Source organism: Salvelinus alpinus, chromosome 2 (assembly GCF_045679555.1).
Source record: "Salvelinus alpinus chromosome 2, SLU_Salpinus.1, whole genome shotgun sequence".
Taxonomy (NCBI): Eukaryota; Metazoa; Chordata; class Actinopteri; order Salmoniformes; family Salmonidae; genus Salvelinus; species Salvelinus alpinus.
The window spans coordinates 30,826,106-31,114,463 of record NC_092087.1 but is presented as its reverse complement, the minus strand read 5'-3'; the positions used below and the strand labels follow the sequence as shown (position 1 = coordinate 31,114,463).

Sequence of the window (288,358 nt, the reverse complement as noted above, 5' to 3'; positions counted from 1 at the left end):
GTTGAATTGACATCTGTACCCAGTGGGTTCATCAGTAAAATGAATGATGCGAGAAATGGCAGTGGAAACAACTTTATGTGGAAATATTGCTATAATAAGCATCATATCAAAGTAAACTTTGAGTCAAGATGATATGGTGTGGGGTCCTCCCACTATGACTCAGAGAAACCATGCAGTTTATTGGCTACAGATGGTGAAAGTGCAAGGTGATCTTGATACTCCTTTCTAATGAAGATCGAGGGTTTTATACTGGTGACATGATGACTGATGCTTGACTGCCGTTTGACAAATAAAAATATTAAAGTGAAGACTTATTTTATCAAATCAATTCTCTGTAAATATTATTACGTGATTAAACTAATCATGTAAATACAATTAACTAGGATGTCGGGGCACCAAGGAAAATCTTCAGATTAAAGTTATAATTTTCCTAATATAACTTTTCTGATATTTTAATATCTGATCAATTAGTCTTCTAATTAATGAATCATTCTTTACCTCACATTAGTCTCATTCCGAATGTCGTAAATCATTGGTTATCTGCACGAACCCAGTCTTTACTATAAATCATCCATACATCAATTGTCTTAATCATTTATTTACTAACTAACTAAATAAATCACAGAAATGCATAACAAACAAACAAATTAGATACGGTTACAAGGAAATGATAGGGGATGTGCCTTGGTTGGCTAAACGAATATGGCGGTTTGGTAGACAAAGGAACTGAGAAGAGCGCGAAAGAAATTGATAATTGTAATAATTGAAATGTTAATCCTTTGCACATGAACGCCCACTCATTCGGGAATAATTGCAATCAAAATATATATTTACGCTCAGTGTGTCGTCATGATCTCTGTTGGAAAGTTCATCTGAACTTCTCTTTGCGTCCCTGGAGTCTTCGTGCTTAGAATGGGTACTTCAGAATTCCATTCAGAAATGTTCTTATAGAATAGATGTTTCGGCGGTTGTCGGTCTTCGCATTCAATGGTACATAATTCCTAGCTGCAGACTAGTAATTAGTATCGAGGATTTGCTCTTATTCTGTCGGTATCGATAATCTCAGAGTTTAATAACCACGTGGTATGGTTAAGAATTCAGCAACCATTACAACCTTAGCTTGTCCTGAGGTTTTTCTGGTCTCTACTCAAACCTTAGCTCCCTCAGCTGACTGAGGTAGGCATGGTCTCTACTCAAACCTTAGCCCTCTCGGTAATCGAGGTACGCTTGGTCTCAAGTGGGCTTCTCCAGGTGGGGGTTTTATTCGGAACTGTGGAAAACCTGTCCCAACGGGCCAATGACTTAGTGAAACTTTAAACAGAAATACAATTCTCTCACATTAACGGTTTAAAAATCACATTACACAATTTCACAAATAGTTTAATCTTTACTCATTCATTTTATACATAATTAGATGCAAGCCTCAGAACGGAGGCTCCTGTATAAACAGAGTTATGGCAATGTGGTTGTATTGTCTTTCCTGAGGTCACAATCATAAAACAAAATGGACCGGTCGTAGCTGAAATCTCCACCGACCGTTTACACATTCTCCAAAACATGGATATCGTTCAGTTCTCAAGTTCTGTGAGGTAGAAGAAGTTATTTTGTTCTACTGTGAACCCTCTCTCTATACCGCATGGCCAGGGGGGAAGAGAGTCTCCTCATGGAATTTACAACCTGAGATAACAGAGCCTTGGTAGGTGGGAGAGAGAGGTGGTAAGAGAGAGAGGGAGGGTACTCGCTATACCCAAAGAGGGCCACATCATGACACAATACATTAATTGCACTATAACAGTGACAAACGATGCCCACAAACTTAGGGCCTACATAAAGCTGTCCCAACAGCAGAGCTTTCTTTTCAGCAGCATGGAGCGAATCCTTACCACCGCTACTCTGGCTATCAGCGGAGCCTTGTCTGGCAGCGAAGCAGTTCGTTCAGTCTCATTCACTGCCTTTAAAAAAAAACATAGCTGATATGGCTGCCTTACTTAGACAAATGAGGTTTCTAAGAACAACTGAGTTGTACAAACTATGGCATAAGGGAACGAAGAGGCAATCCGTAATTTCTAGTGATGCACTGATATGACATTTTTGGCTGATTCCAATATGCAATATTTTCCTTCCCAAAAAAACTGATATTTGAAATTTTTGTGGCCTTTTAAGCATTCTAGTAGAGTTAAATAGTTACCACACACACACAGATGCAGCGGTCTAAGACATTGCATCTCAGTGCAAGAGGCGTCACTACAGTCCCTGGTTCGAATCTAGGCTGTATCACATCCGGCTGTGATTGGGAGTCCCATAGTGCGGCGCACAATTGGCACAGGTTTAGCTTTAGGTAGGCCGTCATTGTAAATAAGAGTTTGTTCTTAACTGACTTGCCTAGTTAAATAAAGGTTACACTAGAGGTCGACCAATTATGATTTTTACACGCTGATACCGATACCGATTATTGGAGGACCAAAAAAAGCCAATAATGATTAATCGGACGATTTTTTATATATATTTGTAATAATGACAATTACAACAATACTGAATAAACACTTTTATTTTAACTAAATATAATACATAAATAAAATCTATTTAGTCTCAAATAAATAATGAAACATGTTCACTTTGGTTTAAATAATGATATTGCTGTTACATTACACAACCTTCAATGTTATGTCATCATTATGTAAAATTCTGGCAAATTAATTACGGTCTTTGTTAGGACGAAATGGTCTTCACACGGTTCGCAATGAGCCAGGCGGCCCAAACTGATGCATATACCCTGACTTGAATGCGCTTTTGTTAAATCATCACCCGTTTGGCAAAGTAGGCTGTGATTCGATGATAAATTAACAGGCACCGCATTGATTATATGCAACGCAGGACAAGTTAGTTAAACTAGAAATATCATCAACCATGTGTAGTTAACTAGTGATTATGTTAAGATTGATTGTTTTTTATAAGATAAGTTTAATGCTAGCTAGTAACTTACCTTGGCTCCTTGCTGCACTCGCAGGTGGTCAGCCTGCCACGCAGTCTCCTCGTGGATTGCAATGTAATCGGTCATAATCGGCATCCAAAAATGCAGATTACCGATTGTTACGAAAATTTGAAATCGGCCCTAATTGGCCATGCCGAATAATCGGTTGACCTCTATTACACACACACCACACTGACCAAAAAGTTATTTTGTTGGAATTTACATATGTCCCCATTACCAGTAAAACATCATCAAAACCTATTTCTTTCACTTACTTGCTGTGCTGTTTCGTTGTTCATTTGTTCAGTCATTTTATTCTCAACCAGGATTTCTATGGAACCCCTTTGGGTCTTTGCTATGGAACGCCGTTTGGGTCTTTGCGTGTCAAAAAATATACTATTTAACACTATTTGACAAATAAGCTTGTTGACTATGGTTGACCAATCTGGACCTAAATATGACTGCACGTCACATAATAATTGAATGGGTTCATACATTTTTTACGTAGTTATTACACATTGGTTACACTATCACTCGTATTTCATATGTCACAACGATTCATCGATACGTATGCTATGACGCTGGTAAAGTTGTCTCGCGCACCTACAGTCCTGGTCATTAAAAAAAGCTAGCTACTTCCCCAAAAACATAGCAAAACGACATCATCTGTTTCATTAGCTATAGTTAGCTAATTATATAGCTAGGTGTCATGATCTAAAATAACCCTAATTTATAAAACAGTTCTATGTAAAGCTAGCCACAATAAGGATTAACCATAATAGTGGACTTTGAGGTTTGCCTTCAAAATATAAGTATGGCATAATTCTACTATTTTTATTCATTTGCATTACTGTCAATAACATACTTTTATTTTGAAGGTAACCCGCAAATTCTACTATTGTGCCTAATTCTTATTGTGGCTAGCTTCACAACACATAACCCAGTGAGGTCGAGCCTCACTAGCCAGATGAAGCTAGCTGGCTGCTTATAACGTTAGCTTTGGGCAACAGGGTTATGTAGCTGGCTAGCTATTTATTTTCATGAACTGAAGTTCAATTCGCGAACAACAAGTGGCAACCTAGCTAATACTTACTCACAAGGATTCCTAAATGGCTAGGGGGCGGCAGGGTAGCCTAGTGGATAGAGCGTTGGATTGGTAACCGCAAGGTTGCAAGTTTGAATCCCCGAGCTGACAAGGTACAAATCTGTTGTTCTGCCCCTGAACAGGCAGTTAACCCACTCTTCCTAGGTCGTCATTGAAAATAAGAATGTGTTCTTAACTGACTTGCCTAGTTAAATAAAGGTAAAAAAAGGAATAATGAAAATGACTGCAGGTTCTGCTGGTAGTATTGGTGCTAGCTAGGTACCAAGCTAAAGCTATCTATTTGTTGATATCACAAGTTTACTGGAGAACTGAGACGAAGTAGAGACTCTGGACAGGGTGGATAAGGTTTAATAAAAAGCAGTTTATTCAGAGGTAAAGATATCTGAAATAGCGTGCACGGACTCGTTCATCAAGCTCAAATGGAACTATCTGAAAGAAGCCCTCTAAACATTTTGTGCAGACATTATATATGATAAATGAAGTAGGTTGAGTCTGGTAGATCTGGTCTTCTGGTTGGTCCTGATGAGTTGGGCGAGGTCCCCTTCAGGCTAGTATCACTGTCCCATTGGCTCTGAGTAGAGTTCTTTGTCTTCAGAAATGTTCAGCTAAAACAGGAGTTTAGGTGTGTGCGTAGATGTTCCTATTTTGACATATCTGTGTGTCTCTGTGAAATGTTCAGCTAAAACAGGAGATTTTGTGTGTGCGTAGACGTTCCTGTTTTATCAGTTTTTATGAAAGGTTTGCCTCAGCCCTCTGTCCTTGGGTGTGTGTGTGTCTCAGTATCTCGTGAAATGCAGACCCAAGCACCCTTTTGATCAAGGCATTTCCTGCTTTATCAGTGTTTATGAAAGGTCTGTGCCAGCCCTCTGTCCTTGGGTGTGTGTGGGTCTCAGTATCTGCTTATGAGTTTGTGAGAAACCCTGTTTTGAAAGAAGTTAGTTATAACAACGTAATAGCAATATGCTTGTGTTATTTTAAATGGTATTTATTACAAATCCCCCTCTTCACGTAAGAGACGTGACAAAAGCTAGGACAAAACCTACAAATGGCAAAAAATAGAGTAAACTTTATCAGAAGATAAAGTTTTGATTCCCCCTCTTCACGTCTCACCAGAGACGTGACAAAAGCTATAAATGGCAGAATAGGGTAAACTTTATCAGAATATAAAGTTTTGATTCCCCCTCTTCACGTCTCACCAGAGACGTGACAAAAGCTATGACAAAAGCTACAATATGGCAAAAAATAGAGTAAACTTTATCAGAAGATAAAGTTTTGATTCCCCCTCTTCACGTCTCACCAGAGATGTGACAAAAGCTATAAATGGCAGAATAGGGTAAACTTTATCAGAAGATAAAGTTTTGATTCCCCCTCTTCACGTCTCACCAGAGACGTGACAAATGCTATAAATGGCGTTTAATTAGTCATCAGTCCAATAGCCTGGCTCAGCATCCTCCAGGGCAAGCATAGGAAACATCTGTCCCTTCTCTGCCTGGTTGGGATCAATAGCAGTAGTTATGATCCTAGTGGTCAGCGTTCGAATACATGGAATGCAGCAGCATCCACAAAGCACCAGTATCGCAGCGAAGACAGATATAGATACCAGTATGGAGGAAACAAGCATCTTATATTTACCAAACGCATCCATCCAAGAGTCCCACATAGAGGTGTCAACCCCGGAGTGGTGCTTCATCTTCCCGTTAAGTGTACGAAGACCCTCTAAGGCAACAGTAAGACTACCATCAGTTGCTGTGTTATTGGGAATGAAAGTACAACATTGCTCCCCGAACATGGCACAAACACCTCCGCGTTCAGCCAACAACATATCCACCGCGATTCTATTTTGGAATGCCATCAGGGATGTAGCTTCCAATTGGCCATGGACCGCCTCGAAGCCTTGTTGAGTCCAATTACCTAATTTTTAACCAAAAAACGAGAAAATGTTAAACCCTCAGGTCCATCCCTCTATACAACCTGTACCAGGTGGGCTTGTCGCCACCCGGGAACTTCAAACCTTCACAACAGGGAGGACAAACATCACTTTTTATTCATTCGACAACCTCTACTACAGCAAACCAAGGGTCCTCCTCTGTCAGGCCCACTCTCCTGCGAAAGCTTGATTCCGTATCAGCCTCCTTGCCACATCTGTAACAGACTTCTTCAAACAAGGTATGATACAGGTAGCACAGCACATGAGCATAAGAAAAACAACAACTAGAGTCAGAAATCCAGTAACCATCATTGTAGTGTACTTACCAAACCAACCACCCAGCCAGGGGAACAGTCCACTCTCCTCCACACCTGCAAGACCCTTCATCTCCACTGATAACCTTGCCAACCCACTCAGAGCTTTTGAAATGCTCCCATCCGGACTAGTATTGTTTAGGGACAAACGTGCAACACTGTTCTCCAATCATTTTACATACACCTCCCTGGTTGGCCAGAATCATGTCCAGTTCTAGCCTATTTTGTCTACTGGTTTGAGAGGTAGCATCCAATCGTTCAGCCATCCCCGTAAGTACTGTGTGGGTGTAGTTAACAAATCATTGTTGATTATAGTAGATATAATTGATCCAGGCATTCTGCTTAGCATCAACAATAGCTGGGCCAAAAATGGGCAATAAATGCCACAGGCCATCATTCTTGTTTGATGTCTGGTATTCGTGGGGGACCCCTATTGGGACCCCAACGGGTTGGTGTGCATGTTATCTGTACCCTCGGACCAAGGAGCGTCACGGTTCTGCCGTCTCCTGGGTTGGTACCGAGTCTCTGTGTCATGTGCAGCTCACAGAAGTTGGTTAGCTATAACCTCAATAATAGGCAATGGTGGTATCAGACTGGCCAAAGCACCTGTGCAACGACAATTTCCTTTCAAAATGGGGTCAACCGCCTGGCAGGTCCACACATCCACCATACATCAGCAACACCTCTAGTTAATAGTGGCATTAGTGATGCAGGTAGTAGTAGGGAGCCTCCCATAGTCTATACCCCTACCTGTACCAGTGATACAGCTGTAATATCCCCCATATGCCTTAACTCCCCACGGTACCTTCTGGGGAGGGACTTCTGGGAACACAAGACTCAGAGTTTTACACAGGGTTGAATTTGGCTTAAACTTTCCAATATACACATCCAACCTTCTCCATTACTTAGGGCAAATGGGTGAGCAGCCAGAATAGGTCTGGCATGTCCACATACGACACAGTCCTTTCTATTAAGTGTTTTGTAGGCCAACCACATATTCTCCCTTTCCTCATAACCAGTTTCAGTCCCCAATTGGTCACTATCTGAGATGTCTTTTACATTTATTACCTGTCCCAGATTGGAGAGCTTAGGTGGTGGTGTGGGACTTGGTCTTGAAGTGGTGGAGGAGGCCGGCTGAACCCTGGTCCATTGGAACTGGCAGTACTGTGATGGTAACATCCCCATCGTATCCTAATCAGACAGCTCAGGACTACAAGCAGTCCTGCAAAGCCCCACCCTCTCCCAGAGAACACATCATCAGCCAGAGACCAAGCAACACTTTCACTTCTATGAACGTACACAGTGAGGAAAGGTCGGGGGCAGGGAATTCTTCATTAAGGAGTTGATCCCCGAACTCTATTAGTAACGGTTCTTCTCCTTAACTCTGTGATCATTCGGCAGTGTCAGTGTGTCTCACCCTCCAAGTGCGATATGCCCCCAGGTCGAGTGAATCACCTTCTCCTTTAATTCACCTGCAATGCATAAAATCTTGGACATACAGGTTTGGTTAACAAACAGTATCTCATTTGTTCTATCTGATTATATATTTAACTTCTATGCCTATTTTTTAGCTAGAAATTTTAAATTTTAAATAAGTTTATTATCCAATAGGCCCCATCCTATCCTAGACCACAATGTACCCCTCCCCCATTTGATACCTGGCTCTGGCCAGGTATCAACCTTACCTACTCTAACCGTCATAGCCAATGTTTAAAAACAGAATCCTGACTCCTCTGTGGTTAAAACTACAATTATGGTCAAGAGTTATAAACTCTATTATAATCAATTTACTTCAAAATTAGTATTCCAGATTGCCACAATTTCGTTATCCTCACTACATTCCCCCGTGGGTGATCAAACCACATGAAAATGCAATGAAGATAGGTCAAAAGGTTACATCACCTCCTTACATTCGTGTTCCATACTATATCTAGACATACTAAAAGAACCCTTTATCTTAAAAAATCCCTTGTCTAAATAAAACTCAGAAAATAATCCTCCTAATATATATATATATAAGTGTACTCCTTTAAGATATCTTATCTCTGGGAACACGGAAACCCTTAACCTAAACGTTTACTACAAAAACAAAATTATGTCACCAGCATTCAACCAGGCTTCCCGTCGGCTGGGAGACCGTTGAGTGCTGCAATACTGCCATCTTCTGTCCATTCTCTGCACAGCTCTCCACCCGCTCTTATTCAACCTTATCAATTTGAGCCATATTAGTTTCTTATTTTAACTGTTGTTTTATAAGTTTTGATTTTTTTTGATTTTTTTTAAATCTGTTATTACCTAGTTAGACTAGAGTGTCCGTGACATACATCCATGGGGATCCGGTTATAGTTATTCTATTAACCATGTGAAAATGCCCAGGGACACCAAATAGTCAGGAATGTCTTCATTTGGAATCGAATTTAAGCTGTTTAAATCAGCTCTGACTTCTGTCAGTGTTCCAGAAGGGATTGGGGCTGGAGTGCAATGTGTGAGGTGGTGCCAAGGTGCGCCTGATTTACCTTTGACCTGGACTGAGTGTGAAGTAACCTCCCTCACTTCGTACGGTCCAGTCCACCTGGGTTCTAGCCACTTTCTCTTGTGGACTTTAACCCCACCCAGTCACCAATTTTTTACCTTCAGTGGTGGCGGATCTCCCGCCAGCTCCCCCTCTTGGACCTTGTGAATCTGTGTGGAGAGAGCTGCAGAAAGTTCCGTCAATTTTCTGACAAATATCAGACATTACAATTTGTTGTACATCAAGGGCGGGCATATGACCTCCCTCCCTTGGTGGACCAGGCATGACTCTTCCAGCCATTATCTCATGAGGAGAGAGATGGGTGCCTGCACCTGGAGAGGCTCTCATGGCCATCAACGCCAGGGGCAGGGCTTCAACCCAAATCAACTTCAAACCTGCACATACATTTGATTGGCGCGTTTCACGAGGCTTTTGAGATTGTGGCCTGTACACTAACCCAAACTTGTGCACAATACCCAATCTTTCCTCCACCTGTCTCAGGTGTTGATTACTGAAATGGGACCCGTTTGTCGGATCGGATTTGCCTTGGAACTCCATACCTTGGTATGAGTTCAGTCTGCAGCCACTTAATGACTGACCTGGCATCCTCACGTGCTGTTGGTATTTCCTCGACCCATTTGGAAAATCTGTCTACCATTACCAATAGGTATCTTTTCCCATTTGTCACATTGTCTAGCCCCATGTCAGTGTAATCTATGCTGATGTCCTGAAAACAAGCGTTAGGGACTGGGTATGAACCCATGGGCGTTTGATATGGTTTCTTTGGATTGTGGCTACTATCAACTTAATTCTAGGAATTATTTTGCAAAAATTATTATTGTTTTACAGTTTTTCGAGTTGTTATATATTTTCCCAAAAGGTGTCAGAATCGCCCTTTTGGAACAATATATTAACAAACTCAAGCGCTCCTAGAATAATTATCAACTTAATTCTATGAATTATTTTGCAAAAGTTATTATTGTTTTACAGTTTTTCGAGTTGTTATATATTTTCCCAGAAGGTATCAGAATCGCCCTTCTGGAACAACATATCAACAAACTCAAGCGCTCCTAAAATAATTATCAATTCAATTTTAGGAATTATTTTGCAATAGTTATTATCGTTTTTCAGTTTTTCGAGTTGCTATATATTTTCCCAGAAGGTATCAGAATCGCCCTTCTGGAACAATATATCAACAAACTCAAGCGCTTCTAAAATAATTATCAATTCAATTTTAGGAATTATTTTGCAAAAGTTATTATCGTTTTTCAGTTTTTCGAGTTGTTATATATTTTCCCAGAAGGTATCAGAATCGCCCTTCTGGAACAATATATCAACAAACTCAAGCGCTTCTAAAATAATTATCAATTCAATTTTAGGAATTATTTTGCAAAAGTTATTATCGTTTTTCGAGTTGTTATATATTTTCCCAGAAGGTATCAGAATCGCCCTTCTGGAACAATATATCAACAAACTCAAGCGCTTCTAAAATAATTATCAATTCAATTTTAGGAATTATTTTTCAAAAGTTATTATCGTTTTTCAGTTTTTCGAGTTGTTATATATTTTCCCAGAAGGTATCAGAATCGCCCTTCTGGAACAATATATCAACAAACTCAAGCGCTTCTAAAATAATTATCAATTCAATTTTAGGAATTATTGAAATACCAACATCACAATAGAGGAAAAATACAAGTCAGTTTTCAGCTCGGCGGCTGTACCAGGGGCCAAAAGAAGACTCAGCTGTCCTCCCAAAAGTTATCAACTAGTGAGTCTCGTGAAAAGGCCAATCTTACACAACATTCAAATTAACATTTCCACATTTGTATTTTATTACATAACAACATTAATACATTGATCGCAGGTTAAGTTCTTCACAGTGCATCTAGTTAAGTGCCAAGTCAACCATTGCCCGATTATCTGAACTTGTATTTTTATTTTATTTTGTTGATTCCCCCTAGGTAACTTCCAAGTGTTTTAACCAATCAAATGTTGTTAAGTCTGGGGAACCTTTTCTAGACTTGGATTCTCACGGAATTCTCACTCAACCCGTCTGTCTGAATCTTTTTATCAAGTCAGTTACAATTATAACACAATTACTTGGATTCTCACGGCTTCTACCCGACTATGTGAATCTTTTTACAACACACATTTACTTAGATTCTCACGGCTTCTACCCGACTATGTGAATCTGAGTCTCACGGCTTCTACCCAACTATGTGACTCTCTATAAGTTATTTGGATTCTCACGGCTTCTACCCGACTATGTGAATCTCTTTACAACACACATTTACTTCGATTCTCACGGCTTCTACCCGACTATGTGAATCTGAGTCTCACGGCTTCTACCCGACTATGTGACTCTCTATAAGTTATTTGGATTCTCACGGCTTCTACCCGACTATGTGAATCTCTTTTTAATTGCTTTAGAGTCTCACGGCTTCTACCCGACTATGTGACTCTGAGTCTCACGGCTTCTACCCGACTATGTGACTCTCTATATCTCAGATATCTTTACATGTTTACTTTTACATTTACAATAGACATTTATCATAAATTTAACAGTAACCCATACTCAACCTCAGTACTTCTGATCTTTAATTTGGATTTTCCTAATATACAATATGCAGATTTTTGATTTAACAGGTACTGCTTACCTTTGTTTTGTAGGCCTTATAGATCAGTTTCCTGAGGCGAGCTGGATTCCCGGCTGCTCCTTCGGACAGGTCACCCTTCCTTTCTGATCCGTCTCTCACTTGTCTCTTTTCTCTATCAACTTTTTATGGACCGAATTCAGAGAAGAAAACCATCCTCTGCTACCAATTTGTTGATATCACAAGTTTACTGGAGAACTGAGACGAAGTAGAGACTCTGGACAGGGTGGATAAGGTTTAATAAAAAGCAGTTTATTCAGAGGTAAAGATATCTGATACAGCGTGCACGGGCTCGTTCATCAAGCTCGAATGGAACTTATCAGAAAGAAGCCCCGAAACATTGTGTGCAGACATTATATTTGATAAATGAAGTAGGTTGAGTCTGGTAGATCTGGTCTTCTGGTTGGTCCTGATGAGTTGGGCGAGGTCCCCTTCAGGCTAGTGTCACTGTCCCATTGGCTCTGAGTAGAGTTCTTTGTCTTCAGAAATGTTCAGCTAAAACAGGAGTTTAGGTGTGTGCGTAGATGTTCCTATTTTGACATATCTGTGTGTCTCTGTGAAATGTTCAGCTAAAACAGGAGATTTTGTGTGTGCGTAGACGTTCCTGTTTTATCAGTTTTTATGAAAGGTTTGCCTCAGCCCTCTGTCCTTGGGTGTGTGTGTGTCTCAGTATCTCGTGAAATGCAGACCCAAGCACCCTTTTGATCAAGGCATTTCCTGCTTTATCAGTGTTTATGAAAGGTCTGTGCCAGCCCTCTGTCCTTGGGTGTGTGTGGGTCTCAGTATCTGCTTATGAGTTTGTGAGAAACCCTGTTTTGAAAGAAGTTAGTTATAACAACGTAATAGCAATATGCTTGTGTTATTTTAAATGGTATTTATTACATATCCCAGAAGTTGCAGTCGGACAAATTATGCTTTATTACCAACGCGGTATTGTAAACACATCGTTCGTGGACGGTGTTTGCAGTCTTTTTTTGTACAGCTTCGTACCAATGGCCGATGAGCACCGATATGTTTTATCTATAATTTCTCTTCATATGACAAGGATTTGCCAGTAGATTGTCGACTTGATTCATGATGATAACTGCTTGTCTAGCTTTGCAAATGACGGGTCGCCACTGGCATTACACACTCAACAAGTCAGTTTGGTGGAAACACACCAATGGTGGGAAAATGTACATATTTTCTTTATGCTGATTTTTTTATATTTGCATGGAAATTGTCTCCAATTGGATAGAAATCTAGTTACTGATTACAACAGCATCATTAAGTTTGCCGATGACACAATAGTGGTAGGCCTGATCACCGACAACAACGAGACAGCCTATAGGGAGGAGGTCTGAGACCTGGCCGTGTGGTGCCAGGACAACAACTTCTCCCTCAACGTGATCAAGACAATGGAGATGATTGTGGACTACAGGAAAAGGACTGAGCACGCCCCCATTCTCATCGACGGGGCTGTAGTGGAGCAGGTTGAGAGCTTCAAGTTCCTTGGTGTCCACATCACCAACAAACTAACATTGTCCGAGCACAGACAGTCGTGAAGAGGGCACGACAAAACCTATTCCCCCTCAGGAGACTGAAAAGATTTGGCATGGGTCCTCAGATCCTCAAAAGGTTCTACAGCTGCACCATCGAGAGCATCCTGACTGGTTGCATCACTGCCTGGTATAGCAACTGCTCGGCCTCCGACCGCAAGGCACTACAGAGGGTAGTGCGTACGGCCCAGTACATCACTGGGGAAATGCTTCCTGCCATCTAGGACCTCTATACCATGCAGTATCAGAGGAAGGCCCTAAAAATTGTCAAAGACTCCAGCCACCCTAGTCATAGACTGTTCTCTCTGCTACCGCACGGCAAGTGGTACCAGAGCGCCAAGTCTAGGTCCAAGAGGCTTCTTAACAGCTTCTACCCCCAAGCCATAAGACTCCTGAAAATCGATTCAAATGGCTACCCAGACTATTTGCATTCCCCGCCCCCCCTCCTCTTTTACGCCACTGCTACTCTGTTATTATCTATGCATAGTCACCTTAATAACTCTACCTACATGTACATATTACCTCGACTAACCGGTACCCCCTGTATATAGTCTCGCTATTGTTATTTTACTGCTGCTCTTTAATTACTTGTTCCTTTTATTTCTTATTCATATTTTTTCAACTGCATTGTTGGTTAGGGGCTTGTAAGTATTCTACAAGTGACAAATAAAATGTGATTTGATCCAGTTTAAACAAGCATCAAGAGCAGTCACACATCCAAACATCTGATTGAGGCTATGAACCTGCCACAGTAAATAAAAAACACATTTGGTGACGCTGAAATTCTGAATGACTTCCTCGTCTTTTCATGGTCAGGTGATTGTTCAGGTGTGTTCTTAACATTTGCAACATACTGTTAAGTACACCATGAACACACCAGATATCTATGGATCAATATCAATTATGTGATATCGAGACACACTCCCTCTATGCACACTCTACACACTTACGGACACTGATACTCCAACACACACACACATACTCATACTGACTCTACACACACTCATATGCAATCATCATATACAGTGCATTCGGAAAGTATTCAGACCCCTTTACTTTTTACACATTTTGTTAAGTTAAAGCCTTATTCTAAAATGGATGAAATGGTTTTTCCCCCTCATCAATCTACACACAATATCCCATAATTACAAAGCAAAAACAGGTTTTTAGATTTTTTTTACTGAAATAGCTATTTTACATAAGTGTTCAGACCCTTTACTCAGTACCTTGTTGAAGCACCTTTGGCACCTATTACAGCCTCGAGTCTTCTTGGGTATGACGCTACAAGCTTGGCACACCTGTATTTGGAGAGTTTTTGCAAATCTTCTCTGCAGATCCTCTCAAGCTCTGTGAGGTTGGATGGGGAGCGTCGCTGCACAGCTATTTTTAGGTCTCTCCAGAGATGTTCAATCAGGTTCAAGTCTGGGCTCTGGCTGGGCCACTAAAGGACATTGAGACTTGTCCCGAAGCCACTCCTATGTTGTCTTGGCTGTGTGCTTAGGGAGCAGATTTTGGAGCAGGTTTTCATCAAAGATCTCTCTGTACTTTGCTCCGTTCATCTTTCCCTCGATCCTGACTAGTCTCCCAGTCCCTGCCGCTGAAAAACATCCCCACAGCCTGATGCTGCCACCACCATGCTTCACCATAGGGATGGTGACAGGTTTCCTCCAGAGGTGACGCTTGGCATTCAGGCCAATCTTGGTTTCATCAGACCAGAGAATATTTTTTCTCAAATATTCTGAGTCCTTTAGGTGCCTTTTGGCAAACTCCAAGCGGGCTGTCATGTGCCTTTTACTGAGGAGTGGCCACTCTACCATAAAGGCCTGATTGGTGGAGTACTGCAGAGATGGTTGTCCTTCTGGAAGGTTCTCCCATCTCCACAGACGAACTCTGGAGCTGTCGGTGACCATCGGGTTCTTTGTCACCTCCCTGACCAAGGCCCTTCTACCCCGATTGCTCAATTTGGCTGGGACGCCAGCTCTAAGAAGATTCTTGGTGGTTCTAAACTTCTTACATTTAAGAATGATGGCCACTGTGTTCTTGGGGACCTTCAATGCTGCAGAAATTGTTTGGCACCATTCCCCAGATCTGTGCCTCGACACAATCCTGTCTCTGCGCTCTACGGACAATTCCTTCATCCTCGTGGCTTAGTTTTTGCTCTGACATGCACTGTCAACTGTGGGACCTTATATAGACGGGTGTTCCTTTTCAAATCATGTCCAATCAATTAAATGTACCACAGGTGGACTCCAATCAAGTTCTATAAACATCTCAAGGATGAGCAATGAAAACAGGATGCACCTGAGCTCAATTGCGAGTCTCAAAGCAAAGATACATATCTAACCCTACCACTCCCTGCACATTGTAATTATGGTATTGTAACTGACCCTGTATATAGCTTACTTACTTGTGTTCTTCTGTTTCTCATGTGTTTTTGTTCTACTTGACTTTTTTATTTTACTACTGATATTGATTACTGCATTGTTGGGAAAGAGCAAGCAATTAAGGCATTTCACTGTACATGTGACAATAAGCACTTGAAACTTGATACAAATGCTTTACTTTCCTTGTTGGAACAGCAGTCTCTTGCCATTTGAGAATGTAATGCATTAAAATACTTGAGTTAAAGTATTTGAAGTGTCACCAAGAACTGTCCATTAAGATAGTTTCACCAAGAAAGTCCTAGGGATGGTAGACAATAAATGTGACATTGAACAAAAGAGAGTTAGTTAAATCATTGTATGTCAACATACCCACCCACCTATTGCATCAAACAGTTTAATGATTTACCCCTGTGGCCTTTTAACATTACGCAACTAGCTACATTCATATTTGTTTTACCTTGGAAACATGGCAGTAGTGGAATATCTGTAAACACAGCCAAATCATAAACGAACAAAAAAAAATGTTTTGCTTTGATCATCAATTGATACGCGACTGAGCTATTACAAAATCCCCATACTTTCTGAAAACAGTATTCAAAACATTCATTGAGCAAAGTGGCATTTAGCAAATGTTACTCTAAAAAATGTATGATTTGGAAACATTGAAAGTATCCCAAACACAATGGTAATTTATAACTTCAACCACAAGAAACTGTTTATTAAACAAATGCATTGCTATAAAGATGTGAATACACTGCACACTGGTTACATAAAAAAAGAAAAGCTGTAGGAAAAGCACTGCTTCTGAATATTCATAGTTACACATAGAACAAAGGCTTTCACTGGAAACAGTCAGCCTTTTGGGAGGGGAATGGCACATTGCCCACATCCTGCTACGCTTGACAGTCCCACACCTTCCAACACTGCAGCTCATAGGTCCTGCTGCTTATCTAGCTCCTCCGGAGCTGCTCCTTCTGCTAGTTCTGCCAGGGCCCTGCGACGCTCTGCCTCTGTTACTGTCATGGGATGCAGGGGGAAGAACCCAGCAAGTCCTACAGGAACAGAGATGACAGTAACTTAGACCACATAGATTCCAAGGTAGCATTGAGACTTTAGTGGAGGTATTGAGTACAGTTAAAAGTTTGTTTATGAACCTGTGATTGTGTATTTTGCATGATGTAGGCCTTACATTGGTTGTTTCAATAAACCTGGAAAGTGTGTGTTTTCAGGGTGAGTGTAGATGTATCACACCTAAAAGTTTGGCCACAGGCTTCGTTGGATGTGCACCACAGCCCATCCAGTACTTGATCCTGTCGGAGTTGAAACTGACCAGTTTCTCATTGTAGATGTTTGGCAGGGGGTCATAAGAGCCCAGTTGTTCTATGTATTTACTGTCTCGTGCTCGCTTGTTGTAAGCTGCCACAATCCGGTAGAAAGGTCTGTTAGACTGTTTGTGGCCAGCCATTGCCAATCTGATGACAATGTGTCCTCCATGGTATGTCTTCAGTAGGAAGGATGCTGTAAGAATAATACAACGAAATCTGAATGTATTGTTTTATAAAAAAGGTACAATGCATATGCAATTAAATTGCCAGATTTTTAAAAATTTAGAACAGCATTTGAACTGTGATGTTTTCTCTAAAAAGAATCAGTGTGAAAAAGTATGTCATCTTACGTCAATTCACAGTCAGTTTGTCATGTAAATAGTTTGAACGTTACCAGGTGCTTAGGCAGGTTAATTAGGGATTCATGAACTGTTTATGGCAAACGTCAGGCCGTACAACGCATCAGTATCTGCAATATACTCGAAACTGGATAACTTCACAACAACCACGGTAAAACATGCTGGAAATCGGTTTAATCATAATGTGAAATAAATGTAAAAATCATCCAACAGTATCTCACGTCTAGACAATAAATCATTAGCGCGTCATAAAAAAAATAATCTAAGTAACCAAGAGAATACTAATTAGCTAGCTATAACCCTATCCCTGGACCGATAGCTAACGTTACCTACCTAAAGACTTGCATACCATCCCATAACGTAACTTAATTCCTAGCTATGATGTAGCTAAGTATCTGTTTTGAATTCCATGAAAGGGACATTAGGCTACTTATTATAAATATCATAGTGTAATCTAACGTTAGCTATACCAATCACTGAGGCTAGCCTAGCTAACTACACAGTAACGTCACAGCAACATCGGGCTAACGTATAGGTTTACTAGTACCACTCCTGCTTACTAGCTAGCCCATGTTGACAGTGTTAGCTAAATAGCAACCGGATCATACTTACATAGACGGACCATGTTTATGTATACGCTGCAAAAGAGGTCAAACGAATACGTAAAAGCTCAAAAACGTTTTCTATATTACATAAAGCCGTACGTGTACAGCCATTTTTAAACAGGAAGTGATGTTCCTTGAAGCGTTTCCTCTCATTTTTGTTACTGTCCACCAGGTGGCGCAAGTGGACTACGCTGCACTGTCCGAGCTCTTGAAGGGCGTTATAAACACGAGGACAAGGACATTTTTGCATGTAAAGTTGTACACTTTACACTTATGATAGTTTTAATGGATTTAAGATACAGTCACATACGTCTAATATATTTTTTTATAGAAACATCATGGCCCAGGATGTGTATCAAAATCAATGCATATTGATTTATATATTTATATTGCCTATCTAATGTAATGTTCGGGTCATTTTTCAGGCATTAACGATTGAAAATACATGAAATCGATGCATTTGTTCAAGTAGTAGGCTATCAGGTCTGGTAAAATGAAACAGAGACTCTAAACGTATAATGTATTTATTTGAGTAAAGGAAAAATGATGTGTAATTATTTGTGATGGATTGCAATTATAAAATATGTTCAAAAAGGTGGTTAATGCCTCTGATATGATTTTCATTTAAAAGTCAGACCAATGCAGTTCTCTCCTCATTCTAGATGTCTTTAGATGATTACACAAGTTATACTCTCGTTCCAGCAACTGCAACAGCAGGATAGAAACATTGATTTCCTGAGAGTGACCCATGAATAGAGGGTTCAGTGCTTTGCATGATGTACACCGGGTGCACTGATATTTGTTCCCTTTGGGAGCCCCACTCCGTCGCTGTTGGAACATGGTGATTTCACACTCCTGTTGTGGAGAGATGCTGTTCCTGTGTGTGACAAACACATGGTTTTCTCTGAGGGGTCAGACTCAGATAGCCCTTTGTCTCTGAATGAACACATAGTTATATTTGATAACAGATACTACATACAGGTAACTGCCAAAATAAAGGAAACACCAACAGTCTTAATAGGGCGTTGGGCAACTACGAGCCGCCAGAACAGCTTCAATGCCCCTTGGCATAGATTCCGCAAGTGTCTGGAGCTCTTGGAGGGATGTGACACCGTTCAACCATGAGAAATTCCATAATTTGGTGTTTTGTTGATGCTGGTGGAAAACGCTGTCTTGGGCGCCGCTCCAGAATCTACCATCAATGTTCAATTGGGTTGAGATCTGAGGGGTATCCTACTAAGCAGGTTTGAGGAGTTAGCAAGGCAACTTTGGTCAACTCTGAGTTCAACTCAGGATAATCAGTCATACGAAAGTGGCTCACCTTTTTGCCAGGTAAATTTATATAGCAACGAATCGTTCAGAACTAACCTGCTCTGAGGCAGGGTAACTCCACTTACCCTGAATTAAATAACTGAGCCACGAGTTGAGGACCAATGAAATCAGATTCCATCCCTCTTGCAAAGATTGCGTCATCATCCCCTTCATTTGAGAAAGATGACTGATAAAATATTTTAATCATGAAATGTTTTTTTGTGTTAAAATTGTGTAATGTTAAAATATATCACATTATACATTTAGTAAGGACAGAAATCCTTTAAAAACTTAATTCCCAGTCATAGCAGCAGGATGTAGGGGTGTTGCAGCACCCCCTGATAAAATTAGTGCACTAGACCTTTATTACCCCCGAATGAGCGGAGAAAAATACTCCTCAGCACCCACACCTTAAAACATCTTACGGTGGCCATGTGCACAGTAACACTTTTGTATGACATACTAAAATAATTGTATCGATAGGAGTGGGAAAAAGGTGCTTGTGGTTGTACATTCATAAGCACACCAAAGTCGGATTTAAGGATAAGTTAAAATAACATTTTAAAAAGACGGCACTTCTAAAAGCCTATTTCAGCCATAGTCTGATGAATTTGCAAGATCACTTTTCTTTCCTTTTTAAAATGTGGCACTGACATGCCCATAGATTGATGTTTCAGCATTGCCTCAATCAAGAGTTCAGCGTTCGAGTTACAAGCCTGCTAGAGTTCGCGGCAGGCAGACGAGCAATATCCACCGTCGTAGTATGGATGAAGCCTGGGCTGGAATGTGAAGCTAACTGAAGCTGGTTCTCAATTGTTATTTTTCACAATATTTCCTCTTGAATCACTGAGATCAGGATCTGTACTTATCGATTTCATAATTTTTATTATGTTTATTGATCAGATATTATGCATTTTAGCAACATTTTCACACAATTCTCATTACGTAACAGTTTTCGAAGTCCAAAACAGTAATAAACAAATCTATTTTTCTAATATTTTTGAACATTGCTCCACTAATGAAAAGGCCTGAGTTTAACATAACACTGAAAAATGTTATATTTCAAATGAAATTATACAGTTATCTTAAAATTAAATCTGACTTGATTTGAGCTCTTTAGCTGTTTCGGGAAGGAGAAGGCCAAGTGTGTTGAAAGGGGTGATTGAGAATAAGAACCTCATTCTGAAGGCATATGTAACGGATGTGAAATGGCTAGCTAGTTAGCGGGTACGCGCTACTAGCGTTTCAATCAGTTACGTCACTTGCTCTGAGACCTAGAAGTAGTGTTGCACCTTGCTCTGCAAGGGCCGCGGCTTTTGTGGAGCGATGGGTAACGACGCTTCGTGGGTGTCAGTTGTTGATGTGTGCAGAGGGTCCCTGGTTCGCGCCCGTGTCGGGGCGAGGGGACGGTCTAAAGTTATACTGTTACACATATAATGTACTAAACTTATGCTCAAATGTACTAAATGTACTAAACTTGTGCTCAAATGTGCTCATCTAAAAACTCCTCTAGCTTGTATTTAACAACTGATTGGAATGTTTACAGGAACTTGAGTGTTACAGTAATGAGACAGATGTCCACAGATACTTAATAAATATTAGTTTAATGTAAACTAGAGTTTAAAGTTTTCATGATTTATGGACAAACTACAGCAACATATTTTGTGTTTTATTCAAATAAGTTAGTGATAAATAATGATAAATAGTTTCTAAGTGTGCTGCGTTGATTTTTTTTACCCACCCCCAATTGTCTTGTCAGCCTTGTCCCATTTGTCCCATTTGCTGCAACTCCCCTACGGACTTGGGTGAGGCGAAGGTTGAGAGCCATGTGTCCTCTGAAACACAACCCTGCCAAGCCGTTCTGCTCGTTAACACACTGCTTTCTTAACCTGGAAGCCAGCCGCACCAATGTGTCTGAAGTCAGTTTGCAGGTGCCCGGCCCACCACAAGGGACACGGAAATCTCAGCCGGCCAAACCCTCCCCTAACCCGGACGACGCTGGGCCAATTGTGCGCTGCTTTAGCCTGGGATTGAACCCGGGGCTGTAGTGACGCCTCAAGCACTGTGATGCAGTGCCTTGCGCCACTCAGACCCCTGCGCCACTCAGGAGGCCAGTGACCCGAGAATTTAATCCAGACGCATTTCAGTAAAAATATGGGGTGAACGTTTAAAAAATTCTAGCGAAAATGTCAAATGTATTTAAAATAAGACACGTTACCATAAACTAGACATCTTTTTCCTCAGAATTATAGTTGATTTTAGCAGATGCATCATTGTTTTGTAACTCAATTTGCTACAGACATCACCTACCACATACACACCCTTTAAACCCCCTATAATCCTTTGAGACTCCTCTTTCCAATTAACTGAGATTTCTTCTACCCATGGTAGCCAAAATAATGGGCAACTGGGCATTTTTATACATCACCCTAAGCATCATTTACTCAAGTGTTTCCTTAATTTTGGCAGTTACTTATATGTCCAAAAGACATAGCAGTGACTCCTGTACTGTTATACGTTCCGTTATTACTGGGTGGCCTACTCGGTCACATGAATTTGAAAGAAAACAGTTTTGCTTATGTGAACATGTTTGTCATTTTCTCATCCTTCATACACAATTTATAGAAAAAAATAGAATAATGTTGAGGATATATTTTTGACAGAGAGATCTACATGTCGATCCCACTTGGCAAACACTGGTTGAATCAACGTTTATTTTTTTCTCACGTCATTCCAACAAAAAAAATGCAATGTGAAGAGAATGAATCAACCTGGAAACTGATTGGATTTGCAAAAAGTAATCAACGTAAGGGAATGTTGTCTTTTTTTTCACCCAACTTCACAAATCCAATAACATGGTGAAATGTTTGTTGTTTTCATTTTGAAATCACCTTAGTGAACTCAACCAAATGTAAATCAAAACTAGACGTTGAACTGAAGTCTGTTCCCAGTGGGATCATGTCATCATCAGTGGTGGAAAGTACTGAAGTAAAAATACTTTAAAGTACTACTTACGTCGTTTTTGGGGGTATCTGTACTTTACTGTTTATATTTTTGACAACTTCTACTTCACTACATACCTAAAGAAAATGATGTACTTTTTACTCGATACATTTTCCCAGACACCCAGAAGTACTCGTTACATTTTCAATGTTTAGCAGGACAGGAAATTGGTCCAATTCATGCACTTATCAAGAGAACATCTCTGGTCATCTCTACTGCCTCTGATCTGGCGACTCACTGAACACAAATGCTTTGTTTCTGAATTATGTGTGAGTGTTGGCGTATGCCCCTGGCTATCCTTACATTGTGCATTCTGGTTTGCTTAATATAAGGAATTGAAATGATTAATACATTTTCTTTTGATACTTAAGTATATTTAAAACCAAATACTTTTACTCAAGTAGTATTTTACTGGGTGACTTTCACTTTTACTTGAGTCATTTCCTATTAAGGAATCTTTACTTTTACTCAAGTATGACAATTGGTTACTTTTTCCACCACTAATCATCATTACATGGTACAAAACTACAAAATCACCCATTGTCGTCCATTGAATTAGATTTTGGATATGATCTTTTTGTGGAATAGATTATTCTGTATTTAGTTGTAATGTTATTAATGTCTCTTATTTATGTGCATTTCCATCATATTAATATAATTATTTTACACCTAGTGACTGGATAGCATGTTATTGTTTGATTATTATTTAGACATTGTGTGAGACACGACCACACATGCATTTTGGTTTGAATATTATTCAACAAATGTGTACTTCTAAAGTACATAACCCAAAATGATGCACGTTAGATCATTTGGTTAACCAGTTAATTTGCAATCCAAGAGGCCCAGTCATGTGCAGTTGTAGACGGCCATAAAAGAACTAGAGATGGTATTCAGGGCAACAACGTCATAATTACGCTGACCACTTCTCTGTGCACATTTTTTTAAATGAATAGGCACTTTTCACAGTTTGACAGCAAGCAAAATGCATCTTACATGGTGAATCTGCAGTGCTTGATTAACTGAACAATGACATTGATTCCATTGGTAGCTGATACTCTCATGAGGACCCCATGCTCTTTGGGACACCAAGACGAGTTGTTCCTGCTGTAATCGTCTGTGACTGTTCAGTTAGAGACGCTCAGATGACCAGATAATGTACCAGGAAAGAGGTAGAAAGGATCACTTTAAGACAAGGCCTTAAATTAAATGCATGTATATATCGCGATAGAATTTGTCCACCTAAACAATTATGGTCATGTTTAAAAAGCTGATAATGGCTGCAAATAACACAGTGTGTAAATGCAGTTAACTGTAAAATATACCCAAGCTAAAATATAGCTAAGACTTGAAGGTCCCCTCCGGTGGATTGGACCAGACATTGGGCTTGATGAAAAGACATGAGTCAATGGTCTCCCAGAAAGAGTAAACAGCCCATGCCGACTCAGAAAACAGAGAGGTGGGTGAACTGACTCCGCGTAGGACCAGTAAGCCAGTTTCACACGTTCAATGGGATAATGTTTTAACCAGAATTTCTTTGCCAAATATGCATTTTATCAGGCAGATTATTGAGGAGGGGGGGTGCCAAGGAGACCAGATGAAGCTCCACACTCTCCCATGACGCCAATTAGATTGTCTGTTCTGCTAACATTTGCGTTTCACATCTTGACAGAAACCACCACATTGTCTTCAGTGTGATTTACAAGACATTTTAGAGTTACATTTTAGTAATTTACGTTCTTATCCAGAGCAACTTACATGAGCAATTAGGGTTTAAGTGCCTTGCTCAAGGGCACATGGACAGAATTTTCACCAGTCGGCTTTCGGTTACTGGCCTAAAGCTCTTAACCACTAGGCTACCTGCCGCTCTGTTTGCAATACGATTCCATTAGATGTTCTCTAAGTTTGTGCGCTACGGGAGCTTGAACTGAATCAGGACATCATCTTCTACGGAAAAGGACAGAAATAGATCATTATTCTTTTGGAACATAGTCACATTTTTGAGGTTCCATATTTTCATAACTTTACTCGAGAAGTATTCAGATCCAAATCCACATGTCTCTCTATATATGGTCAAGACCTGAACGTTAAGTTAGTCTCTTTAGAAAGAATCCCTGTCATAACCAAAACTCCTCAACCCTTTTCAGAGTGATAAACATGTTTAATCAATAACTCCCCACATCAATAAATGTCTGACCATCTCATCAGTTCATTTCAAAGTCTTGAGTCTGACTCAGTCCCCTGCTGTTTTAATTGTCTCTGTCCAGCTACAGTGGTGCCATCCACCCTCTACAGACCCATGGGCCCAACAGAGACAGACAGAGGGGAACTTTGGCTCTCACATGTTGAGGATCAAATTATGTATTTTTCCACAAAATGATCTCTCAGATGGATTCAGTGAGACTAATTGTGTCAGCATGCAAAATGGAAGCTGTTACTTTCATCTTAATTAAACAAAGGACTTGCTTTCTTCCGTTGGCTTTTTCAAAGAGAGGCTTCCTTAACTGATTAAGAGCAAAACACGACTAGTCCATCACATGCTGCTAGGAGTTTGTTGTTGCCTCTGACTGTTGAGCAGATAATGCTGAATGGATGCATCCATCTCTAAAACAGCATCAACATCTTTATTAGACTATTTGTAAATGGACATGGTCACATGGCCTTCTGATGTCTTCTGGTGTACATGCAGCACATCTTTGAGACAAATATTTTAGAAACATGTACTTAAGTGCAAAGGCATGAAAAGAACAGATAACACTTTAAAGAGCATTGGCAAAACAGAAACATCCATTATCCAGGAGGTGAATGAGAGCTCCATTGGTTTGTGAAGGCTATGACGAACATGATGGTCCCTTTAGTTTAATCTGCTTCAGTCTGAGATGTGCCTGTAGCCTGGAGTGGTGCAGACAGTAGCTGATCAGTAGCTGGTCTGCATAGTCACAGCTTGTTAAAGGGATTATGTTTGGGGAACACAGTCCACTCACTTCTCCTCAGGGGTCAGGGGTCACGACCTGCTCACCATCCCAGGGTCCACAGATATCTGCTGGACGAGGGGAGGCTGCGGAGCAAGGCTGGTTGATTTTGAGAGAGGACGAGAGGATTTGGCATGCACATCAGAGCATGGTGCCACAGCATGGGGTTCTTTCACATATTGTACACACACAGACACACACAGACATGCACACGCACACGTCTATTTGTTGAACTGTACACTATATTCACAATGTGGTACACGGAGCACATCATTTTGGTTTATAGATTGTTGCTTGTTTATCACTGTTGTCTTACTGATGCCTAAAAGGTATGTACAATGTGGACAATTAGCTTAGTTGACCACTACAGCAGGTTACACACTGTGGTGAAAGGGAAGTGGAGTTTGATTAGATTTTCAAATTATACAACTTATTAATTAGCTAATACAAAAACCACTCAGGATGTACACTGTACAAAACATTAGGAACACCTTCCTAATACTGAGTTGCATCCTATTTTGTCCTCAGAACAGCCTCAATTAATTGGGGCATGGATTCTACAAGGTGTTGAAAGCGTTCCTCAGTGATGCTGGCCCAATGCTTGAGTGTGAAAAACCCAGCATCTTTGCAGTTCTTGACTCAACTCAATGCGCCTGGAACTTACTACCATACCCCGTTAAAAGGCACTTAAATATTTTGTCTTGCCCATTCACCCTCTGAATGGCACACAGACACAATCCATGTATCAACTGTCTCAAGGCTCAAACATTTTTTAGCCTGTCTCCTCCCCTTCATCTACACTGATTGAAGTGGATTTAACAAGTGACATCAATAAGGGATCATAGCGTTCACCTGGATTCACCTGGTCAGTCTATGTCATGGAAAGGGCATGTGTTCCTAAAGTTTTGTACACTGAGTATACGTCTCTTGTATTAATATGCAAAGGGTTTTAGTGGAATTTATCAGACATCAACCAAGAGAAATTAATCAAATAGGTTTTAGATTTCCACTTAAATTAGTCACAGAAATATTGTTTGAAATATTCATGCTCACATGCTCTCGGAATGAAATCTCATGCTTGCTCTGATCTTTACTTTGTGTTTTAGCAGTAATATAACTTTAATAAACTAACTCTTACTTGGCAATTATAATTAATTGATGGCCTCTTTAGAGAAGAAATGAAATGGTGATAATAGAATAACACTTTAAATATATACGATATATGGTCTAGGTCAAGATTCCGGGATGTGTTTGCAATCATAAAATGAGAGTGTTTACTCATATACAGGCCTGCGTCTGCTCAATGTTTGATGCTTCCATAAGTTATCTTCAATTAGGCTTTCAGTGATACAACAAACAAAACACTTAGACTGACATGGTCCTCCTCTGGTCAGGTTTGTGTCGTCTGAGGATGCTGGCAGACAAACCAACCGAGTTGTTATCTGAATGGCTCTGCAGGCTGTCCTCCTACTCAGCACAGCAGGAACAGCCAGGACTTGTTTTATACCATTTACCTGTTATCGTAATGCTCGTTTGATGGTGTGATGCAAATCATCAAATAATTGGATATATGCAATTAAACAGTTTATGGTAAAATACCTAGATCTATGGGGAACAGGCATGATACCTCCACAACACTATACATACAGTGCATTTGGAAAGTATTCAGGCCCCTTGACTTTTTCCACATTTCGTTACGTTACAGCCTTACTCTAAAATTTATTTAAAAAACATTTCCTCATAAATCTACACACAATACCCCACAATGACAAAGACAAAACAGGTTTTTAGAATTGTTGGCTAATTTATAAGTACTCTGACCCTTTACTCAGTACTTTGTTTTAACACCTTTGGATGCAATTACAGTCTTGAGTCTTCTTGGCTATGGCACTACAAACTGAGGAGTGGCTTCCATCTGGCCACTCTACCATGCAGGCCTGATTGGTGGAGTGCTGCAGAGATGGTTGTCCTTCTGGAAGATTCTCCCATCTCCACGGAGGAACTCTAGAGCTCTGTCAGAGTGACCATCGGGTTCTTGGTCACCTCCCTGTCCAAGGCCCTACTTTCCGAAGGCCCTGTACACTAACAAAACACACAGACTAACTGGAGGGGCTATTTGAAGTGGAGTTATAATTGACAGTAGAGCGATACTAGGGCAGCATTGGACTGTGTTAGTGTTTAACTGAAGAGGACAGATAGGCTCTGCCACAAGGCGATAAGGACCTTTGGCTATGCCAGGATCAGCTTGTTTGTGCCTCTGTAGGTTGTTTAGTGAGAATAAAGGACAGCTATTACTCTCTTTGTCAGTGGCAGGACGTTAACATCCCACACCTTACACACACAGATAGGAACACCCAACTATTTTCCAAGTTCAAATGGCCTAAAACAAACTAGTTGGGCAGGTTCTTCATCTCCAATGCTTCTGTCTACTGCCAGTGACATGTCTACTGTATACCAATCCAGTGAGCTTGTTATGTTATGATACGACAACAGGATTCATGCAATAATGAGCAGTGACAGGATGTCACCCACGCTGCCATGGATCACCCTCCACCCCCTTCATCCCCCACCCACCCATCCAGCTGGGGACACATCCAGCTGCCTGACTGATGTCACCTCCACTCCCCCGCTCCTCTCCTCTTGGGGGATAGTGATGGAGTTCACCTGCCCTCCACTCCAATCTGTCATGGTCATGTCTATCTTGTGTGCCTCATCCCCTCCCCCTTATGATGTGCTTTTGATTTTGATATTGACATTGTTCAGTGTCTCCCTGGAGCCCGTGTCTGTCTGTACTAATGACATGAGCATCTCTGAGCAGCACCCTCTGATTAATGTAAGCACAAAGTTTAGAAAGCAGCTCTCCTTTACTCTTACAAGACTGTTTTATATATACGCTCTCTCTCCGCATCCTGATCAAATAATTCCCATAAGGAAGCAATAAAACATTTGGATAATTCCAAGCAGATGTGAACATGCCTCAGCAAGTTAACAAGATTCCACTGGACATGCAGAGCAGAGCAGACAGCGTCACAGTGTCAGAGCTGCAGAACCACGTTACGTTCTCTGGGTGTGGGAGGGCCGTCTCCTGAGTCTGGGTCTCCTGCCAGTGCTCTGCAGCAGTCACACCTGTCTGAACACAGTCCAGGCCACAGAGGAGAGATAGAGACCGCTCTACCGTTCTATCACCTCTATATGGACATGACATATTTTAGAAGTAACATTGTTGTGTTTTTCTTCAACATGATCATTTTCACATACATCAAGTATAGCTCAAAATTAAAGAAACAGTGCATGCAAAGTGGAGCCCACAAGCTGCGTGAGAAGTCAGAGACTCCAGAGAGAAACAAATAGAGCTTTGTAGTATGAAGGAGTCTTTTCTTATAAGAGAGTGTAAAATAACAAGAAGCTCTATGATTACTGGTTAACAGTATATCTTGTGTTTTTCAAGTTTTGGACATTGGTAAAGGACCCAAGATTTGCTATTTTTCTTAGTGGGAAATAGTTGAATTGGTTGTCTATCCAATTTTGTTTTATGTTGCAAATATATTTTTCTCCTTTGCAGTGGGTAGTGTACACTATACAGTGTACAATTTGTTACAATTCAGTAATGTACACATTTTCACACCAACAAAATGATAAGCATTCCATATTTGTGCTGGAGATAGACGTTTATATGAAAGAGAGAACTGCACTGGGAAAATAGTAATATCTTAGGGAAGTGACACTTGGAAATTAATACTAACAGACGGTAACCCCACAAGATTAAGTTAAGCTTTATTCATGCAATACTTGACTTTGTTCAGAAAGATAATGGTTAAATAGGCAATGCCTCTCACCAAAGGTTTTCTTTGTGTACTTCCAACATGAATAGCTAAATATTGTACAAGGCACACTATGAGTTGATGAAGGAGGGAGATAGGATGCCTTGCAGAGAAACAGCAGTATTCACCTATGAGCTAAAAAGAAACTTGGGTAATTGCCATGTCACAAATAATGAGGCTATGTAGCAAAGTGTTTGAAGAACAAACCCCTGATCAAGATAAGATTGGAGACAATATGATAAAATGAGAAGTGTTCTCTGGCTTGTGAATTTCAAAAAGAACAAGTGACAGTCCCTTCTTGGAATCAGATGCAGAGAGAGGGGCTGGATGTGAATACCCCTGATGGTAAACATGTTGTATAGCCTGGAGGACCCGTGTCAATCAACTGTCAAAGGTCACAATGAGACATCTTTCTCTGGACAAATACCCAGTATCCCCCTCCTGTGCTATGGCAGGAGGGCAGACAGAAAGGCTCACCAGAAATGATCCTGCATGTAGTAGTGTGCTGTACTTTCATCAGCCAGTCGTTTACCTCGTGAATATAAGAGCACATAGAGAGGTGTTGTAAAGTGACAACATCGTCGCCCACTAGAGGACAGAGCTCACCTCATTGAGCCATCACGCGCCTGAAAGTATTGAACTGATCATGCAGCCAAAACGAGAACACAACGATTGTGTAAATAATATAGCGCACAATGCTTAATTTTCACTCAGCTAAAAAAAAGTCTCAGGTCTTTTGGTGTCATGGCATGTCACGAGTTCAGAAAATAATATTTTATGAGAACTCTCAATTTTAGTCATGTGGCTGAATTGTGGTTGTGGATCGCAAATAAATGTATTGAGTGATAATGCATGGCTGGTTATTTCGGCAGTGTAGTCCTGTTATTTTTACATAGCCCTTATTGGAAACCTAGAAGCAAGTGGAACAGACAAAACACACAATTGTATAAAAGATATTGCCTGATAGTGTTGATATTCACATTGTTAAAACTATATTATCTGTAACATTGTTTTAAATAATATGAATCATTGTTATTATCATCATGGTCATCAGCATTTTTCTTTTTGAATTTGATTTAGGACCACACTAAAGAAAGCCAAAGTGAAAATGGAAGAAAATGTGAATGTTCACTGTTTATTGACTTTATAGTTCTACAATTAAAATGTTCCATAATATTTTACAGGAATTTCAAAAAAGCAAAGACACAAACTTGAAAGGAGACTTTAAGTAAAAAACATACTGAAGCTGCCTTACATTATCCAGAGGTTCAAAATACACACTTGAGGGAAGTTGATTTACAGACATCTCTTTATCGAGAGAGAGAGAGAGAGAGAGAGAGAGAGAGAGAGAGAGAGAGAGAGAGAGAGAGAGAGATGAGATACTCAGACCTTGTAGAGGGGCTGCCGAAGTTTCCATCTAAAGAATGTTTTTCTGGAAAACGCTTTTGTTTGGTTTTCAAGTGATTGATGCTTGACTTAATGCTCGGTGAGTCTTCCCAGGAGGGTGAGGCGGGCTCTTTGTGCCTTTTTATCCCATGTGAAGCAAACCAAAGCGGGAGAGTGAGAGTCATAGCTATTCGGCAGGGTACCAGGTCCTCCCCACCGGCGCATCTGCATGTGAAATCGCCATTTCACCCCTCCACACTCCCTAATTGTTGCAAAAATTATTTGTGAAATTGCCTTCCACCAGGAGTGTTTTCCACGGCGATTGTCACACAATTTTCTATGCACGGCAGGCCCACAGAGTTGACACACGCAACTCTTTCTTCCTTAAGAATGTAATAGTTTTAACCTATTCATTTTATTACAATTGGCTTTAAGCTATTGCTATTCGAAAGATCCCTCTTGTAAATGTTCTTTATGCCTACCTGTTGTTATACTACCACAATGGGTGGTAGACTATACCAATAAGCTTGCACGTATTACTAAAACGATTTGACATTCTTGACAAGAAATTTTAGGCCTAATGAAAGTTAAAATGTTAACATCCAAAATGACATTTCTTAACCTATATTGTGCTATTGAATTCCACGGATGTCCGTGGAACCTAGGCTAGCCACAGGTGTCATCTGCAGCAGAGAACGCTGATAACGAGTAGATCGTACTGAATTAGCCTTTGCAAAAATTTCAAAAATGTGTCTTTAATAATGTAAACTGTGCGTCAGATCATGATTTTGAATTATACATTCCTGTGAGCTACTTTCAATAGAAATCACCTCTAATAGACTACATCTGTAAATTAACTTTTTTAATGACTTTATTTATATTTATTTATATTATATTCCATGTGTATTGTTTGAGTGCGTTGTACATACAATTTCCCGTCAGACAATTGTTTCAATTCATTAAATTATAATAACTTAAATATGCAATTGAAAAGTCGTTGAAACAGATATAAACCAGATAGGCCTTTACTAATCCCGATTATTGGTCATTGCATGCTTTGCAACTCACAGTTAGGCCACTTACGTTTCGCTTGTTGGGCCCCTTTCTACGATTTATGAGGGCAAAGTTCCCTTTCAATAAATGAATGCAGCTTATTGGTGTGGTCCGGCGTCATAGCCCGCTGTGCCAGATTTCTTCAAGCTTGCTAAGACACCTCAGTCCCTCAACTTAAAGGTCCAATCCATCCCCATGGTAATGTGGGTAGCGATGCGCGAGGGAATAGAGTTGCTTTTGGAGTATTTAAATGTTGTCTTGCCCTTTAAATGTAGTCTTTTTCCTATAGTGTTACACCTCAAATCAATGTCTGATGTTATAAAAAGTTGACCTGAAGAAATAATTTCAACCTGGAATTTAGGTTACTAACGTCTGTCTTTTAGACACACACACACACACACACACACACACACACACACACACACACACACACACACACACACACACACACACACACACACACACACACACACACACACACACACACACACACACACACACACACACACACACACGTATACACATACATACAGGTATCCACATACATAAAAGGTGATTTTATGAATGTTGATGTAGCCTACAAACACACATGTAGATATGTATTCATAACATTCACACATCTTCTGAATGATTGATTCACGTGTGGACAGAGCAGAGGAGTCGTTTTTTATTCAGGTACAAGGATTACTATCACATCTGTTTAGTTTAGTTTCTTTGTTTTCTAAAGTAAAGGTAGTGATGCAATGAATTGAAAACGAAATGTGTGCTTTACGTCCTATGCCGTTGTGTGATTGGTCGGCAGGTCCGTGGCTATACCCACTCTCCCATCATGAATAAAAGAAAGGCCGTCGAGCCTATCGGCGGGCTCTACTGTCTCCTCCTACAACGTGCGCCAAAGTTGGCCACTTACACTTTCAACCAGCAAGCAGACGTTATCAAAACTAGCTGTTGACCACTAAGTATATCAAGGCAAAGAATTAAATAACCTTTGCCCATTTACACATTCGAGTGCAAGGTGTATCCCCTCCCTTTACACACCACAAACCTCCTCACTATTGGGGTCTTCTTTTACCCCGGCATTTCTCTGCATGACTAACATCACCACTTTCTATGTTGGAGGGGTTATAGTATTTACGAGTTTCTCTGTCTGGGACTACGATTTATAGTTCGATTTTTTTTATCCTTTTGAGAGAAGACATTTCGTTACATCCTATCCGCAAAGACCTACATTTTCTTGTCTGGACTTTGCGCGAGTAAGAATTTGGTACCAGTGCCCACTAGGTGTTTCTCCAGTAGCTAGAATGGCTACTTTACCAGGAACAGTGCCTCGAATGATGCGCCCTGCGCCAGGCCAGAACTACCCCCGCACCGGATTCCCTTTGGAAGGTATGTCATATTTTTTTACTTGGAAAATCTTTCTAGAGAGTTGTAAGAAAAACAAACTCGTCAGCTTGGAGGCAGGTTGTAGCTCATCTTTGTCAAATATTAAGAAATATTAGGCAATTGTGTTTTCAATTTTTTGTAGCTCATCTTTGTGATATATTAGGCAATTGTCTTTTCGATTTGTCTATTGATTTACGCCTACAAGGACATTGCAATTGTTGTTTTATATATCAGAATAGACCGTCTAACATTGCTTGACAGGCCTACATGTTGATTCTAGAGGTATAGGACTACTTTTAAAGTATAGTTTATCATGTTTACTTTATGCAAATGTTCAATGACAATATGGATGATCAACATTTGACTTCATTAAATTTTTAATGCGTAATATACCTATCCTCCTTATTGAAAAGTTACCAAACCAATGGGGACATTGTTGCTAAGATAATTGTATCAACTAAATGATAAACTATGCGAGGAAATACAAAAAATATCTTAGCATATGCGCGGAAAAATACCAATTTGTATTTGCATGTATTTATGGGAATCGTTCCCAGTCACAGCGAGTTCGTTCGTGCTCAAGAGCTTTTAACGAAAATACACAAAACCACGTAGCTTGCAAGTTACTGACGCTCCAGGATTTGTTGAAGTATCCTGCTGCTACAAATGGAAGTAAAATACACAGCAAAGAGATAGCTCAAAGGATCACATCAATATTTGTACAGCATGACTAGGAATAATCAAGGTGGAAAGTGTCACACTCTTTAGTGCCTCTTGAATGCGAAATTGGATGCTCAAGTGCTCTATGGCTGTAATTATACATCCTGCCAGCCAGGCTGACTGGGAATGAGTTTGTCTGCGTTCTCTAGTGAGAATGGATGGGCTGTGGGATATGTTTGGAAAGTGCCTACATTATGGTATATTATCATAAACGTCACTGCTATTCGGCACGTCCATACAATTATTATTAGGCTAATGTATTATTATCATGGTTGAGGCGACGACAATGATTATTATTAATATTATAATTATCATTATTATAGGCGTATGTGAGTGGCCTATCTGAATTGATTGCATTTGATTGTCAAGAACTATACAGGCCTAGGACTACTAATTTTGATTTTAATTATTATCTATGTGAAATAACTTTCAGTAAGATATCAATGAATTATATAGCACCAAACCAATTTCACATATTTAATTGTTTATCCTAAGCCTATTTTCACGATGCCCTCTTTGTCATTGCATTGTTGTCTAACTTGATCTCTTTCGCATTAAACTTTAACAATATCAATATCATCAGGACAATATGCAGGACCTGAATATGTTTATTGTGGAACAGTATCAACCCCCCTGGGCCAAGGTCGGGTGAACCAGCTCGGTGGAGTGTTCATCAACGGGAGGCCGCTGCCAAATCATATCCGACACAAGATAGTAGAGATGGCACACCACGGCATCCGACCCTGCGTAATCTCGCGACAGCTACGAGTTTCCCATGGTTGCGTCTCCAAAATCCTCTGTCGGTACCAGGAGACCGGTTCGATTCGTCCCGGGGCTATAGGAGGCAGCAAGCCCAGGGTGAGTGGAGGACTAGTCTCTACATTATTTCACAATCGACAAACTTCAGATACACCTTGACCTGCCATCCGTGTCAGTGTATCTGTCTTCTTCTTCGTCTTCTTCAGTTATTATGTCACGTGCATTTTACGCACCTGCATGCATGCATGAGGCAACATTTTCAACATAGAAACATTAGTTAGGCCTATAGTCTAGAAGTTATGATTATAGGTATTGCATAGAGTAAAATACATGCAGTTTTGTGTGGGTATGATTTGTGAGGTAGCCTGTGAAGACATGAACCATAGGCCTACAACTCGATAACATAAAAGTCACTAGGCCTACAATCAGGAAGTCGTCTATAGGCCTTGGTTTGTAATGTCGAAAGAAGGCATGCGCCTCCATTTCAAACTCCCCCTCAGGGAAACAAGTCTATATATCAGCTTTGTTATGTGTATTTGTATCCATAAACATTACAAGATCATGTTCTTCATGTGACTTAAAAATTGCTTCGACTTTCCCCTCTCTGTGTTTGGCCGTTGTACATTTTCAAACTCACAGCAGGTAGCAACTCCGGACGTGGAGAAGCGGATTGAAGAGTACAAGCGAGAAAACCCCGGGATGTTCAGTTGGGAGATCCGGGACAAGCTGCTGAAGGACGGGGTGTGCGACAGAAGCACTGTTCCTTCAGGTGAGGCTTCATCTGGTAAGCAACTTTTCCTTCTTATGGTGATTACTGTAAGACTATAGTCTGGTATGCACACATTTGGAATGCAGTTTTTACTTATTTTACTTCTATTTTTGTGACTTCAGAATTGTTCACCTTGTCTTGACATGAACCTATAAATTTGAAGAAATATATCATTCATGTATACACAAAAGTACTAGGACTTCAATGTAATCCAAGGCTTGTTTTGTTTTCAGTGAGTTCCATCAGCCGAGTTCTGAGGGCGCGATTCGGCAAGAAAGATGACGACGACGATAGTGATAAGAAGGATGAAGACGGGGAAAAGAAAACAAAGCATAGCATCGATGGCATTCTCGGCGATAAAGGTAGGCCAACAAAGAAAAACGTCAGTTTATTTAGCTATAAATTGTGACTAAATCGTGTCATTAATATTTGTGGTATTAAACAATAATACAATGTACGGTAGCCTATACACACACAATAATTCTCTATTAGGCCCATGACTCATTATTGCAATAGCAACATCATCAACAACGATAATTATTATTATTGTTGTTATTATTGTTATTATTATTGTTGTTGTTATTATTACTACACTTTAGTAGATCCTATTCATATTATACAATGAATTATTATTACATTATTATTTGGAGGTTAAGTTATTACGCTTGTTAATTTGGATCAACCTTTATCGTTTTCAACTAGGTCAACAATTTATTTAAAAAAAAATCTATATATCTCTTGGGAAATTCTTATACATTTACGGTAAATCTGAAGAGACTCTCACAGATTGGTGCATTCATTCCTGCTTTTAAGTCCCAGCTAGTCCTTACTCAATTACTCAATTATTTATGTGAGCCTGACGGAAGGTATTTAGCTCCAGAAAATTAATTTGTGTAACAAATTCCACCGCGCTCTTTTAACGATCCCCTAAACGACAGCTGACAGTTGACCCATTTGACAATCAATGTCAGTTAGAGGCTCTACATCTCTTGTCAGTTAAACTGAGACGAAGAGGGCAACTTCTCTGCAGCCATATTCCTCTAATACTCATGGCATGCACACATTAACTAGTTTGTAACACACATTTTTCAAACAAACAAACTCTTATTTTGAATATGTTATTTTTAACATTGGGTAATAGGAATGCATGACATTATTGATTTATTTAGCTAGTCTTTTAAGATAACTCAGATTCATTGTTAATTTAGATTTTTTATATAAGCCTATATGAAACATTTCATTGAGTTAGTAGGTTCGTGCTATTGTGCCACTTGTCAGTGCGCTCTCTGTCATTGAGTAGCCTATAGGGAGAGAGAGAAATCACAGTGCTTATACAAACCTTTCCCGAAAGAGACAAAGGTCGCCCTTAAGATGATCAAACATCCTTGAATAGGGTTTAGATAAGAGTTCACAAAAAGCTTTTCCCCATAAAAGACACTGCCAAACTTCTTCAAACTTGAAGATGAACTTCAGTCGCACAACCTCTCTTATCCATTGACGCTTTTCTAAAGTGAAGATTCCAAGGTACAAAGGTAAATCCTAGAAAGCAGGGCAGCAAAAAGGGTCAGTCCATTCTCATTCAAAAACCCGCAAAGAGAGAGAGAGATAAAAAAAAAAAGTGTGGACAAAGGGCAGGGTAGATATAAAGGGAAATGAATTATTCAGTACAGCCCACTGGTAGATAGTTTTGTAATATTACGGAATAGTCTGTTGGAGGAGAAAGCGCATTTGATGGTGCAAAACGGTTCATTCTTTTTTTAATGGCTTGTGTCCATTTATTCATTTAGAGGTCGGACCATTGTGTTTCTTAGCTCTGTATGGTGTGCTTAATCATGGAAAAATTTTGGACTTTCCGTTTCTAAACAGATATGCTTAAAACTTCAGACCAATTGACCCATTGTAAAATGTCGGTCTCTGATTTCGAAGAGATGTTATCATGTTGCAATCCAAGGTGAACTGTTGCCGAATGTTTAAGTGCAATCTTAATCTTATTGCTATTTTTTCTGATCATTTGTATCATTCTTATTCGATGCTTTACACACGAATAAAAAACAGGAGTCTGTTTACCACCTTTTACATCGAACAATTTAATCGGCCTGCATTCTGATATATTAATTCTGAGATATGATTTTGCTTGCAACAGTGTCACATCAGAATGTTGGAAATGATCGCGTCAGATCTTTCCTCAATAGGTTAACTCAGAACACCAAATGTGCTTTTTAATTCGTTAAAAGATTCGTCTTCTCCCTAATGCAGTTTACCATCCAAATTGCATTTAACAACGTTAAGACTTATTAGAGCAAGTAGGTCTAATGGAACGGTGTCTGTTGAATAGGCGGCTGTGTTGGAGTGGGGTGTAATAGCTTGCAGGCATGGTAAGAAATGTATTTATCCCCAATCAGCCCCTCACTCTCTGAGTTTGAAGCACAAACGTTGTGTTGAAGGGTTTTAAAGCAGATTAAATGTAGCCTTTTATTTATTTTCACTTTCATCTCTGAGCGGGGCTCACAGTGGCTCACCCTGGGCACACATTCATGAGATTTCTGGTTTACTTCAGATATCTTTAGATGTATTACATGTATTTATTTGTTTATTTATTTGTGTATTCATTTATTTTAGTTTTACATCACATATTTTTCCTCTCTGTAATCTGACGTGATAAAACAAGTAGGCTATTTTTTTCTGTAAAATTTCAAGCAAGTTGCAATAGGCTAAGGCTAAATAAGGGTATGGAGATAGATCACCATGGTCTGTTGTACTGCGCTTCCATGTTTGTAAACGGAACGCAGGCTCATTATCTCATTTTGATAAGAATATCCATCCATATATGCTTTCCACAATTAAAGAGCATCCACCTGCCATCTTCAATAACGCAGAGTGATAGCGAGGGGCTGCGATGACGGTGCCAAGTTTCAATAGGCGACCAACGGGGTGAAGGGGTTCCACAAAACGCCAGTCTTGGATATATTGTTTGTGGATGACTGGTCAGACCGCCAGGGAAAGAATGAAACCGTTATTTTAAAAGGGACCATCTGCAATTACTAAACCAACAAACGGTCCTCTGTAGCCAGCATGAATTGGCGAGGTGGAGGCAATGGACACTTCAGAAAATCGTCGGATTACCTGAGGTTCTCAATCTAATCAAACAGAGGCCAGACTGGCTTTATGGGCGTTGGGAAGGGATAATGAGAGAGAGCATCGGAGAGCCACTGTGGTGTCAAGCAATCCGAGGCTCCGGGCTCGCTTTCTCTGTGCATATTCAATTAAATGACCATGGGTGCCGATTAAGAACAAGGATGTTATATACAAAGGGACAGAAAAGAATCACATCATCTATGAGATAACATAAAATGTGTAGCCTTTTTGAAATGACAAACAAACAAAACAAGTTAAAATATGTAAAGACCTAAATAAATAAGTATTACAATTTGTGTGTTCTACGCAGGCGCGCACACACTCACTCACGCGCGCACACACACACGCACTCACGCGCACACACACACTCTATGTCTACGGAAATATAATGTAGTTATATTTCGGGGTCTAAAGCCGTGCTGAATGAGAAGGACAGGGGAATGAAGCGAGAACCCACTTCAAACAAATCCATCTGGAATAGGCTAGCGTGTGAGAGAGATTTAGTGAAAGTATGGGGAAGTTATTTAGCTATTATTTTTCCTCGGGCATTGAGAGTAACTCCATCTGCACTTTCTTCCAGCTATTTGGCTGGGTTGAAATAGAGGGATACCCAAATGTTGGGCAGAGATAACATACCCATCATAGCCCAGACCCTGCGATGTGCTTCACTGCATTAAACTCGGATTAACCTCCCCTTTCCCCGCAGCCCGCTCTCGACACATTTCACTGAAATTTACATTGGTGGATTTCTTGCACACAGAGGGGGCAAAAGCTTAAAGCCCTCGCTACAGCTAATCATATAATCGATTATGATATTATTGATAACAAAATAGATAATAATAATCATATAATTAATAATTGGCCTAATAATAATAATTTCTGATTCTAACCAATATATTAATTGCAACTAGTAGCCTATAAGAAAGCGCATTATTTTGAAACTTTTGAAAATATTTAAAATCAATTATAGCCTACCAAATGTTGTCAAATAATGTAAATTAATTGAATACTAGCGTATATTATTGTAGCGTGTAATTTGCTATTTTATGGAAATGGACAGTCAAAATCACGATAAAGACCATGTTTTAATCCTGGAACCAATCAAACACAGGAGGTTGGTGGCACCTTAATTGGGGAGGACCGGTTCGTGGTAATGGCTGGAGCAAAATTAGTGGAATGGTATCAAATACATCAAACACATGGAAACCATGTGTTTGATGCCATTCCATTAACTCCGTTCCAGGCATTATTATGAGCCATCCTGCCGTCAGTAGCCTCCACTGCAATCAAATTACCCAAACCAACCACAGTTTTTCATAATTGGAATTTAAACAGGTTTGTTAGGAAAGCTTTTTCTTGATTTTGACAGGACACTGAATTTTGAGTCTCAATACGCGTAAATCAGTTCAATCACTGGCAGGCTAAGATAGAATCCGCGCTCTCTAAAACGTACACAATCATTTCTAATTTATGTTAAATCGTTTGCACCGAAGCCGATTTCTTCGACAGTGAACGAAATTTAGCAGAGGTCATGGTTTACAAGCGTTTATACAATTAACAGTACATGGACCCCTTTAATAATTTAGCCGCCACTATTTTTACTCTTCGTATTTGTATCTGTACACATAGTGATTTATGTCATGGTTTGCTTTTGTCTTCCCTCGTGAAACTTGAAACAAGCTGAGCAATGGCGGAATGGAATGGCATCTGGAGAGCCCCTGGCATTATTTCCAAACAACCACACGTCAACCGATGGTACACGTTAAACGGATAGATGGCCATTTATACAGACAACCTTTGAACGATTAGGTCTCGATTCGTTCTCTCCTTTGGAGGAGCATTAACGCGCAATTATACCCAATGTTTTTGGCGACCTGTGAATTTGAGGAGGACCCCGAATGTGTTATGTGCAGGATTTTCGTTTTCCGCAGTCATGTTAAAAAGAGACAAATAAGAGAGAGCAAGGGAATATAGAAAGTAGCCTAGGCGAGGACAGCTAACTGGAAGAAACGGAGAGGCTTTTAGAATTCCAACCTTTTGCTTATCAGAAACATTATTGTGACGGCTCAAACACAATGGTCCCACTGGTTGAATCAAAGTTATTTCCACGTCTTTGAAATTAAATTACGTTGAACGAACGTAGAATAGACGTTACATTGACGTCTGTGCGCAGTGGGGGAGTTCGTCATTGCAGACAACGTTTTCAAGCCTGCCGGTCTATTAATTAAAGCACTGCTTGTCACGTGGGACACGTCCTATCATGCGCCACTTCTTAGGATAATGGTTTTTCGATCTCTTGTAATGTGGGATTCTCCATAAGGGACAATCTTTCCTCTCCAGCTACTTAGGGGACATTGAGAAGTGTACAGACGAAGACATGGGGATTTTTATCTCATTTATAAAGACGAGTTAATAATCCTTTCCTGCTTAATAACTTTAAAAGGATTCAATTTCCCCTCTCATTTAGGGTTACGATCATACATTGTTATTGGATACAATAGTATCATTTCAAGGTTAACATTTCATGCTTGAAAAATATTAAAATATTGTCCTATACTGTGTTATAGTTAAAACAATTCCGAGCGTCTGCTAAATGACTTAAATGTAAATGTAAATGTAAATTCCGGACGTTTTAATCCATGCATGTTGTCGTCCTCGTTGATAATGATGACGATTATCTGTTTAATCTATTGTAGACTAACTCATTTCACATTTCCCTAATGTGGTCAATATTTTGAAGGCGTCTTGTTAGCACCACGGTATTTAGTGGGCATGGGGGTCACAGAACCGATTTCCGGGCCAAGACATACGGTACAAATTATGAAGGAAGTATATCCCTCAAGGCCCCCGCTCATAGCAGTAGTGTGCAGGATGTTCTTATCATTTCTGTCTGTGTCTTATTTAGCCATTTTCTTACTAGAATGTTTGGTGACCCTATCACATGTTCAATGCTGATGATAAGGTGCTGCAGACATATTGAGTCAAGTCCTATTTTTGTGCAATTCTTTATCGATACCTTATTGTTCCAACGTAATTATGACATAATGGAAAACAGAGAAATTTTAATTTTTTAGCAAAATGTTATTTTGTTCTATATTTCCTGTGACGCTTCAGTTAGCCTATTGCAACAAGTGGGCTGCATGTATTGTACACACGTAGGCCTATAGACTATCGATTACCCTCTATCGACAATCTCCTTATAGTACAATAATGAAATAGTAATCGATTTTATAACATTATACGACAAGTAACTCATGCCAAACTTTCCCAAACTAGTCCCCACAATGCTGCATGTAATATTTCAGTGAATTTTATTTTTTTTTCGTTTAACTTCAGCATGGCTGGTTTATACACCGCTGTGCAGGTATTTGACTGGTGCAGGGGCCCCTACAAATCCAACTCATTGCGGTTTCCCCTGTAATTCATCTTGGTATCCCAGGGAGAGGGCCCCAGGTACTCAAGGTATCTTAATTCTTTCAGCAAACTTTTCCAATAACTTGTCTCCAACAAAGCCTCCTCTGCAAGAAAGCACCGATTTCAGTTGACCTATCGGCTACTGCAAGAAGGCCTACAGGTTAGGTTGAGCTTTTTATAGTTTTTAGCAGTTGTGTGATTATGATGACGGATTCTTATAATATTTAACAGCTTGTTATAACACGGTTTGATTTCAGCAACGTTACCCATGAAATATTAAAGGTTGGGGGGAAAAAACGAAATATATTTGGTCTAAAGATTTGTTTCGTTTTCTCTTCCTGAGCTAATGTTGAGCAATGCATTGCATTAGCTCACAGTATTATGTTTGAATTATTTATGGTTATTATCATTATTAATCTTCTTCTTGTTGTTCTTTTTTTATGATTGTTATTATGATTAAAGGTATCCATTATTAATTAGCAATAAGCTTATTTGTCGTTGCATGCCTCTGTGACATTCTTAGCTTTCCTTTTGGTGGAGACTGAGACTACAGAGCGAGGATGACAGGGGTAAGCTAGGGGTCCCCTGTGAGTCTGACTCGGAAATCATAACTTGACCAGCTTTTCCTTTTCTGAAACCAACTCGTTGAACTTGTCAGATCTAATCAGGGCGTTTAAACGTTCAAGTGTATCGGTGGGAAACAGTAGGTGATTGGTCAGGGCCAGCAAATGCGGCTTTCGAGCATTTTTGAGGATACGTAGAGGGGGATGAGCACGAGGACGCTTGGAATTGGATTGCTCGAAGGAGAGTCTTTTTTTCTCCAGGCTTTTCCCGCTACTGTGTCAATTAAATGGCCATCCAGCGGGCTAAACAAGGCCACCGGCGCATGAACTTTGGCAGTGCGTGCTAATTAGGTATTACATTAATTAGAATAGACATCTATTAACGTCTTGAAAGTTTGCCATTTTTTTACACAGTTTAAAAGGTATAACAGTGGGTTAATGGCTTACAGCCAATATTACATTTTATAGCATCCCCATGATGTGTGCTGCCCGTCTAACTGATGTCCTAGAGATCTTAAAACCCAAAACATACGTTTAATCGTTTTTCTAACCTATGATAGGATTTTTCTATTTTTAAACAAAAAAATATAAAGTACCAGTCAAAAGTTTGGACACACCTACTCATTCAACAGTTTTTGTTGTTGTTTTTTTTAAACTATTTTCTACATTGTAGAATATTAGTGAAGACATCAAAACTATGAAATAAAACCTATGGAATCATGTTGTAACCAGAAAAGTGTTTAACAAATCAAAATATATTTTCTATTTGAGATTCTTCAAAGTAGCCACCCTTTGCCTTGATGACAGCTTTGCACACTTGGTTCTCTCAACCAGCTTCACCTGGAATGCTTTTCCAACAGGAGTTCCCATATATGCTGAGCAATTGTTGGCTGCTTTTCCTTCATTCTGTGGTCCAACTCATCCCAAGCCATCTCAATTGGGTTGAGGTTGGATGATTGTGGAGGCCAGGTCATCTGATGCAGCACTCCATCATTCTCCTTCTTGGTAAAATAACCCTTACACAGCCTGGAGGTGTGTTTTAGGTCTTTGTCCTGTTGAAAAACAAATGATTGTCCCACTAAGCGCAAACCAGATAGGATGACGTATCGCTGCAGAATGCTGTGGTAGCATTGCTGGTTAAGTGTGCCTTGAATTCTAAATTAATCACAGACAGTGTCACCTCCACACCATCACACCTCCTCCTCCATGCTTCATGGTGGGAATCACACATGCTGAGAACATCTATTCACCTACTCTGTGTGTCACAAAGACATGGCGGTTGGAACCAAAAATCTCAAATTTGGACTCATCAAACCAAAGGACAGATTTCCACCAATCTAATGTCCATTCCTCGTGTTTCTTGGCCCAAGCAAGGCTCTTATTATTATTGGTTTCCTTTAGTAGTGGTTTCTTTGCAGCAATTCGACCACGAAGGCCTGATTCACGCAGTCTCCTCTGAACAGTTGATGTTGAGATGTGTCTGTTACTTGAACTCTGTGAAGCATTTATTTGGGCTGCAATTTCTGAGCCTGGTAACTCTAATTAACTTATCCTCTGCAGCAGAGGTAACTCTGGGTATTCCTTTCCTGTGGCGGTCCTCATGAGAGCCAGTTTCATCAGAGTGCTTGATGGTTTTTATGACTGCACTTGAAGAAATGTTCAAAGTTCTTGACATTTTCTGTATTAACTGACCTTCATTTCTTAAAGTGATGATGGACTGTCATTTCTCTTTGCTTATTTGAGCTGTTCTTGCCATAAATGGACTTGGTCTTTTACCAAGTAGGGCTAGCTTCTGTATACCAACCTTACCTTGTCACAACACAACTGTTAAGCTCAAATGCATTAAGAAGGAAAGAAATTCCACAAATGAACTTTTAAGAAGACACACCTGTTAATTGAAATGCATTCCAGGTGACTACCTCATGAAGCTGGTTGAGAGAATGCCAAGAGTGTGCAAAGCTGTCATCAAGGCAAAGGGTGTTTACTTTGAAGAATCTCTAATATAACATATATTTTGATTTGTTTAACACTTTTTTGGTTACTACATGATTCCATATTTGTTATTTCATAGTTTTGATGTCTTCACTATTATTCTACAATGTAGAAAATAGTAAAAATAAAGAAAAACCCTGGAATGAGTAGGTGTGTCCAAACTTTTGACTGTTGTTGTATGTGTGAAATTTGTTTTGATTTAGAATGGACCATTATCATGCACCTGTCACAACAGGGGCAGCGTAAGAAAAAGAGTAATCTATGCACTTAAATTGCAAATGGAGGGCACTTTTCCCGTGGTTCATTTTCATGTCAGCCAGGTAGGCTATATTCCTGTTGTAAAGATAAGCAATTCTCTTAATATTTGGAAAGTTGAGAAATATATATAGTAGGCCTAGTCTATAGAATACTGATGGGATCCTCCTCTTTTTAGTAGAGGCCATGACTCTGTTTTCTAATGTAATTGCATAGCCTATAGAAATGTTGCCCAATATGAGCTCATGGGCTCTCATGAAGTGTTTGATTTGATTTTCGATTACATTTGCATTGATGTCAGCGTGATTAGAGCGACAATAGAGGGCTGAGTACCAGGCAGGCACTTTTTTGGTTACTACATGATTCCTTATGTGTTATTTCATATGTTTGATGTCTTCACTGTTATTCTACAATATAGAAAATAGTACAAATAAAGACAAATCCTGCAATGAGTAGGTGTGTCCAAACTTTTGACTGGTACTGTATCTAAAAAAACGAATGTTTTGCTATTCCTAGTGTGTTTATAAAATTGTTATTTAAAAAATCACGTGTAGGCTATTTCATGACTGATCAGGCCCCATGAGACTAATATATTATCTAAGTTTGTGTATGTGTATTTGTCTTTTGAGTATAGTTTTGTGTTTTTTCCATTGAAAAATATACTTTGGAGCTTGAATCATCTTCTCTCTGGTTTAGAAGAAGTAGAAATTCAATTGTCTCCATGCCCTTTTTGAAAGCATTTTTTCTTTTAATTGAATACCTTTTTTCTTTTATTGGGACTAAACCCCTTCTGATGTCTGACAGCCTAGTCTCTCCATTGTCAGACGAATGGACACTAGAAGGAAGAGAGAAAGAAGAGGGAGGAGAAAAGAACCTTCTGTTATTTTCTATTTTGAGACTCGCTGCATAGGCTATTCAGGCAAGTTGATGAACTCCTCCAAAAAGTTTATTAAGGGGCTGAAAACAATAAGAACTAAAGCCTTTGGGCTCCAGGGCAGACAGTTTATAAACTAGCTGCCATTGTGCCTCAAAGGCAGATGCATGAATACTTTTGAATGGGGCCTTCAAACTGACACGATCAGGCTGGACAGCAACAGTTTAAAAGGAGAGGGTTCTTCTTCTGCAGCTCAGATCTCTCCTTTCCTGCATTAATGTTCATCTGCAGAGAAGAGGCAGGGGGAGAATGATCTGGACAGGCATTGACTGTCATGGCCAGGGTGATTTTCTCCCTCTACACTTAGATATACTACACGTAACTGCCAGTTGACATGAAGAAAAACATTATTCAAATTCATTCAACTTAATATGACAAATTGACGATTGTCCTCTTCCAGGAGAAAACACCAGTGCATTTTCCCATTCCTCGGTCAGTTCTGTAAGGAAATTGCAACATAGAGTAATGGTAAGACAATCTAATATGCTACGTTTATTTATTTTCTTATTTCCACTGGAAAAAAAAGATCAGCTAGAAGTTTTATCTCAGACAGACGAAGTGGGAAGCGATGCGCTGGTTAGCTGTGTTTTAGCTGTGTTTAAAACATTTATTTTCTGTCTTGGCTCTGGTGGAAAGCAATATTTAGTTTATCTTCTGTCTGGAACACTGTTAATGTTCTTCAAAAGTAGATAACAGACGACTGAGGAGCTTTTGATTTACTCTCATATTTGGAGAAATAGTACAACAACTTTGTTGTACACATCTAGACACGTTATTCCCATTCCTTTCATTAGAGAAAGGTGTGTCACTTTCTATCCCTCTCTCTATCTTTCACTCTCTTTCTCTGGCCAGCCCTTCTCTTTAGCCCCGTCAGTCTCTGGCTCTCTGCCTCCCAACATCAGAGGGAGTCCTGTGATTTGTGACCCCAGCGACCCATACTTAATCTGGCTAAAGAGGGGGAGCATCCAGCTCGTAGAGCGCAGGGCCCCAAACAGCCCCGGCCTGATCTGGCAGGTGTCAACATTAGCAACACAATCGCACCCCAGTCCAATGCCCCGTACCCTAGCCACAGCGCCACACTGAACCCAAACTATGTGAGGCCCAGTGAAAGGAGATGCATAAAGGGAGTGGGGATGGGAGGAGAGGAGAGGGGGAGGACAAGGGAGAGATTAAACTCTCAGACAGCTATTAGCAGGGATGAGGCTTTTCTAAACAAACAAAAAACGAGACAATCAATACTGTGTTAGTTTACCAAGTGGAGTCATGATGGGCTCTGGGGTATTTCTCTCTCTTCTATTGTTTTTCTCAACTTCTCAAACGTCTGTGGTTTGGTTCGTATTGGCAATCCAATTTAGTCTGGAGTCCTTGGAGACCTATTTATTTTGTGGCCAGTGCTTTGTTAATGGTTGGTTTTCTCCAGCCCGTGGCTAGTTCATTCATAGATTTAGAGCTGTAATGAATCCTGGTTGGAGGGTATTAACGCTGATAGTGGACAATCACTGGGCTGTCCAGAGGAAAGCAGCATTCAGTGATGACAGGACCACTGGCCCTTGGGGACCACAGCCCTTCTCTCTCATTAGACAGAGACAGAGGTGTCGCTTTAAACACATGAGAGGGATTGGAAAGGGAATGAGTTGACATTTGGACTGTTGCCGATCTTGAGTGGGTATCTGTCTTGACAAGAAAAGCAATGTTTTTTAAAGCCCATTTATTTCTCACTCACTGCTGATTCTAGGCCATGCCACCAGAAGAGACACAGGTTCTCCTCAGTGGTGGAGATTAGTTGGAAAGGTTTCAGTAGTAGGAGACCTGTAGTATTTGTTTTTGGAAGAGACAACAATCTCATTTAATTGTTTGGTTTGAGATGTCCCCTTGACACCCTCTTCCAGGTCTCTTGAAAAACAAATAGAACATAGAGGGTTGTTATACCTGTGTGGTGTGTGTAGCATGTACTCCACAACTCCCAGGAGGACCCGGTAGGTGAGGTGTTTGTTGGGTGCCATTCGTTGATCCTGCGGTAATGATAAGTCAACACAAACAACCCCCTGGAGAAAAGCTCCTTGGGAAGTTGCTGCAAACGCATCCTTGGCTAAGCCCTCACCATTGGCAGCAATAAACAAGCACACATTAACTCACCCAATGACCTCCTGAGACATTGGGGATTGTTGTCATGAAATACCCATCATAGAGTTAGCTAGCAATAAACTGGTGGTAGGCGTTCAGGGTATTGAGAGATCACAAACCAGCGGGGAGTAGCCCCTGGTGAGGACGTATTAGTCCTAGTAGCACTGCCCTATGAAATGTGTCTTCTGCATGTAACCCAACCCCCCTGAGTCAGAGAGGTGTGGTGGGGGGGGCTGGGTTAACTGCCTTGACCAAGGACAGAACAGCAGATTTTTCCCACCTTGCCGGCTCAAGGATTCGAACCAGCAACCTTTCCAATGGCCCATGAATCTGTAAACGGTCATTGTAATTTGTCGGTCTCTGTTTTTATAGTGTGTCTATGAAGGCCTTACAGATCATGAGCCGAGCCTAAGCATGCAATGGCCTCTTTGATTTCAGCCATATGATGGCTTCCATCAGATAAAAGACAGTACTATTAAGTATTTATGATCCCATTAGACAAAACACCTGTCTCTGTAACTCTCCTATTGGTTTCTGCTCCATTGCCAGTGCTGTGTTACCAGTGTTTTATAGAGTGCATACATTACAGGACTGCGCCATTAAAACAAGCAGCTTTCAACTTTCCCACTCAAGGCCATCCATAGATCTCTACCTGTGCTTCAAATATGAGCTAGATTTGTTGAATACCTAGAAGTCTCCTCATATATTACACCTAATATTTACTGTGTTTGTCTAGTTTTGCTATTGTTTGTTTGTGATTCAGAGTCATGTCATTTGACTCTATATTCACTGCTAGTCCATACATTGTCTCAATCAGTTGAACATATTGAAATTTATGTTGTTTTTTATTTTAAACGTCCACTTTTGGAGTCTTGTTTTTAGAGGGATTTAGTTTCTACTGTGTGGTCTATTATGTAGACTGTTTATGTAGACGGTTTGTGCTGCTGAGGAAAACATGTAGTGTAGACCATCACATGACTCCCATGACTTTCTTATGTAGTCATAACAACATACGAAGACAAACAGTGTAATAACTGGAACCACTGGCACAAATACATTTTCCTGGGTGATTAAGCTGTTATTATTTTGACAAACAGTAGAATTGAGAGAGTGGCTAGAGTAATGATGAATGCATATGACATATGAATTAATACAGTACAGCAGGCTATCTGGCATCCTTGGTTGTGTCCTCAGTAAATGATAGATGTTCTGTAGATGTTCAGTTCCTCAGAATTTACTTAAAACTTTGTTTCTTCTGATTCGCCTTGGCTGCCAGAATTGTCTGTGTTTGACAGCTGTCACAGATCAGGACAGTGTGTTGCATTACACCAATCTGCTGGTTACCACGGAGTGGCATTAGAAAAGACAACAAGCATTTCTGGCTAATTTTATTACAATACAGGAATAGCCCCCATAATGTGCAACAGTAATTACGTTTAGAGCAGTGTGTGTGCCCAGCTCTCTTAGTGATGAATGAGAGACATTGACCATGGTCTGCTAGTTTAAAAATCACCATTAGCCTATGCTACTTAGGGCCAGAACATTTCCCATTTTATGCTCCTAATCTGCCTTGCAACTGCAATCTTCATTTGTTTTAATTGTCCATGTGGACATTTTTTGACACGCACAAAGACAATAAACATGTTCCGGTAAGTGTTGCAAATCAGAAATGTGTTTTTTTCCACCCAGTTAAAATGTTATGGAGAGTTGAAACGGTGGGGTGGAGCTGCCGTTCCAGCCTGCAAAATAACAACTTCAAATGGTGCCTGGTCCTTCATTTTCAACTAATGGGCTTATTTCTGCATCCTCTGTCATTCTCTCCTTGGGGAATATGTTCTCTCATTTCAAAAGCTTTGCTTCTCCGTTACATTGTAAAGCCACAATATGGAGTACAGAACTCAGATGTTAATATCAAGCACTGTGACGACTTACTGATGTCCCCATCCAACCCTCCAAACAGGAAATATCAATATATTTTTGGATCCTCAGGAACGATTTGGAAATACACTAGTGTGTGTTCAGTTTGAATTCACTGAATCTGAAAATGAAAGAGTAAATGAAAGAAGAAATTTCATTTCTTTAATTCTTGCTTATAATATCCTTGGGATGGTCTCTCTTTTACCTGTCGGCACAATACATTTTTGATTTGTTTGTTTATTTATTTGTTCACGTGTTTGTCCACATAGGTTATGACCTCAGTAATCTAGTGACAGAATCATGCCCAGCATCATGAACTGTTTATCTGTCCTAATTAGGCCTTGGGGTTGCTAGGTCCCATGTGTGTTGTAATAAAGGCATCATTAGTCTAGGGGTTAAGCCCCAGGGACCATTAGGTAGTTATGGTCAGATTGATGGTGTGTGGTGTAGTGGTATGTCCCTCAAACAAGACTGCCAACATGTTTTAAAATGATGGACGTTGTTTGTGGATTATGGATATTATGTTTGGTGAATTTGCACTCACATTGACTGTGATCAAAAATACTCTTTCAGTTGTCCCCGGCACCATAAAAACTTCTGCACAATGAAAAATGTTTACGGCCTGGCATTGTCCAGAAAATTAGGAAACTTCCCTGGGGCATGAAAAATTGTCCACTGTGCATTCCTATTCTGTGTAAAGTAATCTCTCCTTGGCTTTGTTGAGAAAATGATTTGTTCCTCCTGGAGACCTCCACTCATAGCCCTGAGTTACTGTGTGATTTCCTGGGTAGGTTTTGGAGCCTTTGTTGGGGGACTGGGGCTCTAGTTCCATTGCCAGTTGGCGGGGACCCTGTGGACTCCATTTGCTCTGCGCTGCTTCTTAATTTCATTACTTTTACTGTGACCTCAATTAGCAGGGACCCTAGCCCAGGAAATGACTTTCCATTGGAAAGTGAAGCTGGGCTCAGTCGGCAGAGAGAGGGATACCGCTTTAAAGGGAGAGTGCATTTTACTCCTGGCACTTAAAGTTTGTAGTCATTAGTCAGTTCCAAGTTAAAGTTATATCATTTAAATCAGACTTGTTTGTGAAAACTTTCCAAAACATCCATCAGAATTGAAAGAATATACATTTTTGCTTTCCCTGTTTTGACAGAGAGTGAAGAAATACTCCAACTACAATAACTTTTCCTGTCAAGTTTGCCTTTGTACAAATATCAACAATGTAACGAAAGTGAAATCTTACGTTTTATAAAGGTATGAATATACCAGTTTACGCACTTTCTGAGTAACAGTATTTTCTCTTACTCAATAAGAAGTTGTTTCTGAAAGTAATACAATCATAGTGTTATTAATATCCCACGTCCAACCGGTAGAATGTATGCATAAAAAAGAAGAATCCCACCCTTCAAGCACTTCACGGTTTCACACTCAGGCAGAGAGAGCAGAGCAGAGGCCTGGGGAGTCAATATGTCAGCGTTTATGGATGCCCTGCGGAGCTGCACAGGGCTGTCAGGCCTCTATTCATGCTCTAATGGCCCCCTAAGGAGTCTGTCTCTCTGGGCTGAAAGGGCCGGGAGGCCCAGTGGACGCCCTGTTGTTGGAGGTGAGCGAGCGCTCTCATGGATGCGCCGCGCCTTCATCCATATGACAAGAACCATAAAAGAGTAGCGCTTTTCTTCGCTGCTTCTCCCTCTCTTCTCTTCGTTCTCCTCCCTTCGACATTTCTTGCCCGACCTCAAATAAAGAAAAGGGTGCTAATTGTTTGTTGTGAGAGCCAAAGATTATAGAGCCTCCCGTCTTTCTTCCTCCCCTTGCCTTTTTCTCCTCTTTTGCAGGAATGTGATTCTATCACAGAGCAGAGCAAAGCAAACTATCAGAATTGTCCTTTGGTACGTTGATCAGAGGGAAAAGAGACTAATTTTGACAGTAGCAATGAGACACAAGAAAACAGTCTAAGGTTGGATTTTGGTTGGATGTGAGGCTCAGGTTTAATTCCAAATGAATGAGGAGGGAGGTCATAGGGAAACGTTACACTCATAGAAATCAAATCAAATTGTATTGGTCACATACACATATTTAGCAGATGTTATTGCTTGTGTTTCTAGCTACAGCAGTGCAGTAGTATCTAACAATTCACAACAATACACACATCTAAAAGTAAAATAATGGAATTAAGAAATATTAGGATGAATAGTGTCGGAGAGGCATTGACTAAAATACAGTAGAATACAGTATATACATATGAGATGAGTAAAGCAGTATGTAAACCTTATTAAAGTGACTAGTGTTCCATTTTTAAGTGACTAGTGATTCCATGTCTATGTACATAGGGCAGCAGCATCTAAGGTGCAGGGTTGAGTAACCAACCGGGTGGTAGCCGGCTAGTGATGGCTATTTAACAGTTTGATGTCCTTGAGGTAGAAGCTGTTTTTCAGTCTCTCGAAAAAGGTTCCAAAAGGGTTATTCTGCTGTCCCCATAGGAGAACCCTTTTTTGTTTCCATGTAGAACTCTTTTTGGTTCTAGGTAGAACCCCTTTGGGTTCCATGTAGAACAGTCTGTTGAATGGAACCCAAAAGTGTTATACCTGGAACCAAAAAGGGTTCTCCTATGGGGACAGCCAAAGATAACACCTTTTTTTCTAAGTGTATGGTCCTCTAGATCATAGTACTGACGTGGTGTGAGATGTACACTGGTGAGGTGGTTATTTTCCTACTTACTGTTGAGACTCTCGGGAGACACCTGCCTTTGGTCCTTAGACACCTGTTAATCAGTGGACAGAACTGATTTGTACGTTTGAGAGAGGAGGGGAAGTTCAATGCGATGTAATTTAAGAAAATGTATACAGTCAGGGCTTGTTTGAGAGTCCATTGTTGTGGACTCTCAACCACACTTATAATCTAAATTGTGCAATACTGTGACTCAAATGTTTTCATTTACAGTAGACACAAGTTACTTTTGTTTATTGCAAGCAGATAACAGTAGCCATACTAGAGGTTGCTCATCTTTAGAATCAATTAGTGATAAATGCCAAGCCAGGCTCTGAGAAGGTCACTGCTACCAGGGGAGATGATGATGATTCAAATTGATTTCAGCATATTAACATTAGGTAGGTACATCCTTCCTATATTGTCATATTCTCCTTGTCATATTCTCACGTTGAAGAGGTTTTTTGGTTGGCGACCTAGGTAACTAACAGATTAGATTATTTTAGAAAAATTCTAGGTTTTAATTTCAGTCTCTGGCTCATTGTCTATCTGAGTGTATAGTTCCTCATGTCCCTTGTTTTCATGGATTACTATATGGATTGTTTTAATGTAGTACTATAAGGTTTGTTTTAATGTAGTACTATAAGATTTGTTTTAATGCAGTACTATAAGGTTTGTTTTAATGTAGTACTATAAGATTTGTTTTAATGCAGTACTATAAGATTTGTTTTAATGCAGTACTATAAGATTTGTTTTAATGCAGTATTATAAGGTTTGTTTTAATGTAGTACTATAAGGTTTGTTTTAATGCAGTACTATAAGATTTGTTTTAATGCAGTACTATAAGATTTGTTTTAATGCAGTACTATAAGGTTTGTTTTAATGCAGTACTATAAGGTTTGTTTTAATGGAGTACTACAAGGTTTCTATGTTAAATCCATCCTTCAGTAACACAACTGAATAATCTCCTATGGCTCTCCTAACTTGGCAAACACTGAGGGACACACAGACAAATGCCGCCTCATTCTCTGAAAAATGCAAATTGGGAGGTTGTCAGCTATTTGATGTTGCTGCATGATCCCCGCCCCCGAAAACATCCCTCTCCAGTACATGGGGTTGAATCCCATGCAATCCTGGGGACAGGAAGAGATGTTTATATTCAGGCCTGGAGCAGGAGACAGCACAGAGACAGATGGATGTCAGAGATAGCAGATCCCAATCCAGGCATTTGCTGCTTATCACAGGGCCTGTTTGCATAATTAGGCCTTTTGATATTCCTCCCCGCCGACTGACAAAAAGTATAATTGCAACATCAACTACGACAAAAGGCATGCACAAAATAAACAAGTAAACATAAATAGAATGAAAAGATGGGCTGTTATTTTTGTCCTGTGGGAATGAAGGAAAAAAACGACCAATAAACAAAATGTGCTGTCAGTCACAGTCAACTGGTGTGACTGGGTGCTCTGAGGCTGGTCCTGTGAATGCCTGCAGAACACTGAGCGTGAGGCCTGATTGTAATTATGCTGGAACTAATATGCTTTTCAAAATGAGCCATTATGAGCTAATGCTTCACTGCCAGAGCCCTGTCTGTTTTTGTCCCTCTGTCTTGGGTAGTTTGCAAAGGTACAGCTGATATTGAGGCCATTGGTTCCGGTATCAAAAACAGCCTTCATGGGACAGGGTTGGGGATACACACCATAGTGTTGTTGAGCTAATACTGACTCAGAGTTAATCTGAGAGACAAGGAATGATGCTTCCCTTCATGTCATCATGGAGGCTTCTTTATAATTTGTTATCCTTAAAAAGTATCAATTTCTGATCTATATTTTCTATATTTGACCTAAATATTCACTGACACAGTGATGTGATTATATTGGTTAATATTTGACCATATTAGACATCTTGGCGTTGTTTTGTTTTTTGCTATCATGTGGAAGCGTTGCTAGTAGCCTCCTGTGTTGTAGTGTTGTGGTGATCAGTTATAGCCTCCTGTGTTGTAGTGTTGTGGTGATCAGTTATAGCCTCCTGTGTTGTAGTGTTGTGGTGATCAGTTATAGCCTCCTGTGTTGTAGTGTTGTGGTGATCAGTTGCTAGTAGCCTCCTGTGTTGTAGTGTTGTGGTGATCAGTTATAGCCTCCTGTGTTGTAGTGTTGTGGTGATCAGTTATAGCCTCCTGTGTTGTAGTGTTGTGGTGATCAGTTATAGCCTCCTGTGTTGTAGTGTTGTGGTGATCAGTTATAGCCTCCTGTGTTGTAGTGTTGTGGTGATCAGTTATAGCCTCCTGTGTTGTAGTGTTGTGGTGATCAGTTATAGCCTCCTGTGTTGTAGTGTTGTGGTGATCAGTTATAGCCTCCTGTGTTGTAGTGTTGTGGTGATCAGTTATAGCCTACTGTGTTGTAGTGTTGTGGTGATCAGTTTCCATAGCCTCCTGTGTTGTAGTGTTGTGGTGAGCATTTGCCATAGCTGCCTGTGTTGTAGTGTTGTGGTGATCAGTTGCTAGTAGCCTCCTGTGTTGTAGTGTTGTGGTGATCAGTTGCTAGTAGCCTCCTGTGTTGTAGTGTTGTGATGATCAGTTGCTAGTAGCCTCCTGTGTTGTGGTGATCAGTTGCTAGTAGCCTCCTGTGTAGTAGTGTTGTGGTGATCAGTTGCTAGTAGCCTCCTGTGTAGTAGTGTTGTGGTGATCAGTTGCTAGTAGCCTCCTGTGTTGTAGTGTTATGGTGATCAGTTGGAGTTGATGGTGTTGGAGTGTAGCCTAGATGCTTTTTGTGTGATCATTTTCTGGACTGTGATTGTATGTTGTCTCTGCTATTGTAGGGCTTGACATTATTGTAGCACAATGTTCTTGTGGATCACTGGACCCCAGCAGTCTTTATTGACTCTAAAGCCTTGGACATCAGTCCAACTATGCCATATTACCTGAGCTTCTCTCCTAGGGAGAACAGAGAGAGTAGGGGCTCCTCAGAAGGAGGATGGGAGGAAGAGAAGAAGACAGTCCATGGGGTTGGCGGGCTGGCTGGGGAGGGAGTTTGGAGGGGTCGGGGTGATGAGTATTCCATCTGCCTGCAGTCTGAGCTCTGAGCAGACCATGGGGTCAGCAGTGAGGAGCATCAGGAGAGAGGGAGGACCATCTTTAAACCTCACACTAAACTCACCGCTAAACTATTAACCAACTGCTAAGCTTCTCAGAGACAAGACCCCTGTTGTTGGTTGTGTTCTGACTTGAGTTGACATTCTGTCTGACTGGATATTATTAGAAATAGCAGTGCTTTGTGAAAAAGCAATGATTTTGATTCTCAGAAATAACAGAGTGCTTAAACAATCTCTTTGGGAAACATATGGTTCCATTCATTAGTAATGATATTCAATTCAAGTCTGTTAGTAAAACAATTTGTTATTTTGGTATAATATGTTTACTTGTTTTCCTTTTTGTGTCCATAAAGGTTACTTGAATCGTAAACAAAACATTTCTGATTTAGAAGACATGGTCAATACCTGGTTAATTTCTGTTTAAACAAAGCTGTATTTTTAAATCAATATTGAGTAGGCCCTCAGAGAACCCTGATGGAGGACACATGGCTGTTTAATCATGCCCACTGGATGTTTGCTACATAATTAGTCTCTAATTGCTATTATAACTGATGAGGCGAGGCACGAGTGCTTTATCAATATCCCCAGAACCTTCCAATGGAATTACAGCCGAGGCATTATACCCAGGTCTAATCAGGATTTACCTTATTGTTTCAAAGCAGCGAGAAGTGTTAGAGAACTGACCTCGATGCCCACAGGGATTGAGTTTATTCCAAGGTAGTAGGCTAATCATCCACCGTTTTGTCCTTTATCAACATTGACAGATTTGTAAACCAAGAAGAAGACATGTGTTATTCAAATTCAAAAGCTTTGTTGTCTTGGAAACAGATAGTAAGTGTTTATTCTTCCATAATTTAGGCTGAGAGGCACTGCATCCATAAATATCAAACAACCATTTAAATAAAAAAAGATTTGGATACTGTGTAATCCATCCAGGGTCATAATATATGTGAATGTAGATAGTGTTGTCTGCTGAAGGGTTTCGTAGGGTGGCCAAAAGTGCAGTTACAGTAAAATGCGTTAACCAGACAGCCATGCAACTCTGAGAGGAGCCATATGTTTGACCGAAATTCTGTTTCTGTCACAACCCATTTTGGTACATGTGGGAGCCCCAGTGTTGTTGATGAATCTTGGCATCCCGTTCGGCAGAATGTGCTCTGGATAGAGATGAGGTTTGCTTCTCACATCCCTGTTTCCCAAACTCATTACTGAAAGGGCTGTTGACCTTCACCCAGAGCGTGCTGCCTGCTGCTTGTAGTTCGTGCACACAAACAGACGTGTTGGCTGTGTGTGCCATGACACATATGTCACTGTAACCAGGGCTCAGTGACAGGTGGCAGTACATACTCATTAGTCTTGTTTGTCATGCAGTTTGTTTGTAAATCCTTTGCAAAATGCTTACATTGGAATATAGGGGGAGGATTTTGTTTTGTAATTTTGGACATAGCGGCTAGACTATATGCCACACATGCACTTCTTAACCCTCTCACATAGATAAACAAAGGATGAGAAATATGAGCAAAAGAAAATAACTCAAACAGAATTCTATGTTGTCTATGAGCAGCCCTCCCCTCTGTCCCACTGTTCCCCCCTCGCCCCCCTCGTCCCCCCATAGGACACAGAGGTGACTTTGGAAAGTGATCTATGGACCACTGTGCCGGTCTCAAGTGTTGTCATGGCTAGTTAGCTGCAAATCGCTCTGCACATCCTCATGAAAACCAACAAAGGGATATGCCATATATGTACATATTCAACTTTGTATGTTCAAGGGTATTCTCTGCAATAGTGGTAGCCAGTGTTGGAGAATCAATCTTTCTTAAAAGGGTAAGACAAAAGAATTGATTTTAATGAATGCGGCCTCATGTCCTGCGGCCGCATGTAATCCGCAGAGAATCGTTGAGCGTGAGCTCAGTGGGACAAAAAGACGTTCTCAGAAGACTCATCGAGTGGCCTGTATTGATAGTCTCCATATAATCCCATAATTCCTTGTTTAATTAAACTCCAGAGCCGGCCTTGAGACCCAGACAGATTTGGTTGCTCTTTTATTCTCACAGTTGTTATTTTGAGGCTATTTGGCTTCCGTTTGTCCATGTGGTATGTTGAAACATTCTAGAGGGCATTGTTAAACTGAGTTTAGTTGTGCCCATAGCTATTGCAGGGGATTCACCTGGGGTAACTTTCAGGAGACCATTATGGTTGTCATTATATGGGTAGAAAGGGTTTCTGTAAAGGACAATGAGCTCTCAACAAACTCTCTACTTCTATATCTCTCATGTTTTGGTCTCTACCCTTCACTCCTTCTGGACTGTACATGTCTGATGCAATCCAACAAGGCCTGGAGCAACACTGGCTAGTCACACTGGCTTGTCAATGTCTCATTGAGCACATTTGTGAAAATATGAATTTTATAACAGGAAATGAAAAGGGCCATGTAGTTTGAATAGACATGCAGAGGAGGTGAAAATGATGCAATTTCCTAAATTCAGTTCTAATGGTAATGCGCTGTGGTAATACGTATTCACTGTCAGAAACATTCCTCTTGGCCTGGATTGGATGGCTTTGTGCAGTATCTATATTCCTCAAGCAAAAATGCAGCAGCTTAGTTGAATGCCTAAAAGTATTGTAAGATATATTGTAATTCATTTATTGACAGCAGTATCATGGAAACACAGAATATGGGATTGAATGGTTCTGGCGCGATATTGTTGTTATGTTCTGTATATTCTGGCTGTGCTGTTTTTTGAGCAGCAGTGTGCCCTGGGCCATTGTGAGAGAATAGTGTGGTGAGGAACCGCAAGGTGGCCTGGGTAGATTAACCCTTCCACCCAGCACCCCCTCCTCCCCCCTACCGCCTGCAGCCCTCTGCAGCCCTCTGGGGCTTCTCCCTCTCTCTCTCAGGCAGGATTGGGTATCAGGCCTCTTATATTCTGTATAAATATCCACAGATGAAGATAATATTTGCTCTGTTGTGCTCAGAGAGAGGGAAAGCTGTCATTTGAATCCTCTTTGCAGCCTCTCCCCCTCAATAATATGATTCTAGCAAATGACATAGCCTCTGGAGTGGTTCTGCCCCCAAACTACAGAACGTGGCTTGTATGGACCATTTCAGGGTTTCACCCATACTTTCTATTGCTTTTTCAATGACATCGGTTAATCAACTATGTGACTAATTTCTGTCTGAACAGAGGCGTGTGGGTAACACAGACAACCCGAAGAAATGAATAACCAATAAAATGGACTTCCTTTTCATTGTTGCTAATTTCCACTGTATTATTCAAGTGTAATCTAATATTAACTGAGCTGGCCTCTCCATCCCTCCCCATTGGCCCAGGTAATCGTACAGACGAGGGTTCAGACGTGGAGTCGGAGCCGGACCTTCCCTTGAAGAGGAAGCAGCGTCGCAGCCGCACCACCTTCACAGCCGAGCAGCTGGAGGAGCTGGAGAAGGCCTTTGAGAGGACACACTACCCAGACATCTACACCAGGGAAGAGCTGGCCCAGAGGACCAAGCTCACTGAGGCCCGCGTACAGGTTAGTTAGACACACAAACAATCAACACACACTCTGTCATGGCTGCTGAGAATTATCCAGGTGTTTATGACACTGATGTAAAACACTGTTTTCCTGTACATTGACACATTAGTTATAATATCCTGGTATAGTTTTACATCTAACCAAATCTGAGTTAATGGAGTTTACAGAGTTATTTTAGATAAGTTTGGACATAATGCTTTACATGTAATTTTTTCAGGAACAGTTTATCAGTAGGCTATGTTCCCTATTAGCTCATCAAATGTAAGACAAACTACTTGTATCGGGAACAGTTTATTTGGCATCCTTAATGCAATATGCTTCCAGCTGACTATAATGTGGTTCAGATAGATATGTTTTTTTCCCCCAAAAAATTCCAATTCATCCCACTTCACTGAAATCGAAGCCATCCATTTGCCATAACATAATTTTGGAGTAAAAAATGCTGCCAATGTATTTGCATAAATACATTTGAATGCATTCATGTCATGCCCAATTGGACCTTATTTTATATTCTTATTTTTCCATTTATCCTCTTCTTGGTCTCCTGCTGCCGTTTGTCACCCATGGCGATGATATATTTATTCATCCCAGTGCAGTTCTTTTTTACCCATATTTCTACCCCCTCACCTCACCTCTGTGAGTTCACTGCTATCTGTGAGTTCTCATCTGTTCTAAGAAGGCCTTGACAGGGGATTCTCCATTTTTTTCACACCCAAGACTCTATTCCAGAACCTGCCTGACAGCTTGTGTGCCATTTGGTTTTATGTAACACTGAAGGAAAATACAGTAGAGTTATAGCGGCAGCTGTTCTGGAGGGAGAAGAGAAAGAGAGAGGGAGAGGGAGAGGGAGAGGGAGAGGGAGAGGGAGGGAGAGAGAGAGAGAGAGAGAGAGAGAGAGAGAGAGAGAGAGAGAGAGAGAGAGAGAGAGAGAGAGAGAGAGAGAAGAAATGCATTCCTGATGGATTTCTCATTTCGGCCTTTGGCCAGGATCTCTCTCCTATCACTTTCAAGCATGCCTCTGCTTGTAAAACCCTGTGCATATCACATAGGGTCTCTCATCCTCTCCAGGGACCCCATTCCCTGACAACAACATTAATCAATCAGACGTTAGTAAAAAAGGGCCGGGGCAACCCTCTCCTCTTACCACAACCCCTCGCTCACTCCCCCTAAACCTCCCAAACTCTGAACCACCCCGCGCGCTAACTGTTCCTCACACTCCAAACATGCGGTTAGGGGTAACTGATTCCACACATGTCTTTGTCTGTCTAGCAAACCCTCAAAACAGAAAGGTGTATGCCAAAATGGTTGATGCAGCACTCAGGATGATGCTGAGAGATTTATTTCATGTGTATTTTCTTGCGATATATTACGTTTTAGAATGTTTTAAATATACTTATGAGGCAAACTTGGAAAGGGAAGTGGGAAGGTCTTTCAGTTATTTTTTGATTAATCTCTTTTTTTGAAGATTGTCCTCCATTACAGTGTAATGGTGTTCTCATGAAATACATCTGGAAAATACATGCATGTCTCATAGATTCTGAGTTATGACAGATGGGTTAAAATGCTTTGTATTTACAATGCTATCCATTTGGTTAAATTTGTTTGAATGTAGCATCAATATTAGACCTTGTAGAGTGGAGCTGAATTCTTTGTGAAGCTCTTTATGATTGTAGAAGAAATGATCCAACAAACCTGTCTCTGATTGGTTGAGCAGGCAGAGTGTCATGTGGGCTAGAGAGCACAGAGAGTCCTCTGTCTTGTCCATGTTCCAGGCACTTCACAGCCATATTTGTAGGTCAATTACATTTCAATTTCAGAGAGAATCTCTTCAAGCATTTGCCTCTAGAGTATTTATGGAAACTGATGGTAATTTGAAGTCTAAACGCAAAGAAAAAATACATGTTTGAAAACTGAAAGGAAACTCCTGCAAGATAATAGAGCTAAATTATGTCATGTGAAAACCTGAGGTATTTGAGACAAGGATATAATTTGTTAATGCAGTTTTCCTCATAATCTAATTCTAAAACGCTTTTAAAGTCTCCTAAGGTCAACTCAAACTTAATTTTCTGAGAAGGTCACCCCAAGAAACTGACTCTGGAAGTAAATAATGGACATCAGTCTTCAATGTTGCTCAGTGGTTTGGCAAGTGAGTTGGGAGGAGGATTTAGGATGGACTATGGAGCCCTTGTATAATTGTTTCTTTTTCAAGAGTCGTGTGTTTTTTTCAATTGGCTTTGCCAAAGCACTGCCCCATTGCATCTGCACACCAGGGACTTACCCTGCTCCTCGTCAGCCTGCTGAAGTACTCAGACACATCCTATTTAGCCACACTGACCATTGCAGACATGATGATATAAGAAAAACGGTAAAGCCTCTTCTCTAAAACTGCTCCCAATTGAATCAATACATTGAAAAAGACATGGGGCCAAAGGCTGGATTTGGGTGAACTTGCCAGTTTTAGTGTCCATGCGTTTTGAAGATGTCAGCCAGCTGGGGTTTTACATAGGTGCCCAAATGGCCAATCTCTGGGCTGGACAGAAGGACCTTTGGCCCGAGAGCCGACCTGCTCCAGCACAGCTACAATGACGCATCTTCCAGATGTCAGCGAGTGGGGAGGCTAAGAGGGCAGTAGGGCTGAGTCAGAAACCCAAAGCAGAGGGGCGGTGTTGTAGGATCTTAAAGATCCATCTCTTCTTCAGTAGGATTTGTGGTTGTGGTTACGGCTTACCCTGTTGGTTGTTATTGTAATAATCTGTTAACCAGTGTTTGTGGTTTACACTGCAGGGACACATAGTAAAATTGCTATTGGCTGTGAGGGTATATGGGCCCACTCCAAGCTGAGAGTTATTATGTGGAATGGTGCTCAAGAGGCCTCCTGGTTTAACGAGAAGTGACAAGTGTTTGGTTTACTGGTGACTCCACAGTCTAAACTCACTGCCCTATAAACTCAGCTAACCCAAACCCCCTCCTCTCCCCGCCCCTGCCTGCCATCTTGAATCACACTATCTCATCCATCGTCATCAGGCCCACCACCCCCTAAAACACAGCTACCAGCAGCCCCCCCTGGAACCGCTACTGTTTTATCACCCCAACTGACAAATTACGGGATCTGATCCATATCTCACAGCCATTAGTTCCAGGCTACCTGTCCCTATGAAGCTAGCTAGCTGTCTCCTGATCTGAGCGCCCCACTCTCTGTGCTGCCCATTCTGCATCTGAAATAAAACACTCATTCCGAACTGGACCAGGCAGTGGAGTCCTTCCACAGACTATTAAGAACAGAAAAGAGCGTCACTTGTGTCTATCCTTCAGAGGTATGGGCCGGGTGGATGGGGGGGGGGGGGGGGGGGTTGCTGTTGAGCGAGGGAAGGAGGGAGGGCAGAGAACAGAGGGAGGGAGGGAGGGCAGAGAACAGAGGGAGGGAGGGAGGGCAGAGAACAGAGGGAGGGAGGGAGGGCAGAGAACAGAGGGAGGGAGGGAGGGCAGAGAACAGAGGGAGGGAGGGAGGGAGGGAGGGAGGGAGGGAGGGAGGGAGGGAGGGAGGGAGGGAGGGAGGGAGGGAGGGAGGGAGGGAGGGCAGAGAACAGAGGGAGGGAGGGCAGAGAACAGAGGGAGGGAGGGAGGGCAGAGAACAGAGGGAGGGAGGGAGGGAGGGCAGAGAACAGAGGGAGGGAGGGAGGGAGGGAGGGAGGGAGGGAGGGAGGGAGGGAGGGAGGGAGGGAGGGAGGGAGGGAGGGAGGTAAGAGGCTCGGTCTTAATGCTGTAAATCAGTGTAAATCCTCTCCTCCTCACACTTGAAATGAATTACATTCTCTTCTATTTAGGCTGAGGTTCCCACCTCTGCTGAGGAGGCTCATCTGAGCGGCGCTTAGCAAATCTGACACATAGATCCCCTTTCATTCCCAATAAACATTCTAGATGTAGCTATTATAGTTAGAGGAATCTAATAAGGTATAAGCGTAGCCTTTTATGCAGCGTAGAAATCAATTTGGCAAGACGTTTTCCTCTCTAACTGGAGAGTGTGCTAGGCGTCTGATGCCAACCGCAAAACAGAGAGAAGTGCTTTGTTTGTCTCTGTGGTGCCCTCTCTCTGATCTCTGAGGCCTCTGTGGAGAGACTGAAAAAAGGAGAGATCCCAGCGCTTCCTTATAGTACCACAGGAAATATTATTGACACTCTATTATATATATATAAATGCTATATATACAAAAGTATGTGGACACCCCTTCAAATTTGTGGATTTGGCTATTTCAGCCACACCCATTGCTGACAGGTGTATAAAATCGAGCACACAGTCATGCAATCTCCATAGACAAACATTGGCAGTAGATTGGCCTTACTGAAGTGCTCAGTGACTTTCAACGTGACAGTGTCATAGGATGCCACCTTTCCAACAAGTCAGTTTGTCAAATTTCTGCTCTGTTAGAGCTGCCCCGGTCAACTTCTATGAGCAACTTCGGCTCTTCTGTGAAGTGGTAGGCCACGCAAGCTCACAGAATGGGACCGCCGAGTGCTGAAACGCGTAGCGCATAAAAATCATCTGTGGTCGGTTGCAACACTCACTACCGAGTTCCAAACTGCCTCTGGAAGTAAGTCAGCACAAGAACTGTTCATTAGGGGCTTCATGAAATGAGTTTTCATGGCAGAACAGCCACACACAAACCTAAGATCACCATGTGCTATGCCAAGCGTCGGCTGGAGTGGTGTAAAACTCGCCGCCATTGGACTCTGGAGCAGTGGAAACATTCTCTGGAGTCCGATGGACAAATCTGGGTTAGGCAGATGCCAGAAGAACGCTACCTGCCCCAATGCATAGTGCCAACTGTAAAGTTTGGTGGAGGAGTAATAATGGTCCGGGTCTGTTTTCCATGATTCGGACTATTCAGACTTAGTTCCAGTGAAGGAAAATCTTAATGCTACAGCATACAATGACATTCTAGACGATTCTGTGCTTCCAACTTTGTGGCAACAGTTTGGGGAAGACCCTTTCCCGTTTCAGCATGACAGTGCCCCCATGCACAAAGCAAGGTCAAGACAGAAATGGTTTGTAGAGATCGGTGTGGAAGAACTTGACTGGTCTGCAAAGGGCCCTGACCTCAACCCAATCAAACACCTTTGCGATGAATTGGAATGCCGACAGGGAGCCAGACCTAACTGCCCAACATCAGTGCCCAATCTCACTAATGCTCTTGTTGCTTAATGGAAGCAAGTCCCCGCAGCAATGTTCCAACATCTAGTGGAAAGCCTTCCCAGAAGAGTGGAGGCTTTTATAGCAGCAAAGGAGGGACCAACTCCATATTAATGCCCAGGATTTTGGAATGAGATGTTCAACAAGCAGGTGTCCACATACTTTTATATATAAATACTCAGGCAGACAGGCATAGAGGCATTCAGTTACTGTTCAATTGAACATTAGAATGGGCCAAACTGGTGACCTAAGCGACTTTGAGCGTGGTATGATCGTCGGTGCCTGGAGCGCCGGTTCCAGTATCTCAGAAACGTCCGGCCTGCTGGGCTTTTCATGCACGACAATGTCTAGGGTTTACTGAGAATGTAGCGACAAGCAAAAGACATCCAGTCAGCTGCAGTTCTGTGGGCAAAAACAGCTCATTGATGAGAGGTCGAAGGAGAACGGCAAGAATGGTGCAAGCTAACAGACGGGCCACAAACAGACAAATAACGGTGCAGTTTAACAGTGGTGTGCAGAACGGCATCTCGGAACGCACAACTCATTGGTTCTTGTCACAGATGGGCTACTGCAGCAGATGCCCACACCGGGTTCCACTCATATCAGCTAAAACCAAGAAGAAGCAACTCCAGTGGGCATGCAATCACCAACACTGGACAACTGAGGAGTGGAAAAACATTGCCTGGTCCGACGAATTCCGGTTCCTGTTGCGTCATGCTGATGGCAGAGTCAGGATTTGGCATAAGCAGCATGAGTCCATGGCACCATCCTGCCTGCAGTTCAGGGAGACGGCGGTGGTGTAATGGTGTGGGGAATGTTTTCCTGGCACACGTTAGGTCCCTTGATACCAATTGATCAACGTTTGAACACCACATCTTGTAGAATCCATGCCCTGAATAATTCAGGCTGTTCTGGAGGCAAAGGAGGGTCCGACCCGGTACTAGATGGGTGTACCTAATACTAACTGGCCACTGAGTGTATATTCCTTTAATTTAGTTTAGGATAAACATAATGATGCTATAGAGATGTGAAATAGAGATTAAATAGAGATTTACTAGGTTGTTGTCCCGCTAGGTGATTACCAATGGCAGGAGAGAACGGCATAGTAGGATTCAGTAGTAACAATGGCAGAGCCCACCCAACCCAACCGTCATCCATGTTCCCACCAGTCTGGTTTTATGTCGGTTCCATAAAGGAATAAATAGGGGTTATGTAGACTGTGGTGGAGAAATTGTTGCAATGCATCTGTGTGAATGTTCTAACAGTTTCTTATTATTAGAAATGAAATGACTTTCCTTCAGTCCCTCTGTATTCCTGATACTTATCGAGCTAATCCCACTCTCCTCTCAAATTCACACTCCCAGCTACTCTAATTAGCATAGTGCCAGTCTGGCAGGCAGGCATAGAGAGAAACAGCAAGATCTAGTGAGGGTGGGTAGTACGTGGTATAAAACCAATGAGGATTTCTATGTTGTTTCGCCTCTTTGCACTACTGTGTTCGTTGACTGTTTGTGGAGTGCGCCATTGAAAATACATGAGAAGGAGGGTTGGTCCTTGTTTTTGTGGCGCATTGTTCACTTTGTAGAATGTGTACATGTGGCACCGTTGGCTTAAGAAACGTATAATTCTTACAATAACTCCCTTTCGAAAACGCTCTTCACGATTGTCTGAAATTAAATGAAGACAATTAGATTCTATTTGAGACAAAGGACATTTTAGAAAGGGTTTGAATGCAATGTAATGTCATGCATTGCAGTGTTGTGTTAGTGTTATTGAGGATCAGTGATTACCGAATCAGATCCTCAGCTCTGTAGATTCCATTGTGTTATGTTTATTATTGAGTGAGGCCAAGAGAAACAGTGGAATACAGACCCAGGCAAATGCCACTCTCTCAGATAAGAGATTATATTAAAGGATATGTATATGCCACATCAAAGCTATATCAAAGCAACTGTTGTTAACACCTATCTCTCCCCACCTTCACTTCACTAGACCCGGGGACATGTTTTCAGGACCTTCAACTTGCCTGACATTCGTTCCAACCTTCATGTCCCCCAACCCCCGCTACAGTCCCTGCCACCCCCTCCATGTCTGTGCTCAGCTCAGCTCAGTAGCTCAACCGCTTTAAAGCGGGTCTCTTTTTGTCTCCCAGGCTCCAGTAAGCTCTAGTCCTAGGAGATGTGGTGGTTCCCCAGGTTTTCTACCCTCCCCCACAATCCAACTTCCTCCAGTATCTTGCAGGGATTCACACATAGAGTCCATGTTAGCCCCAGTATAGAGGAAGCCAGGTAACTAGCAAACCTCTTACACTGACAAAACAAAACAGGACTGACATGGATGCTGTAGATGCAGACTTTGAGGTACATATGGAGGGAGAGGGAGGAGGGATGAAGCTCTCTCTCTCTGTAGTGTAGAGGAATTAAACCGGATTGGGGAGAGCAGAGGAGAATCTGTCATCCAAGGTGACTTTGTGATCGGGTTCCAGAGTACAGCTTCAAATCCTCCTCAGCTGCAGGCTGTGTGTGTGTGTGTGTGTGTGTGTGTGTGTGTGTGTGTGTGTGTGTGTGTGTGTGTGTGTGTGTGTGTGTGTGTGTGTGTGTGTGTGTGTGTGTGTGTGTGTGTGTGTGTGTGTGTGTGTGTGTGTGTGTGTGTGTGTGTGTGTGTGTGTGTGTGTGTGTGTGTGTGTGTGTGTGTGTGTGTGTGTGTGTGTGTGTGTGCGTGTGTGTGCCTGCCTGCCTGCCTGCCTGCCTGCCTAACAGACCTGGATTGAAATACATGTACGTATGTATTTTTTTAACTGACAAATAAAATCAATCAATCCAAATTGTGCAGCGGCCAATAGATGAATGGAAAGAGACATCCGTTACAAAACACCAAAAAGGTTAATGACATTCAGAGATTGTCAAGCCAAGCCTTTGGTACTGGAGAAGCCTAAAAGGTAGGGAGGGATGTATTTTCTGTTTGTGGAGATTGACATAGTCTATTTATTGTGGTGTTGAAAACACAAACCATGATATTGAAGGGCCTGAAGTTGGTCTGCTTTGTTTATTGGTTGTGTGGTGCTTTGGCACAGAAACCTGTTGAGGGGAATTCGTTGCGTATATTTGAAATAATTATCAATAAAGCATCAAAATGTTGAGAATCTGATTCCCCCCTAGCTCATCATTGTCTGCTGCCGGCTCTGATCGTAGTGTATTGAAACAGGCAGGGAGAGTGAGCTTGTCTGTTGTGGTCGGCAAACCCTCAACCTTCTGGCCCGTAGCCATGTGTGGCATCGACTGTGCCACAAAAGCATGCTGAAGTGGCAAAGTCCATATCCACGTTTATAAACACAGGGTCGCTACAGTTATTGTTATTTTTGGTCATAAACATTATTTTGAGTTCATTCTATGGAGGGAGGGTGTATATTTTTCAGTACAAGGGGAGGGTCATGTGAATTTGTATTAAATTTTTTATGACACCTACCTAAGTATTTTCAAACTATTTTCTTTAAATAGTCTACTATTTGAGTATTTTCAAATACCTGGGTTAAATGCATAGGAGTATATTTAACAACTTGTCTGTTCAAAAGAAAAGTATTTAAATGCTTACTTCCAAATGTCTTTGAAAGTAATTAGAAATACCCAAAGTAGAATTTGGACCCAGGTCTTGTGTGTGTGTGTTTATCTCAGAGTCTTCTGCTGTAAAACCCATGGCTGCTGAAGTAAAACATTCCATCTCCTCTGAAGCAGCAGTGACGCATGACCCCCTCTCGCCCAACAATACGGTATTGACCTGGGCACATTGGGCCCAATGTTTGCCAGCTTTAACTCGATAGGGCTGCAGCCTTTGGCATTTTAGTTGACTTGAGTAGATCGGCGTCGCGGCGGGCTCGTTCAAAGCCTCAGAGTAAATTCACTTAGACAGATGCTCTTCACAGGCTCCCCTCTCATTAAGGTAGAAGGGTGGCTATGGAGACCACAGGGCAGGGGAGGGAGATGTTGAGACATCTCCATACACCACTCTGAACTACATCCTATAATGCAAATTATATACTGACATGAGGAGGGGAGGGACATTCTATCAGGAAATTGTGTGAATTATGTATCTGAGGATTTCGTAAGACAAGAGTTTGGTAATGTGTTTTGGTGAGAGAGCAAGATGGAAAAAGAGAGAACAAAACAGAGTATTAGAAAGAGAAAAGTGAAGTGACGGAACAAGAGAAAGTGGCAAAGGCATTTCTGTGTGTTTTGTGCATGGCATGATGGAACACCTCCTGCCTGTGGCTTGGCTGACATAAAAATAAGGAAGTTTAAAGAGGGGTGGGGTGAGCTTCAGAGGTCAGATGTGAGGGTGGCACTGCAGGTGATTGGGCGTCTCTGGAAGGGGTGTATCCCCATGCCCATCCCGGGAAGCAGGCAGCTGTTTGTCTGGCCCCAGCGGGAAATCAGCAGCTCCAGCTCAGAACCAGCACCACGCTCCACTACATCCCAATAGCAGCCATATCAGTGGGGGCACCAGGGGAGCCCTGAGCCCTCGCAGTGCTTTATTTGGTCTGGAAGAGTTTGTTTGTTGAATGGAAAGTGTGAGGAAATGATCTGCTTCCAGAAGAGGCTCCCTGTTGGTTGGGGTTAGGGTTAGAAGTTGAGAGGCTTGATTCATGCGAGTGCTTGTACAGTGGGGTATTTTGACATCTCAGTCACTTTTTTATCACATGAGACGCTCTTGATGAAATTGAAACTAGATGCAGACATGATTAAGGCCTAAGAGATACAGTGCGTTGACTCTGTAGTATAACACACAATTCAATCCGAGATCTCTCTTTTTGTGATTGAGAGATCTCTGTGTATGTGAGTTTATGTGTAGCATATGTTTGTGTTCAGGAGAAGGAGAGGCCCCAATAACAGTGAGTGTGTCCCTGTGTTACTCCCTTGAAAGTTAGGCTCTTTAAGAGCTGTTTAAAAGGGACGCCCCCTCTTTGTGCCCAGTGTTCTGCCTGGCGTATGGAAGCCCTTTTGTCCAATCCTTTCATCTGGCTTCACAATAGGCCAGGCCGTTTGAAACACAACAGCAGATGAACTGCGCTGACAGTGTATTAAACTCTGATGAATTGCCAGTGCGAGGCATAGATCAGTGTCCTTCAACCTTTAGCACATACTGGGCCCAGGCCTTGTCTTGGTTAAATGGAACAGGTTGCTGGCTGTATGGCTGCTCTTTTCAAAGGGCCTGATTATATTCATGTTTTGTTGAAGCAGAAGCCTTTTTAAAATGTGTAAATCACTGCAGTTTAAAAGGAGCCTCTTTAGTCTCTCCCATTCAGGGAGTTGACATTGTGCATTCGTGGTTGAAAGTTGATAATGGTGTTGGACATTTTGTGTGCATTTCGGTACAATTCTACATTTGATTTAGATATCTTAAGAAGACTAAGATCTACAGGATGTAAGATCTTACATTCTAGACTGTGCAAAGGAATATTCATTTATGTTTTTTGTCAATTACAAATAAACTGCTAAATCCATCCACCTTTTATAATATAATTGAAATAATTAACTTGGTATATATTTGCAATTGCATGTATCTGATTTAAAGAGAGAGAGATAAAGAGACAGAGAGAGAAATAGAGAGAAATAGAGAGAGATAGAGAGAGATAGAGAGAGATGAAGAGAGATACAGAGAGATAGAGAGAGATAGAGAGAGATAAAAAGAGAGATAAAGAGAGAGAGACAGAGAGATAGAGAGATATATAGAGATATATTTTTCAGAGAAAGAGAGAGAGATAAAGAGAGAGAGAGTGAGAGAGAGAGTGAGAGAGAGAGAGAGAGAGAGAGAGAGAGAGAGAGAGAGAGAGAGAGAGAGAGAGAGAGAGAGAGAGAGAGAGAGAGAGAGAGAGAGAGAGAGAGAGAGAGAGAGAGAGAGAGAGAGAGAGAGAGAGAGAGAGAGAGAGAGAGAGAGAGAGAGAGAGAGAGAGAGAGAGAGAGAGAGAGAGAGAGAGAGAGAGAGAGAGAGAGTGTTGTAGTGTCATTCTTTATGGCCTCCCTCCAAATGTCTAATAGGTTCACAAACATACTTGAGATGTCTGATGCTGCTGCTTGTGGCCCCTACCTCTGACCCCTTAATGACTTCTTCCATCTGAAGAGGGCTTAGGGCAGCCTGTTGACACAGATCACAGCTTCAGCCACTTAAGAAGAAAAACAGGGACAGACCACTGAGCCTCCATGCCGGCTCTGGCTCCGGCTCCCACAGGGACTAGCTAGCTTCTCCACCACAACCACCACCACTTCTCACAGCAACAGGCAGATGAATCACAGCTGGCAGGACCACACAGTAAATTCATTTGGAGCATTCCGAGAATCATATATCCATTTGATAATAGATTAATTGTGTTAGAATGAATGGAAGAGAATGGATATTATAGTATGCACAACCTAGGGGTTGCTGAGAGAGAGTGCTTAGCTCTTACAGACGGTTTATCATTGAGGAGCAAACCTGAGGGGAAGTACCTACTATCTCTCTCTCTCTCTCTCTCTCTCTCTCTCTCTCTCTCTCTCTCTCTCTCTCTCTCTCTCGTTCTGTAGTTTGTCCTCTCCATCGTCCTCATCTGTGTTTTTCCCTCCAGGTGTGGTTCAGCAACAGAAGGGCCAGATGGCGCAAGCAGGCAGGAGCCAATCAGCTGGCTGCCTTCAACCACCTGTTACCTGGAGGCTTCCCGCCCACGGGGATGCCCAGCCTACCTACCTACCAGCTACCTGAGTCCTCGTACCCCGGCACTACACTGTCACAGGGTAAGACACGTACACATGCATTCGCACACACTCACACACAAGCCTCCACATCTGCTTACCCCAGAGGCTATGTTTCGGGTTCAAATGTTTGTATATATGGTTGTGTTTTCATCTAATCTAGGTAGCACTTGAGCTACAAATATCTAAGGTATATCTGCTACACATTTAGCAGAATATTATATCATATAGCAGTTATATGCTACATATAGGATCCATACAGGCAGTCGTTAAGCATGCAGCTAAGTCTTTGTTACATGATGACAGGGAAACAGCCTAAGGTTTTGACGGAGTTTGCTACCAATTACAAGAGCAGAATATTTCTAACCTACATAAAGCACATGAAAAATAGTCACATGGTGTCTGAGGCACAAGCCACTAAAACTTTACAATTTTAAATTATCTTTTTTGAGCAATTTTCTAATACAACATTTGTATCTCTTTTAGTGGTTAGTTTTGGGGGATAAGTCTCTAAAGGCTGGGGTGTGTAAATCATTTTTCAGGGTTGTGAACAAGGCTGAACTTTATGTGTGCAGTGGATTTGGTTGTGGTACTCTTGTCTCACATCCTCACTCAGTGTTGTTGTTATTGGTTCAGATGGCAGCAGTACGTTGCATCGGCCCCAGCCCCTGCCTCCGTCCTCAATGCACCAGGGAGGACTCTCTGACGGCAGCTCCGCCTACGGCCTCTCGTCCAATCGCCACAGCTTCTCCAGCTACTCAGACAGCTTCATGAGCCAATCAGCGGCCAGCAATCACATGAACCCGGTCAGCAACGGCCTCTCCCCACAGGTCAGTTCAAGGCCAAGGGCACGTCTCCCTATTTCTTCCGTCTCACCTCTTTTGATGAATGAATGATCGAATTACATTTTCTTTGTCTATAAAATCGCCTGTTGGCAACCCATCCCTTACGGGATTAATTGACACATAAACAACATTTCAATGATTCACAGTGATAATTCACATTGATAATTAGTCCGGTGTTCTGTGCAGGGTGAAAATAATGTGTGAAAAAAATCCATACATTTTAGTAGATTAGGTTATCCAAGCAGTAACAATAATTCATGTGTACCATAAGCCATGGCCGTGGGAAGATGTTTTGGGTTGGGGGTGCTGAGGAGTATTTATCTCCGCTAATACAGGACTAATAAAGGTCCAGTTCACAAATGTTGTGGTATATTGTTATTTTCATAATTCTTTTCACTTATAATTGTATTTCTTTATTTTAAGCTACATAAAGTTAAATTTTTACAAAAAAATACTGATATAGACATGGTATTACCATCTGACCATTTAAATGATTCAATGACCCAAGGTTTAAATGATGTATATAATTGCAATTTGCTGAACCAAAAGCAACTAATAAGTAATACTGTATGTCGATCCATGGTCTTTTCTTCTAGCTTCTAAAGCTCTGGGTTTTCATTGGCTCATGTAAATTGCTACAATTTTAAAACAATTGGATTAACATCAACAAATTAAAATTAATCTTGATAGAGGCACATCTGCTCCAAAACAGCAGTTTCCACTTTCCTGGGACACCAAAATCTTACTCAGAACATGAGAAACACATGTGAATAAAATAATTAGCTAAAGCTTAGAAATGTAGGCGCTTAATCTTCTACAAGTAATTGTTTGGAGTTGGTAGATCTTAGTACTATGTTATTCCATTCATCTTGTACCACTGTTCTTCAGCTCCCAGCCTGTACTGTGTCTATCTGTAGCTACAGAGCTACTGTAGGCTTGTAGAGGAGGGGCTGTGAATATGTGGGTGGCTGTGTAGGGCTACTCTGCTGCCCTCCATGGCCTCCTAACCCTCCCAGTCATGCTGCTTCCCCTTCCCTCCTCTCCTCTCTGCTCGGCCCTCCACACACAGTGAAAATACTGTGGAGCATTAGGCAGAGTAATTAGATGCGCTGCTGTCCTAATTGGGGTTTGAATCAATAGGAGGCATTAGATTCCCCTCTAACCGAGCAATCCTCTTCTGTCATAAAATGCAATTGCTTTGCCCCTGTGTGTGTGTGTGTGTGTGTGTCTGTCTGTCTGTCTGTCTGTCTGTCTGTCTGTCTGTCTGTCTGTCTGTCTGTCTGTCTGTCTGTCTGTCTGTCTGTCTGTCTGTCTGTCTGTCTGTCTGTCTGTCTGTCTGTCTGTCTGTCTGTCTGTCTGTCTGTCTGTCTGTCTGTCTGTCTGTCTGTCTGTCTGTCTGTCTGTTTGTGTGTTTGTGTGTCTGTGTCTGTGTGTGTGTCTGTGTCTGTGTCTGTGTCTGTGTCTGTGTCTGTGTGTGTGTGTGTGTGTGTGTGTGTGTGTGTGTGTGTGTGTGTGTGTGTGTGTGTGTGTGTGTGTGTGTGTGTGTGTGTGTTTGGTTTTACTGTCCTTATGGGGACCAGAAGTCCTCACAAAGATAGTAAAACAAGGAACATTTGTGGGGACATTTCGCCAGTCCCCACAAGGAAAAAGGCAATTTCAGGCTTAGGGGTTAGGTTTAGAATTAAGGTTAGGAGTTAGGTTAGCGGTTAGCGGTTACGGTTAGGGTTAAGGTTTAGGGTTAAGGTTTAGGTTCAGGGTTAGGTTTAGGGTTAGGGGTTAGGGTTAGGGTTAGGAGTTAGGTTTAGGTTTAGAGTTAGGGTTAGGGGTTAGGTTTAGGTTTAGAGTTAGGTTTAGAGTTAGGGTTAGGTTTAGGGTTAGGGTTAGGGGTTGGGTTAGGTTTAGGGTTAGGGGTTGGGTTAGGGTTAGGGTTAGGTTTAGAGTTAGGGTTAGGTTTAGAGTTAGGGTTAGGGGTTGGTAAAAATAGGATTTTTAATGGAATCAATTGTTTTGTCCCCAAACGTGTGTTTGGTGTGTTTCTGAAAGCTGGGGATTCCATGTTATGAAAGCTGGGGATTCCATGTTATGAAAGCTGGGGATTCCATGTTATGAAAGCTGGGGATTCCATGTTATGAAAGCTGGGGATTCCATGTTATGAAAGCTGGGGATTCCATGTTATGCTCTTTGGGCACCTCCATTAATAAGCATTTAAAACACTACTCTATGGAAGGGGTTGAGCCTTAAGTAGCACAGAATGGAAAAACATTTGTATTGATGCAAATCGTGTCTGAGAAATGAATTATACACAATTACCCATCAATACTGGCCAGTCTTGCCCACCCTCACCAACAAGATGTGGTTAACAAGCAGAAAATAAGATTGAAATGGTGTGTAAAGAGTTGAAAATGAATTTCAATGCTGCATTTGTCCACAATTACCCCCTCGTTCAGACGTGTTTTATTAGGATTTTTTTCTTCTTCAAATATTCTCAAAGCAGATTGGAAACATTCTTGGTATTACCCCTCTTTCTTCAGAGAATAAATCATTAAGGATTTTGGTGACAAAACAGAGATTTTCTCTCCTGCTGGAGCGTTGGAGGATAACATGGAGGCTCACAGCGTGTTTGATTGTTAATCATGGCACAGGGGCTTTAAGTGCTAATGCTCTCACTGCAGACCTGCAGAAAACACCAGGAACATGGAATGCTTTTTCCATTAATGGCTCTCCAGTACTTAATACGGGCTGACGATACAGCAGCTCTCTCCCTTTCTTCCTAGGCATTCCACTATGTGTTTGGATAATACATGTGTCCTGTTTAGCACTGGGGATTAGGACCTTGGATAATCGTAGAAACAGGATTTTCAATATTCAATTAGTCTATAAAGTGGGTCTGAATTTTTTTAAATATTGAACCAGAATATTTTTTTTTTTGTAGTTAATTTTAAGCTAAATGTGAGTTATTGTATTGTATTAGTTATCATATTTGTGGTAAAGTAAATAGTATGTAGCAGTGATGTTTAAAACAGGAAAACATGTGGCTTTTCTATCACTCTTTAACTGTGGGGAGATGGATGTTCTCTGACAGAGGAATCAGAGTTCACACTCCCTCAATGTCCTGCTGCTGTAGTAAGTGCTCACACACACACACACACACACACACACACACACACACAAACAAACGCATCTACCACCACACACACATACAAACACACAACTCAGCCTGTCTAACTCTATCTATCTGTAGTTAAACAGATGTCGTGTCCAGTTCATTCAGGCAACTCATCTGGAATGTTAGAGATTTGTTGTTGACATAAATTTAGTTTGACATAGATTGAGACTGTGATTTTTTATTTGGTTGTTTATATACTGTATGTTTTCACTATCCTGTCTTCCTCTCCTCTATGTAATGGAAAAACTATACAAATAGACTCTCCATCGTGATGGAAATGAGAATTTTATATTGTGGTTTTTCAGACAGCATCTGTCCGGAGGAGATATGCCTGTGTGTTGGTATGTGTGAGCTATTTTCTCTAGTGTCTGGTATTGATGGGCTACCCGTTACTGGTAAAGATTGACAAAAATTCTGTGATTCCCAGTAAATGGACTGCGGTGGCCAACTGCCAAGTTTATAATGGAATCCTGCTGCGTTCAGCATTGCCGACAGGTCCTCGCACCCATCCCAATCCCATAACCTTTCCCGACAGCGCACATTTTTCCATTACGGCCGCTGGAAAAGCCATCCGTGCCGGCACTGGGGTTGTTGTCGTGTGGGATATAAATTTGGTTGGTTTGCGAGAGAGAAGCGCAAGCTATGTCAGGGGTGGGGAGGTGGGTTAAGCTGTGCTTGGCTGGGCTAGAGGTATGAGCACAGCGATGTTGTGTTGGTCCTGTTTCATCTAGTGTCACAGCAGGTGTTGGATAGAGGAAAGGCCAGGAGTATGAGGTGGTGGCAGGGAGCAGAAATATCAGCAGTGGCTGAAAACATTATTATTGCTTTTTTGATGGAGAAATATTTTTGTGTGTCAATCAACTGGGGCTCTTTTGGTTTGAAGACCTGATAGGATTTGTTTCACAACAAATATTTCCCAAACTAATTTCTGAAACATTATATTTTTGAAGTCTAAATGACCCTAAATACCCACAATAGCTAGGTTTCCATCCAATTGGTGAATAATCATTTATATCTAAAAATCTGCATTTTCCCACCAGAGATGTTTCCCTCAAATTAAATTGTTGCAGATGAAAAACTGTTCGTGATGATGAAGTGCACATATAATACCTTTTGCGTTTAAATTCCCATGGGTCTAATAAAAAATGCAAGTTAAATGGGTTTCCATCGCATTTTCCACTCACAAAAAATTTTGCGTTATATAGCAAGTGTGTCTATTCTTGTATTGGCACGTGCTCTCTAGCCAACAGCTCTATCTGCACACGGTTGGCTGATCAGTTTGGCACCTGATCAGATTATGATTATGGAAAAAACGGCAAGATTATTTTTTATTTGTCATCTACATTACTTGCATAAAACAGTTGGATGGAAACTTGGATAGGGACATATAAACAACTAGTTGTTTCAAGATAAATATACAAATCGGTGCTTTTGTCTCCGTAACCAAGTTTTCCATGCTGTGATGAAAGCTTCTGTTGTGATTCCTTTTACAGTGCCTTAATTACCAGGAAGTAATTGGGCAAATAGTTAAAGCATGCGATTGAAGAACTCATTAACAACAATTTAGCTCGACACATGTCCTTCTCTCTGCTCTCCATTCCTTAAAACCAAAATTACTTAGAGCACAATAAATACAATTGTACATTTGTCCTAATAAAATGTAGCCTTGCCTTTGTTCTAATTGTTCCAAGTTCGAACAGTTTATCTGTTACACATTTTAAGCACAGGTAGTTGCATTGTATTTACAGAGCCTGCTGTACCTGGTTATGGCATGGTGAAACAGCAGCACTGTAAAAGGAAACATATCCAAAACTGAGGTGGTCTACATCCTCCCCAGAAACAATGTTAGGTCATATACAACTCTATGGCCACTATCTTCAAATAAGCCTTTGAAGCCCTAGTTATTCATGGGAGATGTGTTCTTTGGCAGTCGTTTTGGCTAAATTCCTCTTTATTGCATGACAGGGACACCTGCTGGGAGAGGGGAGAAAACAACTGCTGCTCATGAGGCTCCAGCAGTACCAAGAGCTAGAGTTAGAGTTTGTGTTCAAACCTTACAAGGGAAGAAGCCCTCTGTAATGAAATACAAACATTGCAACGTTTTTAGACAAATCCCAGGGATATTGAAGTTGAGGATAACATACAGAGGGCCACGATGCATTGTCTCAGAGTGAAATAACATAAATCCATGTAGGAAAATACTGCTACAAGTCAGTCTATCAACCACACTCAGGTGTACTGGGCTGTTGATCACAGCACATCTTAAAACCACATTTCTGTACCTCCAACAATTATTACTGTGAATCAATGATGAATAGACATATTGGACCTTTTTGATTAAACCTGGAATGGATCCAACAGGTCCACACACAAGATAACTGATTAGGGCAAAGGAAAACTATTAAACATGACATAAAATTCAAGGCTTCTTTCTATGTGTTAGGAAGGAGTCTGAGCAATAGCTTGAAAAAAATAACCTACAGTACCAGTCAAAAGTTTGTACACACCTACTCATTCCAGGGTTTTTCTTTATTTTCACTATTTTCTATATTGTAGAATAATAGTGAAGACATCAAAACTATGAAATGCCACATATGGAATCATGTAGTAACCAAAAAAAGTGTTTAACAAATCTAAATATATTTTAGATTTGAGATTATTCAAAGTAGCCACCTTTTGCCTTGATGACAGCTTTGCACACTCTTGGCATTCTCTCAACCAGCTTCACCTGGAATGCTTATCCAACAGTCTTTAAGGAGTTCCCACATATGCTGAGCACTTGTTGGCTGCTTTTCCTTCATTCTGCGGTCCAACTCACCCCAAACCATCTCAATTGGGTTGAGGTTAGGTGATTGGGGGGCAAGGTCATCTGATGCAACACTCTATCACTCTCCTTTTTGGTCAAATAGCCCTTACACAGCCTGGAGGTGTGTTGGGTCAATGTCCTGTTGAAAAACAAATAATAGTCCCACTAAGCGCAAACCAGATGGGATGGCGTATCATTGCCGAATGCTGTTAACTTCTCTAGGATATGTGGGACGCTACCGTCCCACTTGGCCAATAGCCAGGGAAAATGTAGAGCGCCAAATTCAAAAAAATTATATAAAATCAAACTTTCATTAAATCACACATGTAAGATACCAAATTAAAGCTACACTCGTTGTGAATCCAGCCACCATGTCAGATTTCCAAAAGGCTTTAAACAAAGAGAGTGTAGCATATTTCAACACTGCAGGCACGACACAAAACGCAGAAATAAAATATAAATCATGCCTTACCTTTGACGAGATTCTTTTGTTGGCATTCCAATATGTCCCATAAACATCACAAATGGTCCTTTTGTTCGATTAATTCCGTCCATATATATCCAAATTGTCCATTTATTTGGCGCGGTTGATCCAGAAAAAAACAGCTTCCAATTTGCGCAAAGTCACTACAAAATATCTCAAGAATTACCTCTAAACTTTGCCAAAACATTTCAAACTACTTTTGTAATACAACTTAAGGTATTTGTAAACGTTAATAATCGATCAAATTGAAGACGGGTCTATCTGTTTTCAATACAGGAGACCAACAAACTAACGCTACTTTTCTAGTCTTGCGCAACTCTCAAACAGTACACATGACGTTACACTGTTTCCAGGTGGCCTAACTTCTTCATTGCACAAAGGAATAACCTCAACCTATTGAGGAGTGGTGACATCCAGTGGAAGCGGTAGGAACTGAAAACAGGGTGATTAGAAATCCAGTATTCCAATGAAAACTCATTGAACAGACAGTGACTTAAAAAAAATAAAAAATTAATGGTTAGTCCTCGGGGTTTTGCTTGCTACATAAGTTCTGTTATACTTACAGACATGATTCAAACAGTTTTAGAAACTTCAGAGTGTTGTCTATAAAAATCTACTAATAATATGCATATCTTATATTCTGGGGATGAGTAGAAGGAAGTTGAAATTGGGCACGCTATTTATCCAATAGTGAATTTGCTGCCCCCTATCCTAGAGAAGTTAAGTCTGCCTTGAATTCTAAATAAATCACTGACAGTGTCACCAGCAAAGCACCACCACACTATCACACCTCCTCCGCCCTGCTTCACGGTGGGGACCACACATGCTGAGATCATCCATTCACCTACTCTGCGTCTCACAAAGACACAGTGGTAGGAACCAAAAATCCCAAATTTGGACTCAGTTGATGTTGAGATGTGTCTGTTACTTGAACTCAATTTCGTAGGCTGGTAACTCTAATTAACTTAATTAACTTAACTCTGCAGCAGAGTTAACTCTGGGCCTTCCTTTCCTGTCGTGGTCCTCATGAGAGCCAGTTTCATCATAGCGCTTGATGGTTTTTGCGACTGCACTTGAAGAAACTTTCTAAGTTCTTGACATTTTCCATATTGACTGACCTTTATGTCTTAAAGTAATGATGGACTGTCATTTTTCTTTGCTTATTTGAGCTGTTCTTGCCATAATATGGATGTGGTCTTTTACCAAATAGGGCTATCTTCTGTATACCACCCCTACCTTGTCACAACACAACTGATTAGCTCAAACACATTAAGAAGGAAAGAAATTCCACAAATTAACTTTTAACAAGGCACACCTGTTAACTGAAATGCATTCCAAGTGACTACCTCCTGAAGCTGGTTGAGAGAATGCCAAGAGTGTGCAAAGTTGTCATCAAGGTAAAGGGTGGCTACTTTGAAGAATCTCAAATATAAAATATATTTTGATTTGTTTAAACCCTTTTTGGTTACTACATTATAACATATATGTTATTTCATAGTTTTGATGTCTTCACTATTATTCTACAATGTAGAAAATAGAAAATAAGAAAAACCTTGGAATGAGTAGGTGTGTCCAAACTTTTGACTGGTGCTGGATGTTGGATAATAAATCATTGTAGTAAGTTAGCTCTCCATTTTTCTCTGTCCTGGAAGTGATGTGTGTTTTGGAGTGAGAGGGACCATGGATGCCATGTGTGAGGAGAGCCTGTGGTGCTGTGGAAGTGGGCTGGGCCTACACACGCATGCACGCGCACGCACGCACGCACGCACGCACGCACGCACGCACGCACGCACGCACACACACACACACACACACACACACACACACACACACACACACACACACACACACACACACACACACACACACACACACACACACACACACACACACACACACAGGGGATCAGAGACAGGCAGAGCTGCTCTCACCCCTGCCTCCCTTTGATCCGTGTCCCCAGGCCTGCCTGGCTACCCGCGCTGCTCTGCACCGCACCACGCACGCTGACACCACGCTATGCTCGCCTTGCTAGCGACTCCCCACAACTGTCTGACATAGATAAGCCAGGGGAGACTCCAAACTGCCGCTGCCGCTCTTCTCTTCCATTAGCGAGCACTGACGCTTATTTAAAAAATGGATGAATTCCATTTAAGACGCCAACACTAGTCGTTGCCAAAAAAGAGGGAGAGAGAGGGAGAGGGAATATATAGGAACAATCTAAAGGCTCTGGCTCCATTCCTCCCCCCTCTCTGACTTCTAACAACACATCCTGCACCTGAATACCAATGAGAGAGGGAGATTCATGTAGTCCCCCACATTATTAAAAGTTGGGCATTAAGCCTCTCACCGGGCACCATGTCAGCTGGCAAGCTCTACTGACAACTAATCAAAGGGGATGAACACATAGCCTGCATTCATAGCTCAGCCTCTCGCAGAGCAAGAGGGGGAATACATAGACGTTAATTAGAACTTCCATTAAAACAAATACTGTTTCAATTTGGCAAGTATAAAAAATATATAAGTGGCTTTCAAAAAAAATATTTAAAAAATAAGACCTGCTCTTGGCAGCTGCCAAAAAAATCAAGGGAGTGTAAATCATATCCACTGGCTATATGTTTCTGCATAGATTATTAGGGCTTGCTGCCTGTTTAACACTTCTGAACTCAGAGGAAAGGATTGCTGGTGTCACAAACATACACACATTGGCAATATGGGGCTTTTGACTATATGTATCTAATTTAAATGCATTTTTATTGTCTGCCAAGATTGAATAGGGTTTTAGGTGCCTTTAGTGTTTGTATGTTAAATGATGCAAGGGCAAAAGTTTTTCCTAAACAGGCTTTTGATTTCTTAACCAGTTAGTGGGCTCTCTGTGGTTGGTTCCATGCCTGTGTTCTCTATAGCTCAACCTCTAACCCCGCTAGAACAGCTAAGTTAAACCAATACGCTCTTTGCCTTCTTGTTTAACATAAATATCTCTGGATGTGGTTTTTATCTATTTTTCACCTACCAACCTGTCCCCTTCTTTTTTTTGGCAACTCCTGCTAATAGTAGGTCTCTCTCTCTCGCTCTCTCTCGCTCTCTGGCTGTCTCTCTCCCTCGCTCTCTCTTTCTCTCTGTCACTCTCTCTCCCCCTGGTGAGGCAGCTCTGCTCCCCACGCCCAGATGAAAGGCTATGGCGACAATAAAAATGCTATTTAAATGCAATGGTGTTTGTGTGCGGGTAAAAGATATTTCCTGCAGAAAGTGAGCTGCTGCATCCTGATAAATAGTAAATATAAGGGAATGCGATTGACATTTATCTTGCAGAGGCAGCCAATATACATTTCAGTAAATCCTAGAAGATTTAAGTAGGAAATGACTGAGACTGATTCACATGCTGTGTGTCCCACGCAGACGAAATGCCTATAAGATTGAGAATGGTATTGCCTTTATTAAAGTATAGGCACATACATCAATTCTATCTTGAAAACCAATTACACACAGGCGTACACTGTGAAACATGCTCAAGACATTTTATTCCATACATTTGTTGCATTATTTTCCATCGCTTAACAATGTTTTTTGCTTCTTCTACTTATTATTATGATTATCATTATTATGATTATCATTATTATTATCGGCATCATCATCATCATCAATATTTTGGGGTCAGGGGTCAGGGGGTGGCAGAATCACAGCAATGCAGGGCTGCAGTCAACCTGCCCTGCTAGCTGTCCGTCTGGAGGTTGGGGATGTTGTCTGGCTGCATGTGTTTCTTGTTAGTTCCAGATGCCACTCTGACAGGTGCATGGACGTGATTAATACCTCTCTGGTCATCTCTCTCTCTCGCTCTCTCTCTCTCTCTCTCTCTCTCTCTCTCTCTCTCTCTCTCTCTCTCTCTCTCTCTCTCTCTCTCTCTCTCTCTCTCTCTCTCTCTCTCTCTCTCTCTCTCTCTCTCTCTCTCTCTCTCTCTCTCTCTCTCTCTCTCTCTCTCTCTCTCTCTCTTTCTGAGTGCTTCATTGGCACACCATCCCTGTTGCTCCCCTCCCCCTCCCCCTCCCCCAGTCTAACCCTATGGTGCTCAGTGGAGAGATAGACCTAATCCAACACACCACCCACATATCTCAGCTTCCCACCAAGATGAAATGGAGCCCAGTATTGCTCAGTGTTATATTTTACAGCATCCTTAGAACATTATTCTGATAACCTTGGACATTAAAGCATCTTTTTTTCAAGCTAAAAACAAAAATATAATTGTGTTACTTTGTAAACATCACATAGCATGTTTCTCTCTCTTTCTCTCTCTCTTTCTTTCTCTCTCTCTTTCTCTCTCTCTCTCTCTCTCTCTCTCTCTCTCTCTCTCTCTCTCTCTCTCTCTCTCTCTCTCTCTCTCTCTCTCTCTCTCTCTCTCTCTCTCTCTCTCTCTCTCTCTCTCTCTCTCTCTCTCTCTCTCTCTCTCTCTCTCTCTCTCGCTCTCTCTCTCACTCTTCCTCTCCCTCTCTTTCTCCCTTGCTCTCTCTTCCTCTTTCTCGTGAGCCAGTAAAATGAGAATGTGTGATGTGGTTGGGTCCCCAGCTGGTTGTCTGGAGCTGCAGCCCACTCCTCTCAGTCTCCAGCTGAGAGCTATTTCACTATTTATTTACATGTAATTATGGCTATGAGGTGCAAACATTAACACTGTCAAGAACAATTTGACCTGACATTTTTCACTAGGCCTGGCCCCTGCTGTTTTTAGCAAACAAACCCCCCCAGCTCCCCCCGACTTCCCCGCTCCCCGATACGCCTCTCTGTCCTCTCCGAGCTGCACCCTCCCTCATACACACAGCCCTGCCTCACTGAAACCACTCTGCTGGAATCAGAAAATCTGCCGTTTAATTTGGCAGAGACGGTGGTGTGAGGAGAGTTGCAGTGTGTGTGTGTGTGTGTGTGTGCGTGCGTGCGTGCGTGCGTGTGTGTGTGTGTGTGTTTGTGTATTGGAGGGGGTTGCTCTTGTTCCTGGTGGCTGAATCCATCCCACAGTAACTCAAGCATATCACTAGCAGAGAATAGAGGATTGCTCCCCACACGTTCTCCAATTGCAGCCCAATAGACGGCATATTAACCTCTGTTTAGTGAGGGGCCCTGCACGCACTGTTGGATGTTTAGGAGGGAGGGAGACCTTTCTCTGGCTAGTAGCAGGCAGCTGTGCTCCATTGAACACAGGGTTAGAGAAGACGGGTGGGGGCCGGGGAAGGAGTCAGGGAAGAAAATGCATTTTGTCAAAACTATTATTCTCCAATTACATTTTATGAAACATTTTGGAATTAGTATTTATTTAAGATCATGTGGAATTTCATTTGATATTGTGTGTGTTTAGGTCTCGAGTTTAGCTGTTAGATAAAATAGTGCAGCTCAGTGTTTGTGGGGAGAGGTGTTAGAGAGCAGAGTTGAGAGACTGGGGGATACTGTGGTAGTATGGCTAACATGTTGTGAGAAGTGACAGCTTGTTCCAATGCCCGCTAATCGTCCTCATCTGTGCCTAGCTTGTCAATGCCCAGATTCTGTCAGTGCCAATCAGGCACTTAATTGAACACAATTAACCCCCCCTCTGCCCGTACAACCCACATGCTTCAAAAACCTATTTCTCTCTCTCCAGTTCCCATCCTCCCTCTCACCCTCTCTTCATCCTGTCTCTGTCTCTCCTCGTCCCATAGCATTGGTGGCGGAAGACACTTTTCACTTTTGATTAACGTGCCGCGGCCAATTAATGCACTGACTCACAGGCCAGGGCCCGTCATCTGCTGCCTGCCACCAACACGTCAGTCTGCGGCACGGCCCCACACAGCTCCCCTACCACTAGCATCACCTCCACCGTGACCAAAACGCTCTAATTCAATTTATGCAATCGCTGTTATTTTTAAATAGTCATTATGTCTTCTCAGATGAGGGGCCTTACTGCCCGCTGGGCTGTTCCTCTCATGTGAGAAGGAGGGCTGAGGGGGAGGGTGGGGGGACTTGGGGTTGCACTGGTCCATTGACTCTTTAGAAAAACTCCTTCATCTTTTCTTTTTTAATTCTCTTTCCTAGTTGTTTTCAAAATGAAGAAATTGATGCTGTTGTTTATTTGATTTGTGCATAATCATTTTACCCTGCATTCTTCAATGTACAGTATCAGTAAAATGTTTCTACTAGCTTTTGAGTAATATTTGCATCACATGTTTTTTTAATCAGTTCTCAGAAATAATTTGTAAATATTCAATATTTTATATGGAATATTGCACCCAATTTTAGCCGTTGCGCAAGTTTGAATTATTTCCAATCAACCAAGAAATACCATTCAGTGTACTCATACTTCTTAATTTATAGGTCAGTAAATTCACAAATACATTTACTCTCTGTAATCACACCCCAGGACTGACATTGAAAAAAACATCTACCCAAATTTGGTGTCATCGTCATCCCTGATCTTAAGTCATTCCCAGCTGAGGCGTGTATCAGCCAGGCAGATCTGCCAAGGTGCGCGATGTTATTCTGTGCCCCTCAGATAACTTCCAGACATTTGGAGTGCTTATTTTCTCCTCTCTGCCCCGGTGACCTCTGCCGAACTTAAAGGTATGTCTTGGGGGCATTCGATTTGGGCAGAACGGGAGCTATCGGTGACAGGGGAGCTAATCCAGTCTTGCGCAGATTAAGAGAAGTGTTTGTGGAGTGGAGTGTGTTGGCGAGGGCGCTGGCGCCGAGAATGGAACACAGGGCTGTCCTATCAGCTCTCCAGGCAGGCTGGCCCTCAGGCCAACTCAGTCCTACAGGAGTCTTTGTACTTCCCAAAGCCTCTCTCTCACACTCTCACTCTCTCTTTCTCTCTTCTCTCTCCTCTTTCCTTCCCCCTCTCTTTGTATCTATATACTCTCTTTTTTATTTTCCTTATGCTGTATCACTTTCTTTCAGATGCAAAAACTTTGTCTGTGAAATATTTTTGTGAACATGAAAAAGCGTATAGTGAACATTTTCATCCGTCACTAGTGCATGTCACTGGGTGAGCAGTGAGCGCAGGTGCACTCTGACCTGATGTGGTCATTCAAGGGTTAAGATGAGCATAGCACATTACATGACCGTATATTCATAATGTAAGTATTGTTTAGGGATATTGCATTGATTGTGTACTTCATATATAGTGAAAATAAAGGTTAATAAATAACATTGTGACGTAAGGCATCTCTTTGAAACTGTGGCTTGAACATGTCACTGTAGGGAATTTAGCGAGTATTGTATGTAAGAAAATTATGCAATTTTTTCAATTTTTGAAAATAATGCCTTCCGCTTTCTCAGTCAGTCAACTGCCTCGCAGTAAGTCAAGTTATTTTATTCAGGAAGCAAATCCAACAAAGAGCAAAGGCTCGTCAAACATTTAAGTAGACAAAAAAATATAATTTGACTGTTAAGGAAATTAGCAGGGTATAAAAGAATGTATTTTTGTGTCGCAAATGCTCAATTTATTTTTCTGAAAGGATTCACATTGTATCAACTTACAGTTCCCTGTTCACTCTGCCGCAGGGCTGGAGGGCTCAGAAGTTGAGAGAATTAATTAGTTTTTTATTATTATTTATAAAGTAATCTATCTGTATAGAGAGAGGCAGGGGACGCCCTGGAGCAGTGTCCTTTAAACTGGTCCTGGCTCACATTATCTCCTCCAACAGCCCTAGCACAAAGTCAAACAACAAACGAACACTGAAGACACTGTACGGAGAGAGAGAGAGAGAGGGAGGAAGGGGTGTAGTGGAGGACTGTTCTGAAAGGGAGTGAGGGTGTTAAGTGTGTATTGAGTGGTGTTGTTCTGGAGCAGAGCAGGTCTAAAGGCCTGTTGAGGGTGTGTTTTACACCCTGCAGCTGATACTCAGCATCAGCCATATCTCCACCCACATCAGATAATAGGGGGAAGTGGTGAAATGGCATTGATTTTTATTTAGCTGTGTGAAAGCAGTAGGACATTACAGATAGCTAATATGAACCCAGGCTCAATCGAGGAGCTTACCTTTCCCCCCTCCAGCATCAGTTAACCAAAACCTTCTGAACAATTTTAGGAAGGGCATCTCAAGGATACAACCGTCCAGACATACTGTCTTTTTTACAAACTTTTTTGCAATCTTGGGGAAAAAATGTAATTATAACATTGTCCATGAAAAGTGGCCATCTCTGTTGAGGAACTGGTGAAATCTATGAATAGTAATTAGGCTCAATTTAGCACAGCCCCTGATTGCTGGCCGTTTTATTATTTCATGTTTAAATAAGGAAGCGATGTAATCAAGCTTCAATTAACTGATGACTATATCTGGCACCACCCCCTCCAGCTGTCTCCCTGGACCCCCAACTAGCACTTCCTCACACCCAGTCACATGACCAGCACAGCACAGTACACCACAACACAGCCCGGCACAGCACAGTACAGCACAGCCCAGCACAGCAGGGTATAGGAGGTTCCACACTGAGAAGGAGTCTGTTTTCCTGCTCCAATCCATATGGGAGAGAGCATCCCATGTGTCCTGCATGCAGAGAGCCATAAATCTCCCTCTTATGGATACATGTCACATGTTCTGTCTGAATAAGTTGTGGGGCTGGTGGATGGTGGGGGGTTTCCATCCTGATAGAATTAACAAGAGGAAATCACTAACCAGCCTTTATGTCTCTGATGTGCCTCAAGTGCTTCATATTTCCTCAGAGACAGTTTTTGCAGAATAGGATTAATTTGTGGAATAAGATACATTTTCCCTATCCGGTGTGTGTGTCTGGCTATGTATTTCTGAGCAGTAGGGCTGCGTATGTATGCGGTGAAGAGGTTCTACAGTATAATGGTTGTTTGGATGTTCACTCTGGAGATTGACTGGAGCCCTGTCCTTCTGTAGGATATTTTGCACCACAGCATCGGCTCTGTGAACTGTGTTTAAACCTTTTGTGTGCGTGTGTGCGTGTGTGTGTGAGTGTGTGTGTGTGTGTGTGTGTGTGTGTGTGTGTGTGTGTGTGTGTGTGTGTGTGTGTGTGTGTGTGTGTGTGTGTGTGTGTGTGTGTGTGTGTGTGTGTGTGTGTGTGTGTGTGTGTGTGTGTGTGTGTGTGTGTGTGTTTAACCACCTCCATGATGGGCTAATTGGTTTAGCAGCCAAAGCGCCAAAGGCCAGCCCAGCGTAACGGGACACAACGTGAACCTGATGTTGGGGAGGATGCTTCCATGCAATATAAGGGAAGCATGTGTGGGACCATTTCCCCATTCTCCCCCATTCACAATCTCCCCGGCCCTTTCTAGTTTTATAAAAAGGGACATTATAGTCCAATTCTAACGTTTCAGTTTCGGCCAGAAGCTCAGTAGAAACCTCCATCTGCATTGCATTGTGGCGATGGTCTGTGCCTCTAGTCTAATGGAGATAATCATATCCATACCACAAGTGTATTATTTGTTAACTCATCATACAAATATTAGATGAGATTACAGAGTATTGAAATAAATGCACTCATGCTGTATAAATAACACCCCTAATACTTACCCTAGCCATAACCCTAACTCATACTAGCAGTAGGCCCTTCAGTGAGGCTAGTGGAGACTATTTCTGTGGGGGATCTGATCTAAGAGGATCGTTTACTGCTTCCAACTTCATTACTATTCATGAGATGGCTAGGCTAGGGGATGGAGATTAGGGAGTCCCTCAGTGCTTGTTGTGATGTAGGCCCCAGGCCTCCTCCAGCCTCCAGGCTCTGGGACATACAGGGTCTGTCTGTCAGTGGCTCTATTATCACCCTAAGACCCTTCTGTCCCCACACTGTCCCCACACTGTCCCTGCGTTTAACGCTGAACTCACTGGCACCACTAATAGAACACTCTTTTTGTTTCTTCCCCTCCCTCACCCCATCTCCCTCTCTCACCCCATATCCCTCTCTCACCCCATCTCCCTCCCTCACCCCATCTCCCTCCCTCACCTCATCTCCCTCTCTCACCCCATATCCCTCTCTCACCCCATCTCCCTCCCTCACCCCATCTCCCTCCCTCACCTCATCTCCCTCTCTCACCCCATTTCCCTCTCTCACCCCATCTCTCTACATCCCTACATCTCCCTACATCTACATCCCCATCCCTCGCCCCTTTCCTTTCCCCCCCCTTTTTTGTTGGTCCATGTTTCAAAGTTAAAAGACTGTTTTTTACATCTGTACAACTCAATAGTGCAGTCACTCAATCTCATCCATGTGTTATTTAGGACCTCAGCCTTTCTAACTCCCCCTCTGTCTCCCCTCTGCTCTCCCTCTCCAGGTGATGAGCATCCTGAGTAACCCCAACGCGGTGCCCTCCCAGTCCCAGCATGACTTCTCCATCTCCCCCCTCCATGGCAGCCTGGAGTCCTCCAACCCCATCTCAGCCAGCTGTAGCCAGCGCTCTGACTCCATCAAGGGAGTGGACAGCCTGGCTTCCTCCCAGTCCTACTGCCCCCCCACCTACAGCGCCACCAGCTACAGTGTGGACCCCGTCACCGCTGGATACCAGTACAGCCAGTATGGACAGAGTAAGTACTGCATCTGCGTTTATGTGTGAATGTGAGAAAGTGAGTGTGTGTGTTTGTTTATGGATGTCTTTTGCCTTTCCCATCTGACCTCCTTCCAAGTCTCCTGCCTGTCTTCCATCTCATATTACATGGGACCAGTGGTAGTTAGAGGAAATGGTGCCGCTACCACCACCTCCCAGGCCGGGCTGCCCCCTGACCTTTGACTCCTGGTCTGTCAGAGCAGACACGTGCTCCTGATAAAGGCCTCTGATTCCCATTCGGTGCTGCCTAGCTTAGTCACACTATGCTCTGCTCTGCTTGGCTGGGAATGAGGAGAGGGCCACTTCAAAGGCACTAACACACCCTGAGGGGCCACACTGTCCTCTTAGCCACCCCTTTCTCTCTCTTTCTATCTCACACACACACACACACAAACAAACACACACACACACACCTCGGGGCAGGAAACAGGCTGATCTATTAGATTAGCATAATTATTGACTGATGCTGTCACAACCCTTCATAAGGGGTAAACTGTAGCACACTTCCCCAGCCAGCCTCCTTTGGTCCCATGTGTATACCTGTGCGTGTTTGTGTGTGTGTGTGTGTGTGTGTGTGTGTGTGTGTGTGTGTGTGTGTGTGTGTGTGTGTGTGTGTGTGTGTGTGTGTGTGTGTGTGTGTGTGTGTGTGTGTGTGTGTGTGTGTGTGTGTGTGTGTGTGTGTGTGTGTGTGTGTGTGTGTGTGTGTGTGTGTGCGTGAGTGTGTGTGACAGTAGTGTTATCTGCAGCCAGCTTGCAGAGCAGAGAGACTGATGGCCGTGTGGATGTGATCTGATCTGTGGTTAATTAAGACAGTGATTGAGCACAGTGGCTGGCTAATGAATGGAGGAGAAAAGAGAGAGCTGCTGTCTACTGATGAAAATGATCGGGGAAGGGAAGTGTGGAGGGCATGAAATCAGAGATGCCAAGTGTAATGAAGACTGGCACACACAATACACTCTGGGACCATGCTGAGTGACAGCATGGAGACACTATGAGGTGGCACATGCCCGTGCCAAGTCTATGCCAACCTCAAACAGGGCATGGGAAAGAGATTGTTTTGTTTTCAAATTATTTCTCATTTTACTCCACTTGGTTCTGTCAGAACTCATTTAGAACAGAGTCAGACAGAGAGATGAAATGAACAACAGTGACCAACAAGAACATAAGGGTTGGCCGTGTGTTGTGTGTGAGTGTGTGTTTATGTGTGTGTGTGTGTGTGTGTGTGTGTGTGTGTGTGTGTGTGTGTGTGTGTGTGTGTGTGTGTGTGTGTGTGTGTGTGTGTGTGTGTGTGTGTGTGTGTGTGTGCGTGTGTATATCCCTCACATGCAAATGTGTGACTTTTTGTGTGTCTGTTCTCTCCAGCTGCAGTTGACTACTTGGCTAAGAACGTGAGTCTGTCCACCCAGAGGAGGATGAAGCTGGGAGACCACTCTGCTGTCCTGGGACTGCTGCAGGTGGAGACGGGACAGGCCTACTGAAACACCCAGCCTCCGCCTGGCTCTACCCAGTCTAAACTCAACACCCCCCTACAGTACATACACCACCCTACTGCTGCCCCCCACCCTGCAGCCCAACCACTGCACCAGCACACACTCTCTCTCTCCCCACCCAGCAGGCAGCCAGGCAGTCAGGCTGTGTAAACCTTGGCTCTGCCCCTCCCCTGTGCCATCCTCACCCCTGATTGGCTCTGTCCAGACATCCCAGAGACATTGGCTCCAGCCAGCATGGAGAACACGCCCCCTGGCTGCAGTCGAGTCCACACTCAGAGCCATTTCCAAATGTACATTGACCTTGTTGTTTATAGTAGTTCACTAAGCCAATGTCATTCAAATGATAATCCCTCTTGTTTTATATCAATATTGTTTATATTATTATTGCTGTTATGATTATGATTCATGTGATTTTGTTTTTTATTCCCTTCATGGCTCTTTTTTCTGTCAGTGTGAAATGCTAGCAGATGACTGAGGTGATACAGTGTAGTGTGGTGCAGAGTGTGTCTGTGTGTGTGTGTGAATGTGTGCGTACGTTCATGCGTGTGGCGGCCCAGTCAGAGAGAGAAGCTCCCACATGAGAAAATACTACAGTTTACTATAGAATAATACAGTACTTACTATCGAATTCTACAGTAAATTGTAGTATACTGTAGAATACTATACTACACACTGTAGTATCCCTTGACCATGTATAGTACTTACTATAGAAAGTTGTAAGATACTGTAGAACACTATAGGAGATACTACATTATTATCTGAAAAAAAATATGTAGTGTATAGTACAGTACTGTCAGGAAAAACAGTACAGTCTGCAAAAACACTACACTTTTTAAACTTTAGTAAAAACTACAGTATTTAATTTGCATATGGCCTGCCTGCCCCCCCCCCCCCCCCCCCCACACTGTAATTTGTGCCACCCATAAGTGAAAACCTACATGCCAAGTATAGAACATATGTTATGTCCCCTACAGGTTATAGAAGAGAGCAGACTCTCTGAACTACTGCTCAGACCCCCGATCTACCTACCTACAAGGAGAAAGCTTCCACTTCTAAACTATACAGTATACTACAGTTCCCAAAAACACAACATTTATTCATATAGTATATACTTTTTTTCTTACTACAGTACTATAGTTATCTGTAATTTCTACAGTATACTTCAGTAAATGTTACTGTAGATGCTACAGTAAAGTCCACAAAAACACTACAGTGAATACTATAGTATTTTTATCATAGTATACAATACCTGATTGTTTCCCAGACTGCTGTTCCTCTGCCTGTTCCCTGAGCTCTAATCTTAGTAAGCGTTTTGACCTTCTCACTTTCATATACAAATTGACATTCCTAAAGAACTTGGCCACTCTGTGGGAAGTCTGGCTGGGCGTATTCTACTGGGAATTGGCAGCGGTTTGGCGGCCAATGGCTTCCCCCCTCCCAACAGCTATCCCATCCTTAGCTGTACTTCATGGGGAGGAGGGCATTGTTTGTAAAAACAGGATTGGGGAAATTCATGTTTTTTGTTTAGAAATATGGACCTTGCCAATGAGGACTGAACCCCCTATCCCCCAAACCCCGTCTACCACAGAACTCTATATGTGACTTTAAGAGAGTAAAGGAGATTAAATGACACAAACATATTGTCAAAGCTAATTCAAAATTACCGTTCTCATTACCAGCCACCTTTTATATTCTCTTAGGGTAATTAAGACATTTTCTAAAGGCACATGCAGCTGTTTACCACTTTGGTTTGGACCAAGTCCGCATTCCTGTGAAACATTCCTCCAGGATGGTTGAATAACTCAGTCACATTCCTTTTCTGCTCATGATGAGATTAAGATTACACAAGCTGTGCCAGTCACATGCACTTTGGCAAATCAAATAATCCAGTCAATTGTGAAAGGGCACCGGTAACAGCCCTGGCTGGCCCACTCTCTGGCTTTGACTGGATACGCCCCCCTCCTAGTCCCCTGGACATTCAACTCCTGCTTTGACCGACACACTCACAGATATGTACTAAAAGAAACCATTTTTTTAGAATAGCAAATATGAAACATTTGTGTAGCACTCATAGTTGACTTTTGACACAATCTATTTTGGGCTGAATTCTAACTTGAGGTACGTTTGCATAACTCCCATTGACATCAGTGTGTGATTGTTTTCCAAAAGTTGGAGTGAGTTAAGTATGCATATTTCAAGTCAGGATTTAGTCCTTAGTCGCATATACATGGACATGATACAGTAGACGGGTAGATTGTGAATTGTTTGATTATAAAAAGTATGTTTTATACTAAAACAAGAACAATGTTCAGTGGTAGTTAAAGCAAGAGATCTGCGGAAGTCAGTGTATTTTTTATTTACTGGTTTCCTTCTGTTGTTTTTGGTTGTGTTATATTGTAATGATTTCTTTCAACAAAATGCAGTGTTTTGCGCCCAGCTGAGTAAGGAATTCTGTATATTAAAATTAGGAAAAAATTCCAATAAATTTCCTCAATTTAATAATTGTATAAAAGAGGTTGAAACTCAACTGAGTGGATTTAAGTTAGTAGACAGAGAGAGAGAGAGTCTCGGACCAATGTGTTTTGATGGTGACCAGATGGAACCTATTATACCACACCTGTGCAGCCAGGAGCATTGGAAGGTGTATTCCAGCACTTGATCTTATGGACTCACGATCTGAGTGCAGACCTTACCGTGGACCATACATATCTATCTGACCTCTGACCTCTCAGTGTGAAACATTGACGAGGGGCTCAGCAGCACAGCTTTGATGCCATGAAGGATGGTGACCTCTCCTTTCTGGGAAAGAGGTTAGAATAGAATGGTGGACCGACCAGTGTGTTCTCTGGCTATGTGTGTGTACAGCCAGGCTCCAGTGGAGAACACCTCACTGAAAGTAATGACTCTGAAGCACTGAACCCAGGCTGGTCTAAAATATCTGTTTAAAAATGCCCCATTATTGTGTATATAAAAAAAATGTTTTTTTAAATGCTTTTAGTGTATCAAATCCATTTCTAACACCTGCGTTAATCGACATTTGGATATTTAAATCATTATGACTCTTCCTCTCCCCACCTTCCCTCTGACCCCTAACCTGATTACTTGCTTTATGGCATCTGTGTTTTTCTTTATTCCCTTCCTGTTCCGCATGTGTGGATATTACCATGGTATAATTTATTCTGCTGTATGAAGTATTAGAGTAGTGGGAACTTGTATTGGTATTTACTACCTTCAGCCTGTTGGTGTGTTGACTGTAACACTGGCGTAACTGTTATCAATTAAAGCTCTAAAACAGATCCAGTGCTGTGCTTTGTTCTTTTTGAGGTTTCGTATCAAAGTACAATAATACAATATAAAGTCACATAGAGTCCAAATTGGTCATTTTTTTTATGTAAGAAAAATGTGTATCATGAGTATTCAGCCTGATGGGGATTCATCTGAACTTTTCACCTCTCTTTTCCCTACAATGCCCACTTGCTCTGTATAGTGTAGTACACACGTGTGCATGCATGGACACGCGCACATGTGTATTACATTCTATGAGCTTCAGGGAACATGTCTGTTTCCATCACAGTGAGCATTGTCTGAGAGAGAGAGCAAGAGAGAGCTGAACAGTCCCAGAAAGAGGTACACGCTGGGGGAGCTGCACAGGACTGTTGCAGAGCACAGCTGTAGGAAGTCATTCATTCTGTACATTGTCCAGCTATGATCTCTCTCTGTCGGTCTGTCTGTCTGTGTCTGTCTGGGTCTGGCTAGGGCCCATGTGCTCTGGAATGGTGTCTGTTAATGTTTGCACACAGTCACAGCTAATCTCAGTGGTATGCTACGAGCATTGAGGAATCCGTCCAGTGTGGCATTGGGACTGTCATCTGTGCTGTATATTACAGTAGCAAAGCTCCTCTTACCATTCCCACTGTTAAATGGCATGGGGATAGCGTTTTAGGTATATCCACAATGAAATACATTCATTTTAAAACACTTACACATTTCAGCAGGCCATTACCGTAATGTATTACATAGTTTTATTGATGGAGACAGATGGGAAATGAATGACAGGGGCAATGAGAGGGACATACTGTAGTGCGTAAAGTGATGAATTGGGATTGAACTGTAACGGTCGTCGTATGAAGAAGGTGTGGACCAAAGCGCAGCGTGGGAAGTGTTCATGATTATTTATTTTAAAAAACTGAACACTGAGACAAAATAACAAAATGTAACAACACGAAATAGTTCTGTCTGGTGAAGACACAAAAACAGAAAACAACTACCCACAAAAACCATGTGGGAAAAAACTACCTAAGTATGGTTCTCAATCAGAGACAACGATAGACAGCTGCCTCTGATTGAGAACCACACCCGGCCAAACAACAAAGAAATACAAAACATAGAAAATGAACATAGAATGCCCACCCAAATCACACCCTAACCAAACCAAAATAGAGACATAAAAAGCTCTCTACGGTCAGGGCGTGACAGTACCCCCCCCCCCCCCCCCAAAGGTGCGGATCCAAATCCTGAACCTATAGGGGAGGGTCTGGGTGGGCATATCACCGTGGTGGCGGCTCTGGTGCGGGACTTAGACCCCGCTCCACCTCTGGTTTGGCCCACTTAGGGACCCTCGCCGCCAACCCCGGACTGGGGACCCTCGTAGCGGGCCTCGGACTGGGGGCCAGACTGGGGACCCTCGTTGCGGGGAACGGACTGAAGGGCGCCTCTGGAAGCTCCGAGCTGAAGGGCGTCTCTGGAGGCTCCGGGCTGGAGGCCGTTTCTGGAGGCTCCGGGCTGGAGGCCGTTTCTGGAGGCTCCGGGCTGGAGGCCGTTTCTGGAGGCTCCGGGCTGGAGACCGTCTCTGGAGGCTCCGGGCTGGAGACCGTCTCTGGAGGCTCCGGGCTGGAGACCGTCTCTGGAGGCTCCGGACTGGAAACCCCCTTGGAGGCTTCGTGCTATGTCTCACCCCTGGAGGCTTCGTGCCATGTCTCACCCCTGGAGGCTTCGTGTCATGGATCACCACTGGAGGCTTCGTGCCATGGATCATCACTGGAGGCTTCGTGCCATGGATCACCACTGGAGGCTTCGTGCCATGGATCACCACTGGAGGCTTCGTGCCATGGATCACCACTGGAGGCTTCGTGCTATGGATAACCACTGGAGGCTTCGTGCCATGGATCACCACTGGAGGCTTCGTGCCATGGATCATCACTGGAGGCTTCTTGCCATGGATCATCACTGGAGGCTTCGTGCCATGGATCACCACTGGAGGCTTCTTGCCATGGATCATCACTGGAGGCTTCGTGCCATGGATCATCACTGGAGGCTTCGTGCCATGGATCATCACTGGAGGCTTCTTGCCATAGATCATCACTGGAGGCTTCATGCCATGGATCATCACTGGAGGCTTCTTGCCATGGATCATCACTGGAGGCTTCGTGCCATGGATCATCACTGGAGGCTTCGTGCCATGGATCATCACTGGAGGCTTCTTGCCATGGATCATCACTGGAGGCTTCTTGCCATGGATCACCACTGGAGGCTTCTTGCCATGGATCATCACTGGAGTGGAGAGACACACAGGAGGCCTGGCTCTGGGAGCAGGCACAGGACTCACCAGGCTGGGGAGACATGCAGGAGGATTAGTTCTTAGCACAGGCACAGAACTCACCAGGCTGGGGAGACATGCAGGAGGCCTCTTCCTTAGCCGAGGCACCGGATACACTGGGCCGTGGAGGCGCACTGGCGGTCTCGAGCGCAGAGCTAGCACAACTCGTCCTGGCTGGATACCCCCTGTAGCCCGGCAAGTGCGGGGAGCTGGAACAGGCCGCACTGGGCTGTGCTGGCGAACCGGGGACACCGTGCGTAGGGCTGGCGCAGGATAACCCGAGCCGAGGAGATGCACTGGAGACCAGATGCGCTGAGCCGGCACCATCCCTCCTGGCTCGATGCCCACTCTAGCCCGGCCGATGCGAGGAGCTGCGATGTAGCGTACCGGGCTGTGAACGTGCACTGGAGACACCGTGCGCTCCACCGCATAACACGGTGCCTGACCAGTACGACGCTCCACCCGGTAAGCACGGGGAGTTGGCTCAGGTCTACAATCTGACTGAGCCAAACTCCTCGTGTGCCCCCCCCAAAAAATATTGTGGGCTGCCTCTCGGGCTTCCTTGCCAGCCATGTTCCCTCATACCGCTGGTTCCCTTTTCCTGCTGCTTCTGCTCTCCTGGCTGCCTCCACCTGTTCCCATGGGAGGCGATCCCTTCCAGCCAGGATCTCCTCCCATGTGTAGGATCCCTTGCCGTCCAGGATGTCCTCCCATGTCCAGTCCTCTCCTCTACGCTGCTTGGTCCCTTGGTGGTGGGTAGTTCTGTAACGGTCGTCATATGAAGAAGGTGTGGACCAAAGCACAGCGTGGGAAGTGTTCATGATTATTTATTTTTAAAAACTGAACACTGAGACAAAATAACAAAATGTAACAACACGAAACAGTTCTGTCTGGTGAAGACACAAAAACAGAAAACAACTACCCACAAAAACCATGTGGGAAAAAGCTACCTAAGTATGGTTCTCAATCAGAGACAACGATAGACAGCTGCCTCTGATTGAGATCCACACCCGGCCAAACAACAAAGAAATACAAAACATAGAAAATGAACATAGAATGCCCACCCAAATCACACCCTGACCAAACCAAAATAGAGACATAAATGCTCTCTACGGTCAGGGCGTGACATGAACCTTTGTCTCCCGGGGTAATGTGTGGTCTGTAACTGGCAGTGCTAACACTACATCAAACTCTCTTACACAACACGTTTATTATATTGATTGAAAATGAACTGTCCACTATAGCTCTAACAAGGGTAAAGCAGTTGCAGTGTACTTAAATGATCCTACTGATCATACATTAACAAAGGGTTTTAGTTTTTTAGAAATACAGCATACAATTGCCCACTTCTTTATAAGACATCATACTGTCATTTATGCAAACAATGAAATTAATGATGCAATGAATGATGAATTGAGGAATTCTACAGGTATTTATACTCAGCAGGAATCCTGTGTTTTTTATTTATTTATTTGCAATTAAAACACATACTTATCCTCCATATCTTGGTTGTCATCAAACAATAAAAAGTAGCAAAATATTATTTAAAACGCTAACAGTGTATCAGCTTGGAGATTAGTGCACAGTAAATAAGGAAAAAAGAATGGTATGTCATTGGGACCAAATATTGTCCATTTCAAAATCTATTTCAGAAAAAGAGTTTGACTCTGAAGTGAGAGAATTGAAGGAATTGGTAGAGGAATTGGAAATGATGTTTTAATTTATTTGATAGAATTTGTTAAAATCTAAAATCATCTAATGTAATTGGATTGAAAAGAGTTGTGTGAGAAAATGGTGCTATGATTTGAGAACTGAAATACTGGTGGTTGTTGTTACTGCATATCCTTGGATATTCTGCAATAATTGGCTGTTGAGACTGTTCTGTCATTTTTTTCTCCATGGCAATTCACTACAAAACTGTATTCTTGTGTTGATTTTTTTTAAAGAACTGACACCAGCCCTAATTGTCAAATATGCCAACGGACCTCTGTGGCTTTGTCCTGACATTGTTCCAATGTGCATTGTTATCAGGATCTTTCCTCAGTGTGTCATGGTAAACCCGATCCTTCTAAAGTGTGTGTTGATGTCCAGATGAAACCCATGCATGTGTTCTTGTTGTCCTCTCTGGTCTGACGTGGTCCTGAAGCCCCAGCCTGGGACTGTTGTTTTTCTCTGGGCTGCTGTCACTCAGACAGGGACGAGGGCCGAGGTGGCAGCCCCAGCCTGAGACTGTTGTTTTTCTCTGGGCTGCTGTCACTCAGACAGGGACGAGGGCCGAGGTGGCAGCCCCAGCCTGAGACTGTTGTTTTTCTCTGGGCTGCTGTCACTCAGACAGGGACGAGGGCCGAGGTGGCAGCCCCAGCCTGAGACTGTTGTTTTTCTCTGGGCTGCTGTCACTCAGACAGGGACGAGGGCCGAGGTGGCAGCCCCAGCCTGGGACTGTTGTTTTTCTCTGGGCTGCTGTCACTCAGACAGGGACGAGGGCCGAGGTGGCAGCCCCAGCCTGAGACTGTTGTTTTTCTCTGGGCTGCTGTCACTCAGACAGGGATGAGGGCCGAGGTGGCAGCCCCAGCCTGAGACTGTTGTTTTCCTCTGGGCTGCTGTCACTCAGACAGGGACGAGGGACGAGGTGGCAGCCCCAGCCAGCGGGGTATGGGTGCAACTTCACTCTTCTCCTCCTTTGATCCCCTAATTGATTGACTACAGGAGCAGGGGATAAACAGAGCCCACAAGAGCCGATTCCCCTCGCCTCTCTGGAATGGTTTAGATAAAGTGCAGAGGGCCTGTCTATATAGCTCTCCTATACGGACGTAGGGCCATTGAAGGTGGCTGTGCGGTGTGCCACGGTGGCTTAGCTCTGGGCTGTGTCAGTCATTCAGCGAGTCAGTCCTGGGCCCAGGGCTTGTGTCCTGCCTGGTGCAGAGCTACGTGGCTGCTGGAGGTAATGGGTTTGTTTAGATCACAGGGATGGAAATGAAACTCCTGAGCCTCAGAGTGGAGAGAGAAGACCAAGGGGCCCTATCACTCAGGAGGCAGGGATGGACAGATGGAGAAGTCAGTGGTACAGTACAGCCAACCAGCCAGCCACACACTTCCAGAGTGAGTCATAAAGGCTGTGATTCAGATCTAATTGAGGACCTTGGCCGTGCTGTAATGTAAAACCTGCAATTGAAGAGTGGGCGATTGAGAGGCGTGGAGAATGAGGAGGAAAGGTAGGAAGGAAACAACCAGTGAGAGGTCTCCCTCATGAGGAAACCTTCTGCCTGTAATAACTCTAAAAGTTTATGGGACCAAAAGAATCATCAAAACATCATCTAAATATATAGTAAAAAGACGTTGGGGGCATTTCAAAACTCCACAATGATAAGTGATGAATCTGGAATATGCTAATAGTATTCTAATAGTATTCTCTGCAGGGGTTCAAAGCAGTGTGCATGTACATGTTGAGGAATGATTAAGACAGGCTTTAGGAAGACAGGGTTTTATTCTTTGAGCTTATGTGTCATATGGACTAAAAAAGCTCCCAGCTGTCGCCATGAATGCACTTACAGTATAATAATCCCCCAAATCCTGTAATTATTCCAGCATGGGCTGTGTACCTGAGCCGCAGATTTCTGCTCGACACCTCTAGGATCCCCCAGCCTACACGCACGCACGCACGCACGCACGCACGCACGCACGCACGCACGCACGCACGCACGCACGCACGCACACACACACACACACACACACACACACACACACACACACACACACACACACACACACACACACACACCTCCCCCCTGAAGGAGTTTGAAGGGAGCGGAGGGAGAAAAAAAAGGCCAAGTGAAGTTGTAAATCTAAGAGAGTGAGATAAAATCACTGTGAAGCCCAGCTTGATTTACATTTCAAATCTGTGCTGTGCTCTCAGACTAATTAATATTAATAACTAAAATGGAAATGAGTGCAGACAGTGGCGGCCCCTAAGTAAAGAACAAACTCGGTTCATTCAGTCAGAAGATATGTACATAAGTCCTTTCTCAGGAGAAGTGGGCTCCTAACAGGCGTGACGCCTGGGCATAGACCGCCATACACAGAGACAATTTTTCTAGATAATAGCCTATCACGCAGGATACAATTTAAATTAAAAAATGCAATTTTCACCTTGAAATGAACAAATGATTACAATTTCTATACAAATTAAGGCATCCAGGCTGTGCCTCAGTACTGTGCCAGGGCCATGAAACTTGACATAATTACCATGAAATACATTTTCAAATATTTGTATTTTGTCCATCGCTTTAAAACATGCAACTCTGCCTTCTGTGGGTTTGTGATCTCACCTTCTGGGGGAAATACATAAAAAAGAGAGAAAATCATCAGAGATGAAAAGCTCTTCAACCCCAGAGATAAAAACATACACACATGGGTACACAGTAAGTCAGTGGTGTGGCTCTGCACAGCGGCCCCCGGAGCTATCTCTAAAAGCCAAATTACGGCTCCTTATCAAGGGAATCATATCTACTAGCTATCTGCTCCTGCATGAGATAGGCTCCTCTCTCTCTCTCTTTCCTCCAGCTCTGCTCTGCGCTCATTGCCACAAATGCTGTTTATTTGTGATTACGGACACCCTTTGAATAAAATATGTTTTGTGTTTGAGATCCAAAGTTTCGGGAGATTCTGAACCCAAGAGATTCTTGAGAGAGGAGGGTTTTGCATGGAGCATGCACCTTATTTGGGCAGTGGTACTGGAAGTGGTCTGGGGAGGAAAATAGAGAGAAAGAGAGCGAGATAGAGAGAAAGGGGGATGAAAGTCTAGCCCATGGGAAATATGAGACAAGACCTTAGACTGTTATGATGTTTGTATCATATAAGTGCTTTCTTAGAGGATTCATACAAAGATTGAGCGTTCAATTGAGAAGAGATTAAGAAGTTGAGAAACAAAGTTTATGATTTTATTTGTAAAAAAAAATCCTTATACAACTGGGCATTTTATGTTGCAGACTGAGTGTTATTATTTTGATGGTAGTGAGAGCTAGGGTTTAATTTTTGCAGACCATTGTGGTACATCTTTCAGCCAGCAGCATACCACCCAGCATCCCACTGCTGGATTGCCTCAGAAGCTAATTAGGGTTGGTCCTGGATGGGAGACCAGATGCTTTTGGAAGTGGTGTTGGAGGGCCAGTAGGAAGCACTCTTTCCTCTGGTATAAAAAGCCCAGTGCAGTGATTGGGGACATTGCCCTGTATAGGGTGCCGTCTTTCAGATGGGATGTTAAATGGGTGACCTGACTCTCTGTGATCACTAAAGATCCCATTGCACTTATGGTAAGGGTAGGGGTGTTAATCCTGGTGTTCTGGCTAAATTCCCAATCTGACCATCATGACCACCTAATCATACCCAGCTTCTAATTGTCTCATTCATCCCCCTTCCTCTCCCCTGTAACTATTTCCCAGGTTGTTGCTGTAAATTATAATGTGTTCTCAAACTTACTTGGATCTGGAAATAAGTGATGGCTCCATTGTGGTCAATCAAGGCTATTGTTCCCTATTTGTAGGATAGGGTGGAAGACCCCAGCCCTAGAGAAGTTCACTTGAAAATAAATTCTGTCCTTCCCCTCCCTGGCCAGTCCAGGCTCAGACAGTGATCACCTCTTTCTCCATCCTTCTCTCCTTTTCCCCTCCATCTCTTAGACTCCCTCAGCCAGAAAGGCACACATCAGATTGAAATATTTGACCTCTTAATACTGGGGTTAGCGCCGCACCGACAGCAATTTCACACTCAAGATGGAAGGGAAATGAACAGTGAGGATGCTGGGGGTGACATGGAACCCTGACCACCCCAGTGGACGCCACTCTGACCTCTTCACCAAGCTAGACTGGGCAGGACAGGGTCTATAGAGAGAGAGTGGTACAGGGGCACACACCTGAGAAACTGGCACCCAACTGCCCTCTGATCCCGCAAAAAAACACTAGAGGGACAAGGAACTGACTTACAATCACTGCTACTGACAAACTGACCCCAAAGGTGGAAAGCTACAAGCCCCACTCAGCACAGACAGAGTCGAATTGAGAGTTAGACTGACGGTTGCTTTAAAATACCCACCGTATCAGTGAAGGTGTAGCTGTATCACTTCTCAATGTCACAGCTCCTGGGCATCAACATTTTTTTGTTTTTTTCTATGTCTGTAATATAAACAATAGTAGGAAATAAAAAACATTAAATCAAAATGTAAGAATTTGTATGTTATAATTATAAAAATTTCTGTTATCTGTTTCGAGTGTGAATTTGCTTTATGTGTCAGTTTTGTGAATGAACACAGAGACGATGATGACAGTTTGGTTACCCAGCCTCTGGGTTTGAGCTCCTCTGAGTAATGTATTGCTAAGTGGCTGTCAGGTTCATGAAGGAGGGGGGAAAGTGTGCAAATAGAGTGTCAGATCAGCACCCCAGGGAACAGAGGTGAGGAGAGAGAGTGTGTGTGTGTGTGTGTGTGTGTGTGCGTGTGTAATGACTGTTCAACCCGCCTCACCAGTCCCAAGAGCCCTCTGCCCCCCTGTCTGTCCTCTCCTCTCCTCTGGTTTCCCGGCCCTGGCTGTCTCTCTGCCTCCCTCTGTCTGTCCTCTCCTCTGGTCTCCCGGCCCTGGCTGTCTCTCTGCCTCCCTCTCCTCTCCTCTCCTCTCCTCTGGTTTCCCGACCCTGGCTGTCTCTCTGCCTCCCCCTGTCTGTCCTCTCCTCTCCTCTGGTTTCCCGGCCCTGGCTGTCTCTCTGCCTCCCCCTGGCTGTCCTCTCCTCTCCTCTGGTTTCCCGGCCCTGGCTGTCTCTCTGCCTCCCTCTGTCTGTCCTCTCCTCTGGTTTCCCGGCCCTGGCTGTCTCTCTGCCTCCCTCTGTCTGTCCTCTCCTCTGGTTTCCCGGCCCTGGCTGTCTCTCTGCCTCCCCCTGTCTGCTCCTCACTGCTCCCGACTGGGCACAGCTGGAGAGTGGTCCCTTATTCATTCATGAGAGAAGCACCGGATAAATAAAAAGGTTCATTACCGCGCTAAAGTGTTACTAATGACATGTACCTGCCACCAAGCACCTCTGAAAATCTAATGTGACACACTAGAAAATGGAAAATCTATTCCGCTGCACTAGGGCCTCCAGTGATGCCGGCACATATTCAATGGAAATTTACCTCCGCCTGCCCCCCATTTGTGTCTCTCTAAAACTAATATTTACAATCCCATAGCCATTATGTCCTACCAGGCCCTGTGCACCCGCTGTCACGACCTCCATATTAACTGAAAATTGGACTCTGCGAACTTAGCATGGGAGGAGAGCCTCCTCTTTTGAATGAGAAGGGCAGCACCAGAGAACCCCCCCCAAAAGATGAATATCGCCTTTCCCCCCTCTCCCCCTAACCCACCTCATCACACAACATTCCATAATTTGACAATCCAACGTCAATATGCACAGTGATATAAAGTATAACCTACAAATGGCACATACTGTAACTACCTCCATCACGTAATATATTTATTACTAAAGATTCATCAGGCACTTTTTAGATTTATTTTATTTATTTATTATTTGTGACATTTTTATCACCAAATCTTTTCTTCACAGGTTATAAAAATGTGTCAATAAACTGGTGCACTTGTCATTAACTTATGTAAATAGACCTCCTAGCCCAGTGTTTAGCAGCAGCCAGGATGTATGCTATTGTAATGATCTAATTAAGACTGTTAAATGCCTACTCCAACTTCTGTTACACAAGCAGTGCTGCATTGAGAAAGCTGTGTGGCTGCCATGGTAACGGGGCTTAAGAGTCTTTTACGGTGCACTTAAGAGAAATGGTGCATCAGGCCATGGTAACATTATCTTCTGACGGACGCTTGACATCCTCACAGCTAGTGAATGCAATTTTAATACATTTTCAGAAAATAGTAGTGTGCAGATATTGTAGAATCTGATAACAAATATTACCCACATCAGTAAAAGGGAAATGTTGCACCACATCAAGTTCTCTATCCAAAGCTGCATTACATGATTGTTTTCTTATAAAAACTGTGAAATAATGATCGTATTCTATGTTAAAATGCTAAGAAAGTGGACATGACCTGTGGAAATAATCAATGAGACTAAACAGAAATTAAGTAATGGACAATACACAGACACAGTGCCTTCAGAAAGAATTCACACCCCTTGACGTATGTGTTACAGCCTGAATTCAAAATGGATCAAATAAAATAAAAATCTCACCCATCTACATACAATAACCTATAATGACAAAGTGAAAACATGTTTTTATAAATGTTTGTACATTTGTTGACAATGAAGTACAGAAATATCTCATTTACATAAGTATTCACATCCCTGAGTCAATACATGTTAGAATCACCTTTGGCAGCAATTACAGCTGTGAGTCTTTCTGAGTAAGTCTCTAAGAGCTTTGCACACCTGGCTTGTACAATATCAGTCATAGATTGTTCTCTCTGCTACCGCACGGCAAGCAGTACCGGATTGCCAAGTCTAGACCAAAAAGGCTTCTTAACAGCTTCAACCCCCAAGTCATAAGACTCCTGAACAGCTAACCAAATGGCTACCCGGACTTTTTGTATTGTCTTGTCTTCTGTACTGTCTTCCTTCCTTTCACTCTGTAATTAGTTAGTATTGTGGCATAACTACAATGTTGTTGATCCATCCTCAGTTTTCTCCTATCACAGCCATTAAACTCTGTAACTGTTAAACTCTATAACTGTGAAATCACTGAACGGTTTCCTTCTTCTCCGGAAACTAAGTTAGGAAGGACGCCTGCATCTTTGTAGTGACTGGATGTATTGATACACCACACAAAGTGTAATTAATAACTTTACCATGCTCTAAGGGATATTCAATGTCTGTTTTTTTGTTTTTGTTTACCCATCTACCCTCCTTTGTGAGGTATTGGAAAACCTCCCTGGTCTTTGTGGTTGAATCTGTGTTTGAAATTCACTGCTTGACTGAGGAAACTTACAGATAATTAATTGTATGTGTGGGGTACAGAGATGAGGTAGTCATTCAAAAATCATGTTAAACACTATTATTGCACACAGAGTGCGTCCATGCAACTTATTATGTGACTTGTTAAGTTTTGCTGCAGCACCCTCAGCACCCCTACTTCCCGCGGATATGACTAAATATATTCCCTGTTGCTATCAAAGTCATTCTTAAGGGCATGTTAAACAGAGCAAATGAAATGTAACCATATCTTATAAGTGATCTATCATAAATTATGCTATTTGGGCCTAAATTGCATTTGCAAAGTCATCAACAGCTTTTGTTTCAATTCAACCCAGGGTTCAACTAAACATGGACAGTACATATGGGCCTAGGGTTTCAAGCTTTGTTTGATTATACATTTAATTTTCAAGTTAATAATTAATAACTTGGATTCATGTCTCTATCTCAACCAAAAATATAATTTAAGGAATAGGACTAAATCAAATGAAACTTTAAATGGACTTTACATAAAATGTGATTTCGATTTAGTCCTGTTCTTTAACTTCGATTCTTGGTTGAGATGCAGACATGAATCCAACATATGTGGAGCGGCAGGTATCCTAGTGGTTAGAGCGTTGGACTAGTAACCGAAAGGTTGCAAGATCGAATCCCCGAGCTGACAACATAAACATCTGTTAAATGAAGGTTTTAAAAAATGAATTATTACTTTGAAGACAAACTGGAATTAAAGTCAAGGGCACAAAATATATATCTCCTTCAAATGTTGATATTTGGTTGCATTGACAACCAAACACAGTTTAATATCACTTTTGCAATACAGTAAATAGCCTAATAACAAATTATATGTTGGATTCAAGTCTCCAACTAAACCAACATTAAAGTTAAAGAATAGGATTAAGCCAGTGGCTCAGATGAAACTATGCAAGCATTAAATATCCTTTACATTTTTATATTTGGTTGCATTAATAACCAAACACAATTCAATATTACTTTTGTAATAAAGTAAATAGCCTAAAGTTGAGACTATTTTAGAAACTAATGTCACAGTATTTATTCAACCTTAACATGAGTAACACATCCATGGCCACAGGTTAGCCTACAGTGACTATACACGTATTCTAATGTCATCATAGAAAGTGTGCATGTTCAAGATAGCATGCAAATGTCACAGGTCAGTGGAGAGCTTCACAAAGATCTTCACAATTTCTTATAATAATCTGTGCAGAATCTCAAACAGCATTGATCACTTGCACTATGTACTTACACAATCATCTCAACTGCAATCCTGGTCATTTGGTTGTGCTATTAGATAAAGCACAGTGATAACACATTAAGTTGTTGTATAAATACAACATATCTGACATTGTGTTCCCATTTGAACTTTGTTGTGCTTTTAAATATTTGAAAGCGGTGGTAACACATTTAGAAAACAGCTAAACCAAAAATCAGACATTTTTTCCACTTTGGTTGTGCTTTTATAGTAGATGGTTGAAAGCATACATAGTTGCATTGGGAATTCAACAAACTTCTGACTGTCTTTTTGAGTGGGTAGATAAAGGTTCAAATATTATTGATCAACTTCTCTACCAAATATTACCCACATTTCCACATTAAATTGACTTGGTGTACCCACTGGGCAGTCTTTATCCACCAATACATCATTATGTGTTTTATTTATAATTTCATGATATGAACCAGTAATGAATTCATAATTAAGCCCAATATTATTTCATTTAAAATGGTAAAGCATATGCAGCTCCTGCTGCTATCAACAATCAAATAATAAGTGATATGCAGCGAGTGTCCTGGAACATACAGTATGGTGCTCCTCGCCTGTCAGTCTGCATTACGTTCCCCTGGTAGCCAGCTGCATATTGTTGTCCCCTCCCCGGCCCTCCCAGCCTAGAAGACCTGTTGGTTGAGTCTTAAGGGCCCTCTAATTAAATCAGTGGCCCCATCAGCGTCTCAGCAGAGACTCAAATTACTGTTTGCTCAACATGTCTGCCATTTTGACTGATTAATTCATATGACGCCAAACCAAATGTTCTGCCTTGTTTGTCATATTACAACCAAGCTCTGCACTCTCCTCCCCAGCTATTTAATGTTTTCTGGCTCTGAGACTGTCTGCATGAAGTATTTCTGGATAGCACTAATTTGTTAAATCAAGTTTAGGATGAATCAAGAAGACTCCTACCTAAAAGTTGCAGTTGAAGAATGTTATAAGACCACTAAAGGAAACATAATTTCTTAGAGTAGATTAGCTGGTAATTGCAACTATTTGAAATACTACCAGGGAGAGATTAGGATGAGGTTGTTAACGTGAACATATGATTATCAGATAACCCACTTAAGTTAGAATATTATCAACATATCCTCTCTTGCCTAACATGCAGACATGCATGGAATACTGTAGGGCAGGCCTGGCCATCATATTCATGTATGGCCCTCCAAACACCTTCTGTAAAAGATACAGGTACGCTGAGCCTCTCGTCCTCTGTCTCTGTGTTGTGTATTTATTTTCGACATATTCTTACACCATCATATTCATGTATGGCCCTCCAAACACCTTCTGTAAAAGATACAGGTACGCTGAGCCTCTCGTCCTCTGTCTCTGTGTTGTGTATTTATTTTCGACATATTCTTACACCATCATATTCATGTATGGCCCTCCAAACACCTTCTGTAAAAGATACAGGTACGCTGAGCCTCTCGTACTCTGTCTCTGTGTTGTGTATTTATTTTCGACATATTCTTACACCATCATATTCATGTATGGCCATCCAAACACCTTCTATAAAAGGTACGCTGATACAGTATACAGTATAAAGCATAAAAGTACAAATAAAGTACAAATAAAGGTACGTTGCAAAATAACCTATTAAATTAAAACCAAAACAAAAGTCATATTACAGTTTTTTTTATTGCTTTGGTACTATATCCATAGGTATGTGGTAAAATGTTCACAATACTTAGTACAAACTCAAAACAGATAATCAAAGACTGTTTTTTCAAAACTTTAAGCACATTTGCAATTGACTAAGTACAACACACAAACTACAATAACTTTTTTCACTAAACCTAATCAGTGTTTAACCTGGTGAACCTATATATTTCTACTGTGTATGGATTTTGAGAACTACAGAAATAAAATGTTTGTTTGTAAAGTATAAAAATCTAAATTACATGTATAATACATGATAACCATTAATAATGACTACTTGTTATGACTACCAGGCTGTATTACAACCGGACGTGATTGGGAGTCCCATAGGGCGGCCCACAATTGGCCCAGGTTTTGGCCGTCATTGTAAATAAGAATTTGTTCTTAACAGACTTGCCTAGTTAAATAAACGTTAAAATAAAATAAAATAAATTCTAATTCATTTCACATAGTGGTCATCATATAGAAGGGGGTGTGTGGAAACTTGACATTTCTTTCAACGTGGAGCAGGATAGACAGCAAGGGAGAGGAAGAACTCAAAGAGCTTGTGGACAAGGGGCCCGTCAGAGATGTCAAAGAGGTAGGCATGGGCCCCATCAAAGAGTTCAAAGAGGTGGACATGGGCCCCGTCAAAGAAGTGGACATCAGAGAGCGGGAGGCAGAGGGCAGGGAACTGTCTGATGAAGTCCAGGCCATCGTAGTTGACCATGTCAATTCGATCATGAGAACATTTCGCCAAGAATATGCACCATGGTTTACCATTACATTTACAGTAAATTACATTTTGTAATGCATGCAAATTGACCAAACATGTTACAGTATTCTTGCAGTATGATATATTGACAGTATACCCCATGGTGGTGGCCATGTGCTGACCAACCAGCAGGACTGGGCATTGGTGGAAATGGTGAGGGCCAGGAATGACATCCTGGCCAGGCATTGTTTTCGGGACAGGCATTGTTTTCGGGCCCATCCCTGATTCTGCCCCCTAATATCGCCATCCCCTTAAGCGTGCTACGCTCCTTCTGGCCATGGATGAGGCATGCGATGACATCAATGCAGACCAATGTCAAGCTTGGATTCGCCATGTCAAAAGCGTTTTCCCGCGATGCATGAATGGGGACATTCAATGTGATGTGGATGAAAATGTATGGCCAAATGCTCAAGACAGGCTTGATGCAAATGAATGTGTGCTAAACATTATGTTTATTTTCATTGATTTAATTTGTTTCATTTAATTTCTTACATTTGATTACAGACAGTACACCCATGTTGCAGTTATCTGAAAGATCTCATGTATTTTTTTACATGAATGATTGTAGAGGACGTGTTCCATGATCACACCTTTGATTACATCTTGGATAGATACAGTATTATGGAAATTATAGATTTTCTGTACATTTTGTTGGGTAATGTAAGTGTATTGATTATTGTGAAAACTCTACTGTAATTTACAGTATTGTAGCATATTACTTTCATCACTTCTAAGGGTGATTTGAAACACGTATCTTGCATTGTTTGCTATTGGATGAACTGGTAGTTAAAACGACTAAATTGAAAATATATAATTAAGTTGAGTGAGTAAACCAATGTTCTCATTACATTTCAGAATAAACGTATATTTTTTATCAATAGTTGTGTGGTGAGAGATGTTTACAATCCAAAGGAATGCACAATGACAGGTTTTGAATTGTGACCAGTTTTGTACTGAAAATAGCACCAAAGCAATTTAAAAAACTGTATTTATTGTAGGTGTGTTACCATTACAGGCATGTTGGTACATACAAGTAATTGTCCACAGCGAAAGAGATAACTGTGGCGTAATAGAAGGATTGCCGATTGGTCATACAATTATCAACACCTTCTGGCTCAAACATAATTTTGTTACTGTAATATGTAGACTTACAGTAAAATAACTCTCAAGGCTAAATAATATTTATGCACATCTCTTACTCCTACCTAAATGTGGGAGGATGTTTTCAACACTCTCAGATGAGTGATTTCCTCCTGGTATTGGATTCCCACCCTCCCTCGCTACACTAAGAGGGGACAACTTCAAAAGCCTCTTTTCAGCAGCCTGGCACCCCAGGTCCCTAATTATGCCCATAATGGAAGGTAACTGTGCTCTGTGCTGTGGCTGCCAGTCTCTGCCAGGGGGGGATATCCACCCCCCTCCCCTCTGCTGGGCCCCGGGACCATGAGTGTATTTAGCGGTGAGTGTGTGTTTATGTGTGTGCGTGTGTGTGCGAGTGTGTGCATGTGTGCGTGTGTGTGTGTGTGTGTGTGTGTGTGTGTGTGTGTGTGTGTGTGTGTGTGTGTGTGTGTGTGCGCGTGTGCGTGTGCGTGTGTGTGTGTGTGTGTGTGTGTGTGTGTGTGTGTGTGTGTGTGTGTGTGCGTGTGTGTGTGTGTGTGTGTGTGTGTGTGTGTGTGTGTGTGTGTGTGTGTGTGTGTGTGTGTGTGTGTGTGTGTGTGTGTGTGTGTGTGTGTGTGTGTGTGTGTGTGTGTGTGTGTGTGTGTGTGTGTGTGAGAGAGAGAGAGAGAGAGAGACAGAGACAGAGAGAGAGAGAGAGAGAGAGAGAGGAGCCAATGGCTTGGCCAACTCTTCTCTACTTGGCCAACAGGCACAATAAGAAGATCAGGAGGAGAATGAGAAATGCTCAGTGTTGGTTAAACGCTCTGTGTGTTGTAAGATCGCAGGCCTTAAATGACAGCCATGGAAAAGAGCTTCCCTACGGTCCTATAAACCACATTAGCCACTAGCCAGGCAGTTGATTTAGGCTTATGTGAGGAGACCTCCCCTGAAGACCAAACTGCAGTGCATCTGTGAATGAGGGATGGGAAAATGTTCTGTATGAGTGGTCTGGTCGCTAGGAGAGTCGAGCATAGACATGGAGACTTATTAAACACACACTTCAGCATGTATGAATTTGATAACTCCATTAACATGTTACTTTGCACTTGGTGATGTCTATATATACCGTTCATGGGATGTGTTGGCCGAGATATTTATTTTTTATTGTCAGGCACAATCCTAATTTACATCATTATTAAATTCTGGATATTAGGAAATTAATTTAAACCTATCTTCTTCTGAGGTTAATGAATTGCCCATAAGAAGCTTTGACTCAGCATGTGGTTGTTAACAGTAGCCCTCTAACCTTCTGCCCAAAGGTCAGTCTTCTACCTCACACTCCACACTGACTGGCTTCCTCAGTACATTCAGTTGAGAACGGAGTCCATGACAAATCCCTTACTCTCAGCAGATAAAGGAGGAGGGCTTAAACCTGTTACAGTCAGCTTCTCACCTGGATCATAAGAGCTCCCACTCAGGCCATGCAAACCGATCCCCTCTCTTTCTCTCCCCAGCCGTCTAGAAACCTCCAGGATGGTCCCTCACAAAGACCTGGTATAAAGTCCCCTGCGTGTTCGCTTATTGAGTTACCTGTAGCTAAGCTCTGAGCGAGCACACACAATGGCAGGCGGTGATGACGGCGCAGGCCCTAACCCCTCGTCCCCGGCCTTTCCCCCTGCCTCATTTCCTTGCGGCGGCTGCCATTTCACAGCTGTTAGCCAGCAACTCTCTTTGTCATGATTACTGACAAATTAATAGATGCCTCCTGGTAATCAGCTTTCATTAGGCCTGTCAAAGCGTCAACGCCGTTCACACACCGCCACTGGACACGGGACGATCACCTCCCAGCCCCAAGACACTACAGAGGACGAGCGGCATGAGGCATCACTGTCCAGTGCTCTCCACTGCTGTGTCCATGGTGTGGCTAAAGTGTTGGTAACCAGGGCATTAGCACGCTCCTCATTGGCCCAAGGGTTAGTAACGTGGGCATTAGCAGTGCTCCGTGTGGCACTGCTAGATGGTGGTCATTGTGGGAATGGTATAAAAACTGTTCTTTCTGCTGGGGTGTAATTGGGCCTAGCATGCTCCAAATGGACTGTGAAATGTATGGGTGGGTGTAAAATAATTGATTTTCCTCCAAATGCAGAATCCAGGGTAGGGCTGTTTAGTGAGTCATTTACAAGAGCAGTTCAACCCTGGCTGGGCTGACTGACAAGCATATCTGTGAATGGTTTGTTCCCAGGGGCTCAGACAGAGATAACACACACCTGAGACCCAGGAGCAGAAGACCAGGTCAGACCCTTTACTACGGACAAGACTGCAAAGATATACTGCATGTGAAACGCATGCACGCACAAACGCTCTCTCTCTTTATCTCTCTCGTTGCAACACTCACATTAGCAGTAAGAATATTTTCCGTCTCAAATACAGAAACACTAACCTACGGTGAATAGAACGGCCATGGAAGTGATGGAAAAAAGGTCAGGACTCTATTGAATAATTCTGACTTTTCAATAATTCTGACTCAAATATTTGGCCTATTCAGTTTGTTTAAATTGCAGTACCCGAAATGAACCAACTCATCTCTCTTCCAGTAAGTTAGTGTGACAGACAGAGGAAGTCGTCATTTCAAGATGCAGATTAGCCACCGTGGTCCTTTTGTGTAGTGCATGACCACCCCCACCTGCTGGAGAGACATAGAGGGTTGGGATGGGATGGATGGAATGGTGGGATGGATGGGATGGTGGGATGGATGGGATGGTGGGATGGATGGGATGGTGGGATGGATGGGATGGTGGGATAGGGATGAAATGTGGTAGTCTGTAAGATAGGATATAGTCTCACCCTCCACATATTTAGTGATTTTTCTCCACTGGTGCCTGAGGCCACTCAAACAATAGCTGTACGTTAGCCAGCCTAATCTAATATAAACTGACCAATGTTACAACAAAAAAGCATTTCATTCACTGTGCCAACATTGGGCTCAAAATACACACAAAAGCTCATTGGAAAGATCCCATGGCTAACCTATCTTTATGGAGAAAATTAGTTTCACCTCCGATTTGAAGAATTTCATGTAAAGCAAAAAACTAAACGAATTGCATTTACATCTCTGTAATTGGAATTTACGGGACTCACAAAGATGTTTTACTGCTTGTTTTTGAGCTTTCTCAAGGCATGCCTTGCCAGCACAAATCGTGGTTGGTGGTCCACCTTAATCCAAGTGAATATTGCACATTGCAACAGTATGTTACAAATTGCATCAAACAATTTTCAAGATTTATTTTACCATCCAGACAATGGCCACAAATTCCATTTATTCAAACCCATATTGTGTAAGAGAGGGCCCTGTGTTTACATGAAGGTAATTACAGTGGGATTTGATGTAGTGATGTGCCCAGAATACCCCGGCTTTAGATCAGAGCTGGCTGCTCCACCCCATTAATACCATATGGGAAACCCAGCTGTGATCAGAATTGGAAGAGCGAGAGGGGAAATCGATTTCATTTGCAGGATTATTGGTGGAACCGCGATGCTGTTGGTATGAAACATAAAGTCTCATTTCAGACGTTAGGGACAGAAGTAGATCGAGTAGTCTCGATTGTTTGTTTTATTAAAGTCTCATTTCAGACGTTAGGGACAGAAGTAGATCGAGTAGTCTCGATTGTTTGTTTTATTAAAGTCTAATTTCAGACGTTAGGGACAGAAGTAGATCGAGTAGTCTCGATTGTTTGTTTTATTCAATGAAACATTAATGAAATTGAGAAGCCTGTATATAATATTTTGCCCCCCCTGCTTTGCACCTTAGAAAACCTTAGGAGAGATTTGTAATGCTTCAACATTGAACATTATTTTTGATCAGTATACTGCAATGAACCATAATATTCAGTTAACTGAAAGCTTATGTTACACATTTGGATTGAATCATGGATAAATATTATTGTGTTGTTGTTTATTTGTTTATTATTTATATTTTACCTAGGCCATTAAAAGTGATCTGTGGTATTACAGTACTTCACATGCAACCATTGCCAATTATATGAGATAGACATGTTGGCAACGAGGAGAGAACTGCCATGTCCCTCCTCTCCCTTGTTCTCCGCCTGTTAACATGGGTGTTAGGAAGTATTCAGGCTGGTGTAGTAGGGAGGTGTTACTGTTCACTATACATGAAACACTATAGTATCTGGACCTGCATGGCAAGATGAGAGAGAGAGGGAAGATTTTCCCAGGGTTCTGACAGCACAACAGCTGGATCTCTCCACTCTACTCCCTCCTTTCTTCCCTCCATCGCCTCTCTTTTTCTTTCTCTCTCTCTCTCTCTCTCTCTTTCTCTCTCTTTCTCGCTCTCTCTCTCTCTCACTCTCTCTCTCTGTGCCCAGTGCCAGCTCTGTATTTCCCACATGTTTGAGACAGAAGTAGGAGTGATGCCATGCCAGGTGGGTATAGCTTTGCAGTTGTGACAACAGGGTTTTGACACAGCACAGCCCTACAGGCAGATGAGACCATTTTGAAATAAGAAAGTTGAGAGGCATTCTTCTAGACAGAACTTTCTCTGAGGTGCCTACATACTTTTTACAGGTCCAGTACTGTCAGTGTAAAGGTAGCCTCTCGTAACATATGAATCAACTAGCCGGCCAGTCAGCTTACAAGATTTGGTTCTGGGTGCCAAGATTAGTATGAAGGTATTATACCTGTAAAGCATGTAAAGACCTCATAGAAAGTGCTCTTTGTACGAATGCCTGTTAAGTTGCTCAATTCATAATAGTCCCATCTGTGATGTTCTACTATTGAGGTTGTGGAGAGGTTCAGAAAGGTGTGAGGTTTACATTGGTAGCCAGGGTTAAGTGATATTTGTGGGTTTGTGGGTCTTTCTTCCTGATGTCATTTCCTTTGTTGAGAGCAGATGTTGTGTGTTCCAGTGTGAGTGTAAAAGCAAGCCTACACATGTTACTGTCACTGTACCATTACAGCTGGAGAAGGAAGTTATGTCATCAAGGGACAGCTGGCTCCAATATACACAACTGTGAGAAAGTGTGTGAGCTGCTCGGGGTGTAACCATTACTCCTTTTTGTTGTTGCACATTTTCCTCTTATTCCTGAACCTTGGGTGGGACACACTTGAGCCCACACATACATTCACAGGCAGACGCAGATATGCATATGTATGCGCACCATAAAGGCACGCACGCATGCACACACAACGTTTCTCTAGTAATTGGTCCCACTGCTTTCCAGTGGTAATGATTATTAATGACTACTATTGATTATTGGTTCAGCTGATGATGATAACGGAAGATAAAGGAAATTGTAGAATTCCAGCATGCAGCCTCTGTATTTTGAGAGGGCGAAAGCTGAGCCAAGTGAAAAAAAGAATATGTGGGCTTGTGCTGCATGTCTGTGAGTGAGCGGCCAGGGTTTTGATATAGGCCTGCTGCGGGCTGGGTGAAGCGAGAAACAGAGAGACAGACAGAGAGAGAGACAGAGAGACAGAGATAGAGACACAGAGAGAGAGAGAGAGAGAGAGAGAGAGGGGGGGGGGCTGTCTGGGAAAAAGAGCTGAAGCTCCGTATTGGGGCTTAAGTCTTCATCCATCTTAATAATAAGCAACTAAACACCCCTCCCACTCTCTCTGCGTCTGGTCTTGGGAGCTACCTGGAGGCCCTACACAGAGCCAATTTAATAATGCTCTCCTCCAAGTGCTTTGCTGTGGCATGGACTGCTGGCTGGAGAGGGCCTGGGGTTGCACTGGTGCACTCTGGGAAGAAAGAGGACCGTACTGGGCTTAAGGCAGTGTTGTGGAGGGTTAAATGTATCCGTCTTAACAGTCAACATATATATTCAGAATTCAGATTTCATGAGTCAGATTTCAGTATATTGATCCCCCCACCTCTATTGATATTCAATTGCAGTTAAATGCAGTACAACTACGTTTCAATAAATAATATAACCACTGTAAGTAGTCATTAATTCTGTTCTGCTTACACCTTGATGTGAATGGGAGGGCCACTTACACAGTAATGAAAGACTTGTTCTGATGTTGTCACTGTTTAACTGTAATGAAAAGTAGCATCCCTATTTGCTTTGCCTCCTGTTTGTTTGCAGATAATGCAGACAATCAATAGGGAGAGTAGTTAAGTGTATTATACATTACAGAGAGCCACCTCGCTCCTGGCCTTGATCCTGCTGCTGCCACTTTGGGTTATGTTCAGAGTAAAGTACTTTAACCAGGGATCATGGAGCATAACAGACTGCAGACCTACTTTGCATATAAAGTAAACAGCAGCATAATATGGGGAGCCTTAGCAAAACTAAACGGCTGTACTGTACACACATTGACATGTCCAATCACTTGAATTTACCACAGGTGGACTCCAATCAAGTTGTAGAAACATCTCAAGGTTGATCAATGGAAACAGGATGCACCTGAGCTCAATTTAGAGTCTCATAGCAAAGGGTCTGAATACTTGTGTAAATAAGGTATTTCTGTTTTTTATTTGTTATAAATTAGCAAAACTTTCTAAAAACCTGTTTTCGCTTTGTCATTATGGGGCCATTTTAGAATAAGGCTGTAACAAAATGTGGAAAAGGTCAAGGTGTCTGAATACTTTCTGAATGCACTGTATGTAGTATTGTCTGATGTCCACTTTCCATGTATAGCCTACCTTTATGCCAACAACCATGTACAAAAAAGTATACAATTATTAGTTTAATTGTATTGTTTTATATACAGAAAGACTTAAATAATACAGGAAAATTCCACATGTTGTTGGAGAGAACGGAATATTCAATGCTTAAACGCTATGTTAAGGTTCTCTCTTCCATGTCCTCAAGCCTTAAGGTGAAGATCCATGACTTTTATTTTCCTCTCAAAGCGTCTCAGAGCCCAGCAAACAAACTGTTGTATGGATGTACCATTGATTTCACATTCACACATCCAGACTTAAAGGGACTATGGGATTGCCCATGAATCCCAAATCTGTGTGCAACCAACCCACAGCCTATAAAGTCGACATCCACTCTCTTCTGTAAACTGGCAAGATTATTCACTCAACAGGATCTCCCCCCTTTCATCCTGCGAACTACAGGCCAATCCGGCCGCTGACAGCCCAGTGATAGCATACAGATGGAAATGAAATGGTGGAGTGGAGTGGTTCTGTTTGTCAAAAACAGCAGGGCTAGCTGGCTGGCTGGCTGACTGGTTGCAGAGTCTGAATCCTCGCAGTACTGTACAATGCTGGGAAATTTACAGCCAGCTTGGCTTCTGATGAACTACTGCTCATCACTCAAAACAATGTACACCACACAGCTGCACGTGGCACACACTGTAACACAACTCATTACCTAAACATACATATAGGCCTACTGTGACCATAAAAGTATCCCTCCCACTCCTATACTGTACACCTCACTACACAACATCTGATGGAATGGCAAGCACACACAGACACACTCTAACACACACAGACACACTCTAACACACACAGACACACTCTAACACACACAGACACACTCTAACACACACAGACACACTCTAACACACACAGACACACACTAACACACACAGACACACTCTAACACACATCATTTTTTGTTGTTGTATTGTTTGTATTATTATATAAAACAAAATGTTTGTATTGTTTGTATTTCGTAGTATTTTAAATGTATGTGACTGTCCTTGTCATGTTTTGTGTTTTTTTGTGGAACCCAGGAAGAATAGCTGCTGCCTCTGCAAAAGCTAATGGGGATCCTAATAAACAAATAAACACCTCACAGTTTTAAGACAAATAATTGTATCGTTATACATGGAAGACACTAAAGCAGTACGCTCAGGGCTCTGATGTGCCACCATTTTGATCACATATGCTCCTTAATATTTTACTGTGCGACCTGGAATTGTTTTATAGGAGCACAAGTGTGTCTCTAAAAACAATAACCCAGATAATTATTAATCTACCTTCCCAATGAAAACTAGTTTGAAAATGTATGTTTGAACATATATGTTGAAATTGAAATGATTTCTGAACGATACACCATCCTGCCTTGTTAACAACATGAACGGATTAGGCCTACTGTTTGATTTGAGAGAGGCACTCCTCCCTCACCTCTTTTGCCTGTTCAGGTCATGGGCCATAGACCGGTGCACCGCGGTTCATTTTAATCAAACTCCCTCGTAGACAGCTCTCTTGCAGGTCATCATCACACACGTTCTAAAGGACAGTGTACAGTTTTCAATAGAAAAATAGTGCTTTTACATCATGTAGAATCCTAATATTCCACAAATTACTTTTTAATTTCAATGACAGGTATTTGTATAAAAATTTTAGCTTTTTATAATAAACAAATGTATTTACATAGTTATATATTACTTTCTAAGGCACATGCTTCAGAAGTAGCTAGAATTCATATAGGCAAAGCTGTATCTCAGTGGAAGTTAAAAAATCGTATTTTCTGGTGCTCCTAAATTGTATGTTGCGCTCCTAACTTTTTTAAATTGGTAGCACCAGTGCTACCAATGAAAAATGTTCATTTAGAGCCCTAAATACACTACATTTTGAAGTGAAAAGTGAAATAGCAGAGATGGAAAATGCAAAAGGGCCAGTTGACCTTTGATTGACCATAGAATTAGAACACATTTTGAAACTCTCTGTATGTCCCATCTATAGCAACAATCTATGCATTTGTTTTCGTTGAGCACTCCATATTGTAACATGTTTTCTTATCTGTGTAGTTATCAGTTTTATCAGGAAAGACCTTATTGAGCCATATGAAGAATATCTTCCTTCCATTTATAGTCATTATTATTCCAGTGCCCATCAGATTGCACCATTGGTGAAGCAATCACATTGACCATCACTGAATAATACCAAAATTATTTAGGTCTATTCGCAAGTTCTCTCCTCCCTCTTATCAGCAAACAGAGTGTTTTTCTCTTTTCTTAGGGGTCGAATGAAAGGCCCCATCTCTTTTCTTGTGAATCAAGGCGCAGGAGAGGCCTGGTCCTGGACTGATTCATGTCCGCACACTGGCAGGATGTTATGCATGGATAATTGATTGTGGGAGCAGCATGGCCACCGTTGGATCTCGATGGTGCTGCCGAAATGTCACTTTACTGATGTTACAGCGGTGCAGATATTAAAGGCACTGCTCTCAAAGGCTTCCATCCCAGCCTCATCCTCTCCCACTGTGTCTGGGAAGACAGCGCTCTTCTGTTTGTCAGGGTTTCATTTCAGACAGGCACATCTCGCATGCCCAGCCTTATCTGCACAGGACAGCGCACCCCCTTCAAGAAGAGGCATTGAACATTTCCAATCATAGGAATATATCACCTTTCTCTTTTAAGTGGAAATCAAAAGTATGTGAATAGAAAGAAAAAAACGGACATAATTAAGATACCACTGTATCTGTCCATAGGTAGTTTATATCCAAATGCCAGAAAAATTACACTCCAAGCTGAAAGTGTCCATTCCAACAATAATAAAAGAGCATTAATTTCAGGAAAATATTTTCATGCTAGTTTTGAGAAGTTGTTGAGGGAAAATTGTTTGGAAATGTTTTAGACATTGAAGTCACATTTACTATAAAAAGTGTGGGATTAAATGAGAGGAATCCGGTTAATTTGAGCTGGAGTTAGTGGATAGAATAGCAAAGGCATACCAGGGACAGGTAAACTATGTTAATCTACAAGGTTTATACTGGTAAAAATAGAATAAACCTGCATGCCTCTTCGCTTGCACAAAGCCCCTGGTTGAGGCCAATTATTTCCAAATACAATGAAAGTAAGAAATAATATTTTACCTCCAAATTTCAGCCCTTATCAATAATAGCTGGGGCACCTGAACCAATTGTTATTTGTAGAACCAGCTTACACACAGCCATCTCACTGGGCACAGACGTCAGTTCAACATCTAGTTTTGATTTACATTTGGTCGAGTTGTCAACTAACGTGAATTCAACGTTAAATCAACAAAACATTTCAAATCATTGGATTTAGGTGAACATTTGGGTGAAAAAAGACAACAATCCATTACGTTGATAACGTTTTTCAAATCTAATCAGTTTTCTATGTTGATTCAATATCATCACATTTCATTTTTTTAATGAAATGACGTGGAAACAACGTTGATTCAACCAGTGGGATGCCACTCAATGAGGTAATACAGTTATCTCCAAAAGTATTGGGACAGTGGCACATTTTTGTTGTTTTGGCTCTGTACTCCAGGACTTTGAATTGTGGTTAAATGGCAGACTAACATCTTTAATTTGAGGGTATTTTCATCCATATCGGGTGAACCGTGTAAAATGTGCAGAACTTTTCGAATATAGTCCCAACATTTTAGGAGACCAAAAGTATTGGGAAAAATGTACTTATATGTGTTTTAAAGTAGTAAAAAGTTTAGTATTTGGTCTCATATTCCTAGTACGCAATGACTACATCAAGCTTGTGACTCTACAAACTTGTTGGATGCATTTGCTGTTTGTTTTGGTTGTGTTTCAGATTATTTTGTGCCCAATACAAATGAATGGTAAATAATGTATTGTCATTTTGGAGTCACATTTATTGTAAATAATAATAGAATATGTTTCTAAACACTTCCACATTAATGTGGCTGCTACCATGATTATGAATAGTTCTGAATGAATTGTGAGTAATGATGAGTCAGAGAGAGGTATGATATTTATGCCTCTGTAACTTTCTCAATTATCATTACTCACGATTCATTCAGGATTATCCGTCATTTCTAAACGATTCACCTGAGATGGATGAAAATACCCTCCAATGAAAGCTGACAGTGTGCACTTTAATCTCATAGTCATTGTATTATGTATTATTTCAAATCCAAAGTGCTGGAGTACAGAGCCAAAACAACAAAAAATGTGTCATTGTCCCAATACTTTTGGAGTTCACTGCATGTATCATACTTTAGTGTGATCTAAATGATCATACAGTCAATCTTTAGTGTAGTTCTTTACGCTCTGTGGATATGATAAGAAATAAGGAGAGGGAGTGAATTGAGGCCTCTGTTTCTCTGCCTTACCAATATACTTCAATCAACAATTAGAAGCATCGGTTTTTCCATATAATCAAGTGTGAATGAACATGTAAGCTTCGCCCAGTATTAACAGAATTTGGCCTTTCCTCCACACACAGTGGGCCTTGCTGGCGTGTGAATCCACACTAGCGTGACTAAGGTAAAAGGCAAAAAGCTTGAGGAGGGGAAAGGACCTGAAACAGACAGGCGGGAGAGACCATAATATTGGGGTTTTGTATTGAAGAAGGGAGAACATTGATAGTCACCATATGTCTGTAGTGCATAGACTGGGGGTCTACAGTAAATTACATTACCCAACCCACAACTTGAGCCAACTGAGAGATGTGCGTAACGTGGCCTGAGATAGCTATCGTGTGAAAAGTGGGCTGCTGTGTGTGAGAGCCATGCCCTGATCAGTCATGCTGTGTTTTTGGGGAGTGACAGAGGACGCAGCAGCTGCATGGTTCACCTGTCCTGTCCTGTACACGGCTCTCCATCAACACTGACTCTTCCCTTTTCATAGGCCGGCACCTTCCCTTGTGTACAATTAAAGGAATGTCACATGTAACATTTATCTAATGTGACAACATTTACAAGATCTCAGTCCCACTGTTTTGCAGACATATAGAATGATATGGTTTTCCATTTGTTTAAGTCCACCGTGATTTAAGAATGATACGCATAAACATAGGCCCCATGTCCTCCAGTCACCAGGTTACCAGCAAACAGCTATGTACTTAAACTATATGTAAAGCCTAATACAGACATTTTTTTAACTGCACATTAATTCAAACATGCTTTCTCATTGCACAGGAAGAATGTTGTCAGAAAACCTGGAAACTCTTGCGAATGGAGAATTAAATTGTTTTCACATACAGTACATTTACTTGGTTAAGGGTAGATACTCAGAGTACTTAAGCCACTTAAGACTACTGTCACTCTGTGCTTATCTAATGTGAATATTATGAATGCAGCCACTCAGAGTCTATCAGCGAGACACAGAGCACCCTGTGAGAGAGAAGAGAGAGCGGACCAGAGGGAAGCACAGGCAGGGGAGACCTCAGCAGAGCAGAGCAGGGTCGGGGAGCGGCCCGTGGGCATGGCCTCTCTCTCTGTCACCACTTCGTTAGGCACGAAACACTAATCCTGCCTGTGTCTTTATTACCCTCTCCGTGGAGGAGCAGGCTAAGGGGTGGCTGGGGGTGGGGGGTACCGCTGCAGGGACCAGTCATCAGCATTAGTGTTTGAAGATAGGCCATGCTGCATGGCATTAGGGGATCTAATGGAGGCAGAGAGAGAGAGATTTAGACACTAACAGAAAGAGAGAATGCATCAAAAATGGGATAGAAAGAGAGAGGGGGGGGGGGTGGGAGATAGGCAGTGTCACTTGTACCCCCCTCAAAATAGTTTGGGAGGGGGCATAGTCTGAGGGCAGGGAGATTACTGCAACCATAAACGGCTCTAGGGCAATTGTGTGTTTGAGTCGTTACACACACTCTAATCAAAACAGCACATTCATGAGCTGCTGCTTCAATTTGCAACATTGTCTCTGTTGGATGTAAACAACATGTTCTCAACTGGATTTACATGGATATCTTTGAGCACATAAAAACTTGGAAAATAAGTTATGTGAGTGGTACAATTTAATTCTGTTTGACTTGATGATAAGTATTATGTTGTTTCTAACTTTTGTTAGACCAAGGGAGTGAAATTAGTTTTATTTTATGGTATCCATTGGACTGCAAACACCGACAATATGAAAGTTCGGAAATCTAAGTTCCCTGAAATCGAGGTTCCTTGTTGAAAGTTGAAGTTACTGAGCTGGCGCCATCTTGTGTCTGTTGAATGGCCATCTGCTAATCCAGGTGTTTAAAATTCACTCACTGTCACCTTGCTCCCCAGATCCCTCCACACACAGGCCTCCAGCTGTCACCTGAGCACGTGGCAGCATAAGGTAATATCATCGAGATGCAATCAAGATTATATGCTTGTCACTCATCGCCTGCTCTTGGAGGCTCACAATGCGTGAAAAAGACACAAGATAAAGCTTATGCACAGATCGGCAGATAAAATGTCCCTAAATATTCATCCCATATTCAACTGTAGTGGTACAGGCTCTACCTGAGTGGGAGGAAAAACCCAACCAAGAGTAGTTACCATAGAGTAGTGGATGTATGATTAGCATCACACCACCACACTATGACTGAAATGTAGCAATTCAATGTATTTTCAAAACTCTCCTCAAATGTTTTAATCTCTCCCCATAGAGCCAATTTTACTGTGACCATATTGAGTAGTGGCACCTCTTTCCTGAGTTTCTGAAGCAGGGTTTGCTGCTGTGTATCTTAACCGAACAGGGCCTTTGCATGTACATTCATGTCGCAAAAACGAGTTTATTTCCATGTTTACACCGTTTCATATTCAGAGCAATGGTAACAGGATTACTTTGTGACAAACGGTAATTGGTGGAATTCCCTCATTTCAGTCAGTGGATTTTGTTTTTTTTTCTTTCTGAAAATGATTCTGTAGTGTAGAATCCCCAGTGGTTGGATTCCAGAAGCCCTTCAGGTTTATGAGTAGACCTCTGTGGTGTGCCAGATAAAGCAGAGCAGGGAAGGCCTGGCATGGCCTGGCATGCAGGAGGCAGAACTCGCTGGGGAATAATAAGCTAGAGTTCACTGATCAACACTCAGGCTCCTGCTCCTCTAACATACATCGACAAGAAGATATCATCTGTGGCCCAATGAGCAGAACACCAGAGAGAGAGAAATCTCAACAACAACAAACCAATAAATATGATATATACACTGAACAATAATATAAATGCAACATGTAAAGTGTTGGTCCTATGTTTCATGAGCTGAAATAAAAGATCTCAGGAATTTTCCATACGCATAAAAAGCTTATTTATCTCAAACTTTGTGTACAAATGTGTTTACATCCCTGTTAGTGAGCATTTCTCTTTGGCCAAGATAATCCGTCTACCTGACAGGTGTGGCATATCGACTGAGACCAGCCACCCGGACAGCTGATGAAACTGTGGGTTTGCACAATCGAAGAATTTCTGCACAAACTGTCAGAAACCGTCTCAGGGAAGTTAATCTGTGTGCTCGTTGTCCTCACCAGGGTCTTGACCTGACTGCAGTTTGGCTTCTTAACCGACTTCAGTGGGCAAATGCTCATCTTTGATGGTCACTAGTATGCTGAAGAGATGGCAGACAACATGTATGGCGTCATTTGGGGTGAGCAGTTTGCTGATGTCAACTTTGTGAACAGAGTGCCCCATGGTGGAGGATGGGTTATGTCATGGGCAGGCATAAGCTACGGACAACGAACACAATTGCATTTTATAGAGGGTCATTTTAATGCAAAGAGTTACGAGATCCTGAGGCCCATTGTTGTGACATTCATCCGCTGCCATCACCTCATGTTTCAGCATGATAATGCACAGCCCCATTTAGCAAGGATCTGTACGCAATTCCTGGAAGCTGAAAATGTCCCAGTTTTTCAATGGCCTGCATACTCACCAGACGTCACCCATTGAGTATGTTTGGGATTCTCTGGATTGACGTGTACGACAGCGTGTTCCAGTTCCTGCCAATATCTAGCAACTTCGCACAGCCATTAAAGAGGAGTGGGACAACATTCCACAGGTCACAATCAACAGCCTGATGAACTCTATGCGAAGGAGACGTGTCTCGCTGCAAGAGGCAAATGGTGGTCACATCAGATACTGACTGGTTTTCTGATCCACTCCCCTACCTTTTTTAAGGTATCTGTGACCAACAGATGCATATCTGTATTCCCATTGATGTTAAATCCATAGATTAGGGGCTAATGCATTTATTTTGATTGACTGATTTCCTTCTATGAACTGTAACAGTAAAATCTTTGAAATTGTTGCATGTTGCATTTACATTTTTGTTCAGTGTACAGTCGTGGCCAAAAGTTTTGAGAATGACACAAATATACATTTTCACAAAGTCTGCTGCCTCAGTTTGTATGATGGCAATTTGCATATACTCCAGAATGTCATGAAGAGTGATCAGATGAATTGCAATTAATTGCAAAGTCCCTCTTTGCCATGCAAATGAACTGAATCCCCCAAAAACATTTCCACTGCATTTCAGCCCTGCCACAAAAGGACCAGCTGACATCATGTCAGTGATTCTCTCGTTAACACAGGTGTGAGTGTTGACGAGGACAAGGCTAGAGATCACTCTGTCATGCTGATTGAGTTCGAATAACAGACCGGAAGCTTAAAAAAAAGGGTGGTGCTTGGAATCATTGTTCTTCCTCTGTCAGCCATGGTTACCTGCAAGGAAATACGTGCCGTCATCATTGCTTTGCACAAAAAGGGCTTCACAGGCAAGGATATTGTTTCCAGTAAGATTGCACATAAATCAACCATTTATCGGATCATCAAGAACTTCAAGGAGAGCGGTTCAATTGTTGTGAAGAAGGCTTCAGGGCGCACAAGAAAGTCCAGCAAGCGCCAGGACCGTCTCCTAAAGTTGATTCAGCTGCGGGATCGGGGCACCACCAGTACAGAGCTTGCTCAGGAATGGCAGCAGGCAGGTGTGAGTGCATCTGCAGGCACAGTGAGGCGAAGACTTTTGGAGGGTGGCCTGGTGTCAAGAAGGGCAGCAAAGAAGCCACTTCTCTCCAGGAAAAACATCAGAGACAGACTGATATTCTGCAAAAGGTACAGGGATTGGACTGCTGAGGACTGGGGTAAAGTCATTTTCTCTGATGAATCCCCTTTCCGATTGTTTGGGGCATCCGGAGAAAATCTTGTCCGGAGAAGACAAGGTGAGTGCTACCATCAGTCCTGTGTCATGCCAACAGTAAAGCATCCTGAGACCATTCATGTGTGGGGTTGCTTCTCAGCCAAGGGAGTGGGCTCACTCACAATTTTGCCTAAGAACACAGCCATGAATAAAGAATGGTACCAACACATCCTCCGAGAGCAACTTCTCCCAACCATCCAGGAACAGTTTGGTGACGAACAATGCCTTTTCCAGCATGATGGAGCACCTTGCCATAAGGCAAAAGTGATAACTAAGTGGCTCGGGGAACAAAACATCGATATTTTGGGTCCATGGCCAGGAAACTCCCCCCAGACCTGTGGTCAATCGTCAAGAGGCGGGTGGACAAACAAAAACCCACAAATTCTGACAAACTCCAAGCATTGATTATGCAAGAATGGGCTGCCATCAGTCTGGATGTGGCCCAGAAGTTAATTGACAGCATGCCAGGGCAGATTGCAGAGGTCTTGAAAAAGAAAGGTTAACACTGCAAATAATGACTCTTTGCATCAACTTCATATAATTGTCAATAAAAGCCTTTGACACGTATGAAATGCTTGTAATTATACTTCAGTATTCCATAGTAACATCTGACAAAAATATCTAAAGACACTGAAGCAGCAAACTTTGTGAAAATTAATATTTGTGTCATTTTCAAAACTTTTGGCCACGACTGTATATACACTACCGTTCAAAAGTTTGGGGTCACTTAGAAATGCCCTTGTTTTTGAAAGAAAAGCAAATTTTTTGGTCCATTAAAATAACATAAATTTGATCAGAAATACAGTGTAGACATTGTTAATGTTGTAAGTGACTCTTGTAGCTGGAAGCCGATGATTTTTAATGGAATATCTACATAAGCGTACAGAGGCCCATTATCAGCAACCATCACTCCTGTGTTCCAATGGCACGTTCTTTAGACTAGTTGAGCATCTGGAGCATCAGCATTTGTGGGTTCAAATACAGGCTCAAAATGGCTAGAAACAAAGACCTTTCTTCTGAAATTCGTCAGTCTATTCTTGTTCTGAGAAATGAAGGCTATTCCATGCGAGAAATTGCCAAGAAACTGAAGATCTGGTACAATGCTGTTTACTACTCCCTTCACAGAACATCGCAAACTGGCTCTAACCAGAATAGAAAGAGGAGTGGGAAGTCCCGGTGCACAACTGAGCAAGAGGACAAGTACATTAGAGTGTCTAGTTTGAGAAACAGACGCCTCACAAGTCCTCAACTGGCAGCTTCATTAAATAGTACTCGCAAAACACCAGTCTCAACGTCAACAGTGAAGAGCTTGACTCCGGGATGCTGGCCTTCTTATACTTGGCAAAAGATCTCTCTAATAAACAACAAAGGCTTACTTCATAAAGTTATAAAATTCAGGAAAGATGTGTCTGCTCTGCAATATTTGAGTAGTTGTGGCCTTGCACAGATGGCTCAGAGACTGAATTTGCATTGTCAGTGTATCAGACTAATCCACTTTTTTACCAGGTTACCTGGTTTGCAAATCACTAACAGGCATTTCCTGAGTTTGATCATAAACATACTATGAGCTCCTTCTGTAAAGAAATGAGTAAATGGATAAATAAATCCATGTTTTAGGCAAATGAGCTTGTGTACCACTGTGGGTCTGGCTCAGTTGATCCCAGCTGCATTTGTCGGTAATCACCGGTGCCTTTTGGATTGGCTCAAAGGCACGCAACAACAAAAAAATCCGCCAGCACCCCCTACACTTTGCCTAATCTGCTGTTTCACTGGGATCTTGTTCTTCGCACAAATGTGAAAGTGAATCTCTGCGGCAGAATGCACAGTGGCACATTAAACTGGGAAGAGTGTCTGCACACTAAAGCCCCAGACATTAAATCTGGGATTTACACTGGAATATAATTCCCTGAGGTGCCTTAAGAGATGTCTTCTTCAATTGAGAGGGATTTGATGCAGAAGTTCTTAGACAGAGCTTCAAGTATTTAGTTACCTTCATTTCCTCATTTCAGAAAATCTTGGAATTGAGAAAATCACATATTAGTTTGAACTAGTTTTCTTTCAGATCTTTTAACCACTGTATAATAAACATTACGGTTTTAAATAATGTATTGAATAATATAAACCTCAATCGCACTTATGTTGGGGCAAACAAATGCTCGAAATTTAAGGCTTGTTTTATAAACACCTATATTTACAGTCGTTTTATTGACAATATATGGGTGAATGCCTCCCCCTGGTGGATGTACTTGAACATACCAGTGCAGATATGTTGCATTTTAAAGTGAATTATGTTGCAACATATCTAAATGAAAATGTATTATCGTACACTCCGCATAATAAATTACGTAGGACTACAAATATGCCACGGTGTATAGAAATGGTTTAATAAATTATGTGATATTCTTTGATAAATTTAACCAAGCGTATTGTTTGTCACCTCAGCGAATCCGTAGCTGTAACGTACGTGTAACTATGTGTGTTCCTGTCAAGATAAAAGTCCTCTCACAAACAGTTGCTTTCCTGTTGCTGACAGTCACACACCCACTCTCTCAAGAATGGCAGGGAAAAAGGCATTAGTAATCCTCTCTAAAGGTGCAGAAGAGATGGAAACAGTTATACCTGTGGACGTAATGCGTAGAGCTGGGGTTAGTAAACTTATCGAGCTAGTTAAATTGGTTGCGCACACCAAACACTGATATAGTTAATTTGAGGTTGTGCTAACGTTAGCTGGCTGGCTCAATTTAGCTTGCTAAAAGCTGCATTTTAGCTAGCTAGTATTTTAGCAGATATTTTATTTACCTAGCCACAGTCAAGTTGAAGCTGCAGTCCAAGTTCGACACATGCTTGCAGATCTCTTTTTTGTTGCACTAACGTTAACTAGCAAGGTCGGTAACGTTAGCTACAACACAGCTATAACAAGTCTAGCAAGCTAACTTTATGTTGTACTTAACTATTATTATCTACCTTAGCTGGCCAAATATAACAGACATGATGAACAACGGCAGTTGTATCCATGGTTAGTTAGCTAATGTGTTGTCATGGTGTTAGCTAGCTAGCTAGTGTGTTGGCACATTCAAAACATGTAAGGTGAGTAAAAGGCCACTGCAAATGTCAAAGGTGACTGCACTGTAACTACTGTAGGATAGGAGGCTGAGTTTTTCAACTGAGAAGTCCCATACTCCTTTGATTATTGGGAATTTATGATTAAGGGGCAATGTCTGCTGAAGGTTATTGATGTATTTGTGCTTTTGTTTGTGTCCACATCCTGCAGATTGCTGTGATGTTGGCAGGGTTGACAGGCAAAGAGCCTGTGCAGTGCAGTAGAGATGTCTACCTTGTTCCTGATGCCAGCCTGGAGGATGCCCGCAAGCAGGTCAGGTCCTGCCTCCACACCCTGCAGTCATATTAGTCCACACAGCATTCTGTTCTCTGACTGCATAACGTTTACAATGCATTCTGAATCAAATGTTTTCCCACATTAAAACTTTATTTATTGATTAATGTACAAGGTTGATGCATCGGAAATTGGTACTATAAATGTGTTATCCGTGACCTTGTATCTTTTGATGCAGGGTCCGTATGATGTGGTTTTTCTGCCAGGGGGAGCTCTCGGTGCCCAACACCTGTCAGAGGTAGGGATGCAGTTAATGTTTGGCATTCATTGCAAAAACTTTTAGCTGCAGAATAATCTCTCCTGTGTGTCCCTGACATTGGCAATATAATGTTGCAGGTAGATACTGTAACATTTGTCTCTTGTTAATGTTTTGGTTGAAAAACAATAAATATATTTTTATGAACTATATTTTTCCTACATTTCAAATATAATTTCATTGGTATGCTCGAGATTATTCTTGTTTATAAAAACAAGCAAATATACAGTGACTATATGATGCTTAATTAATTGTATGGTTTTAGCCCTTACAACTACAAGCTCTGAAAGTTGTTCAACAATAACTTTAAATTGTTTTTCAGTCATGCTGGAAACATTGACTCATCTATTGCCCTCAATATTTATCAGACTGTCCATTTACTGAAAAGTCAGTGTTATAACACACATTCTGTATGAGAGTGTAGAGTGACTCAACTCTCTGTATGTGGCCTCCATGTTGTCTTGTAGTCACCTGCTGTGAAAGAGGTGTTGAAGGACCAGGAGGACAGGAAAGGGCTGATCGCTGCCATCTGTGCAGGTACTGTTCCTTCTGTGAGAATGTACAAATCCACCTCTAGATTATGGCTCACACACTCCAGGATGTATCTGTGTCAATGACCACAGCTGGGTCAAGATCTTGAGCTAAATATGTAACCGGTGATTTCTGTCAGACAGGGCGTGTAGTATAAGGCTGTCACCTTTCCATTATTAGTAAGCAGGAAACCAATACACAATGAGATTATGATAGAACGAGATATTAGTGCCACTGACAAAGCCCACTACCTCGGAGATTTTCTGCCTACCTGTGCTGATGAAGGGCACTGAAAGGATGTTGTGAATGAGGACAAGGGACCCATGTGTCAGAGCAGAGTAAAGGGTATCCTAGAAAACATCTGTTCCCACAGGAATATACACTGCTCAAAAAAATAAAGGGAACACTTAAACAACACAATGTAACTCCAAGTCAATCACACTTCTGTGAAATCAAACTGTCCACTTAGGAAGCAACACTGATTGACAATAAATTTCACATGCTGTTGTGCAGATGGAATAGACAAAAGGTGGAAATTATAGGCAATTAGCAAGACACCCCCAATAAAGGAGTGGTTCTGCAGGTGGTGACCACAGATCACTTCTCAGTTCCTATGCTTCCTGGCTGATGTTTTGGTCACTTTTGAATGCTGGCGGGGCTTTCACTCTAGTGGTAGCATGAGACGGAGTCTACAACCCACACAAGTGGCTCAGGTAGTGCAGCTCATCCAGGATGGCACATCAATGCGAGCTGTGACAAGAAGGTTTGCTGTGTCTGTCAGAGTAGTGTCCAGAGCATGGAGGCGCTACCAGGAGACAGGCCAGTACATCAGGAGACGTGGAGGAGGCCGTAGGAGGGCAACAGCCCAGCAGCAGGACCGCTACCTCCGCCTTTGTGCAAGGAGGAGCACTACCAGAGCCCTGCAAATGACCTCCAGCAGGCCACAAATGTGCATGTGTCTGCTCAAACGGTCAGAAACAGACTCCATGAGGGTGGTATGAGGGCCCGACGTCCACAGGTGGGGGTTGTGCTTACAGCCCAACACCGTGCAGGACGTTTGGCATTTGCCAGAGAACATCAAGATTGGCAAATTCGCCACTGGCGCCCTGTGCTCTTCACAGATGAAAGCAGGTTCACACTGAGCACATGTGACAGACGTGACAGAGTCTGGAGACGCCGTGGAGAACGTTCTGCTGCCTGCAACATCCTCCAGCATGACCTGTTTGGCGGTGGGTCAGTCATGGTGTGGGGTGGCATTTCTTTGTGGGGCCGCACAGCCCTCCTTGTGCTCGCCAGAGGTAGCCTGACTGCCATTAGGTACCGAGATGAGATCCTCAGACCCCTTGTGAGACCATATGCTGACACATGCACATTTGTGGCCTGCTGGAGGTCATTTTGCAGGGTTCTGGCAGTGCTCCTCCTTGCACAAAGGCGGAGGTAGCGGTCCTGCTGCTGGGTTGTTGCCCTCCTACGGCCTCCTCCACGTCTCCTGATGTACTGGCCTGTCTCCTGGTAGCGCCTCCATGCTCTGGACACTACGCTGACAGACACAGCAAACCTTCTTGCCACAGCTCGCATTGATGTGCCATCCTGGATGAGCTGCACTACCTGAGCCACTTGTGTGGGTTGTAGACTCCGTCTCATGCTACCACTAGAGTGAGAGCACCGCCAGCATTCAGAAGTGACCAAAACACCAGCCAGGAAGCATAGGAACTGAGAAGTGGTCTGTGGTCACCACCTGCAGAACCACTCCTTTATTGTCTTGCTAATTGCCTATCATTTCCACCTGTTGTCTATTCCATTTGCACAACTGCATGTGAAATGTATTGTCAATCAGTGTTGCTTCCTAAGTGGACAGTTTGATTTCACAGAAGTGTGATTGACTTGGAGTTACATTGTGTTGTTTAAGTGTTCCCTTTATTTTTTTGAGCAGTGTATAATGAACCTGCCAAATGGATGACCAGCAGCAGCGTCACATTGTGCTCTGCTTAAGTGAAAATAATGCTTTCTATTTCTAATGTGAAAGGAGGTGTGAAGTGCTTGACTCAATTACTCCATGTATAGGAGGTAATGTCATAGACCCTCGGGTCTCCCATTTCGTACTCCTCTTTCTAAACAAAATCAGTGTTGTGGAAGACCATAAGTTTGTGCATAATAATGATCATCGTCATCTGAGAGAGGGATGCACTGCCTCCTGCTGTCCCAGCCCTGGCCAGGCACTCTCTCTGGAGACGGCCGTTTGTCCAGCCTGGTGTCCTCAGGACGGAGTGGAGGCAGGCATGTAACGGGAGGAGCTGGGCTCTACTTAACTGGCAGGCACTCGCTCTGCCTGCCAGAGAGGAGTCTAATCTTTAGACTGCATGGGAAGGCAGCCAAGGACCATGATCAATAGCTTTCTATTTATTAAGTCTGAGGATGAGCTTACTGCAGTGCTAGGACATTGCCAATGTTAATGCAGCAGACACAAATTCCATTATTTTTAGTCTGTTTCCCCCCTTCCTCTAAATATGGTGTGCAGAGGTGGATTGAAACCGTATACGCTATGTGGTTAATTTTAGGTCCTATTTTATGGTAGTGTGATGTCTACTAATGAGTCTGGCTTTTAGTTGTGATGTCACCTCAATGTAACATGCTAACAAAAGTTAAGGTGTATTGATTGTGACACCTCTGGGTTTTTGAGAAGGAATAATTTGACACCTTTTGTTGTCCAGTGAGTGCCATGTCTGTTTTGAACAGTTTGAAATGAATACAGAGAAAGATATTGGTGTAACTCCTGTTCCCCCCTCACCTCAGGTCCCACGGCGCTCCTGGCACACGGTATTGCCTACGGCAGCACAGTCACCACCCACCCTGGTGCCAAGGACAAGATGATGACTGGTGGTAAAGCTACACAAACAGCCTGGCTGCCACAGGGCTAAGGTTCAGGTTAGGGTTGCAAAGGGCCAGAAACTTTCTGGGAAATTTCTGGAGATTTTCCATGGGAAGTTAAGCTTAGGAATATGGGGAATTTTGCTTAAATTCATTTAAAAAAGTTAGCTTATGACAGTGAACCTTGTGTATCCCACAAAAAAGGCAATTCTAGGTCTTGTGGCATATTTTGGTTAAACTATCCCCAATTCGATGGAATTGCAACCCTCTGCATGTGCAGTGCACTCTTCCGTCACATGTGCAGTGCACTCTTCCGTCACATGTGCAGTGCACTCTTCCGTCACATGTGCAGTGCACTCTTCCGTCACATGTGCAGTGCACTCTTCCGTCACATGTGCAGTGCACACTAATGAGATGCTATTGAGCCCACACAACTACCCTGTCTGAGCCAAGGACTACATGCTTTCTGGTAAGTTTTGATTACAATACTGGGTGGGGTGAAAATATTTTATGACATTATTTTTTGTTAACTAGTAAATAGTAGCCTACAGCAAAGTGTTTTAAATCCTTTTGAACTTGTTAACAATTCCTGCTAGTTAGTTTTTGCTACCATGTGGGTTTTAGCTTGCAATTCACCTGTTTCCTTTTAAAACATTTATCTTACAAAGCAGTTGTTTAATCTAACTGCTTAAATATTTATCTGTACATGGAATTGTATGTTTTTTTACTAATTTCTTTCCTAATCTTTACAGGAAAATTCCACGGGCACTATCTGATGTGTGGAGACATTTCACTGCAGCTAATGTAGAAGGAAAATCTGTGTACATTTTGCAAATACTGTGCCAAATTATATGTGAAGAATGCAACAAAGATGCAGAATCATCTGGCTAAGGTTATAAAATTCCCTCCGTGCTCACAACAAGCAACCTCTGACAAAAGTCCCTCTACTTCTAGTCGAGGTGAAAATGATGAGTCCGACACCTTATCGATAGCAACAGCTCATGGTCCTAGTGGAATCAGATGTTTTTTTGACTCAATGGAAAAACGTAGTCAGAGAAATGCTGATGAATGTCTTGCTCGAGCTGTGCATACAACTGGTTCACCTCTGATGCTCACAGGCAATGTGTATTGGAAGAGATTTCTGAATGTTCTTCACCCAGCATACACCCCATACACCCCAACCAGACATGCTTTATCTACTCATTTGCTGGATGCAGAGTTCAACAGAGTTCAAGTGGAGGTCAAGCAAATCATAGAGAAAGCAGACTGTATTGCAATCATCTCTGATGGGTGGTCGAATGTTCATGGGCAAGGAATAATTAACTACATCATCTCCACCCCTCAACCAGTATTCTATAAGCGCACAAACACAAGGGACAACAGACACACCATTCTCTACATTGCAGATGAGCTGAAGGCAGTCATCAATGACCTTGGACCACAGAAGGTATTTGCACTGGTGACAGACAATGCTGCGAGCATGAAGGCTGCTTGGTTTAAAGTGGAAGAGTTCTACCCTCACATCACACCCATTGGCTGTGCTGCTCATGCATTGAATCTGCTCCTCAAGGACATGGCACTGAAAACAATGGATACACTCTACAAGAGGGCCAAGGAAATGGTTAGGTATGTGAAGGGTCATTAAGTTATAGCAACAATCTACCTCACCAAGCAAAGTGAGAAGAATAAGAGCACCACATTGAAGCTGCCCAGCAACACCTGTTTTGGTGTTGATGTCATCATGTTTGACTACTGCAGGGGAAGGAGTCTCCCCAAGAAATGGCCATATCAGTCTGCCGATATGGACAGCCCCATCAAGAGGATCCTCCTGGAAGATGTATTTTGCGAGAGTGCAGTGGCGTGCCTGGGGCCTGGGCCTTCAGTGAGGTACTACACAGTCCCACCCGAATTAATCCACCTCTTATTACCATCATTATGATGCCATGGCTCTAGACACTATAAATTTAGACAGAAACGCAGTATAACCAGGCGTTGCGTCACCTTGAAATTGACAAATTGACATTTTTGGGTAAACAGTGTTTACCCAAAAACATGACACAATCAATGAGTCTTTTCAATATTTCCCTTCACCTTTTCATTGTGCAGCTCCGTTGCCCTGCACGCTTGTTAGTTGAGCTGTAGATCCATTCCGGTGTCCCCAAAAGTTTTCAAAAGCACAATTGCTTGTAAGTGCCCAGCCGTACTTTGGTGTCTCGTTGCTGCCTTGGTTAGACAACTCAAGTGTGCAAAGCCAGTGTGGCTCCAAACACCAAATCGATCACTTGCAAATAATAGGCATTCCCAGCAGTACAGTTTGCAGTGCTTCTCGGAGCCTGTGAGCCATTGACAGCGCTCGTAGTTGAAACTTTGAAAGTGGCTTTCCCGCCTGTGACAGGCTTTGTGGCGTCGGGCGACCTCTCCTTACAATGTCTAACTTTTCTTGAAAAGTTCGTCTTGAGAATGGCGTTATAATTATATCCTCGACCAAATCGATATCTTCTCCTCCTTCCGCCATTGTGGGTTGAAAAAACAGCTTAGTAGTACGCGAATTAATTCGTTTATCAAATTCAGTTTCCTAGATCTGCATAGACCTGCCCATAGGACCTGCCTCTCAATATTGGTAATCCAATCAAAAGACGTGCACGCACTACGCCTGCTAGCTGGCTCCTGTGTAACACTGGAGCCAGCTAGCAGGCGTACAATAGCCAACTCTAAAGCTGATTGGTTGACACTAAATTTTAATTTCCATTCACTATAAGCTACAAGCGCCCGCACTGTTGATTCTGAAGGCCTGAGGGCAGATTTTAGACCCCTGGCAACACATGATGGCTGAATATGATTGGATAAAAGATCTAACATAAAGACCAGCCCTCCAAATCTCAACCTGGGGCTGGAAGCAGTGCAACCAAGAGGAAAGCTATGAAATGAAGAGTATAACTCTTACTCTGGGGAATAATTTAATACATATTTGTGGGAAAATATATTTAAAAAAAATATATTCTGATGATGTTTAGGCCAGCAGAGAAGGCCTTGCAGGCCCTGACGGCCCACCACTGCGAGAGTGGTAAGCCTGAAACTCCTGAAACCTATAGCAGTAGCCATTGCATGGATTGAGGGAGACAATGCCATCCTGTCTGATGTTCAGACTCTGCTTGCAGATGTAAGAGGAGAAATCCGTACTGCCCGGCCCACTTCACTGTTGCTCCAAGCAGAGGAAACTGCAGTTCTGAAATACATCAAGAAGCGTGAAGACTTCTGCCTGAAGCCCATACATGCCACAGCATACATGTTGGACCCCAAGTATGCTGGCAAGAGCATCCTGTCTGGTGCAAAGATCAACAAGGCCTATGTTATCACTACTGTGCCTCGCCACCTTGGCCTGGATGAGGGCAAGGTTCTTGGCAGTCTGGCGAAGTACACTTCCAAGCAAGGGCTTTGGGATGGAGATGCTTTATGGCAGTCGTGCCAACATATCTCAGCCACCTGGTGGAAGGGACTTTGTGGAACTGAGGCTCTTTCCCCTGTTGCCTCCATCCTCCAAAACCCACGAACATCAGCTGCCTCAGAGCACAACTGGTCCTTGTTTGGGAACACACACACCAAAGCACACAACAGGCTGACCAATACAAGGGTTGAAAAATTGGTGGCCATCTGGGTAAATCTGAAGCTTTTTGAGCTTGACAACAAGCCATCCTCAACAAGGTTGGAAAGTGACTGTGAAGATGAGGTCTCAGATTCTGATGTTCAAGAGGTGGACATTGAGGAGGTCCAGGGAGAATACATGGAAGCCTGAGAGGAAGACAACCAAAGCTTTCGTTTCTAGATTATCATTATACAGATGTATGTTGAAAACATATTTGGGAGATGCGATAGATCATTGGGGATCATTCAATATTCCCTTTCTTTTGTTCTGTGAAATCATCCCATGTGAAGAGTCAACTCATTTAATTAAAGTTACATTTGTAACTATTTTTATTTTTTTCCATTTCTGTTGGAAATATTTAATAATTTGCAATTGTCTACTTAGAAACAAACCTTTTACCTTATGTCTCCATATGATATGGTAAATATATCCAATGCAAAAAACCATCTACATTTAAATGGTATTAATTTTAAATGGCATATTCCCACAGAAAGTTTCCACCTCTGAATATTCCCCAAAATGTGAAACCCTAAGTTCAGGTTGATTAATCTCTGCACTCTATAGCTAGTTCATAGCCACTGTGGTACTTGTTTGTTAGTTGGTGGTTACACAACATACATGCACATGTAGGAAATCTTCCTGTATGATGACTCCGCAGGCTGTGTGGCAGGAAATGCAGCACAATGAGAAGATCCCAAGTACTACTGAACAGTGGTGACAAATCCTTTGTGTCCAGCAGAGGGTGCTGTAACAAGTTTCTTTATGATAGTCATCAATACAAGTTCATTATGCACCAGCATTTGATCAGATTCAATCAGTAAACACCAACATAAATACTTCAAAGAAAGACTGCATATACACAAGTTAAATTACGTAATAAATGCAAGAAGGTTAAACCAATGAATAAGTAGTGGTACTAAATAATCCCCATTTGCAGAGTATTATACAATGGTGTTTCTCTCTCTTCACCACTGTTCCTCTCCACTCCCTAGGCCACTACAAGTATTCTGAGGCTCGAGTCCAGAAGGATGGCCATCTGATTACCAGCCGCGGGCCAGGAACCAGCTTTGAGTTTGCCCTGGCCATTGTAGAGGAGCTCATGGGGGCTGAGGTTGCTGCTACTGTCAAAGCACCCCTGGTTCTGAAAGACTGAGTGGTGTTGAGCCTTTCAAACTAAAGCACTGTCAACTAAACCCTAAGTACTCCACACTGTTCATCATGGTACAAATGCCAATCATTGTGAACAAAGAATAATTATTGACAGGATAATGTGCAATAGTAAGAAGATGCATTTTTATTATTCTCTTCTATCCTTCCCTGGGACATGTTGCCCCTGCACTTTAAGCATCAGTGATTTGGGATTGTTATTGCTTTTTATAGGAAAATCACCAATGTTAAATTGTATTGATTTAAATATCAAATATATTGCTGTCTTCACTGTCCAAAAGCATTGATGTAGCTTCATCATTAAAGTCAACTGAGCCCCCTTCAGACTCTTGGTACAGTGACGGTATGTGTATATTTATAACAATGACACTGGAGGTAATATGAGAGTATGCATTCGACACGACAGTCAGAAATAACAAGAGCAGTAGTTACTGCCCTTCGCTTTCGTTAGAATTATCATCAACAATGAAGCCGCAGCATGAAATCAAAGTTATATTTGTGTTTCATCACACAAATAAATGGCTACCGATCAGGTTATGGCTGAAGAATCTTACTGAATCGACAATTCAAAAATTGAATTGGTACAACAGTGCTGCTGGTAATCACGATGGTTAAGGCTACGTGACGAATTCGACAACAATACATGTAGGCTAAACAACAGATTTGAGAGCTTCATATATGATTTGACTGATTGCAGTAAAATGGATTACGAAAACACAGGTGGACGTGGGAAACCTAGCTGCTAAATTGATTGACAACGAGTATAGGCAATGAAAAGCTTTGCATGGTGGTGTCGTCGCGTAAATAGCCAATGAAAGCATCGCCCCAAATAAACGGAGTGGGTCTGCAGCAGCGCATGGTGAGTGTCAAAGCGGTAAAAACAAGGGGCTGGTGGTTCAGATTGATGAGCAGAGGATTTTTAACAAAATACAAAGGTAAACGCTAACTAATTGACGAGCAGAGGATTTTTGACCAAATACAAAGGTAAACGCTAACTAACTACTGTATACGGTACCAAATCACGTTGTCGCTCTGCAATGTCACGGTAATGTAGTATGGCACGTCCAAGTTATTGTTCACTCAGCCATTTGAACGAGCTAACCTCCAGAATACAAGTTCTCAAGCAAATTAGTGGGTTAGTTAACTAGCCAGCCAACGCGATGCTGGATAAACTAGTAGTCTACAATGTAATATTGTATTAACTAACAGTAATTTAACATTGTAAATTGGTATACAAAACATTACTTGTGATTTGACTGAGGGTGCCTCGCTAGTTAGCTAGCTAGTATAGTGACGTTATGTGCCACCACGACACGCTTTACAAAAAATACCAGTGTACGAGAGACTGGCATAAGGTTACACAAAATCTATGTTAATGGATGCCTTTTTTATTTTGGGTCCATACGGTAATCGCAGTCAACTAGTGATTGATTCTTCAAAGCAAACGTGACCGCTCATGAAGCAGAGCCTTGTATGCCATTATGGGCTGTCTTGAGTAGGAACCCAAGTCTTCAGATTCACTTTGTAGAATCAATGTTTTTTTCCCACCGAGATAATATTTGTTTTATATTGGATATTCGGTTTTCCCTCGTCAATAGTTATTGAATTAAGCATGCCATGACTTAATATTGTATATTCTGAATCAGGGATGGATGGAGAACCATACACACCTTCAAAAAAAGTCAAAATCATAGGCATTAATAGAGTAGAGGCTGTTGTAGAAGTAAAGGGGGACCTATTCCAGGTCCCCCTTTACTTCTACAACAGCCTCTACTCTAATGGGATGGCTGTCCACTCGATGTTGGAACATTGCCATGGGGACTTGCTTCCATTCAGCCACAATAATTAGTGAGGTCGGGCACTGATTTATATATTTAACTAGGCAAGTCAGTTAAGACATTCTTATTTACAATGATGGCCAAACCCGGACAACGCTGGGCCAATTGTGTGCCGCCCTATGGGACTCACAATCACGTCCGGATGTGTTACAGCTGATGTTGGGCGATTAGGCCTGGCTCGCAGTCGGCGTACCAATTCATCCCAAAGGTGTTTGAGTTGAGTTCAGGCCTCTGTGCAGGCCAGTCAAGTTCTTCCACACTGATCTCAACAAACCATTTCTGTATGGACCTCGCTTTGTGCACGGAGGCATTGTCATGCTGAAACAGGAAAGGGCTTCCCATAAACTGTTTCCACAGTTGGAAGCACAGAATTGTCTAGAATGTCATTGCATGAATTAGCGTTAGGATTTCCCTATACTATATGGGCCTAGCACGACCCGTGAAAAACGGCCACAGACCATTATCCACCAAACTTTACATTTGGCACTATGCATTGGGACAGTTAGCGTTCTCCTGGCATCCGTAAAATCTAGATCCGGTAGGACGTCATTGTAAATAAGAATTTGTTCCTAACTGACTTAACCTAGTTAAATAAAGGTTAAATGTAAAAAATAAACATTGGTAAATTGTGATTCATCACTCCAGAGAACGCTTTTCCAATTGCGGTGAGCTTTACACCACTCCAGCCTACGCTTGGCATTGCGCGTGGTGGTCTTAGGTTTGTGTGTGTGGCTGCTCGACCATGTGCTGAAGTTGCTTCCAGGGGCAGTTTGGAGTGTTGCAACTGAGGCCAGACTTTCTACGCGCTTCAGCTCTCGGCGGTCCCGTTCTGTGAGCTTGTTTGGCCTACCACTTCGCAGCTGAGCTGTTGTTGCTCCTGTATGTTTCCACTTCACAATAACAGAACTTACAGTTGACCTGAAAAGCTCTAGCAGGGCAGAAATTTGAGGAACTAACATGTTGGCAAGGTGCCACCCTATGATGGCGCCACATTGAATGTCACTGAGCTCTTCAGTAAGGCTATTCTACTGCTAATGTTTGTCTATGGAGATTGCATGGCTTTGTGCTTGATTTTATACACGTGTCAGCAACAGGTGTGGCAGAAGTAGCTGAATCCACCAATTTGAAGAGGTGTCCACATACATTTGTGTATAGAGGTCGACCGATTTCAAGTTTTCATAACAATCGGTAATCTGCCTTTTTGGACACCGATTATGGCCGATTACATTGCAATCCACGAGTAGACTGTGTTGCAGGCTGACCCTGTTACGTGAGTGTTGCGTCAAAAGGACCTTGTGGCTGCAAGGAGCCAAGATAAGTTGCTAGCTAGCATTAAACTTCGTATACATTTTTTTTTCACATAATCCCTAGTTAACTAAACATGGTTGATGATATTACTAGGTTAACTAGCTTGTCCTGCGTTGCATATAACCAATGCAGTGCTTGTTAATTTATCCTCGAATCCACAGCCTACTTCAACTTCGCAAACGGGTGATGATTTAACAAAGCGCATTGCCGAAAAAAGCACAATCTTTGCACAAATGTTTGCCTAACCATAAACATCAATGCCTTTCTTAATATCAATACATAGACATATTTTTTTTAAACCTGCATATTTAGTTAAAAGAAATGCATGTTAGAAGGCAATATTAACTAGGGAAATTGTCACTTCTCTTGCGTTCAGTGCAAGCAGTCAGGGTATTTGCAACAGTTTGGGCCGCCTGGCTCGTTGCAAACTGGGAACCAATTTTACATAATTATGACATAACATTGAAGGTTGTGCAATGTAACAGCAATATTTAGATTTAGGGTTGCCACATTTCTGTGTGTTTATTATAATTAAGTCTATGATTTGATAGAGCAGTCTGACTGAGTGGTGGTAGGCAGCAGCAGGCTCATAAGCATTCAATCAAACAGCACTTTCCTGCGTTTGCAAGCAGCTCTTAGCAATGCTTGAAGCACAGCGCTGTTTATGACTTCAAGCCTATCAACTCCCGAGATTATGCTGGCAATACTATAGTGCCTATAAAAACATACAATAGTCAAAGGTATATGAAGTACAAATGGTATAGAGAGAAATAGTCGACGCGTCATTATTCCTATAAAAACTATAACCTAAAACTTAACTGGGAATATTGAACCACCAGCTTTTATATGTTCTCATGTTCTGAGCAAGGAACTTCAACGTTACATGGCACATATTTCCCTTTTACTTCTCCAACACGGTTATTTAAACCAAATTGAACATGTTTCATTATTTATTTGAGACTAAATAGTTTTTATTTATGCATTATATTAAGTTAAAGTAAGTGTTCATTCAGTATTGTTGTAGTTGTCATTGTTTTATTTATATATAAAAAAATAAAATCATAATTGGTCGACCTCTAAAGTTCCAGTCAATCGTTTGGACACCTACACACCTTCCAAGGTTTCTTTATTTTTACTATTTTCTACATTGTAAAATAATAGTGAAGACATCAAAACTACAAACTAACACATGGAATCATGTAGTAACCAAAAAAAAAATCTAAATATAGTTGAGATTCTTCAAAGTAGCCACACTTTGCCTTAATGATAGCTTTGCACACTTTTGGCATTCTCTCTAACAGCTTCATCAGGTAGTCAGTTGGGATGCGTTTCAATTAACAGGTGTGCCTTGTTAAAAGTTAATTTGTAGAATTGATTTTGTTCTTAATGCCTTTGAGCCTATCAGTTGTGTTGTGACAAGGTATGGTTGGTATACAGAAGAGAGCCCTATTTGGTAAAAGATAAAGTCCATATTATGGCAAGAACAGTTAAAATAAGCAAAGAGAAACAACAGTCCATCATTACTTTAAGACATGAAGGTTAGTCAATCTGGAAAATTTCAAGAACTTTCAAAGTTTCTTCAAGTGCAGTCGCAAAAACCATCAAGCTCTATGATGAAACTGGCTCTCATGAGGACCGCCACAGGAAAGGAAGACCCAGAGTTCATTAGTTAACTGCACCTCAGATTGCATCCCAAATAAATGCTTCAGAGTTCAAGTAACAGACACATTTCAACCGTTCAGAATGAATCAGGCCTTCGCGGTTGAATTGCTGCAAAGAAACCACTACTAAAGGACACCAATAATAAGGGGACTTGCTTGGGCCAAGAAACACATGCAATGGGCATTAGACCGGTGGACATCTGTCCTTTTGGTCTGATTAATCCAAATCTGAGATTTTTGGTTCCAACCGCTGTCTTTGCAAGACGCAGAGTAGGTGAATGGATGATCTCCGCATGTGTGGTTCCCACCGTGAACCATTGACAAGAAGTTCTGATGGTGTGGGGGTGGCCTGCTGGAGACACTATCTGTGATTGATTTAGAATTCAAGGCACACTTAACCAGCATGGCTACAACTGCATTCTGCAGCGACACTCCATCTCATCTGGTTTGCACTTAGTGGGACTATCATTTGTTTTTCCACAGGACAATGACCCCAAAAAACACCTCCAGCCTATGTAAGGGCGATTTGACCAAGAAGGAGGGTGATGGCGTGCTGCATGAGATGATCTAGTCTCCACAATCACCCGACCTCAACCCAATTGAGATGGTTTGGTATGTGTTGGACTGCAGAGTGAAGGAAAAGCAGCCAACAAGTGCTCAGCATATGTGGGATCTCCTTCAAGACTGTTGGAAAAGCATTTCAGGTGAAGCTGGTTGAGAGAATGCAAAGAGTGTGCAAAGGTTGTCTACTTTGAAAAATCTAACATTTATTGTGATTTAACCCTTTTTTGGTTACCACATGATTTCAAATGTTATTTCATAGTTTTGATGTCTTCACTATTATTCTACAATGTAGAAAATAAATTAAAACCCGTGTGTGTGAAACATCCCTTTTTCAGGACCCTGTCTTTAAAAGATAATTTGTAAAAATCCAAAGATTCTTCATTGTAAAGGGTTTAAACACTGTTTCCCATGCTTGTTCAGTGAACCATAAACAATTCATGAACATGCACCTGTGGAATGGTCGCTAAGACACTAACAGCTTACAGACGGTAGGCAATTAAGGTCACAGTTATGAAAACTTAGGACACTAAAAACGCCTTTCTACTGACTCTGAAAAACACCAAAAGAAAGATGCCCAGGGTTCCTGCTCATCTGCGTGAACGTGCCTTAGGTATGCTGCAAGGAGGCATGAGGACTGCAGATGTGGCCAGGGCAATAAATTGCAATGTCCGTACTATGAGACGCCTAAGACAGCGCTACAGGGAGACAGGACAGACAGCTGATCGTCCTCGCAGTGGCAGACCACGTAACAACACCTGCACAGGATCGGTACATCCGAACATCACAACTGCGGGACAGGTACAGGATGGCAACAACTGCCCGAGTTACACCAGGAACGCACAATCCCTCCATCAGTGCTCAGACTGTCCGCAATAGGCTGAGAGAGGCTGGAATGAGGGCTTACAAGGAATGAGTGTTACACCGAGGCCTGTACTCTGGAGCAGGATCGAGGTGGAGGCTCCGTCAATGTCTTGGTTCGGTGTGTCACAGCATCAACGGACTGAGCTTGTTGTCACTGCAGGCAATCTCAACGCTGTGGGTTACAGGGAAGACATCCTCCCTCATGTGGTACCCTTCCTGCAGGCTCATCCTGACATGACCCTCCAGCATGACAATGCCACCACGCACAGAATGAGCAGTATAGCTGATTTCCTGCAAGACAGGAATGTCAGTGTTCTGCTTGCGACAAGCCCGGATCTCAATTCCATTGAGCACGCCTGGGACCTGTAGGATCGGAGGGTGAGGGCTAGGGCCATTCCCCCCAGAAATGTCCAGGAACTTGCAGGTGCCTTGGTGGTAGTGGGGTAACATCTCATAGCAAGAACTGGCAAATCTGGTGCAGTACTTAATGCAGCTGGTGGCCACACCAGATACTGACTGTTACTTTTTGATTTTTGTTTCTCGGACACGTTATTCAATTTCTGTTAGTCACGTGTCTGTGGAACTTTTTCAGTTTGTCTCAGTTGTTGAATCTTATGTTCATACAAATATTTACACATGTTAAGTTTGCTGAAAATAAATGCAATTGACAGTGGGGGCATTTAAAAAATTATTTTTTGCTGAGTGTATGTATGTTAATAAAAGCTACATACAAACCTGGTCTCTTTTTTTTCTTCTCTTGAGTAAGGGAGCTCCAAAATGCAGGCGTTTCAGCCTAGCTCAGTGCTTTCTGTGGTGGAACAAGCCAGCGGAAAATACCGTGACTGGCTCAGTGTTCTGTCACTCATGGGGACACTACGTCACCGCCAGGTCTAAGGGTAAAGCTCTAAAATTCTAGCCCCTTGGGTGCTGCCATAGAGTTACATTAGAAGTGCCCATCCAAGAAGGCTCAAGGTCATTGACCACAGATAAAATTATGTCAAATCACGTTATATCTACAGTAGCTTTGATTGAACATCATACTTTCAAAATCTTAGCTAGCAGTCATCATACACACAGGAAACTGTTGCGCGTGGAAAAACCCAGCAGCACTGCGGTTCTTGACACACTCAAACTGGTGCACCAGGCACCTACTACCATACCCCGTTCACAGGCACTTAAATAATTTGTTTTGCCAATTCACCCTCTGAATGGCACACATACACAATCCATGTTTCAATTGTATCAAGGCTTAAACATCCTTATTTAACCTGTCCTCCCCTTCATCTACTCTGATGGAAGTAGATTTAACAGGTGACATCAATCCGGGATCATTGCGTTCACCTGGTCAGTCTGTCATGGAAAGAGCTGGTGTTCCTAATGTTTTGTGCACTCAGTGTACGTCTATACTATAGGATTACAAAATCATATTGTGTGCTATAAGCCTATACATAAATGCAAATGATGCTGTATGTTATTCAAGCTTAGCCTACAGTCGTATTCATGTCACTACACTGTCATCCTCTTTGATAGCACATTTCTGGCATGTTAACATTTAGCGCCGTTGCACATACATGCTAGCATGTGTTATTCTGCTTGAGCAATCTGTACAGTAGAGCAATGGAGGCCTGTATGCCTTCCTTTTTCTGGACGGGGTGTTGGGGGGCCAGGGTGAAGTCACACTAACTCATTGGTTAAATGATGCAATTATAGAAGTCTTCTATTCAAGTAAGTAAATATATTTTGAAGATACCTACATGAACATTGTGTGCAGGCTAACTCAAATGATCTGCTAATGTAATATTAGCCTAACAGCTAAACTGGGAATTGATTAGACTTACCAGTGATGAAATGATTGGAGCAGACCCTAGGTCATCCTCCAGATCTTAATGGGCAAAGCCATTTTTTTTCTCTTTTCTGACAGGTCTTGAGTCATATCTCCTTGGTGTTTCAACCTTGTTAGAGCAGCCAAATACTGCACAGAAATTGACTGTGACAATGGCTCAACTAGTTTTAGGCACTGTTATCATGCAGCTTGGGTTAATCAGTCTGTCAGTAATTGATGCAGTGGTCTTCCAACATATCCGCCAGGAGGTGTCGTACGTCAACTGGCAACCCTCTGTTTGTGAATCCAGATATCCAGATATGAGAGCCGTTTGGTTCCAGGTGAAGACAGTCTTAGTACAGAAATGCAGGGAGCATAACTGTCACTGGGTAGTGAGTGAGGGGTTAATATGAATGGGTGGGTTGATATATTTATATATACAGTTGGAGTCAAGTTGACATACATCTTAGCCAAATGCATTTAAACTCAGCTTTTCACAATTCCTGACATTTAATCCGAGTAAAAATTCCCTGTATTAGGTCAGTTAGGATCACCACTTTATTTTGTGCACATTTGTGGCCTGCTGGAGGTCATTTTGCAGGGCTCTGGCAGTGATCCTCCTTGCACAAAGGCGGAGGTAGCGGTCCTGCTGCTGGGTTGTTGCCCTCCTACGGCCTCCTGATGTACTGGCCTGTCTCCTGGTAGCGCCTCCATGCTCTGGACACTACGCTGACAGACACAGCAAACCTTCTTGCCACAGCTCGCATTGATGTGCCATCCTGGATGAGCTGCACTACCTGAGCCACTTGTGTGGGTTGTAGACTCCGTCTCATGCTACCACTAGAGTGAAAGCACCGCCAGCATTCAAAAGTGACCAAAACATTAGCCAGGAAGCATAGGAACTGAGAAGTGGTCTGCAGCAGAATCACTCCTTTTTTGGGGGTGTCTTGCTAATTGCCTATAATTTCCACCTTTTGTCTATTCCATTTGCACAACAGCATGTGACATTTATTGTTAATCAGTGTTGCTTCCTAAGTGGACAGTTTGATTTCACAGAAGTGTGATTGACTTGGAGTTACATTGTGTTGTTTAAGTGTTTATTTTTTTGAGCAGTGTATATATGTGTATATGTATATATGTGTATATGTATGTATGTGTGTACTGTATGTATGTGCCCAGTTGGTAGTGAGGAGGGCAAACACTTAAATGCCTGTCAGGGACAGGAGCACAGATGGTGCCCAGAACTCCCTTATGTCATTGCCTGGCTCCGATCCAGAGGAGAACATCCTAATACACTTCAGACACTCACTCTGGGCATACAGCGCACACTCGCCTGGGAACTGTGATCATGTTAATAATGGAAAAGGGTTCTAAGAAGCCCAAGCTGCATTCTCCTATCCAGCGGTCCTTCAACTCCCAATGAAGATACATGGCATTTATGCCCCCTAGTCTTCTGTCTGTGGGACCCTGCTGGGACATGTGACAACGGTTGATGTGAGGTGGTGCAGCTGGCACCAGAAGCTGGAGATGTGACCAGAAATGTTACCTTTAGCCCGATACCGCCGCGCAGCAGTCGCAGAACAAGGAAATATCAGTCCACTGAGAGAAACATGCGATTTAACTTCACTACACTTTCTAGAGCAGCGGTCACCAACCGGTCGATCTCCAAAGCATTCCTAGTCGATCGACAAATATTTCTGCAAAAAACCCAATGATAAAGCCTTATTTATTTGGTGGTAGGTGCACCCAATTTCAGGTGCCCTGTTGCCATTTTTAACCATTTCATGTGGCTGAAGGCATAAACTCTGCCTTCCCGGCAGGCTCGGAGAGCATATCAAGTGCACTATTATGCCTTCCACTGGCCAATTGGATGGGTCAGATTAGAGGTCGACCGATTTTATGATTTTCAACACCGATATTATTGGAGGACCAAAAAATGCCGATACCGATAAATCGGACGATTTTTATTTTTTTATAAATATAATGACAATTACACCAATACTGAATGAACACTTTTATTTTAACTTGATATAATACATCAATAAAATCAATTTAGTCTCAAATAAATAATGAAACATGTTCATTTTGGTGTAAATAATGCAAAAACAAAGTGTTGGAGAAGAAGGTAAAAGTGCAATATTTGCCATGTAAAAAAGCTAACGTTTAAGTTCCTTGCTCAGAACATAAGAAAGCTGGTGGTTCCTTTTAACATGAGTCTTCAATATTCCCAGGTAAGAAGTTTTAGGTTGTATTTATTATAGGACTATTTATCTCTATACCATTTGTATTTTATATACCTTTGACTATTGGATGTTCTTATAGGCACTATAGTATTGCCAGCCTAATCTCGGGAGTTGATAGGCTTGAAGTCATAAACAGCACAATGCTTGAAGCACAGCGAAGAGCTGCTGGCAAATGCAGGAAAGTGCTGTTTGAATGAATGCTTACGAACCTGCTGCTGCCTATCACCGCTCAGTCAGACTGCTCGATCAAATCATAGACTTAATTATAATATAATAACACAGAAATACGAGCCTTACGTCATTAATATGGTCAAATCCGGTAACACTCATTTAGAAAACAAAACGTTTTCTTTCAGTGAAATACGGAACCGTTCCGTATTTTATCTAACGGGTGGCATCCCTAAGTCTAAATATTGCTGTTACATTGCACAACCTTCAATGTTATGTCATAATTATGTACAATTCTGGCAAATTAATTACGGTCTTTGTTAGGAAGAAATGGTCTTCACACAGTTCGCAACAAGCCAGGCAGCCCAAACTGCTGTATATACCCTGACTGCTTGCACAGAACGCAAGAGAAGTGACACAATTTCCCTAGTTAAATGAAATTCATGTTAGCAGGCAATATTAACTAAATTTGCAGGTTTAAAAATATATACTTGTGTATTGATTTTAAGAAAGGCATTGATGTTTATAGTTAGGTACACATTGGTGCAACGACAGTGCTTTTTTCGCGAATGCGCTTGTTAACCTCTCTTGGGCACGTGAGACGGTAGCGTCCCACCTCTTCAACAGCCAGTGAAACTGCTGGGCGCCAAATTCAAATACAGAAATACTCATTATAAAAATTCAGAAAACAAAACATATTTTACATAGGTTTAAAGATTAACTGCTTGTGAAGTCAAAACAGGAAGACAAAAAAATCAAAATTGTATCCGTAAAGTTCATAGAAACATGTCAAACGATGTTTATATTCAAACCTCAGGTTGTTTTTAGCCTAAATAATCGATCATATTTCAACCGGACAATAACGTCATCAATTTAAAAGGTAAACAAGAAACGCACTCTCTCGGTCTTGCGCAGGAAAAAGCTCTGTGACACGGCAGGGTCCACTCATTCAGACTGCTCTTACTTCTTCATATTTCAGAATACAATTTCATTTTTTCAGAATACATTTTTCAGAATGCAATTTGAGTCCTAAGTCAATGGATACTGTATTAGCATTGAATAGAAAACTACAAAACCCCCCAAAAAATAACCTGAGAAAAATCCATTCAGGAAGTTTCGCCTGCCAAATCCGTTCTGCTATACTCAGACACTATTTTAACAGTTTTGGAAACTTTAGAGTGTTTTCTATCCAAATTGACCAGTTATATGCATATCATATATTCTGGGCCCGAGATGCAGGGAGTTTAATTTGGGCATGCATTTTATCCAAAATTCCGAACGCTGCCCCCTACCCTAGAGAAGTTAACAAAGAAGTAGGTACTCCTACATGCTTAATTTAGTTATTAATGTAACTTTAATTGTTCTACAAACATTGTGCTATATTTTTTTATTTTTAATACACTAAGCCTGCACGATGTGACTAATGATTTGAAAAAAGTTGATGGAAATGCATGAGCTGACGCAGCAGATGGGAACGTTTACCTTGAAATGTTGATAAACTGAGGCTATTTCTTCACATAAGCGCAGCGATGCACACACGGCTGTAGGCCATAAGCGCAGCGATGCACACACGGCTGTAGGCCATAAGCGCAGCGATGCACACACGGCTGTAGGCCATAAGCGCAAATGTTCGATTAGCAGTAAAACACCGTTCTCGAAAGTGACCACGAATGCGATTATGCACATAATGCTTTTATTATAAACGTGCATTTTTATGGTAAATTCTTCCCCCCAAAACTTCAAACTCACGTGCTGCTTATGTATGCCAGTTAGGCTCGACACCACTTGTAAAGCGGATTAATGTGCTTAACTTCTTAAAATTATTTGGCAACTAGTTGTGATACAAACCTTCTCAAAACATATAGGCCTATGGGCTAGGCTGCATGAGGTGATGGAAAAAATGGATTCTGCTAGTCCGTGGTGTGTAATTGGTCCTGATGTCTAGAAGGTATTTTCGGTCATATGCGACGGTAGCGGCAACGTTATGTACAAAATAAGTAAATTTATAAACAACGCAAATAAATGAACAAAAAACGCAATCGGCTGGGGGCACGTAAAACGTCTGCGCCTTCTCCAGCGACAGCTTACATATCTTACATAATAATAATAATAATAATAAATGTACTGAGTAAGAGCAAACGTATCTAACTAACATAATTAGTTATACAGTGTTGATAAAACATGTTTACTGGAGAACTGAGACGAAGTAGAGACTCTGGACAGGGTGGATGAGGTTTAATTAAATGCAATTTATTCAGAGGTAAAGATATCTGAAATAGCGTGCACGGACCCTTTTCATCAAGCTCAAATGGAACTATCCGAAAGAAGCCCAGATAACAGAGTGCATATACATTTTATACAGTACAGAAAGTAGGTTGAGTCTGGAAGTTCTGGTCCTCTGGTTGGTTCTGATGAGTTGGGCGAGGTCTCCTTCAGGCCAGTATCACTGTCCCATTGGCTCTGAGTAGAGTTCTTTGTCTTCAGAAATGTTCAGCTAAAACAGGAGATTAAGTGTGTGCGTAGATGTTCCTATTTTGACATTTCTGTGTGTCTGTAAAATGTTCAGACTGAAGAGGAGTTTTTGTGTGTGCGTAGATGTTCCTGTCTTATCTGTGTTTATGAAAGGTTTACGTCAGCCCTCTGTCCTTGGGTATGTGTGTGTCTCAGTTTCTCGTGATATGCAGTACCAGGCACCACTTTTCTTATCAGTCTTTATGAAAAGGCCTGTGTCAGCCATCTGTCTCTGGGTGTGTGTGGGTCTCCGTTTCTGCTATGAGTTTGTGAGAAACCCTGTTTGGAAAGAAGTTAGTTATAACAATGTATTAGCAAATATGCTTGTGTTATAATAAATGATATTTATTACAAATCCCCCTCTTCACGTCTCACAAGAGACGTGACAAACGCTAGGACAAAAGCTACAAGTGGCAAAAAATAGAGTAAACTTTATCAGAAGATAAAGTTTTGATTCCCCCTCTTCACGTCTCACAAGAGACGTGACATAAACTTAGGTGAAAGTAAGAAAAGCAAAAGTAAACAACCAGGGAAACTTTCTCAGAGAGAAAGTTTTAATTCCCCCTCTTCACGTCTCACAAGAGACGTGACATAAACTTAGGTGAAAGTAAGAAAAGCAAAAGTAAACAACCAGGGAAACTTTCTCAGAGAGAAAGTTTTAATTCCCCCTCTTCACGTCTCACAAGAGACGTGACATAAACTTAGGTGAAAGTAAGAAAAGCAAAAGTAAACAACCAGGGAAACTTTATCAGAGAGAAACTATTCCCCCTCTTCACGTGACAAAAGCTATGAATGGCGTTTAATTAGTCATCAGTCCAATAGCCTGGCTCAGCATCCTCCAGGGCAAGCATAGGAAACATCTGTCCCTTCTCTGCCTGGTTGGGATCAATAGCATTAGTTATGATCCTAGTGGTCAGTGTTCGAATACATGGAATGCAGCAGCATCCACAAAGCACCAGTATCGCAGTGAAGACAGATATAGATACCAGTATGGAGGAAACAAGCATCTTATATTTCCCAAACGCATCCATCCAAGAGTCCCACATAGAGGTGTCAACCCCGGAGTGGTGCTTCATCTTCTCATTAAGTGTACGAAGACCCTCTAAGGCAACAGTAAGACTACCATCAGTTGCTGTGTTATTGGGAATGAAAGTACAACATTGCTCCCCGAACATGGCACAAACACCTCCGCGTTCAGCCAACAACATATCCACCGCGATTCTATTTTGGAATGCCATCAGGGATGTAGCTGCCAATTGTCCATGGACCGCCTCGAAACCTTGTTGAGTCCAATTACCTAATTTTTTAACCAAAAAACGAGAAAATGTTAAACCCTCAGGTCCATCCCTCTATACAACCTGTACCAGGTGGGCTCGTCGCCACCCGGGAACTTCAAACCTTCACAACAGGGAGGACAAACATCACTTTTTATTCATTCGACAACCTCTACTACAGCAAACCAAGGGTCCTCCTCTGTCAGGCCCACTCTCCTGCGAAAGCTTGATTCCGTATCAGCCTCTCCAACTGGAGCATCAAGCAACGGCATCATACCAGAGGTCCTTGCCCCATCTGTAACAGACTTCTTCAAACAAGGTATGATACAGGTAGCACAGCACATGAGCATAAGAAAAACAACAACTAGAGTCAGAAATCCAGTAACCATCATTGTAGTGCCAGTAACCATCATTGTAGTGCACTTACCAAACCAACCACCCAGCCAGGGGAACAGTCCACTCTCCTCCACACCTGCAAGACCCTCCATCTCCACCGATAACCTTGCCAACCCACTCAGAGCTTTTTGAAATGCTCCCATCCGGACTAGTATTGTTAGGGACAAACGTGCAACACTGTTCTCCAATCATTTTACATACACCTCCCTGGTTGGCCAGTATCATGTCTAGTGCTAGCCTATTCTGTCTAGCAGTTCGAGAGGTGGCATCCAATTGTTCAGCCATCCCCCTAAGTGCAGTGTGGGTGTAGTTGACAAATCATTGTTGATTATATTAAAGATAATTGATCCAGGCATTTTGTTTAGTATCACCAATAGCTGGGCCAATGGTGGGCATCAGATGCCACAGACCATCATTTCTGTTTAATGCCTGGAATTCGTGGGGGGACCCCTATTGGGACCCCCAACAGGTTGGTGTGGATGTTATCTGTACCCTCGGACCAAGGAGCGTCACGGCTCTGCCATCTCCTGGGTTGGTTCCGAGCCTCTGTGTCATGTGCAGCTCTCAGAAGTTGGTCAGCTGTAACCTCAATAATAGGCAATGGTGTTATCAGACTGGCCAAAGCACATGTGCCCTGACAATCTCCTTTCAAAATGGGGTCAATCGCCTGGCAGGTCCACACATCCACCATACATCAGCAACACCTCCAGTTAATAGTGGCATTGGTGATGCAGGTAGCAGTAGGGAGCCTCCCATAGTCTATACCCCTACCTGTACCAGTGTTACAGCTGTAATATCCCCCATATGCCTTAACCCCCCATGGTGTCTTCTGGGGAGGGACTTCTGGGAACACAAGACTCAGAGTTTTACACAGGGTTGAATTTGGCTTAAACTTTCCAATATGCACATCCAACCTTCCCCATTACTTAGGGCAAATGGGTGAGCAGCCAGAATAGGTCTGGCATGTCCACATACGACACAGTCCTTTCTATTTATTGTTTTGCAGGCCAACCACATATTCTCCCTTTCCTCATAACCAGTTTCAGTCCCCAATTGTTCACTATCTGAGATGTCTTTTACATTTATTACCTGTCCCAGATTGGAGAGCTTAGGTGATGGCGTGGGACTTGGTCTTGAGGTGGTGGAGGAGGCCGGCTGAATCCCTGGTCCGTTGGAACTGGTGGTGGTTCTGGCAGCACTGTGATGGTAACATCCCCATCGTATCCTAAACAGACAGCTCAGGACCAGAAGCAGTCCTGTAAAGCCCCATCCTCTCCCAGAGAACACATCATCAGCTAGAGATCAAGCAACACTTTCACTTCTATGAACGTACACAGTGAGGAAAGGTCGGGGTCAGGGAATTCTTCATTAAGGAGTTGACCCCTGAGCTTTATTAGCAACAGTTCTTCTCCTTAACTCTGTGATCATTCGGCAGTGTCAGTGTGTCTCACCCTCCAAGTGCGATATGCCCCCAGGTCGAGTGAATCACCTTCTCCTTTAATTCATCTGTAACGCATAAAATCCTGGACATACAGGTTTGGTTAACCACCAGTTTCTCATTTGTTTTATCTGATTATATATTTAACTTCTATACCTATTTGTTAGCTATAATTATTATTATTATTTATTTTTTAATTATTATTATTATTATTTATTTTTTTAATAATTAGTTTATTATCCAATAGGCCCCATCCTATCCTAGACCACAATGTACCCATCCCCCTCTTGATACCTGGCTCTAGCCAGGTAACAACCTTACCTATTCTAAATAATGACTTAGGTAAGAATAGTAAAATATTCTTATGTTCTACATTATCATGTAGGAGCGCCCCTTTCATGTCTCCATTCAGTAACTGTTATCTACCCATTCTGTTATCCATGTCCTGGCGCCCCTTCCGAAACTCCCCTCTCTGCTCTCAAACCTTCAAGGTCTCAGCAGTGTAGGGAGGGCCTGTCTGTCTGCCCTTTCCCTTATCTGTCTGTAACAACTGTTTTGTTTCCAAATTTTAACTAAATGTCTCACTGTTTGGCTTCATCTAAACTCATGGATTTTTAGAAAAACATGTCTATGGTGGCAATTTCTAGAGTCCTTACATATTAATTTACCTCAAAACCAGTATACCAAATGACCACATGCATTATCTACATGACCATCCCCCGAAGCTGATCAGACTTCAAGAGACAGCCATGATGCAGGTCAAAGGTTACAACACCCCCTTACATTCGTGTTCCATACCATGTCTAGACCTATTAAAGAACCCCTTATCTTTAAAAATTAAACATTTCCTTGTCTAATTAAAACTCAGAAAATAAAACTCTGAATATTCCATATATGAGTGTGCCCCTTTAAGATACCTTGTCTCTGGGAACATGTAAATCCCCTTAACCCAAACGTTTACTACAAACAAAACATAATTACATAGTTATACCTGTCACAAGAATTTAAAACATGGCCAAGAGGATTAAGTCCTCACCACATTAAAGCTCAGGCTTGGACTTAGGTACCGAGCGGCGACCAGTTAAAAAATAGTTATTAACCTGACCCGGATTTGCCAATTCAGCACGAGCTCCCGAATGATCAAACTCAGTTTAATTCCGATGCTACCTAGAAGGGTGTCCGAGGCGTGTACGAGGTTGCCAACAACTTACATCTTCAACTTACACTAACTTCTAGTCCCGGACACTGATACAAACTTGAACAGACACTTCAATCTTATGGATACTCCTAGTTCTAGCAACTAGCCCCATTACTAAGATGTGTCATTACTTCTCACTTATCTTACGGATACTCCTAGTTGCAACTAGCCCCGTTTCTAAGATATATCAGAATAAATGGCAGATATCTTTACACAAGTGCCTTCACATGTAAATACTTTATACCCTGCCATTGGACCTTGTGAATCTGTTTGGAGAGAGCTGCAGAAAGTTCCGTCAGTTTTCTCACATAGTCAGACATTGCAATTTGTTGTACATCAAGAGCGGGCATATGACCTCCCTCTCTTGGTGTACCACACATCTATCTTAGCCTTCAAAGTCTGATTGGCCCTCCCACGAGGTCTTGAGATTGGGGCCTGTACATTTATATTGTTCCTTTCCCCCTGCCCTGTCCTGTATTTTTTGTTCTAGGTATTCATTGAACTCTAGTTTTGGGCCATTAGCGGCTGCCATGGTAAATTTCAGGATCAGGTTTGACTATCTTAGTGCACTTAGCCCGTCACTGGCCGAGGCCAGCAATGTATTCTCGGTCCTGACACCGACTTATCTCTGGTGCCCCACACTCGTACACAAATAATTATTTACAGCAGTTATTACTGTTAAACAGATTTTGTTAATCGAGTTGTTATATATTTTCCCAGAAGGTATCAGAATCGCCCTTCTGGAACAATATATCTACGAACTCAAGCGCTGCTAAAATAATTATCAATTCAATTATAGGAATTATTTTGCAAAAGTTATCAGCGTTTTTCAGTTTTTCGAGTTGTTATATATTTTCCCAGAAGGTATCAGAATCGCCCTTCGGGAACAATATATCAACGAACTCAAGCGCTGCTAAAATAATTATCAATTCAATTATATGAATTATTTTACAAAAGTTATCAGCGTTTTTCAGTTTTTCGAGTTGTTATATATTTTCCCAGAAGGTATCAGAATCGCCCTTCTGGAACAATATATCTACGAACTCAAGCGCTGCTAAAATAATTATCAATTCAATTATAGGAATTATTTTGCAAAAGTTATCAGCGTTTTTCAGTTTTTCGAGTTGTTATATATTTTCCCAGAAGGTATCAGAATCGCCCTTCGGGAACAATATATCAACGAACTCAAGCGCTGCTAAAATAATTATCAATTCAATTATATGAATTATTTTGCAAAAGTTATCAGCGTTTTTCAGTTTTTCGAGTTGTTATATATTTTCCCAGAAGGTATCAGAATCGCCCTTCGGGAACAATATATCAACGAACTCAAGCGCTGCTAAAATAATTATCAATTCAATTATATGAATTATTTTGCAAAAGTTATCAGCGTTTTTCAGTTTTTCGAGTTGTTATATATTTTCCCAGAAGGTATCAGAATCGCCCTTCGGGAACAATATATCAACGAACTCAAGCGCTGCTAAAATAATTATCAATTCAATTATATGAATTATTTTGCAAAAGTTATCAGCGTTTTTCAGTTTTTCGAGTTGTTATATATTTTCCCAGAAGGTATCAGAATCGCCCTTCGGGAACAATATATCAACGAACTCAAGCGCTGCTAAAATAATTATCAATTCAATTATAGGAATTATGGAAATACCAACATCACAATAGAGGAAAAATACAAGTCAGTTTTCAGCTCGGCGGCTGCACCACGGGCCAAAAGAAAACTCAGCTGTCCTCCCAAAAGTTATCAACTAGTGAGTCTCGTGAAAAGGCCAATCTTACACAACATTTCAAATTAACATTTCCACATTTAGTTTTATTACATAACAACACTAACACATTGATCGCAGGTTAAGTTCTTCACAGTGCATTTAGTTAAGTGCCACGTCATCCATTTGCCCGACTATCTGAACTTGTATTTTTGTTTTATTTTGTTGATTCCCCCTAGGTAACTTCCAAGTGTTTTAACCAATCAAATGTTGTTAAGTCTGGGGAACCTTTTCTAGACTTGGATTCTCACGGAATTCTCACTCAACCCGACTGTCTGAATCTTTTTATCAAGTCAGTTACAATTATCTTCTACCCGACTATGTGGATTTATCACAACACCCATTTACTTAGATTCTCACGGCTTCTACCCGACTATATGAATCTGAGTCTCACGGCTTCTACCCGACTATGTGACTCTATATCTCAGATATCTTTACATGTTTACTTTTACATTTACAATAGACATTTATCATAAATTTGACAGTAACCCATACTCAACCTCAGTACTTCTGATCTTTAATTTGGATTTTCCTAATATACAATATGCAGATTTAACAGGTTTCTGCTTACCTTTGTTTTGTAGGCCTTATAGATCAGTTTCCTGAGGTGAGCTAGATTCCCGGCTGCTCCTTCGACAGGTCACCCTTCCTTTCTGATCCGTCTCTCACTTGTCTCTTTTCTCTATCAACTTTTTATGGACCGAATTCAGAGAAGAAAACCATCCTCTGCTACCAATTTGTTGATAAAACATGTTTACTGGAGAACTGAGACGAAGTAGAGACTCTGGACAGGGTGGATGAGGTTTAATTAAATGCAATTTATTCAGAGGTAAAGATATCTGAAATAGCGTGCACGGACCCTTTTCATCAAGCTCAAATGGAACTATCCGAAAGAAGCCCAGATAACAGAGTGCATATACATTTTATACAGTACAGAAAGTAGGTTGAGTCTGGAAGTTCTGGTCCTCTGGTTGGTTCTGATGAGTTGGGCGAGGTCTCCTTCAGGCCAGTATCACTGTCCCATTGGCTCTGAGTAGAGTTCTTTGTCTTCAGAAATGTTCAGCTAAAACAGGAGATTAAGTGTGTGCGTAGATGTTCCTATTTTGACATTTCTGTGTGTCTGTAAAATGTTCAGACTGAAGAGGAGTTTTTGTGTGTGCGTAGATGTTCCTGTCTTATCTGTGTTTATGAAAGGTTTACGTCAGCCCTCTGTCCTTGGGTATGTGTGTGTCTCAGTTTCTCGTGATATGCAGTACCAGGCACCACTTTTCTTATCAGTCTTTATGAAAAGGCCTGTGTCAGCCATCTGTCTCTGGGTGTGTGTGGGTCTCCGTTTCTGCTATGAGTTTGTGAGAAACCCTGTTTGGAAAGAAGTTAGTTATAACAATGTATTAGCAAATATGCTTGTGTTATAATAAATGATATTTATTACAACAGCCTGATAATATCAGTGATGGTGTAGACCTAAATCAGCATGTTGTTTGTGCAACAGTATCTTCTAAATCATAGAGGAATATGCAAAGAAAGAATATATTAGCTACATGAAGTAGCTAAGAGAACATGCAATGCAGCCATAGCTTATAGGGTCCCCTAGGAAACACGTAGCAACACTTTAGTTCCCGACCCTGTCAAAATAACTCCTCCCTGGCTTTTTAATTCGTCGTCATCTCAAACAACACAGTATTCAAAGTGCCCACTATTATATTCTAACTATAGAATTAGAACAGTCATATTTCCATGATTCCAACAGTTTTGCTCTAATTCGCAAGTCAAATTGCAATTGCAGCATTTGGTTAAAAAAAGTCAGAGATTATTTGCCCATATCATGCAGCACTACGTGGCAGTGTGGAAATTCTCAATTGTGCAGTGGTGTGAAGTACTTAAGTAAAAATACCCAAAAAATTACTTTAGTACTTTAAAGTATCTGTACTTTACTGTTTTTATTTTTGACAACTTTTACGTTTATTTCACTACATTCCTAAAGAAAATACTGTACATTTTACTCCATACATTTTCCCTGACACCTAAAAGTACTTGTTACATTTTGAATGCTTAGCAGGACAGGAAACTGGTCCAATTCATGCACTTGTCAAGTGAACATCCCCGAGTCATGTACTGCCTCTGATCTGGAGGACTTACTAAACACAAATGCTTTGTCTGTAAATTATGTCTGCGTGTTGGAGTGTGCCCCTGGCGATCTATAAATTAAAAAAACAAGAAAATGGTGCCATCTGGTTTGCTTAATATAAGGAATTTGAAATATTCTTTTACTTTTGATACTTAAGTAACAAAAGTAAATGTAATTGATGTACTTAAGTATATTTAAAACCAAATACTTTGACTTTTATTCAAGTAGTATTTTACTGGGTGACTTTTACGTTGATAGAACATTACTCAAGTATCTTTTACTTTTACTCAAGTATGACCATTGGGTACTTTTTCCATCACTGCAATTGAGTGCAGGAAATGCAGAAATTATGAAAGTTCATAAATTTAGTTTTGGTTGAATTGAACAGTATAAAATAATCAGAATGGAGGCACTTAGAATGTATGTGTTGCCACACTAGGATCACTCACTACTCATAAAGCAAATGTAGAACTTTTTATTATTCAAAAACTAAAAACGCTGTCATATTTTGCTCATGTCGCCCAGCCTTACCTGTAGTCCATGATCAGCTCCTTCGTTTTGTTAAGGAAGTGGTTATTTTTGTGGCATTACTCTGCCAGGGCTCTCACCTCTTCCTTGTAGGCTGTCTCATCATTGTTGGTAATCATGCCTACCACTGTTGTTGTCAGCAAACATGATTGAGTTGGACACATGCGTGGCCACGCAGTCATGTGAGAACAGGGAGTGCAGGAGGCGGCTGAGCACACATCCCTGTGGGGCCCCTGTGTTGAGGATCAGTGTGGCGGAGGTGTTGTTGCCTACCTTCACCGCTTGGGGTCGGCCTGTCAGGAAGTCCAGGACCCAGTTGCACAGGGAGGGGTTCAGACCCAGGGCCCTGAGCTTAGTGATGAGCTTGGAGGGCACTAATGTTGTTGAAGGCTGAGCTGTAGTTGATGAATAGCATTCTTACATAGGTATATCTCTTGTCAGGGTGGGATAGGGCAGTGTACGGTGTAATTGTGATTGCACCGTACACTGAATCTACATTGAATCTGTTGGTGATATGCAAATTCTAGTAGGTCCAGGGTGTCGTGTAAGTTGGAGGTAATATGGTCCTTAACTAGCCTCTCAAAGTATTTCATGATGAGAGACGTGAGTGCTATGGGGCGATAGTCATTTAGCTCAGTTACCTTCGCTTTCTTGGTTATCAGAACAATGGTGGACATCTTGAAGCAAGTGGGACCAACAGACTGGGAAATTGAATATGTCCGTAAATACTCCAGCCAGCTGGGCTGCACATGCTCTAAAGATGCGGCTTGGGATGCCCTCTGGGCCGGCAGCCTTGTGAGGGTTAATACACTTAACTGACTTATGTCGGCCACTGAGAACAAAGGCACACAGTGCTTGTGAGCGGAGGGGGCCCGCATTAGCGGCCCGACATTGTTTTCCTCGAAGCGGGTGAAGGAGGTGTTAAGCTTATCTGGAATCGAGGCATCGGTGTCTGCGATGTGGCTGGCTTTCCCTTTTATAATCCAAGACTATCTGGAGTCCCTGCCACATACACATCGATGTCTGAGTTGTTGAATTGCGACTCCTCTTTCTCCCTGTACTGTCGTTTTGCCTCTTGCCTTACTGATGTCATAGCTGGTCTGTTTTGTACACATCCATGCATGTTCCCAGTCACCTTGCCATGGTTAAATCTGGTGTTTCGTGCTTTGTTTTTGGTTTGGATGAGTTCTAATCATCTCAGTAGTAACAACATTGTCTATGCACTTCCTGATGAACGCAGTCATCGAGTCAGTGTATACCCCTACTATTCTCTGAGGTGACCCGGAACTTTTCCCAGTCCGCCTGATTAAAATAATCTTGAAGCATAGAATCTGATTGGTCAGACCAACGTTGAACAGGCATTAATTTAATTGTGCCCAGCACCACTCCTCAACCCAGATGCGAAAAAGGATTGCGTAGTTTGCAGCCCTTGTACTCCGTCTAATACAAGATTTCATGTAATGCTTTGAGAAGAAAGGCAGTCAGATTGTGTAGCCTAATTGCTGTGTTTTCTCTGGAAAAAGGGAAAAAATAATGCAGTGTCAGCCAGGCTTTGAACCCGCTCAAGGCTTTTTTGTGCTTCAGTGATGAGCTACAAGCCTTGCCCTTGTCTCTGAGAAAATGGTTCCCTGCCATTGTCTCTGTTCTCTCCAATCATCGCTTTAATTAATTCATATTGGACAAAGCCGATTCCCTCTTCCTTCTTTTTTTGTATTTTTTCCCCACACTGTCCGTCTCTTGCTCTCTCCCCCTGTTCCCCCGCATGCTTACTCTAGTGCTGCTGACAGTGCAAAGGGAGGTGTGAGGGAGGTAGGGGGTGCCTTTAATGCATCTGTTCTCAGTGACTCTCACTGACTCTCAAGGTTCACTCATCACACACACATTCATTCTCTCTCTCCCGATCTCTCCCGGTCTCTTTCTAGCTGTCTCATGCTCATTCTCTCCGTCACTCAGTAACATAACCACTGACACAGGAACGCATACTATAGGGGAGCCATCCACCAGTCCTGTTTCATTCATCCTCACTCTCCTCTTGTCTCTCTCGCCTTCTTGGAATCTTGCTGTACCGTTCCTGCTCTGCTCTACCTACGTCAGGAGGATCAGATCGCTGCCTGAGCAGTAGCCAGCACCACTGAGCAGAGGTAGGTGTTAGACTACAGCATCATGGCTGAGGCGCCGCTCTCCTGCATCTCTTTCCCTCAGTGTGTGTGCTTGTAGCACAGAGCAGATGACATACAATTCGTCAGTAATTAGCATCGTATGGATCTAGTCTTTGGTTTGTTGCTCTTGCTTCACTGAGAGGCGTCTGTGCATACCATATGACACTGGGTGTATTTCTGCTCTGTCTCCCCACTCTCTCTCGGTCTGTGTCTCATGTTTTATGCATGACCTGTCCTCTTAAATTAATCCCGGGGACTGGCCATGCTGTGGGATTTATAGAGAACCACCTTAAAATAGCTTTGCTGTGAGGGTACACGCACGACACAAACGCACACAGTCTGTACTGAGTGGTTTTGAGCCGGAACCCTTACCTGCTCCTGTCAATGCTGCAGTGCCCATCTGTTGCAGACAATGTCGTCTTTATGCAACACACCCCAGCAAGACATGTAAATAACCTGTTTTTCTAATGTTGTGATGTTTTGTAGTCCAACGGTTGTGACAGTTGGCTGTGGCTGGCTGTGGTTTATTCCATCACCTTGCTGTTCTCATGCTGGGGCTATAGCAGCTGACAGTGGCGCTGAGGCTTCCTCTGGGTTCTTGTCCAAGGCTGGGGTGAGCAGCACAGGAGAGGCTGGCTGCAGGGGTTTGGTGCAGTAAGTTGTTGCATGTAGCCAACAGCAGCAGAGAAAGGAGAGCAAGGCAGATCTCTGTATTGATACTGAATATCCTTAGGTGAGTTTTTACACCAGCCTTGCAGAAAGTGGTTGTCAGATATACAGTTAGTATGACAGCAATGTTATGACAATTTCGTTAATGTTTTGTGCACTGTTATAAATCTATTGAGATGGCAGACTATGTGAAGCATTTAGCCAACATTAACACTGTAAAGCTGTGATGTTCGGTCAGCCTTGACGAGGCCTTCTATAGGACATTGGAGAGGAACACTGGGTGTAATTGGAAGTAGATGTGTTATATCTGATCTTTGTAGTCTTCAGAGACCGACGTACTGTAACTGTACAACAGCAGCAGACTGCTGAGGGATGACCAGCCTGATACACAGTACATTACTCCCACAGAGGAGAACTTCCTGGATGCTCATGAGGGAGACTTCCCTAAACAGAGCTCTGTAATAATCCTCTAGTTGAGAGGTAGTGGCCTGTCTCACGTCATTAGCGCTGTTCATGGGCCATACATACATGCATACATATTGTCTGTGTATTGTAACACATCTGCCCAGCAGGTGTGTTTTCTTCCTCAGCCCTCTGTGGCTGTGATGCATAGTAGTCTTAACAGCAACCCACTGTGGGAGGGGTTTATATGTCCCTCTTAGGTGTAACGTGTACTCTGAAGTGAGTCAGGGTTCAGCAGAGCTGTATACCTTGACAGTTATACAGCAAACTTAATGCAACTCAATGACCCTCTTGCTCTGGCAGTGCTACGTACTGCCTTCTGTGCGTCTTAACCAGTACATCTTAACAAGACCGCTCTGTATTACCTCATATTGGTCACTTAAATTCTAGTTGATTTGGCGAGAGTGAGTAAAATACCAATGACCTGCAGTTGACTTTTCTCCGTCCTCACTGAGGATTCCGCTTGCTAGCCTCAGCTTTGTTCCAGCTCTGTTGGATTAGTGTGATGTGATTACTGTGTTTTTTCAGAGGGCGACAGACAGCCTCACACTGGTTTGGCTCTGTGACAATACTGTTTGTTGTTTCCCAGGAAACGGAGACCACACGGCCAGAAGAGAACGGCTTCCCCAGAGGAAGCTTCCTCCTGGTGTTCTTCTGAAGATGTATAGCTGTGTTATGCCTGCTAGGAATTTTCACTGACTAAAAAGTGCCATGATACTAGGCCTATTGAGTACATTGCTTCGTCCAGTTTCTACAGAATGCGCCTTCCAGTGCTAGATTCGCTGTAGGGTTTGTCCCTGTGAGTGGCCTAGAGTGCCCTTATTGCTGTTGTCATAATGCTGTGCCAGTGCCTCACACTACATGCTGTGTGGCAGGACTCTGTCTTCATAGGTTTTAAAATCACCCTGATGGCAGTGAGCCCAGCACTAAAATATAGCCGTTCAGTGGAAGCAGGAGGATGTAGTGGCTAATAAAAGGCTTAATTGATTCCCAGTGATAAAGTGCTTAGTGTAGACGTAGCTGCTGGATGGACTGAGCTCCACTCAACATTTTTGGCACCTTGTCCTGACTGAACTGGGTCCTGACTGAAACAAGTAATGCAAGGTAATACCAAAATAACCTTGGGCAATGGTAAATACTATATCTCAGTTCAGATGCATTACTAACACACTTTTCTGAATTGAATTGTCAGACTGAACTCTTAATGAGAATGTAGAAGCCCTGCATGGCCAATTGCCATATGAATGACCTCCGTGGTAAAGTCATTCTGATATTTTCTGGGGTGGTGTAGTAATCTCAACCTCCCACTCAGACACTGACGGAGCTGATCAGAATTGAAAGTGTTCACACCTCACAGGGGGCCTAGCTGTATATCGCACTGCAGCAGACCCTGGCCCAGCCCTGCACACAGCAGTCATCTCTCCACACTTCCACTTTCACAAGTCACAGAAATGACATTCATTCTCAGAATTTCCTACCCAGCTTCACATGTGATAATGACTAACTTGTCTGTTCCAATGCAGAAAGTGCAATGTTTGACTTGGGATCCAATAATAGGCTACTAGTCAGAAAGTACCTATCTGAATAAATTCACATAGCCTAAGTGATATGTGAATTAGACTATTGACTACAGTGTATATAAAACCATTTGAATTCTGACGTGTGTACAGTATACTTTGAACACCGTGGTACTTCTCTGTACAGCGTGTGCTGGTCCTGCCTGGTGAAGTACAGCTGCTAGGCAATATTTTGTGTGACGCTGAATGATGATCTAGCGTGGTGTAGACACGTCACTTATGTGACAATGCCGTTTTGTGATGGGTGAGTTATAAGGGAAATGTCTGCTCCTGACATGGTGGCTTCAGATTGATTAGAACAGCTCAGTGTGGGCTGTGGATTCTACATCTCTACTGTATGTGTGCTCTCTAGGTCTGTTCTAGGATCAGGTCCCCCCCCTTGTCCATGTAATCATTGATCTAAAAGACAAAACTGTTCCTGAATCAGCCCTTCTACTCTGAGATGCTTGAAACATATGGCCCCTACTGTCAGTCTTCTCTGTGCTGGCCCTGGGTAGTGTAGTGCAGGGCTCTGTATCAATAGGGGGTTGAGGTTCTCTCAATAACCCTGAGGGATAAAGGCCATATGTACAGAGCAGATGCCTGGTTCGTGTCACTGCCGTGTGCGTTTGCTCGTGTTGCCACGCATCCCTCGGACTAATGGATGCTATTTAGCTGCAGGGCCTCCAGTTAGCTCGAGCACAGTGATACACAAAAGCTACAGCATGTCACTCCCTGCTGCGGCAATCTGAGATCTATACAGTAACCTCCAAATAGACACTGGCGGAGTCTGAAATTTGGCTTGCCTACTACTTATTTAAACTGCATACTGTGTACTAATCGTACTATTTGGCACATACTGTTTAGTATAAAGTATGCCATGGCCGAAATATACTACTTTTGGTGCATTCAAGACCACTGGGAATTCATAAACTAAATGAGCTCCGACTGGGAAAAATCGTGACATTGGTGATCTTCAGGTCGGCGAAGTCGGAGCTCTAGGATGATGCCTGAGATTCTTACTTGCAATTCCGAGGTGGATGACCGTTCAAAATGTTTTTTCAGTCGGAAACACGTTTTTTTCGAGTTGTCTTCAGGATCAGTTGAGGCTTCATATGAATCGGAAAGGATCACCTATGCCCCACCCAGTGACCTTTTTGTGTTGTTTTGGGCTAACATTAGCTAAGTAGATAGCATTTAGAACAACGTATTTAGAGTAAACTTGAGTGCATTGTAGGCCTACGCATGTATAAATTGAAGAGTCACCTGAAGCTTGAGAGCAATGGGAGATACAGTAGTGGAATGCAGTGATGAGGCAGAGTGCTCGTAATGAGGACGACTGGCTACTACTCTGAACTGTATGTGGTGAGCTTTCTGGCCCCTAGAGCTGCTGAGGCATCACCCAAGTGGGTGCCATACATTGACATTTTTTGCCAAATTTTTACGGTGTTACTTTAGTGCCTTGTTGCAAACAGGATGCATGGTTTGAACATTTTTATTCTGTACATGCTTCCTTTTCACTCTTGTCAACTAGGTTAGTATTGTGGAGTAACTAAAATGTTGATCCATCCTCAGTTTTCTCCTATCACAGCCATTAAACTGTAACTGTTTTAATGTCACCATTGGCCTCACGGTGAAATCCCTGAGCGTTTTCCTTCCTCTCCGGCAACTGAGTTAGGAAGGACGCCTGTATATTTGTAGTAACTGGGTGTATTGATACACCATTCAAAGTATAATTAATAACTTCACCATGCGCAAAGGAATATTCAATGTTGGTATATAAACCCCTTTGCGAGGCATTGGAAAACCCCTCTGGTCTTGATTCTGTGTTTTGAAGTGCACTGTTTGACTGAGGGAACTTACAATTATCTGTATGTGTGGGGTACAGAGATGAGGTAGTCACTCAAAAATCATGTTAACCACTATTGCACACAGTGAGTCCATGCAATTTATTATGTGACTTGTTAAGCAAATGTTTACTCTTGAACTTATTTAGGCTTTCCATAACAGAGGTTGAATACTTATTGACTTGTTATTTCAGCTTTCCATTTTTTATTAATTTGTAAACATTTCTAAAAACATAATTTCACTTTGACATTCTGGGGTATGTCGGCCAGTGACACAAAATCTCTATTTAATCAACTTTAAATTCAGGCTATAACACAGCAAAATTTGAAAAAAGTCAAGGGGTTTGAATACTTTCTGAAGGCACTATAGCAAGCTAAAGGCACGGCAGGCAGTAGATCTGTTTTCAAAGCTGTAACATTATGAAATAGTCAATTTTAAGGAGAACAAAAACGACTTACATTTGAACACCACCGCCGAAGCTTTGCTTTTCGCCGTCTTCCAAATTGTTTACTTGATCTAGCTATCAAAACTCGCAGCCCCCCTCTTCTAATGCGTTGTGGCTGTGAAATTCCTGAAAAGTGCATGAAATTCTACCTGATGAAAAGCCGAAATTAGTTTAACATCCTGGCATTTAACACACATGATTTTCGAAAATTCATACTATAAAACATTATTTTTCTTCGCATACTGAGAATGTGTCATGCGCAATTGCGTTGTTTCCTGCTATCTGTTGATTTCGGTAGCGTATCTTATCTAATTGATCGGCTGTTGTCATAGCTGAAATGACTACTGTATGACATCTGGTCATTTAAACTATTCTCGATTTTTGAAATGTCACATACATACTATTAAACGCCTTACAATTTACGACGCAAGTATGGGAATTTGGACACAGCCACTGTCCCAGTATACAGGAAAGGCTGTCGGACATTGACAGCCCGAAGTGTGAAGGAAAATTCCACGATGGAGGGCTCACAGATCTACTGTAGGAAGATGTTTGTCTGCTCTGCTGCAGTGTGAGCTGTGCATAGGGCTACAACACCAGAGCTGGCAGAACACGGAGAGGGGAGGGAGAAGAAATGAGAGAAAACACTTCAAGACTGAGTAGGGAGGGAGGAATACAGTTAGAAGGAAAGCAAGCGTATATGAGAGTGAGATATAAACAAAGGGAGGCTGGTGGAGAAGGGCGGGGCAGCGTGACTTTATTGCTGAGTAAAGCTATAGCTTACTGCTCTGCAGCTGGTCTCTGACCAATCATGGCAGAGCTGCATGACAACTCACCAATGGGCTGGGCCTGCCTGTTTGTTCTGTTTCGTGGAGGACAGCGTGTGTGTTTGGGATTTGTGACCAACTCCACCTTGGCTCTGTGCTGTGCTGTCTCATGGATTTGGGGACTGCCAGCCAGGTCCAGTAAGGGGAGAGAGATGGAGGACACATTGAAACTGTAGCTCAGTGGCACTGGCAGCCTCAGGCTGCGGACTCAGACTCTCAGCAGGACATGTGGAACACAGCCTGACAGCACAGAGGATGTCTCACTGATGTTCACACTGATAGTCAGACACTGATGGATACACACAGATACTGTCTTTATACAGTACAGAAATATGCACGGTGGCTTACTTTCTGTACACAGATGCAATTCACTATCAGGCAATAGCCTACTTTTTGTGTCCTTTGTAAAAATGACACTCACCAATTCACTTTGACTTACTAACCTTTCACATAGAAAATATCGGAGAACAGTGGTGCATTCACATTGATCAGACAGATGTTCCATTCACATTGATCAGACAGATGTTCCATTCACATTGATCAGACAGATGTTCCATTCACATTGATCAGACAGATGTTCCATTCACATTGATCAGACAGATGTTCCATTCACATTGATCAGACAGATGTTCCATTCACATTGATGCACCTCAACTCTTTGTCCAACATTGGGTACATTTGAAGTGTTTGATGTCTAGTCCTGTCACACTACCCTATACTGTTTCACTGTAACTCACTGACACAGAACAGTGGTCTATTCTCGTCTTATTGTGAAACAGACTTGCACTCTCTAGCAGTAGGCATGTTCTAAACACTACAGCCCAGAAATAGACTGGGAAACAAGCACTTGCCTGGCCCCACACATTGATTGTCTGTGACACAGGTTACAGCCAGGCCTCAGGCATGTGGCCACAAACACGATGATGATGCTAACCCCAAGGAAGAATTCCATTTCCTCTCCTCTCATCATGGACTATGACACACAAACTGTGCTGCTTGGGGTACCTGCTTGGTTTTCAGTCGGCAACATGCACTTGCAGCGTGCATCAAAGCGCTCTTTGTATAGTAGTGCATGTTCTTTTTATACAGCAGGCTGAAAGATGAACCTGTTCACTTCCTACGCTAAATGGATTGTGTTGGACGTAGTGAGTCAGAGGGGTGTCTTATAAAAAGAGCAGTAGGAGCCTGGCCTGTCCTGCGGTGGTGGTGCGTATGTGGAAAGTGACCCTGCGATGGCATCTGTAAGCGTGTGAGTCAGATGTGTGGACATGTATCAAGTCAGACAGATGGAACCCAACACAGTATTTTTATTGTGTGTTCACTTGAGGATTTTGTTAAGTGTGTGTTTCTGGGACATGGCTGCCTGTGCTGTACCGTCCCACAGCTGATCCAGGAACAACTTCGCCTCTCTGAGCTGCCTGTCTGCCATGTAGAGACCGTTTGAATCAGATGGTCTGTGTCAGAGGCAGATTGTCAGTGCACTCAGGAATAGCCCGTGTACACTGAACAAAATATAAACTGAACGTGCAACAATTTCAAACATTTTACTGAGTTACAGTTCATATGAGGAAATCAGTCCATTTAAATCAATTCATTAGGCCCTAATCTATGGATTTCACATGACTGGGACTACAGATATGCTTCTGTTGGCCACAAACGCCTTAAAAAGGTAGGTGTGGATCAGACACCAGTCAGTATCTGATGTGAACACTATTTGCCTCATGCAGCGCAACGTCTCCTTCGCATAGAGTTTATCAGGATGTTGATTGTGGCTTGTGGAATGTTGTCCCACTCCTCTTTAATGGCTGTGCGAAGTTGCTGGATATTGGCGGGAACTGGAATGCACTTTCGTACACATCAACCCAGAGCATCCCAAACATACTCAATGGGTGATATGTCTGGTGAGTATGCAGACTATGGAAAAACGGGGACATTTTCAGCTTTTAGGAATTGTGTACAGATCCTTGCAACATGGGGCCGTGCATTATCATGCTGAAACATGAGGCGATGGTGGCGAATGAATGGCAGGACAATGAGCCTCAGGATCTCGTCACGGTATCTCTGTGCATTCAAATTGCCATCGATAGAAAGCAATTATGTTCGTTGTCCGTAGTTTATGCCTGCCCATACCATAACCCCACCGCCGCCATGGGGCACTCTGTTCACAATGTTGACATCAGCACACCTCTCGCCCACACGATGCCATACATGTGGTCTGCGGTTCTGAGGCCGGTTGGACGTACTAGCTCTAAAATGACTTGAGGCAGCTTATTGTAGAGAAATTAACATTCCATTCTCTGGCAACAGCTCTGTTGGACTTTCCTGCAGTCAGCATGCAAATTGCACGCTCCCTCAACTTGAGACATCTGTGGCATTGGGTTGTGATGACAAAATGGCACATTTCCCAGTGGGAAAACAGGTGCACCTGTGTAATGATCATGCTGTTTGATCAGCTTCTTGATTTGCCTCACCTGTCAGGTGGATGGATTATCTTGGCAAAGGAGAAATGGTCACCAACAGGGATGTAAACAAATTTGTGCTAAACATTTGAGAGAAATATGGATTTTTGTGCTTTATTGAAAATTTCTGGGTTCTTTTATTTCAGCTCATGAAACATGGGACTAACACTTATGTTTTTGTTCAGTGTACATACTATTTAGATAGGGCTGGGAATTGCCAGTGACCTCACGATATGATATCATAATACTTAGGTGCCGATACGATATGTATTGCGACTCACAATTTGTATATGTATTGAGATTCAATACTGTGATTTTATTGCCATTCTATGTTCCAAACATATTGCTCAGCATATGTCTGCTGCAGAGGGACGAGAGAACCATGAGAGAACCATTTCTGATCAGTCATGGAAATAAAAGTGCTGAAAACAAATTGGCTCCCTATTTAAAAAGATGGAGAACAAGCAATGGGAAAAATACAGACTGGACTTTTGGTGCAAGTACAGCCAACTAGTGCAAAATTAATATTGTGACATTTTCGATTTATGTCTTCAAAGAGAATATCCCGATATGTATAAACCCCGTCACAAGTGTTTTAGATGTGTATATGTATGTTGGCGTACTGAACTATGGATATCTTGCCACCGAGAGACTGAGTGGGACTGTAGTGACGCATGGAGCCCAGAGAGGGTAGAGCGAGGTGAGGTGTGCCCAGGAGACACACAGGAGGGAGAGATGCATGGCCCTAGCCTGCCTGTGTGTGTTTGTTAAGCCATGCTGCAGCAGCACAGGGCCTCCCTCCAGACCATGCTGCTCTCTCATCCCTACTCAGAACAGCTGACCGGGCAGGCAAGCTCCCCTCAACTGCAGTTAAAAAACATTTCTCTCTCCCATTCATTTTTGTATCTTTCTCCTCCTGTTTTCCCCCTGGACTGTTCCCCTCACTAGGTGTGTGTTGGCCAATCTCCTGGGGGAGCTTCAGTCGGTCTGAACTGCCCGGGCACCTGTTGGCTGCAGATTTCATTAGGAATTCTGGAACATTTTGCTTTCCCCACCTCAGTTAACAATGGCATCCATCAGAGTGGTTGTGGCGAAGTACTAGCAACCTGAAGGAAGAATATTCTATCCCTCCCTCCTCACTGGCAGTGCCAGTGGCTTATGCAGAGTTGAAGATAACAACAGGACGAAGATGTATAAAGAGCTGCTGCTGTGTGAATAATTTAGGAGGGCTGTGTTTTGAGACGACGGTGTAGAACAGAAGGTGTGTTTCTTTTGAGCGCCTCGTTATCTGCCGCAGTGACTCTCTCTGCTCTCACAGGATCCTTCGCTCACTTCACAAAAGCTAAAACCAAACCAGCAGGCAAGTTAAACAATAATGCTGTCCTGAATGTCAGAGCCACTCTCCACCTCTCCCAAGTTTGTTTGGCCTGGCCTGAGGCACTCAGGTTCTTATATAACAGGGCAGTGGCAGTGTTCACAGGCTGTGGGTGCCCAGCCCTATGGGCACAGGACCAGCCCAGAAACCACAGCTCTCTGGCACTAAACAAGGACTTTTACAATCACCTTCTCCCCTTGACATCACCCCCCCCCCCCCCCCCCCCTGGTTGTCAGTGTTCCATTTCATTAGTCATTGTTTGCTCAGCTCTAATCTCTGTGCCCTCTGGCTAGAATAAAAATGAGGTATGTAATTTCAGGGGTCTGATTTGCAGAAGTGTGTGTAATATAGTCTGATACAGGTTTAATTTGAGGAATATAGTCAGTGTTTTGTTGTTGTTGAGGAGATAAACCATGTATGCTCGTATTCACTGCTATATCATTGTCCTCTCCGCTGGGCTCTTCTGATTTCCATCTGATCGATCTGCTCCGCTCCACCATATCTGTTTGCAGGAGATATTTTTATGTCACCTCTGACTGTGCATTTTGCGCACGTATGCAGAGATCTTATATCTTCTGTCTCCTCTGCTCTGCCCTCTCTCCCTTGCTGCAGTATGTGGTAGTTGGTGTGTGTGTGTGTGTGTGTGTGTGTGTGTGTGTGTGTGTGTGTGTGTGTGTGTGTGTGTGTGTGTGTGTGTGTGTGTGTGTGTGTGTGTGTGCGAGAAATAAGAATGAAGTCAAAAGCAGTTTGAAATGGAAGACACCATGTTGCCAACCTATGGACTTAAATGAGTTGAGTAGGAGGTGGTGGCTAGGTAGGCGGATGCCTCAGTGAGGGAAACAAGGTTACAGTCATTACTCCCCTCTGTCCCCTGCACAGTGACCGATCACACGCCATGTGTGAAGCTGGACTAACACTATCTAATATCGCACCTCTGTCCCTTTAGTTTGGTGAGAGGGAGAACGTTTGGTGGGTTGGACCCAAAGAGATGAGGGGTTTCCCATTCCTGCTGCAGTCTGCTCTGCTGTGTGATGCTGCTACAGTAGCTGTCTCCTGCTGCGCTGGCATGGCCGGGCCTTATTTATAACATGTTACAGCCTGAGGTAAGCCATACATTTTAGTACAGCTCCATAACCAATGGAGAAAGCAGCTCTCACCAGCCACTGATAGACACTAGGGCTGGGAATTGCAAGGGACCTCCCAATACGAAATGTATTGCGATTCTCACGATTCTATATTTGTTGCGATTCGATACTGTGATTTTATTGTGATTCGATGTTCCAAACATATTGCTCAGCGTATGTCTGCTACAGAGGGACAAGAGACATGAGAAAACGAGTTTGACTCACTATTTAAAAAGAGCTATAATGGATAAATACTGGCGTTTTGGTGCATGTCCAGCCAATTAGTGTGAAAACAATATTGCGATATTGTCAAAAGAAGATGATATATCGTAAATAATATCCCGATTATGTAACTGTTTTTAAAAAGGGAGCCAATTTGTGTTAAGCACTTTTTAAACATTTCCATCACTAATGGCTGTCTCTTGTCCTTCTGCAGCAGACCTATAGGGATCAATGTTTGCAACATCAAATCGCAATACATATAGAATCGCAATACGATATCATGATATGTATTTTGAGGTCCCTGGCAATTCCCAGCCCCAAGAAAATAGTGTGTGGGCTATCTTGCTCATATTACAAATGGCATGTGGTGGTTTGCGCGTGTTTGTGTGTCGTAACTAACACGTTACATGTGAGCGATTGCCAATAGCCCATCACAGAAGCAGAATGAGGTGCTGAGGATTGGTGAGTCGTCTGAGGATTCATCTTTGGCCTGTCAATGACACGACCAGGCCTGTGATTGTCCATCACACAGGCAGCACATAGGCTTTACCACTGGAGATCGTTTACTGGACACGATGATCGTTCTTCAGACCTCTGTGCTGTACACCCTACAGCGCTGGTCTGTAGCATGGTGGTCATGAAGCCAAACCATTATGGACTTTATGCTAAGCAGCAAAGCTGAAGTAGATGCTAACAACATGAAGTGTTCCCTTTGATCCATTCATGATGCCATATTGAAGATCATTTTCCAAACTCTTTGTTTTGTATGGTTTAATTGATCTAAACAGTTGCTATCCTGAATGTAGGCCTCCATTAATGGTGCCTGACAGTGAGGCTCATGGATGTGCTTTTAACTCCAAACAGGGAGCATATGATTGGTGTCAGACGTTTGCTGCAAAAATAGGCTACTTATGCAAATTATTTTGATGAGCATTTTTTTTTCTCTGGCAGCGACTGACCTGTACTGCTTCTGTATTCAAGGGCTCTCCGCAATGTATCAAAAAGGAGGCCATTTTCACACCGCAGTGCCTGTTACAGCTCATCCGTCTGTCTGCTGTTGATGATGAGACTAGGATGCAGTGACAAAGACAACTTTTCATAATTTATCAAATAATTATGAGAACCGTGACATGAATATAGCTGTTTTGGGATCCTCTGATTCTCCTGGCCTTTATTTAGATCCATATTGAGATCTCTTCAGTATTATTATTTACCTGTCTGTCTGGCCATTCTCCTGCTGCAGGACACCCCTGGCAGTTCTCGTCTGTCCTCTCTTCTAGTGCCATCTGTTGGCATCCATGTGTGTTTCGTGCTACTGTACATTCCAGGCCACGACCGCTCTGCTGCCTACTTATATAAGCCCCGTCTCGAGGAATCTCTCTCAGGCTGGGTGTAGGTGTGGTTGGCTGGAGCCTATGGAAAAGCATAATCGGTTGCCTTTGGTGACTCCATGTTGCCTTTTGTTGGACAGGAATGAAGGTTCCAGTATGTAGGTTCTAGTATGTACGACTGGCTAAACACTAAACAGGCAATACTAAGGCATTTGTTCTATTTGTTGTCTTTATTCCAACCTCTCTACTTAAATCCATCCCCACCCTGTCTCGTTGGGGCGTCCTCCTCCTTCACACGACTTCTGTCCTTTAGTCTGCCTGTCCTGATGTGTTTGGATCAGCATATGGTGGTGTCGGGCCAGAGGGTGGTTCTGATCCGATAAGGGTCTGTCGTGCACCTCTGTCTCCCTGCCTGCAGTTTTAATCTGCAGAGTGCACCTTGGCCCATTAGAGCAGTAAATCTGAGTTCAACTCTCCAACTGTGATGTGCTGCCGGGACGAGTCTGTACCGCAGTGCTGCAGTAAGTATCGCTCTCTTTTCTACTGCAGCACAGCACAGCCATCTAGTGTATATGCTTCTACCACACACAGAGGACTTTGATGCACCAATAGTAAACTGTCAAGGCAAAGGGAAAAACACTCAGCCTAGCCTAACTTTTCTGGGGTGTGCTGAGGGCATAACACTTAACTGACTGAGACTGTAGGTCTCCTGAACAGGATAGGCTAAATACCATTTACTAACACTTTAGCCTTGGCTCCAGCCGTTCAAGAATACGGTGTTGAGATCTGGTACCACGAAACCATGCAGCCTCTTAAAGGAAGGGCCCAACATGACAGCTCCTGCGTCCTCTGTTAGTAATCAGGGAGTCGGTGGCAGTAGATAGATTTTATTTATTTATTTTTGTGATATTTTTAATAAATGACTCTCGAGCCAGGTGGGGTCCTTCAGAATCCCCTCCGTGTCCATTTAGATCTACAACACAGCCCATCTTCATCTAGTCATCATGATGCCATCATCATCACCTTGTAGAAGAAGGGACCAGGCAGGGGCTTTTGTTCCGTCCTGGCTGGCAGGATTGAAGTGGTGAGGCCAGCGAGCGTTAAATTAGTCTTTGAAAAGGGGACACCTTATTTTCTGTCATTGGTGTGAGGAGAAAGGAGGAGAAAGTCACCTTCACGTCATCATTATCAGCAGACCAGCGACTGCTCACGGCTGGCTCGCACACATGATTTCAGTGTGTAGTGAAATAGAGGCTGGTCAGGCAGCCGGTAAAAGACCTCGGTCTCTACTCCTGCATATACACACAGGGGTAGTTACCGTTACTGTAGCAATGCTGTCCTATGTGAACTATAATGTAAAGGGAAATGGAACACAGAGTACAGTAGATAGCTTAATGCAATTGTGATTTTTTTTTTTTCACCGGGCCCACCGGGCCCTGTAGTACTGATGGGGTCAAATTGGGGTCATGATAGGGGCTGCACCAAATGTTTGATGTATTATAATAATTGATTATGCTTATGTTGTATTAATAGAAGGGGAGGGGCTATTGGACCCCTCTACATTTATTGGGTCCTAGACTATAGATTAACAATATATATATATATATATTCATGATAAGGTTTTAAAATTGTTCCACAGTCTTTTCTAAGTCTTTGCCTCTTATGAAGAAATGGTCTGAGAAATGTGTGAATTATTGCATGGGGTCTGTGAGAAAGCACTTCAAAGATAAAGAGCCCTGCAGGGGAGTAGAAGAGATAAGAGGCTAGTCAGACATTCCTCTAAAAATCAACTTGGGGGAGTGGACATTTACTGCTGAGGCTTTAGAAAACACTGGAACTATTGTATCTCTCTTGCAAGTTTGTATAGCTGTGTATGCATGGGCTTGGTCTGAGGAGTAGCAGGTAATGACTTATGCAGTGACATCACTGGGGCTGGACTTCGGGCTTAGTAAAATAACTTGGGACTTTTCCTATGGGGCAGAACTCATGAGAGACATCAGTTGTATATGTGATGTTTGATCTTTGACTTCTGTCTACAGCTGTATTTTGATTAAAATTGTTATGATTTATAAGTGCACATTTTGAGTGTTCCTTATTTGTTATGTAAATAAAACGGAGCACAGAAAAACGGGAACCCTCCCCTCCTCCCCTCGCCCCCCAGCTCTCCTCTCCTGTTATAGCGCCTTACTTCAGCAGTGCTCTTCTTGGGTGAAAACTGTTGAATTATTCATAGAAACTAGTCGCTCTGAGCGCACACACACAGCAAGGGCAGGATGGCGAGGTATGAGGATGTCTATGACTTTGTAAATGTGTGTGGTAGGTCTGTGTGTGTGGTGTGTATATAAGGATGTTGTTGTAGTACAGGGCTTTGACATCATGTGGCTGCAGAGACCATAGCTCTGACGGGGCAACATTTTCCCCCGTAGTTTGCAAAATGAAAGAGTTTACATCCCTAGTTATAGCCCATTGAGCCCAGAGAAGGCAGGCTTATTGGTCTGATATGTTTTCAAGCTGCTGCCTGTGGTAACTGTGGAAATGGTGCCATCTAGTGACTGGTGAATAGTAGTGACATTCTATGATCTCTGAAATGACTATTTGACAAAAATAAATGAATTAGTAATGTATATAAGTTGTCTTCCTCCTGATCACTATAACCATCCAGACAGTATACAGACTGACTGTTTGCTCTGTCCCCTCCAGAAGCCCAGTTTGGTGAGAGACAGTCCCCTGTTGTCCCGGTGAGAGAGAGACCCCTTCTGCAGGCTGGCCACATCCCCACCCTCCCGCCTCCATGTATCCTGAATCTACCACAGACTCACCTGCCCGCCTCTCCCGACAAACTGGCTCGCCTGGAATGATCTACAAGTAAGTCCACAAATACGTACAGACTGTCCGAATACCCATACTTGAATTCTAAATAGTAGGCTTTTTGGGTATGCAAAAATATAATGTTTTATAGTATGTGAAATTTCAAGAATTTTGTATGCTTTAAATGCAAGGATGTTCTACTCATTTCTACTTTTCATCTTGTTGAATTTGCTGCACGCTATTCAGGAAGAGAATCGTCTTTTCACACCCACATGTTTGAAAACCGTTGATAATCAGAATAGGGTAGGCACTCAACAAATGTGCGAATGGCGGGAAACAAGCGCGATAAATCCTCAGTATGTTGCTATTTACTGCATACGTTTTTACTAAACATTACATTCTAAATATTAGTTTAGTAAGTAGTAGGCAGGACAGATTTTGGACATGGCCAAACACACACACACTCGTGGTGGTCTGATGGTGCATGCAGTTCATTTGTCAAGCCTGATTTAAAAAATATATATATATATTGTCCATACTTCATGCCACTTCCATTCTATTCAGGATTCTCACAGCAAGCAGTCGTGTGGCATCCAGTCCTTCTGTTTGTAGTGGAAACACTCATTTCTGTTCTAGCACATCCCCTTTCCTGCTGTTCCACATGCTACCAGCATGTGGTGCAAGAGAACCATTTTTCTTAGTGTTACGTGTCCCATTTCAGGTCTTTCTATGTGCAGCATATTATTTTTATTTATTTTTACTTTCCAAAACAATTGTTCACCTCACAGTTCAGCTGTCATAGATTAAAGTGTTAAATGCATCAGGGCATTGCGTGCATAAAGGCCTATAGGCCTTGACGATAATACATGACGATAATACAAAATATAGAAATAGAAACTTACGCTGAAAGAATGACCGGCAGCATGTTCCAACACCGAAATGCATTCTTTGTACAGATACATTGAATGTACAAAACATTAGGAACACCTTCCTAATATTGAGTTGCACCTGCTTTTGCCCTCAGAACAGCCTCAATTCGTCAGAGCATGGATTCTGCAATGTGTCGATAGCATTCCACAGGGACGCTAGCCCATGTTGACTCCAATGCTTCCCACAGTTGTGTCAAGTTGGGTGGCTGTCCTTTGGGTGGTGGACCATTCTAGATACACACAGGAAACTGTTGAGCGTGATAAACCCAGCAGCGTTGCAGTTCTTGACACACTCAAACTGGTACCTACTACCATACCCTCTTCAAAGGCACTTAAATCTTTTGTCTTGCCCATTCACCTTCTGAATGACACACACACACAATCGATGTCTCAAAGCTTAAAACGCCTTCTTTAATCTGTCACCTCCCCTTCATCTACACTGACTTGAAGTGGATTTAATAAGTGACATCAATAAGGATCATAGCTTTCACCTCGTCAGTCTGTCATGGAAACAGCAGGTGTTCCTATTGTTTTGTATACTTAGTGTATAGGCGTAGCCTACAAAGGAAGCTAATTCGAACATTTTCGCTCAGAATATTTTTGATAAAGATTAACATTATAATGTTAGATTTAAAGGAGCTGGCCTTACTCTGGTAGGCCTAAAACGTTCTTCCTCAAGTTCAACTGCGCACTGCCTTCATAGGCCTGCAGTAAATAAAGCCTGATTAGGGTAATATCAAAAGTAACGCAAGCTATTGTTTATAGAGAATATAGGAACAGCTTATAATATTGCAGTTTATTATTATTTTTGCATCTCTGCCTACTTGGTTGAACCTTTTTCATGGTTATTTTACTTCAATGAAAAAGGCCTCCATCTTCGCAATCAACAGTAGCCAAGGCTCCTCTCGCGCGTTCTCTCGGTCTCCTCACCAGCATGCACACGACAGGTGAGCGGTCGGAACAACTTTCAGCTCTACCTAATCTATACGTTTTATTGAGTGGCAATTGGCTGACACTGATAACAAGCTCCTGCAGTTCTCATCACCTCACACATTCAATTAACAGAGGACGGGTCCAGTCAATAAATCAGTTTTAATTGCACATACCCAAGACCTGTGGCAGTTATATCAGATTAGAGATAAAAAGTCAATTTAGGACCCTGACCCGCTCGGGTCCCGGGTCGGATCTGGGAATTTCGGGTCTGTTGGCATGTGTATATGTTCACCTCTAGTGTGGTGTCTGAGTGTCAGTGAATCACATTCAGGGTCCAGTGATTCACAAGGAATAGTAAAACGTAGTGTAACTAGGCTTTCCTCTCACATGCTACATGTGTTCTTCTACGTTGTTCCCCTTTCTCTCTTGTGGCTTGCTTTTCCCTCCTCCCTTCTGCTACATGTTAATCTAAGGTGTACTCTCTCCTCCTCTCTTCGCTCTCTCTTAATCTCTTCCGCTGGCCTCAGCGCACGCTATGGGAGCCCCAAACGACAGCTGCAGTTCTACAGGTACCCTTCCCTCTCTCTCTCTCGGTCTCTCCCTCTCTCTCTCTTTGTCTGTGTGTTTACAGTGGAACACGGCTCGGACTGCTGCCTCATACTTCTGTCAGTCTGAATCATCCTCTGCACTGATGGTATTTTTTCTAGTCACCGTTTGGCTAATTAGCAGTCAGATTTAGTCTCTGCTGGACACCCAATTGTGCTGTTTGCAATGTTGTTCAGATGCTATGTTGTAGTTTGCATTGCACTCTGCCAAAGACTTTCAAATAGTTATCAGTGTTGCATGTAAAAATGACCTCATACTTCAGTTTGAAGTCTGTACTGTACTCGGCCCTTACCAGTAGTGTGGTATCCGGGTTGTCGGTCTTGCTGTTTCAGAGAGGCATCATCTTTTATGCGCTGAGAGATGAAGCCTTATTCTGCTGATCTGGTTATAAAAAATCCTGACGCTGTAAATGCAGGGTAATGAGCTCTCTATCGGATTTTGATCTCCGAGCCTTCTCTTGCACATTTCTGTCCTTTTTTAAGTGCAATGAGTCCCGCTGCTGCCCTGGCACAGAGAGAGGATCGATCACTGCTTCACTCTCTGTCAGTCTCACACAGACTGGCTAGAAGTGTGATGGGAAGGGCATTTTACCACTTTTCAATAATTTCATCATTGTACACTAAATGGACATGGCAGTTATTTTTCCGGGAATGTGTTGACCTGATGTAATGTGAGAGTATGTTGCATGGCACATTTGAGAGGGAGTGTGTGTGTGTGTGTGAAGCTCCCGACGAACAGTTCTTCTGGTGTCGTTGCTTCCAGAGGCAGTTTTCAGCAAAAAAAAATCCCTTTTTCAGGACCCTGTCTTTAAAAGATAACAGATCTTCATTTTAAAGGGTTTAAACAGTGTTTCCCATGCTTGTTCAATGAACCATAAAAAATGAACATGCACCTGTGGAATGGTCGTTAAGACACTAACAGCTTACAGACGGTAGGCAATTAAGGTCACAGTTATGAAAACTTAGGACACTAAAAAGGCCTTTCTACTGACTCTGAAAAACACCAAAAGAAAGATGCCCAGGGTCCCTCATCTGTGTGAACGTGCCTTAGGCATGCTGCAAGGAGGCATGAGGACTGCAGTTGTGGCCAGGGCAATAAATTGCAATGTCCGTACTGTGAGACGCCTAAGACAGCGCTACAGGGAGACAGGACGGACAGCTGATCGTCCTCACAGTATAACAGACCACGTGTAACAACACCTGCACAGGATCGGTACATCCGAACATCACAACTGCGGTACAGGTACAGGATGGCAACAACAACTGCCTGAGTTACACCAGGAATGCACAATCCCTCCATCAGTGCTCAGACTGGCCGCAATAGGCTGAGAGAGGCTGGACTGAGGGCTTGTAGGCCTGTTGTAAGGCAGGTCCTCACCAGACATCACTGGCAACAACATCGCCTATGGGCACTAACCCACCGTCGCTGGACCAGACAGGCCTGGCAAAAAGTGCTCTTCACTGACGAGTCGCGGTTTTGTCTCACCAGGGGTGATGGTCGGATATGCGGTTATCGTCGAAGGAATGAGCGTTACACCGAGGCCTGTACTCTGGAGCGGGATCAATTTGGAGGTGGAGAGTCCGTCACGGTCTGGGGCGGTGTGTCACAGCATCATTGGATTGAACTTGTCTTTGCATGCAATCGCAACGCTGTGCGTTACAGGGAAGACATCCTCCTCCCTCATGTGGTACCCTTCCTGCAGGCTCATCCTGACATGACAATGCCACCAGCCATACTGCTTGTTCTGTGTGTGATTTCCTGCAAGACCGGAATGTCAGTGTTCTGCCATGGCCAGCGAAGAGCCCGGATCTCAATCCCATTGAGCACGTCTGGGACCTGTTGGATCGGAGGGTGAGGGCTAGCGCCATTCCCCCCAGAAATGTCCGGGAACTTGCAGGTGCCTTGGTGGAAGAGTGGGATAACATCTCACAGCAAGAACTGGAAAATCTGGTGCAGTCCATGAGGAGGAGATGCGCTGCAGTACTTAATGCAGCTGGTGGCCACACCAGATACTGACTGTTACTTTTGATTTTGACCCCCCCCCCCTTTGTTCAGGGACACATTATTCAATTTATGTTAGTCACATGTCTGTGGAACTTGTTCAGTTTGTCTCAGTTGTTGATTCTTATGTTCATACAAATATTTAAATATGTATAATAAAAATAAATTAAAAACGCCGTTGACAGTGAGAGGATGTTTCTTTTTTTGCTCTTTGTGTGTGTGTGTCAAAATTGGTCAAGCTCAGTAAATTTGGTTGGGATTCATTATTGACTGCAATATTGTCTCTGATTTTCAAGCCGATTTAATTCAGGAGTGAGACTGGACCCCCTCAGGAACACTCAACACCTCTTGTAAAGCCATTCTGGTGTGTCTTTGGCATTACAATTTGTGTAATTGTCCCACTATACTAGGGTTAGGTTTTCAGAAGACAGATGCCGGTTTCTCTAACCAGTGAAAAGCATACCCATAACATGATGCTGCAAACACATTACTTGAAAATACATTGGGTTTCACTTTGTGTTGTATTGGCTTTGACCCAAACCTGAAGTTTTTTTGTTTTAAGCCAAAAAGTTTATATCGTTGTCTTGCAGTATTATTTCAGGACCTTGTTTTGAACAGATAATTAAAAATAGTTTTTTTTAACAAAGGCTTCCTTTTCACTTTGTCATACAGGCCAGTAATGTTAAGGGAATGCAATTTTGTGCGACCCTCTGTATTTTCAAGTATTGTGTTGATAGCATCATGTTATGGAATGCTTGTCACCGGCAGGGACTGGGAGGTTTGTCAGGATCAAAATAAATATCAGAGGAGCAAAGCCCAGGTAAAAAGTTTGAGGAAAACCTGCCTCAGTCTTCTTGATACCTAACCCAGAATGTCTGACTTTAAATTTGCTTAAATCAGCTTTCCATCAATGATTCCCAATTAAGTTTCCTGAGCTTGAGCAATTTTCACAAAAACAATGGTTATGTTGACCTAAGAGCTGTGCAGAGTTGGTAGAATCTAATTCACAATCCAATGTAATCACTTTTTAGATTTATTTTAAGGCAGCAAAATCTGACAGCTGTGCAAGGGGTGTATCTCAGTCTGTAGTCTGGTCGGTGGTATTGCGGTCAAGAGATGGCCATTTAATGTTTACGATTTTACACAATGAGGCTTTTAGTATTTCCGGCTCTGACCCTCCTTAACGCTTGTACTATGTCCAGGGGAATGAGGGTTTTCCTGTCAAGGGTAGTCCCTCAACCCGAAACTTCTCAGACTCTGTCTGTCACTCTGGTATTTAGTGAGAATACATTTTTCTCTTTGAATTTGATACTTCATCGTACTTTTTGGTTTGCACAAGGCTCATGGTTTTCCTCCATATTTATTAAATTAATTTTTTAAACCCTTTTATTGAACTAGGAAAGTCAGTTAAGAACAAATTCTTATTTCCAATGACAGCCTAGGAACAGTGGGTTAACTGCCTTGTTCAGGGGCAGAACGGCAGATTTCTACCTTGTCAGCTCGGGGATTCGATCTTGCAACCTTTCGGTTACAAGTCCAACGCTCTAACCACTAGGCTACCTGCCGCCCGAACATGTATGGACTAGGTACTGTGTAGTGATCTTGACCTGACCAGGTATTATCTTTTCAATATGTAATGCAGAAGATTTCTGACTGGGTGTTTTTGTGTGGGTATTTGTGAATAACTTATTTTCCTGTTTTTACATGTCAGTTCTAGGCTGACTTGTAGCCTAGCCTAGCAGATGTATGATGACTGCTAGACATGTGCATGTACTTAACTGTACACACACTCATTATGTTCTGACTGGCTCCTGGTAGTCTTTCCTGTGGAACAACAGAGGCTTTTAGCGCAAAAGCTTTTGTAAATAATTCAGGCCTGATATTATTTGCTGATGTTAGCAGAAGCAAGATGAGGTACTAAATGACATAAATGGATTTCCTCCATGAGATCTAACAGGGAAGGGGGGTGGTGTTGCTGATGGTATAGGGCAGAGTGGTGGGAGGGCACTTTCTCATCCACTAATTGGTTTAGACAGTTAAGACACTCCCAGTTTGGGTGGACACGCTGCAACGCTGCAGGCAGTGTGTGTTTATAAGAGCCGGCTGGCACTTTACCACCCTCTCATGAGCCGGCCTCCTAGAAATCATCAGGTGAGTTTGAGCAAAGACCATTGACCACTGCTTGTATATGTTTGAGTGCACTGTGTGAGGGGTGCTGGCTGGATGAGTGTGTGTATGTGTAGTTTGGAGCAGATGCATGCTGCCTGGCTTGGAACCCCTCTCCCTCTTTCTCTATGGGCGGTGGAGTCCACTGGCCTGGAAGGACAGGGAAAGCTGGAGAACTGGAAGACACCTACGCCCTTGATGGCAAACATGGAAAGACTTCAGGATTTTATGTAGCTTTTTTTCAGTTGATTCTAAGCTGAGCAGGACGTTAGATGGAGGCTGTGCTTTGCGGCAGGGTTAATACCACAGCTTTCCTTCAGCAGACTGGGAGCGAAACAAAGTGCTGTTTAAGTGTCTGCATCAGTCAATATACTTTAGGGATCAATAGCAGTTTAATGTCTTCGGACTTCCGTTGTAGATCTACAGGGTAAAATGTCCTGAATCCCAGGTGCTGTAAAGCTAAATGGTTTTTTTTTTCACTACAAAGGCAATGATGACAGGCTGACAGAACTCCCAGCCTGAACAGTGCTAATTTGTCCAAAATGGGCATAAGAACACTTCTTAAGTTGCACTTTGTAAGGTTCTTGTTCAGTGTTTCACCAGAGCGTGGATGGAAATTTTAAAATCGTAATTTGAAACATTTCAGGTGCTTTACTGGCACTTTTTGTTTAGCTATGGATAAAGTATTCAATCTGAGCTGAATTGTCACACTAGCAAAGACCATTTCATTTTATGTGAAATATGTTGCTTGATATAACAATTCAAGTTATGCTGTAATCAGTGTCAGATCATGCAATAATCTGTAGACTAGCCCATTTTATGATCTGTTTAGTCTTTTGTCTCATTACTGAGGACATACACTGAGTGTACAAAACATTATGCTCTTTCCATGAGACTGACCAGGTGAAAGCTATGATCAGCTATTGATGTCACTTCAATCAGTGTAGGTGAAGTTGAGACCGGTTAAAGAAGGATTTTTAAGCCTTTAGACAATTGAGACATGGATTGTGTGTGTGCCATTCAGAGGGTGAATGTGCAAGACTAAAGAGGTGTGCCTTTTCATGCTCAACAGTGTCCAGTGTTTATCAAGAATGGTCCGACATTCAGCCAACTTGACAACTGTAGGAAGCATTGGAGTCAACATGGGCAAGCATCCCTGTGGAACAATTTTGACAAAGCTTTTGAGTTCATGCCCTGACGAATTGAGGCTGTTCTGGGGGCAAGAGGGGGGGTGCAACTCAATATTAGGAAGGTGTTCTTAATGTTTTGTACATTCAGTGTATATTCTGCATAGCATTATCAAAGGGAAATAAGCTGTGTATTGTCTATTACAATACCTTTAACACTGATGCCCACTAGTGACAGGATTGAGCACAGCGCTTTCTCTACAGCATCGCTTTCTCTACAGCATTGCTGCCATGGCTCATGGCTCTTTCGTGGTGCACGGGTCAACTATTTGTGCACCCGCCCGCAATTGCTAATAACCCATCTTCAACCGCCTGAGTATATGTGATAAAGTGTCAATCTGAGGCCCGCTCCCGACCTAAACCCGCTAGTATAGAAAATGCACTGTTGGCTACAGACACTTGAATTTTTTTTACAGGAGGTGCAGTATTATTATTTATTGTGCCTGATTTAGATATGTGTCTTCCTATAATTTGCGACATTTTAGTAGGCTATTTATTAGTCAACTTGTCTATAATTAGATACATACAGCTTTCTTCTGTCATTTGCTGCCCTAGAAGACTAAATGAACACTTGCTCACCAGAATGTCATAAATCAATACACTGAATGCTTCAATCTAGTTGACATCAGTAAATGTTTCTGTCATCTCTGCTTCTTTTGCAGAACAATGACGTTTAGGGACCAGGGAGAAAATGCAATTACAAAAAAAAAAAAAAAGGGAAAACATTTCTGTGCATAATGTCCAAATGGCATCAGCTTGACTAAGGAAATAGCAAGCTGTGCAAACATGACACATGTTTCTGATAAGAGTTCAGTTTGCCTTGGATGCATATTTTATTTGATTGAAATACTTTCAGCTTTTATGATGCTGATAAAGATGGCACTCTCTACAGACGGTCCCTGACTGCACATTCGCATTCTCTCAAGATGCTTAAAGAAATAATTAATGTTTCTCCACTCCTGTTCCCGATTCATTTATTTTTTTTGCCTACATTTGGTGTATTATTTTAGTGCAAGAAATGCTCAATTCTGCAGGAGTTAATATGAAGGCTACATGCGAGGTTATAGACCAACAGTCAGTGTCCAAATTTCAGTTTCCTTTTAACCCATCTGAACGGTAGGCAACAGTTCCCTTGACATGCCATAGGCCTATTTCAAGTCCCCGTCTTGTGACTGTCGAATTTGAATAGTGCCTCAATCATCACACATAGCATTATCACTGCTATCATTCTCTTTTACCGCTTCACCAAATATTTTCCAAACATGACTTTTCTGGCCCTCCCTTTCAGCTCTCCATTTAGCAGTTTTTCTCTTATTGAATTAAACTCGGATATTTTTCCTTTTTGCCTCCATGGATAATTTTTTTTTTTTTGTTGCCCTTTCCCAAATGCATTTGGCGATTGTCATGTAGGCTATTTGGCATGTGTATAGTTAAGCCCTAAAGCTTAGGCATACGCACTAATGCCAGACAGCCTAAAACAATGATAGAAATGTAGCCTATAGATATAAATTGCGCTAGAATTATAAATGTATGGATTTAAGGTATTTTCTATTTATTCAACCCTTTGTTTATCAACAAGAAGAGTGGATTTGATAGCAAATAGACAAGTGGTTAAATATGTAATTACTGAAGTACTGTGCATTCCCTAAATACTTTTTCCACATTTTGTTACGTTACAGCCTTATTCTAAAATTGATGAGTAAAGTGTTTATTTAATCCATCTACACACAATACCCCATAATGACAAAGCGAAACAGGTTTGTAGAAATGTTTGCATATTTCTATTTAAAAAAAGAGCCCCTATTTACAAAAGTATTCAGACCCTTTGCTACGAGACTCAGTTGAGCTCAGGTGCATCCTGTTTCCATTGATCATCCTTGAGATGTTTCGATTGGAGTCCACGTGGTAAATTCAGTTGATTGGACATGATTTGGAAAGGTACACACCTGTGTATATAAGGTCCCACAGTTGACATTGCATGTCAGAGAGAGAAAAAACAAGCCATGAGGTTTAAGGAATTGTCCATATAGCTCCGAGACAGGATTGGGTTGAGGCACAGATCTGGGGAAGGGTACCAAAACAATTCTGCAGTATTGAAGGTCCCCAAGAACACCTTGGTCCCATCATTCTTGAATGGAAGACGTTTGGACCCACCAAGACTCTTTCTAGATCTGGCAGCCCTGCCAAACTGAGCAATCGGGGTAGAAGGGCCTTGGTCAGGGAGGTGACCAAGAACCCAATGGTCACTGACAGAGCTCCAGACTTCCTCTGTGGAGATGGGAGAACCTTCCAGAAGGACAACCATCTCTGCAGCACTCCACCAATCAGGCCTTTATGGTATAGTGGCCAGATGGAAGCCACTCCTCAATCAAAGGCAAATGATAGCCCACTTGGAGTTTGCCTAAAGGACTCTCAGATCATGAGAAACCAGACACTGGTCTGATGAAACCAAGATTGAACTGTCTTGCCTGAATGCCAAGTATCATGTCTGGAGGAAACCTGGAACCATCCCTACTTTGAAGCATGGTGATGGCAGGGTCATGCTGTGGGGATGTTTTTCAGCTGCACGGACTGGGAGACTAGTCAGGATCGAGGGAAAGATGAACGGCGCAAAGTACAGCGAGATCCTTGATGAAAACCTGCTCAGGACCTCAGACTGGGGCGAAGGTTCACTTTCGAACAGGACAATGACCCTAAGTACACAGCCAAGAGTGGCCCAGCCAGAGCCCAGACTTGAACCTGATCTAATATCTGTGCAGCGACGCTCCCCATCCAACTTGACAGAGCTTGAGTAGAATGGGAGAAACTCCGCAAATACAAGTGTGCCAAGCTTGTAGCGTCATAGCCAAGAAGACTCGAGGCTGTAATCGCTGCCAAAGGTGCTTCAACAAAGATCTGAGTAAAGTGTTACTGTATTACTTATGTAAATGTGAAATTTCCTTATTCACCCCTAATTTCATCACATCAAATTACAATCTTGTCTAATCGCTGCAACTCCCAAACAGGTTCGGTAGAGGCGAAGGTTGAGTCATGCGTCTAACGAAACTTGACCCGCCAAACCGCACTAGTTAACACCCACCCTCATAACCCGGAAGCCAGCCGCACCAATGTGTCGGAGGAAACACTGTTCAACTGATGACCGAAGTCAGTCTGCATGCGCCCCACAAGGAGTTGATAAAACACGATGAGCCAACTAAAGCCCCCCCGGCCAAACCCTCACCCGGACGACGCTGGGCGAATCTTAATTTTTTCTAAACCAGTTTTTTCTTTGTTATTGGGTATTGTGTGTAGATTGATGAGGGGGGGACCATTTTATCAATTTTAGAATAAGGCTGTAACGTAACAAAATGTGGAAAAGGTCAAGTGGTCTAAATACGTTCCTGTGTGTGTGCGCACACAGTGGCAAGAAAAAGTATGTGAACCCTTTGGAATTACCTTGACTTCTGCATAAATTGGTCATAAAATTTGATCTGATCTTCATCTTTTTCTTTCTTAATCTTTATTTAACTAGGCAAGTCAGTTAAAAACAAATTCTTAACTGCCTACCCCGGCCAAACCCAGACGACGCTGGGCCAATTGTGCGCCGCCCTGTGGGACTCCCAATCACGGCCGGATGTGAGGCAGCCTGGATTCAAACCAGGTACTGCAGTGACGCCTCTTGCACTGGGATGCAGTGTCTTAGACCACTGCGCCACTCGGGAGCCAATTTAAGTCACGACAGTCTGCTTAAACTAATAACACACAAACAATACGTTTTCATGTCTTTATTGAACAAACCGTGTAAACATTCACAGTGCAGGGTGGGAAAAGTATGTGAATCCTTGTATTTAATAACTGGTTGAACCTCCTTTTGGCAGCAATAACCTCAACCAAATGTTGAGGATCAGACCTGCACAGCGGTCAAGAGGAATTTTCGACCGTTCCTCTTTACAAAACTGTTTCAGTTCAGCAATATTCTTGGGATGTCTGGTGTGAACCGCGCTCTTGAGGTCATGCCACAGCATCTCAATTGGGTTGCGTTTTGGGTCGTTGTCCTGTTGCATGACCCAACTTATGTTGAGCTTCAATTGGCGGATATGTCTTGATTAACTTGGGAATTCATTTTTCCGTCGACGATAGCAAGCTGTCCAGGCCCTGAGGCAGCAAAGCAGCTCCAAACCATGATGCTCCCTCCACCATACTTTACAGTTGGGATGAGGTTTTGATGTTGGTGTGCTGTGCCTTTTTCCCTCCACACATAGTATTGTGTGTTCCTTCCAAACAACTCAACTGTAGTTTCATCTGTCAACAGAATATGTTGCCAGCAGCGCTGTGGAACATCCAGATGCTCTTTTGCAAACTTCAGACGTGCAGCAATGTTTTTTTTGGACAGCAGTGGCTTCTTCTGTGGTGCCCTCCCATGAACACCATTCTTGTTTATTGTTTTGCGTATCGTAGACTTGTCAACAGAGATGTTAGCATGTTCCAGCAAGTCTTTAGCTAACACTCTAGGATTCTTCTTAACGTCACTAAGCGTTCTGCACTGTGCTCTTGGTCATCTTTGCAGGACGGCCACTCCTAGGGAGAGTAGCAACAGTGCTGAACTTTCTCCCTTTATAGACAATTTGTCTTACCTTGGACTGATGAATATTAAGGCTTTTAGAGATACTTTTGTAACCCGTTCCAGTTTTATGCAAGTCAACCATTCCTAATCTTGGGTCTTCTGAGATCTCTTTTGTTTGAGGCATGGTTAACATCAGGCAATAATTCTTGTGAATAGCAAACTCAAATTTTGTGATTTATTTTATATAAGGCAGGGCAGCCCTAACCAACATCTCCAATCTCATCTCAATGATTGTACTCCAGGTTAGCAATTAGCTTTTGGAGATGTCATTAGCCTTGGGGTTCACATACTTTTCCCAACCTACACTGTAAATGTTTAAATGATGTATTCAATATAGACTAGAAAAATGCAATAATGTGTGTGTTGGTAGTTTAAGCAGACTGTTTGTCTTGTGACTTAAAATTAGATCTGATCTTCATCTATGACCAATTTATGCAGAATTCCAGATAATTCCTACGGGTTGACATACTTTTTCTTGCCACTCTACACTACTGGTCAAAAGTTTTAGAACACCTACTCATTCAAGGGTTTTTCTTTATTTTTTTACTGTTTTCTACATTGTAGAATAATAGTGAAGACATCCAAACTATGAAATAACGCATATGGAATCATGTGGTAACCAAAAAAGTGTTAAACAAATCTAAATAGATTTTAGATGATTCAAATAGCCACCCTTTGCCTTGACAACTTAGCACACTCTTGCCGGTCTCTCAACCAGCTTCATGAGGTAGTCAACAGGAATGCATTTCAATTAACAGGTGTGCCTTGTTAAAAGTTCATTTGTGGAATTTATTTTCTTAATGTGTTTGAGCCAATCAGTTGTTGTGACATGTTGGGGGGGTAATACAGAAGATAGCCCTATTTGGTAAAATACCAAGCACATATTATGGCAAGATCAGCTTAAATAAGCAAAGAGAAACGACAGTCCATCATTACTTTAAGACATGAAGGTCAGTAAGACATGAAGGTCAGTCAATACAGAACATTTCATGAACTTTTTAAAGTTTATTCAAGTACAGTCGCAAAAACCATCAAGCGCTATGATGAAACTGACTCATGAGGACTGCCACAGGAAAGGAAGACCAGAGTTACCTCTGCTGCAGAGGATGAGTTACCAGCCTCAGAAATTGCAGTCCAAATAAATGCTTAAGTTTAACAGACACATCTCAACATCAACTGTTCAGAGGAGACTGCGTGAATCAGGCCTTTGTGGTCGAATTGCTGCAAAGAAACCACTACTAAAGGACACCAATAAGAAGAAGAGACTTACTTGAGCCAAGAAACATGAGCAATGGACATTCGACCGGTGGAAATTTGTTCTTTGGTCTGGAGTCCAAATTGGAGATTGTTGGTTCCAACCGCTGTGTCTTTGTGAGACCACATACTGAAGGAAAAGCAGCCAACAAGTGCTCAGCAAATGTGGGAACTCCTTTAAGACTGTTGGAAAAGCATTCCAGGTGAAACTGGTTGAGACAATGCTAAGAGTGTGCAAAGCTGTCATCAAGGCATAGGGTGGCTTTTTGAAGAAAATCAAAATATATTTTAACAGTGGGATGGGCATAGGATGTTTTATACAGTGGGGAGAACAAGTATTTGATACACTGCCGATTTTGCAGGTTTTCCTACTTACAAAGCATGTAGAGGTCTGTAATTTTTATCATAGGTACACTTCAACTGTGAGAGACGGAATCTAAAACAAAAATCCAGAAAATCACATTGTATGATTTTTAAATAATTAATTTGCATTTTATTGCATGACATAAGTATTTGATCACCTACCAACCAGTAAGAATTCCGGCTCTCACAGACCTGTTAGTTTTTCTTTAAGAAGCCCTCCTGTTCTCCACTCATTACCTGTATTAACTGCACCTGTTTGAACTCGTTACCTGTATAAAAGACACCTGTCCACACACTCAATCAAACAGATTCCAACCTCTCCACAATGGCCAAGACCAGAGAGCTGTGTAAGGACATCAGGGATAAAATTGTAGACCTGCACAAGGCTGGGATGGGTTACAGGACAATAGGCAAGCAGCTTGGTGAGAAGGAAACAACTGTTGGCGCAATTATTAGAAAATGGAAGAAGTTCAAGATGACGGTCAATCACCCTCGGTCTGGGGCTCCATGCAAGATTTCACCTCGTGGGGCATCAATGATCATGAGGAAGGTGAGGGATCAGCCCAGAACTACACGGCAGGACCTGGTCAATGACCTGAAGAGAGCTGGGACCACAGTCTCAAAGAAAACCATTAGTAACACACTACGCCGTCATGGATTAAAATCCTGCAGCGCACGCAAGGTCCCCCTGCTTAAGCCAGTGCATGTCCAGGCCTGTCTGAAGTTTGCCAATGACCATCTGGATGATCCAGAGGAGGAATGGGAGAAGGTCATGTGGTCTGATGAGACAAAAATAGAGCTTTTTGGTCTAACTCCACTCACCGTGTTTGGAGGAAGAAGAAGTATGAGTACAACCCCAAGAACACCATCCCAACCGTGAAGCATGAAGGTGGAAACATCATTCTTTGGGGATGCTTTTCTGCAAAGGGGACAGGACGACTGCACCGTATTGAGGGGAGGATGGATGGGGCCATGTATCGCGAGATCTTGGCCAACAACCTCCTTCCCTCAGTAAGAGCATTGAAGATGGGTCGTGGCTGGGTCTTCCAGCATGACAACGACACGAAGCACACAGCCATGGCAACTAAGGAGTGGCTCCGTAAGAAGCATCTCAAGGTCCTGGAGTGGCCTAGCCAGTCTCCAGACCTGAACCCAATAGAAAATCTTTGGAGGGAGCTGAACGTCCGTATTGCCCAGCGACAGCCCCGAAACCTGAAGGATCTGGAGAAGATCTGTAGGGAGGAGTGGGCCAAAATCCCTGCTGCAGTGTGTGCAAACCTAGTCAAGAACTACAGGAAACGTATGATCTCTGTAATTGCAAACAAAGGTTTCTGTACCAAATATTAAGTTCTGCTTTTCTGATGTATCAAATACTTATGTCATGCAATAAAATGCAAATTAATTACTTAAAAATCATACAATGTGATTTTCTGGATTTTTGTTTTAGATTCCGTCTCTCATAGTTGAAGTGTACCTATGATAAAAATTACAGACCTCTACATGCTTTGTAAGTAGGAAAACCTGCAAAATCGGCAGTGTATCAAATACTTGTTCTCCCCACTGTATATGTGGGATGGGCATAGGGAGGTTTTATATATGTGGGATGGGCATAGGGAGGTTTTATATATGTGGGATGGGCATAGGCTGTTTTATATATGTGGGATGGGCATAGGGAGGTTTTATATATGTGGGATGGGCATAGGGAGGTTTTATATATGTGGGATGGGCATAGGGAGGTTTTATATATGTGGGATGGGCATAGGGAGGTTTTATATATGTGGGATGGGCATAGGGAGGTTTTATATATGTGGGATGGGCATAGGGAGGTTTTATATATGTGGGATGGGCATAGGATGTTTTATATATGTGGGATGGGCATAGGATGTTTTATATATGTGGGATGGGCATAGGGATTGGTTACTACATGAGTTTTGATGTCTTCACTATTATTCTACAATGTAGAAAATGGTAAAAAATAATAATATATAATTAAAAACCTTGAATGAGTAGGTGTTCTAAAACTTTTGACCTGTAGTGTGTTATTTAAAAAAATTATATATATTTTTATGGCACACGAGACAACTGTCTGATTCATGCTAATCCATTGCGGAGGCTGAGACTAATCCTTTGCTGAGAAAGTGGAGAAAATCGAATTAGCTCTCAACCTTTGGTCAGATCCACGCACAGTACGAATTGTGTTCACTGATGCCTTTTGGTGCGTGTATTAAAAAAAAAAAAAAAAAAAAAAAAAAAAGTTTTTACCATCACAACTTGAAGCTTTAACTTCTAGTTGCACACAATCCCGGATCCGGGAGCACCCCCATCAGTAAAAAAGCTGACTAGCATAGCCTAGCATAGCGTCACAAGTAAATACTAGCATCTAAATATCATTAAATCACAAGTCCAAGACACCAGATGAAAGATACACATCTTGTGAATCCAGCCATCATTTCTGATTTTTAAAATGTTTTACAGGGAAGACACAATATGTAAATCTATTAGCTAACCACGATAGCAAAAGACACAACTTTTTTTTCCCACCATTTTTTTCCTGCATAGGTAGCTATCACAATTTCGACCAAATAAAGATATAAATAGCCACTAACCAAGAAACAACTTCATCAAATGACAGTCTGATAACATATTTATTGTATAGCATATGTTTTGTTAGAAACATTTGCATATTTCAGGTATAAATCACAGTTCTACATTGCAGCTGCAATCTGAAATAGTGCCGAAGCAGCCAGAATAATTACAGAGACCAACGTCAAATACCTAAATACTCATCATAAAACATTTCTGAAAAATACACAGCGTACAGCAAATGAAAGACCAACATCTTGTGAATCCAACCAATATTTCAGATTTTTTAAGTGTTTTACAGCGAAAACACAATATAGCATTATATTAGCTTACCACAATAGCCAGAAACACAAGCCGTTTACCAGCAGCAAAGGTTAGCGATCCTAACAAACCAGCAAAAGATATATAATTTTTGACTAACCTTCATATACTTCATCAGATGACAGTCCTGTAACATCATATTACACAATGCATATAGGAGTTGTTCGAAAATGTGCATATTTAACGGCACAAATCGTGGTTATACAATGCGAAATGTAGCCAAACTTGAAGCAATCTGTCCGGCGCCATCTTGGAGAGGCACCTAATCTAATCAATAACTAATCGTAAACTTGACAAAAAAATACAGGTTGGACAGCAAATGAAAGATACATTAGTTCTTAATGCAACCGCTGTGTTAGATTTTTAAAATTAACGTTACTCGACATACAGCGTGCGTTACAGCGAGACCATGCCGAAATTAATGGCAGACTAATAATTTTACATTTTTCCACAGAAATACGAATTAACATCATAAATAGCTCTTACTTTTTGATGAGCTTCCATCAGAATCTTGGGCAAGTGGTCCTTTGTCCAGAACAATCGTCTTTTGGTTGAAAGATGTCCTCTACTCCTGTAGAATTAGCTGCTAACGCCAGCGATGTACCGGAGAGGTGCCCAACTCGCGATAACGCCTGACAAAGAAACTCCAGAAAATCGCAATAAACTGATATAAGTCGGTTTAAATTAACTACCTTATGAAGTTTTTAAGACAAAAAACAAATTAAATCAGAGCCGGAGATATAGAACTGCTAAACCGAAAGCTTTTCAGGACGCCATGCTTGGTGTCCCTCCTGCGTCAGGCCCCGCGTCGAAAAGGTCGGTCCTTCCGTTCCAAGAGGCTTTATACTCCCCCAGATGGTGCTATCCAATCCATTCAAAGTCTCACCGCTTACTGACATCTAGGGGAAGGCGTATGCAGTGCATGTAGCCCCATAGCTTACAAGGGAATTTATAAACCGACCCTGGAACAGAGACCTCGATTTCAGAAATCTCACTTCTTGACAGGAAGTGTGCTGCAGAGTTCTGTTTCACTCAGAGAAATAATTCAAACGGTTTTAGAAACTAGAGAGTGTTTTCTATCCAATAGTAATAATAATATGCATATTGTACGAGCAAGAATTGAGTACGAGGCAGTTTAATTTGGGAACAAATTCTTTACAAAGTGCAAATAGCACCCCCTATTGACAAAAGGTTTTAACAGGGTTTTGGGTGCTGGCTAGTTGTCAGAAGGTTTGTCTCTTGGCTCTCTCCCTACATCCAAGTAGAAAACCTAGAACGGTGTCTGCCTGCCCTGGCCCATGTCTGAATGTCTCCTCCTCCTGCTGTCCCCAATGCACGGTCCTGCTCCTTAGTTAACCACAAGGCGGTCAGCTGAATGCACCCTATCAGTTTAACCCTGCCATTGTGTGTCTTTCCTGGGGGGTGGTGCCGTGACTCTGATTACACGATGCATGGCTGTGTGATACTGCTGCCCCCGAGCAGAGCAGGAGAGCTCTTATGGGAGTAGTCCGGCGCTATTTAAGGAGGTGGCTGTGTCCTGCTGGCTCCTAGTTCCTGTCTCAGACCCACTTTTCTCTCTCACTGAGTGGTGGGTCGCTGCGGCAACAGCAAGAGTAGGGGGGATGTTTGCGGGAGGGTTGTCAGGGGGTCAGCCTCCCTGGGCGGCAGTGAGGCGTCAATCCATGTACGCTCATTCCGAAAACCTACAGATCCCCAAACCAGGCAGGCCGGGCAGTGTTATACGGAAAAGCAGCAGCAGCGGCAGTGGCAAGATGCTGTCCATGTCATACAGCGAGAGCATGCGGAGTGGCATTAGCCGCTACCACTCGGACCAGGGCCTAAACCAGCCACGGCCCACCGACCCAGGGGAGCTGCAGCGCCTCAGGGAGCAGAGGCATGCCGCTCAGGTCAAGAACATGGAGGACTTCCTGAAGATGAACGGCCTGGCCCTGGAGGAGTGTGTGTCCTACCAGACTGGCATGAAGTACAGGTAAGGTCAGGGCATACCTGGGGCTGGGTAGGTGAGACCTAATGATTGGCTTAATGGGCAGGTGAGACTTGAAGACAGGCTGTTGCTGACCAGGTAGCAGAGTATACTGTATGGGTACAGGCAAGAGGAGTGGGTGTGAGGAAGGTTCTGTAGACCACCTGAGGCTCAGGCAAATTACAATTGTCTACTTTGTGCTACGTTTACTGCCCACCTTGCTCTCTGTCATTTTTTTAATCCAGGCTAAGGAGCTGCTTATTTACCTGTTCTGAGGAAAGACTTTGACGTAATGAATCACAGTGCGGATCAAATGTATGGGTTAATGCCACTGTATTAGTATGAATAGAGCTGTTTCACTAGTGGTATGATGCTGTGCAGCGTTGGACTCTCCTCTGGCCAGACTGCTCTTTATGGTACTGGCTCTCGTTTTATTTTAATCATCTAGGTCGCTGGCATATTTCCCCAACAAGATGGGAAGGACACACTGCTCCATAAGGATTTACCTGACCCCCCCCCCCCCCCCCCTCCTTTCCCCCCCTGAACAGCCAGAGCGAAGATTCTCCCTGTCACTCTGGCCCCACTTCACCACTCTGAGTAGTCAAATGGTAGACATGTTGTCGTGTTCTGAGAGGTTAGGTTACATACTGTACATGAACTATGTGATAACATGCGACTCTTGCAGTGTGGTTTGCGCATGGCTAACCCTAATCTGTTAACCCTAAACGAAAGTTTTGCGTAATTGGTCAGATGCTCGAGTGAGTTCTGGGTCCGTACTTGTTAAGAGAAGCGATAGAACGAGGATCGGAACCAGAATGAAGAGCTTTACCCTCTCTTTGCACGTTAAGGGAAAGTTTATGGGCCAAATGTCCCATTCCCTTCTGAAATTAAAATGATGCTAACACCTGTGAAATCGTTATTTGTCCAATTTAACCAGTGATGAAAAACCCAAACACTGGAACTAATGCTGCTCGATCTCGCACATCCTGTGGTATCATGACAGATCTATGGTACCATGTATGTTTACGTAGTCTGTCCACGAGAGATTCATCTAATCCCTAACTTTCACCCCAACCTAAACCAGAGTGATAAGGTTCAATAAGGCTTCAACCTCAGTACTGTCCGGTATAATGTGTGCAGTTTGGCATTAACAGTAGTGTGGTCCACATCCTCTAACAATTAGCAGTCTGTGTGTAGTACATGAGTCAGCCATGATGTGAATCAGGCCCCACTGCATTGTCACTAATGACAAGGTCTGTAAAGCAGGGGTAGCCTACCTGCTGCGGTCTTAACCCAGTGCAGGGATGGTTTTGTCTGAAGACTGGTGTAGCAGCTGTTTGGAGGATGGGCAGGGATGGCTTGTCTGAAGTCCGGGAATACTGTTGTTGTTTTGACTAAGGCCAGTGATGTCTGTTATTCTTTTGTCTATAGTAAGGGATGATTGCTGTCTGTTCCCAGGGGTCAGAGGCAGTTGGGTGGCCAACCAGGCAGCGTTGCGTGCCATTGGTGGACTGCAGGCCCCATTTGTTCATGTGCTGTAAATCTCACTCATTGTTCCGTGGCGGGCTGACTGATATAGAGCATTGTGACGAGGCAGGTAAGAGGGGTTACAAGGAGCTCTATGGTGCCTCTCCCATATTCAAACCAGAGTCCCTCTGAGTGCTGACTTCATCCCTTTGTCCTCTGCAGTCTGTCATTTTCCCCCAGTTGTCCATGATGGGTTTTACTCATTGTGTATACACAAAGGTCTTCGTCTGGCTTATGGTACAGTATGTAGCTACTGGTGTTTGTTACCAAATATATTGAAGGATAACCCAGCTAGCTCTTGTATCCTGATCAGTGTACAATTCTGTAATTAGGGCTGCAATTAGGTCAGCACAGCAGATGATAACGCCACTCATCATTATTTGTTTGTGGTCAGAGCCAGAGGAGCAATACTATTGAGCTGTTCTACCTGACAGGCTGCTACACTACATTACACTTCTGACATGAGTCCACGAGACATGGACAGATATCGATACTGTACCGTAAACCAGACTCAGCCCTTTATATACACTGAGTGTACATTAAGAACACCTGCTCTTTCCATGAGACTGAGCAGGTGAAAGATATGATTCCTTATTGATGTCAATTGGTAAATCGGTGTAGATGAATGGGAGGAGACGGGTTAAAGGGGTTTTAAGCTTTGAGACAATTGAAACATGGATTGTTTATGTGTGCCCTTCAGAGGGTGAATGGGCAAGACAAAAGTTAAGTGCTTTTGAAAGGGGTATGGTAGGAGGTGCCAGACACACCGGTTTGTGTCAAGAACGGCAACGCTGCTGGGGAATTCACACTCCAGTTTCCCGTATTAGAGGTCGACCGATTAATCGGAATGGCCGATTTAATGTTTTCATAACAATCGGAAATCTGTATTTTTTTTATACCTTTACTTAACTAAGCAAGTCAGTTAAGAACACATTCTTATTTTCAATGACGGCCTAGGAACGGTGGGTTAACTGCCTTGTTCAGGGGCAGAACGACAGATTTTTACCTTGTCAGCTCGGGGATTCAATCTTGCAACCTTACGGTTAACTAGTTCCAACGCTCTAACCACCTGCTTTACATTGCACTCCACGAGGAGCCTGCCTGTTACGCGAATGCAGTAAGCCAAGGTAAGTTGCTAGCTAGCATTAAACTTATGTTATAAAAAAAACAATCATAATCACTAGTTAACTACACATGGTTGATGATATTACTAGTTTATCTAGCGTGTCCTGCGTTCGTATAATCGGTGCGAAACGACTGTCGTTGCTCCAACGTGTACCTAACCATAAACATCAATGCCTTAATTTCTTTGGGATACCCCTTCCCCTTTTCTCTCAATTTCCGCCTGAAGACATACCCAAATCTAACTGTCTGTAGCTCAGGCCCAGAAGCAAGGATAGGCATATTATTGGTATCATTTGAAAGGAAACACTCTGAAATTTGAATATAGGAGAATATAACACCATAGATCTGGTAGAAGAAAATACAAGGAATTAAACATACGTTTTCTGTTTTTATTGTTGTTGCATCTTTCAACTGAACAAGAACAGGCAAACATTCAGATATGATGCTGGGGATAATTTTGATGCAGAACATAAGAGGGCAACAGTATTTGAAAAATGTTTCAAAAAGATATCTTCAGGAACGAGTGTGCTACATGACATTGAGCATGTAGTCACCCAGGTGTCCCACACAAGTTGCCCAAATGTACACAAGTGGCCAAATTGGTACAGTGATACATTTTGAAGTAAATGACTATATACAAAATACTAAAATGCTAGTCTAAACACACCAAAAAATGAAAATTTGAAAAAATTAAAAAGGGTAACTATAACAAGGGTAACTATTTACACACATTCAATGTATAATATACAATATTGTGAAGACCCTCAGTCCTATACATAATATTGTTCTGCTGATGCCATGCCCAATAGCAGTCTCTTTCTGCTGTAAAGCAGAGGGTTACTGAACAAGTGGTGCAGGTGATGGGGCATTTCCTGTGACAAAGCACACATTGACACCTCCCCACTGTGCCCTTTTTGCCCTGAGGCACATTCATGCCTGCAGAGAAGAATCTGGGCAGGTGAACAGCACTGGTTGGAGCAGAGGAGGTAGAGGGGACAGAAGGTGCTGCAGTAGACTTGCTGTAGCAAGCAAGCTCCTGGATGAGCAGCTTTCGGAAGGCTAGCTGTGAGATGTGGGGCTGTCCACAGCTCTTAGCCATTTCCTTCTGGAGGATGAAGGAATTCACCACTGCAATGTCAATGAAATGATAGAAAAATGTCTTGTACCATTTCATTGTCTTGTGGAGCACATTGTAGTAGCCAATCAGTGCATCTGACAGGTCCACACCTCCCATGCTCTTGTTGTAGTCGTTGATAGCTGCAGGACATTGGAGTGGAGGCGCCACATCCTCCTCCAGCACAGAGTGCCCATGACCCTCCTCCTCTCTGATTGCAGGTTTCTCTTCCCCATCTCCGCTTCTTTGTCACAGACTTCACACCTGGCAGGGCGGGGGTAGGTGTGGAGCCGGAGACAGCAGGGGTCCGGCTAGATGAACGAGCTCCTGTGGGGGAAGGGCACCTTGGCAGTGGGGGCTCCCAATCAGAATCGGAGGGACTGTGTAATAGACACAGACAATATATAGAGTAGGGAAACTAAATCATTTTGGTGATCTGGTTCTATTCCATGTTTAGATAAAATACATGTAAAAAATCTCATACAGACACAGATTATATATAGAGTAGGGAAACAATCATTTTGGTATTATTTTCAAACAACGGCATGAGAGTTACTTACCAATCGAGAATTGCGTCATCTCCATACAAAAACATTTCTTCAAATTGGGAGTCCAAACTTGTCCCACAATCTGATACATCTTCTTGTAAATCTGTCACTTTCTCTGTCAATTGCATGTAGATCTGTATAGCTGGACTTTGATTTTCCAGATTTACTCGCCATAATTCTTTCAATAAAATAACGAAAAATGATCTCGACTCAATACTGCTACGCGCAAACAAAGTGGCTCCTTCGGGTAGAAATTTCAATGGTGAATGGCTGCGTAACGCTCGACTTTCGTTCAAGAGCCGGGGCCTGTTGCACAAAACTAGGATAAGGGATTAAGCCAGGATATCTTGGTGATCCTGGCTCAATTGATCCGTAATCCGGTTGCACTAAAGATGGATAGGGGGCAGGAGGATATGTTATGGTATAAATTACCATGGAGATTTATTCTGTGGAGCTAGCCTGCTCCAGACCAGGCTAAATTCCAGGATCTATTTAATCTCATCCCTAATGTCAGTCAGCAGTCACCACAAATGGAAACCAATAGTTATTTCACTGCTCACTATACATTGTTATCACATATAACTAGACCCACTGTTATTATTTAAACGTTTGTGATCATTAATTTCAATGATTTTGGATAAAAAATGATTTTTAGATGATGTTGCTATCATTAGATAATTTACAGTTTCCCATAGACTATAAGGCTATATATAAAATGATAGAATATTAGGGCCACAGAGGGGAAAAAAACACAAGTCATAATATTGTAACCAGTTGTTTTAAAGGAGGACAGTTGTTAAAATGACAGATGTGGGGCATTTCGTGAAATTGTACTTCAGTATGGTTTCATAAACAAAGACATGCTGATGTGCCAGAATATTAAGTATCACATTGTCATAAGTATCAAAACTGTAAAAACAATATGTAGCTTTTCTGCAGAAAGAACCAGCCTCATAAATGTATGACTTTATCCTTTTTCTTCAGTGTGGCCCTAGTACTCTGTCATATAAACAAATACACATTCCATATGAATATAAAAACACAATGTGTAACATTATGTTCCTTTATTGAATAAGGACAAAACAAAGCAGGTAAACCATCAGCTCCTTTCGAAACTGAAGTCACAGTGACTCTACAAGATGGAAAGCACAGAATCCAAGCATATTATACAAAATGATACATACACATTCAAAGGTCTGTATATAACACACCCTGCATGTCTGCACACTAAAATAAATGCAGGACAAATCCATACACATCAACTGAACAGACAAATGAATGGATGCAGTAGCCTCCCTGCAGCCTTGTATTACACACAGTATACCGCACAAACATCATAAGAGGCCGAATTCGTCAAAAAACGAACCCAAAAAAACCCAAATTCCTCTGCCACCGCAGGACATATTTAACCAAAATTGAAAGCACACATACTAACTAAAATAATTCAACACATATTGGTCCCTCAGCAGCCGACCACTGTCGTCATCAGGGAAGATTGCCGGATTGTCCCAGTCCATGGCTGGTGGCACTCTGGGGGCCCTCTCCTTCCTCAGGCAGGCCACATTGTGGAGGACAGCACAAGCCACAGTAATATCACATGCCCTAACAGGGCTGACCCTTAATTTGTGAAGGCAGTGAAAGCGTGCCTTCAGGAGGCCAAAGGTCATTTCAACTCTGGCCCTGGTCCTGGCATGGGCATGGTTGTAGGCCTGCTGTGCTTCCTGGGGGTCTGTGAAAGGTGTCAGGAGAAAAGGCTGGCAGCCATACCCCCTGTCTCCCAGCAACACACCAGAGAATTCACCTGTCAACACAATCTCATCATTACTACCTCATAAACACAGTGATATTCTTGACACAGCCATGATGGTTATAAATAGGGGTTGTGTGGCTTACCTTGTGATAGGCACTGATAGATTTCAGAGGCCCGAAAGATTCTGGAGTCATGGACTGAGCCAGGCCATTTTGCCACAACATTGCTGATCACACAGTCAGCATTGCAGACCATCTGAAATCATAAGATGAGGAATATTACACCAATCAATGCACATCACTGGCAATGCAGAGTGTTCGTCAATGGACAATATCAAAAAGTTATGTTCACCTGAACATTAATGCTGTGAAAGGATTTCCTATTCACAAAATCGGCCTCATGGCCACCTGAGGGGGCTTTTATCCTTATGTGTGTGCAGTCCACTGCACCAATGACATTGGGGAAACCTGTCACACAAAGTAATGAGTATCCTACTATGTGTTAACAGTTGTCCTGTAATTTGTAGATCCTCTTACCTGCAATCCTATAGAACTCCTCTTTGATGTCACAGAGTCTTCTGTGGCCAGGGAAGGAGATGAAGACATCTGCTAATGCTTTGATAGCCAGACACACACTCCTTATTGTGCGGCAAATTGTGGCCTTGTTCAGCTGTTCTGCATCCCCCACTGAGTACAGGAAGGCTCCACTAGCAAAAAAGCGCAAGGCCACACAAACCATTTGCTCCACACTCAGTGCATGGCTCCGTGCAGTGCGGTGCTTAATCCTGGGACCCAGTAGTCTGCATAGATACCTGATGCCATCTGCAGAAAACCTGTATCTTTCATATAGATGGTCATCAGGGAAGGCCAGTGGGTCCAACCGGTCCCTGAAGACCCTTTCTCGCCTGAAGGCTCTCCTCAGCACAAGTGCTTCTTCATCCACCACATCTCGCACGAATGGGCATGCCATTGTCAGAGCAGAAAGGAACACACAATTTTGGGCCTTCATATAGGCTAGTGGCCACACCTGGTGCTGGGGGGGTGGGCAAAAGAGGGCGATGCCTTATAACGATGACTTGGTTGTACTGATTGCTGGGAAAATAAAAAAAACCTTAGAAAGATGCCACCGTCCTGTGTGCTCACAATAAGAGCTCATATGTCATGGCTCACTTGACTTTACGAGAATATACCTAATTTTTATTTTGAGCTGTGTCATCTTCTTGGAGCTGGGGGAGGAAAGAAAAATAATGATTAATACATTTGTGTTACAGTTAGCATACATTGAAGGCATATCTCACCTCCCTCTCAAGTTTTTTTATTTCAAGGTCCAGTTTCCTAATTGTCCTCTTTTTTATTTCGGACTCCAGTGCAAGATTTTCCATCTTTTTCTTCTTGTACTGAATGTCTATGTCTGCCAGTTCTATTTGGCGCCGGAGGTGGTTGCCATACAACTTTCTGATAGCTTGTGAGCTCTGTGAACACAATACAATTAGCGCAGCTGGAATTTGGCAGGATGTGGTGTCCTTTTATTAATACGCACTATGTTGCCAGGCTGGTTTTCCCACTGTATAGCATCTGGGTCCTGTAAAATAAATTAGATTTTTTGATTTTGATGAGGACTCCTCACCATTGTAGAGTAAATAGTACTTTCACAGTCTTAACATGATACCTCATGCCTTCTGGAATCCAGAGAGATGGTCTCCTCCTCATCATCGTCTCCATCATGTGCTGTTGCTGCTGCACTGGGGCCTTCACCCTATCACATTTAATCGGATTCATATTGAAGCTAGTAGACAAGACATGCCAGGCCTACAGTATGCCTTTGATGGAGTACTCACTGGATCAGCATCGTCTGGTGCTTGTGCTGGTGGCTCTAACAGGAACACAGTGCTGCCAGACACTGCAAGGCAATAGGTAAACCAAAGTCAGACAGTCCAAATTGATTCAATATGAATGTGGTTGTATCCCATGTAGAGATGGAAGGACATACCTTGAATGAAGCGGGTGGCATCTTGGGAGGAACCTATGCTCGTCTCTTTCCCCCCAGGGATCCCCTCTAAGACGGGCCTGCCTTTATTTAGCTCCAAGGCCATGTCCTCTGCTGGGGTAAGGTCAGCCTTTGGTGACCCACCACCCGTGCCTTGTCTGTGGGTATTCTTTTTCACTGCTAAAACAGTACAGACAATGTGTGAGCAGGCACCTTCTGGGTACAATATATGCTTGTGCTTTGTTAAATATTAGTCAGGGACCATACCATTCTGCAGAATGTTCTTGTATTTGATTTTGACCTGCTGCCATGTCCGTTTTGGCCCGTTCATGTTTAATCTACACACACACACACACACACACACACACACATTTAATGGAGTCACACTGCAAAAAATTACTTGGTATTTTTGTCTTGTTTTCAGTAAAAATATCAAAAAATTTATCATAGCTTTATACAGTGTGATGGAGTTACTTTACACAATTTCACTCATATCTGCAGTGCATTTCAATTAAAAATTTAACCGTTTCATAATTACAGTACAACTGCATTTTTGGAGATGTGAATTAAATATTTGAATTGTAATTGTGATGTTTCAGCGGAGCGGTGAGTGTGTAATTGTGCACTACTTACGCATTCAGGCGGTCTGCAATACTTTGCCACGCTTTTTCTCTTTGCTTTATCACTGTGGCGGTGTTGCCTTTCTTCTTAATTATATCTTTTACCTCCTCGTATGCCTCCATGAGGATTTGTGCTTCCGACGGGGAAAAGTACGCGGCTCTAGTTGCCATGGTAAATCAGTTAATCTGTGATCTGTGGCGGGGTCTATTTGAGTGAGCCGTGAGCGCGCACCTATCCAGGATTGGTTTCACCTGGCTTAATGAATCCGTGTCTGCTCATCCTGGCTTGGTCTTTGTGCAACCAATTAAGCCTGGACGCACATGTTTTGGCTTCATTGAGCTCAGCTGAGTCATTTATCCCGGATGTCTTAATTCTACTTTTGTGCAACAGGCCCCTGGTCTTCCTGGATATAACCATTAGATATTGCCGTTTACCTCAGCTCATTGGCTCTCTACCAAGCTAGATTTCAAGACGATCAGTGGTCATTGGGCCAAAATACAGTCAATCAAAGAAGCACTGGTCATATCATTGGCGCGCAATGAGGTCATTGTTTGGTGTGTACAAATCAGTTCCTTTCGGTCAATATGTCCCGTAAAAATAACCATCAGGTATGGTTGTGTTACTAACAAACAGAGGATTGCAATGAAACCAACCATGACTAGATAAACGTACATTTAGTGAGTAATTACATCGAATGTTGAAGGAGTCGGAACTCATGACACAAGCCGTTTACAAAATGTGTCGTGTTATGCTATAAAAATGGATTTAATAGAACAAAACAACCATTTATTGTGAAGATTGGACGTTAACGTCCCACCTAGCCTAGAGAAGTTAAAATCAATACACAGAAGTATATATTTTTAAACCTGCATATTTAGCTAAAAGAAATCCAGGTTAGCAGGCAATATTAACCAGGTGAAATTGTGTCACTTCTCTTGCGTTCATTGCACGCAGAGTCAGGGTATATGCAACAGTTTGGGCTGCCTTGCCAGAATTTTACGTAATTATGACATAACATTGAAGGTTGTGCAATGTAACAGGAATATTTAGACTTATGGATGCCACCCGTTAGATAAAATACGGAACAGTTCCGTATTTCACTGAAAGAATAAACGTTTTGTTTTCGAGATGATAGTTTCCGGATTCGACCATATTTATGACCTAAGGCTCGTATTTCTGTGTGTTATGTTATAATTAAGTCTATGATTTGATAGAGCAGTCTGACTGAGTGATGGTAGGCACCAGCAGGCCCGTAAGCATTCATTCAAACAGCACTGTGCTTCAAGCATTGCGCTGTTTATGACTTCAAGCCTATCAACTCCCGAGATTAGGCTGGTGTAACCGATGTGAAATGGCTAGCTAGTTAGCGGGGTGCGCGCTAATAGCGCTTCAAACGTCACTCGCTCTGAGACTTGGAGTAGTTGTTCCCCTTGCTCTGCATGGGTAGCGCTGCTTCGAGGGTGGCTGTTATCGATGTGTTCCTGGTTCGAGCGAGGAGAGGGACGGTATCTATACTGTTACACTGGCAATACTAAATAAAGTGCCTATAAGAACATCCAATAGTCAAAGGTATATGAAATACAAATCGTATAGAGAGAAATAGTCCTATAATAACTACAACCTAAAACGTCTTACCTGGGAATATTGAAGACTCATGTTAAAAGGAACCACCAGCTTTCATATGTTCTCATGTTCTGAGCAAGGAACTTAAACGTTATCTTTCTTACATGGCACAATATGTGCCATACTTTCTTCCCCAACACTTTGTTTTTGTATTATTTAAACCGAATTGATTTTATTGATGTATTATATTAAGTTAAAATAAGTGTTCATTCAGTATTGTTGTAATTGTAATTATTACAAATAAATTGGCATCGGCTTTTTTGGTCCTCCAATAATCGGTATCGGCGTTGAAAAATCATAATCGGTCGACCTCTATTCCGTATGCATCAAGAATGGTCCACCACCCAAAAGACATCCAGTCAACTTGACACAATTGTGGGAAGCATTGGAGTCAACATGGGCTAGCATCCCTGTGGAATGCTTTCGACACCTTGTGGAGTCCATGCCCCAACGAATTGAGGATTTAAGGTATTTTCTCTTTATTCAACCCTTTGTTTATCAACAAGAGGAATGGATTTGATAGCGAATAGACAAGTGGTTAAATATGTAATTACTGAAGTACTGTGCATTCCGAAATACTTTTTCCACATTTTGTTACAGTACAGCCTTATTCTAAAATTGATGAGTAAAGCGTTTATTTAATCCATCTACACACAATACCCCATAATGACAAAGCGAAACAGGTTTGTAGAAATGTTTGCAAATGTATATTTTAAAAAATAAAATAAAAAAATCCCTTTGTTTACGTAAGTATTCAGACACTTTGCTATGAGACTCAAAATTGAGATCAGGTGCGTCCTGTTTCCATTGATCCTCGATGTTTCTACAACTTGATTGGAGTCCATGTGGTAAATTCAGTTGATTGGACATCATTTGGAAAGGTACACACGTCTATATAAGGTCCCACAGTTGACAGTGCATGTCAGAGTAAAAACCAGGCCAGGAGGTCGAAGCAATTGTCCGTATAGCTCCGAGACAGGATTTGGTTGAGGCACAGATCTGGGGAAGGGTACCAAAACAATTCTGCAGTATTGAAGGTCACCAAGAACACCTTGGTCCCATCATTCTTGAATGGAAGAAGTTTGAAACAACCAAGACTCTTTCTAGAGCTGCCTGCCCTGCCAAACTGAGCAATCGGGGTAGAAGGGCATTGGATGGGGAGGTGAACAACAATCCGATGGTCACTGACAGAGCTCCAGACTTCCTGTGGAGATGGGAGAACCTTCCAGAAGGACAACCATCTCTGCAGCACTCCACCAATCAGGCCTTTATGGTAGAATGGCCAGATGGAAGCAACTCCTCAGTAAAAGGCACATGATGGCCGTCTTGGAGTTTGCATAAAGGACTCTCAGATCATGAGAAACAAGTTTCTCTGCTCTGATGAAACCAAAATTGAACTTTTTGGCCTGAATGCCAAGCGGCACGTCATGAGGAAACCTGAAACATGGAACCACAGTGCTGTGGGGATGTTTTTCAGCGGCAGGGACTGGGAGAAAGGTGAACTGAGCAAAGTACAGAGTTCCTTGATGATAACCTGTTCCAGAGCACTCAGGTCCTCAGACTGGGGCGAAGGTTCACCTTCCAACAGGACAACGACTCTAAGCACACAGCCAAGACAACGCCGGAGTGGCTTCGGGACAAGTCTCTGAATGTCCTTGAGTGGCCCAGCCAGAGCCCGGACTTTAACCCGATCGAACATCTCTGGAGAGACCTGAAAATAGCTGTGCAGCGATGCTCCCCATCCATCCTGACAGAGCTTGAGATGTTCTGCAGAGAAGAATGGGAGAAACTCCCCAAATACAGGTGTTCCAAGCTTGTAGAGTCATACCCAATAAGGCTCAATGCTGTAATCGCTGCCAAAGGTGCTTCAACCAATTACTGAGTCTGAATACTTGTGATATTTCAGTTTTTAAAAATAAATTAGCAAAAATGTCAACTTGAATTGTGTGTAGATTGAGGGGGGGAAACGATTCAATTATAAAATGGGTGTTCGGAAATTCAATCTGGAGTGCCAGAGTGCGCTCAGTTGTCAGATTGTTCTTTCGTGAATTCAGAGCGCTTCGCTCTCGGCGCTTTCAGAGCACACACACTGGACGCTCTGGCCGAGTAGGGTTTATCCGAGCGTTCTGACCACACAACTGGCTAACGGTGGTTAGCTTGCTAGCTACATCCAGAAACAAATGAGAACACCTCACACTGACCATTTTACTCACCCTAGCAGAGCTGGTTAGGTGGTTTAATTACACTTTTGCCCACGTTTACGGACACTGGCCATATTCAATGGGTGTTGAACGTTCGTAAATTCCTCCGTTATTCTGCGCTCTGGCACACTCAGACGAGAGCTCTGAAATCCAAGTAGATAGCCAGAGTGAATTTCCGAACGCACCCTTGATGACTGTTAGCTTGAATAACACAAAGCAGTCTGTAAAAAGAAACAAACTTATTTTCAGTGGGTGTGTCACAGGTCTCAAATGTTTCATATAAAAAGTTATAAATTGCCTCGTAGTCCTAGTCTATGGTTGACACAAAAGCCTGACATGTACAGGCCTAAGCTTACTTGGATTTTGAGTGGTGGAGAAGAGAAAGTTGTCCAGTGCAGAGGGCTAGACATAAGGGGATGGGGTAAAGGAGCCATCCCTAGTAGAATAGATTTGGTGCTAGTCAGTCTGACTGTCTTCCCTCTCCTGTTAGGATGAGACTGAGGCACTGTGAGTGTCTGTGTCAAGAATATATCATGATAATGGACGTGCTAACTATCCGCACTTTCTTGTATTTGTATTTATTATGGATCCCGATTAGCTGCTGCCAAGACAACAGCTGTTCTTCCTGGGGTCCAACAAAATTAAGGCAGTTATACATTTTTGAAAACATTTACAACAGATTTCACAACATATTAAGTGTGTGCCCTCAGGCCCCTACTCTACTACCTCGTACAGTATCTTCCAACACAAAATCTATGTGTTTGTATGCATGTGTCTATGCCTATGTTTGTTGCTTCACAGTCCCTGCTGTTGTCTGTATTTGTATCTGTTTTTTAAATCTAATTTTACTGCTTGCATGAGTTACTTGATGTGGAATAGATTTCTATGTAGTACTGTGCGCCTCCCATAGTCTGTTCTGGACTTGGATGGTGAAGAAACTACTGGTGGCATGTCTTGTGGGGTATTTTTTACCTTTATTTAACCAGGTTGGCTAGTTGAGAACAAGTTCTCATTTGCAACTGCGACCTGGCCAAGATAAAGCATAGAAATTCACATACAACACAGTTACACATGGAATAAACAAAACAGTCAATAACAGTAGAACAAAAGAAAACAAAAAGTCTATATACAGTGAGTGCAAATGAGGTAAGATAAGGGAGTTAAGGCAATAAATAGGCCATAGTGGCGAAGTAATTACAATATAGCAATTAAAACACTGGAATGGTAGATGTGCAGAAGATGAATGTGCAAGTAGAGATACTGGGGTGCAAAGGAGCAAGATAAATCATTAAATAGAGTATGGGGATGAGGTAACAGCCCATCTATGTGCAGTGATCTGTGAGCTGCTCTGACAGCTGGTGCTTAAAGCTAGTAATGTAGATATGAGTCTCCAGCTTCAGAGATTTTTGCAGTTCGTTCCAGTCATTGGCAGCAGAGAACTGGAAGGAAAGACGACCAAAGGAGGAATTGGCTTTGGGGGTGACCAGTGAGATATACCTGCTGGAGCGTGTGCTATGAGTGGGTGCTGCTATGGTGACCAGTGAGCTGAGAAGGTGGGGCTTTACCTAGCAGAGACTTGTAGATAAACTGTAGCCAGTGGGTTTGGCGACGAGTATGAAGCAAAGGCCAACCAACGAGGGCGTACAGGTCGCAATGGTAGGTATTGTATGGGGCTTTGGTGACAAAAGAGATGGCACTGTGATAGACTGCATCCAGTTTGTTGAGTAGTGTTGGAGGCAATTTTATAGATGACATCACCGAAGTCGAGGATCGGTAGGATGGTCAGTTTTACGAGGGTATGTTTGGCAGAATGAGTGAAGGATGCTTTGTTGCGATATAGGAAGCCAATTCTAGATTTAATTTGGGATTGGAGATGCTTAATGTGAGTCTGGAAGGAGAGTTTACAGTCTAACCAGACACCTAGGTATTTGTAGTTCTCCACGTATTCTAAGTCAGAGCCGTCCAGAGTAGTGATGCTGGACGGGCAAACAGGTGCGGGCAATGATCGGTTCAATAGCATGCATTTAGTTTTAATTGCGTTTAAGAGCAGTTGGAGGCCACGGAAGGAGAGTTGTATGGGGGGGGGGGGGGGGCAGGAAAAGGGGCTGAGCTGGACCCAAGGAAAGAAAAAGAATCCAAAAACACCCCTAAGCTAGACTAGCCTACTTCACCAACAGCTAACTAACCAACCAAAAATACAGGGGGTGGTCCGCCCAGTTCTAACTAGTGTATTTAACAAAGTATTCCTACGGGTAAAGTATGCCCATGGGTGACTTATCTTGGTACCCCCTTTTCCCACCGTCAAACAAACACCATAACAAAACCAATACTCACAGGTGGGGACAAATTGACATGTAGTTGCAAACCAAACAAGAGATCTATAGACAGATGGCATTGACAGAGAGATTGAGCTCCAGAGAAAACAACTGACAGGGTTTTTAAACCAAGGGAAAGGGAATGTGATTGGGTAGGAGAAAAGGAGCAGGTGTCTTCTGATTAGCGACTGATTGATGACTGATTGGGGAATGATGATGGTCACCTGTGAGTAGGGGAGAAGGAGAGAAAAGAAATACACACAGGATACACACAGAATACCTGTATCTGTAACACTTAGCTTTCCTAACTGCCTGTGTATATTTGTTCCTAACTTCCCTGAAAAGTTGCATATCACAGGGGCTGTTCGATGCTAATGCAGAACGCCACAGGATGTTTTTGTGCTGGTCAATGGCAGACAGGTCTGGAGTGAACCAAGGACTATATCTATTCCTAGTTCTAAATGTTTTGAATGGGGCATGCTTATTTAAGATGGTGAGGAAGGCACTTTTAAAGAATAGCCAGGCATCATCTACTGACGGGATGGTCAATGTCATTCCAGGATACCCCGGCCAGGTCGATTAGAAAGGCCTGCTCACAGAAGTGTTTTAGGGAGCGTTTGACAGTGATGCGGGGTGGTCGTTTGGTCGCAGACCCATTACGGATGCAGGGAATGAGGCAGTGATCACTGAGATCTTGATTGAAAACAGCAGAGGTGTATTTGGACGGCGAGTTAGTTAGGATGACATCTATGAGGGTGCCCGTGTTTACGGATTTGGAGTTGTACCTGGTAGGTTCATTGATAATCTGTGTGAGATTGAGGGCATCAAGCTTGGATTGTAGGATGGCCGGGGTGTTAAGCATGTCCCAGTTTAGGTCACCTAGTAGCACGAGCTCAGAAGATAGATGGGGGGGCAATCAATTCACATATGGTATCGAGGGCACAGCTGGGGGCAGAGGGAGGTCTATAGCAAGCGGCAACAGTGAGAGACTTGTTTCTGGAAAGGTGAATTTTTAGAAGTAGAAGCTCAAATTGTTTTGGTACAGACTTGGATAGCCTGCAGAGTTCTGTATTACTATCTTTGCAGTAGATTGCAACACCGCCCCCTTTGGCAGTTCTATCTTGGCGGAAAATGTTATAGTTAGCGATGGAGATTTCAGGGTTTTTGGTGGTTTTCCTAAGCCAGGATTCAGATACGGCTAAGACATCCGGGTTGGCAGAGTGTGTTAAAGCAGTGAGTAAGACAAACTTAAGGAGTAGGCTTCTAATGTTAACATGCATGAAACCAAGGATGCATGGGTGTCTGAGCTGTGTGCTGGTAGTTCAACCGACAGCTTGATGCATTCAACATGTCATTGACTTCATCAATACTTGTATTTGTAAGCGGTAATCTCTCCTCCACTTTGAGCCAGGAGAGATTGACATGAATATTATTCATGTTAGCGCTCTGTGTACATCCAAGGGCTAGCCGTGCTGCCCTGTTCTTTGTGGAGACTGAACAGTAGTCCAGGTGCGACGAAACTCGGGCCTGTCCTACCTGCCTTTTTGATAGTGCTGTTAAGAATGCAGAATAGCGCTTTATTATTGACAGACTTCTCCCTATCCTAGCTACTGTTGTATCAATATGTTTTGACCTTGACCATTTACAATCCAGGGTTACTCCAAGCAGTTTAGTCTCCTCAACTTGCTCAATTACCACATTTATTCATTACAAGATTTAGTTTAGGGTTTAGTGAATGATTTGTCCCAAATACAATGCTTTTAGTTTTTGAAATATTTAGGACTAACTTATTCCTTGCCACCCATTCTGAAACTAACTGGAGCGCAATAAGTGTTGCGGTCATTTCAGTCGCTGTGGTAGCTGACGTGTACAGTGTTGAGTCATCGCATATATAGACACACTGGCTTTACCCAGAGCAAGTGGCATGTTGTTAGTAAAGATTGAAAAAAGTAAGGGCCGTAGACAGCTGCCCTGGGGAATTCCTGATTCTACCTGGATTTTGTCGGAGAGGCTTCCATCAAAGAACACTTTCTGTTATGTTAGACAGGTAACTCTTTACCCACAATATAGCAGGGGGTGTAAGGCCATAACACAAGTTTTTCAAGCAACCGACTATAATCGATAATGTCAAAAGCCGCACTGAAGTCAAAAAGATTGTGGGGGCTGTTTTGTTAATCATCAATTTCTCTCAGCCAATCGTCAGTCATTTGTGTATGTGCTGTGCTTGTTGAATGTCCTTCCTTATAAGCGTGCTGAAAGTCTTATCAGTTTGTTTTACTGTAAAATAGCATTGTATCTACTCAAACACCATTTTTTCCAAAAGTTTACGAAGGGTTGTCAACAGGCTGATTGGTCGGCTATTTGAGCCAGTAAAGGGGGCTTTACTATCTTTAGGTAGGGGAATAACTTTTGCTTCCCTCCAGGCCTGAGGGCACATACTTGCTTGTAGGCTTAAATTGAAGATATGGCAAATAGGAGTGGCAATATCGTCTGCTATTATCCTCCAGTAATTTTCCATCCAAGTTATGACATGTAGGCCTATATTTGCTGCAGTATAGTCTATGCTACAGTTATATAAAGACCGAATGCGCGTCTAATTTACCCATCTCCATCTGGCTTCCGGGGCTCGCCTTGTTTTTTAATTGTTAAGGTTATACTTTTTTTAAATTGCATTAAAAACAGTCTGACTCAAATATAATTGCTTTAAATCCGTCCACGCGTGAGCACTCTCTCGCAGTCTTTACTTTCTCCAACTCCATTCAAATTGCATCCAAAATTGATCATCCTGTTCTAAATTGTTACATAGCCGCATGTGTGTGTGTATGTCATAGCCTACCGCTTTCTAATTTATAATGGGTTATGCATGATAAGCTTCTAATTTATAGCCTCTGTCTCCTGCGCAATATGCAAGCAGCTGTGCTCCGCAAGCAGCTTTTGGAGTCCCATGCAGGAAAAAGCTAGACAAGAATAGCTCTGAACATTATTTTTTTTCGTCTTTCGTAAAGGCGATTCACCTTCCAGAATTGAATGTTCTCTTCTGCTTTATCATAGTTTGAATGATGTGTGTAATTCCAGTGCGTATAATACAATGCAGTACAGTAATACAGTTCACACTCAAAAAGATTAGCCTGCATGAGCTAGTTTCATTTATTTACTCGAGCATATAGCTAGCTACATCTGTGGGCTTTTATGTTTTTCTGTCGTACGTAATGTGCAGTAGCCTATATTGATTGGATAATGGCACAATCATTTGGGCCTTTTTGGGCTTTTGTTCATTAAATGTTAATGTAGGGATCATAAAATGTATTTAATATGTGGCTCATCATGCTCCGGTAGCATCAGGTTTGAATTTTCATGCTAATCAAAGCTTTAATCAAAACCAGACACTGAATATGCTCTATAATGCTTTTGAATGAACCGGGTTACCTGAGAGAAGTGATTTATTCTCAGGATGGAACATTTGTAAAATACTGGGAAAATATCCAGCCCTACTAGGGATATGGTTAGTACATAGTTAAAATGTTAGTCTATAGAACATCTACAGATGGACTATCCAAATAGTGTTACTGTGGGAATTACTGAATTGGCCTGTTTTTCAACTGTATTTTTCATTAATTTCATGTTTCTTGGTTGATATGACAATGATTGGCAAGTATGCCTATTTGTAAAAGGTGAATTCTCAAATTTGAGTATGTCGCCACCTAATGGATGTAGTTGTTACAGCCTCGCAGACTGGATGCTCTCGAGGCTTATGTCTCAGCAAACGTAGGAGGTCTGAGCATGATATTGATCTCTTAATAATCCTTTTTTTACTAAATGCAGATGCATATCATGGGTAGTGAATAGGCCTAACCAGAGTGCGACTTACACTCTGACTTTTGGGGGATCTTTGTATTTTTTGTAATGGTCCTAATAATGACGTAATTTAAACATTTATTACATTTTAATGTGGCATGAACACAACCAGTCATGATATTTTAATCTGATTTCTCAAACAAATCACTTTAAGTAACTGTTCTTCCACTCTAAAATAATTCCACCATTCAAACTGCATGTATAGACTACTAGATCCATTTGATGAATGGAAATAGACATCTGCTGCAAAACACAAAAAATGTGAGTAATGACATTCAGCGATTGCCATTGATTAGGCCTATATTAATTGACGTGTCTTGCTGACAAATTGACCTTTTTTGTAGCCTGAAAACTCGGGACACCTGCGATGGGGCTGAAACTGTCGCGGGAAAAACAGGATGGTCACCCTAACACACAAGGTACGTTTATGAGACTAAGCTACAGTGTGTATTCCCATGAACTTCAAATAGACCTACCAGAAGCCTGGGATGTAGTGTTTTAAAAAAAATAGGTGCATGGGTAAACTGATTGCCGGTCACTGTGAAAAAAGTTAAGCTCCCTATACTTTAAGTGCGTTTTTTTTAAATATATTTTTTAAGGTGGGTAAATCACATTTACCCTTCACTAGGCCTAACCACTGCTGGTAGGCTACCCTCTCAGCCAAGGGAATTTTAAACACATGAACACACACAGAATAGGTAGCCTACATTCAATATAATACATGAGTTGAATCAGAGTTGAATTTTACACCCTAGTTCATGAGTTGGCCATAATTCAATAGTTAATGCTTGCAGTCTACACAGATTGTGTCATGTTGCCAATATTTTTCTTTATTTGTAATGGGAGTTGTTGACCACTAGGTGGAAGAGATGTTCCACCTCAGATTTGGTGTACTGTATTCTATCCTGCACCCTCTGCAGTACTTAGGGCTGTCATCTCATTTCAGGGATAATGGTTTGTAAGTAGCCATCTGTGATAATGGCTTACTGCAGAGTGCGAATTATACCGTGACATAGTAAAAACACAACCATATCAAACAATTCACTTAAAGGCTACCAAATAATTCCAGTATCCAGCTGTGCACCCGCCATTTTGACGAATGGAAAGAGAGCTGTTAGAAAACACAGTGTAACGACATTAGGTCATTGTCGTTAAGTCTACAGTCATGGCCAAAAGTTTTCAGAATGACACAAATATTAATTTCAACAAAGTTTGCTGCTTCAGTGTCTTTAGATATTTTTGTCAGATGTTACTATGGAATACTGAAGTATAATTACAAGCATTTCATACGTGTCAAAGGCTTTTATTGACAATTACATGAAGTTGATGCAAAGAGTCAATATTTGCAGTGTTGACCCTTCTTTTTCAAGACCTCTGCAATCTGCCATGGCATGCTGTCAATTACCTTCTGGGCCACATCCTGACTGATGGCAGCCCATTCTTGCATAATCAATGCTTGGAGTTTGTCAGAATTTGTGGGGTTTTGTTTGTCTACCTGCCTCTTGAGGATTGACCACAAGTTCTCAATGGGATTAAGGTCTGGGGGGAGTTTCCTGGCCATGGACCCAAAATATCGATGTTTTGTTCCCCGAGCCACTTAGTTATCACTTTTGCCTTATGGCAAGGTGCTCCATCATGCTGGAAAAGGCATTGTTCGTCACCAAACTGTTCCTGGATGGTAGGATAAGTTGCTCTCGGAGGATGTGTTGGTACCATTCTTTATTCATGGCTGTGTTCTTAGGCAAAATTGTGAGTGAGCCCACACCCTTGGCTGAGAAGCAACCCCACACATGAATGGTCTCAGGATGCTTTACTGTTGGCATGACACAGGACTGATGGTAGCGCTCACCTTGTCTTCTCCGGACAAGCTTTTCTCCGGATGCCCCAAACAATCGGAAAGAGGAATCATCAGAGAAAATTACTTTACCCCAGTCCTCAGCAGTCCAATCCCTGTACCTTTTGCAGAATATCAGTCTGTCCCTGATGTTTTTCCTGGAAAGAAGTGGCTTCTTTGCTGCCCTTCTTGACACCAGGCCATCCTCCAAAAGTCTTCGCCTCACTATGCGTGCAGATGCACTCACACCTGCCTGCTGCCATTCCTGAGCAAGCTCTGTACTGGTGGTGCCCCGATCCCGCAGCTGAATCAACTTTAGGAGACGGTCCTGGCGCTTGCTGGACTTTCTTGGGCACCCTGAAGCCTTCTTCACAGCAATTGAACCGCTCTCATTGAAGTTCTTGATGATTCGATAAATGGTTGAAATAGGTGCAATCTTACTGGCAGCTACAGTGGGGAGAACAAGTATTTGAAACACTGCCGATTTTGCAGGTTTTCCTACTCACAAAGCATGTAGAGGTCTGTAATTTGTATCATAGGTATACTTCAACTTCAAAAATCCAGAAAATCACATTGTATGATTTTTAAGTAATTCATTTGCATTTTATTGCATGACATAAGTATTTGATCACCTACCAACCAGTAAGAATTCCGGCTCTCACAGACCTGTTAGTTTTTCTTTAAGAAGCCCTCCTGTTCTCCAGTCATTACCTGTATTAACTGCACCTGTTTGAACTCGTTACCTGTATAAAAGACACCTGTCCACATACTCAATCAAACAGACTCCAACCTCTCCACAATGGCCAAGACCAGAGAGCTGTGTAAGGACATCAGGGATAAATTGTAGACCTGCACAAGGCTGGGATGGGCTACAGGACAATAGGCAAGCAGCTTGGTGAGAAGGCAAGTGGAATACCCATCCACGACCCATTTTCAATGCCCTGGCTGAGGGAAGGAGGTTCTCACCCAAGATTTGATGGTACATGGCCCCGTCCATCGTTCCTTTGATGCGGTGAAGTTGTCCTGTTCCCTAAGCAGAAAAACACCCCCAAAGCATAATGTTTCCACCTCCATGTTTGACGGTGGGGATGGTGTTCTTGGGGTCATAGGCAGCATTCCTCCTCCTCCAAACACGGCGAGTTGAGTTGATGCTAAAGAGCTCCATTTTGGTCTCATCTGACCACAACACTTTCACCCAGTTGTCCTCTGAATCATTCAGATGTTCATTGGCAAACTTCAGACGGGCATATATATGTGCTTTCTTGAGCAGGGGGACCTTGCGGGCGCTGCAGGATTTCAGTCCTTCACGGCGTAGTGTGTTACCAATTGTTTTCTTGGTTACTATGGTCCCAGCTGCCTTGAGATCATTGACAAGATCCTCCCGTGTAGTTCTGGGCTGATTCCTCACCGTTATCATGATCATTGCAACTCCACGAGGTGAGATCTTGCATGGAGCCCCAGGCCAAGGGAGATTGACAGTTATTTTGTGTTTCTTCCATTTGCGAATAATCGCACCAACTGTTTTCACCTTTTCACCAAGCTGCTTGGCGATGGTCTTGTAGCCCATTCCAGCCTTGTGTAGGTCTATAATCTTGTCCCTGACATCATTGGAGAGCTCTTTGGTCTTGGCCATGGTGGAGAGTTTGGAATCTGATTGATTGATTGCTTCTGTGGTGTCTTAGGTGTCTTTTATACAGGTAACATACTGAGATTAGGAGCACTCCCTTTAAGAGTGTGCTCCTAATCTCAGCTCATTACCTGTATAAATGACACCTGGGAGCCAGAAATCTTTCTGATTGAGAGGGGGTCAAATACTTATTTCCCTCATTAAAATGCAAATCAATTTATACAATTTTTAACATGTGTTTTTCTGGATTTTTTTGTTCTGTCTCTCACTGTTCAAATAAACCTACCATTAAAATTATAGACTGATAATTTCTTTGTCAGTGGGCAAACGTACAAAATCAGCAGGGGATCAAATACTTTTTTCCCTCACTGTATGTCTAAAAGGGGCCTAAAATGGCCACATTCATCATGATTTTCTCAAATGGTTTGTGATACAAATGTAAAACACATGTTAATATCATTCCTCCCTATAGACTGGTTGGTTGTTTAGCAACAAAACCGACTCGTGCACAACTATGGGGCAAAACAGACTGTTGGCTTAGATTGTTGACAGCATGTTAACTATATTTTGTCTGCAAATGTTTATTGAAAACAAATACATTTGCACAATGAGCACTTGTCTCTCAAATACATCGTTACAGTTGTTGATTATCTAGCTAGCAAGTGTTTTGCCATATTAGCAAAGACATGACATGAGTCAAAACACCTACGATTCCCCAGATGGCAGTTTCATGTCATTGTTGCTAGCTATCTGACCATTCAGAATCATAACACATGGCCTTCTGCCTCATCGATGTGTGCGCTTCAATTTCGTGACGTTATCAGCCAGTCTAAGTTTTTTTCAGGCCATGCTGGTGTGGAATCAGCCTTTTCCTTTGTCCTCTCTCAATCCCAACACCCCCCCCCCCCACACTCTGTCAGGCTTATGACCATAGAGCCCTTTTTTCTGCTCTACTTGCCCCTTTTGCCCATGTATTATTAAGGTCTCCCACCCCTCCAGGGAGAATACAATGGATCCAGTCTAGCAGAAGCCGCTTCTCCAGGCCTTGCGTAACTTGACAAATGTTTTAAAATAAAAAATCCACAAAGCAGCGCCCACTCCTCCTACCTCTCGTATTGTGTGGGCCCAAACTCATCCTCCCTCTCCCTCACAGCCCCCCTCAGATACAGCTAACAAGGCTGTTGCCGTACAGTCCTTTGCAGTGCTTTGCTTTTTTTCCTCCGTCGGCCCCAGAGTTATTTAAAGGCATCGTGTCAGTGCCATTAAGGCCTAGGACCCTTAGCAGGACCACCAAAGTAGACCAGGCCACACTGAGACGCTGAGGAGGTTCAATGATTTACTGGGTAACTATATAGCTGAGTGAGTAACAGTATAGCTGGGTATCACTCCAGCAGCACCCTGCTGACCATGTGAGCGGAGTATATATTCCATTGCTGGACTTGTGACATCGTGTACCCTGTACCACCCTAGAGATGTCAGAGGGTTACCCTATCAACAGCTGTGCATGGGAGAGCCAGCTGTCTCAAAGCTTCAACTCTAATCTGTGTGTCAACGCTCTCCAAGACCAGAGATAAACACACCAAAACGGGTCAACATAAGCTACACATCGCCCTACATTGGTTAGAGAGAGGGACTGGTGGTCACACCTGCCTGAGTGTGAAACCCCAGATGGTTTCTCTTTTACGAAAGTAGCTTACCTTCAAGAGTTCAACACAAACTTCTCACTGTTGTGGTCTTGGGTAGGACACTGTGACATTTTTAGGCACTTTGTAAGTAAAAGTGAATTAACTCGCTGCACTGTGATTATAAAACTCTTAAGTGACTTTAAAAAACAGGGTCTTACCTAGGGTTGAATGGAGGAAACCTGGTTACCAGGATTTACTGCCGAAATCCACTCCCTTTTCCCTGGATAAATAACTGCGAGAAACCGGAATATTATAATAAATTATTTATATGAACAGCATGGTGTGAAATTGAGCTTTTTAAATGATATGCTATGTCTAAATCTGGCTTCTCTTCCTTCTGATGAATCAACGCTCTGGGTGGTGCCGACAGCCTGTCTCAGTATGGAGCGCAGTTCACAATGCATGTCGTTTTCTTGTTTCTTGTTTGCTGCAGCATAGCCTATGCCAGTGGTTCCCAACCTTTTTTGGTTACTGTACCACCAACTGAATTTTGATCTGCCCGGAGTACCCCTAAAGCACCCCCTCATGTGCATTTTACCTGTGACCCTATGGACTCATGAGTCTTCAAATACCCCCTGGGGATAAGCCAAGTACCCCCAGGGGTCCTAGTGCCCCTGGTTGGGAACCACTGGCACATGCTACAGTAATATAAAGACTGAATGCATGTCAAATTTAGCCATCTCCATCTGGCTTTCAGGGTCATCTTGTTTTTTAATTAAATATAGGATATTTTTTTAAATTGCAAATGCAGTTAAATAACAGCCTATCTCTTGAATATCGCTGCTTTAAATCAGTGCACGCGTGAGAATTCTCTCGCAGTCTTTCTCTCTCTCCATCGACTCCATTCAAATTGCTTCCAAAATAGATGATCCTGTTCAACTGTATATATAGGGCTATATAAATCTAGAAGTCGGAAGTTTACATACACTTAGGTTGAAGTAAAAAATTTAATAATTGTAGACCTCCACAAGTCTAGTTCATCCTTGGGAGCAATTTCCAAACGCCTGAAGGTACTACGTTCATCTGTACAAACTATAGTACGCAAGTATAAACACCATGGGACCACGCAGCCGTCATACCGCTCAGGAAGGAGACATGTTCTGTCTCCTAGAGATGAATGTACTTTGGTGCGAAAAGTGCAAATCAATCCCAGAACAACAGCAATGGACCTTGTGAGGATGCTGGAGGAAACAGGTACAAAGTATCTATATCCACAGTAAAACGAGTCCTATATCGACATAACCTGAAAGGCCGCTCAGCAAGGAAGAAGCCACTGCTCCAAAACCGCCAAAAAAACTGCCAGAATATGGTTTGCAACTGCACATGGGGACAAAGATCATACTTTTTGGAGAAATGTCCTCTGGTCTGATGAAACAAAAATAGAACTCTTTTGCCATAATGACCGTTATGTTTGGAGGAAAAAGGGGGAGGCTTGCAAGCCGAAGAACACCATCCCAACCGTGACGCACGGGGGTGGCAGCATCATGTTGTGGGGGGACTTTGCTGCAGGAGGGACTAGTGCACTTCACAAAATAGATGCCATCATGAGGAAAGGAAAACTATGTGGATATATTGAAGCAACATCTCAAGACATCAGTCAGGAAGTTCAAGCTTGGTCGCAAATGGGTCTTCCAAATGGACAATGACCCCAAGCATACTTCCAAAGTTGTGGCAATATGGCGTAAGGACAATAAAGTCAAAGTATTGGAGTGGCCATCACAAAGCCCTGACCTCAATCCTATAGAACATTTGTGGGCAGAACTGAAAAAGTGTGTGCAAGCAAGGAGGCCTACATATCTGACTCAGTTACACCAGCTCTGTCAAGCAGAACGGGCCAAATATTCACCCAACTTATTGTGGGAAGCTTGTGGAAGGCTACCTGAAACGTTTGACGTAAGTTAAACAATTTTAAATGCAATGCTACCAAGTACTAATTGAGTGTATGTAAACTTCTGACCCACTGGGAATGTGATGAAAGAAATAAAAGCTGAACTAAATCATTTTCTCTACTATTATTCTGACATTTCACATTCTTAAATTAAGTGGTGATCCTAACTGACCTAAGGCAGGGAATTTTTACAAATATTAAATGTCAGGAATTGTGAAACTGAGTTTAAATGTATTTGGTTAAGGTGTATGTAAACTTCCGACTTCAACTGTAGATGTCCTAGCCTACCTCTATCAGGTTATACATTCAATGCAGTATTAGCCTTATATTCAGTTAATTAATGATGGGTAATGCGTTAGAAACTCTTGCGCAATTGGCACGCACCTGTGCTCCTTAAACACTCCTTAGCTCGTGTAGTCCAATGCAGGAAAGACTAGAATGGCTTGCTAGACTTTTTCTTTTTTTTTTGCATTTCTTATACCAGTAGACTATTCAAAGAGGGGCGAAAGCTCTTTTTTTCTGAATGTTAAATACAGCATCCAATAGAACTCACAGGTAGTTTGAAAGAAAAGTGAACACGCAATGGCAGTAGGCTATAGCAGTTATTTATTCAGACCCGTAACCATTCAATCTTTGAAGAGAAGTGAAGTCCTTGTTATTAGAATGATGATGAGGAGGACAACGAAACATATTTTAATTTAACTGTTGAAAGGAAGGAATGAAGCAACAATAGAGAAAGAGGTAGGCTAATAACATTAGGGGAAATATTATGAATTGTGTGTGTGTGTATATCCGTCAGCCGACTAGTTATACAAATAGGCCCTAATTATATTCCTAAATTAAAATCACATTCGCTAGCCTATAATTTGTAGACCGCACATGCCGCACCAGAATCACATGTTCTCTTCTTTATCATGGTTTGAGCGATGTGCAAAATTCCAGTCCATATAGTACAGGCTTTTGTTTTTCTGTAATGTGCAGTAGACTATTTCATATGTAACAGCACAATCATTTGGGCTTTTTTTCCGGCTAGGGCTCATAAAATGTATTGAATATATTGCTCATCCGGCTCAGATAGCATCAAGTTTAGAGCTTTGATCAGCTTTAAAATTCAATCAAATCCAGACATGCAGTGCATTCAGAAAGTATTCAGACCCCTTGACTTTTCCACACTTGTTACGTTACAGCCTTATTCTAAAAATGTCCCTCATCAATCTACACACAATACCCCATATTGACAAAGCAAAAATTGTTTTTAGATTTTTCTGTAAATTTATTTAAAAAATTGACTTAGCTTACACATTTGCTTAGTAAATAAATAATTATCTAATGAAATAAATAAACACATACAGTATAGGTTGAATTGATTACTAACTTGCAATGAAAAGTCCCTAGTGGACTAACCTGATATGATGGCTGGTTACACAATGAAAGGGGTGGGGAAATTAAGAGCGGGAGAAGGAGACAGAGTTTCAACTATCGTACATGCATACATTTGAATAATACACTCATCATAAATATGGATATTTAGCAGCTTAACAACCCCTCATTCGGATTTAGAAATACATTGTACATATTTACACTTGTATGTCCTTGTCGTGTCTCTGAAATCGCTTGATCTGTCTGTGACAAATAGTTCGACAGAGTCTCTGGTTGTCCGCTAGAGGTCACAATGTCCTTTTGTAGTTGTAGGTTTTCTTTGTTCTGGAAGTGTCTCTTAGAATGAGAACAGCAATGGTCATTTGATAGGGAAATGTTATTCTTTTCTTGTCTTCGGTTAAGTTTCCTAGACTACGTTACGTGCAGAGCTGCAGGCGGTGCATGTCTAGTCTTCTTTGAGTTTGAGGGTCTTGTAGTTTTAGACCATTTGTCATGTATTCAGCTTGCGCTGCACGCATACTAGTCTGGTAGTTTTAAACCATTTTACATCCCAGTAGCAACCTGGCAATGTACTGGTCTTGTAGTTTTAAACCATTTGTCAGCTGTGTAGCCACCGCTTCACGCTGTTCGGCCTCAATGGTTGATCATTCAGGGTACAGCAAAGACCACTTTTCACACCGGCAGCAACCCGGCATGTTTTGGTCTCCCGTAAATTTTGTTACGAGTCCTTTTTAAGCACTCTGGTCAAAGGGGGCGTTCCATCACGCCGGCATAATGTCTGTGCTCCCGTGGGTGTGGTTACTGACTGGATAAAACTTTATATGAAATACAATTTCTCATTTAGAAGGCTAAAATCACATTGCTATCTTTTCACAAATAGTTTCATATTTAATCATTATGTTTTACAATATTTAAATGAAACTCTGACATATACATTGTGAATCTCTTAAAGTTGCTATGTTTCCATTATTGTGTCTTAATGATATCACCAAACAATAAATGATCTGACATGATTGTTCTTTAAGTCCCTCCTGACCATTTCCCACATTTTTTGTTTTAGGAATATTGTTTCATTCTCCACTTTTGGATGTTGTAGTTTTGGCAGGAAGAATCTCCTTGTAACAAAAGGGTTCTTTCCCCTCAATACTGCATGGCCATGGAGAGACAGTTCCTGCCAGGTATTTACGACCGTCATTAAATTGGCCAACCCACAGGAGAGGAGGGTTTTGAAACCAAACCTTTGGTTAGCCCGGCACCTTTGATCTCCATCCAAGACGGCAAGTCATGACACGCCTAAAGAACTCTGTCCTTACGGTGCCTTTTGGCAAACTCCAAGGAGTGGCTTTCGTCTGGCCACTCTACCGTAAAGGCCAGATTGGTGGAATGCTGCAGAGGAACTCTTGTACAACGCTGTGTACTACTCCCTTCACAGAACCGTGCAAACTGGCTCTAACCAGAATATAAAGAGTGGGAGGACCCTGTGCACAACTGAGCAAGAGAACAAGTACATTAGTGTCTAGTTTGAGAAACAGACACCTCACATGTCCTCAACTGGCAGCTCAATTAAATAGTACCCGCAAAACACCAGTCTCAACGTCAACAGTGAAGAGGCGACTTCGGGATGCTGGCCTAGGTAGAGTTGCAAAGAAAAAGCCATATCTCAGACTGGCCAATAAAAATAAAAGATTATGATGGGCAAGAGAACACACACACTGGACAGAGGAACTCTGCTTAGAAGGCCAGCATCTCGGAGTCAAAGGATCTGAATACTTTCCGAATGCGCTGTATGTATGCTACTGCTCGACCAGACAATCGACTAAACAATTGACTAATTGGGTTCAGCACTAACTCCCAAGCCTACCGCATGGTGATGTCACCATGGAAAGCCGAAACTCCCGCCTATGCAAACCTGATGATTAGAAGGTTGAATGTAGATTGTATTTTCAGCCAGCAACTATCAGGAAATAATACTGATTTTAATTTCCCCCACTTTTACAGTTAGTTTCATCAGCTGGTGTACAATATGATATAAAACACAGGGGAAACAATTTTAACTGCATTTGGCATTTGAGTCGACAGTGTAATTGATCTGTCAGACAATTGCTGTGTTCAGTGGGAGTGGAGGAGCTTGGCTTAATATAATAATAGTGGAAGGTCACAGTCAACACTGTGGTAATAGGAGTCCACACACTATTGGTTGAAGGAGTGAGGAGACCGTAGATGCCCGCGCTACAAGGAATCTAATACTCAACCTTGTCTAACCAGGCCCATGCAGCTAGTTGGTTCAGCTGGGAGAGAGAATTCAAAAAGATGTTGTGATGAACAAACAAGCAGTAATGCAGTGTGGAGAAGCAACTTCAATCAAAAGAATCCAGCAGACAAGCTGCAACAAACTGACAGGCCTATTCTTAGAACCCTGAACTTTTGTTCACCATGACTTAAATAGAATCTGGGGGAGAAAAAGTGCACAATTTTGGATTTCACTGTACTGCTCCTTCTACAAAACACTCATCATACCAACTCTAACTCCCAGCAACAGTTTTGGACACATCACATGGAGACCATTGAGTCCCTAATTTACACCCTCAGTCATGCTCTGTGCAACAGGGTCATATGGTTGTTCTCAAGGTTCTGGTCAGGGTGCCTGACTGGAGTCCAGGGTGCTGGGGGAGCTCTCTCCTCTCATGGTAGACCAGCAGAGCGTGAGAATGGGGAGCTCACACACACACAAGCTCCTCTTCTCCACCAAATGCTGTGGAAACATGATTGCACGGGGAGCTGCGCTCCAGGAGAATCAAGGAAGAGGCCCGGGACCAGGGGACAGTGGCACAGGGTGCCCAGATAGTGTCAACATGTAATCCACACCAGCCCACTCCAGCACTTGAATGTGTTTTTCCCCCATTAAACTAGACCAGTGTTTCTCAATTCCTGGTTCTAGGGACCCAAAGGGGTGCAAATGTTTTTGTTTTTGTCTTAGCACCCAAGCACCTGTTTCAAATAATTAGTTGAATCAATTGTGGTAGTGCTGGGGCAATACTATGGGTCCCCAGGACCAGTATTAAGAAACACTGGACTAGGCTATTGCAGACATGCGAAGGAGGAAGGAAAGAAAGTGGGGGAGAGCCGCAGCAGAGAGACGGGATGACAGGAACCATAGCATAATGAGCAGGGTGACTCTGCGCTTATGGTGTCTCACATTTAGAACGCTTGTCTCTGAGATTTTAGAGGGTTGAATGGAAAAACAAGTCTGGAATAAATATGCATGCCCACACACAGGGTGAACTCATCTCAATAGTCCAAATTGGCTTCCTATCCTTGTCTCCATATTCCGGACGGAACACCCACAACAGAGGTCAGACCCGCGCAACCTCCACAAAGTAGCAACCGTCCATCACCACTTCCTATTCACTTCCAAGTCTGCTGATCCAACACATAGGCCTAATGAAAATGCCTCTTCTCTCCACTCCTGGACCTCATATTACCTGGGCCTCGTAAGCAGCGAGATAAATCAACCATATGGGACTTTTGTCATTTACAGTAATACACTCTTATCCAGAGTTACTTACAGTAGTGAGTGTATACTTTTTCGTACTGGTCCCTCGTGGGAATCAAACCTACAACCCTGGCATTGCAAGCGCCATGCTCTACCAACTGAGCCACACGGGACAAACAGATAGTCAGGAGGATGTGCTTTGGCTTCATTTGAAAAATATTGATCCTTAAATTAAGCCTTTTAGGTGTTGCTGTATTACACAATAATGATTAGAATGGTTATATCATACTCTAGCCATGCATGCCCCACAAGACATGCCACCAGAGGTCTCTTCACAGCCCCCAAGTCCAGAAAAGACTATGGGAGGCCCACAGTACTACAAAGAGACATGACTATTCCGCATCAAGTAACTCATTCAACCAATAACATTTGATAAAAATACACCTTATGGAACAATGGGGACTGTGAAGCAACAAACAGACACATGCATACAAACACACGATAACATATGCCCTATACACACACGTACACATGGATTTTGTGTTGTAGATATGTGGTAGTAGAGTAGGGGCCTGAGGGGGCACACAATCTGTTGTGAATGTAATGTTTTTAAAATTGTTAAACTGCCTTAATTGTGCTGGATCCAAGTAAGGCAGCAGCTAATGAGGATCCATAAGAAAAAAAGAGAAAAAAACACATTAGAGAGTACTGGCACTGCAGGCCTGTAGATTTTAATAAAATATTTATTTCTGAAAACCTCCTTTGTCCTACCAAGAGTTGCTGAACATCTTTTCAACTGCAGGCCAGTGCTCAAGTATTTTGATGGGCTTGCTTAGGGATACATGTCTTCCCTAGATATTTTAATCTTAGGATAAAGCACACCGTTGTGGTGGGAGATATAGAGCTATCATCCTTACCATAAATAATGAATCAACCATTGATGTATATTGTTGGTAGAGGTGAAGGTCTTGATGTCATTTGATTTTCTATGTCTATCAGCAATTCAACAAAGCCCCTAACTAAAGACCTTCCTTCCCACATCCCCATTCTCCCTTATGTTGTGCTCTCTGCTTTCTCTCTTTGATTAAGAGCCCAACCAGAATTTATCCCAAATCTATTACGCTGCTACAATCCCTCCTGGACACTCAATCATTCTGAAGGGGTGCGGTGTGCTGATAGGGCCCACTCACTGAGAGTGGGATGAAGAGGAGAGCGAGAGAGAGAGAGAGAGAGAGAGAGATAGAGAGGGGAGCTTGAGAGGCAGTGACTAGGACAACGGTGCACACAGATTTCACTGATCACGACTACAGCACAGCGGCTAGGCTATACTCCATATGTTCTTAGCGGCACAGCGATGAAGAGCTCTATAACCAAACTGGGCAAGTAATGCCACATTTCACAGCTAAAAATATACAATAGCAATGATACAGTGTAGAATCTCGCTCTCTGACCAACTACAGCCACTCAACATGGACATGCGCAAACCCACCCAGCTGACAAATAAGTGTCTCTAGCCTGTCCTCCTTCACACTCCTGTCCTGGGCAGCAGAGAGCTTAGCCAATCGATGATGCAGCCATATCATAATGACGCCTCTGGGAAGTCACTCAGCAACAACAACCTGTGCTGCTGACACGGACCCTGTAGAGCTGGAAATAGACCTAGCTAGTGGCCCGCCAAGATTGCATGATTATTATACAGCAAAAGCTATGCTATAGTACATAACATTGTCTAACTGCCTAGCCTACTCTCAGGCATGCACTTCTTATAAACACAGCAGGAATAAAATAATAGGTACCACAAAACTACTGTGAGAACAATGTACTGAAAGGGACATTATCATTAAAAGTTGATAGACAAGTTTAGTCTTTCTGGCGCTAAATTTGTTCTCTGGGGTTGTAGCTAGCTCCAACACTGACAGCTACCACTGCAGGGGGCCAGCAAGGCCTGTGTGTGCACACAGTAGCTCTGCCTGCCTGCCAGGCAGTCTGTGGTGACTACTGCACAGAACCTCAGACACCGATAAGAGGGATGCCTTTGACGCCTGTAATCAAATTGGGGTATCATTGTCTTATTAAAATAACTTCTACTGAGTTTGGTATAACACTAAACATAGAACTCCCTCCCACTGTCTCATTCTGTGTCTCTTTCTCTCCATCCAAAATTCTTAGCTCATTGCGACAGTGTGAGGTATGTCTAGTCAGTGTTTGTTACTGCAGTGTGGAGCTTAGTAGCGAGACATTGTAGCCATGTTAATGTTGGTCAGCTGGCCGAGAGTTTAATTGAAAAGCATTAGAGAGGATTGCAATAATTGAGTGAGAAGGCGTGATGGCAGGGAGGCTGTCTGAGATGGACATTGAGGCAGGGGAATAGGGATATATTAGGTTAAGGTCCACCACTGCAAACCATGCGAGCATAGAGTGAAGCCAGCCAGATCAACTAGGGGTCAACTTTTGCAAAACCAAAATAACAGTAATGCTACAACTGTCTTAGCTAGGCTACATCTTGTGGAAAGGCAGAGTGTTGGGTTGAAAGCTGGATCAATGTCTGTTACTTATCATTCCTAGTCCTTGGGACCCGGTTACTGCTTCCCTAACCATAGGAAATACCATTGCCCCTCTTCTCAAGGGACATCAGGGATGTAATCATTAGCATAGCTTACTGTTGTCAATTACAACCCTGAATACCCCATCCATTATAATAATAAAGTCAGTAAATCAGGATTTCTTCATTAGGAAAAATATCACCAGGAAAAAGTATCATGTCAGTTTTGTTCAATGACCCTGAATGCCACTGATCCTCATGAGACTGCACCATACACAGCCACTCAACTGGCCCTGCAGCCAAGTGGAGCAGAACAGAGAGAAGACAGTAGGAGAGGAGGGGAGAGGGAGGCCTGCTTACGTAACGTGGCTGTATTGGTGCTGTGTCAGGGCACTGGTCCCAAGGGCTGGATAGGAGTGTATGAGAGAGACAGGCCACTACAGCTTCAGCCCAGCAGAGAGGACATGAGAGTTGACAGACCTGCGGAGCATTCAGCGTGAAGCCTGATGTAACAAGGTGTGCGGCGCTGACCTGAACTACACAGGCCGGGGAATACGCCTGGTGCTAATCCAAGGGTAGAAAAGAAAGAGGGACCAGAATAATCTGTCCCTTCCCCGCAGAACATCCCCTCTTCTGCCTGCTTGTGTTTAGCATCACTGAGGCTCCTCCAGGATAAGACTAGGGTTGAATATTTTCCTGATATTTTACAAATGTTCCATCCCAAGAATAAATCACTTTTCCACCAGGTAACCCGGGTATTTCCCACTAAATCCGGAAGTGTCATTCAAAAGCATTATAAAGCATATACAGTGCTTTCGCAATGTATTCAGCCTCCTTGACTTTTTCCACATTTTGTTACATTACAGCCTTATTCTAAAATGTAATAAAACAATTTCCTCATCAATCTACACAATATCCCATATTGACAAAGTGAAAACATGTTTTTAGAAACGTGTTTTTAGAGCACTAATGTAAACTCACCCCATTCCGTACAAATGTGCGTAACATGCGACATTCAAACGAGGCTACAAAGAAAACTAATGGGACTGTAGTGACTGGGTTGACTTCAAAATCGGGGGTGTGAACTAGGTTTCTATTCAAGCGTTGATCGACATGGTAATGGCTCTATAGTATTGGAGAAAAGTTGAAAAAACTGACCCTCCGTTACATCTTGACGTGTCATGTCGTAACGTACAGCACGCATAAAGCAACTATTTCTGTCTTACAATTTCTCTCCACCAGGTGTAGCACTTCTCTCATCGTTTAAAAACAAGAAATGGACAGTGACGGGGTAAGGGGGGATACCTAGTCATTTTTTTCGTCATCATTGCATGCGATCATCATTCTCAAAGCCGCTGTTTACTTCTAAGATCACTTTAGCGCCGCCCTAAAAACCCGATTCAAATTCGACACAAACCTTCAAATAGGTATGTAATGACACATTATATAAACTCTTTATAGTGTTTTATTTACATTTTAGAGGCGATAAGGTGTTAAGTTGGACAGATCGAGTGAACAAAGCAATTTTCCCACACGACATCTGTCCTTCTCACTATCTCGCATTAGTTTCGCTTCCCCACCCGCCATTTTTAAAAAGACCCGACGTGGCTCATTGCCTGCTTGAATTATGAGGAAACGGGCAGTGTTTAGATCATGTAATTGATTTTGTTGGAAAGGGGAGAAATTGTGCTTTACAATGGTATTGACATTACAGTTGATCTGGAAGTATTATGTTTTGGGGGCGCTAAAATAAGGGCAATTGTACGGACCAAGGCGATGTACGACTTTACGTGAGTTTACGTTACCGTCCAAAGTTTGGGGTCACTTAGAAATGTCCTTGTTTTCCATGAAAACATACATGAAATTCATTCCAAAATGAATAGGAAATATAGTCAAGATGTTGACAGGGTTATACATTTTTTTAAATTAAAAAAATTATAATAATTGTGTCCCTCAAACTTTACTTTCATCAAAGAATCCTCCATTTGCAGCAATTACAGCCTTGCAGACTTTTGGCATTCTAGTTGTCAATTTGGATTGGCTTGATGAGCACTTCTTATGAACCATACGGTCAAGCTGCTCCCACAACAGCTCAATAGGGTTGAGATCCTGTGACTGTGGTGGCCACTCCATTATAGACGGAATACCAGCTGACTGCTTCTTCCCTAAATAGTTCTTGCATAGTTTGGAGCTGTGCTTTGGGTCATTGTCCTGTTGTAGGAGGAAATTGGCTCCAATAATTAAGTGCCGTCCGCAGGGTATGGCATGGTGTTGCAAAATGGAGTGATAGCCTTCCTTCTTCAATATCCCTTTTACCCTGTACAAATCGCCCACTTTACCACCACCAAGCACCTCCAGACCATCACATTGCCTCCACCATGCTTGACAGATGTCGTCAAGCACTCCTCCAGCATATTTAAAAAAAAATCTGTGTCTCACGAATGTTCTTTGTGATCCAAACACCTCAAACTTAGATTTGCCTGTCCATAACACTTTTTTCCAATCTTCCTCTGTCCAGTGTCTGTGTTCTTTTGCCCATCGTAATCTTTTATTTTTATTGGCCAGTCTAAGATATGGCTTTTTCTTTGCAACTCTACCTAGAAGGCCAGCATCCTGGAGTCGTCTCTTCACTATTGACGTTGAGACTGGTGTTTTGCAGGTACTATTTAATGAAGCTGCCGGTTGAGGATTTGTGAGGTGTCTGTTTCTCAAACTAGACACTAATGTACTTGTCCTCTTGCTCAGTTGTGCACAGGGGCCTCCCACTCTTTCTATTCTGGTTAGAGCCAGTTTGCACTGTTCTTTGAAGGGAGTAGTACACAGTGTTATATAAGATCTTCAGGTTCTTGGTAATTTCTCACGTGGAATAGCCTTCATTTCTCAGAACAAGAATAGACTGACGAATTTCAGAAGAAAGGTCTTTGTTTCCAGCCATGTTGAGCCTGTAATCGAACCCACAAATGCTGATGCTCCAGATACTCAACTAGTCTAAAGAAGGCCCGGTTATTTTGCTTCTTTAATCAGGACAACAGTTTTCAGCTGTGCTAACATAATTGCAAAAGGGTTTTATAATGATCAAATTAGCCTTTTATAATGATAAACTTGGATTAGCTAACACAGCGTGCCATTGGAACACAAGAGTGATGATTGCTGATAATGGCCTCTGTACCCCTATGTAGATATTCCATTAAAATCTGCCATTTCCAGCTACAATAGTCATTTACAACATTAACAATGTCTACACTGTATTTCTGATCAATTTGATGTTATTTTAATGGACAAAAAATGTGCCTTTCTTTCAAAAGCAAGGACATTTCTAAGTGACCCCAAACTTTTGAACAGTTGTGTGTATGTATGTATATATATATATATATATATATATATATACAGTTGAAGTCGAAAGTTTACATACACCTTAGCCAAATACATTTAAACTCAGTTTTTCACAATTCCTGACATTTAATCCTAGTAAAAATTCTCTGTCTTAGGTCAGTTAGGATCACCACTTTATTTTAAGAATGTGAAATGTCAGAATAATAGTAGAGTGATTTATTTCAGCTTTTATTTATTTCATCACATTCCCAGTGGTCAGAAGTTTACATACACACAATTAGTATTTGGTAGCATTGCCTTTAAATTGTTTAACTTGGGTCAAACGTTTCGGGTAGCCTTCCACAAGCTTCCCACAATAAGTTGGGTGAATTTTGGCCCATTCCTCCTGACAGAGCTGGTGTAACTGAGTCAGGTTTGTAGGCCTCCTTGCTCACACAGGCTTTTTCAGTTCTGCCCCACACATTTTCTATAGGCTTGAGGTCAGGGCTTTGTGATGGCCACTCCAATACCTTGACTTTGTTGTCCTTAAGCCAATTTTCAACAACTTTGGAAGTATGCTTGGGGTCATTATCCATTTGGAAGACCCATTTGCGACCAAGCTTGAACTTCCTGACTGATGTCTTGAGATGTTGCTTCAATATATCCACGTAATTCTCCTGCCTCATGATGCCATCTATTTTGTGAAGTGCACTAGTCCCTCCTGCAGCAAAGCACCCCAACATGATGCTGCCACCCCCGTGCTTCACGGTTGGGGTGGAGTTCTTCAGCTTGCAAGCCTCCCCCCTTTTTCCTCCATAATGATGGTCATTATGGCCAAACACTTCTATTTTTGTTTTATCAGACCAGCGGACATTTTGCCCAAAAAGTACAATCTTTGTCCCCATGTGAAGTTGCAAACCGTAGTCTGGCTTTTTTTTGCTGTTGTTCTGGGATTGAGTTGCACTTTTCGCACCAAAGTGCGTTCATCTCTAGTAGACAGAAGGTGTCTCCTTCCTGAGCGGTATGACGGCTGCGTGGTCCCATGGAGTTTATACTTGCACACTATTGTTTGTACAGATGAACGTGGTACCTTTAGGCGTTTGGAAATTGCTCCCAAGGATGAACCAGACTTGTGGAGGTCTACAATTTTTTTCTGAGGTCTTGGCTGATTTCTTTTGATTTTCCCATGATGTCAAGCAAAGAGGCACTGAGTTTGAAGGTAGGCCTTGAAATACATCCACAGGTACACCTCCAATTGCCTGAAATGATGTCAATTAGCCTATCAGAAGCTTCTAAAGCCATGACATAATTTTCTGGAATTTTCCAAGCTGTTTAAAGGCATAGTCAACTTAGTGTATGTGAACTTCTGACCCACTGGAAATGTGATGCTGTGAATTATAAGTGAAATAATCTGTCTGTAAACAATTGTTGGGAAAATCACTTGTGTCATGCACGAAGTAGATGTCCTAACCGACTTGCCAAAACTATAGTTTGTTTACAAGAAATTTGTGGAGTGGTTGAAAAACGAGTTTTAATGACTCCAACCTAAGTGCATGTAAGCTTCCGACTTCAACTGATATATATACAGTGGAGCAAAAAAGTATTTAGTCAGCCACCAATTGTGCAAGTTCTCCCACTTAAAAAGATGAGAGAGGCCTGTAATTTTCATCATATGTACACTTCAACTATGACAGACAAAATGAGAAAAAGAAATCCAGAAAATCACATTGTAGGATTTTTAATGAATTTATTTGCAAATTATGGTGGAAAATAAGTATTTGGTCAATAACAAAAGTTTATCTCAATACTTTGTTATATACCCTTTGTTGGCAATGACAGAGGTCAAACGTTTTCTGTAAGTCTTCACAAGGTTTTCACACACTGTTGCTGGTATTTTGGCCCATTCCTCCATGCAGATCCATATACTCAGTGTGTCGTCGGGATCTCTGCTGAAAAGTTAGTTTCTGTTGGAGAGTTTCCGTCCTCTGTCTCTCTCGCTCTCTCTGTCGTGGTTAGAGTGGATAGTTCAGAGTGACATTCATTCATGTCGTTATGGATAGGTGTTTCGGCAGTTGTCGTTCTTTGCGTTCAATGATACCGAATTCCTAGCTGCAGACTAGTAATTAATATCAAAGACTTGTTCTTATTCTGTCGGTATCGATAGTCTAAGAGTTTAACCACGTGGGATGGTTAAAAGATTCAGCAGTCTGGTCTCAAACCTTGGCCCTCTCTTTATCGAGGTAAGCTGGTCTGCAACCTTTGTCCTCTCGTGATTGAGAGAAACATGGTCTGGTGATAGAAAACCCGAGTGGGGGTTTTATTCGGAAGGGTAGAAAAGGGCCTGTCCCAGGATGCCCGACCATAACTGTGCTCATGGGCGGGCCTTTGATTTAGTTAAACTCAAAAGGGAATTGGAGTTTCCTTCATTAAACAGTTCAAAATCACATTACACAATTTTACAAACAGTATCATCCTCACTCATTCATCTTATACAACGATTAGATGTAAACCTCATATCTGAGTCTATTATATAAACAGCGTTATGGTAATGTGGCCGCACCGTCTCCCATGAGCTTCCCCAAGTTGTAACAACGGACCAGTTCGTAGCTGGATTCTTCACCAATCTTTTTTACCTTCTCCGGAACATAAATGTTGTTCGGACCTCAAGTTCTGTGAGGTGGAAGAAATTCCTTTGTTCTCTATGAAACTTCACTCTATCTCTATACTGTGGCCATGAGGAGATCATCTCCTCAGGAATTTATGACCTCTCTCTGACCACAGCAGCCTAGTTGTAGGAGGCAGGGAGAGGGGGATGGGGCTTGCTGTACCCAAAGAGGGCAACGTCATGACATAACTGTGACCTTAATTGCCTACCGTCTGTAAGCTGTTAGTGTCTTAACGACCGTTCCACAGGTGCATGTTCCTTAATTGTTTATGGTTCATTGAAGAAGCATGGGAAACAGTATTTAAACCCTTTACAATGAAGATCTGTGAAGTTATTTGGATTTTTATGAATTATCCTTGAAAGACAGGGTCCTGAAAAAGGGGCCTCGCGCTCTCTCTCTCGCTCTCTCGATATATATATAAATAATTTACATAGTTTCCAATGACAATAGTAGCTCTTTTTTAGGCTTGTATAAATTTAATTTAGATTTGAATATCATTTTGATTAACCACATGACTAATTTTGATATGAAGGCGTTATTATACATTAAATGAAACTGTTCTACGAAAATGTGCATTTGAAAACCATAACTGGCATGCAGATTGGTAGAAATGGTGAGATAAATTGCCATTCCACATGAGAAAGGTTGCCGACTCCTCGTTTAGCCTATTACCGGCTACTTCAGGAGAGTAATAGCAGAGTCTGCGAAAGCCAGCAGGAGCGGGAAGAGGATGGTTGGTCAGGTTAAGGTTTTTATTTTCTGGTTATCTTGATCTCTGACCCACTCTTGAGTAATTTGTGCGTTATTTCATCAAACGGCATCAGACAAACATATAGTTTTATTAAAACAAATAGTGTGTTTGTGTGAAAATACACTTTTAAAAATGTCTACCAATCGATTGGTCGAAAGAACAGACTTCTTTCAGTCAACCATTTTTTGGGGGCGTTATACCGATTTTCATGCCATCATACCGTTCTTCTGCCAACTCGGGATTTACGGTATAGCACACAAGGGAGCGCTAAAACACAAAAAAATTATCCTATTGGACGTCTTATTACCAGAATGCTCAACATGGAGAGACTCACCGATAGATTTAGAACTCTATTGACTTTACAATGAACACATGATTAACTGCTGTTCTGGGGAACTACGGTGAGCTTCATAGTGAAAAATAATGTCAGACTAAATGAAAACCGCTATCTGCTTTATCTCCTAGCATATTGCAAAAGTTGTCTGCAGATATTTAATTAAAAAGTAGCTACAAATAGTCCAATGTATTCAAACATGTCAAATGGTTTCAGCGGTATATGAAAACCATCCCGTGGGTATTTCAAAATATCCCGGTATAAGATATATACGTATATACCTTATAGATCAATAAGAGTTCCAAACCTCTCTGCTAATAGCGGCTAGTTCCCCCCCCCTCCCCACTCAGACCACTCCCAGACAGTCCTAGTAAAATTCTTGCTTGAGATAGTTTTTTTGCTACATTTCTTGCCCATTTTAATGGCAGTCTATTGCAGTAAGGTACTTAATTGTTACCCCAAAATGATTTGATATAGGTATAAAAACAGCTGCATTGGGCCTGTAACACCTTATGCAAGCAGTAATTGAATACAGGCTATGTTCTATCTCTGTATTGTTATTCATTCTTACTGATGTAATGAAATGATTCAAATGAATAAATATGCCCAGAATAATTTATTTTCAGTTAATGGCGGTTGCCATGTTTGAGTGGGATCTGGGGAGAGACAACAATGCAGCGAACTCAGCTGTAATGCGCCTGTGACACTCCTGGCTTAGACATGCATCAGGGCAGATAAAGTTACATAATAAATATTTCATGCCCCGTTGCCCAACCCATGTGAGAGCAGTCCCCTGGTCTGGGGCCAGTGGCCATTCTGCAGCACTGAGCATTCAGCCTACTCCTGAGCCTCGCTCATCTGACTCGACCAAGTTTAACTACTTGCCGCACACTGGACTACCGGGCTTGACTGGATCACACTGGACCTGAACTGGACAACCCTAAACCTGACTGAACCTGACTGGACCACACTGAACCTGACTGGACCACGCTGGACCACCATGAAGAAGGCCTACACTCTGCCACAGTGACTTAGCCATGCTAGAGCAGGGAAGTAGATGAGAAGTGGATTAAAAATACACTAGCCAGCCTCTCTTATGACAGCAGCTGTAGACACTGAGAGTCTCCCTCTCTTGGCCCCCTCATCTCTTCACCCCCCCTCTATCTCTCCCGCACTCTCTACTGTAGCTCTCTCAATATTCCTCTCCATAGCATCTCTCCATATCCCTCCCTCCCTTTCTCTTTCTCCTCTTCTCTTGCCTGTGCTCACTCTGCCTCTTTACCATGCGCGAGGTATACACATGTAAGTTTAATCCGGGAGGGATGGGAGTCTGAATGAGAGGTTGCCCTCTGATTGACACACAGAGCTGCTGAGTATTCACACAACCAGGACAGCTGTTGCTGGGGACTTATTGTAAAGGAACAGAATTTTACCTCCTGGAATAGTTCATATCCTCCTGCCTCTGTCTCTTTGTGCTGATGTCTCCAGTCTCAGATCTTTGCAGCGCGAGGTGTTATCTGTAGCACTGAGCTCCAGATTAAAAGGAAATTGCAGGACGACTAAATCTGCCTGTCAGCCTCTGATTCCTACAGAAAGCGTAAGTGATACAGACGGATGAGTCGAGAATAAGCCAGTCAAGACTGCAAAGGGAGATTCATTAAACTGCTTCACTTTTCATGGGACGCTGTACTTTTTTTGGAGGGCGCGTCTTCGTCTGTTTTTGTGTCTGTGCCGGGACCGGGACGGTGTTCATGTGCCTGCAGTCTACAGCGGCCGTTGTTGTTTTCTGTAGAAGACAGAGCACACAGGCTGAGGCAGTGTTGAAGCAGGACACCCTCTGTAGGAGACAACTCTCCTCGCTCCTCTCCTTTTCTCTGCTGACATAGCTGCCCACCCTGACACTGACAGCTGTGGGTGTTGGTGTGCTCTGTGCACAGATAGCTTGACCTGACCAAGAGACTGTCCAGACGTCTTGTCGAGGCATCTTGTCGTACAGACTGACCCACCACAAGCTCTAACCAGAGCACCTTAAGCCATTCCAGGTGGCTCCCAGTCCCAGCCAGGATGCAGGTGTCGTTAGTGTGTACGGATCACAATCGTGGAGGCGTGAGCCGCAGCACAGAGGAACGGCTCAACCACCGCCAGAATGCCAACAGCCCCAACACAGGCACCCGCAGCAAGTTCAGGGCTGTGGCCATGGTGGCCCGTAGCCTTGGACAGGTCACTGTCCAGAGCCAGCCCACGTCCAGCGACCAGAGCATACGCACCGGCATGAAGTATAGGTAGGACAGACTGCATGCCTTATAGGTAGGACAGACTGCATGCCTTATAGGTAGGACAGACTGCATGCCTTATAGGTAGGACAGACTGCATGCCTTATAGGTAGGACAGACTGCATGCCTTATAGGTAGGACAGACTGAATGACGTGTAGGTAGGACAGACCATATGAATTATAGGTAGGACCGACTATATGAATTATAGGTAGGACAGACTGCAACGGCGTATAGGTAGGACCGACTATATGAAGTGTATGAATTATAGGTAGGACTAGGGTTGCAAAGGGAGGGTATATTATTTGAAACTTTTAACTACAAGAATTTTGGTATTTAATCTATCACCTCTAGTGGTCCTTTTGGGTACTTCAGATTATCACAAGTGTCTAATTATCTCTGGCCCTCAGTGTGGCCTTATCACATGTAAAATATGAAATAATTAGACACTTAAATAAACAAATAGAATGACAAAGCTGTAAAACATTATCCTAAATATAAACCACAAACTTAGTGAATATCTTTGGTGTTCAATATGAGGGTTTCAGCGTGTGTGTGTGTGTGTGTGTGTGTGTGTGTGTGTGTGTGTGTGTGTGTGTGTGTGTGTACACACTTGTATTTATTATACCTGAAAACTTAAATTAAATGCACTTTTTAATAGCCCGGCAATGGCATACATTTCTGAAAATAAATGCGCGCTTCAAATAATCGTCTGGTCTAAATGAATTATTTACGAGATTACCATGAATTGTTTACGAGGTTTAATGTTTGATTTGTTACATTAAATAATTCAGTAATGAATCAGAAAAAATTAGGTCAATCATTTTTATCGCCAGTAAGAGACTGCTAGCTAATTGGCAAGCACAAAACAGTCAACAACTTCGGGAGAACAGGGCCTGGTTGCATAAAAGTTAATTTTCCCCTTAAAGTTTCCTTAACTTTAAGTCAGTTGCACAAAACATTTTAATGCGAATTTCCTTATATTAAATGAAAGTTAAGGGTGCCCATGAGGTCCCTTAAAGCTTTTTGGGCAACCCGACCAAATGCACATAGATATGTCATTCTCATTGAAAGCAAGTCTAAGAAGCGGTAGTTCTGTTCTATGTGAGCTGTTTCTATGCTCCCTGTTCTTAATTTTCATTTTTGCGTCTTACTTTCGGTTTTGTACACCAGCTTCAAACAGCTGAAAATACTATATTTTTGGTTATGGAAAATATATTTCACAGCGGTTTAGATGGTACAGTGATTCTCTACACCAGGTCTGGGCAATTCCAGTCCTCGGAGGCCTGATTGGTGTCACACGTTTCCCCCATCCCTAGCAAACACACCTGATTTAAACTAATTGCATTTTTAACTGAAGATCATGATTAGTTGATTATTGGAGTCAGGTGTTTTAGCTGGGGCTGGGGCAAAAGTGTGACACCAATCAGGGCCCCCCTGATTGGATAGTGCATTTTCATTCAGTATGGATATAAATCTAAACCGCTTTTGTGGAGGTGGATGTTGCTTTCCTCTGGTTTTGGTTTAAAAGGAAAACATCCACCAGCTAGCTAGCTACTTAGCTAAACAATGGAAAGTGCACAATCCATAGCTACAAAGCTAGCTAACTACCTACTCTAAGTCGCTCTGGATAAGAGCGTCTGCTAAATGACTAAAATGTAAATGTAAATGTACTCTAAGTTAGCATGCTGGAAAGTAATAGAAACAAGTTGAGTAAAAAATTACAAAAATAAATGCAATTTATTATCTTCTGAATCAATTTGTTTCTCCTGTTTTAAATGTAAAAGTTATATATTGTGTTCTACCAAAATAAATGCGATCTCTGACAAATGTTCAGTCTGAATCAGGGTGTCTCCATGGTAACCATAGATTCTTTCTGCGGTATATACCTTCAAACTACCGCAAAGCCCTTAAATTATGCCATTACTTAAAGAAATGTTAAAGAATACAACACCTTTAAACACCTTTAAACAACAACCTTTAAACAATTCCCTTAGGTAAGGGAAAATGATTCCTTAAGGGAAACGTTTAAGATGTTTTATGAAACCGGGCCCAGACCCCTAGAAATCGGCAGTGGCGAAATTAGCTGGCGAAAGTAAGATTGCTGAAAATACACAGTCAAAGAGGAGAATAATTATTCTGTCAAGGAAAAGTTTTACATGAAATATTTTTATAGAGCCATACTAAGACAAAATAACCATGACACATTGTTGAAATGATAACACAGTGTGGGAAATGAAGAAATGTATTAAACAATTAACTATACAAATGAGCAAAAGCTATGTGCATTAAGGAAATAAACATCTGGCTAAAATAGAAGCCTGTCTTTAATAAGTGCCTGTTGTGTTGAGTGAATTAAGCAAATTAATGCCCGGGCTATTAATTGAAGTTTTATGGTATGTCAATATATATTTGTTGTCATTGTTTTGGCGTCAAACTGGTGCCAGTTGTGGAAAAAGTCAATAGTTGGGAGAGTTAGAGTTAATTGAAAATAATGCCATTGTTGATTTTAGATGCTTCTATCATTAATTTGGCTTTTTACTGTTGAACCATATGGTTTATCTACTAGAAACTCATGGACAATAAGGACACAGATATAAATCATGAAGTAGTCACCTGAAATGCCTTTCCAACGGTCTTGAAGGAGTTCCCACATATGCTGAGCACTTATTGGCTGCTTTTCCTTCACTCTGTGGTCCAACTCATCCCAACCCATCTCAATTGGGTTGAGTTCAGGTGATTGTGGAGGCCAGGTCATCTGATGCAGCACACCATCACTCTCCTTATTGGTCAAATAGCCCTTACACAGCCTGGAGGTGTGTTTTGGGTCATTGTCCTGTTGAAAAACAAAGTAGTCCCACTAAGTGCAAACCAGATGGGATGGTGTATCGCTGCAGAATGCTGTGGTAACCATGCTGGTTAAGTGTGCTTTGAATTCTAAATAAATCATAGACAGTATCACCAGCAAAGCACCCCCACACCATCACACCTCCTCCTCCATGCTTCACTGTGGGAACCACACATGCAGAGATAATCCGTTCACCAATTCTTCGTCTCACAAAGTCACAGCAGTGGGAACCAAAAATCTCAAATTTGGACTCATCAGACCACAGGACAGATTTCCACCGGTCTAATGTCCATTGCTCATGTTTCTTGGCCCAAGCAGGTCTCTTCTTATTATTGGTGTCCTTTAGTAGTGGTTTCTTTGCAGAAATTCAACCATTATGGCCTGATTCACGCAGTCTCAGTTGATGTCTGTTACTTGAACTCTGAAGTATTTATTTGGGTTGCAATCTGAGATGCAGTTAATTGCCTGAGGTTGGTAACTCTAATTGACTTATCCTCTGCAGCAGAGGTAACTCTGGGTCTTCCTTTCCTCTGGCGGTCCTCATGAGAGCCAGTTTCATCATAGCGCTTGATGGTTTTTGCGACAGCATTTGAAGAAACTTTCAAAGTTCTTGAAATGTTCCAGATTGACTGACCTTCATGTCTTAAAGTGATGATGGACTGTCATTTCGCTTTGCTTATTTGAACTGTTCTTACCATAATATGGACTTGGTCTTTTACCAAGTAGGGCTATCTTCTGTATACCCAACCCTACCTTGTCACAACATAGGCTCAAATGCATTAAGAAGGAAAGAAATTCCACAAATGAACTTTTAACAAGGCACACCTGTTAATTGAAATGCATTCCAGGTGACTACCTCATGAAGCTGGTTGAGAGAATGCCAAGCGTGCGCAAAGCTGTCATCAAGGCAACGGGTGGCTACTTTGAAGAATCTCAAATATAACATATTTTGATTTATCAACTTTATTGGTTATTACATGATTCCATATGTGTTATTTCATAGTGTTGATGTCTTAACTATTATTCTACAATATAGAAAATAGTAAAAATAAAGACAAACCTTTGAATGAGTAGGTGTGTCAAATGTTTGATTGGTACTGTATATGACTACATTCTTTACAAGTTATTTAAGTATAAATTACCAAGTTACGATAGATTGACAGATTTTCTGTTAATTACCAAACTTACTAAAGATTCCGGTAAATTTGGGAAATTACCGGTAGCTTTGCAACCCTAGGAAGGACAGACCATAGACCACAGGTGTCACACTAATTCCACGGAGGGCTAAGTGTCTTGATTTATGAATTAGTCACTAATTAGTAACTAACTCCCCACACCTGGTTGTCTACTTCTTAATTTAAATGAAAAAACAAAAACCTGCAAACACTATGCCCTCCATGGATTGAGTCTGACACCCCTGCCATAGGCACAGACCATAGTCACTGTAGACCTGATACAGAGAATGTGGGTAATGACATTAGGATAGACTTAATTACTGGTGTCCAACTAGACTCTTGGGCGAAAGTACAGTATGGAAGATCGAAACCTGGATATCTGATGGTGATTTAACGAAAATGGGGCTATGGTATATAGATAATATATGTTTACTGGTATCAGATTGCATACAGGAAGAAGCAGGGTTTCATGCTGAGTTTTTCTTCCCCCCTTGACTGCTCCTTAGCTTTTGCATAATTATTAATAGATGACATGCCATCCTCTAAATGTTGTATGTATATGATTGATGTGAATTGGAATTGCTAAGACATATTTGAATTGATGGATATGCATAACACAGCACAAATCATTCATATTGTTATGTTTCTGGTCTGTTCTGTATTTGGCAGTGAGCAGTATATGAAAATCAGGCTTGTCGGTACAATTATTCTTCAAACAGCTCCTTACTCTAAAATGTCATGTGCTGCCTTCTAAAGCTTTAATAGTTTGGGATTGATGGTAGTTGTTCTCTTAATTTTCCCCTGGCAACCTATATTAATAATTATTCTGTGCACAGTGGACTGCAGCCTCCAGGGTAGCATCACCAGCAACTCTCTGTTCTAGTGGTTTGAATAAGATGTAAAAATATTTTCAACTTATCAACTGACACCTACACTCCATTAGTTCTGTTCTATGTTAGGCTGCATTTAAGACTCAAAAAGGAAGCTGAGCTGTGTTTCTATTATAACAGAACAGAGCCACAAATGGACCTATTTAGTTCAAATGTCTACTGTGTTAAAAAAAAAAAAAAAAAAAAAGACTTCACATTTTAAAGGTGGCATAAACACATGGCAAATGGTTTGTGTGAGGTGAATAATTAAAGTCATTACAGCTTCTTCATATAGGCTGACAGTACTTGGAAAGCTGGGGGGGTGGTTGTCAAATGAAATGCCTTAAACCCACAGTCTAGGCTAAATGTCTATGGCTTCCTTTAGTTAAATTGATCTGGGATTGATCTGTATTGCCAGTGAAAGAGCATCCCTTTTGCATTGCTGCAGCACTCAGATAAACTGCAGATGTTTGCAGGTACAGGAGGAGTCTTTGTTAAGCTCAGTGTTTCAAGATATTCTTATTTACCAATCCTCAACTTCCACTCTAGCTGCTTCTGAATATCAGTCCACTGTTTAGCAATTGCTTTCACTGCAATTAAGATGGGAGGGTGCACTGAAAACTTATATGAACGGGCCAGATGTTGAATGGACCCGATTTTCAAAGTCTGAATGTGCAGGAGCAGCGCTCTTATCTGATATGCTGGCGGCTGCTTAGTCATGTCGACCAACACCATGATAATCGGGTTGAAAGGCCAAGTCAAAAACTTGATTTTCCTGTGTTTTTATAAATATATCCACACTGAGGTTGGAATAGTAATGTGCAGTTGTGAAAATTATGCTAATTCCCTTTTAGTGTAAGAGCTATTTTGGTGGGATGGAGTTTTGGCCTTCCATGGTGACATCACCATGCAGTAAATTAGTTAATAGACCAATAAGAAAGAGTTCCAAACCTCTGCCAATAACAGCTCATTTTCAGTTTTCCCCTCCCTACTCAGACCACTCCCAGACAGTCCTAGCTAAATTCTTCCTTGAGAAATTGCCCTTCTAAGAAACAATGTTTTGTTTGTTTCAAATGAAATGGTCAAAAATAATAACAGTAAGGTAATTGTTACCCAGAAATGATTTGATACTGAGATTTTTTTTTAAATGGCTGCATTGGACCTTTGATGATATTGAATGAGTGGACATGAGCTCAGCTCAAGGCAATTTTTTTTCATGTGTGTGAGCACGTGTTGAGCATTTCCCGGCTGTGAACGTGTGTGTGTGTGTGTGTGTGTGTGTGTGTGTGTGTGTGTGTGTGTGTGTGTGTGTGTGTGTGTGTGTGTGTGTGTGTGTGTGTGTGTGTGTGTGTGTGTGTGTGTGTGTGTGTGTGTGTGTGTGTGTGTGTGTGTGTGTGTGTGTGTGTGTGTGTGTGTGTGTGTGTGTGTGTGTGTGTGTGTGTGTGTGTGTAGCGTAGCGTTAGCCCTGTGCCCGGGAGGGTGCAGGCTGGGTGGGCTACTCTGTGCTCTTGTCAGTGTGCATTTCCCTGACGTGCCCCTTGACATAAACTCTCCAGTGCTACAGAGCAGAGAACTGGGCCACTACACTCTCCCATTTCAGCACAGGACCCAATGTACATGGGAGACCCCTCGCTCTGTGTTACAACATAGAATGGCAGGCGTATGGGTCAAACTGCAGCTAATTTCAATTCCGTTTTATTTGAATTTTCCTTCTGCATAATCATCTCACAGTGGATCAAACAGAGCCTCACTCCTCAAACTCCTAAAAGAAACACAAGCTTTCCAAGCATAATGAAATTCTGTTTATACTCATTAAGCGCAGAACCCATGGAGTCAGTCTGTAGTCCTCTCTAGTGGGTATTTCTCTAGAGTTGAATGTGTAATGTGGGGGGACAGACAGGTGTGCTGATGGAGAACCAGGCCAGGTGAAATTAAACCATAAAGATGGAGGAAGAACAGCTTTATACCATTGTCCAGCTAACCTGTGCTTGACCTTGACCAGGAAGTCCCCAGGAGAGATTTAGGAAAAACCTTGGAGATATTGCTGCCTGCTCATTATGACTGGAGAAGGATGTTCGACTTGGCCTCACATGCCTATAGACCTCCTAGCTATGGCCGTGGTACACTGGCCGTAGGCTTTTCTTTTTTTGTCTGCCTGCACATGATAGAACTTTCCATGTTCAGTTGAGGGTAGAGGATATCATGTCCATGACTTCATATTGAATTCAACGTTATTTCCATGGGTCCATTCTTTCCCACTTCAATGTTCAACTTTTATAGACCTATATCCATCCTGCCCTGCCTCTAAAGTCTTCGAAAGCCAAGTTAATAAACAGATTACTGACCATTTCGAATCCCACCGTACCTTCTCCACTGTGCAATCCGGTTTCCGAGCTGGTCACGGGTGCACCTCAGCCACGCTCAGGGTACTAAACGATATCATAACCGCCATCGATAAAAGACAGTACTGTGCAGCCATCTTCATCGACCTGGCCAAGGCTTTCGACTCTGTCAATCACGGGTATTCTTATCGGCAGATTCAATAACCTTGGTTTCTCAAATGACTGCCTCGCCTGGTTCACCAACTACTTCGCAGATAGAGATCAGTGTGTCAAATCAGAGGGCCTGTTGTCCGGACCTCTGGCAGTCTCTATGGGGGTACCACAGGGTTCAATTCTCGGGCCGACTATTTTCTCTGTATATATCAATGTTGTCGCTCTTGCTGCGGGTGATTCCCTGATCCACCTCTACGCAGACGACACCATTCTGTATACATCTGGCCCTTCTTTGAAAACTGTGTTAACTAACCTCCAAACAAGCTTCAACGCCATACAACACTCATTCCGTGGCCTCCAACTGCTCTTAAATGCTAGTAAAACCAAATGCATGCTTTTCAACCGTTCGCTGCCCGCACCCGCCAGACTAGCATCACTACCCTGGACAGTTCTGACTTAGAATATGTGAACAACTACAAATATCTAGGTGTCTGGCTAGACTGTAAACTCTCCTTCCAGACTCATATTAAACATCTCCAATCCAAAATCAAATCTAAAATCGGCTTTCTATTTCGCAACAAAGCCTCCTTCACTGCCACCAAACTTACCCTAGTAAAACTGACTATCCTACCGATCCTCGACTTCGGCGATGTCATCTACAAAATAGCTTCCAATACTCTACTCAGCAAACTGGATGCAGTCTATCACAGTGCCATCCGTTTTGTTACCAAAGCCCCTTATACCACCCACCACTGCGACCTGTTTGCTCTAGTCGGCTGGCCCTCGCTACATATTCATCGCCAGACCCACTGGCTCCAGGTCATCTATACGTTTATGCTAGGTAAAGCTCCGCCTCATCTCAGCTCACTGGTCACGATAACAACACCCACCCGTAGCACGCGCTCCAGCAGGTATATCTCACTGGTCATCCCCAAAGCCAACACCTCCTTTGGCCGCCTTTCCTTCCAGTTCTCTGCTGACTGGAACGAATTGCAAAAATCGCTGAAGCTGGAGACTTATATTTCCCTCACTAACTTTAAACATCAGCTATCTGAGCAGCTAACTGATCGCTGCAGCTGTACATAGTCCATCTGTAAATAGCCCACCCAATCTACCTACCTCATCCCCATATTGTTTTTATTGTTTTTCTGCTCTTTTGCACACCTGTATCTCTACTTGCACATCATCATCTGCTCATTTATCACTCCAGTGTTAATCTGCTAAATTGTAATTACTTCACTACTATGGCCTATTTATTGCCTACCTCCTCACGACATTTGCCCACACTGTATATATACTTTCTTTCTTTTCTATTGTGTTATTGACTGTACGCTTGTTTATTTCATGTGTAACTCTGTGGTCGTTTGCGTCGCACTGCTTTGCTTTATCTTGGCCAGGTCGCAGTTGTAAATGAGAACTTGTTTTCAACTAGCCTACCTGGTTAAATAAAGGTGAAATTAAAATTTAAAAATGCCGTGATCTGAAGATAACAGATCCATCCCTGGGGGCAGCAGGTTGTTCACTTGAGGTTGACCTCCCCATAGAAATGGAATGAATAAGTCAATGATAGCATAATGGGTGAACTAGCAGCTATTTTGAGTATACCCATGTCAGGAAGTAAAAGAAGGAAGTGTACCCTTCAATCTGTTCTGTGATTTGATGAGTCAACTCAAGACATTTCCAAAACTTAATTACATTGCATGAGCCACGTGAGTTAAAATCATTTTAATTAACATTCCAAAATACCATGGACGTTATTGTGTCACAATACCAGGTGAGGATGATGTCTCCCATGTAACGCACAGCGTGGAGATTGCCTGCAATGACGACAAACTCAGTCCGATGATGCTGTGACACACCGCCCCAGATCATGACGGACCCTGCACCTCAAAATTGATCCTGCTCCAGAGTACAGGCCTCGGTGTAACACTCATTCCTTCGATGATAAACGCAAATCCGACCATCACCCCTGGTGAGACAAAACCGCGACTCGTCAGTGAAGAGCACTTTTTGCCAGTCCTGTCTGGTCCAGCGACGGTGGGTTTGTGCCCATAGGTGACGTTGTTGCCGGTGATGTCTGGTGAGGACCTGCCTTATACAACAGGCCTACAAGCCCTCAGTCCAGCCACTCTCAGCCTATTGCGGACAGTCTGAGCACTGATGGAGGGATTGTGCGTTCCTGGTGTAACTCGGGCAGTTATTGTTGCCATCCTGTACCTGTCCCGCAGGTGTGATGTTCGGATGTACCGATCCTGTGCAGGTGTTGTTACACGTGGTCTGCCACTGCGAGGACGATCAGCTGTCCGTCCTGTCTCCCTGTAGCGCTGTCTTAGGCATCTCACAGTACGGACATTGCAATTTATTGCCCTGGCCACAACTGCAGTCCTCTTGCCTCCTTGCAGCATGCCTAAGGCACGTTCACACTTTCTTTTTGTGTTTTTCAGAATCAGTAGAAAGGCCTCTTTAGTGTCCTGAGTTTTCATAACTGTGACCTTAATTGCCTACCGTCTGTAAGCTGTTGGTGTCTAAACGACCGTTCCACAGGTGCATGTTCATTTTTTATGGTTCATTGAACAAGCATGGGAAACAGTGTTTAAACCCTTTACAATGAATATCTGTGAAGTTATTTGGATTTTTACGAATTATCTTTGAAAGACAGGGTCCTGAAAAGGGGACGTTTCTTTTTTTGATCAGTTTGTCACCTAGCTAGCTAGAGGGAGTATTCAGCATTGAGTGTGTGAACTGGCGTTGTTAGCATCTCTGCCTTTTAGTTTCATATGGATTGATTTGAGATGGGTACAGCCAGCAAGCAGACGCTAGCTAGCTAACTTTCATGCACATTTCGTACTTCATAAATACTGATTCTACTGGCACAGAACACCTTAGCTAAATGTAGAATTAGCTATTGAAGACTTGCCCTTGGGAAAAAGTCAATATTAGCTACAGGTTTAAGGTTTTTGGTAAGATTAACTCAGACTCTTTTGAGGATGAACGGTGGTTCAGTGGATGATGTCACCTTTGGTAACATTTTCGAATGTTAAGACCGCATATTGTTGGCAAACTTTATTTTTTAGCTATCCCATGAGTGTTTGCGAGTTATCAGACAGATCTGATCTGACGTGATACAATGGAGTGTACCCATGAGTTTATCAGTCAAATTGCCATGGTTAGATGCTTCCAAGCCTATTCTATTAATTATATTTCTATGGACCTCCCTCTCCTCCCCTGCCCACAAGGCCAAGCAAAGCATCCAAGTGCAACAAGGTTCACCAGAGTCTGAGCTTCTCCCTTATGTATGACATGACTGGTTAATATCTCCACCCCCCCCCTGAATTAACACAAAATGGCTTACGATTATGTAAAGCATCCTGTCTCCGCTTCTCAGGTAAGCGGTAGAATATCCGACTGGCTGGTAGGGCAGGTAGGGAGTCCGTCCTATAAGATCTAGAGGCCCTCTTTTCTCAGCCCAGCTTCATCTGTTTCTTTCTCTTTTCTCAGCCCAGCTTCATTTGTTTCTCTCTCTTTTCTCAGCCCAGCTTCATCTGTTTCTCCCTCTTTTCTCAGCCCATCTTCATCTGTTTCTCCCTCTTTTCTCAGCCCATCTTCATCTGTTTCTCCCTCTTTTCTCAGCCCATCTTCATCTGTTTCTCTCTCTTTTCTCAGCCCAGCTTCATCTGTTTCTCTCTATTTCTCAGCCCAGCTTCATCTGTTTCTCTCTCTTTTCTCAGCCCAGCTTAATCTGTTTCTCTCTCTTTTCTCAGCCCAGCTTCATCGGTTTCTCTCTCTTTTCTCAGCCCAGCTTCATCTGTTTCTCTCTCTTTTCTCAGCCCAGCTTCATTTGTTTCTCTCTCTCTACTCTGGCCATCATCCCCTGGAGGCTGGGCTTAGAACAGCCCAATGAACAGCAAAAAGGCTGGTACTGAATATCCACAGCCAGACAATGGACCGTTCATTATGTGTTTAAACTCTTGAGTTGACTTTAAGTGGAGGTTATTTGAAGCTGTTTTCTGAAATAGAATAAGGTATTTGTGACTTGGGTTTGGATAGGCAAGCAGTAGTAGAGGTTTGTTCCTGGTTTTACATCTTTTACTGCAGTGGCCGTGTAAATGTTAGAAGGAGCTGACTCTCTTTACCCTGCAGGATATAGTTAAAGAGTAATTGGCTGCCAGGAATTAGGACTGCTGACGGGCTCTGGACACCCAGTGTTATAGTTGTAAAGTTGAAACTGAATCAGTGCCCAGTATAACTAACGGGCAGAGTCTGTGTGTGAACTAAGCAGATGGTGTTTAAATCAAACTGCTGTGTTCCGGTTGTGAGCTAGCTATCAGATTTTGAGACGCAACACCACCCTGCTCCCACCTACCTATAAAACTGATTCAGCAGTCCATCTGCATTGGCTGTCTTACTTTAAAGTCTTGTCGTTTTTAGACTGTACCTGAGCAGATGCCAGTGTGATATTTGTGACAAAAGGAGTGGGTGTGTGTGATTTGGGTGTCCTAACATAAGGACTTCATATTGCACACCGAGAGGCTCTCCATGGGCTTTACTCCTACTTCAAATCTGTCTCTTTAGAGAGGAACACAGAGCAGGATACTTAGGCCTATTGTACTGTAGCCACTCTACTCCAGTACAAACACTGATAGGACTGTACACTGCAGCAGCCTCAGCTACATACATAGCCACTTACTGTAAACACTAGCCTATCTTTAGCCTCTCTGGGATATGTGGGACGCTACAGCCAGTGAAATTGCAGGGCGCCAAATTCAAAACAACAGAAATCCCAAAATTAAAATTCCTCAAACATACAAGTATTATACACCATTTTAAAGATAAACTTCTTGTAAATCCATCCACAGTGTCCGATTTCAAATAGGCTTTACGGCGAAAGCACACCAAACAATTATGTTAGGTCAGCACCTAGTCACAGAAAACCATACAGCCATTTTCCAGCCAAGGAGAGGGCTCACAAAAGTCAGAAATAGCGATTAAATTCATCACTAACCTTTGATGATAATCAGATGGCACTCACAGGACTTCATGTTACACAATAAATGTGTGTTTTGTTGGCTAAAGTTAACCTTTATGTCTAAAATCCTCATTTCAAATTGGTGTGTTATGTTCAGAAATGCATTGTCTCAAACAAACATCCAGTGAAAGTGCAGAGAGCCACATCAAACTACAGAAATACTCATAATAAACATTGATAAAAGATACAAGTGTTATGCATGGAATTATAGATAAACTTCTCCTTAATGCAATCGCTGTGTCAGATTTCAAAAAGGCTTTACGGCGAAAGCCTTTTTGAAATCTGTGCGATTATGTTTGGTCAGCGCCAAGTCACAGAAAAACATACAGCCATTTTCCAAAGAAGGAGAGGTGTCACAAAACTCAGAAATAGCGTTATAAATATTCACTTACCTTTGATGATCTTCATCGGAATGCAATCCCAGGAATCCCAGTTCCACAATAAATGTTTGTTTTGTTCGATAAAGTCCATTTATGTCCAAATACCTACTTTTTGTTTGCGCGTTTAGCCCAGTAATCCAAATGCTCAATGCGCGATCGCTTAGTTCAGACAAAAAGTAAAAAAAGTTATATTACAGTTCGTAGAAACATGTCAAACGATGTATAGAATCAATCTTTAGGACGTTTTTATCATAAATCTTCAATAATGTTTCAACCGGACAATTCCTTTGTCTTTAGAAAGGAAAAGGAACGCAGCTACCTCTCACAGGCGCCCGCCTGACTGAGCTCATGGCATTCTGCCAGACACCTAACTCAAACAGCTCTTATTCTCTCCCCCTTCACAGTAGAAGCCTGAAACAAGGTTCTAAAGACTGTTGACATCTAGTGGAAGCCTTAGGAAGTGCAATATGACCCCATAGACACTGTATATTCGATAGGCAATGACTTGGAAAAACTACAAACCTCAGATTTCCCACTTCCTGGTTGGATTCTATCTCAGGTTTTTGCCTGCCATATGAGTTCTGTTATACTCACAGACATCATTCAAACAGTTTTATAAACGTCAGAGTGTTTTCTATCCAAATCGACTAATTATATGCATATTCTAGCTTTTGGGCCTGAGTAGCAGGCAGTTTACTCTGGGCACCTTATTATCCAAGCTACTCAATACTGCCCCCCAGTCCCAAAGAAGTTAATGCACAAGAAAATAACACTTGGCATCTGTTTGCTAGGGGCATGTTACGGTGAATTGCCAAACCGTAGAGTAGTCAATTTATTGATGTGTGTGTGTCTCTCTATATGCATAGAGTTTGTGAGTAAGTGCACTGTGTGGATGTGTGTGAGAGATGTGCACTGATGGGAGCATGTTTAGGTGAATGGGGAGTGAGCTGTTTTCTCCTTGCCTGACTGATACAGTTTAATTAGAGCCTGTGCTGCTCTGAGCTGAGCTGCGTGTTTCTGCGTTAGCAGCACTCTGCTCTCATCTCATCCTCTCTCAGCGTGTTATTGTATTTCTTAAACACACTGGAAATAGATGTATTAATCCATCCTGCTATGTGCTGCAAGGAATAGACATTTAGCTTTCATATCCGTCAGCAAATAGTTTCTTTCACATGCCAATCGCCTTTTCGCTTTCAAATATGTTTGGAGACATTTATGTTGACTATTTGCATCATGTTTCTTAGGCTACATCCCACTAAAGCACATCTGTATATGTGTCAATATCTAAGCTGATGAAGAAAACAAAGATAGAATTATGTCATGTTTTCCACATTGTGTGACTAAACTGTTTAGAAAGACCATCTATGTTGGATGATGTTATATAAATTATTAGTGACATTTTAATATTTTTTGAGGATAGTGTGTCAATTATGTTGACAATCATTTTGTGTTACTCTCTGTAACATGCCTTTAAACCATCCATGTGACATGATTAGTGTTAAATTAATTGGTGCAGAATGGTTTAATAATATAGCATACCATGGGGAGTTACTTAGAGGCTTTATTTAATCACGGGAAACGGAATGTAAAGGACAATGGACTGTAAATAGCACATTAAAGGCCCAGTGCAGTAAAAATTATGGTTTTGTATCATATTGTACAACATCTGATTTAACTTACACTGTAAAAGTGTGCAACATGTTTGTGTTATTTCCTGATAGTTGCTGGTTGAAAAGACAATATACATAGGACGTTCTAATCCGCAGGTTTTGCATGGGTGGAAATTTGGCTTGCCGGGTAACATCACCAGGCTGTTTAAGTTAATATACGGTAGGACTGGGCAGTATACTGTACTTCATTGGGTTTTACTTCACCTCCTGTAACGGTATTTCAATGTTTGGTCTGTTAAATGTGATGCACAACTCCAGCACGTGTAATGTCTGTTTTTATAGTTTACTCTGTTTGCTACTTGAGTCGTCTTTCTCCCTCCTGCTGCATGCCACTTCTCACACCAAGCCATGTCCCTTGTCACTCAAATAAAGAGCAGAATAAGCTTGACCACAGTCACTAGCACTTTCTTTCCGTTCACATTGCAGTCTGCATGGTCAGATACAAGATGTTGGTGACAATGATGCTGCTTTCTATAAGCGTCCTATAATTATACTATTAGTTTGTTTATCTTACTGTCTGCAAACTACTGTCTACCTCCCAAGAGTTTTTAGCAGTTATCGTGACTGCTGTATGGACTGAGTATACAAAACATTAAGAAACACCTGCTCTTTCCATGACATTGACTGACCAAGTGAATCCAGGTGAAAGTTATTATCCTTTATTGATGTCACTTGTTAAATCCAATTCAATCAGTGTAGATGGGGGGGAGGGGGCAGGTTAAAGAAGGTTTTTAATCCTTGAGACAATTGAGACATAAATTCTGTATGTATGCCATTCAGAGGGTAAGACAGAAGATTAAAGTGCCTTTGAACGGGGTATGGTAGTAGATGCCAAGTGCACCGGTTTGTGTCAAGAACTGCAACACTGCTACTGTAGGTTTGTCAGTGTGCATCAAGAACGGTCCACCACCCAAAGAACATCCAGCCAGTTTGACACAACTGTGGGAAGCATTGGATTCAACATTGGCCAACATCCCTGTGGAACGCTTTCGACACCTTGTAGAGTCCATGCCTTGACGAATTGAGGCTGTCCTGAGGGATAAAAGGGGAGGGTGCAACTCAATATTAGGAAGGTGTTCCTAATGTTTGGTATATTCCACTCCAGGACAAGAAAAACAACAAGCTGGCACTTAACGAACTGTACGAGGCTATAAACAAGCAGAAAACCATGATTTTAATTCTGCGTCATTAAGACACGTGATGCCCAACTTCCACTAGGGGCTATAGTCTTAGACCACTGTTACTCTACCCTCAAGCATACAAGGCCCTCCCTCGTCAATCCCTTCGGCAAATCATATCATGATTCTATACTCCTGCTTCCGGTCAACAAGCAGAAGATCAAACAGGAAGTAACCGTGACACACTCCGTAGAGAAATGGTTCTCCATACTGGAGGCTATGCTACAGGACTGCTTTGCTAACGCTGACTGGAATATGTACCAGGACTCCGCTGATACAGTAGCATCGACAGGCTAATCACCTCCACCGGCTTCATTAGGAAATGCATTGCCAACATTGTCCCCACAGTAAAGGTTTGCTGCTTCCCCAATCAAAAGCCCTGTATTAACACTGAGATTGGTGCTAAGCTAAAGGACAGGGCTGCCGCAGCCAACCCTGAGGCTACGACTGAAGACACAAACAAGTTCAAGAAGTCCCACTAGGACCTCCACAGAGCCATCAAACAAGCAAAAGGACAATATAGGAACAAGGTGGAATCCTATTACACAGCCTCCGAGTGGCAGGGGCTACAGTTCATTACGGACTCCAAAGGAAGACACAGCTCTGATCTTCCCAACGATGCCTCCCTACAAGAAGAACTCAATGCATTTTATGCATGCTAAGACAAAAACAACACCGAACCTTGCATGAGGGCCCCCCGCCGACCCAGGGATCTGGGTTGTCTTTTTAATCAGGTCAGCACTCGCTAGGCCGCAGGGACGGACGGTATTCCAAGGTGCGTTCTCAGAGTATGTGCCAAACAGCTGTCATGCATATTCACAGTCATTTTTAACCTGTCCCTGTCTGTAACTCCCACATGTCTCAAGCTGACCACCATTCCTGTTCCCAAGAACTCTAAGGCTACCTGCCACAATGACTACCTTGCTTTGAAAGGCTTGTTATGGCACACATCAACTCCATAATCCCAGACAACCTAGACCAGGGATGGGCAACTGGCGGCCCATCCCTGGTCTTCCCCTCCCCCCCCCAAAAAAAAAAATATATATCCAAGAAAGGAGAGTGATGGAGTGCTACATCAGATGACCTGGCCTCCACATACACCCATCCTCAACCCAATTGAGATGGTTTGGGATGAGTGGGACCGCAGAGTGAAGGAAATGCAGCCAACAAGTTCTCAGCATATGTGGGAACTCCTTCAAGACTGTTGGAAAAGCATTCCTGCTGTAGCTGGTTGAGATAATGCCAAGAGTGTGCAAAGCTGTCATCAAGGCAAAGGGTGGCTACTTTGAAGAATCTCAAATATAAAATATATTTTGATATAACACTTTTTAGGTTACTACATGATTCCATATGTGTTATTTCATAGTTTAGATGTCTTCACTATTATCCTACAATGTAGGAAAATAGTAAAAATATGGAAAAACCCTTGAATGAGTAGGCGTGTCCACTTTTGACTGGTTGTATGTGTGTGTGTAAAATTGTATTTATTTTAACTCAGTCGGGGTCTCAACTTACTGTTGAAATTATTTGATATTGAGATAAAAACTGCATTGGGCCTTTAAAGTATACAGTATATAAGATGATGCATGGTTATCCGTGTTATGAATATTTTAGTTCTACTCTACTGTAAATAGTGTCATATGGCACTAAATGATGCAGTGTGGTCATGATCTGTGCTCTAGTGAGTAAGCTTTTCTGCACCAGTTTTCTTTAGCGTATACAGTTAATGCCATGGATGATCCACCCCTCTCCTGCCTAGGGAAACTGATCCATTTCCACCCCTATGGGCACCTGAACTCAGCCTCTTGAAGTGCCCAGCCCCAGGCAAAGGACAGATCCAGCCTCGGGAATGGAAAGCCTTCTGTGCCTGCAATCTGTTCATTTCCTTGTACATTTACCCATCACTACTACATCAGGACGATAGAGACGGGGGCGTATAGGTTTGCATTCAGACCCAGGGTGCATTCTCAGGTAGTGTGCTGCTGCTGCTTTTAGGCTTGATGTAGGTGGTGTACTCAATGCTCATACAGGCTGAATTGATATTACATAAACACACATACAGTACAAGTCAAAAGTTTGGACACACCTACTCATTCAAGGGTTTTTCTTTATTTTACTATTTTCTACATTGTAGAATAATAGTGAAGACATCAAAACTATGAAATAACACATATGGAAACATGTAGTAACCAAAAAAGTCACACACAAAAAAAAGTCAACAAATCAAAATATATCTTATTTGAGATTCTTCAAAGTAGCCACCCTTTGCCTTGATGACAGCTTTGCCCACTAATGGCATTCTCTCAACCAGCTTCACCTGGAATGCTTTTCAATTAACAGGTGTGCCTTATTAAAAGTTAATTTGTGGAATTTCTTTCCTTAATGCATTTGAGCCAGTCAGTTGTGTTGTGACAAGGTAGGGGTGGTATACAGAATATGGCCCTATTTGGTAAAAGACCAAGTCCATATTATGGCAAGAACAGCTCAAATAAGCAAAGAGAAATGATAGAGGAGACTGCGTGAATCAGGCCTTCATGGTCAAATTAGGACAAAGAAACCACTACTAAAGGACACCAATAAGAATAAGATACTTGTTTGGGCCAAGAGACACGAGTAATGGACATTAGACCAGTGGAAATCTGTCCTTTGGTCTGATGAGTCCAAATGTGAGATTTTTGGTTCCAACCGCCGCGTCTTTCTGAGACACCGAGTAGATGAACGGATGATCTCCACATGTGTGGTTCCCACCATTAAGCATGGAGGAGGAGGTGTGGGGGTGCTTTGCTGGTGACACTGTCGGTGATTTATTTAGAATTCAAGGCACATTTAACCAGCATGGCTGCCACAACATTCTACAGCGATACTCCATCCCATCTGGTTTGCGCTTGGTGTGACTATCATTTGTTTTTCAACAGGACAATGACCCAACACACCTCCAGGCTGTGTAAAGGCTATTTTACCAAGAAGGAGCGTGATGGTGTGCTGGATCAGATAACCTGGCCTCCACAATCACCTGACCTCAACCCAATTGAGATGGTATGGGATGAGTTGGACAACAGAGTGAAGGAAAAACAGCCAACAAGTGCTGAGCATATGTGGAAACTCCTTCAAGACTGTTGGAAAAGCTGGTTGAGAGAATGCCAAGCGTGCGCAAAGCTATCAAAGGGAAACGGTGGCTACATTGAATAATCTAAAATATCTTTTGATTTGTTTAACACTTTTTTGGTTGCTACATTTTTCCGTATGTGTTATTTCATAGTTTTGATGTCTTCACTATTATTCTACAATGTAGAAAATAGTAAAAATAAGAACCCTTGAATGAGTAGGTGTGTCAGATTTTTTCTGGTACTGTGTGTATATATCCTATCTACAGTGCCTTGCGAAAGTATTCACCCCCTTGGCATTTTTCCTATTTTGTAGCCTGACAACCTGGAATTAAAATAGATTTGGGGGGGGGGGGTTGTATCATTTGCTTTACACAACATGCCTACCACTTTGAAGATGCAAAATATTTCTTGTTTGTTTCACAATAAAAAATAAGACTTGAGCGTGCATAACTATTCACCCCCCAAAGTCAATACTTCAATTACAGCAATTACAGCAGCAAGTCTCTTGGGATATGTCTCTATAAGCTTGGCACATCTAGACACTGGAATGTTTGCCCATTCTTCAAGGCAAAACTGCTCCAGCTCCTTCAAGTTGGATGGGTTCCTGCTGGTGTACAGCAATCTTTAAATCATACCACATATTCTCAATTGGATTGAGGTCTGGGCTTTGACGAGGCCATTCCAAGACATTTCAATTTTTCTCCTTAAACCACTCGAGTGTTGCTTTAGCAGTATGCTTAGGGTCATTGTCCTGCTGGAAGGTGAACCTCTGTCCCAGTCTCAAATCTCTGGAAGAGTGAAACAGGTTTTTCTCTAGAATTTCCCTGTATTTTTTGCCATCCATCGTTCCTTCAATTCTGACCAGTTTCCCAGTCCCTGCCAATGAAAAACATCCCCACAGCAGGATGCTGCCACTACCATGCTTCACTGTGGGATGGTGTTCTCGGGGTTTGTGCCAGACATAGCGTTTTCCTTGATGGCCAAAAAGCTCAATTTTAGTTTCATATGACCAGAGTACCTTCTTCCTTATGTTTGGGGAGTCTCGCACATGCCTTTTGGCAAACACCAAACATGTTTGCTTATTTTTTTTCTTGAAGCAATGGCGCGTTTTCTGGCCACTCTTCTTTAAAGCCCACCTCTGTGGAGTGTACGGCTTAAAGTGGTCCTATGGACAGATACTCCAATCTCCGCTGTGGAGCTTTGCAACTCCTTCAGGGTTATCTTTGGTCTCTTTGTTGTCTCTCTGATTAATGCCCTCCTTGCCAGGTCTGTGAGTTTTGGTGGGCGGCCCTCTATTGGCAGGCTTGTTATGGTGCCATATTCTTTCCATTTTTTTAATAATGGATTTAATGGTGCTCCATGGGATGTTTCGGATATTTTTTTATAACCCAACTCTGATCTGTACTTCTCCACAACTTTGTCCCTGACCTGTTGGTGAGCTCCTTGGTCTTCATGGTCCGCTTGCTTGGTGGGGCCCCTTGCTTAGTGGTGTTAGAGACTCTGTGGCCATTCAGAACAGGTGTATATGTACTGAGATCATGTGACAGATCATGTGACACTTAGATTGCACACAGGTGGACTTTATTTAATCAATTATGTGACTTCTGAAGGTAATTGGTTGCACCAGATCTTATTAAGGGGCTTCATAGCAAAGGGGGTGAATACATATGCACGCACCACTTTTCCGTTTTTTAAAATTTTTTATTCACTTATTTTTTTCCATTTCACTTTACCAATGTGGACTATTTTGTATGTCCATTACATGAAATCCAAATAAAAATAAATATAAATTACAGGTTGTAATGCAACAAAATAGGAAAAACACTGAATACTTTTGAAAGGCACTGTTACTCCTCCTAATATTGTACAATCTGTGTGTTGCTTCATTGGCCTGGGCTATTATTTGTTTGAATTCAAGACTTGATTGATCTCAGTTTGTCAGTGTCAGAGTAGCTACTCATTTCATTCTTTTGTGTGGTATTACAAAAGATTCAGCTAATGTCTTCTGTCATGTAAATTACATAGAATTGCATGAAATGCATTTTTTAAAAGGCCGATTCTTGAGGGGATGCCCTGATTATTATTATTATTTTTTTAATCTGTAGAAATCCTAAAAACGCTTTTGCTCAACTTTTTTTTTTTTACAATGCACCGGGGCTTATGATTTCTTAATCCGGGCCCTGCATGAGGCCACTAGTACAAATGGCCCAGAGGCTCTGACTTGTCTCATTTACAGCCAGTTAAATAACTCTCACACAGTCAGTGGTCATTGATTCCACTCATAATGTGTTGAGGCTGCTCATGCTCCTGACTGTAGTGTAATGCAGTGTGCGTCGGTAGTCCATAATTGAAGAGGGTAAGAGATGTAGGTGACCTTACTCTTCCGGTCTGTGTCCAGGGAGGCGTAGCAGCAAACTGACCCCAGATCAAACCAGCCTGCTACAGTATTGCTACCAGATTCCTGCAGGGGAGGGCATAGAGGTGAATGATAGCCCAGGGCCAACATGCAGTATCAACAGCCAGCCTGATAAAATATTTTGCACTACACAGAACTGATAAAGGGATGTATCGTCTAGGTGAACCATGACAGAGACCAGACTGGGTGTCTGATCTGTCGGTTACTTTTTGTGAAGGACCTAACTCAAATAAACACCTGTCCTGCACTTGTAGTTGAACAATACTGTGATTCTGGAATAACAATTTATGGCGATTTGTTGTGACTGTAGTCCAGAAGCATGCTTCCCAATTTATCTGGGCTAACAGCTTTACTGTATGTCTCATTTCTGAGCAGGTTGCACAGAGTGTGTGTGAAGGCCATGTGCACCGTTCTCTTAACTTATTAAGCATTTGCGTTTTGATGTATAATACCTCAAGCCATGACAACAGTCCTCACCCAATCATTTCATCGACCTGATTCAGTGTCTACAGATGAAAAACAACAAATTGGCTACTGTACATACAGTAGAGTGTATATATATATATATATATATATATATATATATATATATATATATATATATATATATACAAATAATAATAAAAACAATTATATAAAAGATACAAAAAAATTCAAGTTCTTCCACACCAATCTCGACAAACCATTTCTGTATGTACCTCGCTTTTTGCATGGAGGCATTGTCATACTGAAACAGGAAAGGGCCTTCCCCAAACTGTTAACAAAAAGTTAGAAGCACAGAATGTCATTGTATGCTGTAGCGTTAGGATTTCCCTTCACTGAAACTAATGGGCCTAGCCCGAACCATGAAAAACAGCCCCAGACCATTATTCCTCCTCCACCACCAAACTTTATGTATGGGCAGGTAGGCTGCTCGGCCATGGAAACACATTTCATGAAGCTCCTGACGTTGTTTCCAGGCAGTTTCAGCACTCGGCGGTCCCGTTCTGTGAGCTTGTGTGGCCTACCACTTCGCTGCTGAGCTGTTGTTGCTCCTAGACGTTTCCACTTCACAATGACAGCACTTACAGTTGACCAGGGCAGCTCCAGCAGTGCAGAAATTTGACTGACTTACTTGTTGGAAAGGTGGCATCCTATGACGGTGCCATGTTGAAAGTCACTGAGCTCTTCTGTAAGGCCATTCTACTGACAATGTTTGTCTATGGAGATTGCATGGCTGTGTGCTTGATTTTATACACCTGACAGCAACATGTGTGGCTGAAATAGCCGAATCCACTCATTTGAAGGGTTGTCCACATACTTTTGTGTATCTATTTTTCTTTATCTTTATCACAGGTATTCGTGCCTGAATTTACAATTAGTTAGTGTAGTTAGCCTCGTTAGACACAAACGTTAGCTAGCTAGCAAGCAAACAATCTGATACATCATCGCTAACTTGTACATCGTTAATGTTCCCCTGAGTTATACTGCTTTCATCACCTGTATGTCTTCATCTGTCAATTTTTTTTCTTAATTTAGCAAACTTATCGGTGGCACCTTTTGCCAATTTCCTGTTCCATCTTCCCGCCATTGTTTTGAAAAGGCAACTTCCATTTTTAGTTGCTGGAAAAATACAGAAGTTGCCTTTCATAAGATGGACCAGACTGTGTGTCTGTGTACTGTATTGCACCAAATATTATTGTGTATACTTACAAGGTGCTGGACTAACAATGGGAATCAATGGCTGCAAAGGCAGAAGGCAGGCGGGAGGAAGCGGGAACATTCTAGCCAATGAGATGGCAGATTCGGATGTGAACAACAGACACAACTACGGTATAAAATCTATTTTTGCAAAGTTGGCGCTATGTCACGCACGTCCACTTATATTAGTACATTTGTCACAACCTTAGCGTTACAAAACTTCTATTCGATTATATAGGCCACACGTAGCAAGTTAGCAGTTACATTTCATTTTGGACCAAATTCGATACTCTCATTGACCTCCGTACAAAAAATCCCCACATCCATGCTTTATTTTCACACAGGTCGGAGTCGGCCTTCTCGCTTCGCCTCTTCCTCTCTTAGTGCACTGGACTTGCAGATAACACATGGTAAGATATCATGAAAGAGACCCTAAAGGACCCGACATTTGAGGAGAGAATCTTCTTGATCTGGACTGCATATGCTTGTTAAGAGCTGAAATGATGGTGCTGGTTTATTTTGAATCTCAGTCCACATGTAAAGTGGGCTTTTTGGATCCCCTGGCTTTTTCAGAGCAACATCAATGGATTGTTTTGTTCTTATCACCACAGCAATGTAGAAAACCTACATGGCTTCACAAGACACCCACACACTCATAATCCTACACACACACACACACAGACATGGCTACACTCTCATACATAAACACAGTAAGTGTGAAAATGTATATTCCAATAATAACCACATGCACACAATCATACTCCTACAAAATTAGACAGACCCCCCACATATACCTACACACTGTTCCTCCCACAACAGCCATTACATCATTCCATATCCCACACATCTTACTTACCTCCAGCAGAAGGCAACTCGAGGTTCTCTGCTCACGGTTTTTAGTTGGTATGGTTCATTGTGTTTTGAGATAAGGTCACCGGCTTTAAGGATCTCATATTTGGATTGGATTATTCGTATTGAGAGCTTAGGAAGGAAGGGACAAGGTACATTGTGTACCCCATAGAAATACATTAAATGGTTCTACTTATTTCTGTGGTGTACCTGTTATGACAAGTGCAGCATTTAAGGTTGTAGCCTAGCGCCGCCTCAAATCATCCTCTGTGGTTCACTGTTCTGTGTTGCCCTGACAATGTTTTTGAAGTTATTGGCCACAACCTTGAGGCTTTCGATCTTTTGAATACTGCCTAAATTAATAATTGAATGTGCTTGAAATGTTGATGGAAAAAATAAATATGCTTTTGGTGCCCCTGAATTTCTAACACTAGAATAAGCCTGTTACCTACTGCAGGTTTTCCCAGTGTATTCTCTTTCTTTTACCTGTGACTTTTTAGACTGAAAGGTAAAAGAGAACTTAACCAAACCTGTGTATGTCTGTCAGCGGTGGAGTCTGTGTCTGAGCTGCGATTTTTCTAGGGACTGGGAATTGCTATAGGGATCTGTGTTCCTGGTGGGCATCTGCGAGCCTGCTCCCCTCCATCTGCATCCAGAGTACAGAGAGACAAAATGTTTTTTCGTGAGCTGTCATGGTTGTCAACTGCCATAGTTGTTACAACCTCCCAGTAGTCTGTGTCAGTGGAGACACAGATACATTAATTGTCATGAAGCATGGAACTACTTTAAACAAAGCTTGACTATATAAAACACCTACAGCACTAAAAAGCACAGCGCCAGTATCAACACCATATTAAGGATAATGTTTTCTCTGTATTCTGACAGAAACCTTGGGAAGTCTGGCCTGAGGGTGTCCTGCCTTGGACTAGGTGAGTGTGAGAGGGGGTGAGGGGGTGGCGGAGGGGATAGGAGACAAAAATGTGTTAGAGGTGACCCAGACTGCTGTTGTTTTCACTAGAAATACACAAAGTGTACCACAGAGGGAATTTATTTCACACCAAATAATTTTCCTAGCAGATATCTTGGAGAGTGAAGATATGCCAGAAATGCCAGCTGAGACCTCCATCTGTTGACTAACACTGTTATGGCAAACTCTGCCAAAGCCTCATCTCTTCTAACTATAATTAAAAAGCTACAGTAATCAGTGTGTGGCGTCACTGCCTCTTCAACACTGCTCTCTCTATGTATCTCTAGTCTGATAGACTACTAACACAGTCTCCCTGTCGTCTCTCTGTAGGAACATGGGTGACGTTCGGAGGGCAGATAACGGATGAGGTGAGAGCAGATGGATTGTGTTTTTTCTGTTATTCTATCAGTCAGTCACTCTCCAGTTTCACAACTATCTACATGCTTCTATAGTCCACTGCTTACACTAAACATATTGACACATAGAGAGCCAGAGAAGCAACACGCGTGCCATAGCACGGAAGGTTACAACCCCATGCGGTTACAACCCCATACATGCAGACCGGGTTTTAATAGTTGAAAACACTTAAGCACCGATCAGTGATTTCTCGACCACCTCCCTTCCTCTTTCTTTCCTCTCCCTCGCTCCACTCTCCGGCCAACAGATGGCGGAGCAGCTGTTGTGTCTAGCCTACGAGAACGGCATCAATCTGTTTGACACAGCAGAGGTCTACGCCGCAGGGAAGTGAGTATCATCCAGACTGTCCACATCACATCTTCATGCAGACATCACCTAGATATCAATGACTGCTGAATCACAGGATCATAACACACAAAGCCACATAGCCAAGCAAAGCATAGGCTAACACATGTACTTTAGTGTGTTTGAATGAGCGCTGACCTAACAGGTGGCAGTGAATGTATGAGTGTGTTAATTAATTAGATGGGGGACTCATCTAAATTATATGGTGTAGACTCACATTTAGTACCAATAAAGCTGGTGCTGGTCTCCAGTTCTTTCAGTGTGGTCGTGATGTTTTATCCTACAGCACGTTGAGGGAGTCTCCCAGGCCATCACACATCTTTAGAGATCTCATTCAATTTGATTAAACCTCTGGTTCGGTGGATCTGAGGCCCAGAGGCTCAGATGAAACGCTCACTGATGCACTTACCATGAGTCTGTGCGCCTCTGCGGCCTCCCGCGTAGGTAGTTAGCAGGCATGTTTGCAAATACAAGGCCTTACAATTTAATCCACACGTGCCTTGGACAAGCCTGCAAAACCGTTTACATAAACATGAGTGATTAATTGCTCTGTAGCCTTGAGCTCCAGACCTGGGGGGAGAAACACCTCATCATACTCATCATACTGAGTTCTAGTGGTATTTTTGATGAGAGGTCAAGGGTCGATTATTCATGATGGCTTGAATACCAGTAGAACCCGAACAGTGATATTTTGCCAACTCTAACCTTTGTAGGGCTTCATAACATCTCCTCAGACAGCTGTATACACCGTCCTGAATTAATAGATCTTTGTTGTGAGTAAGGATGAACTCCTTTCCAACAGTACCTCAGATTAACAGACTCTAACTCTTCTCCAAATCCTCCCCAAGGAAATACTGGTCTCATTGTGTTAATATGGTCAGGCATATTTCCCAAGTTGTTAATATTATGTAAAAGACTGAAGAAAGAAAATAACAAATTGTTGATGGCTTTATCATTTTGAATTAGTGCTGAGTGTTCAACTGAAATGTCGGTTATTTTTTTGTTCATTGACCAACGTCGGATCAATTATTTTAATTCCATTGTTTGTTGCGCACAATGCGCGGCAGTTTCTCTAGAGATAAATCAGATCGCACTCGAACTGTGTGATGTATTTGGGAGTTGTAGTTTCCAGCAGGCCAGTGTTCTACATAGTTTAGCGCAGAAAATGTGATAATTAACTACCATAATCTATTGCGCGCCTACTTGTCCGTTCTGTGTTTCTTTGACTCGGATACATAGAGAGCAGTTGCTTCGCAAGGAATTTTTACCAGAAAATACATGATCTAAGTTATTGATAGTTGGTATTCAGCAGTTATAAATGTATGCCTTATTTACTTTGAAGAACTACTAAAATAGCGTATTTTGTCAGACACCATAGGCAGTAGCTCTACAGAGATGAGATGGTGACTTGGAATGAAGTAATAGTCATCAAATGAAACAAATGTAATATACACAACAACTGACATATTGTATTAAAGTAAAGTAATGTGAATAAATGATGGTTAATAAGTGAGCAGTAATGGGCAGTCACTACCATCATAAGACGTGTATTAATTGTTTTATTCTGTGTTACAGCATTCAACCCACATAATGCATAGTGCATTTCATGTTTTTTTTTTATTATCGAAACTGAAATTGAAAATTGTGAATACTTTTTAATAATCTATCCGAAACAGACCCAACCTCAAAAAGCGCTAATCACTCAGCACTATTTTGAATATTTACCAACATGTGGCTTCTGTAGCTGAGCTGTGGAAAGGAGACGACATATCAAACTGCAACATAAGGTAATGGTGGCAGACTTGTAGGACAAGGGAAATAAAGTTGACCTTTACCAGCATTCCACACAATGGTGACATTAGAACTGGCAGATCAACAGAGTGACAGATCTGTGTGCCATGCAAATGGTCCTGACAGTCTATCAGAACCATGCATGTCTTCTTGGCTGCTAATCCTGACAGCCTATAGCCTACTGCAAACTGCAGCACTGAGAGGCTTTACACGAGGTGCAGCACACAAACCAGAAGAGAGGGACATCAATGCAGACAGCGGAGCACATATCTACCACGTTTCACACGGTCTCTGTGAAGCACCAGCTCTGGTAATATGAGCACCTCGTCAGTCAAATTCAGTAAAGTGGACTGAGTCTAGATATGGGTATAATTATGTGTTAGTGGCCTCACTGTTGATGTTGCCACAAAGTCAACATTTTGGTTTTGTAGAGTGGATAGAGAGCAGGAGAGAGGCTCCCAACTACAGCCCCGCTACAGCTAAAGGCCTGGTTCTGTGGTTTAGCACGTGTGTGTTTGTTCCCTGGCACTATGACCAAGTCACTGAAACATATTGACAGGGAAACAATGTACAGTACATCGACTGACAGCTAGCGTATTGACCAACACACGCTTACAAACACACTGTGGTGTAGGTGTAGACCCATTAGCTTTAACAACCCACTCCTTCACACCAATGTTCCCTCAAAAAAAAATCAGCACTGAGCTATTTCCGGTCTGCTAAATTCTGTGCAACTTCTAGTGCGTTTACTGTGATCACTGAGGCTGTACCTGCTTTAACTTCTTATGGCTGCAATCTCGTTAACGGGATGATATGACAACAGCCAGTGAAAGTGCAGGGCGCCAAATTCAAACAACAGAAATCTCATAATTCAAATTCCTCAAACATACATGTATCTTATACCATTTTAAAGGTAATCTTGTTGTTAATCCCACCAATGTGTCCGATTTCAAATAGGCTTTACAGCGAAAGCACCACAAACGTTTATGTTAGGTCACCGCAAAATCACAGAAAAGCACAGCTATTTTTCCAGCAAAAGACAGGAGTCACAAAAAGCAGAAATAGAGAAAATGAATCACTAACCTTTGATCTTCATCAGATGACACTCATAGGACTTCATGTTACACAATACATATATGTTTTGTTCGATTAAGTTCATATTTATATCCAAAAACCTCAGTTTACATTGGCGCCATGTTCAGAAATGCCTCCAAAATATCCGGAGAAATTGCAGAGAGCCACGTCAAATAACATAAATACTCATCATAAACTTTGATGAAAGATACATGTTTTACATAGAATTAAAGATACACTTGTTCTTGATGCAACCGCTGTATCAGATTTCAAAAATCTTTACGGCAAAAGCACAATATTCAATAATCTGAGAACAGCGTTCAGCCACAAAAGGAAGCCATACAGTTACCCGCCAAATTGTGCAGTCAACAAAACTCATAAAAAGCATTATAAATCGTCACTTACCTTTGCTGATCTTCGTCGGAATGCACTCCCAGGACTCCCACTTCCACAAGAAATGTTCGGTAATGTCCATCATTTATGTCCAAGTAGCTACTTTTGTTAGCGCGTTTAGTACACAAATCCAAAAGCTTGTGCAGGTCCCGCATAACGTCGGACGAAAACTTCAAAAAGTTATATTACAGGTCGAATAAACTTGTCAAACTAAGTATAGAATCAATCTTTAGGATGTTGTTATCATAAATATTCAATAACGTTCCAACCGGAGAATTCCTTTGTGTCTATAGAAGTAATGGAACGCAAGTCTCTATCATATGGAATGTGCGTGACCAGGACTTGGCTCTCTGCCAGACCACTGACTCATTCAGCTCTTATTCAGCCCCACATCACAGTAGAAGCTTCATTCGAGGTTCTACAGACTGTTGACATCTAGTGGAAGCCGTAGGCAGTGCAAACAGATCCATATCCTACTGTGTTTTCAATAGGCGATGAGTTGAAAATCGACCAACCTCAGATTTCTCACTTTCTGGTTGGATTTCTTCTCAGGTTTTTGCCTGCCATATGAGTTCTGTTATACTCACAGACATAATTCAAACAGTTTTAGAAACTTCAGAGGGTTTTCTATCCAATACTAATAATATGCATATATTAGCAACTATGACTGAGGAGCAGGCCGTTTACTCTGGGCACCTCTGTGCACCTTTCATCCAAGCTACTCAATACTGCCCCTGCAGCCATAAGAAGTTAATTTACAGGTTTAACAGTGGCCAAGTAGGCTACTGTGGCTATTTGATCATAATGTAGGCCTACCAGAGTGGCTTACCATCAAAAACAATGGAGAAATGCATCCCATAACATTTTAACATGGACATCTCTGTTCCATCATTCAGCCTACAGTAGCAGACACTGTGTTGTGTTCAATGCAGGCCAACATTCCATGAGACTTGGTGGGAAAAAAGAAGAAAAAAACATGCAGCGCTTGACATTAATCTGTTTATCCACTTTTCCTTCAGACAAGGAGGTGACTGGAAATGTTGTGGTGTTTGCAAGAAATCAATTCACAAAATAAAATGCGGTATTATTCCCATACCATTATTACAGAGAATCAGACAGGTTATGCTACTCTCTGCCTATTGGCTACTTAGCTTATTCAAGCCTGTCTCAAAATACACAGCAGCATACCACCCTGCATACCACTGCTGGCTTGCTTCTGAAGCTAAGCAGGGTTGGTCCTGGTCAGTCCCTGGATGGGAGACCAGATGCTGCTGGAAGTGGTATTGGAGGGCCAGTAGGAGGCACTCTTTCCTCTGGTCTAAAAAAAATATCCCAATGTCCCAGGGCAGTGCCCTGTCCTGTGTAGGGTGCTGTCTTTCGGATGGGATGCTAAACGGGTGTCCTGACTCTGAGGTCATTAAAGATCCCATGGCACTTAACGTAAGAGTAGAGGTGTTAACCCCGGTGTCCTGGCTAAATTCCCAATCCGGCCCTCAAACCATCACAGTCACCTAATAATCCCCAGTTTACAATTGGCTCATTCATCCCCCTCCTCTCCACTGTAACTATTCCCCAGGTCGTTGCTGTAAATGAGAATGTGTTCTCAGTCAACTTACCTGGTAAAATAAAAAACTGCCCCTTTACCTGACTCGCTTTTCATAAAAAATGTACATGTTTTGTGCTCTTGTAGGAAGCAATCACTCCCCTATTGATGACTACAAATGATCTATAACTGGGCTAATAACTCACTAACAAGCGAAGAATATGAACAAAATGTGCCCACATGGCTACATGCAGCTCTTGCTTTGATCTCAAAACATCCGCATCTACTCACGACTGCTCATGCAGTAAACACAGTCCAGTTCAAAGTAAATAGCACAGATCCATATATGGCAATGGTCTATTTGCATATAGGTCTACTGCAGCTCTGATTGTTTATGCTGCACCGGTCTATGTAGAGTACGAGCTGAGTAGTGCATGTCAATGCAAAAGAATCCTACTCCGATGCATTCTGCCTACAACAAAATCTCTTGCATAGTTTGTTTTGTTTCGGTATGTTGCAAAGTGGCTAATATCGTGTTGATTCGATCACAATTGCCACAGTAAAGGCAAACTCTACAACAGTGGTCACCAACCTTTTCTGAGTCAAGATCACTTTGAGTCAAAATTCAAGCCGAGATCTACCGCTCAGATTCTTTTTTCACATAACTTAAAAAACATAAGCCTATGGAACATTAACCAATTAAAAACAGTACTGTAGCAATGTACGTTATCACCGCATATTGGCTTTGCTTGAATTGCCCTGTCAATGCATTGTTGTTCAGGCCATTTAAAAATATATATATTTCAAAACTTGAAGTAGGCTATATGATCACACCGGTAATAGATCCGTTGTTGTATTACTTGTGACGCACAGCTGAGTGAGCATACATTTACATATATATTTTTTTTGTGGGCTTATTGTGCCTGCATCTGATGGTCAGTCTCAGATGTGGGAGAGAGCATTAGACTGAGGGTCCGCATCTCAACATTCCTCCGCTCTCCCTTTCCTCCACTGACACTGACCAAAAAGTGACTTCCAGATGATGGCGAAACTCAAGTTACACCGCATTATTTCTGCATCGTGCACAAATTCATGTTACTCCTATGAACAGAGAAAGTGAAATATTCCTCGATATTAAAAAATACCCAAGCCGCTAATAATAACAACTGAAGCCTATAGATACACTTTCCTACTCATTCATTACTGATGCACTGCTTGTTGTAGCTCTGAGTAGAAATAGGAAGAACTCGCATTTTATGGCTTGTAAAAGTGTTGAATACAAAGTGTTGACAATGCTGAGTAAGAACTTAAACATGAACTCACTCATAAAGTTGACAGTTTCTCTCTCTAGTCATGGTTTTAAACATTTTGAAATCAACTTTTCTGTAGCTTTCTTTTATGCCTGCTACGTTACTGCAGAAACGGTCATCTGCGCCATCTGATTAGCCAGCGGTAGGCCTATAGTGCACTTGATTTGCTCTCTGGGCCCGCCGGGAAGTCAGTTTGTACCTTCAGACACATGAAATGGTTCAAAATGTCAACAGATGACCTACCCAGCGCGCAGGGCAGCTGAATCAGGTGAGCCAACAGCCTGAGACTAATATATATATATTTTTAAAGTAGGAACACAAGGCTTTGTCGTTGGGTTTTTTACAGAAATGTTTGGCGATCGACTAGGAATGACTTGGACATTGACCAGTCGATCGTGATTGACCCGTTGGTGACCACTGCTCTATAATGTATAATGTTTTTTTTTTTTGCCCTGTACCCCGTTACCCCGTTCTCCCTAATTTTGTGGTATCCGATTGGTAGTTAGTCTTGTCTCATCGCTGCAAAATCCCGTACGGACCAGCCGCACCAATGTGTCGGAGGAAACACAGTGCACCTGGCAACCGTGTCAGCGTGTACTGCGCCCGGCGCGCCACAGGAGTCGCTAGTGCGCGATGGGACAAGGACATCCCTGCTAGCCAAACCCTCCCCTAACCCGGACGACGCTGGACCAATTGTGCGCCGCCCCATGGGTCTCTCGGTCGCGGCCGGCTGCGACAGAGCCTAGATTCTAACCCAGAATCTCTAGTGGCACAACTAGCACTGCGATGCAGTGCCTTAGACCACTGAGCCACTCGGGAGGCCTGCTCTAGAAAGTTGAGTGAAGTTCAATCTCGTTCTTCTCTGTGGGCTGATATTTTTGCACGGCAGTCCCGGGGAGCAGCGTGGCAGTCTCGGTGCTACTGAGCGTGCGCACAGCTTAGAGGGAGCATTGATGGCATTAGCCTTCTAGAAATTGCCCTCCCTCTCCCTCTCCGCTCCCTCGGCTCAAACCAGCAGGCTGCGCACACAGGCAGAGAGAGGTCTGATGGAGAGGGGGAGAGAGGGATAAGGGAAAGAGAAGCAGAGAGAGGGGAAGAGGGGGTACAGAGACAGAGAGGGGGAGCTCAGCCACTTTGTGCTTGCCATATAGTACACAGAATTCACATTACAGGAAAACATGGCATTTGTTAGCCTTGTAGACCGGCGCTCCCTTCCTCCCTCCCAGTGACAGGAGTCATCCCAGCCCTAATAGAGGCCACGTTGGGCCTAATTGGCACCCCCACTGCTGCTAATGACTGATTGACATGGAGCCTGTTTACACACCAGCCATACCAGCCAGTTCACTGAGTTTAACTCCACACGCTGCAGGAGGGCTTTGTTATAAGTCTATAGAGACACTGGGAAGGGTTGTTAAGAGTTACCACCACACTTTGTGATATCTTCTTTTTCAAAGGCTCTTCTGTTTTCTTTTGCATCATGGTATGTGTAGTTGTTAGTTGACCATGCCCATTATCTGATCTCTCTCTGCCTATCTCTCTCTCAGGGCTGAGGTTGTGCTGGGGAACGTCATAAAGAAGAAAGGATGGAGGTAGGTTCGTACGGAGGTTACTCTCATAATGAGCCATGTTTCATTTCTGCGCCGTCCCTCTCCTGATAACTGCTCTACCTTATTGGAAGGGAAGTGAGCAGTGTGGTGTACTCCACTGTGCACTGGCAGGCAGGCAGAGAGAGATAAAAGATCAGGGAGGCAGGCAGCAGAGCCATGGCCGTGCTCCTGCTCTTGTGTCCCTCAAAGCTACTGAATAATGGAATGAAAGCGTCTCCTTTACCCAATTTTTTACCTCATCAACCCGTGTGTGTGTGCACGCTGTACTGTACTGCACTGTACTGGTTTGACCCCCGGGCCAGGCCAGGTAAAGCCAACTGCCCCATGGCAGTGTTGTACCTCCTTTGTGTGTGTGCAGTATGTGGGTACCTAAAGGGTGTGTTGCGCTTAGTCATCCTGCCAATCATAACATCTAAGGCTCATGGCACGAAAAACATCACCTCCAGATTCCACCACACTATTTCCAGCCCGGCCCTCTGCCCTCACTGGGATGTCAACCAGAGAACCTTGGAACACCCTCGCTCTGATGTCAACCAGAGAACCTTGGAACACCCTCTCTGTGATGTCAACCAGAGCACCTAGGAACACCCTCTCTGTGATGTCAACCAGAGAACCTTGGAACACCCTCTCTGTGATGTCAACCAGAGAACCTTGGAACACCCTCTCTGTGATGTCAACCAGAGAACCTTGGAACACCCTCTCTGTGATGTCAACCAGAGAACCTTGGAACACCCTCTCTGTGATGTCAACCAGAGAACCTTGGAACACCCTCTCTGTGATGTCAACCAGAGAACCTTGGAACACCCTCTCTGTGATGTCAACCAGAGCACCTAGGAACACCCTCTCTGTGATGTCAACCAGAGAACCTTGGAACACCCTCTCTGTGATGTCAACCAGAGAACCTTGGAACACCCTCTCTGTGATGTCAACCAGAGAACCTTGGAACACCCTCTCTGTGATGTCAACCAGAGAACCTTGGAACACCCTCTCTGTGATGTCAACCAGAGAACCTTGGAACACCCTCTCTGTGATGTCAACCAGAGCACCTAGGAACACCCTCTCTGTGCTTCATTGTCTATATATGTTCTGTGTGGTCTCACATGTAATGTGTTTTCTCCCCATTCTCATGTAGACGTTCCAGTCTGGTAATCACAACAAAGATCTTCTGGGGTGGAAAGTAAGTCTCTTCTCTGGTTGTGTGTCTGAATGAGAAATATGGTGCTCTTTGTAATGTGTCTGGGGCTGAGAGTGATTGGCACTGTAATAGAGTATATGTAATGCCATGCAGAGAGTTTCTCCCTCCCAGTGGCCCTCTGGTTAATGTGATTATGTGTAATCCATGCTGTTGTTATAATTAAGCAATAAGGGCCGACTGGGTGTGTTATATTGGTCATATACCACAAACCCCTGAGGTGCCTTATTGCAAAGTAATTACAGCAGTAAAAAGACATGGTTTGTCATACCCATGGTATACGGTCTGATATATCACGGCTGTCGGCCAATCAGCATTTAGGGCTCGAACCACCCAGTTTATAATGGGCTTTTAGTCAAGCTGAAATGTATATATTGGGATGTTACTGTGATGGACTGAATGATATGATGAAAAGAAAAGAAAGCCTTGCTGTGGCTCTCTGCTGTAATTCAACTGATCCTGGAATATGTTTTTGATCCATAGAGCAGAGACTGAAAGAGGGTTGTCCCGAAAACACATTATAGAAGGTAAGTAAGCTCATCCTGTCCTTGATCACACAGATCAAGGGCAGAATGAGAAATTAAATGCTGACATTGCATCAGACAACATCCTGATTAGTCATTTTGGCTCCAGGGAGAAGAGACTCCAATTTGATAATTGTGGACTCTCTTGGGGGTTAGGAGTCTTGCTGAGAAAGATCAATAACAATAATAGTGTGTGTAACTGTGGCTGTGATGCATGTCGTTGTAGGTTTAAAGGCCTCACTGGAGCGACTGCAGCTAGAGTATGTGGACGTGGTGTTTGCAAACAGACCGGACCCCAACACTCCCATGGAAGGTAAGGAGGAACATCTTGGTCCGCCTCTGTCACTGGCTTCTGCTGTCTGCCTCTTCTCTATTCTCCTGCTGGGTTCTCTCCATCCCATGAGCTTCTCTGACATGCCTATGTCCATTCTAACTCACTAGGCTATATGTTTCTATGTAGTGCATGAAACTATGTCCTCATTTCACCCCATCCTTCCCTACTGGCTTGCTTCCCAATGCCCTGGGGAATGTTAAATATGAGTGAAAACTGCTGGAGCAAAAAATAACACTTTTTTTATTTATTTTTTATTTTTATAATATATGTTTTATTGTCACATGCTGTACACCGGATAGGTGCAGTGAAATGTGTTGTTTTACAACACATTGTTTTAAAACCCGAACTGCACGATCCTATAGAATGTTGGAGAGAAGTTTGCAGAAGACCTTTAAATGACAGAGTACTCTGTGTGTTCTCCCGTTGTCATACAGTATTCATCTGTCCTCTATGGGCCATGCTACAGTAGGAAGGTTACAACACCCTCAGACTGTCCCTGTTACTGTTACTCTGCCCTGACACAGACCATCTCCACTGTTGTTGTACCTAACATTACTCCTGTCATTCTATTTCTGCCTCTCTTGAACCAGGGATAGCTGGTATGTAAAAATAAAAAAATGCATGAGCTTTAGATTTATCCATTTCTTTTGTTTAAACCCATCTGCCCTTTTAGGAGTTCAACAGTTGATAAACTGCAGTAGTTCACAGGGAAAGGTTTGAACCTGTACCTGAAGAAGTACTTTGGCCATCTGGTGCACCTCTCTGTCACTAGCCTGAGGACAGAACAGAGAGAGGGAGAGAGTGGTGCTGCTGCTGTGTTAATATTACAGGCTCTCCTAATCACTCTTTTACTCTCTCTCTTTCTCTCTTTCTCTCTCATCCTCATTGTGTTTGCGCTTTCTGTTTTTGTTGCACACAAGCTCAAACATGGCCATCGGGCAAACTGTAAATGACTTGCTCATGTCTGACTGACTTGCTCTACTTTGGATCAGAACAGTTCGCTACACAGCATTTGTCTCTCTGCTCATTGTAGTGTGTGCGTGTGTATTGTTTTATTTTTGATTGACAGAGACGGTGCGGGCGATGACCCATGTGATCAACCAGGGCATGGCCATGTACTGGGGCACGTCCCGCTGGAGCCCCATGGAGATCATGGTGAGACAAACACACACAAACAGCCTCCTCTCCTTCCGGTCATCATTCTGCCCAGACCCAGTCTCACCACTGGCAATGACATGACACCACTATAACATCCTCTCACTGACTGTGACATATTCTGACCATGACTTCCATAATATTGATTGATTGGCATCACAACCATGGGACCAACATGTAAAGTGTTGGTCTCATGTTTCTTGAGCTGAAATAAAAAATCCCTGAAATTGTTCATGCTTTGATTAGCCAGTGCCTACTGTACAGTACTCTTCAGGCTAACCGCTGCTGTTCCCTGTGTGTCCTGTAGGAGGCGTACTCTGTGGCGCGGCAGTTCAACCAGATCCCTCCCATCTGTGAGCAGGCTGAGTATCACATGTTCCAGAGGGAGAAGGTGGAGGTGCAGCTGCCAGAGCTCTTCCATAAGATAGGTGAGTGGAGCTGGTCTGGACACTGAGATAGCTATTAAAGGTAGACTCAGCAATATGACATAGATGAACAAAGTTAACAGCATAGTGGGTCAATTTCTGCAGCAACTAAGAGCCTTAAAACACAAAGTAAAAAATGAAGCAAGCTCCTGCATATGCGCAGATACTGTGTGTGACTTTGTCTTGCATCTTGCTCATAACAATATCTGCGGTGCCGCTCGTAGCAAATGTCATTTAGCTGAGTCTACCTTTTTAAATGATTACGCTGAACAAAAATATAAACACAACATGTAAAGTGTTGGTCCCATGTTTCAAGAGTTGAAATAAATAATACCTGAAATTGTTAAAATGCACAAAAAGCTTATTTCTCTAAAATGTTGTGCACAAATTTGTTTCCAGCCCTGTTAGTGAGCAATTTTCCTTTGCCAAGATAATACATCCACATGACAGGTGTGGTATATGAAGAAGCTGATTAAACAGCATGATCATTGCACAGGTGCACCTTGTGCTGGGGACAATAAAAGGCCACTTTGGTATTGTGTTGTGTGACAAAACTGCACATTTGACAGATATCTCAAGTTTTGAGGGAGCATGCAATTGACATGCTAACTGCAGGAATGTCCACCAGAGCTGTTGCCAGAGAATTGCATGATAATTTCTCTACCATAAGGTGCCTACAATGTTGTTTTAGAGAATTTGGCCGAATTTGGCGGTACGTTCCACATGTGGGCCTATGCCATCCCAGGACCACCCATGGCTGCACCGCTACCCAGTAATGGGAAATCCATAGATTAGGGCCTAATGAATTTATTTCATTTGACTGATTTCCTTATATGAACTATAACTCAGTAAAATGTTTGAAATTGTTTCATGTTGCGTTTATATTTCTGTTCAGTATAGTATCATTATTATACAGTTATCGGAAGTTTACATTCACTTAGGTTGGAGTCATTAAAACTCGTTTTTCAACCACTCCACAAATTTCTTGTTAACAACTATAGTTTTGACATGTCGGTTAGGACATCTTCTGTGTGCATGACACAAGTAATTTTTCCAACAATTGTTGACAGACAGATTATTTCATTTATAATTCACTGTATCACAAATCAGCCAAGACCTCCCCAAAAAAATTGTAGACCTCTACAAGTCTGGTTCATCCTTGGGAGCAATTTCCAAATGCCTGAAGGTACCACGTTCATCTGTACAAACAATAGTATGCAAGTATAAACACCATGGGAACACGCAGCTGTCATACCGCTCAGGAAGGAGATGTGTTCTGTCTCCTAGAGATGAACGTACTTTGGTGCGAAAAGAGCAAATCAATTTCAGAACAACCGCAATGGACCTTGTGAGGATGCTGGAGGAAACAGGTGCAAAAGTATCAATATCCACAGTAAAACGAGTCCTATGTCGACATAACCTGAAAGGCCGCTCAGCAAGGAAGAAGCCACTGCTCCAAAACCACCATAAAAAAAGCCAGACTACGGTTTGCAACTGCACATGGGGACAAAGATCCTATTTTTTGGAGAAATGTCCTCTGGTCTGATGAAACAAAAATTGAACTGTTTGGCCATAATGACCATTTGTTATGTTTAGAGGGAAAAGGGGGAAGCTTGCAAGCCGAAGAACACCATCCCAACCGTGAAGCACGTGGGTGGCAGCATCATCTTGTGGGGGTGCTTTGCTGCAGGAGGGACTGGTGCATGTCACAAAATAGATGGCATCATGAGGAATAAATTATGTGGATATATTGAAGCAACATCTCAAGACATCAGTCAGGAAGTTAAAGCGTGGTCGCAAATGGGTCTTCCAAATGGACAATGACCCCAAGCATGCATCACAAAGCCTTGACCTCAATCCTATAGAAAGTTTGTGGGCAGACCTGAAAAAGTGTGTGCAAGCAAGGAGGCCTACATACCTGACTCAGTTACACCAGCTCTGTCAGGAGGAATGGGCCAAAATTCACCCAACTTATTGTGGGACGCTTGTGGAAGGCTACCCGAAACGTTTGACCCAAGTTAAACAATTTAAAGGCAATGCTACCAAATACTAATTCAGTGTATGTAAATTTCTGACCCACTGGGAATGTGATGAAAGAAATAAAAGCTGAAAGAAATAATTCTCTCTACTATTATTCTGACATTTCACATTCTTAAAATATAGTGGTGATCCTAACTGAGCTAAGACAGGGAATTTTTGCTGGGATTAAATGTCAGGAATTGTGAAACTGAGTTTAATTGTATTTGGCTAAGGTGTATGTAAACTTCCGACTTCAACTGTAACTCTAATATGTAATTCTATGATTGCGTAGATATAAGTATGCTCCCTCTACCAAAGGTTTCTTTGTCAATTTTGTGTTTTTCTTGGTAAATACCGGATGCTGTCCTGTCTCCTATTTTTGGACAACTTAGTATAGACGGAACAGCATATTTGGACTGAGTGGTGATGGTGACGGCGCTGACCCAATGTTCCCATGTTTTCAGGTGTGGGGGCGATGACATGGTCACCGCTGGCCTGTGGGATCATCTCAGGGAAATACGACAGTGGGGTACCACCTTACTCCCGCGCCTCTCTTAAGGTAGCGTTTCCCCCACCACTCTCCTGCCCCCCTGTTCACCTCTTTGGTTTCTCCTTTGGTCTCATGTCAGCCCCTCTTCTCACCCACCCCTCTCCTGCCCCCCTGTTCACCTCTTTGGTTTCTCCTTTGGTCTCATGTCAGCCCCTCTTCTCACCCACCACTCTCCTGCCCCCCTGTTCACCTCTTTGGTTTCTCCTTTGGTCTCATGTCAGCCCCTCTTCTCCCCCAGCCCTCTCCTGCCCCCCTGTTCACCTCTTTGGTTTCTCCTTTGGTCTCATGTCAGCCCCTCTTCTCCCCCAGCCCTCTCCTGCCCCCCTGTTCACCTCTTTGGTTTCTCCTTTGGTCTCATGTCAGCCCCTCTTCTCACCCACCCCTCTCCTGCCCCCCTGTTCACCTCTTTGGTTTTTGCTTTGGTCTCATGTCAGCCCCTCTTCTCCCCCAGCCCTCTTCTTATCCTGGCTGGTTCCTGTCTTAACGGCTGTTTTCTGTGTCTTTCAGGTTCTAGAACTTGGTGTCTCCTAGATGCGTTTGTTTTTGAGTGCCTTGTGACGACATACTCTGTGTATGCATTCTGTTTACCAACTCTGTAGCAACTCCACCACCAGCAGTTATTTGGTGGTGTCAACACAAGCATCTTATCTCACATTTCACACACACACAGAGGCACGTTCATGCACACTCACACGCGCACACACACACACACACACAGAGGCACGTGCATGCACACTCACACGCGCGCACACACACACACAGAGGCACGTGCATGCACACTCACACGCATACACACACACACACACACACACACACACACACACACACACACACACACACACACACACACACACACACACACAGATCAAATGACAGCAACATGCATATACTGCATCACACATTCAGAAACTATGGCTTACTCTGTGCCTGTGTTGTTGCAGAAGCATGCAGGGTTGCTATGGTCTTTTAACCCTGTACAGTTAAGGAAACCATTTCTCCATCTAACTACGTGGATAATGTTCTCCTGAGTAGAGCTTTGCATACGGATCATTAATTCGTATGTTGTGGTGTTGGCGCCTGATCAACGACAGTGTGGGTGGCTGATCCAATCACTGATGGGTTGCTTGTTCCTGATCTTGTCATTGGATTACACAGGCAATTACACAGGAAATTAAATCCCTTTGTCAAGGTTGCTTTTAGCCTGTTGAAATATGTTGACTGTACATTCATATATTTGCAAAATAACAATTGTTTTAGTGTTTAAAAGGAATTATACACAATCGCAACAAGAATTATACATTTATTTAGATCCTGGAACAAACGTGTGTTTGCACTGTATGTGTGTGAAACGTGAGAGATGAGCCAGAGTTGACCAGGCAGAGATGAGCCAGAGAGGGTCCTCCTCCTCTCTGCCTGCTGGGGGCTGTACAATAGACGAGTGTTGACAACCAGACCCTGGTCTACCAAACTGAGTCACGTGTTTAAAAGCAGGCCCTGGTCTACCAAACAGAGTCACGTGTTTAAAAGCAGGCCCTGGTCTACCAAACTGAGTCACGTGTTTAAAAGCAGGCCCTGGTCTACCAAACAGAGTCACGTGTTTAAAAGCAGGCCCTGGTCTACCAAACAGAGTCACGTGTTTAAAAGCAGGCCCTGGTCTACCAAACAGAGTCACGTGTTTAAAAGCAGGCCCTGGTCTACCAAACAGAGTCACGTGTTTAAAAGCAGGCCCTGCTCGACACAGGTGGTGCAGTGCCTCAATGTTGGGCAGGGCTGTGTTTTTTAGCAGGTGTGCTGTTTCAACAGGGCTACCAGTGGTTGAAGGACAAGATCTTGAGCGAGGAGGGCCGGCGTCAGCAGGCAAAGTTGAAAGAGCTGCAGGCAATCGCAGAGCGGCTGGGCTGCAGTCTGCCCCAGCTCGCCATCGGTACGCCGACACACACTGCCGCTCTCTCTCTCTCTGTCTGTCTGTCCGTTCCTCGTCCCTCTGGTGGTTATCAGCTGTTGGTTTGTGTGTGAGAATGTTTGTCTGTATTGTGTTGTCTGTTTGTGGTAATCTAGTTCTTAGACGCTAGAGCAGCCAGGATGCTTTTCCTAAACCCAAGTCAGCTTTATCAAGCCAGTGGTAATAACTTGCTACTGATTCTGTTGTTGAGTTTACTGTCGCGTGCACTGGGGTGTGTGTGTATATACGACGAGCAAGTGTCCCTATTCCCCACGTCAGCAGTAACATGGAATCGCAGCCTGTTGACAGATTCCCAGCTCTGTGGAGGGATATTAAAGTGTGGCAGATGAGAGAGGGAGACTGTCCCGGGACCACCATTCTATGTCACCCGAGAGTCGCTACATTGGAAAAAAATACCTCCTGGCTTGACCCGTTAGTTACCTAAAGCCTGTTATTTTACACACTTGATAGCCTAGCTTTAGGGCTGTTGTATGTTTAAAGTAGCTGTGTGATGTCATAGATGGCATTGGCCTAAGGTGCGTTCAGTTCGCTTGAACGTTTGCTACATTGCGGAACAGTTTGTACAAAACAATACCTTTCCCCAAAACGTTCTGGTATGATCTTGAACAGACTGAGTTACATTTCTTCTGTTTGGTGGGTATGGCGGGGTGTGGCTTGAAGTAATGAGGGACGTATTTAAAGGGGGCAGTGGCTATGCTGACAACCCACAACGCAACCCCTCCTCGTTTTTCAACTGGTCGTTCAGTACAGAATTGTTTTCGTTCAATTGAACGTTCCAGAACGTAAAAACGCAGCCTTGGCCTGTGAGTGAATAATCCCTGTCATCTGTTTGACATATACATGTAATCTACTACACCTATCCTGTCCTGAGGATCCTTGGTTTTTAAGTTAAATCCTGGGAAAGCCTGAGATTTGGTGGGTGAGACCTGTTCCTGGAAGTGGACTCTGTCTCATCATCACCAGTGTGTCTGGAGGTTCTAATCCCACACAGTGTTTGAACACACTGGCATAACGTCTCCGTACAGAAGTACACTAATCATTTTAGACAATATCACATCTCCAGATCTAGATTAGTGAAGACAGACAGGTGGGGTTGTGTTCTGGGTGTGTATGTTCAGGAAGGGTAGGTTATGTTAATTGTGTGTGTTTGTGTTGTTGTATCTGGGGTGCATGTCTAGTAGTTATATTTTGTGGAGAGACATGATTAGGTGTTTGTGACACGTATGAGGCAGTGTTATACAGTACATGTGTCTAGCATGTTGGTGTTAGGTCTATATGTGCTTAGTATGTTTGAGGCACTGGTGGGGAGGGACAGGGTTATGTGGGAGAGAAAGACCTGTTTGTGTAGTATATTGGGGTGTCATTGCTGTTTACCCGTCCCCTACAGCGTGGTGCCTACGGAACGAAGGGGTGAGCTCCGTCCTATTGGGGGCGTCCAGCACCGACCAGCTGATGGAGAATATAGGAGCAATACAGGTGAGACCACACAGTGAGGGTCCAGGTGAGACCACACAGTGAGGGTCCAGGTGAGACCACACAGTGAGGGTCCAGGTGGGTGTGTCTGAGCAAGAGAAAGTGTGTAGATTTGCATAATTTGTCAATGCGTTTTGATAATCAACATTTTTAACTCCCTTCGAGTCCATAACAATGATGTCACATTCCTAAAATGGCTGTCCCTTATGGCCCTTTTTATAAAGCAAAACATTTCAAATTTCAGTCGAAGTGGGATTTGTGAACCAGAACCTTCTATGTGTTCTTATTTATTATGTACTACATTCAGTGTGGCATTGTGTTCAAGAGCTGTAACGGCTGTACATTGTGTGTGTGGGCGTGGGCTTTTGTGTGTGTGTGTGTGTGTTCAGCATATATGTGTGTGTGTGTGTGTGTGTGTGTTCAGCATATGTGTGTGTGTGTGTGTGTGTGTGTGTGTGTGTGTGTGTGTGTGTGTGTGTGTGTGTGTGTGTGTGTGTGTGTGTGTGTGTGTGTGTGTGTGTGTGTGTGTGTGTGTGTTCAGCATATGTGTGTTCTCCCTCAGTGCATTTGATATTTAGTTTCCAAATGTTATGTCCACATTACCAGGGGCAACATGCAATACTATATATACAATGTTATGTTCACATTACCAGGGGCAACATACAATACTATATATACAATGTTATGTTCACATTACCAGGGGCAACATACAATACTATATATACAAATGTTATGTCCACATTACCAGGGGCAACATACAATACTATATATACAAATGTTATGTCCACATTACCAGGGGCAACATACAATACTATATATACAAATGGTACAAAGTATGTGTAATCTTTACAAGTGAACCACTACCATCTTGCCTTCTCTGTTTCCTTCAATGCATCTGTAATTTCTCCTGCAGGTTCTTCCCAAACTATCCTCCTCCATCACGCACGAGGTAGATAGCATCCTGGGGAACAAGCCGTACAGTAAAAAGGACTACCGTTCCTAACGCTTCGCCACCGCGCCAGTCAGCCAGGGCTGCTCCAGGGCTGCACCAGGACTGCAGCGCAGGTCCATGCCCCACCTTTGCCTGATCCTCTGTTTGCTTGAGCTTTACTGAATGAGACCCCGGCGCATGAGTCTGGCCCCACCTCGGCCACCCTGGGGAGCATCATTTAGACTTACAGGGAAAAGAAAAGGATGATCAAATAGATACGTGACCTCCGCAATGGAAGGAAGGATAGATAGAAAAAATACAGAGAACGGGGTTAACTAGATGAATCTGTTATACGTACAATTCAGCCGAAGCTGCAGTTTAAAAACCGAATAAAATATTATTTCTAAAAAATAAAATAAAAAGCACACGCTTGCTTGGCAGACAGATATTATTTTATTTTTGGGGGAATAAAATCTAAATACTGAATGCTTACCAATGGAATTTAAGTTTTTACAAATATACAACAAATACTCTGTTGCACATGTATAGCAACACATTTGTTTTTTGGAGTTCTGTTTCCAATTGCCTGTACATGTCCATAACAGTTTCTCTTAAACATCTGTTTTATTTGTGTTGTCTACATAATCTGTGTACCAGCCTCCTTGCAGTCAGAACAATCAGCACTTTAGTATTGTACAGTTCAGTCATTGAGAGGTTATTGAACATGTGAGAGGATGAAATAACTAAACCATCTCACTCATGGTCAGTCATTTCAGTGTAGAATCAGAATCTCCTCTCCTGTTTCAGTTTCCTATCTGTTCCCCTCAGTCAATCTGGTCTCCACAGTGCTGGTTCTGCCAGGCTTGATCCTGGTGCTCTGACTAACCCCTAGTCTGAGTCCCACCTCTGAGCTGCACTAACTGCACCAGCCAGGTGGAGCAGGGTGTAGGACTGCCCCCTAGTGGAACGATTTAGCTCTGCGCTGAGCTCTGCTCTTCGTGCGCCAGGGCTGTCATCTGTCAATAAGAACCTTGAGCAGGCTAGTGTTTGATTGCCATAGAAAGGGTTAATTACTGGCCATGTAAAATGATGGCTGTATCTGTATTTACCTTTGTGTGGCAGTGTTACTTTCTGAAGTTTTACGGTAACTGCATCAGACGTAATGGTCTTAATTGTGCTACTCAGTCAGTTTTACAGACCTCTTTATTAGTCATTTTAGAGCAAATTCTCGTGAAAATGGCACATTACCTAAATTGTGCTCAATGTGTGTGTGTGCGTTGCCTTATTTAGGCTCATTTTGAGCTGTGCTGGGCTGAGACAGCAGGCCCATAGTTGCCATTGGCCATCAGGGCACAGAACTGGTCTTGAGCCCCGTTTATGCCTCGTTCTGATATGAATCCTTTGTCCTGATCTTGTCCACATTCTGATTGTGCCTACATTTTCAGACCGGTGTAGATGACTAAAAGACGAATTGTGATCTTCCTGACCAACTCTGGAGGTAGTCAGGCACGCATTGTGTCTGGATATCTTACAAGTGTAGACAGATCTGGAAAGAGAAACCATTTAAATTATCATTATTCTGCTTTTTAAAATCATGACAGGTGACAACATTGACCTATGGCATCAATATGTGTTTTAAAATGAATACATATTATTTTGAAAGAATAACTGTCAAATCATTTGCATGCAGGGAGGGACCAGGAAATCTGCGGACACAGTAGACGGATATGAGACACATTTTAATACCATGTGTAGATCTATTTCAGAAAATGTGGACACAATCAGATCATGGACAAGATCAGCACAAAGGGCGCAAGTTATGAACAAGGCTTGAGACAGTAGTCCCTGGTATATGAAAAGACTCATTGGTTTTAGTGGCAGCTGTTCCTGCCCAATCAGAGTGAAGACTGACGTGTGACATATGCGTGCGAGGCTTACTAGGAAGAAAAGGCTGGTTTGTGACAGCAGCTCAGGGATTGGAACAGGGAATGTGTGTACTTGTTTGTATACCTGGTTAGTAAGATGTATTTAATGTGTACGTCTTTCTTTCATGTGTGGATGGGGACCTGTCCAATGTCCAACCAAGACATTGTCACGTGGCTTGAGCCAAAGATATTCCAACATCTTTCAGCAACACATCTAAGTGTCTGTCGCTTGTTGGAAGAGTATAGCGACCGACTTAAAACGCGTACTATCTAGCTTATTATCTATGGACTCTCTTCACGTGTACAGCATAATCACTTGACCATACTGTTCTATGCTTATACCCACATATACAGTACACATGCATTGTACACTACTTATGGAATGATCCGTTTATTTTCAGATGGCAGATGATAATCAATACATTTTCAATAATCGTATACACTGCACACTGAAGACATCTGACGCTGCCCTGGATCAGTATTCACTCTAGCTGTTGGGTCCTCTTACTGTGAGACAAAGTGGAGAGCATGTGATACATACATCCTCCAGCATGAGCCCTCGTCCCCCAGCCTATGGGGATTATTCTGACAAGCAAGGGCATGCTTACAAGTGGAAATATAAGGAATACTCGCTAACATCTCATTCTCAGATTCAATGATTACAGTTGTATAGTACGGTAGTGTCAGTGAGTATGACTAAATGTAATGGTGGGTGAGGTTTGGATGCTTCTCAGGCAAAGTGAAGAGGTGTGTATGCTTTGCTAGATCCTCTGGTCAGACAACAAATACTTGGCATAGTGGAAACAAATGCTCCTTTGTTTTTAGCATCTATGAGTTAAATATAAACTGTGTACATTTGATTTGCTGTGTCTGGCAATGTATGTCTGAGTGAATTAGTAGAAAAGGCCAATGTGGTTTTCTCAATAAAATAGCTCTCAGTTTAATATTTGTTCATGATTTTCTGTCTTATTGTCTTCAGCAGGGAAATGACTGTAAAACATTCAGCACAAATGTTTAATAAATAAAATAGCTCAAAGGCATTGCCACAACAATGAGTGTTTTCCATGGATGTATTTTGGTGGTCTTTGTCACAATATCAATTCAATTTGACATGTACATGCACAGAGCTGTGCACTGATTTGCCTGGTGATAATTGTGATGGTGTTGAGTGCAACTCTAGGCTGCCCTGTAGAGGGTGATGAGAACCACAGAGCTCATCAATTTTCTGGCTTGCTCCTTACTGGCATATTGGTCTAGGAAAGCAGTATGAGTACTAGTAAAGCACAATGGGTTTTTATTAGCAGAATTTGATCTGAATATAGTAATATCTTACTAAAGGTTGTTGTCCCTGCTGTGTTTGACTTTAAACTGCATTGATACACCACACATGATGAACTACTGTCCGTATAGATTGGCTGCATTGTGTCCACAGTAGAACTGGCACTACTTGGGCTGCTCCTACCATCTCCTGGTCCATTCAAGCCTTTTCAGGAGTACCTGCTTGTCACCCTTGGTGGTCTAGGACCTCTGTCTGTGTGTGTGTGTGTGTGTGTGTGTGTGTGTGTGTGTGTGTGTGTGTGTGTGTGTGTGTGTGTGTGTGTGTGTGTGTGTGTGTGTGTGTGTGTGTGTGTGTGTGTGTGTGTGTGTGTGTGTGTGTGTAAGTCGGGCTGTTTAGTGAGTAGGGATAGGGTCTCTGTTCCAGTGTGTTTTGATCTGTCCAGTGCTCCCTCCACACAGCCACTGTAACATATTATATTATTGATGTTACTATCAGCTCAGACCGCTATGACATTAGACCTGCAGATTAATGACGCTCATCTCACAGAATGCTGTATGTTAGAGATCATTTGTTTATGTTCTGGCCTTTAAAGCTGAGGATTTTTATTTTTTCACCATGCTGCATTTTCCTCTGTTAATATTGTATCAATGTAAAGATTGACAAAAATAAGCAATTTATTTGTATTGTGTATGCATTGTCATATCTCTTGTATGTACATAGTTTGACCTTTTTGTATATAGTTATGGTTGTGATCACCTCTGCCTTTTCATTCTTTTTTTATTTTAATTTGCGGGCATTGCTAACTGCACTGTGCTTGAATCTGAATTTAGACGAAATGTACAGGTTTGGTCTTTAATAAAATGACAATGGAAAAAATATGAATTTGAAAAACAACACTTCCATGTGTCTGTTTCATTCATTGATTGTTTTTATCTTATGGGTTATGAACTGGGTGTCCTGATTAGAAAATCCTGTCCATGGTCTTGACCTGTATACAATATATACTACAGAAATATAAATATATGTAAGAGCACTTTATACATGTAAAAACAAACAAAGTACTGTATAATATTACCGGGATGAGCCAACTATCTGCTCGGGTCATATGGTTCCTGATTCACTGCAATCCAAAGGGGTGAACTAAACATTGAGGATATGGATCAAAATTGCCCAATCAAACACTGTAGTAAACAAATGTACTGAACAGAATGTAGTTAATCTACTGGCCAACATACAGTAGATTAAAGCACAATAGCACCAATGTGTATAACAAGTCAATTCATATGTACATCAAACATAACTACTGCATTTACTGAAAATGTATCTCTGGTGGACAGACTACGAACATCTGAGCGGATTAACCAAGATTAACTTGCAATAGACATATTATACGGGACTGGATTTATAAAGAACTTTTTCAGGTGCTCAAAGCGCTTTACATTGTATGATATGGATTCATCATCTTCTCCTACACTATATAGATACATGGATTGGTTTTGATGGGTGATGTATTGCCTTTGATGGCTTCGTAAGAGCAGATGACATACAACTGAATAATTGACTGTATATGATGTAAAACTAAACACATTTGTATAGTGATTGCTCTGAAAAAAACGCCAAATATATACAGTGCCTTGCAAAAGTATTCATCCCCTTTGCGTTTTTCCTATTTTGTTGCATTACAACCTGTAATTTAAATGGATTTCATGTAATGGACATATGGACAAAATAGGGCAAATTGGTGAAGTGAAATTATTATTTATTTTTAAAGTGGTGCATGCATATGTATTTCGCCCCTAAATAAGATCTGGTGCAACCAATTACCTTCAGAAGTCACATAATTAGTTAAAGTCCACCTGTGTGCAAGCTAAGTGTCACATGATCTCAGTATATATACAGTTGAAGTCGGAAGTTTACATACACTTAGGTTGGAGTCATTCAAACTCATTTTTCAACCACTCCATAAATTTCTTGTTAACAAACTATAGTTTTGGCAAGTCGGTTAGGACATCTACTTTGTGCATGACACAAGTCATTTTTCAACAATTGTTTACAGAAAGATTATTTCACTTATAATTCACTGTATCACAATTCCAGTGGGTAAGAAGTTTACATACACTAAGTTGACTGTGCCTTTAAACAGCTTAGAAAATTCCAGAAAATGATGTCATGGATTTAGAAGCTTCTGATAGGCTAATTGACATAATTGGAGTTAATTGGAGGTCTACCTGTGGATGTATTTCAAGCCCTACCTTCAAATGCAGTGCCCTCTTTGCTTGATATCATAACTCAAAAGAAATCAGCCAAGACCACATAAAAAATATTGTAGACCTCCACAAGTCTGGTTCATCCTTGGGAGCAATTTACAAACACCTGAAGGTACCACGTTCATCAGTACAAACAATAGTACGCAAGTATAAAACCATTTGACCACGCAGCTGTCATACCGCTCAGGAAGGAGACGCCTTCTGTCTCCTAGAGATGAACGTACTTTGGTTCGAAAAGTGCAAATCAATCCTAGAACAACAGCAAAGGACCTTGTGAAGATGCTGGAGTAAACAGGTACAAAAGTATCTATATCAACAGTAAAACGAGTCCTATATCGACATAACCTGAAAGGCCGCTCAGCAAGGAAGAAGCCACTGCTCCAAAACCGTCATAAAAAAGCCAGACTACAGTTTGGGGACAAAGATCATACATTGTGGTGAAATGTCCTCTGGTCTGATGAAACAAAAATAGAACTGTTTGACCAAAATGACCATCGTTATGTTTGGAGGAAAAAGGGGTGGCAGCATCATGTTGTGGGGTGCTTTGCTGCAGGAGGTACTGATGCGCTTCACAAAATAGATGGCATCATGAGGAATGAAAATTACGTGGATATATTGAAGCAACATCTCAAAACATCAGTCAGGAAGTTAAAGCTTGGTCGCAAATGGGTCTTCCAAATGGACAATGACCCCAAGCATACTTCCAAAGGTGTGGCAAAATTGCTTACGGACAACAAAGTCAAGGTATTGGAGTGGCCATCACAAAGCCCTGACCTCAATCCTATAGAAGATTTGTGGGCAGAACTGAAAAAGCGTGTGCGAGCAATGAGGCCTACAAACCTGACTCAGTTACACCAGCTCTGTCAAGAGGAATGGACCAAAATGAGCCAAAATTATTGTGGGAATCTTGTGGAAGGCTACCCGAAATGTTTGACCCAAGTCCAACAATTTAAAGGCAATGCTACCAAATACTAATTCAGTGTATGTAAACTTCTGACCCACTGGGACTGTGATGAAAGAAATAAAAGCTGAAATAAATAATTCTCTACTATTATTCTGACATTTCACATTCTTAAAATAAAGTGGTGATCCTAACTGACCTAAGACAGGGAATTTTTACTAGGATTAAATGTCAGGAATTGTGAAAAACTGAGTTTAAATGTATTTGGCTAAGGTGTATGTAAACTTCCGACTTCAACTGTATACACCTGTTCTGAACGGACCCAGAGTCTGCAACACCACTAAGCAAGGGGCACCACCAAGCAAGCAGCACCATGAAGACCAAGGAGCTCTCCAAACAGGTCAGGGACAAAGTTGTGGAGAAGTACAGATCAGGGTTGGGTTATAAAAAAATATCTGAAACTTTGAACATCCTACGGAGCACCATTAAATCCAATATTAAAAAATTGAAAGAATACGGCACCACAACAAACCTGCCAAGAGAGGGCTGCCCACCAAAACTCACGGACCAGGCAAGGAGGGCATTAATCAGAGAGGCAACAAAGAGACCCAAAGATAACCCTGAAGGAGCTGCAAAGCTCCACAGCGGAGATTGGAGTATCTGTCCATAAGACCACTTTAAGCCGTACACTCCACAGAGTTGGGCTTTACGGAAGAGTGGCCATAAAAAAGAAATTTCTTAAAGAAAAAAGTAAGCAAACACGTTTGGTGTTCACCAAAAGGCATGTGGGAGACTCCCCAAACATATAGAAGAAGGTACTCTGGTCAGATGAGACTAAAATTGAGCTTTTTGGCCATCAAGGAAAACACTATGTCTGGCACAAATCCAACACCTCTCATCACCCCGAGAACACCATCCAGTGAAGCAAGGTGGTAGCAGCATCATGCTGTGGGGATGTTTTTCATTGGCAATGACTGGGAAACTGGTCAGAATTGAAGTAATGATGAATGGATGGCGCTAAATACAGGGAAATTCTTGAGGGAAACCTGTTTCACTCTTCCAGATATTTGAGACTGGGACGAAGGTTCACCTATCAGCAGGACAATGACCTGAAG

At 42.4% G+C, this 288,358-nt stretch overlaps 5 protein-coding genes across 31 annotated transcripts; 3 read left to right on the top strand and 2 right to left on the bottom strand.

Annotated features, from left to right (window-relative positions):
- Positions 1-16,091: 16,091 nt before the first annotated feature.
- Positions 16,092-17,889, bottom strand: LOC139558719 (small ribosomal subunit protein bS16m-like). Its single transcript, XM_071374080.1, has 3 exons — positions 17,702-17,889; positions 16,657-16,923; positions 16,092-16,457 (listed from the first exon to the last, which is right to left on the bottom strand). The coding sequence occupies exons 1-3, from the start codon at positions 17,712-17,714 to the stop codon at positions 16,336-16,338; spliced, it is 402 nt and encodes a 133-aa protein (XP_071230181.1). The 5' UTR covers positions 17,715-17,889; the 3' UTR covers positions 16,092-16,335.
- A 14,213-nt stretch (positions 17,890-32,102) lies between these two features.
- Positions 32,103-90,642, top strand: LOC139558689 (paired box protein Pax-7). 8 transcript variants are annotated; one of them, XM_071374015.1, is made up of 9 exons: positions 32,103-32,626; positions 33,927-34,201; positions 34,742-34,886; positions 35,105-35,233; positions 58,345-58,532; positions 70,319-70,484; positions 71,079-71,272; positions 87,996-88,245; positions 89,628-90,642. In XM_071374015.1, the coding sequence occupies exons 1-9, from the start codon at positions 32,542-32,544 to the stop codon at positions 89,741-89,743; spliced, it is 1,548 nt and encodes a 515-aa protein (XP_071230116.1). In that variant the 5' UTR covers positions 32,103-32,541; the 3' UTR covers positions 89,744-90,642. The 8 variants fall into 8 exon arrangements, with proteins under 8 accessions (XP_071230116.1, XP_071230107.1, XP_071230169.1 ...); XM_071374006.1 differs by having other exon boundaries at positions 58,333-58,532; XM_071374068.1 differs by having other exon boundaries at positions 32,117-32,626; positions 33,966-34,201; positions 34,742-34,871.
- Positions 90,643-127,370: 36,728 nt separating this feature from the next.
- LOC139558851 (Parkinson disease protein 7 homolog) lies at positions 127,371-137,108 on the top strand. Of its 2 annotated transcripts, XM_071374372.1 has the most exons (6): positions 127,371-127,575; positions 128,202-128,303; positions 128,503-128,562; positions 129,048-129,117; positions 131,905-131,991; positions 136,615-137,108. In XM_071374372.1, exons 1-6 carry the CDS (start codon positions 127,486-127,488, stop codon positions 136,773-136,775), a joined length of 570 nt encoding a protein of 189 aa, XP_071230473.1. In that variant the 5' UTR covers positions 127,371-127,485; the 3' UTR covers positions 136,776-137,108. The 2 variants fall into 2 exon arrangements, with proteins under 2 accessions (XP_071230473.1, XP_071230465.1); XM_071374364.1 differs by lacking the exons at positions 127,371-127,575; positions 128,202-128,303; positions 128,503-128,562; positions 129,048-129,117; positions 131,905-131,991 and adding exons at positions 132,043-133,605; positions 133,738-133,866 and having other exon boundaries at positions 136,615-136,748.
- A 521-nt stretch (positions 137,109-137,629) lies between these two features.
- Positions 137,630-284,971, top strand: LOC139558805 (voltage-gated potassium channel subunit beta-2). 13 transcript variants are annotated; one of them, XM_071374314.1, is made up of 17 exons: positions 137,657-137,724; positions 171,249-171,405; positions 175,680-175,844; positions 178,177-178,218; positions 261,744-261,787; positions 262,156-262,193; positions 262,490-262,569; positions 270,243-270,287; positions 271,438-271,482; positions 271,981-272,024; positions 272,248-272,334; positions 273,425-273,510; positions 273,818-273,938; positions 276,419-276,513; positions 278,308-278,428; positions 279,855-279,943; positions 280,854-284,971. In XM_071374314.1, exons 3-17 carry the CDS (start codon positions 175,771-175,773, stop codon positions 280,941-280,943), a joined length of 1,101 nt encoding a protein of 366 aa, XP_071230415.1. In that variant the 5' UTR covers positions 137,657-137,724; positions 171,249-171,405; positions 175,680-175,770; the 3' UTR covers positions 280,944-284,971. The 13 variants fall into 13 exon arrangements, with proteins under 13 accessions (XP_071230379.1, XP_071230440.1, XP_071230406.1 ...); XM_071374331.1 differs by having other exon boundaries at positions 137,667-137,773; XM_071374324.1 differs by lacking the exon at positions 171,249-171,405 and adding an exon at positions 160,597-160,643 and having other exon boundaries at positions 137,709-137,724.
- On the bottom strand, positions 200,058-204,073 carry LOC139558663 (putative nuclease HARBI1). Of its 7 annotated transcripts, XM_071373994.1 has the most exons (10): positions 203,401-204,073; positions 202,771-202,947; positions 202,619-202,680; positions 202,450-202,536; positions 202,321-202,362; positions 202,079-202,252; positions 201,971-202,006; positions 201,318-201,872; positions 200,925-201,036; positions 200,058-200,832 (listed from the first exon to the last, which is right to left on the bottom strand). In XM_071373994.1, the coding sequence occupies exons 1-7, from the start codon at positions 203,402-203,404 to the stop codon at positions 201,971-201,973; spliced, it is 582 nt and encodes a 193-aa protein (XP_071230095.1). In that variant the 5' UTR covers positions 203,405-204,073; the 3' UTR covers positions 200,058-200,832; positions 200,925-201,036; positions 201,318-201,872. The 7 variants fall into 7 exon arrangements, with proteins under 7 accessions (XP_071230095.1, XP_071230085.1, XP_071230069.1 ...); XM_071373984.1 differs by adding an exon at positions 201,133-201,248 and having other exon boundaries at positions 201,971-202,252; positions 202,771-203,803; XM_071373968.1 differs by adding an exon at positions 201,133-201,248 and having other exon boundaries at positions 202,079-202,536; positions 202,771-203,803.
- Positions 284,972-288,358: the final 3,387 nt, after the last annotated feature.

Bases quoted from the DNA above. Each gene is read 5' to 3' on its own strand.
- LOC139558719 (XM_071374080.1), bottom strand. The intron at 16,458-16,656 runs GTGTGATACATC...CTGTTCCTGTAG, and splicing joins GCCTGTGGCCAAACTTTTAG to GACTTGCTGGGTTCTTCCCC.
- LOC139558851 (XM_071374364.1), top strand. From the start codon at position 132,851: ATGCAGAATCATCTGGCTAAGGTTATAAAATTCCCTCCGTGCTCACAA. The intron at 133,606-133,737 runs GTATGTGAAGGG...TGACTACTGCAG, and splicing joins AGGGCCAAGGAAATGGTTAG to GGGAAGGAGTCTCCCCAAGA.
- LOC139558663 (XM_071373941.1), bottom strand. From the start codon at position 201,789: ATGAAGGCCCAAAATTGTGTGTTCCTTTCTGCTCTGACAATGGCATGC. The intron at 201,249-201,317 runs GTAAGAGGATCT...TTTGTGTGACAG, and splicing joins GGAGTTCTATAGGATTGCAG to GTTTCCCCAATGTCATTGGT. The intron at 201,037-201,132 runs GTGAACATAACT...TTATGATTTCAG, and splicing joins TTCACAGCATTAATGTTCAG to ATGGTCTGCAATGCTGACTG.
- LOC139558689 (XM_071374006.1), top strand. From the start codon at position 32,542: ATGGCTACTTTACCAGGAACAGTGCCTCGAATGATGCGCCCTGCGCCA. The intron at 32,627-33,926 runs GTATGTCATATT...CAATATCATCAG, and splicing joins CACCGGATTCCCTTTGGAAG to GACAATATGCAGGACCTGAA. The intron at 88,246-89,627 runs GTAAGTACTGCA...TGTTCTCTCCAG, and splicing joins GTACAGCCAGTATGGACAGA to CTGCAGTTGACTACTTGGCT.
- LOC139558805 (XM_071374252.1), top strand. From the start codon at position 194,356: ATGTTTGCGGGAGGGTTGTCAGGGGGTCAGCCTCCCTGGGCGGCAGTG. The intron at 262,570-270,242 runs GTGAGTATCATC...TCTCTCTCTCAG, and splicing joins GAGGTCTACGCCGCAGGGAA to GGCTGAGGTTGTGCTGGGGA. The intron at 272,335-273,424 runs GTAAGGAGGAAC...TTTGATTGACAG, and splicing joins CCCCAACACTCCCATGGAAG to AGACGGTGCGGGCGATGACC.